The sequence below is a fragment of the Plectropomus leopardus genome, chromosome 10 (genome assembly GCF_008729295.1).
Source record: "Plectropomus leopardus isolate mb chromosome 10, YSFRI_Pleo_2.0, whole genome shotgun sequence".
NCBI lineage: Eukaryota > Metazoa > Chordata > Actinopteri > Perciformes > Serranidae > Plectropomus > Plectropomus leopardus.
Window position 1 is genome coordinate 7,749,787 of NC_056472.1, and position 288,358 is coordinate 8,038,144.

A 288,358-nucleotide genomic window follows, 5' to 3' on the forward strand; every position below is an offset into this window, starting at 1 on the left:
ACAATTATCTGTCTTCATTACTGCTTTATTTGTAACATTACCGTATACTTCATAGGCTTTCTTTCTTCCTTTTTTTTGGACAAATTCAGTGTCTCCATTATTTTTTAGTTCTTAAAATTGTTTTACTGCATTTATTTTTTCATGCAAGAGGAGGCTGTTAGGCAGCGAGTAAAATCTTTGTAATATAACTTGTATTTAAGTCTTCATCATGCCCTTATCCTGTCAGATAAAAAAATATGAATAATTTTCTTAACTTTACAAATGAGGAGGTCAGGGCCCCTAGGTTGGGAACCAGTGGGCCATACAATGCTTTTTTCTTTTCTTTTTTTTTAGATTATTTTTTGTTTCCTTATCTGTGACCTGTGAATGAATTGGCTGCTCCACTTCGTCAGATAATTAGTAACATTCTTGGTATCAAACAAGAACTGAAGCAAATGTATTTTATTTAATGTAATGTCACAATCTTACATTTCTTTCATGGTTAAGGTCACATCAGCCCACTGGTCAAAGGACAGGACCTGAACAGTCTGGGTTTCCGGCACAAATCAGGCAGTGTCAAGTCTGTATCTCTGAAAAGTGTGCAGCAGGATGAACTTAAACCTACAGTGACCTCCAGTGGCATAAACTGATCTCTACAGTACTGATGCTGAACCACAGGTGCAGTTTCAACGGCAGCTTCTAAAGACTAAACAATGGGGTTTCGGAGACCAAGTAACTTGCTTAAGACAAAACGTCTGAAACCACATCTAAGCAAAACACAGAGCTGAAGCGCCCTAACGTTTAACAGAAAATCGACTTTTTTTCAGACTCATTATAATAGATCATGCATGGAAAATTGAGAAACAGAACAGATGTCCGGTTTCTGCAATCCAGTTTTTCGTGTATGGTGCAACATATTTGTTTCACAAGGCAAGACCAGATAATATCTGTCATACTTAAAGTTGCAGTTTCTAACAGCAAGTCTCATAGAGGAAAAAGTGTTAAAGGACAATCTTAAAAAAAACATCTGTCCTAAATTCTAAACACTTGGGTTGCAATCTGTGAAATGCATGGATGGTGACGAGGTGATATTATATTTCATACTGATGAATTTAAAAGCATATCATGAAATGTTTTAGGGAAGTTATTAGGCCCAGAATGTCCAGCAATAGTTGGTAATGTGGTTTCATGGAGTTTAATATTTGGCTCTTTTAAAGTGGAGCGCTATCTCATTGCTTTCAGTGTGGGCCCATGCCGTTGTAACCAGAAAATATGTGGTATTTTGCCCTCATAAATGACTTCTTTGTGTTTTACTTTTTTTCATACAGGAAGCAGTGCTATTGCAAATGAGGGACAGACCTTGTGGGTTTCAGTGTGGTTGCAATGAAAGTTACAGAGGATCAGTTTTAGCAGTAAATAATGTGGATTGTAAGCAGATTGCATATTTTTTCAATCATAAACTGAGACTTGAGAACAGCAGTAACATATTTGACATTGCACGAATGGAAAATAAGACATTTATACAATCATGAATGAATTAAATTTTTTACAGCCTGCAGTGCAAACAACCTATAAACAATAAAAACCATTTATAAAATGGTGTTTATATGCATATGGAGCTCAGACAGGTCAGTGTATGTTGGACTTCTATTAGAACTATTAGAATATTACAATCTTTTTTCCATGTTAATGCTTTCAACATTCTGTTCTTTCTTTGAATGATTTTTTGCCTTAAAGAAGCAAAAGGATGAAAAAATAGCTCCAAACACCGCAATAATCAGCAGAACAAATGTTGTGGTGAGTCCCGTTTCAGCATCGCTGGTGGACAGCTTCATCCCCAGGAAGTCCACAGTGTCATCAGAGGGAACGGGTGTGACCGGCACACTTGTTGCTGCAGAAAAGGACACACAAGTTATTTTATATATTGTGAACAAATTGCTCACAGAAACTGTAACTAAGTCTAAACCACATTTGAGGTTGACATCTTAAATGTTAAACAGAAAAAAATACTACTTTACAAAATTCCACAAGTCCAAAATATCTGCTATCACTAAGTGTTGTTTTCTGTTTCAAGAATTTGTTTGGGTAGAAAAAGGTCTTCACTTTCTTGCTAAGAGTTAGATGAAGAGATTGAAACCACTCTTGTATCTGCCCTTTAATTATGAAGCTATGGCTAGCAGACTGATAGCCTTAGGTGAGCATAAAGACTGAGAGCATGAAGAAACAGCTATCCTGGCTCTGTCAAAAGATAACAAAATCCACTTGGCAACACCTCTCAAGCACACTACTTAGTACACTTGTTTAATATAGGGCTCTAGGAATGAGTCTGAAAACCCGGAAATTAGTTAGCATATTAGCATTTCCAATTCCCTTGTCTCAAAGTCATTTGGTTTTTTGAATGCGTTTTTGGTTGGCAGCCTGAAATAAGGTCTGTGGTTAACACGTCTTTCAGGTTTGTTCTATGTCATAAAGCACGTCAGTAAATACTTCACATGTAAACTTTAAAGATTTTATGTGTCTTAAAAAAGGCAGTTGCTAACAAGTGGCTAAATGACAAAATCATTATAAAACAAAACCATAAACACTTGGCTCATAAACCTGGTAAATCTGCAACTTCGTGTTTTTTGTTTTTTCTCTTTTCTACTTAGGTGTGTGCAAATTAAAGAAATACAATGTTTTAATGTAAAGGTGAAGGAAGTGGCTCCATCAGCTTACGCCAAGGCCTGGAGTTCAAGCACTCGTGGGGTCCCAGGGTGGGGTCAGGGAATCCGTTGCATTTGATGATGGTGGAGTAGACGTCTACAGATGTCTTGGCCACTCGAGGCAGATTAGGGTCTGAGTGATTGACGTAGAAAAGGCCAAATCTCTCAGAAAAGCCAGTGGCCCACTCTAGGTTGTCCATCAGAGACCATGCTGTGTAACCACGGATATCCACGCCATCTAGCAAGTAAGCTGCGAGGAAAAAGTGAACACCTTTATGAATGCTAACACACACTAAATTCCTATATTATGTGCCAGGAATACACTGAAATATAACTAACAATATACAATGAACATTGTGTTTTGATACCTTTTAGCACCTGGTTGATGTATTTTTCGTAGTAGTAGCTCCTATGAATATCATTTAGGTCAATGGGTCCCCGCTCTGATATGCCATTTTCTGTGATGATAATGGGTGGGTTTCCATACTCCTCCTTAATGAAGTTTAATATCCTTCGGAACCCAAATGGTGAGACCTTCAGCCAGGATGAGCCTGAATCCAGCCAGGTACGATCGGCAATTGTCCCTGCACCCCTGAGAAGATCAAATCAGTCAACTAGTTTAATTGGTAAAATTAAGGTAATGCATTTTTAGCACGTGATTATGTACTGCTTGCTTGTCTCCCTTGATTTCTGTAGGTATATTGGTAATTGCTTACCTATCGGCATCATAGTGCTGCAGGTTTCCATATTCCACAGGGAATGCCAGGACTGTAGTGTAATGGTTGAACCCAAAATAATCGAAGGTACCCTTAATCCTCTTTATTTCCGCGGGAGTGAACTCAGGCAGACTAGAGAGATTGTATTGAACTAATTAAATGTACCTGATAAATGTAAAATAATTACACATCATTTCTCTTTCAGGTTTTAATGTTGGTGTATACAATACCGAGATTTTGGCAGACCAGCGGCTAAACTGCGCTCTCGAATGATTGTTTTCATCATGTTGCTGTAATCTCCATTAAATACAGGATGGGCAAACCAACCAATGTAGAACTGCACAAGGAGATACACAGCAGCTTTGAGAGACCTTAACTCCAACTATTGCCCTACATGACTATTTTAAAATGTGAAAGGAATGGGCATACAAAAGACGAAGCACATTATAACAACAGGTATTCCTTCTTTGTTATTTAAAGTACCTGGACCACACGTCTTGCGGCATCAATGTCCTCCTGCTTGTAAGGATTCCTGGGCTCTGACCAGTCAGAGTTGATGGTGATGGAAATAATTCCTTTCTGTTTGGCCCGATACTTGTCATTGTAGAGGTGCCAGGCCTCAGCGTGAGATTTAAGCAGGTTGTGTCCCACAATGTAGGGCAGAGTGCCTGGTCGGAAACTGATCCCTGGACACACATGAGTAAGAGATATATTTACTAGTTTGTTTAGCTATACACTTTTTATCATGATGGTTTAGAAAGGTGTAGATAAAGGATGAGTCTACAAAAACACAGCAGTACATCAAGGTATACCTGGGGCAGCTGCTCCATAGCCATGACCTACATTGGCTATATTGTATGGCTCATTAATGGTGATCCAAAATTTTACTTTATGGCCAAGACTGGCAAAAATAAGGTCAGCATAATCCCGGAATTTGGCAACTATGGTCTCATTCTCCCAGCCCCCAATATCCTGCAGAGCTTGTGGAAGGTCCCAGTGGTAGAGAGTGATCTGACAACAAAAGAAAACACTTAAGGTTCACTGAATTAACGAACTTTCTATGTAAATAATCTCTTGAGATACTTGCGAAAAATATATAAATATAATATACATACATGAGGTTGGATGTTTACTGCGAGCAATGCATCTACCAGTCTGTGGTAGTAGTTGAGTCCAGCCTCATTGATGTGCTTGAGGGTGCCATCAGGAAGCACCCTCGGCCAGGATATGGAGAAACGATAATGGGTCACTTTAAGCTGCCTCAGTATAGCAACGTCCTCTTCTACTTTATTATAACTGTCACAGGCTATGTCACCATTGTCATCATTGAATACTCGGAGGGGAGTGTGAGCAAACTTGTCCCAGATGCTTAGACCTTTTCCGTCTGCTCTCCACCCCCCTTCAATCTGGAGGCAGAAAATGTAAAAAAAAAAAAAAAAAAAAAAAAATTAAATAGGAAAAAAAGGAACAATAAAAAAAATCATGGAATATTTGAACAAATTCCTGATCCAGGATTAAACATTTACCTGGTATGATGCCGTTGCGGTACTCCAAATAAAACCTTTGCGAAAGTGGCCATAAAGTTGCTTCTCATCATCAGTTATAGGAAAACCATTGTCTTTTATGACTTGATAGTAGAAATGAGCTGAGTACTTGGGTGTCCTCGGCCGGTTCGGGTTAGTGAAGTCCACATGGTGCAACCCAAATCCAACTTTATACCCACTGAGCCACTCAAAGGAATCCATGAGAGATGTTGCTATGTATCCTTTCACCTTCACACCATCAAGGTCATGGGCTGTTATACCACACACACACAACAAATGATGAAGACACAGACACACAAATAAAACATTCCTAACAATCATGTGTATATATATATATGTATATATATATATATATATATATATATATATATATATATATATATATATATATATATATATATATATATATATATATATATATATAATTTATGTTGGTCTACCTTTCAGAGCCTCATCAACATAGGTTTTGTAGTAAAATACTCTGGCAGAGTCATCCCAAGTTGTCTTTGAGTCTGTAGCTACTCCATTCTCACTAATGTAAATCTCTGGGTCTCCATACTCCTCTTTGATCCAGTTAAGGAGTCTTCTCAAGCCCCATGCTACAGCTCTCTGGTTACTGATAGCAGTAGTTGGCGAATCACCTTCTTCTGCTTCTGAGACATCTCGGTCATATTCATAGGATTGAGGGCTAAGCCTCAATGTAGCATGGCTTGCAATCTTCGTAGTGTAATGATTTACACAGAACATATCAGCAGTTCCCTTGATGAAGCTCTTTTCTTCTTCAGTGAAGGAAGGTAGCCTTGACTCTGTAAGACCTTGGAGTTCACTTTTGTTTCCAACTTGCCACTTCATTGCATCAGGATAGTCACCATTCTTGAAAATCGGGTGTGCAAACCAACCCAGCTGGAACTGCAGGGCGCGGTCAGCAGCCACCACTTCACGGGCAATGTTGACATCTTTAGGTTCAATCCAATCTGCATTAAGGGCAATGGAAACTAGACCACCTTGGGATTTGCGATACTTATCATCATATGTGTGATATACCTTGGCGTGGGCTTTTATAAGGTTGTGTGCAACTCTGTACGGTGCGATTCCTGGATTCTTAACATTTGGTGGGATCTGTCCAAGTCCATATCCTGACCATGCAATTGTGTGAGGCTGGTTGATGGTCATCCAAAATTTCACTCTGTCTCCAAAGGTGGCAAAACAGAAGTCACAAAAGTCATTAAAAATATTAATCATGTCTACATTGCCCCAGCCACCGAGGTTTTGCAAAGCTTGAGGAAGATCCCAGTGGTAAAGTGTCACCATTGGAGTGATGTTATATGCTAAGAGGCCATCAATGAGTCTATTGTAGTACTCAACACCTTTCTGGTTCAGGGAGGTACGCCGACCATCAGGGAAGATCCTGGACCAGGACAAAGAGAATCTGTAGGACTTTACTCTGAGAGCTCGCAGCATGTAGAGGTCTTCTTCAAGTCTGTGATAACTGTCACAGGCTACATCTCCATTGGCATAAGCAGGAATATTGCCAGGTTTATGGGTGAATGTATCCCAGACACTGGGCCCCTTCCCATCAGCATTCCAGCCACCCTCAATCTGGTAAGCTGAAGATGATACTCCCCAACTGAAGCCTTGTGGGAAAGTGCCATAGTGGTACACTTTTCTCTGGAATTGGACTGGTGGAGAATTTCTCCCAGACAACCTTTGATTTAGATGGAACCTCTGAGGGGATAAAAAGTTTTATTTGACGGTGGGTAAGTTGAATCTCTGCCCCTTTAAAAATATGCTCTTTGGGTGAACCAAATCCATTTTTCTTGATAACCTGAGAGTAAAAATATGCAGATTGCTTTGGAGTTCTTGGTCTGTCTGCATCTTCAAAGTTGACATGGTGAAGACCAAAACTCTGGCTGTAGCCTTGTCTTCCCTCAAATCCATCTGTGAGTGACTGCACTGTGAATCGCTGCACATCCACTCCATCTAAGAAAATTGCTACAAAAATGGACACACACAACAGCACATTAAAATCCATTGAAATTATTTATAGGTTTATAACATACATGTGCAAAGGATACATTAACCCAGTGTGTGAAAAGGTGGTTTCCTATGAAGATATTCTTGAAACTAACCATACCTTTCAGAGCCTCATTGATGTAACTCTTCATGATACTTTTTCTACTGATGTCATTGAGAGTGTCCCCACTGTGCTCAGTGGGCATACCATTCCCTGTTATGTGGATAGGCACCTTTGCAACATTTGAGTATTCTTTGGAAATGTAGTTTAGAAGCCTTCTAAGTCCCCAAGGTGTAGAATAGATCCAGTCAGAAGCTGTCGAGGACCATGAGGGGTCCACATGTGCCTGGAAGTCACCCACCCCCTCAGGACCAGGGGTGCAGCCACCAACAGTGTCATTGACCAACCGAGAGGTATAGTGGTTTAATCCAAAAAAGTCAGCTGTTCCAAGTATCCTCTGGCTCTCTTCAGGACTGAAAACTGGAAGTCTTGCAGGCTCAGAGAGGGGACACTCATTTCTTTTTTGTTCTATCTGAGTCTTGAGTGTTGCAGGATAATCTCCATCAACAAATATGGGATGTGCAAACCAGCCCAACATGAATTGCAGGTAGCGATCTGCAGCTGCTATGTCTTCAGGTCTGGAGGGGTTCATGGGCTCAGCCCAGTCAGAGTTCAACGCAATGCCCACTTTCCCTCCTTGTGTCTTCCTGTAATTATCATTGTAGAGATGCCAGGCCTCAGCATGGGACTTGAGTATATTGTGAGTGGCCTGCAAAGGTGAGGGAAATAATGAAACAGACGTATAAGGATGGCTGTGTATCACACTGTATCATCATATAGTAATAGCATTGCTCTCACCTGATAGGAGGCAACCACATAGTCTTTAACTCCAGGGGGATGCTCACCAGTGCCATACCCAGCATGGCTCACCACCCAGGGGCTACTGAATGTGTTCCAGGTCTTGACCCTGTCTCCAAACCTGAAGAAGCAGAAGCCTGCATAGTCCCTGAAGGCCTCAACAATGGAAGCATTGGTCCATCCACCATAGTCCTGGAGCATCTGGGGCAGATCCCAGTGGTAGAGAGTGACAACAGGTTGAATGCCAGACTCAATGAGAGCATTGATCAGCTTGTCATAATAGAGAGCCCCTGTCTGTGAATAACTGCTCTGATGGCCTGACGGGAAAATACGGGCCCAGGAGATGGAAAACTGGAAGGTGTTGACATGAAGACCTCGCAGGAGGTAGACATCATAATCCACCTTGTGGTAACTGTCACCAAGCTAGATCAGCTGTCTGATTCTCAAAGGCGAGGCCGTCATGACCAAAGCGGTCCCAAATGGTCTCTCCCTTTCCATCTTCTACCCAGCCACCTTCAACCTTGAAGGACTCGCTGGAAGTGGCCCACTGGAAGTCGGAGGGGAACGATTCATTGAGGAAAAGATCTCGTTCTGCTGTAGTCTGGGCCCCAAACTCGTCCCACACATTCTGATAATTGTTTCTAAATGTTGTAATTCCATTTTCGTCTGAAATACTACGACTGTTAGAAAAGACGACATAAAACAATGTAAACATACATGAAGCAAACTTTGTCAGCAGATTTTTTTTACATTAATGTTTTACAATGTAAACTGATTCATTTCATCAAGATAAACCATTACCTGACCAGGGCATCCTCCATTTCCAGTTTACCCAACATATCCATAATGTCACATCCTACAATATTCTGGTCTTCGTTGTCCATTAAGGCTGTAATGAGTGCAAGACACTATGATTATCTTTTTCAATATCATGCCAATCTTTTCAGTATTGCTGAGGTATTTTGCTCAAAACCTAAAATGTGAACCTCATAAGTTTTACTACAGAAAAAGTCAGAGGGTTATCATTCTTGGTAGGCTTCATCTTTCGGACACTGTGGATTTTTCTACAAAATTTCATGTCAATCTAAGCATAATTGTCAAGATATTTCGGTCTGAACAGTAGTGGTGGATTGACCAACACCATGGCTATTAATGACATTTACCTTGTAGGAAATTCCCAAGAAGCTGGTATTGACTGTAGGGACAACCATGAACAGTAACATCATATATCAGGATAGGCAAGTCCCCACTGGACATCTGCGACATAACACAATATGCATTTAGCTGCAGTGTAATAGCAATACAAATATTAAATGCAACTTGAAAAGAAAAATATTAGACATTTACTTTACCTGCAAGCTGCTCAGCTCCTTTGCAAAGTTTGATGTGGAGGCACAGTCATATTCAACATGCACTGACAAAAAGTCCATCTGTTCAAAACAGGAGATAAGAGCATGTTACCCCAACCATGTCTTTCAATGAAAAATCAGATGTTTGCAACAACATGTCCTGCAACACATTCCTAAACCATTACATAATAGATGTTTCATTTTGATCATAAAAAATCTAACTCATCTGACAATATTTTGTATGTTACTCTACACCATAGCATTGCAACTGTCATTATCCTTAAAATTAGTTTTGTCTTTATTTGTGGTCATTAGGACCGCAGAATATCCCAATAGGTTGTTTCACCAGCTAACAGCAGGCAGTAAAGCTTAAGCAGGGAAACCATGACTCACCTATCATACAGGTGAGTAATCGTGTTTTAAAAGAAGCTGATTTAACTGCCTTTAGATAAGATAGGACGACATAAAAAAACCCATTAAACATGCATATCCCACACAGAAAGACCAATTCACACAGTAATCTACAAGTACTTCACACACACACACACACACACATACACTCATACACACAAACACACACACACATACCTTTTTGTAAAATGTGTTGTGAGTTTTTCCTAAATTAGAGTTTTTCCTAACTTGTGCAGGTTTAGGAAAAAAACCAGGGTTGGATGTCATGATATCATGTACATATTTAACATCACATGATGAAGTGACGTGATGAGACATTAAGTACATGATGTGACCAGCACATGACATTATGTTAAGTATGTAACATGACTTTATGTACAAATGTACATGGCTTAAAATACATAACCTTGACACAAACAGCAGTCTCCTGGGTCAAAGTCCGGTATTTCTGACACATCCATTTGCCCTAACCATGCATCTTTTTTTTCCTAAGAGTGCTTTGCCCAGTCCTGTCCTATTGTGCTGTGATTGGCTAATACTTATCACATCAATGCATCAAGGAAAGAAGCAGTTAGGGTAAGGACAAAGAGGCCATGTTTAGGCTTTATACTAACCAATCACAGTGCAGTAGGGCGAGGAAAACTTCTACATAAACTTTGTCATATTAAAAAATGATGGTAAAACTTCAATACAATGAAAATGACAATCTCTTTATTTGTTTTTTTCCAGTTATTGAAGACTTCCTTTCCTTATTTGAAGACTAACAGCAAGATGGACTGGACTTAATTAGGCTATACAAACAAAGATAAAGAAGTTTTAAAAACACATACATACAAAAGAACAGAAAAATGTAACTTACTGTAGTTGAACCTTTGATCTGGGGAATAATTGCAACATCACTAGCTCTCAACCCAAGTGACAGGCGTCTCCCTATGAATGGAAGCATAGAGGTGTTGTTAACAAAAAGAAGCCTAAGGAACATTTGTCTACACAAATATTTCATTTCCACCAACTGAGGAATATGTGGCAGACTAAAAGATGTTGTGTTTAGGATGTTATGGAATTTATCAACGAGGTTGCAGATTGCAGTCAACTTCTCCAGCGTGCCAAGCATGTAGGAAACTGTCGTAATGGACATATGTTGATCTTGTAATCCGACTTATCCATCTTTTAGGGTCAATATGCACATCATTTACCCTTGAATATTTCAGATGCTACTAATAATTCAATTTGCACAAGGTTTTTTTGGTCGCAATGGCTGTGCTCCACTGTCTTTTGAATCACGAAAAACGCAAGAATACAAAAACATGAATAGCCCACTCTAGAGCCAGTGTTTGGTTTGTGTGTTCTGGGCTGCTATAGAACAACATGGTGGACATGCTGGAAGAGGACCCACTGCATATGTAGATATAAAAGGTTCATACTAAAATTATGCCAACACAACAATTCTTTTTTTTCCCACGTATTTGACACCAACGAAAGCATCATTATGAATATTATACTTTATTTCTGTATGACCTTTAAGATATTTTGACAAAGCATGAATTAAACTGCTGTAGAACATAGCCATACTGAATGTTATCAGTATCATGCTTTTCTAACTATGACACGTCAAAATGTCTGCTGTGAAAAAGTGCTCACTGGTCATATCTGTGCACATGTCACATGCATATTTAGATTATTTTATTGATCTCACTTGTATTGATTATCGGTATAGGCCTGATAATCTACACATGTAATCGGTGCTATAAAAAAGGGGGTGAAGGGTTTCAGATAGAGAAAAAGACTATCAGGTGGTCATAAGGTAATATTTTTACAATTTATTTCTCAAGACACATTCGAAAGATTATATATCAATCAACATAGTAACACAGACATCATATCGTAAAATGTTAAAGATGACAAGTCATAATTCTTGTTCTTGTTTTAACCATTAAAACATTGTAACAAATGACCCTTACAAGCACAAACTCAAATAGTCAATAGTGTCATAAATCCACTCCTCCCTCCCTAGCAGTCTTATTTACCTTTGTCAGGAAACTGCTGATGGTAGAACTGGTAAATATTCTTGTTGAGCTGGAGTATATTTTGCAGGGGGGCTCCTGCAGGCTGCCCGTCATGCCAAATAACATCCAAGTCGCTCAGTGTCACCCACGATTGAGCCATTGCTCCAAACTCCTGGAAGGCAAACTTTGCATACTGCTGAAACATCTCCACCAGCTCCTGGCTCTCCCAACCTCCGTACCTAGCTCTCAGAGTGTCTGGCACTGCTGATCCATGAAGGACGACCAGAGGCTGAAGGCCCACCTCCAACAGTTGTTTCAGCAGCGTCTGGTAACAGGTAACCACAGCCTGCTGGGGCTGGCTGGGGACACCTGTTGGAAGGAGCTGAGCCCATGACAGTGGCACTTTAAAGTGAGTCACCCCTCGACTCTGGAGGTACTCGAAATACTGTCTGGAGCCTGGAGGAAAGGGATGACTGCAGTCATATGCATCATTTACAACAGTGTCTGAGCTTCTCCCCAGCTGCTTCGTCAGAGGCCCTGCAACAAGTGTGAAGTCCTCCTGTCCATTCACCTCACGGCTCCAGCAACCACACAGACAGTAAACACACAGAGAAGCAACCCATAGATACTTCATGGTGGCTCCAAAAGGATTGACTGATATTATCCGCTGATAGTTGAGCTCTTTAAAGCAATTCTGATGTTTTCTTATTGCACTGTTAAACAGTTAAGATGGCTATCACATCCAAGGGGTGCAAGTTACAGTGTTTTATTGCAGCTGTCTGATACCGTCAGGAAGACTCTGGACTCGCACATGTCGAATAATAACCGCATCCTTACTTGCTCACCTCAGATGACCTTGGAATGTGTTGTTACAACAAAAATGTAGTGAAAATGTACATTTCCTAAGAGACTATATAATATATTTAATGAGTTAGTGATAGCATCTACCACCGCAGAGTCCACAGCAGAGCTGCCTCCATCCTAAAGGACCCCACCCACCCCCAGCACGGTCTGTTCACACTTCTACCCTCAGGCCGGAGGTACAGAAGTGTGAAATGCAGGACCACTAGACTAAAGAACTCTTTCTTTCCCGCTGCAATCAGACTCCTAAACTGCTGACAGGAGCTCACACAGCAACTACCTCCCACACACGACCTCATAACTGTACATGACAGTTTACTATTCCGTTTGCACATGCACAATTGCACTGTTCGAATTTGCACTGTACTGTTTTATTTGCACTGTTCTTTCTACTTCTATTGTAAATTTCTAAATTTCTTCTATTGTAAATTTTTAAATTTCTATTTCATATTTCTTTATATGTGCTAAACGTTAGGCATTCTGTGGACAGCAAAGTAAGAATTTCATTGTTCAGGGAAACATGTCTCCATACTGTGCATATGACAATAAACACTTTGAATCTTGAATCTTGAATCTAGTTTTGTTCATAGGGGACCTACATGATGAAACCACAGTTGAGTATCTTGTGTGCACACTATCACACGTATTATGCAGACAAAGCTAAAAAATAAAAAATAAAAAAAGGTGGCACTGGGTCACTTTTTTTGCACTTCCCAAGTAAGTCTCAAGTCCTTGCACTCAAGTGTATAGTCATGTCCCAAGTCCTTAACATTGAGTTTCAAGTTCTTACAAGACGTAATGCACAAATGTAATGAAACTTAATAGGAGTATTAAAATGCTGAATTTACAAAACTCATCAATGCTTTTTAAAATGTTATTTATTGGTTGAAACAAGTTTGTCAAAAAACTCAATCAGAAAAAGAGTAGTGCTGACATTTCATTTTCACGGCATACAACACTATCACCCAATACTACAACAGAATGAATGAATTTTGTGTGTATTGTTGTATTTGACTCATCTCATATTGGTAAAATGTCTACAACTTTCTCTTCTCAAATAGCTCAAGTCAAAAGGCTCAAGTCCAAGTGAAGTCACAAGCCACTGGTGTGTGACGTCTCCTCCATTCCACTTGGGAACCCTGCGTCCTGCTTTCTGATTGTGTGTTGCAGGTGCTGAATGGAGGGTCGTCAGCGGGATGAGCTACACCTGGGCCCGATATGCTCCACCTATAAATGCCTCCCTCCTTTTTCTCCTTTCGGCAGTTGACCTCTCTGTACTCACTGGCACAGCTGCTATTTTTGGTTTGCTACAGACATTTCCATACACCCATACATGCATTCATGACTGGTTACTGATTCCCACGTTAATTCTATTCTTTATTGCTTCTTTTTGTAAATAATTATACCAGTTTTGTAAACTCAAATCTTTGTTGCACTCTCGAAGCCAACTGTAACAAGTGTTAAAGTCCAAGTCAAATTGCAAGTCTGCATTGATTTTGTCAAGTTGGATCTAAAGTTATCAAGTTTGTGACTCAAGTCTGACTCAAGTCCACACCGCTGCTTCTCACTAAACTAAAATTATGATTTAATGTTCTGTATTGCATAAACATGTACACACACACAAACACACACTCACATTTCACATTTAAACAATTCCTACATTCTTTATTCTTGTCATATTTAAGGGAGAGGATGTTTTTCCCGATATTAAGAAGAATTAGCAAGTCTAAATTTAAATAAATCCTGGAATTTGATTTAAAAATTTTGATTTACAAATGCAGAATAAAACTATTGAAATCAATGTTTAAACCCAAACCTGCAACAACAGCAGAACTACCGCCACAACTGCCGTAAATATTGTGTAACTTGAGTACAAGTGCTCAAATGCAGGAATTATGATGGGAGCGGTCTCCTGCATCACTTGCTGTTATAACAAACTTAACCTGTAGCACCTTCAGAAATACAGCCTGCTGGGGCCCATTATCATTTGATTCCTGAACCACTATATTATTAACACAGGAAATGTTAGGTAAACTGCTATTTATCAATTTGTATTCATTTCAAAAGTAACATTGCCTGAAATGTTGCTATAAGAAAACAGCACCTTAAAAAACAAGCAATAACCCCAAAAAAACTTGATCACATTTTGCTATATTAGAAGGTAGAAGGTATTCCTAAAATGGTCAGGTGCATTATTCATTACTATCAAAAATTTTAAAACAAACAAAAAATAGAATGAAATATTGTAATATATGTGTAATTCTGCATTAAAATATTGATTTCACACTGTTTGACATCATAAACGCAAAAAAAGATATTTTACACTTTTTACACTATTGAGACGTGGTTTGATGATTTAAATAAATTAAAACTAAACACACATTTGGTTTTTACATATAATCGATGTTCTAACAAGTCTCTCAATGGTTATTTAGTATTATCCTGAGTTAACCAATAGTCATCTTTGTTTTGGGGGGAAATTTCCTCCTGACCTCTGCACTGTTTTTTTTTTGTTGTTGTTGTACCTTTTATCAGAAATCTCTTCTGCCTTGTATTTAACCCTTTTTATCAGAAGCATTCAAGGCTGTGACCACAAACATGTAATAAATTATCACAGAAGTGGTGACCCCTCCATGCGGGAGTGTCAGTTACGAAAGTTCAAGCTTGTAAACAGTACTACTATAAAAGGTTAGCCACGCGATGGCTTGTTCAGTTCCACCCCACAGACAATATGTCATTACTGGGGAAACTTCTCTGTGTGTGTTTGATCACTGTGTATGGCTGTATGTGCCAGAAACATGATGATCAACAGCAGGCCATGTTTCTTGCAGGTCCAATAACCAACAATCCTTCTGAGGAGGCAGGGCTGGACACTTTTGACTGCAGTCATCCCGTTCCTCCAGGCTCCAGACAGTATTTTGAGTACCTCCAGAGCCGAGGGGTGACTCACTTTAAAGTGCCTCTCTCCTGGGCTCAGCTCCTTCCTACTGGTGTCCCTAGCCAGCCCCAGCAGGCTGTGGTTATCTGTTACCAGACGCTGCTGAAACAGCTGTTGGAGGTGGGCCTTCAGCCTCTAGTCGTCCTTCATGGATCAGCAGTGCCGGATACTCTGAGATCGAGGTATGGAGGCTGGGAGAGCCAGGAGCTGGTGGAGATGTTTCAGCAGTATACAGAGTTTGCCTTCCAGGAGTTTGGAGCAATGGCACACTCATGGGTGACACTGAGTGACTTGGATGAACTGAGGGATGCTGAGCTGCAAAATGCTCTTTATGCACACATCACTGTCTACCGCCGTTACCACCAACTGTTTCCTGGGAGAGGTAAGGCATAAATGGTTTATAGCTGACTAATGATTTCTTGAATAAAACTTGTAGCTTATAATACTTATAGCTTACATGGGAATTTATCAGTTTTTTATATTTAGAAAAAATGTCTGGTCAATCATTATGCAGATTTGCTTATTTTTTAAATTTCCCCTTGAATATCCCCATTAAGAGGACTGAAATAAAATACTTATGATGTAAGTTATGTTTCCAATAAATTATTGAAGCTTTACAAATGCTGCACCAGGACATCAAATGTCTTGTACAATGCTGGATATGCAATTTCCCCAAACTCCACTTAATGTATTGGGTAACTTTGAAAATGCATGTATATAAACAACCTTTTTTGATGTATTGTTTTTAAGTTTGTGGATAGATAATAGTTTTTATGAATGGCAAACTATTTCTTTAAAATGACAAAGTCCTGGCTGTCTGCATCTACATAATATACTGTATCACAGTACTAAGAACTTGTAATCACCATGACCTAGTAGAGCTGCTTTGGCTTGTAATCATATTTTGGCAGTGTTCATTCTTATCTGCTGTAGTTGTCCAGCTTTCTTAGATTCACAGTAATTATGGCATTGCTTGATGAGATAATGGTTTCCACATGTGCTCACCACACCAAAGGTCCTGATAAGGGAAAGGAGTGAATCAGGTAAAAGGACAATGTTTTTTTCCCGTCAAACAGGGGAGGGAAGATTAATAACTCAGTTAACATGTCATGTGTTTCAGATGGAGGAGTATCAGTTGGGGTAAAGGCCAGTCAAGTCCCAGTCATCAGTGACACGCAAGTACTGGTGAGATCACATCGTCACACAGTACATGAGCGCACTAGGTGATAAATAAAAGCAATGTTGGTACGACTATGTCAGCTTTTCCAAATGGATAAATTGTGATTATCTTATTAATGCCACGGAAAAGTAATCTGCCTTTTACATCCACTCACACTTGTTTCTCTTTTTCAGACAAATTCAGATTTCCTTTCTATTAAAATTCAATATGACTGCATTGCTGGACAAAACCTGGCTGAGGAACTGAAAAGTGTTTTGGTATGTTTAATCTTCTGTCTTATTATAGTAATTCTTTCGTTACATGCACTTGCATTGAACATCAATGTTTTGTTGTAGGGAATGCGTGGAGACAAACCCATTCTCTTTTATGAGGTGAACCTCATCGGCTGTTCTCTTTATCGGTTCCTGTCAGATTCCGAAATCCTAAACGGTAATGTGATCAATCAAGAGTCACGACCTTAGAGAAGTGTAGAACTATTGCTTGCTTCCTGGAAATTTTTCTTCCAATCCAAGGTTTGAACACAAATTGTTATTAAGGACCAATCTTTTTTCTCTGATATGTTTTGATTAACTGTGTTGTTAGGTTGTCATATTTAGCCATTTATGTATTCAATACCTAAGACAGACTGCATGAACAATGGCATTGCAGGTTCAAGGATTCTAATATAATTTTATTATGATGAAGGACACATGCATTAAATCATATATTCCTATACTTTTACAGCACTGAGTGACGGAGACCAAAACGTTCTTGGATTTGACATGGTGGATATGTTACGTACAGCTGACAGCATCCCAGAAAGGTATAATAGTACATATGGATAATGAAAGTTTTAATCTATAGTATATTTAAACCCACCTTGAAAAGTGTATATGTGTATTTTTAAAGCGGAACAATAAATAGAGGGGACATTATTCAGGTGACTCATTTAGAATCTATAATTCACAATTTTTAAAAGACCTTAATTAGTGAAAAGTAAAGTATGTACTAAGGCAGAATGTGTGAAAACAAGATGATATTTTGGTAGCTTGGTTCCACATGTTCGCACTAATCCTAGTCTATGAAAAACAGGATTTCTCCTACTATTTCAGTCTGCTGTAACTTTTCAACATCTTTCTCATTTTATTTTCAGTCATTCACATGAAAGCAACAGAAACAATCTTCAAAGATCATCATGTTCTACCAACTACTGCAAAACTTTGATCAATTTTGCCACCATGACCCTATCTGAGCGAGATGCCTTCCTGAATGAATCGTTCCCCTCCGACTTCCAGTGGGCCACTTCCAGCGAGTCCTTCAAGGTTGAAGGTGGCTGGGTAGAAGATGGAAAGGGAGAGACCATTTGGGACCGCTTTGGTCATGACGGCCTCGCCTTTGAGAATCAGACAGCTGATCTAGCTTGTGACAGTTACCACAAGGTGGATTATGATGTCTACCTCCTGCGAGGTCTTCATGTCAACACCTTCCAGTTTTCCATCTCCTGGGCCCGTATTTTCCCCTCAGGCCATCAGAGCAGTTATTCACAGACAGGGGCTCTCTATTATGACAAGCTGATCAATGCTCTCATTGAGTCTGGCATTCAACCTGTTGTCACTCTCTACCACTGGGATCTGCCCCAGATGCTCCAGGACTATGGTGGATGGACCAATGCTTCCATTGTTGAGGCCTTCAGGGACTATGCAGGCTTCTGCTTCTTCAGGTTTGGAGACAGGGTCAAGACCTGGAACACATTCAGTAGCCCCTGGGTGGTGAGCCATGCTGGGTATGGCACTGGTGAGCATCCCCCTGGAGTTAAAGACTATGTGGTTGCCTCCTATCAGGTGAGAGCAATGCTATTACTATATGATGATACAGTGTGATACACAGCCATCCTTATACGTCTGTTTCATTATTTCCCTCACCTTTGCAGGCCACTCACAATATACTCAAGTCCCATGCTGAGGCCTGGCATCTCTACAATGATAATTACAGGAAGACACAAGGAGGGAAAGTGGGCATTGCGTTGAACTCTGACTGGGCTGAGCCCATGAACCCCTCCAGACCTGAAGACATAGCAGCTGCAGATCGCTACCTGCAATTCATGTTGGGCTGGTTTGCACATCCCATATTTGTTGATGGAGATTATCCTGCAACATTCAAGACTCAGATAGAGCAAAAAAGAAATGAGTGTCCCCTCTCTGAGCCTGCAAGACTTCCAGTTTTCAGTCCTGAAGAGAGCCAGAGGATACGTGGAACAGCAGACTTTTTTGGATTAAACCACTATACCTCTCGGTTGGTCACAAAGAGTGTTGGTGGCTGCACCCCTGGTCCTGAGGGGGTGGGTGACTTCCAGGCACATGTGGACCCCTCATGGTCTTCGACAGCTTCTAACTGGATCTATTCTACACCTTGGGGACTTAGAAGGCTTCTAAACTACATTTCCAAAGAATACTCAAATGTTACCAAGGTGCCTATCCACATAACAGGGAATGGTATGCCCACTGAGCACAGTGGGGACACTCTCAATGACATCAGTAGAACAGAGTATCTGAAGAGTTACATCAATGAGGCCCTAAAAGGTATGGTGAAAGTCATTGCTTGTCTAAATTTATTTGTAAATTAATATACTTGTTTTTATGTTTTAGACCAGCCTTTGCCACAAAACACTGGTGCACCACATGTCATCCTTTGCACTTGTTTTATGTTGTTGATCACCTTGTCAGGTAATGTTAAATGGATTTTAGAAGCTTAATGTCTTTATTTTTTCAACAGCTATACATTTGGATGGAGTGAGCGTGCAGCGCTTTACTGTCCAGTCACTCATGGATGGCTTTGAAGGTCCACAAGGCTACAGTGAGCGTTTTGGATTGCACCATGTCAACTTTGACCTGACTGACAGACCCAGGACTCCAAAGCAGTCTGCCTACTTTTACTCTAAAGTTATTGAGAAAAATGGTTTTTCTTCCAAAAAATATCTCTTTTATGCACCAGAACTGAAAAACAAAGAGTCAAATAAAATTTTCTCAATGCCCCCTTCCACCGTCCCATCCCAAGCCAAGGAAGTCTGGAGGAAATTCTCCAGCCAAACAAATTTTCAGAGAAAACTCTACCACTATGGCACTTTCCCACAAGGCTTCAGTTGGGGAGTATCATCTTCAGCTTACCAGATTGAGGGTGGCTGGAAAGCTGATGGGAAGGGGCCCAGTGTCTGGGATACATTCACCCATAAACCTGTCAATATTCCTGCAAATGCCAATGGAGATGTAGCCTGTGACAGTTATCACAGACTTGAAGAAGACCTCTACATGCTGCGAGCTCTCAGAGTGAAGTCCTACAGATTCTCTTTGTCCTGGTCCAGGATCTTCCCTGATGGTCGGCGTACCTCCCTGAACCAGAAAGGTGTTGAGTACTACAATAGACTCATTGATGGCCTCTTAGCATATAACATCACTCCAATGGTGACACTTTACCACTGGGATCTTCCTCAAGCTTTGCAAAACCTCGGTGGCTGGGGCAATGTAGACATGATTAATATTTTTAATGGCTTTTGTGACTTCTGTTTTGCCACCTTTGGAGACAGAGTGAAATTTTGGATGACCATCAACCAGCCTCACACAATTGCATGGTCAGGATATGGACTTGGAGAGATCCCACCAAATGTTAAGAATCCAGGAATCGCACCGTACAGAGTTGCACACAACCTTATAAAAGCCCACGCCAAGGTATATCACACATATGATGATAAGTATCGCAAATCCCAAGGTGGTCTAGTTTCCATTGCCCTTAATGCAGATTGGATTGAACCTAAAGATGTCAACATTGCCCGTGAAGTGGTGGCTGCTGACCGCGCCCTGCAGTTCCAGCTGGGTTGGTTTGCACACCCGATTTTCAAGAATGGTGACTATCCTGATGCAATGAAGTGGCAAGTTGGAAACAAAAGTGAACTCCAAGGTCTTACAGAGTCAAGGCTACCTTCCTTCACTGAAGAAGAAAAGAGCTTCATCAAGGGAACTGCTGATATGTTCTGTGTAAATCATTACACTACAAAGATTGTAAGCCATGTCACTGCTAGGCTTAGCCCTCAATCCTATGAATATGACCGAGATGTGTCAGAAGCAGAAGAAGGCGACTCACCAACTACAGCCATCAGTAACCAGAGAGCTGTAGCATGGGGCTTGAGAAGACTCCTTAACTGGATCAAAGAGGAGTATGGAGACCCAGAGATTTACATTAGTGAGAACGGAGTAGCTACAGACATTAAGACCACATTTGATGACATTGACAGAGTATTTTACTACAAAACGTATGTTGACGAGGCTTTAAAGGGTAAGTGCGCACATCATTTACTTAAACTTTAGATCATACTGTTTGTTAAGACTCTAATGCCACATCCACACTAATACATTTTTATGTTGAAACAGTGTTTTAAAACTGAGGCGATTTTTGAACACATGGGTGTTTAGTACCGTTTCAGAAATAATCTCAGTCAATAAAAACATGCCTGGAAACCCATATGACATCACTATTCACCAACATCAGACATGCGCAGACGGATATAATCAGAAAACAACCTGCTCTGTCGTTGGGTTAGTTGTTGCAGGTGGCGAAAAGTAAGGCTAGAGATTTCATTGGGACCAATGAAGAGGTGCAACTTTTGCTGAAAGAAACACGTTAGTATTAGGGGGATCAGAGCAGCATAAAACTGATTAGGAGTTGGTGCAAAGCAAATACAGCTATAGTGGCACTGGGAGGGTTATCCATTGTCTTAGGAAGCAATGGTAAAGACTTACCCATAAAATCACAAAAGGTATGTAGACCTAGTTATGATGCTTTAACTTGATTGATAAGACTAAATTGTGAAGCCAGTGTAGGTGTCCGCCTCATCAATTACAAAAGTTTGTAATTACAGCCCTGGCTATATGATCGGCAGCATTTTCAAAGGTCTCCGTTTTAGGGGTTTACAAATGCCCGAGAAGTGTTTCAAAATGAAAACCAATTAGTGTGCATGTAAACTTGATCCAGCATCTGGTAAACATGTCATTGTGAGGTGGTTCTCTTGAATTGTATGACACACATACTTTACCTTCCATCACTTGTTTGCCTTTGGAGCAATGACCATATTATGACATTTTTATTTAATGTAAACACAGACCATCTATCCACGGATGTCAAACTTTCATTACTAATTATGCGCTCTCTATTTTCATTTATGTTACACAGCTCATGATCTTGATGGTGTGAAGGTCAAAGGGTACATAGCAACATCTCTAATGGATTCCTTTGAGTGGCTCAATGGGTACAAAGTAGGATTTGGGCTGCACCATGTGGACTTTACTAACCCAAACCGACCAAGGACACCCAAACGCTCTGCTCACTATTATTATCAAGTCATGAAGGACAATGGGTTCCCATTACCAGATGACGAAAAGATGTTTTATGGAGAGTTTCCCAAAACCTTTCATTGGAGTACTGCCAGTGCCTCTTACCAAGTAGGCATCATTGACACATTCACTCTTTTAAAATTGCACAATCACCGGCATTGTTAGATTGTTATCTTAAAGGTGCATTTTATCACATAGACAGGGATGAAACACAAAGTGAGTGTTAACAATGCAAGTTGTGTTTAATTTTAGATCGAAGGGAGCTGGAGGTCCCATGGAAAAGGACTGAGTATCTGGGACAAGTTTGCCCATACTCCTTTGAGAGTGGACAACAGTGACAATGGCGATATTGCTTGTGATAGTTACAACAAGATTGACGAGGATGTGGAGGTGCTGAAGAAGTTGAAAGTGACCCACTATCGCTTTTCTATATCCTGGCCCAGAGTACTTCCTGATGGCACCAACAACCACATTAATGAAGCTGGACTGACCTATTATCACAGATTACTGGATGCCTTGGAAGCCGCTAATATTAAGCCCCAGGTAGGCAGTGTTGTTTGCAATAGTTCCTATAAGAACATTTCTGACTTTGATGGCTCCCAGAACATCTGCAGTTGTTGCCAAAGATTATTATTGCCATAGCAAAATAAAGTTTGGCTTCAAATTTTGAAAAAAAAAAAAAAAAAAAAAAACTCCTGTCAAAGTATGTATACGTGTAAGACAAATGTACTCTCCTCTGTGTTCTTAGGTGACCCTGTATCACTGGGACCTCCCCCTAGCTCTACAGAGGGTGGGGGGCTGGGAGAATGAAACTATTGTCCAGAGATTCAGAGATTATGCTGATGTTTTATTCAGCCAATTTGGAAGCAAAGTAAAGTTCTGGATTACTCTAAATGAACCTTACATTGTTGCCAATCTTGGCTATGGATATGGTACTTTTGCTCCAGGTAACTACTTTTAATATTAACAGTTGTGATCTGACATTGTAGAGATCAAACACTTTTACTTCTCTTGGTGCATCATATCCAGTATTTGTTTGTAGGCCCCATACAAAAGAGGTTCATTTTGGGATTAATATGAAGTCCCACTTGATGCCCATATGGACAAATACAGACAGGGCCACCATGCAATTTATGGATGAACTAATGGATGTGCCCTCCCAGCTTAGGTGGGCCACATGTCACCTTCAGGGCTTGTGAATGGGTATCATAGCCCCATCCTGTTGTATTTAAACAGGTAATTCCACCCTAAACCTACCCACATAGCCCACATGTAACCTATATTGGACCCATATGGGCATGTTGGCTGGGACAAAATCAATGGAATTTCTTCAATAAAAAAAGAGGCTTCATATACAAAAGTAGATTTATACAGATTAGATTATAAATGGTGTAAAGTCGACTCAAAAATGTTAATATTGTATTTAAATAAATAAGTCATTACTGATCAGTGAATGCAAAAAACTTGTTTTATTAATATTATTTGAATTACGATTAATCACATAATTGTTAATCACATTTTTTTATTGCATGTTTTAAATTCCATTATTTTGGATAACAAAACGATTATGAATTCCATGATGACAGGTATCAAATGGGAACAAAAAAAGAACCACATGAAACTAGCATAAAGTGGACATGTCTGTAAAGGGGAGACCCATAGAACCCATTTTCAGATACTTTAAGGTCAAAGGTTAAGGGACCCCTGTGAAATGACCATGACATTTTTCCATTGCCAAAATTTTGCATATCTTTAGTGTTATTTAGACCCCTTCCCAATAAGCTAGCGTGGCATGGGGCACTGATACCCCCCCCCCCCAACCCACAATCCAAACACTGTCAATCTGCACTTTAATATTTATTTTGTACCTCAATTATACCTGTACCAATTTCTTATTTGTATCTATTGTGCAGTATATTTGCATCTTTTGTACATTATATTGATCTTTTACCTAATGTTATTCTCTTTGACCTTTACCTTGTACTGCTACAATACTTGAAGGATTATCTTATCTTTTTATAACTGGATTCCTTCGGTTTTCTAGTGTCATATAGATGCCAGTATCATTACTGTAGCTAAAACTCTGCTCGGTACAGTCTCTCAAAGTCAGGATTGTTGGCCGGCGATTAACGCCCATTAAATACAAACCTTAATCACGTTGCTATTGACACATTAACACTGACAGAACTACTTTTCATTTAATTTTAAGATCCTATCAGCAATTCCAAACCACAAAACACATGCTGTGTATTAGTTATACATTGTCAATATTTGAAAATCGTGTTATGACAAATGGGCTTGATGGCACTATTATTAACACTAATACATCTAAAATGTTTCAGGAATTGTAGGTAAGCAGTATATTGCAGCTCACAACCTGATTAAGGCCCATGCTGAGGCCTGGCATCTCTACAATGACAAGTATCGTGCAGTGCAGCGTGGAATTATCTCCATTACCATCAACTCTGACTGGGCGGAGCCAAAGAACCCATATAAGCAGGAGGATGTGGATGCAGCCAAGCGCTACTTGCAGGTAGACAAACAAAGGATGACACCAGAGTTAGGTCTGCCAATAGACTTTTTTCAACCTTAATTTGCCCTAATAATGATATAATATGTATCATTTTTTATATATAATCTCTGCAGTTCTTCATTGGTTGGTTTGCCCATCCCATCTTCAACGGCGATTATCCTGATATAATGAAGACAATCATTCGTCAAAGAAGCCTTGCTGCCGGTCTTCCGAAATCACGGTAAATGAAAAATAGTTTATATCATCACAAGCACAGAAATCTTTACAATTGTTTTTTGAAGACTTAATAATAACAAAAATGCATTCTGTCATACTTCCACTTCCACCACTAACGAAAAGACTCTTTTTTCTTGTAAGGCTTCCTGAGTTCACGCCAGAGGAAGTCAAGAGGATCAAAGGGACTCATGATTACTTTGGCTTCAACCATTACACCACAGTTCTTTCATACCCCGTTGATTTGGGAAAACAGCAAGATTATGAAGGTGACAGGTAGGTTGGAATTTAAAAAATTGCACCTCCATGGGTGCTTCTGTGTGCCTCACAGTACCTCAGCAGAACATTTGTTACACAAGAGGGAAAATGCCATACTACTTGGTATATTGCAACTGTGTGTTTAAATGACAACATAAAGAAGAAATATATATCACTTTTTTAATGTCTAATCCAATATCCAGGGGCACTGGAACCACCCATGACCGCTCCTGGATTGAGTCTGGCTCCTTCTGGCTGAAGATCACACCATTTGGATTTAGGAAAATCCTCAACTTTATCATGGATGAGTATGGCAACCCACCCATCTATGTCACAGAGAATGGGATCTCAGAACGAGGAGAAGTGAACTTGAATGACCTCCACAGAAAACACTACTATGAAAGCTACATTAACCAGGCCCTGAAAGGTACCACAGCCAATAAAAAACAAGTATTGGATGGATTTATGGGATTTTTTACTGTATTTTTCATTTATGTACAAGTCTATAAGAGATAAAGATTTTTGTCAGATTTTAAGCTGTATACACACATGTTAAATGTCGCCATCATTGATGGTCTTTCAGCTCGTGTACTGGATGGAGTTGATCTGAGAGGATATATCGCCTGGTCATTAATGGATAACTTTGAGTGGGCTGCGGGCTTCTCTGAGCGATTTGGACTCTTTTATGTGAACCGCTCCAACCCCACCCTTCCACGCATTCCTAAAAACTCAGCTTCTCGCTACGCCTCCATCATCACCTGCAATGGCTTCCCTGACCCGGCCCTTGGGCCCCATGACTGTTTGAACCCTGCACCTGAAGGTAACCTAATGCTCAGACTTATTTTATTCTTATTTTAGTTATTTAGTTATTTTTGCACCTGAAGGTAACCTAATGCTCAGACTAAACAACAATAACAAAACAACAACAATTGTGATGTCATGAGAGGTAGATACATTGAGGGGAGATACATTCCCTCCCAGTGGCTGCAGCAAGGACTACAAACCACCATGGCAACCAGTAAAAGACTACAAGATCCACAATAAGCCAGAAGGCAGGCAGCCAGGGCATTGATTGCTACCCAGCTGAAACAAATCAGCTGATTGCCCTTGTGAGGGAGCTGAAAAGGTGAGGGAATCCATACATGTAGAAGAGAAAGGAATGATTGAGACAGACAGAGAAGAACAACGTTTTGAATTATGTTACCCAGAAGACAGTGAACTAGAGTTTTGATATACATACCTGTTTTTGTTTTGTTGAACTTTTGTCTGTAAGAAATAAGTAATTAGAGAAGACTGAATACACTGATTTTAATTTGGAAAGCAATGTTTCATATCCTGCACCCACACCTCCAAAGCTCCAGAGAAAAGCTCCCGACCTCTCAAGACATCACACAATGGAATCGTATGATTTAAGAGGGGATGCTTCCTCTAGATTTTAATACTAGAGAGTGTCAAAAATTCACGTTTTTAAAGTATAGGACTATTTATCAAGCTAAATTGTTTCGGTGTGAATTGGTGTGAGTGTTGGAGATATCGATCCTAGAGATGTCTGCCTTCTCTCCAATATAATGGAACTAGATGGCACTCGAATTGTGGACCTTGTCGTGAGCAGTTTCATGTAGAAACTTTTTTTTTTCTACCGAAAATTCACCTGCCAACCGTATTACCATGTGGGAGGATGTGTGTCCTATTTCCTTTATATTGGAAAGAAGGCAGAGATTTTTTTAAAGCTAACATCTGCAACACTAGGCAACTCACACCAAAACAATCTACACTGATAAATAGCGCTATAAGTCAGAAGAAAAACATGCATTTTTGATTCTGAGCATAAACTGTCCCTTTAAAACAAATGCAAGATCTTGTTTAAATGCTAAAAATAAGATAAAGACCCCTATCGCTCTCTTTCAACAGCTTCAACTGCCCCCACTTTGAGCACAACGGAGAACACTGTCCATACTATGAGCACCGCAGGGGACACAGTACATACAACTGTCCCCATCCAGCCCATGAATACAGTGGACTTCTTGGGTCTGGAGCTTTCAACTCATGATGCTGAAGTTGCACTTTATGTCATTTTTGTATTTCTTCTTATAACAGTACTTGGTGTAATCCTTGTTGTATTTCGACTCCTGAAAACAAAGAGGAAGTTAAAGAGAGCAGCAGGTGAATCCTTGAAGATGGAGAGAATGTGAGGAAATTTTTTGAAATTTTGTCTTGCAACAAAATAAAACAGTTGTGTTGTTTAAGGTTTTGTGGCAATTGGTCTTCATGGGGAGACCTTAATTACAACATATTACTGATTCCTGTGGGTGCAGAAAGAAAGAAATAGGCCCACAATGTATTAGGGGGATTTTCCTAACGTGACACATTCATCCTCTTACTTTGGCACTTGAGAATGACATAATGTAATAGTTAAAGTGTGCCTTTACTTCTTACTATAATGAAAATATGAAAAATCTACATATTGGATTCAGGGATGTGTCATCTGATATTTCAGTTTAATACTGTGGTCATTGCTATTTTCATGTGTCCAATATTCACGATTAAATATAGTTGAATATATATTGAATATTGAATAAAGTTTACAACAGTGAAGTTTTCGGATGATGTCACTGTAAATGAATGACCTCTGGAGGGCGCCAGTGAATCATTTTCTACCTGATCACTGGAGTAATGCCACTGTTGCTATAGTACTATTGCACATTTTTTTGACATGAATATTGAACTTAAGTTTAAGCTGAAGACGGGTATGGTAAAACAAGATCATAAAATGCTGTTTAGTAGTGTTGATATTCACTTTGAGCAACCATTTTTCATACATACTGTTTGCTCTTTTATCACCATTTTGATCAAAGGAGCTGTATTCAAGATTCGGATGAAGATGAATTTAATTGGAGGGTTTACTGAATTTAGACAGTATAACTTACCTCTAGCTTATGCAATGCTTACAGAATTATCTCATGGGATTAATAGTACTTTATTTATCTATTTTTTAACTTGCTGGTACATTTTAAACTCCTGGGCAGTAGCAGTAGAGGTTAATTTATGTACTTTGCTTGAGGGCAGCTCAATAGAAGTTCTTAAGGAGGAGATAATTCCTTTTTTCTAACCTTTCCCAGTACTACACTCTAAAAAATAAGGGTTTTTCCTGAAGAGTTGAGGTTAAACACACTTTGAGGTTGCCTCTGAAGAAACCTTTCTTGTAAGAGACCAGGGTTTTTGAGAATTCTTTGTAAGACTAAGGGTTCAATTAAAAACCTGTAACAGTCTGCTCTTCCTCTCTGCTGCTGTGGGATTCTGTCCATTTACTCCACCCGCACCTCTCTCTCTCTCCCGGCCACTCCCCCTCATCAGCCTCATCACCTCAACCCGGTGCTCCCAGCTGCTCTGTTTCTCCAATCAAGCCAGTATTTAAGCAGCCTCGGCCCATTCACCCATTTCCAGACTGTCTTCGCTTCCATACCTGGCCTTCCAGCACTCACTCTCGGTCTGTTTTCCTGGTTTTGACTCGGCTCGCCTCTGACCACCTCTCCTCGTCTCTGCCCTGGTAAACCTAATAGCCTTCTGCCTGTGGCTGTGCGATGTTCTACTGCTTCAGCTTTGTCGAGAGAGCTCGCCATTCTTCCAGCCCTCTTCAGAGCCTCCCGCCGAGCAAAACATTTCTTCTGTGTGAGTGCCTCTGGTGTTTATCGTTTTGATGGTACATTTATTACTCACCTGTCGGCATTGATCCCGCCTCCTTCTCCTACTGGATTCGTCTGGCCCGCTGCCCGCCTGCCTGACGTCAACTATGCTTCCTCCTTGACCATGAGACCTGCCTGCCCTTCTTCAGAGTCCCAGCTTTTCCCACAAGCTCCCTGCTGTAAGTTTTCCTGCAACCTTACCTGATACATTCACCTGCCAGCCTGCTCCATGTTCACCATTTCCTCACCCGAACTCTGAACTATCAGCTGTGCACGTGAGCTCACCCCACAAGGGTTTTAACCTTATGTTGAGTTTTAGAGAAGCCCTCTGAAAGTATTCCAGGTAATACCTTTAGAAAAGGTTCTAGGAATAGAAACATAACCCAATATAGTTCTAGTTTGAATCTTTATTTCTAAGAGTGTGCCCTGTATGATCTGGGGTTCTCAGACTGCAGTCTCACCTTTAAGCCTTTGGTTGTTCCTCAAAAGACCTCTGGCTAGAACACCTTCACAGCCTAGAGGAGTGAGACAGACATGCTCCTGCATGTTTCTGCCACTCAATAACCTGATCCACACAAACAGCTCTTCCTGACAAGAGGCTTGCAGGGCTAATACACATCTTCTCTGCACTCCTGCTAGGATACCTACCTCTGGTCTCCAGGGCGACCCATCTTCTCAACACGATGTACGCATTAATGCATGGCGGGTGTCTGTTCTGCATGCTCTCCCCTGCTTGTGCCTCAACAGCTCTGATCAGCGAGGGGTCTGTTCAATATCTGAAACCCCAGAGTCTGTCAGGATGGGGTATGAGTCAGACTGGAGGAAAACACATTCGCTCATAGTTTCATAAAATGTTTTTAGGCCAAGCTGATTAAGTTGCATAAAAGTTTGATGACTTGCACATGTAGTGTATGAGTGCCTGCTGATCTGTGGGTTATATACACTCGATACTGTGAAGACTCAGGAAGTGCAACTGTTATAATAATCTGGAACAATTGCTTGTGCAGTAAATAAAACATGACAGGCTGCATGCAGAGTATCAACTTCAACTTGGTAATTCAATCATTAAATACAGTGTCAGCAGCAGGAACAGCATTACATAATAATTTGCATGTATGAGTGTCTGTGTGTGTTTGTACATGAATACATGACAATACGATAATAACAATAGTCTGACATTACAGGCTAATCTGTAACATAAGGAGTTGCAACATTAATATCTTTAGTTTTGAAAATGAGCGACTAAAAAGGATGACAGAAACAGCAAAATGCTTGAAAATGTTGGCATTTTCAACACATTTTCATCCCAATTCGTCACATGGTGCCACTCTATCAGTGACCTTCTGTGTCTAGTTATGACATTTTAGGTTTCCTTATGTGTCAGCTGTTTATGCTCCTGTATGCCGTTACCCTGATGTCCACAAATGCACATGGTGGGATGATGCAGCACGGTCCTTAAGTTTACACAGCAGCACATGGCAACCAACATGGACTGTCATGATGGTTCTGATTAGGCAACAAAGTCAAGGATTGTTAGGTTTTGGGAAAAAAAGGCACATTGTAAGGTGTAGAAAAATAAGATTTAAAAAAACCCTCCACATCTTCATCCACACGGGAAGCAACTCCAGACGCCCACACAAAAGTCATGTTACATCCAGCCACATTCTCAGGTGACACCGTCTGTGTGTGTTGCATGTAGACACACCCGGTGCTGTCTGGCCATCCCACGGCATATAATAACAATGTCACCAGTTTCCTTCGAACATGTTCTTACGCCATCTGACGCCATCCAGCCACATTCCAGTTGGACGTGGAAGGTGGCTTTTACTCGTATGCTGAAAGCAGAGAGAGCAGACGTTTTTGACGAGTTCAGAGTGAGAAATGTTTGCCGTTATGTTTCTGCAAAACATTATTTTCATATGTATCATATCAACATTTCTAAAGTGATGCAATATATGAGCTGCCCTTTGTCATCAGGAGGTGGAGGAGATGGTTGATGGCGTAACACCAAGCTGCCAACAAAGAGCAAAACCAGTTTGGATTAAGAGAGTCGTTTATGGGTTTAAAACGACTTTTTGTGTTTCTTATCGTGACCCGCCTGTGTGCCAAGCAGACCACCGTACAAGACCAAAACTGGTGGTGATTAAGCGAGTTATTGCTGTGTTTTTAACAGCTTCTTAGGCATCAAACACGGGTGTTTTGTGGCAACCCATTGCTATTTTTCCAGTGTAGATTTTGCAACAAAAAGCAGTTATTTTTACCACGTCCGGATGGTGATCTCCAAACTTGCTATTTTAAGCTAAAACGTGATCTTGTCCTTACCACACCCATGTGGTTATAAATATTGTTATGTATTTAATATTTATGAAAATGATTGTCATTATTGTGTTTAAGTATAGATTGGATACACTTAGGATCAGATAAAACAGTGAAAGACTTACAGCCTCCAACTGTGAACATATTTACACATTTAAATTTCATCTTATATCACAATATATGCAATATTATGCTGTTGGTCCCTTAAGACACTTGTTCTTCATTTGTGTCTATGACAACCTCATATGCACAAACAAGCAAACAAACAAACATAAGCAATATGGTACACATCTGCTGCTCTGCACAGCCTCTGCATGCGGCGCGTGGCGATGCCACCAAGATGAGATGTGATGTTCTGCTGTTGTTTTAATCAAATGCTTGCTGGGTGGAAGTCTCCCCTTTGTGTCATGGAGGCAGAGTGATGGTGATTGCAAACTGCTGCATGCCATCTTTGCTCCCTGGTAGGCCCTCTGCGTTTTATGAGCACAAGATGAAACAGTTACTCTCCTCAAGAGTTTTTCAAAGCAAAGAGAATTGTTAGAACTTTGCTGTGAAGTGCTGATTTGTTATTGCTGCACATTCTGGCTATGAGTGTGACGGGTACTTACATTTTACTTTTTTGGGTTTTTTTTTTTCAAAAATTTGAATCTAGTCTGACATACAATTAGTGCTTCAATTGCATTGTGCAAAAGTGAAAGCTGTTTTTTTTTTTTTTTTAGGGAAGAGGGGGGTGTTTTCCACTCTGTCTGTCTTTCCAGGAAAGAGGTTGAGATCTTCCTAGTTGAAATACAAGACCAGGAAAACATTATTGTTAAAGAATCGTGTGGGATGGGACCCTGGAATTGGAGCCTACGAAAATGGAGGGGGAATATTTTCATTCCAATAATAGCAATGTGATACTTTAAGAATGTTTCCAGCTGAGCCAAGGCTGTCGGAGCCAACACATCCTGCAACACAGATCCTGAGCTTATATCAGCTGTCATTCTTTAAATGTACAACTTTAAGAAAACACAGGAATAGAAAATACATTTCAACTGCTGTACATCTCACAGGAAGTTCTGTCAACCATTTCTCCCTTCAGTTCTGTGAATCAAAACACAAACAGGCCTTGATTACTGCCTCCTTCCCAGGTGCCATTGTAAGTTTGACTCCAATTATTATGTTACATTGGAAAATTTCAGTTGTGACAAAAAGTCAAAACATGTGTAAAGAATTAGAGTTTTAAATAGTTGTTGGTTGGTGTTGTGTCTGCTTCCCGTGGCAACCTTGGATGTAGAAATCCAGGTTAGTGAACATGTTGCTGTGTGTTACTTTTATGACTACAATTAGTAAAGCACATGCCCCCCCCCAACCCCCCAACCAGCATCTTTTCTAAAGCCAGGCCAATATAACGCCTTGTGTCAGCTTATAGTAAGTAACAAACAGTTAACACAATGTTTTTTCATTTCAAAATTTCAAGTCGCTTATTATAACAACCAGAAACATTATCATTCATTTGAAGTCATGTTGCTTTATCTATTTATATGGCAGTACAAGACAGTAAAATGACAGACAGACAAGACCGAAACAAATGGAACACACATGGAACTGATGTCCACCTAATAAATGTTAGTCTGCTAATCACAATCTTTTAATTCTGTTTTGGTAACTAACTACCAACTCCTGGAGGAAATGACTGACTCTTTAGCTATAAAATGCTTTGCAATTGCCTCTTTCCCACGCTCACTAAGACCCACTAGTATCTGGCTTTTGTATGTAAAGGTTAAAATCAATATTAACTCCCAGGTAAAATGTCGCTGCAGTAGTCACAGGTATTTATTGGCTAGTTCCATCTTTGATTGGCTTCCACAGCAGCAGTGGAAAGGCCACACCTGTGTGATTGACTCAATTTTAGCCCTTTTGATGGCACAATGCTGCCAGGAAATACTGTCCGACTCCGCCCAAGTAGCACTTGAACATTGTTCCAAATTAGATCAAAAAAGGTACTGAATAAGTATGAGAAATAAAAAAGAACTAACTTCTCTAAAGTGTTCACTGACTTCCATGCTGCCTTATACTCTTCACTAACCTCTTTTCCTGCCTGTCAATGATGTCAAAAGTGACACACTAGCTTTAAAAAAATGTTTACAAAAAAAATAACAAAATGTCTGCTGCAGAGTAAAGACTCTATTGTTTTAGATTCCATTTGCATCTGTCTACCATTTGGTGTTGAACAGGTAGCTCACAGTGGGTTTGTCTGAAAATACACATCAACATGAATCCATATATTTTGTTCCCTTCCTTACCTACCTGAAAGGTGACAAGTTCCATGCACCCACTTTAATATGCAACTCAGTTTTATACAATATATGTAGTAGTGGGTGCATGCTCCATCTGTCTTTCAGCTAAGGGGTTCTTGGCCTGACGATTGTTGAAGACTTCTGTTCTCAGGGATCCTTACAAGGGGACATGGTTTAATTAAACTAAATTGATGTAAAAACCTGAGTTTACTGTAAGAAAGTCGTAAAAATCAATTATATCTTCGAGTTTTAAAGCAGGCCTGATTGATAGTATGGAGATAATTTATAGATGCAGCTGAAGAAAACAGCTTAGCATCACATTAGAATGTAAAGACATCTGCCACCCAGACGTGGCTGCAAAATCCAACAGCAAAAAAATAAGCACATCAACACTACTTAACTCAGGCCTGATGTCAAACTACTAAAGACAAGCTTTTAGTGTGGATAAGGAAATAAACTACACATCAGGCAACAGGCTGGTATTAAGTTTGAAGTGTACAGCACTGCTTTTAAAGCCGGTTAGAGACCACTGCTGCTTTAGGAGTGAAATCTCCTGAGGGAATCCTGCTAGCCCTGTTTGAAATCACCCTATGTTTTTATTGCGATCATTATCACAAATATTGCCTCTGACAGAATCAATTTCCGTGTTTTGTGCTCTGTGGTGCTGTATCGGCTAAACGTTGCATTCTTCCTTTCGCGATCCCCACTTCACAGGTCCCCTGCACGAAATAAAGCAGGAATGGAAACTGGAGCAGGAAATTGAAAAGAGGGGTCCTGTTGTGTTGTGGAGGCCGCTGTGCCTACTGCTATTTCCTCTGAACATGCCAGTCTCGTACACTCACCAGATGCACGTGTGCCCTGTCTAATAATCCTCACAGTCCTCCAGGGGAAAATTCTGGTCAGATGTGTAATGCTGTATTACCCATAATACTGTCGCTGTTTCATAGATAGATTAATTTTCATTGCTGGGGCACTGACATGGCGGTTGTGTGCCATTTGGCATCCCAAGTCCATCTCGGCTCATTCTTCATGCAGCCTGGCTGGCTGTGGCACTTCAAAGGACATGCGGCTGGATGGCACACAACAGCTGGCATACAGCTTGGTGTGTCTCCGTGGCTTACAGGCTGCCCACCAATGTTTACTGAGTGCCAAAGCCAGTTTAGAGTCTCTGTAGATTATAACACTTCATTTTCAGAGGTGAAAAAAGAGAAATATGAGTTACCAAACTCTGTTTTTTATTACCATAGTATTTTTGTCTGTATGCAGAGGGGTGCAGACATAATATGAGAACAGACTAGACACAAACAAGATACTGCAAATAACCAACAATGGAAATATATTATTTGGGTTTTTTTTATTTGTTATGTCTCAGTTCATGCTCAAAAAACTCTGAATTCAAGTTTCAGCTTCACGGATTTATTTGCAAGACAACCATTATGTCAGGCCATTATGTAACAGTATGTGACATTTACACAAGTATATGACTGTACAGTTTTGACAAGATCATCGCAAAGTCATTGTGTGCCTCCGCTCACAGAAGGGTTTGAACAACCTCGTCTGGCAGGTTGGATTGTTTGAAATCCCTAATTAGGTCTGGCTGTCTGGTGTGCCACCGGTCTCCGGGAAACAATTAGCAACAGCCCTGCCATGACAGGATGTAGTCCGCCATTCCTCTGCTGAGCTCACTCACCCTGCTGAGCAGAGCCTGTAATACTGACTCCTGACTTTCAAAAACAAACAAACAAACAGTAAGGAATTTTCAGGATAGTCAGGTCGAAGGGAGATTTAGTTAGTTACATATGAGTTATATGCCATACAGGTATATATGTATAGCATATATATATGTATTATTGTCTCCAAGGAGATAGCAAATGCAATTTAAAAAACCCACTGCTTTTTTCTTAGTGAAGACATTCAAAGATTAATAACAATTACATTTAATTTTATGTCATTCATTGAGATTTGGCAAGAAAAATCCCTTGCTCCCAAAGATTCTGCTAATAAACACATACATGGACATTAGAAGTTAGTAAAGTTAACACTTATGTTGGGATGGCAGAGAAATCTACACAATGTTGATATGGCGTTATAAGCAGAGTAAATGTTTCATTTAACAAGGCTGCTTTGTACACCGGTATAACTGGGTGTTAAGTCAGCTGGTAGCCATGCAGCTTATAATTAATGCCTAAGAATTATGTAAGAAGTCAACTATGGATGTGATCCTCAGGTGCCACACAAAACAATACCAACACTGTGTCACTAGCACTTCTTTCTGGTTCTTCTGCATTGGCTACTGTCATGTACCATTAAACCACAACATCCAACATGCCCTCTCTCTTGGTCTCCCTTTTTCTCTCCTCTCTGCATTTTTTTACTCTTTCACTATGCAAATTATGACAAAAATGTGAAAACTGGAAAGTGGAACAAGTGAAATTACACAGAGTTTTTATTTTAGTGCTGCCAGTTGAATCCACATGAGTCACTGAGTGACTCATATGCCAGTCACTGCCTCCACTACTGCACCTGAGAGAGACAGAGTCAAATGTAGTTTTAGAAACTGATTTAATGTTGGATTCAAGCACAAGACACGCTTAACCAAACCAAACTTAACCAAAGGTGTTTTAGTAATCCAAACCAAATCACACGTGGGATACTGGCTTCCAGTGTTAAAGACATGTGATTAGCACTTCCTGCATTTTTTATTAGAGATAAAGCTGTGGGAGCCGCTGTAGTAGTGGTTCTAAATACAGGCCATTGATGACCAAACCACAAGCTACCTCCTCAGAGGGAAGCCAGTGTTAGATATTTCAGAATGAGAAACTGTCTTTGAATGGAATATAGAAAAATCTGTGCTTTGTTAAGTATTACTGGCTAAATCTAATCTGACAGTCAAACTGTTCAAATGACATTTATAAAAACAGCACAACCATAATGCCGCAATTATAACCAAGAGAGTTTGTTTTGAGCCATGCTGTTAGCAGCATAGCTCTATGCGAGTCCACCACTCTAGTCCAGACTGAAATACCTTAAAGAACTATTTGATGAATTTTGTGCAGCCACTCATGCTGACCAGGGGGTCAGTCCTACTGACTTTGGTCACCCCCTACCTTTTCTTGTGAGGCTAAGGCTTTTTGTAAACTATCCTATCAGCCTAATCGCCAGAGTAAAAATGTTGGCAATATACATTTCTACAAACCATTGATATGTTACATGTTTCATAGCAACATTTCCAAAGTGATGTAGTTTTGATTACATGAGCTGAGTTTCTCATCAGGAAGAGTAGGGGATGGTAGCTGGTGGATGGCATTAGACCTAAGTGAGACATCTGCCAAGCAGCAGACAGTTGCCACTGTTTGAGACCAGTAACAATTCCAGCCATGTTCTGGGCAAAACTGGACATATTTTACCCAAAACTTGATCTTTTCTAACCCCTTTGTGCCTAACCATAAACACTTTGTCTCAATATACAATTAACGTAAACTGAAATATAGAGTTTCAACATCAGCGGTTTGCAGGAAGGTACAATGCCAACATTTATCATTTATACTGCCGATCTGGTTAATTGGATTGATTGCCAAATGTTGGCATCATGCCCCCCTCAGGATGATTGTAAACTAAAATTTTTGTTGATTCCTAATTCTTTCATCTAGCTCTACCATCGGGTCAAAATTTTAAGTCGTCCGATACTTTATGACCAAATAGCGTGCTCGAGGGATGATGTTTTTCTGGAGTCCGACGTGGAAAAGATAGCGTCACCTTGGTTCCCTCATCAAATCATAGTAAACATCAGACCTACCTGCTCGCATATCAGCTTTTTCTTTATAGTGAGCATGCATGTTAGTATGATCATATTGGCTCTTTGCTATGCATTGCTGTGCTTGAGGACAGTCTCACATAGTTGCTTCCATGGCTGTTGACTCGAAGTCTTGCTTTTTTTTCGGTGGGTAGCATTGAGATGCCACATTGAATTTCTTTGCTAATGATAACACAGAGCTAACTGGATCAGCTGCACATGTCTGACAAACAGATTGCTTACATGAAGCTTCCTGTTGTAGCACTGGGTTCAACCCCGCTGACAATACCAGTTCTCTACTTAATTGCTATTCTTGATTTGAACACACAATCAAAATGTTTCAAGGGGCTCTACATTAAAAGTGCTATCAGGGAACAAAAGGAATAAATGAGTTTAAATTTCACCAGGGAGCATAGTAATTAGAAGTGAGAGGTACACTTGCCCTCGTGGATTTCACTGTTGACTCAAGTGCTCGCTTAAATTCCCTGTAGGTGTTCACTGTTTGGCTCTTTCTGTGCACTGAGGTGAGCATAACATGGTTTATTCAGAAATGACTTTTCTACTCCTAAAGAATTACATTGTAAAAATTGAATGCTTATTCATTAACGCTTTAAATACAGTATTTAGAATCTTTATGTTGTCCACAAATCATACCCACCATTAATAGCATGCTTGTGACTGATTTGCATGTTTCTTTCTCCCACATGCTCTGTCAACAGACAGTATTGAGCTTGTGTTACTGTAATGTTGTTTCTCTTTTGTGAGAAACAGAGTATAAAATGCCTGCAGTTTCATAATCACGTAGTATAATATGGTGCAAATATGTGCGTTAACTGCGTGTTCACCTTTATGAATGAACCTCTTATGTGATTAGCTGTGGAGGTGAATCATGCAAGCCACAAGTTTTAATCACATGAGTGGCTCTTATTTCCAAAGGTCAACCCCTCAAACAATCGGGACTGATTTACAGTCATAGAGTGGAGGGGTTGCAGGCTTTTGTGCATGCATGTGGGAGATCATCTTGACATTTATGAAACCGTTTTAGCTATAGCCATAATGAGAGTTGTAATAATGTGACAACATCTAAAACAGCATAAAAAAGATTCTGTACATTGTACGCTGTAGTTTCCATTCATCCATGATAATCTTCCACTTCGGGCTGTGAGGAAAGCAGGCTAAGCAAGGCATTCCAAATGTCTGTCTCCCCAGCAAATTTTCCAGCACCTTCTGTGGATCCAGAGGTGTTCCCAGGCCAGATTACATAAATATTCCCTCCAGCATGTTATGGGTAGGGCTGCGCGATATGGAGAAAATCAAATATCACAATATTTTTGACCAAATACCTTGATATTGACATTGGAACGACATAGTAAGGTTAACTACTGATGCTTTCAACAAATATCACAATATTTTTGATCAAATACCTTGATATTAACATTGCAACAATATGGTAGGGTTAACTACTGATGCTTTCAAAAAACACTTACACAATAAGATTTTTTGACACATTATTATCGGTAATGTGGATATTAGGACCAAGTGGGTAAAGGCAAATGAGAGAACCACTAGAACAGTCTTGTAAGTTCGGAAAGTTACATCAGTTTACTTTATCGTAGCCTTTAAAACTCGACAAACGATATTTAGTCTCATATCACAATTTAGATATAATATCAATATATTATTATTTTGTCAATTTGACATGCCTGGAAACAACTAGCAGAAGGTGCAGAGGAGGCATCCTGATTAAATGCCCAAACCACTTCCACTGGCTCCTTTCGACCCAAAGGCTTTACTCCCAGCTCCCCCTGATGTATGAGCCCCTCACCCGATCGCTAAGGCTACCCTATGGAGGAAACTCAATTTGGTCGCTTGCTTTGTTTACTACCCAAGGCTCATGTACACAAGTGAGGGTTGGAGCATAGATGGACTAATAAATCAAGAGCTTTCCCTTATGGCTCAGCTCTTTCTTCACCACAACGGACCAGTGCAACAACCACAGTCCTGCTGATGCTGCACCAATCTACCTGTCAATCTCATGCTCAAGTTTACCACCACTGATGAACAAGACCCTGAGATACTTGAACTCCTTCACATGGGACAGTAACTCACTCCCAGTCCAGAGAGAGCAATCCACATTTTTCTAGCCTCAAGACTCACAGAAATACATCCCTACCACTTCACACCCGGCTGCAAACCACCCCGATGCTTGCAGGCTGGAGGGCATTCTCTGATGAAACAAACAGAACCACATCATCTGCAAAGAGTCAAGACACAATTTGGAAGGCCCTGAACTGGACACCGTCTTTCCCATAGCTGCACCTTTAGATTCAGTCCAGTATACGGAAGGAAATGCATTCTTAAGTGGCTTGGGTATTGGAGTGTTTTGAAGCCAGCATACCTTTGATAGAAGAGTGGTAACTTTAAAAACACATTATAAGTACTGAGGAATGGGTAAAGACTCTAAATATATGGATCTATGTACTGTTTGCATTTCACCTCATTGATGCAAATGTCTTAGGTGTTACATGAATAAATAACATAGTGCACATAGAGTAGCAGAGTTATTGCTTGATTATAACTCTACCTTATTTTGAAGGATCTGTCATATTATTAATGGAACATTGCAGTCGAGAAACTCAGTAGGGGCACACTAAGTGCTTGTATTAGGCCCAAATATCCACTTATGTTTTTGTTATTAAAATTACACATTGTTGAACAAATGTAGAGCGATGTGTACTGTCTGTACTGTTCAAGACAGCAACACAACCAGCACAATGTGACTCTTTATCCAGTGGGTTTAAGTGCACAGCCCCAGTTATGTAATAGATGATAATCCGCTGTTACCATAGTAATGCTGCTCACAACTGGTGTGGAGATTGCACAGTGGTGAAAGTAAAAATCAAAGCGCCTTTCCCACCTCGCTGTCATTCCTCAAGCTCTTTTTCTGTGCACTAATGTGTTGGTGTTGGTGGATTAGAGCAGCATCTTTATCACACTGTCACAGGACTTTGACTCTGCTCGAAGTGTTCCCCACACCTCTTAGTTCCTTTCTGATGTTCCTGAGCAGCATTATTGTGCGGGCTTGTGAATAAGCATGCTGTCTGAAACATATTTTATGAAGCTTAGACATACAAAATGTGTTGCATCGATTGTTTCAGGTTCTGCAAAGGTATTTAGAACCTGGGGGACTGATATTAGAACAAAACAAGGAATTGTTTGACTCTAGAAATGAGTATACACCTAATCCACTGAAATAACACATTTCATCTTCTTGTGTTGAACTCTTAAGCCAAATCTAATGAAAAAGATAACCAAGTGAAAAGTGAGAAGCAAATTGTTTGGGTTTTTGCTGTAAATCTAGAGAGTACTGCAATATGGATGTGCTATGAATTGAGTATCTGTGTGGCTGGCAAAGCAGGAGGGATGTACTAGTCCAGTCAGTGATGTATCATTATCACCAGGGATCAACATTAGTGGTCTGAGAGAGGGCTATTTTATCTGGCTCAAATGACTATTTACACCTGGTATTAACGTGTGTTTTGGTGATCCGTCAAATGGAAAGCCACATCGCCGTAACCACTTGTGTCTATTAAGCATTTTGTTCAGATTTCAGATACTGCCTATGCCAGTTATGTTAGAAGTTCAAAGGGCCCCCAAGCATAGTTCAACACATCTTCTTCCATAAGGCATAACGATGGCTGGTCATGCAACACTTGGTCCAACTTGTTGTAAAATGGGCAAGTTTAAGAGTATTAGCGTGCTGTCATGAAAACAATCACCACTTCTTACATTTATTACATCGTCCGTGTCAGAGAGGCAACAGGAACATAGACTGTGGTCAAGATACATTAGCGTTTACACACTGAAAAAGAAATATGGTCTAACGTGTCTCAGAACACCATAGCAAATGTTTTGAGTGATCCGATCACAATGCCTCTTGGTGGCTGGTTGTTTACACTTGTATTTAGCGCTGTCCGTGGGTGATTGGCTCAACCTAGAAGCAACTAATATCCGGTGTAAACAGAACCATAGATACAAGATGCATCATGACAGATAAATTGCCATGTCAAAAGAAAAACAGATAAAGGAGGACTAAAGGCATGCCGTGAACTACAGCAAGACTGCTGTTGACTGACTAGTGTGGAAACAAAATTAAATGTGAGGAGAAAAAAATGAACATGACCATGGTCATACCAATATAGTCTTGTAAACTGTTCTGTAAAACTGAGACAGAGAGGAAAACAAAGACAGAGAATTAAGACAGAGAGAGAAACACACCAGGGAACATACAATGGGGAGACGGTACATACGCAGGCAGCCACGATAACAGTCATCTGAGGGATCCTTGGTGTCAGGAGACCCACAAGGGATCACTGAAGCCATAGACATCTGAACTACTGCCACCATGCCTGGTTTGGCTTAACAGGATTGGCAGCTGTGTTGCAGCTTGGATACCATTAATCCTTCTTATCCACTTACTGCACCTTAAACTGTGGAGGACGGATATATAGTGAGCTATTGCTATCTCCTGTATGTTATCCCTTCTTTAAACCTGCGGCACAGGAAAAAATTACATCCAAAACCACTTATGTGTGGTCTTATAATTTTGAATTACATTTTGTATTGCACTCTGCTGTATTCTTTCTTAATCCTGCATTGTAACTATATCTTATGGAACAATATGGAAATGCAAGCGATTTTGAAAGGGAATTTGATAAAGGACGTCAAAATCATTCAACTTGTCAAACAATGCTCAAAGTCACAGATGTAGATACAGCTTTACTTCTCAATGATGCATGAATTCCGTAATAAGTGTTTTCTGTCCTCTTTGATATGCTCACCATGTTTTGATCTGATAGCTGAGATGACACAGGAACAAATTACAGCCTACAGGCCTGTTTCCCATTCCCATAAATTACCTATAGAAATCAGTATGCATTCATGCAGATGTTGCATAATGTGGCCCCCATCTCAAGTCAGAAATCTTGCTTTGCACCATCTTGGATAAAATCTCTTGAAATAAAGTTGTCTCTGTGCTGGGCCATTGCGCCAAATCAATGAGCTCAGCATTCACGACAGAAAGGACTAAAAACCCTGGGCCTTAATTAAGTTAGCTGGATGCACAAACACACGCCCTGTTAGCCTTTTCCCTTCTTCAGTGGGTGGCTGAAATCTTGAAATTAAATAAGATAATGGAAAAGAGAAACATTATTAGATTATTCCAAAAGGGTTACAAGAAAAACTCTGTTCTCTCACAGCAGTTTATCGCAGTAACAGCAACTTCCCATGTGTGCCATATTTGCATGCCCGGGCATCTACCCTCCACTCCTCTGTCCCACTTTGAATTGCATTAACCTGCAGTGTGCAAATGTGCCAACGTTAGCTTATCTCCTATACGATAATGCTGTGCTCTCTGGAGAATGCTCAGCTAACGTGGGTTTGGAGGAATTGATCTTCCCGTTATAACGTGCAGGAAATCCATCCACTGCTGTCAAAGCAATATTACAATAAAGGCATACAGTGTGTATTTCCTGCAAATCTTGGATGACTTGGGAGCTCAAATAGAATTACCAATCGTGTTTGGAAAAAAAGCAACTAGATTCCGGAGGGTTGTTGACTGTGTTTGGGTGCACAAGCTGCTTCTGTTAGCAGAGAGGAATTAGTTGTGGCTTATTAGTAATGGTGCAAAGAAGACTAAATGCATATTGTTTTCACTGAATAAAAGACTAAAGCCACTGGATTCATTGTAGTTTTTTAAATGATATTCTGGTACATCTGCTGAAGACGCTTGATGAATCTCTGTGCTGATTGCGGTTTAAATTCTCTGTTTTCTCAGTGAGTAAATTATGTTTATTTTTGTGACCCCAAAAGTGTTCAGAATCCCTTGTGTAACTTAGATTTCTGTTGCTTTCCACCCTGGGCTTCCTTAATCCTCACAAAAGTTATTAGACCCACTTATGCTTATATTTGATGTCATACAGCAATGGGTACATACAGTAAGGAAGGACTTTGGACTTCTGACATTTTACAGAGTTGTGGTCATGTTGTCATGATCTGACGTGCATTCCAATTGTTGTTTGTGAAATCTCAATGACCTTTCCCTGACCTTTGATGGAGGACATTCTACCCATTATGCATATAGGATTAACAGAATCAAAAAATTGATTCATGAACGTTACCCATTTGCAATGTTTTCTTCCTAATGTACCCTTAGTAATTTCAAATAAGCTCAGTGCAAAATTCACAGCGTTGCTTGGACACAGTCCTCAACCATTAGTTAGCAGCTAATGGTGCTAACTCCATAAACAACACTAAACAATGGCAACAGTACTTCCAGAGCTAACAATGTGAACTGGGGGGAACAGGAAGATGGGCGCTACACTATCGTAATGACGCTGTTCTGATACTAGCAGTAACAACTCTATGAGTGTAGTGCAAAGTGGCAGCAATCAGTGTTGCAGGGATTACAGGGAGTTTGGGGTGTGAAACTAAAAAAGTGAATATTTTAACAAAATATATTGACAAATATGTACTGAGCAAGAGCTCTGCTGTCGCTGTACAGAATCATTGTCTGTGGTTAGTTGTAAGCTATGCACGCGTGATTCATTTGGAGGGCAGGCAGCTCTCAGAGCGGTCACAGAGTCCGCTGCAGGTTGGGACTGCAGGGTTGCTGGTCAGACTGGCAGCATGAGTGCTGAGTGAGTGGTCAGCAGGAGGAGACAGCAGCCGCCCTCGCTGTATTCGGCTCTCATGAGCTCGGTTTTAACGCAAACCACAGAATTGAAACGGGTGGTGGTAGGACCCAGATGCAGTACAACAAAAGCCTCTTGCAGTTGGTAATAACTTTTATTGTCACCAACACAGAAATAGCTCAGCTTACAGACAAAGAGTTGGTTCTTCGTGCCGGAAGCACTAGCAGTGTCTCTGGGATTGTCACTGAGTGAAGAAACGAAGCTTGTACCCACAGTGGCTGGCGGGGAGGAAACCCCGTAGCTCCACGAGCCGTCTCCACGTGCTGGAACGCCGACTGGGATCGAGCTGAGGGATGGTCTGGAACAAGCAGGGGTTCGGTAACTGGGAAGTCCGTCCGCGGGAGCAACAGTACCGACAGGGATCAGGCAGGAGGATCGTCTTAGCCGAGCGAAGGAGTCTTTACCAGTGGAGCCGTCAGATTTCCGGAACGCCGAAACTGGAAACGTGGTCGAGAACAAAGAGCAGGTAGGTCCGGGGGAAGTCAGGCGAGGAGGGCAGGTCAGGAACAGGCAGAGTCGGCAACGGGTGATCTGACGGAGAAACGCTGGAAAGACATGCATAACGCAGAGGAACAATCTGGCAATGTGTGTGTGTCCTGGAGTGTCTTAAATACTGCATTGATTGGTGATGAGCTGCAGCTGAGGGGAGAGCAGGCTGCAGCAGTGGGCGTGGTCAGCAGGTAGAGTGGAGCAGAGGGAGGGTGTGTGCGTGTGTGTGGAAAAGTACTGGCAGCAGGTAGGAGGAAACAGACAGCAGGTCCATGACAAGAATGTGATATGTTGGATGCTTTTGCAGAGCTTTGTCAACATAATTATTCCTCAAATGACCAGAAAAAGCCGCTAGATTTGTCGCTGGTCACTTTTGACTAATTAAGTCACCAAGAGGGTCCAGAAAGTCTCTATTTTTGCGACAAAGTCGCCAAGTTGGCAACACTGGCAACAATGAGCTGGCCAGTGGGATACACACATGCAAATGCATGTGTGGCTGGACTGGCTTACCAAAACAAACAACAGAGAAGCTCAGTGTACAACACAAACAAAGGTAGCCTGTGCTCAGGATGCCATTACTTCACTATGTCTTTACATAACAAATGATGGTTTGCTGCTTTTGATGTCATATAAAGGAACTTTGATTAATCTTTCGGCACGATTCGATGTGAATCTGATTTTCAGTTAGCTTTCTCTAAAATCCTGCCCATCTCAGAAATCTTAACGCTGACATTGACCAGTTTTGTCACAGATCGCCTAAATGCTTTAGTTTCTTGTCTTTCTGAGGGTAGCATTTACCAGTAATACCAAAACCTAAGAGCAGAGCAAATTGGCATAAATGACAAAGTAAAATATTAAAATTTTTAATTATTTCCCCTCCCTATAAACCATCTGACAACTTGGAGCAAATCTGTCCTGTTCCAGAGTTTATCATAACTGCTCAGACATCTGAGGCACAAAATTGACATGAGAGGTATTGCAAACGACAGGGAAGTGCTATTGTGAGGACTGTGACTCATTTAGATTTGTGTTGACATCACTTGGATGAATTAAAACAAAATGTCAAATCATAAAGCATAGCTGCAGGGTCTCTACCGACAACAGCATTCAGGTTTGTCATAGTATTTAGGTTTCTCTTTTGTCTCAAATTCCAGTGAGCCAGACTTTCCAATAAAAGCCTCTATTTTCTGTCACTCTTTTTCATGAAACCTAGACGGGTGTCACCGATCCAGACAAGGCTTACAAGACGAGTGTCAACACAGGTGACAAAAAGTCTCTCTTGCCACATTTTCTTGTCATTCAAACACTTAGAAAAAATAAATCACTTTTGTTACTTTTCTGTGTCAGATGTTGCACTCTGACACTTAATAAAATGCTTGGTAAAAACTTCCACAGAGGTGTTGAGGTTGGTTTCATTTCATTCTACCTACAGCCACACCAGCAACTCTGTGAAACTGTACTTTTAGGTAAATGGTCACATCCACATGCTCAGATGCTCCCCTTGATAATGCTCGCATGCCTGTCAATGTTTAGCAGGTGTAATGTTAACCTTCACCACCTTCATTTAGCATGTGCTAGTGTATCATGCTTACATTTGAAAATGTAACTGAAATGGAAGTTGTCTCTGTCTGTACAGTCTGTCCTTCAATTTCTTCAAACTTAAACATTTCATAAATCAGGAATGTAATTTTCAGAATTAACACATTTGTACCCAAAATAGCGTGGTCACAAAAAGCTAGCCGTTAGCAAGTGACATATATGTTAACATTGCTATGGATGTATTTCTCAGGACCCGATGAAGCGTAGTGTGGCGTGTGAAGGCGTTTGTTAATGGGCTCTCAAGGAAGCTGCAAGCAGCAATTCTGAAGGCTAAGCAATTGGTTCATTATAAAAAGGTTCATTTTGAATGAACAGAGGCTGATAGGGCACCCTTAGCTTTGCAGGTATTTATTTATAATCTAAACTATTGGATATATTGAAATTTTGAGCAGATGGTGGCAAGTCAGGGGGTCAGATTTATTACAATTCATCCTCTGGGGAACATAATTATCCATACCACATTTTATGGCAGTCCATCCAATAGTTGTCAAAATATTTGAATAAAAAAATAAACGTCAACTTCATGGTGGTGCTAGTGCAAAAGTCAGGGATTCGCTAAAGTCAGGAGGATGCAAAATCTGGAGACCACAAGTGTCTTTAATAAATTTAATTGCAGTACAATAAATTGTTACTGAGATATTTCAGTGTTGACAGAGTGGCAGATAGATGGCTAAGATACACTTATCTCTCAATTGAATCAGCTCTTGCCTACCACTAAATGTAAAGGTTCTGTATGGAACATACAGAGCAATAATCTAGCAGCAAACAACAATTTGCTGTGTAAAGATAGTATACATATAGTGGAGTAATGGCATCCTGAGCAACAAAAGTAGTCACGCTCCCTCTGTATGTGTTGTAATTCAAACGTCTCTGTTGTTGTGGTAGACGCCACCACTCCTCACTGCACTCATAAGGGGGTACAGGCAGTTGCTGCTGATAATGTTGTTGTCATGGAGGCGTAGCATTCACCCTTCACTTTTCCCCTTGGTTAACACTGTTAGCTCTGTTAGCACTGTTGTCATTGTAAGCACTGTTTGTGCTATCACCATTTGCTCAGCCACCTCATATAGGGCCATTTACAGACAATCCTGGCTCAGATTCTTAATCATAGATTTGCTCTAAGTGTATACAGCTCTTTTAAAGACCAGGATCACTTCTAAACTATTTTGTGTTGCCAAATACAAACAAACCATTATTTTATCCCAAATCTGGTAATTGTTTTGCATTATATCAATTTGTCTTCAAGACAGACCTAGTGGCAAAAGTATTACAGTGGTCAACAACTGTATTCAAAGGGATACATTATCTTTGTACTGACTTGTACTTTGTACTGCTTATCTGTTAATGGTGAGTAAATGTGCTGCCAAGATATTGTGTTCTATTTTTATAGCCACATTTGCACAAGGGTTAAATACACTGTCTCTTTCCAGAACGAATCAAAGTCTGATATGCCCTCCCTTCTCTTCCTGTTTAGAAAACTCCACTCTGCTCTTATGTTGCCTTACTCCCTCCCCTTCACAGATCTGCTAGTGTAATGATGGGTGTAACCAATGAGAGCAATTCAGTGCAGATTAGAAAATGAATAACAGGACAAGGAACAAAGTTTCGTTTTATCTCTGCAGGCTGTTTCTGTTGTTCAGAGGAATTGAAACTCAGATAGTTGTTGCCACTGAGAGGTGAAATGGCGCAGAAAGGAGTTCAGCTAGACCGAGAAACCTTCTCTTGTTCGATCTGTCTGGATCTACTGAAGGATCCGGTGACTACTCCTTGTGGACACAGCTATTGCATGAGTTGTATTAAAAGTTTTTGGGATGAAGAGGATCAGAAGAGAATCCACAGCTGCCCTCAGTGCAGGCAGAGCTTCACAGAGAGGCTTGTGCTAAAGAAAAACACCATGTTAGCAGCTTTAGTTGAGGAACTAAAGAAGACTGGACTCCAAGCTGCTCCTGCTGATCACTGCTATGCTGGACCTGATGATGTGGCCTGTGATATCTGTACTGGAAGAAAACTGAAAGCTGTCAAGTCATGCTTAACCTGTCTGGCCTCTTACTGTGAGAGACACCTACAATCTCACTATGATAGAGCTCCATTAAAGAAACACCAGCTGGTGGATGCCTTCGAGAAGCTCCAGGATGACTTCTGCTCTCGTCACTATGACCTGGAGATGATGCACTGCCATAATCATCGGCAGTGTATCTGTTATCTCTGCTCTTTTTACAAACATAAGGGCCCCAACACAGTCTCTGCTGCTGCAGAGATGACGCAGAGGGGGAGAGTGCTTGAGGTGAGTCGGCAATACATCCAGCAGACAATCCAGGACAGAGAGAAAGATGTGAAGGTGCTCCAACAGGAAGTGGAGGCCATCAGTCTCTCTGCTGATAAAGCAGTGGAGGGCAGTGAGAAGATCTTCACTCAGCTGATCCGTCTCATGGATAAAAGACGCTCTGATGTGAAGCAGCAGCTCAGATCCCAGCAGAAAACTGAAGTGAGCCGAGTAAAAGAGCTTCAGAAGAAGCTGGAGCAGGAGATCACTGAGCTGAAGAGGAAAGACGCTGAGCTGGAGCAGCTCTCACACACCCAAGACAACAATAAGCTCCTGCACAACTACCCCTCACTGTCACAACTAAGGGGATCTATAGACAAATCCAACATCACTCTCCGTCCACTGCGGTACTTTGAGGATGTGACAGCAGCTGTGTCAGAGATCAGAGATAAAGTACAGCACATCCTGAGTGAGAGATGCACAAACATCTCAGGGACAGTGACAAAAGTGAATGTTTTACCATCAAATTTACAAGAAGCGCCTAAAACCAGAGCCGATTTCTTGAAATATTCACAAGACATCACATGGGATCCAAACACTGCACACACAAAGGTGCTCATGTCTGAGGGAAACAGGAGAGCGACATTAATGAGTCAACAGCTGTTGTATCCTAGTCACCCAGACAGATTCACTGATTGTTATCAGGTCCTGAGTAGAGAGAGTCTGACTGGACGTTGTTACTGGGAGGTAGAGTGGAGAGGGTGGGGGGTTTTTATAGCAGTTACATACAAGACTTTTTGCAGAGCAGGGGACAGATGTAGATTTGGATACAGTGACGAGTCTTGGGCATTATATTGTTCAAAACGTCATTATGAATTCAGACATAACAAAATCAAGACTCCAATCTCAGGTCCTAAGTCCTCCAGAGTTGGAATGTACCTGGATTACAGTGCAGGTACTTTGTCCTTCTACAGCGTCTCCAAAGCCATGACTCTCCTCCACACAGTCCAAACCACATTCACTCAGCCTCTCTATGCTGGACTTTGGCTTAGAGACCTGTTTGATGTTGGGACAACAGCAGAGTTTTGTAAACTTAAGTAAACCATATGTCTTCATTTTTTTTCCCCCACATGTCAGTCAAACAGTGTGGATGGGACTGTGGTGCCTTCTCTTTCTCCTTTTCTCTCTGTTAAAGAGTTTTGCAATTCCATTTTTTTGCTTTTTCTGTTTTCAAAGAAACTGGTAATGTCATTTTTCATTAATTAATCACTACATTATTGTTTTAGGAGGATTGTTTTAGCTATATATTTCAAAGGGAAACTTAACATTAAAGGAAAAAAATGCATATAAGCGCTTTTACTCCATTACTAAGGATAATCTGGATCTAAAATGGGAGAAAGTAAAGTGGCTGGCAAATGGATACCTTGAGATAGCAATTTAAATATGGGAAGTGAGATTAAAAAACCTGAAACATTTGAAAGCTAAGTTGAAAATGCCCAAGCTTAAAGCAAACATTTATAGTGTTTTACTGTGATTTAAAAAAAAAAAAAAAGAAGCAGTGTATTACTGTTAGAATTTGGTCATATTTTTAACATCAGTTTGTTACAGTGCGGGTTTGAAGTCGTTGGAATTCAACTGGAAATGGTTTAACTATGTAAATGTTCAAATTAGCCTCATTGTAAAAATTAAAAAACAAAATATCGCCCCCAAAAAACCCTAGTTAGTGTTTGGGCTGCCTTGATTACTTTTTAAGTTGACTGAATTTTAAATTACAAGATAAATCATTACAAAATTACCTCAACCTGTCTTCTCAAATTCAATCAACTTCAAATTTTATGGCACCACCGACATCAACTTTACCAAAGTAATTGTAGGGTTTTTGTTAGAATGAGATTTATGTGGTGTTAAATGCAAATAACCGTAACCTACACTGTACTGCATGTGCACAGTAGAAAGGAGAAAATTGCATTTTGTTGTGGTTTTTTTTGTTTTAATATTGATACCAACATGACAAGCATGGACATTAATTTGTATTTCATAATACTGTTGTAGTAGTTATTAAGTTCTCTAAATCTTTTGAAATCAGTACATTTTGCCTTGGTTCTGCCACTGTATAGTTTTTTTTTTTTAATGATCATACTTTATTTTATTTTCAGAATTGTAACTCAACAATGCAACCATACATCATCCGACATTGGTCTGAGCTAGGAGAGAAGACTTAAATAAAGTTGCCACTGTATAGTTATCATCATTAGTGTTTTCCTTTACAATACTGATAAACTTGTTCAACTCACTGATTGTGTCACTGAATAAAATTTGAATTAAAATGAATGAAAAATGTTGCTCATGAAACTATACATTAAAATTTGTGTATTTATCATCTTATATCAGTTGTCTTATTGTTTTTTACTATTTTACTGGTCTCTGAACTTTTTTCTTTGACTTTCATATCTTGTTTATCAGCACCTGTTTTTTGATTGTCTAATCTTGTATTCTTACTATTATTATTATTATTATTTTTATTGAAACAAACAGGGATCCATTTATTGTAGCAATGCATCCCTGCTCTGGGCTTAAACTTTTTATACAGAGCAGCGAGGTGACATGTACCATATAACCATGAAAGGGGCTTCTTATAATTTTGTAAATATCTTTTCCACAGACGGCAAAATAAAAAAGCACAGCAAGAATTTTATTGCACAGTAAAATTTGTTAATTTTAAATCCTTGTATAATAGCATTAGTGTGCTCAAGTAGTAATGGGGTGATGGACAAGAAATGGTCCTAATAAAATCTGCCCTGAGTGCGGGTGATAGATCATGTTGCATGGTATGGCATCATGTGTGAGCCATATCTGCTTCCATTACAGCAGATAAACTCTGGATGCATCCTATTTCACACTGCCACAGACGAGTTTTAGAGAATACTTATTATGTTGTCAGTGGTATCCCTTTAGAGGAGAGTGTGGCCGGGTTGAGTTGTCCCATCTCTGCTCAAATCGGCTTTCTTTACTTGCTCTCGTGGACAGGCCCGTTTGAGTGGATACTTATTATGCTGTCAGTGTTTTCTTTAAAGAGCGGCTCTGCTGGGTTGAGATGTTGCATTTCTTTTCAGATGAGCCCCTACACTTAAAGCTGTTGTGCCAGTTGTTTACATAATTCATGGCAGCATCAGGTGGCGTTTCAAGCCTAGCATTAATATAGTCCACTGTTGTGCAGTACTTACATCAATGCTTTGGATCAAGACTAAGAGCACATGTACACGGCTGGATGTCAGTGATTTATGGACACAGTTGCCACATAATTGCAATTCATCACATCCCTTTGTCACTCTGTGTGTATGAGCAAGTGTCTACCCATCTTTTGCTCTCACTCCCCACGAGTCTACACATCTTTCACGTGGAGGACGGCTTTTCAGGTTCTGCTTTGATCGGGAAAAAAAAAGAAAAGGAAAAAAAAAGTCTTTATTATCTCCTGTCCAGTCCCCGTAATCAGCTCCAGACAGTGTGTCTGGATAATAAGTAGATGAGATGGTATTTCAAAGGGATGAAGAAAAGAGAGTCACAGCTCAGTTTTCTATTTCATCCACCTAATTAAAACTGTTTTCTGGTGGAGCATTGTTTTTGTTTTCACTGATATTGTGTCGTTTGTGTTTTCAAGGCAGCGCCTGACAGTGATGTCTTTGCTACTTGTTTAAGATGCGAGATATGTGTTACTACCCCTACGCTGACAGCTGTTTATTAAAAGTTTGGGGGAAGATGGAACTTGATAATTAAGGGCTTTCTTCGGGGACAGAGTTACTGTCTGTTAGAAATAATTTTGTTGTAATATCCACTTTTTAAAAAACTGTTTAACAAAATGATTGAGTAAACAATAAATAATTGTATTTATTTTTAAAAATGTATTCAATAAATAATGGATAAATTAGAATGTGTCGACATGTTTAACCCTTTGAAACCTGTCCAAAGTGGCTTGATGTGTTTCAAAAAAACATGGGAAAAAGGCAGCGAGCAACCTTAGAGGAAATTACCCTTATGTTAGCAAGAAAAAAGTGAAAAGTACAAGAAAATTACCTGAGAATTAATACAAAAAACAAAAAAAGAAAAAGAAAGCAAAACACAAAAACAAACAAGGAAATAACTTGGAAGATTAACTTAATAATAATGATAGTAATTCTGTTACATAATTTCCAATATATAATTGTGAAATACAATTAAGACAATATGATAATAAATATAGTTGGTTATAGTTTTCTGGACCTTTACCCTCATTTATTTTAATAGTTTTCTAAATCTACTTATACCATTGATACCACTGACTCTATTGCTGACAGTTTTATCCAAATAAAATCTAAGACAATCAACTCAGTTTTGTTTGTATCCAGTTTGACTTAATAGCAAACAGCTAAACATATGTAACACAACAAAACAACACTGTCAAAAGAAACTACTTGTTTCAACTTAAATAAGTAAGTGTCTGGGTTGCCCTGAAATTTTAAGTTGACTGAATTTCAGAAGACAAGTTGAGGTAATTTTGTAATAATTCAACTTGTCATTTCATAATTTTACAGTAAGGCTAATTTGAGAATTTCAATAACTAAAGTGTTTCCAGTTGAACTGAACTTTCTCAGGGTACACATTTCAAATTGCACTAACTCTGGCAAAACAATGTCCCTGGATCTGCACTGTAACCCTCATTACTTAAGAAGCTGATTGAAAAATGGTTTCAGCGCCCTTAAATGAATATATAGTAAAACGAATTCCATAAAATGAAAGTCCGATATAAAACCTGATTTGCGAGACCAAAAAGACCAGGGTAGTCTGTCAGCCTGAAACACTCAAGTAACGTGATACAAACTGTCCTCATGGAGCTTTTTCATCACAGTTTTAAAAAGTTCAGTATACTCCTTGTGGGTGGATATTTTCACTTGCTTCATTGTGTTGCCTCAGTCTGCCTCACCTTCCTCTATCTCGCCTGGTGATTTCCAGGCAACCTTTTCAAGAATTACTTTCCACAACTGCAGGGAACATGTGTCAACTTGTCCTATCCAGCAGTCAGTTTAATACTCAGGAGGACAGACATAAACCAACAGTAGATTTTCCAGTTGAGAAAAATGAGACTTTTATTCTTTGTGTTGTTGACTGAGGGTGATTTTGCGTCACTGCTGGTTCAGAAAATAACTATCTGCTTCCTGGAGAAGAGCCTTCCTGCTAAACCTGATGGAATTAAGATAGCTGGAAGATGTGATAATGAAAATCATACAAGATGGTGATGGCAATTTTTTTTGCTGAATATGGCCCTGGAAAAGCAGTAACCCCTGCTCATAAACAGCTTAAACTGTTGGGTTTCACTGACAGTTTACAAGCTTTATTTAACAAAAATATGTACAAAATATGTCTGGCAAACAAGAACACAAACATACATGAGAGCACAGATAATTGACATTCCAACTTACCATAATAATATAATAATAATAAATAATAATAATAATAATAATAATAATAATAATAATAATAATAATAATAATAATAAATAGTCATGATATTGATACATAAAAACAATTAAAATCTTAAAATACATAAAGAAAGAAGAAAGAAAGAAGAAAGTAGAATAAAGAATTGACACGGACAGAAACAAAAGCAAAACAAACAAAAATAATTAATATTCATATCACGTCAGGGGGTTTCGCCAAATACGTTTCTTGTAATAGTCTAAAAATATTTTGCTTGTTATTTATATGAGCAAGAGAGGAAAGTACTGAGCTGAAATCAGTCAAGAAAGGATAGAAAGAGGGCTGTCAACCTAAAACTTTGTGCTTATTGATAAAGAATTTTCCCATATGGAAATGACGGCCTTCATTCATGTATCCACTCACACTGACTTCACTTTGCTCTCAGCTGTCAGTCACTCTGTCCTGCAGATCCCGCCCCCCACCGAAATACAGGAGGCTGTCAGGCACGTGATTAATTCAGTATGGCGGAGCTGCTGGCTCAATGATTTTTACAGTACCGACGGGTCCTAAAACCCTGCTCTGTGGATGCTCCCGGAGACTGAGACTAAACTAGCCACTCGAGCGTAAAGGTGCTCAATTCAGGTACAGTTTCTTTTTCTGTCATGTTTAAAAAAATGAACAATTCCACAGTTTTCCCTTTAGCTTGAAAGCGGAGAAGCTTGACACAAAAGTATGCTTATCCTGTTAAAAGTATGCGCTTTTTCCTCCTCGGAGTCACGCCGAGTTTCTGTTATTTTGTTTACTTTTTTCAGTTTTCCCTCGTATTTTATAGTTAGCGGAAGGAAAGTGAAAGTGTTGCGTAACACGGGCATTGTTGTTCAAGTGTTAAGATTTGGAGTGAACCTAAAAAACTGTCGACTTTACGTGTTGTGCAATACTGTGACTCCGCCACCTTAGCTGCTCGATTTAAGCAGGACTTTTAATGTCACTGTTCGCTCTATTGTTTCAAACTCGTCTGAAGTAACAGTCACGTCGGAAAAGTGACTTTTGTGGACAGCGGACGGCTCGTGGGAAAAGTTTTTAAACTTTTACTCTCCTTTTTTTGAGCTACCTTGCAGCACAGCGTCATACATTGTCATATTGTTTTCCCTGCATGCTTTAGTGAGGTGAATGTAAAAAGCTCCCAGGTGTAGTGGGGGATTTTGTCACCTGGTTACAGTTGTATGTTTACTAGTAAGGCACGTCACGCGTTAACAGGACTGTAGCCCACTAACACAGTTAAACGTTGTCTCCTTGTCGCAAAGTGTCCTTTACACACATTTCGTCAAATTACACCGCCAGTGCTTTACTGTACGTGTGTGTGAGGATAAAACAGTGTGTGTATGATGGAGGTTTGTGCTGAGGTTGGACCGCCGCAGCCGCAGCTTTGGGTGTAAACTTGTGTCTTCGTGAAGTGTAAACACAAGAGAGCAGCAGCAGGACGACGCTGAAGTTAGTTTCCAGTTCGCTGCTTCCGCTTTGGCAGTTCTGGGGAAAAGTTAAGGCAGACTTAAATGACAGTAGTGAGCCACTGATTGTCATTTTTTCTTTTAGTTATTAGTTTCTAAAACGTCCCAGCTGCAACTCTTAAATTCATGAAAGTATTTAATACATTTGAAAGTACTAAAGAAAGAGACTATACAGTGTTGGGCATTGATTGTACCTATCCACAGCAGTCAAGCAACAGGTTCTGCTGAGGTTTGGCAACACCATTTTGACAAACCATACACTGAACTGCATGCATATATCGTAATATTAGAACCCCAATATGATGTTATCGTGATACTTAGGTTACGATACAATCTTATTGGGATTATACATATTTTAAGATATGTTGAGATTTGTGATAACTTATATTAAGATATATCACAATTTATTACCTTTTTTCAACTTTTAAGTATGGAAAAACTTAGTCAACATGTGTTTTATCTAATGAGAGGTTTTCAGTCTGTTCATATCACTTGTTTTAATTTTAGCAAAATGAGAAGTTGTCAGTCCGTTCATCTCACAAATTTTTATCTTAGCAAAATGTATCTGTTGTAATGAAAAAGCAAACCAAAACTGTAGGATACCAAAAGGAAAAATGCGTATTTGCAAGATTTTAATTCATATTAAAAAATAGATACCTAATAGCTGTATACCAAAACACTATCCCCACATCCCCCATAATAATGACAATTTGTTCGGTGTATTTATGATTATGATTGTGATTATGATTACAATTATGAAACAGTGATTTCACTGCATTTTTTCCATTAGAAAAAAACCCCAAATGCTTGGTCTTGTGAAAACAAAATAAACAAAAAATCCCTTATCAAATCTGCAAACAAATTACAGTAATTCTTAAAAAACACCATGTCAAATAAGTTAAATCTTTACAATATTTTATTAGATGTGACAAGTTAAAGTAATAAAGTTTTGATCTTGACCTGCTGTGGTTTAGATTTGAAAAAAACAAAACAAAACAAAACAAAACAAAACAAAAAAAAAAACATACATTGAAACTCCCCTTTTGGGGTTTTCAAGAATAGAATTAAGATTTCAGTAATCTAAAACTTGTTTATCAAGTCCTGTTTTTGGAAATGTAGTTTTTTTGGTGTGGATTTTTTTGATAGTTGCTGTCTGGACAAAGAAAACACTCTGAATGTAGTGTTTATTAATAAAATAAAGGTTTTATACATCTGAAAGTGGCTTTATGATTAGGCAAGGATTTAACATCCTTTCACAAAGCGGTGAAAAAAGTGGGCGCAATATTGCCATAGAAGCTTCTCTTACATTTCCCCTTAACTGCTGCAAACTGGGAGCTAACTTCATCGTGTAGCAGCAGGGCTGTGCCTCTGTACTGCTAAGACTCATTTAAGCCTTCATTTGTGGAAACTATTCCCTCAGCATTGCAAGCTCTGGAGGACTGCTGGTGCACGCTCGTAAACTTCAGGCCCCACAAGAACAAGGTCACTACAGCCCTCTAAAAAAAAAAAAATTGGCTCAGAGTACTCCTCTTTAAGGATCACTGCTGAGACCAGAGCCCTGCTTGGAGTTTAAGTAAAACAGGATCTTCTTTGTCGACATTGTTATTCTCTTTGCATGTTTGGCAGTTTGTGTAAATGACTGTATTTTAGCCATATAACTGATGATGTTGTACCGAGTCACAGTGAGCAAAAACGGAGGGATTCAGTGTGTATTTGTCTCTCTGGTAGGCTTGTCTGACTTTCTATGGCTTTAAAAAGTCCCGAATCTGGTCACATTAAGCTGTTTTATCGCAATGCAACAGCAGCATGAAATACTGTGTCTTGAATAAGTGGTGTGACTGAAACTTTCTCTGAGTCCTGCTGTTCGCCTACGCAAAGAGGAAGTGTTCACAGGCAGCTTGTGTGATGTTCATTCCAGGAGTTGTTTTGTTATCAATATGTTGCAAATCACTTTGACTTGCTATTTATGGAATGTGTAAGGTGTCATTGTTCTGGTCTTTATAGGAAATTGATGGTAGAGAGAAAAATACCTCAGCCTCGACTGATTTCTCTTTGTGTGATTGTTAAATATTTGTGCATAATTGAGCCTAGTAAGCAGCTTTTCCACTTTGATTTTGAGGAACAGACTGTAACACCTGGCATTTAAATTTTATATTTTAAACAGCTGGAGACATCTCACCAACACAAACTACACACACTATATTTGTGTGAAAATTACACAGTTAAAAAAACCAAATGGATTTAGGCATTGAGAGATTTTTAATGAGTGTTAATGCATTTCAATGAGTTTCTTCTTGCCAGAAAACCTCTCTGTGACTTAAACACCTGCAGGAAATTGAAGTCCCATTTTAAAGTTTGTGTACATGTGCATATTTATGGGACTAAACACTTTAAAATTATATCTTTTAGGGTATTGATGCACAAACATAATTAAAGAGAGTAGACAGATCCCTATAATGTCTAAATGTGCCAGTTTCACACAGCCAGGTATTAAATGATTGTGGGAATATGAGAAATAATAACATTTATTTCAGTCAATGGAGTTTAAATAGTTCCCCTTCATTGTTTTGTGGCATTAAAGTGTTTGTTTTGCCCTTATTTCTCAATTATCCATCTCTCCTGGTACAGAGATATATTGAACACTTAAAGCTGTTTTTTTGGGTAAAATCTGTAACTATTTAATACCATTGGAAACTTCAGATAGACTAGACTAAAACTGAGACTTGAGTGTTGTAGAAGACAAACAGGAAGTGTGTTTGAAACAAAGCTCCCAGCTATAATTGAACTGCTGATGTTGCGGTTTCATGGATTGCGCCTCACACCACAATACTGGAATCAGTTTCAACAGACTGAATTCAAACTGAGCGTCGCTGTCGTTTTTCATCATTGAGGAAACGTTTTTAGGCCATAATTCAAGTCTCCGACTCAAGAGGGTTAAATATACAAAAGATAGATCCAAACTAATGTCAGCAAAAGAGAAAGCTTCAATATCCTGGTGGTCTTTATGAAAAGCTTAATAAATTAGGTGTTGAGGCAGGTTGTGGCTTAAGTTACGAAGCAACCATAATCAGCATGGAATCACAGCCATCTTAACACAAATCTGGTGGTCGCTCATCAATCAATCTTTTCTTTGTCGCATTGAACTGTACAAAGCACAAGTCCTGTGAGATGTGATCAAATGAGCTCGTTTAACTTGTGCACTGTAATTTAGTCTTTTCCCGCGTCTTTGTCCTTTGTTGGCTGCTGCTTTATAATTGTCGGTGTTTCATTATGGTTCTGCTAATCAATGATTTCTGATTGTAGAATGATTTAACTGGAGCTTTGGGTACAATTTCTTAAATCCTCCACAGACTCATTGAATTTATTGATTTCACAGGTGATGTTGACAGTGGCGTCCTGGAACGTGTTCCAGACTTTGATTGGCTACATCTCTCGTGTCGCAGGGAGTTAACATCCCAGTTTACATATCTTGATGGCTTCTCGGGTGCTCGTCCTGAATGCGTGCAGCGACTCCTCACTGCAGCCGTCTCTGAACGACATGTAGCAATGATCCACAGCAGGAATAGGACAGCACCTCACATTCTCCCTGTCATATTAAATCCTTAGTCAGCATAAAGCACATGCCTCTTGCCATGTTACAATTCCTGATATCTAATAGAAACTGATACACACACAGTGGTCGTCCAGTTTGTTAGCCAACACCTGTACAATGGCTAGCAGGATGGTACTTTAGCTGTTGCCTATCTTCTCCATCCTTTTTATCTAATGAAAAGTAAAATTCAGAAGGTATTAAGTCTAAAATATTGTCAGTGGGACGGATGTAAAGCTCTGGGTAGCCCTGCACTAAAATGTAGGGCTGTACCTGACTTAGAATATATGCCAGTCAAATTGGATTTGGCTATTCAACAGGAATATTCAACAATTTGTTTTGTTTCCCATACAAAGTTTTAAAGTCTGAATTGTATGAATGTGCTCCATGCCACATTCATTGTGACAGCAGCATCCATTAGTAAACAAACTAACAACTCTAACGATGGATGGCAAATGCACAACAACATTTTTAGCCAGCAGTAGATCAACAAAACCAGAGACTATATCCTATTAAGTTGATGTGAGCTGTAAATTCAAATCTTCTTCACTTCACGGTGCAGTCTCTCTCTCTCCCTCTGTGCCACTGCCTGCATGTCCACGGCTACAAAATTTAGCATGAAAGTCAAGAGCACTCACTCTGGGGCAAAATGTGGGGACCAAAATGTCCGTACTAAAATGGCCCTACTAAAAAGATCAACTTCTTGATATTAAACTGATAAGAAAAGTGATGATGATTTGATAGCTGTTCCTTGTCACATGACACGCATGCTTCTGCATTCCAAAAGTTAAACTGTTTTCAGCTGTAGCCCTGAAAAATAGTCCCTTAGAAATGCTTGTGTCCCACTCCCACTTCTAAACACTCCTTTCTGTCAAATTTGTTTGAGGGCACAAAAAATGCAGCCCTAATAAAGATTGGCTTTCACATTCTAGAACTTTTTTCTTTAATTTTATAAAATGATGCTCTCTGAATCTAATCCAGCCCATTAGACTGATGGTCCAACTTTCCCATCACACCAGTGTTTTAGAGCACTTAATTCTTGTTCTTTACTTTCCCCTAAATTTCCCTTTTGTAATCTCATTAATAAGCTCATTTAGCTCAGTTCCATTGTGTTTTGTCATGGCCCAGACCTGACTTTCCAACTTCCTCCCATCATTTAGCACAAGCTGTGCTCTGGGAAAGCTTGCTTGTTTGTGGACAGTTTGTGGACGTTGTCACGCTAACAGATACTAATGGGGTCCATTAATGCCCCTGTTGTGCTCGGGGGGGCAAGTAAGGTGACATGACCCTGCACAAGACACATTCACCCAGCAGGAATTTGTGTACTGCTTGGCAGGGTCGTCCCTTCACCCCAACTGACATTTAGGATATTATTGTATCTTTGTTCTCAGCCGCTGTTCATTCGTTACTCTGTCTCTCCAATGCACGTGATTTTTGAGATACAGTTTGAATAAAACTGTTGTTCACCTCAGCCTTTTACTGCCACTCATCTAAACCAACCAAATATGTTAATACGGGTTGTTTCCAGTTTGAGTTTTATTTTTGTCATTTTTGGATTTGGCAAACAAAAAACCAAGGTCACTGAAATAGAGCAGTACACAGTTAATTCACCTTTTCTCATTAGGCTTACTGTTGCACAACTTAATAAAAGACAGGAAGTCAGATATTGGCCAGAGGGCCAGAGAAGCAGTAAAAGTAGACAAGAGAAAGATTCAAAGCAGTAAAAGGGACACCAAGCTTTTAATGGGCAACTATACAGAAGCTCTCAGCCTCGACTGATGTGATTTGTGGCTTGATGAATCCTTGTGGTCACCCAATGAGCTCATGGCTGCGAATCATTCTCCCAGATTCAGCCCCCATACCCTGTTGTGCCTCGCAAGTCCAATAATAAACCCGTTTTAGCTCCTTTGTGCTCTGCTGGGACCTTGTCCTGACTTTGAACCCATCCTAGCTCCCCAAACTCAGTTAGCAAGTGTTGGAGGGGTTGGCAGTTGGAAAAGGCATTCTTGTTTGTGGACATGTTGTGGATGTCACGCTAATGGTTACTAATTGAGTCTATTAATGGCACTGTAGTGTTGGGAAGGAGCTTGGTGACAGGATCCTGTGGTGCACAGGCACACTCAACCAGCAGGACTGTGCAAACTGTCCCACCACCCAACCCCCCACCATTCGACATGCAACCCACTTGCCAGTTGCTAACTTATTTGGTATCTGATGTAGAGGGTCAAGCGAAAGAAGGTCCAATTCCATCTAGCTAAAAGGGGGTATGTCATAACCTACTGTGGTAGAGTCAGACATACTCTCATCAATAAATCTATTCTCCCCCGGTGCTTGTATAGTGGGACAAGGACAGTAGTTCTGTTAAATGGCCTAATTGAGCTATAACAGAAACTTGACTGTGCATTTAAATGTACTTACTGATCACAGAGCAGCTTTAAAGATAAAGTTGTTTGTCAAATAGCCATTAATACATTTCTCTAACAAGAAAATGACCAGCAGGACTTGACAATGCAGTTGCTCTTCTCTAATTCATCTGGTCAAATGACTGTAATGCGGCACATTTTAACTCCTCTGTTTGCTGCATTTTATTGCTTCTTGATTCCCGTAGACACTGTAGACAAAAATAGATGCAAAGCCACAAAGCAAGAGTTTCTTAAAGTAAGGTAAAGTAAAGTAAGGCCCTATTCTAAAGGACCTTATATGCAGCAAAAGTCCAGCACTGTTATCATCACCCAGTCAGGCAGTGAGACCAAATTAGAGGAGCTAAAAGTCTCAGGTCAAAGTTCAAAGAATTTGGCTGTTTTTTTCTTGAGCAGCTAAGTGTAAAGCTTTAGAGCTCCTCTGGGTCGGGCGTCAGTCCTCCCTTAGTGAAAAATGGATTTACTAGATATCTGATCATGTGAAAGTAATTTCACACATTACATTACACTATAGGTGTACAAATTCTGTTTCATCCAAACAAAGTGAGCTGCAAAAGCTCTCATTAAAGGTTTAAAAAAAAAAAAAATCACTCTCAGCGTGGGATGGAAGAGTACTAAAGGTTGAGGTTGATAATTAATCAGGCAGAGTGGTGATGTTGATAGAAAGTGCAGTACATGGGTTAAACGGTGAGAGTGACATTGAAAGAATGTTAGTAATAAAGAAAGGGAAGTTGAGTGGGCTTTTGTCACTCACAGTACTTGGCACACTGTATGGAAAGATGCTACTTCCTGCTTTTTATTTGACTCAGAATAGTTGGCCTTTGGTTGCCAGAGTAACAACACATGGGTGTTTGATTGGCCATTAATATCAATAGACTTGTGTGTGTGTGTGTGTGTGTGTGTGCGCGCGCGTGCGCATTACCCGTACGTCCTTTTTACTGCTGTAAAGTAGCTGACAGTAGGTCAAACTACAAGACTGCTTAAATTTAGAAAAGTAGTGAACACTACCAAGGATGAAAATGAGAAGTCAAATACACAAATGTGTCTAATTTCATGCCATATAAAAACGTCTGTTCACTATGAATACAAATGAGATGTTTGAAGGTTAAGAGTCCACAGCTCACATTTATATATAACAATAGGAGAGGGCTGATCCAAGTGTTTCATCACAGTGTGTCATCATTTCTGATGCCAGCAATTTCAATCTCCAACCCAGCATTTGTTTAAAGGTTTCACAGGAACACTCACGCACATTCAGAGGAAACATGGCACACTCTAGCATTTTTCCCCAACATCCCTTAAGAGTTGATGCAGACCTCTGTGAACTTCAATTGGCATTTAATACATTTCTGTTCCTTTCTACTTGCTTTACTTTTACAGATGATATTAACTTTATAGGTTGAGATGATAAGATATGCAATAAGAAGCTGTTGAATGTTATGGGAAAGTTTTCAAGCTGAGGTTAGCTACAATCCAACTGTAGTCCACTCGAGGAAGCACATGACAGAAGTGATGAAGCCTTGCAAAATCAAGACCCTGAAGGGTTCATTTACAAAAAACAGATATATTCATCTTTCTATATTTTCCTAAATAGTATTTTTTGTGTGTGGGGACTATCAATCAATGTGGTGGTGTTTTTTTTTAAAACTACATGACTTGCAGAGCCCATTCAGAACGGGTCGATTGCTTGGCCTGCGGTATGCAAATTTTCTTTTCCTAGAACGCCGATAGCATGACATGCGCTACTCTGCCTCTTATTGGCCAGAACTCGTTGCCTTTGTTGTACGGGTTGGTTAGGTTTAGGCAAGAGAAATGGGCCATGGTTAGAGTAAGAATGTATGGGTAAGACAATCAGAGAGAGATTGATCATGCCTTCACTCTCTTAGGAAAAATAAATTTGTCTTGGGTAGTGCTGCTTGTAGATTTCTCAAGACTATGGCTTCCCATACATTCATTCATTTGTGGTGGCTGGCAATGATTAAAACACCTGCCACCATGTATTGATTTGATATTTTGGGTGCTTGATTGTTATATTGGAGCACTATTGGAATTCTATTGTACATTGCACCACAATTTCGGGGCGCAGAGCGTACTCTGAACACAGACGGAGCAGCAGAATCTCAGGCACATTCTGCTGAGGAAAAAAAAGAAGTCATGAAGAGTTTTGCCTGTGCTGCATTTATGGACCCAAAAACCCATCTGAATTTAGAGGGGGGACACCGAATGATTGACAAGAGGGAAGCAATCACACAAAGGGAAAAAAAAGGGTGAAGTTTGCTGATAGCACCCCTCCAGCTACTGCCACACACACTGTATTTTCTTTTTTCATAAATCATGTTTTGATTTGACTTTGTTCCCTTAAAGGAATATTAGTCAAAGTTGTGTTGATTTATTCATTTAAGAATGTTTTTTTTTTTATCTGATTTTGCAAAAAATATTAAATGTAATACATTTCTGCTTGTGAGCCTCCACTATTTTCTGTGGATGATGCAGAGAAAATGGATTTACAGGCATGTTGTTAGTGTACAATACACATTCTCCACTGCGTATTTCTGCAAAACAGAAAAAAACAAAACCAGCCAGTGAAAATGGTGAAAATATTATTCAAAAATAACCTATTGTTACCATCCTACCTCCACTCAGCTTAAACAAGCATTCAGCAGAGCCCTGCAATTGTTGGTCTATTTTAAAGCAACTCCATTTGGAAGAATTTTGTTTGAGATGACTTTGACTTCATTAGCATTTGTGCACAAATCAAGTGACAGGTCTCAAGCATAGTCACACGATTTAGGTGCCAGCCCTCTCATCACCATGGTAATTACTTAATTCGTTTGCTCTCCACTATGAAATATTCAATTCTGTCAGTCAGCTTACCAATAAAAGTTTATTTACATGACAATACAGCACAGCAGTGGAGTTCATGGCTGGTGTCTTGGCTGTGACAACAGAGAGAGGGAGCTTGAGATGCTGCTGTGTTAAGTCATACTTAAACTCTGCTCAGGATGTGCAAGCTCCATATCAAGAAAAACAATCCCCCTTGTGCCACTTGATGTCCTCGTCTTGTCCCCATTCAACCAACAGCTGATTGATGTGATGTCCTGCAGTCGGAGCTGGCCTTGTTCACTCGCAAACATGACAGTATTTAATGCTGGTCCTTTCATGTTGGATAGGTTGTCACTAACTCTTCTCAAACGTGTGCTCACTAACTCCCCTTGCCGTGTTTCTCCTTCTCACGCACTTTTATAACTCCGTGCCGGTGATAGCAGAAACTGGAGGAATTATGTTTTCTGGTAGTTTGTCTGTCCCATTCTTGTGAAAGCAATATCTAAAGAATGCACTGAGGGAATCACTTTAAATTTGGCATAAATCGTCCACTTGCAGTCAAGGACAAACAGACTAGATTTTGGTTGTCATAGGTCAAAGGTCAAGGTCACTGTGCTCTTGTTTGTTTCAGTCTTGTGAACGTGATATCTCATGAACACCTTCAGGGATTTTTTTTTTTCAAATTTGATGCAAAAATTCATATTGACTTCTATTATAAACTAATTCAATTTTGACGGTGAATTCAATTTTGAATGTGACCGTGACCTTGTGTCTGTCTTATTCTCAGTGATATCTGGAGAACACATTGAGGGAATTTCCTAAAATCTGGCACAAACCTTCACTTGGACTCAAGAATGAATCCATTAGAATGTGGTGGTAAAAGGTTAAGGTCACTGTGACCTCACAAAACATGTTTTTGGCCATAACTCAAGAACTCATTTGCTTATACGACACAACTTCACACCTTGAAGCTGCTTATTGTGGAGATCTTCCATGCTGCTGAGGGTAAGATGTGTGTAAAGCATCCAAGTTTTCATAGACATGATTGTAAATTGTACTGCAACTTGCCTGGTGTGCAAAGGCATACAGCTACAAGGTGGTAATTTTAGTGACTCACATGCCACCTATGTCGCACTGACTTTAATCCAAGCAGGGTGGGTCACGCAGTCATGCCCTCAACTGAACCAGTGACAGTTTGGACATACTGTTTGATATTCTGTCCCTGGGCTGTCTGCAGTAAGATGCATGATTTTCCTTTTCCTCTAGTTTCAAGTTTTTTTTTTCTGTGCTGATATGTCTTACAGTAAAGACTCTACAACTCAACTATTTTTGCCGACAACAAAGAAAAATCAGGAACATGTCAATCAATATCATACTGGCGGTGCTGCTAATCCCACTCGCCAGCTGAATTATTCATAGTCAATTAGAGGCTGAGAGGCTGAAGCTGTCTTCATGGCACAAGTGCATTTTCAATGATTCATTTCATGAGCTACGCAAGGGGTCTCTTAATTGTTGTTTACTGCTCGCTACCCAACCACATGTTATTTTTATGCCATCGTGATTACTCCCGGCAGCGCTCAGAGTGCTTGGGAAATGAAGTCCATTAAGGGGTCCTGAGAGCTGTTTTCCTGTCAAGCGCCATGAAACGTTTCCAGGTTCAAACTTTGCTGCCCGAGAACAATAAATCTCATCCAATCTCAAGTGTCAAGTCGATGGAAATGAGATGCATGAAGAGATGCAGGTGGTGTATTTTATGGTTCTACACTGCAGTAAAATTACCTGCAGTGTTGTACAAAGATTTGTTTTTATAGGATCCCTGAAGAACCATTAAAATAGCAGAAAAATCATATGGAAAGGACATTAAAAACCACACAGCTGACCAGTGCCACAAGCTGCATAGTGAAGGAGTTGTGCTTGCACCTTTTTTTTAGTGTATTTGTTTGTCAAACAGTGAAAGTGAGATGACTAAATGCCTTAGGTCATTTCTGACATAGTATGACAAGCTGTAAAAGCACAGTCTGAATTCTTGTGACACACAGCTCCTTTGACAAAAATAGGTGGCTAGATCTGAGAATAGCACTGCTGCCCTGCAGTCAGCACCTCATGCCTCTGCAAATCATCCACTTTGAGAATCCCTCATGGCGATCAAAGTATCAAAGTCTTGTCCACATACATGCACCTCTGTCAGACTTTCACACAGACATCTAAACCTCCTCTCTGATCATATTCGCCTTGGCCTGAAAGATGAAGTGCTGCACACAAATTCTGAAGTAATAGAGAAGGCACAGTGTCACAAAGCCCCACACTGCCTCTTCAATATCACGCTATTTTGCCGCCTTGCCGTTATTTTAGGTACGGTCGTGGAATGGTGGGACAGTTGTCTCACCATAGGTCAGAACTGGAGGTAGTAACGATGTCTGTAGAAATGGGACAGCCAGCAAGACAGGATCATGGGCAGCTCAAGTGTGAAATTTTGGTGATGTGTTGTGTGTGCAGCTTATCATGAGACATTTAAAAAGTATCTGTTAGCAGATGCCGTTTAACTTAATGAAGAGCAGTAGCTGAAAATGTCTGCAAATTGGGAAAACAATGATGTGCGGGAACTCCTTACTCTCCGAGCAAAGAGCGAGATCAGACACCATATAACAGGGACAGTAAATGATTGTTATTGCCATGTTATGCCATTGTCATTGTTTTATAAAGCACTGTGTGATATGGCCGAGAGGCTGACAGTGTTGTGGTCAGGGTTAGGTACCAAAACCTGGTGCCAGTATAGCAATATAGCCTCGAATTAGAAACTGACCAGGCTCCCTTAAGATGAACTGTTGAGGTGGCCCAGGTAATTACACTGTAGCCACTCCTTAACAGATTGATATATCTCTGGCGGCTAAGTCTCTCCTTAGTTAGGGAGACAATAACTCAAAATGTATTTTGATGTTATTTAGTATTTAATTATTGTTGCTGGTTTAGTTTTTACTGATTATGTGGATATGTTATGTAAATTTGCAAAGTGTTTTGTATTAATTCGTATTTATATAAGTGCAGTATAAACTTTTTAGAGCAAATAATATATTCAATTTTAATTCAAATTGGCCTTTGCAATAAAAAAGCCACTATTTCATGTTGTTAATGGCTTTATTTAAAAAAAAAATATATATATATATGTATATATATATATATATATGTGTGTGTGTGTGTGTGTGTGTAATCCAGGCTCTGTTTAGGCACTGGTACTGTTTTAAAAGTATTTTTTTGGCATTGGTATTGGAAAAAAAAAACAAACAATACCTAATCCTAGTTGTGGTAATCGTCCTGCCCATCACTCTTTTGATTCAGCAATGCTGGCATGCTGTCTAAAATCACAAATTGGATTGGCATTATGCAGCTGTTGTTTGGTTCTGTGTAAAAAAAAAAAAGAGCAAAGGTGGCATAATAAATGGACTTTCCACTGAAACTGTGAGGGCAATACTGTAGCTCATTTTTAGTTGGTTTAAAAACTTAGAATATCTTAATATTCCTCCAATGCGATGCCTTTATTTCTTCTCATTTAACACTAAGGAATAAGCTGGACTTCCATTAAATTTGTCATTCACTGAAGTGGTTGCTTTTTCTTCTATGAGAAGTCCTAAAAAGTGGAATAAGACCCTGGAGAAACCTGGCAGTAACTTGTTTCCATGAGGTTTTATTTGGCCATGCGCTGCTTGCACCTTCTTTCCACTGAACTCATTCATTTGACAGTAATTCAGTTCAACAGCTTTAAAATAACTGTGACAGCAAAGAGACTGTGTGTGTGTGTGTGTGTGTGTGTGTGTGTGTGTGTGTGTGTGTGTGTGTGTGTGTGTGTGTGTATTTGACAGGAAGATGAAGGGAGAACATACACACTTGTATTGTGTTTACTCTGTGGTATTTCTAGTGACTGATTGCAGCTCTCATTACCACTTGTTTGTGTTCAGCTCAGTTGACACCTGTTAAATGTGACAGAGGTGAGTTTTAGCTTCTGCTAGAGTTGAGCAGCCAGTGGCTTTCATGTATGTGTGTGTGTTCACATATTCCTTGCAGTTTTGATTGCATAACACACACACAGAGTCACACACACACACACACACACACACTTGACAGTATGAAAAGTTTTCTTCTTCTCTTCTGCTATTGACTGTGAGGTAACTCTAAGCCATGAGGATGCCTCTGACTGCATTTCATTTACAGGGAAGAGCCTTTTATTAAGACGCACACAGCTGACCATGCAAGTCGTGGAAGTAAAGATTTAGTAACGTCATTAGAAGTTGACAAATCTTGAAATCCCAAAATGGTCTCTGGAGCTGCTGTGTTCCTGCTGGACTGTCAGTTCAAAGTCTGCCCGATTAGCACAAGCAAAGCAGCAAGCTTACATCCAACACCAAACTGTTAGGATAGTCCCAGCAAAACTCACACCAATGCCAAAACGGCTGGACTCTGTTGTTAAATGCATTAATAACCGTTCAGAAATATTAGCCATGTGATACAAACAGTTAGCCATGTCACTGTGTGTATGCTGGCAGACTGTCACACCTGTCCCTAGCACAGAGCTCACACTCCTGCAGCAGCTGTCTCCTAGTGGCAGGGAGATGGAGGGACCACAGTGTCCACTTGTCTCCCCGATAAACAGAGAGCAAGAGAGAGCGGGGCAAGGGGGGGTTATACATGGTGGTCATGTATGGGAAGCACTGAGATTTCTATTTATTTCTTATTTTTCTATTGTTATAAACAAAAACTAAACAAACAAAAATTCTAATTACAAAATTGAAAACCGAACACCTACCCAACAAATTAATATTCCAATATTCAGGTCCACGTCTAGCTTTTAGCACCTTGATTTAGCTGATAACAAACCTGCCCACTCCTACCTTTTTCTGGAAAAAGGGGGTTACATTATGAAACAGGCTGTATTTTACTTAAGTAACAATAAATACAATGTTAATTTTTGTTGTTTTATTGCTTATAGTTGTGTCATTGCCTATAGCTAGTATGAACAATCTAATTGCCATTATTATTTTTATTTTTATTTTTATTTATTTATTTTTTCCAGCTGGTCCAAATGAAACCATAATCATTCCGTAATTCAATTTAATTCATCATCCGAAGGAAGGGGCAGTAAACGGCAGGAGGCGTCGTACATTGTACAGATTGTAAAGCCCCTTGGGGCAACTTTTTGATAAGTGATTGGGCTGTAAATAAACAAATAAAAGTAACATTTACATGACTTGATGGAATTTAATTTCAGATTTTCTCAATTGTTCTTGACTTTTCTCCTCTGTGGCTGGTAGCCTCACTTTGGCAGCCTGCTCACCGCTGACCGTGCACATTACAAAGCAAGTGAAATATATTACACAGCTTCACCAAAAACTATTGAAAAGCCTACTTTCGGTTGAGGAGAGAATTTAAGCATGTGCAGTTAGGTTCACAGACAAACTGATTATTAAACACAGGGGTCAACAGTTTCTTTGAGGGCTGGTGAACTGCAGGTCTTTGTTGCTCTCTGGGCCGTTAATGCACCGTACATGGCCTCAGGTAACCACAGATGGGTTTTAGCTCAATAATTTTAGGATATGTCGTGTTTGTTTTAAATGTGGAAGTGTGTTAATTGGTATATCTGCAATTTCCCATGCATATAAAAACACTCTTTTTCATCCACCCTTTTACAGCCTGTCTGGAAGGAATCTTGCCACAACACACCACTGAGGTCTCCATCTGTGTATGATGAAGCTTTAAGAAACAATTGCTTTTGGTCTGTTTTTGGCCTGACGTCTCCGCCTGGCACCACCAGCTTGGCTGGGAAACACATGGTGGTCACTACAGCCACCACGGAGGTGCACTGACACCCTCGCCGCTTCATCTCTCCTCCCCTGTCAAATCTGCCCCGCAACAACACCCATAACGATGAGCTCTCACAGTCGATCAGGTAAGATGTGAAAAAATGTAGAGGTTCAGAAGATGGGCTCTTGTGCTTTTCAGTCCATGTGTGGTTTCTTTGACATAGAAGAGCCTTGTACTACTGGAAAAACACAACCTCTGAGAATAGAGATGATAATGGTGATTTTTACTGAATTTATGTAAGAGTATAGGTACGTTCTTTTGTGGTTATGTTGTTTGGGATTACCCTGTGTTCTGTCCATATTGTGTTCAGGTATATTCGAATGCTTTTATACCTCTTTGAAGAGCCAAGACTAGTTTCATTCATTTATGAAAGACAGGGCAACTTAACCCTGCTTCTGACGACATCCTTTTCTTTGATGTCTGAGCACAGTTATAACAGGCTAATTAAGAGCTTTTATTCTGCAGTATTTCTTGGAAAACGGACTTCTGTGCACTGTGATGTTTAAGGCAGAAATAGACGGAACTGACTTGTGTTGTAGCCATTATCAATTCAGACATTTCTCTCTTAGCCAGAGCTAGCACGTGTTTTTTTCACAGAGAGCAAGCATGTTAAAAATGTAAAATTGTCTCTCCATTTTGATTATACAGCTGATATTTTCATTACACCAAACCTGCTGTTTCAATTTTGCATTTTTGTCATGGGCTCTTCAATCTTCTTAGAGTAATTGACTATGGTTGAGTTGACAGTTGGCAAAGTGGCGAACTCCAGCATGTTGCAAACGGTGACGGTGGTGTGTAGGAAAGGGCACATGTTCATCCAAGTATGTATTTTGGATGTGCTGCGTCTAATTGATTTGCACTCATGCACACCCAAGAAAACAAATTGATGCAGACAAATTAGTTTTGAAGTAAAATGGGAGTGAAGCTGTTACTCTCAGTTAAATGCCATATTTAATTTGAGGTGTTGCTGAATTAATATTTTACATGTGAGGGAGAGAGTCATTGTCTCTTTTGTATCAAGCAAACTTTGCACTCTTCATTTTAATTGTAACCCAGTTGTGTAGCTCTCCATCTGAGAGCAAGAGCGCAGTGGAATGGGAGGAAAGTTGTGGACCAGTGTTGTCACAGTACTGGAATTTCTAATCTTTGCACATTGATTGATTGATTGATTGATTGATTGATTGATTAGTTTATTTAAGTGTCATGCACTTAATTGTGACCAGCCAAAATGGGCCTATAAGACACTGACAATAACAATATATAAAAAAAAAAAAAATACAAAGTTGGTCGCGTAGCTCTTTCTTATATGTCCACAGCACAAAATATATATTATACAAGGAGCATTTCATAACATACAAACCAATAATATGCAATTATACTGGTTGCAGTGTTTACTGGCGTGATGCCCATGCATTTTCAGTGAATCTAGCTATGGCATGAATCTCGTCCTTAAAGAGCCAACTCAACATATCACACTCAACCAACCAAAATATGTCAGGGTTCTTCGCCTGAACTTATTCAAACAAATACTTTCTCAGATCACCATACAGAGGGCAAAAAAACAGAAAAACTGAGCACACAGCGACCTCCGTCCCCTCCTCAAGTTTAATGTTTAATAAGGTTCTGTGTAGTAATTTTCTTTAATTTGAACATAATTTCTGAGTTTTGGCTTACTCCAGATCTCCTCCTTCCTTTGTTTCTTATGGAGGTGTAGTAATTTTTATTTGTTCAATACAATGGAAAATATTGATGTTTGATTTTTTAAAGTGGGGTTAAATAGAGTACTTAAAAATAGTTAGATGTTTTTCTCAATGGATTCTGGCTTACAAGAGTGATATAACCCTCGAGGATTCATTTTCCCATTGGGTATCACTAAATTACATGAAGGTAAAGCAGTGAAAATAGTCTCAATAAAGTGTACACTTAAACTGTCATTGAATGCTTTTGAGTAGGACTTCTTTTAGGTGGCTAAAATTTGTTTTGTTGCTGACCCCCCACAGCAGTACATTGCTTAGCTTCCTTGTCAGACTCCAGCCTGCTTCTCCAAAGTGGGAGCGTGCCAACTGACGTCTACACACACACACTACTGAGAGAGAAATTATGCAGCTGGTACCAGTGTATAGATACTGCAGAACATGAGTATTGGCACTGTTTATGCCTGCATCTTCTGGTCATGTGGGAGTGAAAAAGTAAGGCAGTGGTCCAAATTCAAGTTTAATATCATTAATTTAATTTTTTGATAGCAAATAAATACAATCACAACAATAATTATGTACACAGATGGCATTTATTTATTTAATTTTGGTAATTTCTCAAACTATTGGTGGAAAAGAACAATGTATGACAAAAAAGTGATTTCAGATTCACTCTCTTTTGAATCACGTTTTTCTTTTTTCAAACATTTGCTAAACATGACAGTTAGTCCGTGGAAAATTCCAATAAAACTGCAACGTCCATTAAGTGACTCTCCACAAACATGACTTTTATCTGGTGTGTTTACTGGCCATGAATTATATTTCACAGTTCACAGATTTCTCTTTGCATGCTCAAAAATGGATTCCCTGGTGTGCTTGACCTCGACCCATGGGAGCCACCCATGTGTCCTACTTAATACCCCCCTTTTTTTTTCTTAAATTACAACCATGGTCCAGATCGGGCTCTTCCTCAACTGCAGACCAAAGTAGACAAAAGGCCAATTGTGTCCTCCTTTACCCATGATGCTTTGGCTGTTCTGGTGGTATCCAGTGCAGTGATGTCACAGCCATTGATTAATTGTTGTGAGGCTACTGGTCCTGTGTGGCACAATGTGGGTTGCTGGCATCACCATCTTTTCTCTTGAGCTGTGAGTAGAGACATGGTTTTGTCCCAGCCAAACGGTTTGCGTCAGAGTGGATGTGTCAGGCCATTTAGATAGCTGCGAACACAGATATCTGTTCTTCTTCTTCTTCTTCTTCTTCTTCTTCTTCTTCTTCTTCTTCTTCTTCTTCTTCTTCTTCTTCTTTTTTAAATACATTGTGTTATGTAAGTGGAACCTTGGATTGGATCATAATTTCCTTCAACTCAGATAATTTCCATGCTCTGTCTATTCTCAGCCCTCACAAGTTTTTCCCTTTAAGTCTTTGAAAGTTTCTAAAATAACTTGCAGTGTGGGATTACAATTTCACTGTCGTCAGTTATGAGGTATGCTTGTCAATTTCCTGGTTATTTCATAGAGTTCATCTGACTTGCTTGTGCTTCTTTTGACCAAGACTCCACTTAAAGTAATATTTCGCAGATTTTCACCAACACTGGATAAAAGTTTGGATAAACTGGTAAACTCTCCTCTGTCTAACCAGTGCCTAGATATCTCTTCATCCCCCATGGAAAAACGCCGCCAAATGATGTAATTTATGTAATTTGACGGTGTTTTACTGGCTCACAGACTGTTACTTGAACCACAGGCTGTATATTTTCGTATTGCCTGTCATCTGTGCCACCAACATTGTAAACAAAGATTATACAGCTGATCAAGAGAGTTGATCCGCCCCTTTCTCTATTTCTGTGGAAGTCATACCAAAATCTCATTAAACGGTAAAACTAGGCAGTGCTGATAGAATATAAATCAAGTAGGGCTGCCACTCTAAAGTCGGGGATTCATCATTCGGATACCCTCAGTCAACTGAGACTTTTTTTTTTCTGTGTAGTGTACCTCTGGGTATGTTTTGGTCCCCAGATTTTGGTGTGGAGTGAGTGCCCACAAATACACACAAATACAGTCTCTCGCTTTTGTTTGATAGCAAAAAATGTTTTTGTTTTTCACATTTACAAACTGTCGTTTGTGCCATTAGCTGAATAATATTACGTGAGTTTCACTGTCACACTGAACATCCCCCTGAGTGCCCTTAAAACTTTGTATGGAAAACAAAACGAATTGTTGAGTATTTGTATTGAACATCGAAATCTCATTTGACTGACATCATTCTGAGTAGGGTACAGCCCCAAAATCAAGATCATGTCACTGCACTGGCTATTTCTTGGCTAAAATGGTTCCAGAAACATATTTAAATGCCCTGTTTAGCTGAAATAACGAGAGACTGTGAACAGGATGTGGGCGCCATACTGCTCCCTGCACAGTAAAAAAGGAGGCCCATAAAGAGGGAGATCAAACCGTAAAACTAAGCAGCACTGATCAAATATAAACCAAGACTCTGTTACTGCCTTTCATCTATATCGCCTCACGTTTTCAGAAACATGTTTAAGTTTATATTTTAACTGTAAAACAAAATCAATTTAGTTCAATTTCAAAAGTTATTGCATCTTTCTCCTGTAGAGACAGGCTAGATTTGCTTCATATTGTTGAAATTCTTCTTTAAAAGTACTCCCAAGCTGAATCCACAGTGTAATCATGACGCATTTTAATAAGGAAGGGAGCCTTTTTTTGCTCATTCACAATTTGACGGTTGATGGATAAACATAATCCCACTTTTGGAAAAGAGATTTCGTATGGTTGATATTGAAGCCAGATATTCCATACACACCAAAAATAGGTTAGGGATAGTTCTGTTGAAATGCCGTACAAAGCCAAAACATTCCGACTGCCAGACTTCTCTCCACCTCGAGGAGCTCCCAAATTAAGAATGAAGCTTTCACTCCTCAATTTCACCTCCTGTTAGCAGTTCATTTTCCCCTTGTCGCCCTCCTGTCTGCGCAGCATTGCTAAGCCCTTTTCCACATATGACAGATCATCATTTCCCATTCTAAAACCCACCGTTTTTTCCAGCACTGAAGGGCCTTTTGTCGGACTTAAACTTGGGTGGCAAAGGCTGGCATGTTGACATGCTACTTGGCATTTTGGAACCGGGTTTATGGCCTTGGAGCCAGAGCAAGAACACACACACAGACAAACTCTCTCATCCCCAACAAGACCCTCCCCTCGGCTCTCCAGCGGCAGTAATCGGTGGCAGGTCCTGGCTGAGGGGGGATCTTGCGTCAATAAATCGTCATGCAGAGCGACTCCCCTGCCTGGAACACAAACAGAAGAGAGGGGCCGTCTGCTGCTGGAGGCCTTGCATAGCTTGTTAAACCCCTCTGAGGCCTGTACAGTCGGACCAGAAAGAGAGCTCATGCTGGGTTTAGTATTGTTGGTATTGTTTAGTCTTTGTTTTACGCCTTGGAGCGATCCCAGCCTCCTCATCCTGGTGATATAGATGCTGGCTGATAGTTTTGGTAGCCTGCAGGGAATTTGACTTCTGCTTGTGTGTGTTTGCAGAGTGAAACCCAGAATACGCTCTTTCCCCCTGTGGCAGTCATAGATAGCTGAATGTCCCTTTGGACTTTTTGGATGATTCTGCTATTACTGCTCCATCTTGTGAATTCATTTTGCATGTGTGTTTTCATCCATCTCTCCAACCTAAGATTAATTCACACCCTTCTCCATCATGCATGCAACAAAACTAAAAGAGCGAATTCCAGTAAGGTGTGGACGAAAAGAAACACATTACCGTAACGTGCAGGTTTTTAGATTAGCGGGTCGGTATGTGGGAAGATGCTTGGAGCAGGAGAGCAGTTGTCTCTCGCTGCAGCAGGGCAGTGTTGAGGTACAGGGTGGGGGCCGCAGCGAGGAGTTGGTTTTTAAAATAAACACAAGAATCGCACCTCCTCACTTTTCAGAGTCTTATTCAGACCGCTGAGCCATGGCAGATGGTTGTGAATTATTCATGTCAAGTTTTTTTGGGACGAGCACGGCCATGTGTAGATTTTATCCCACAGATTATTCAGTATCGGCGAGGAGGGAAGGAATGATTGAGAGGGCTGACAGCACAGTAAGTGCTTTACAAAAGATGGTGGAGCATAAACTGCTAATGCCAGATAAGACTGTTGTTATTTTTGTCATCTATTGTGATCGATGGAGCGCCGCAACGTCATTAAACAGGATTAAAGTTCCTTCTTTTACAGCTGTGACAGTCACTGTTTTGTACTTCTTAGCCAATTTTTGCAGCCATGACTTACTCTAGCATCTAGCGCTTAGTGTTTTGAAGATGGTCATAATACAGTTCTGGACTAAAAATCAGAAGTTTGGACTGCAACCCAAATCAAGTCAGAGATTCGATGACTTTATGACTTCATTGTAATGTGATGTTCAAGGTCGGCTCAGCAAAATGACTATTAAGCAAAGGTAAATCATGATGATTTAAATCTAACTTCAAAAAATTTAGTTTTTGGCGAGAAACTAGAAGCTTGTTGTTTGCATAAGAAATTTGTTTTCCCAGCAATATAAAATGGATAGTAGGGATGGAATTAAAACCTGTGTAACGTCCTGTCATAGGCTGTAATCATATAATAATACAAAATTAAAACTACCAATGCAAAAATTGTAAATATTGAAATTATAAATGCAATAATTAATTTCCTCATCAGTAAAAACATGACTGAAAGTGACAGTTAAGTTACACTAAAGTATGAAAGTGAAATAATTCCAGCTCTGTTAAAAAATAATTGTCGCCTCATCTTAGGGGCGGCTGTGGCTCAAAGGTAATCGGAAGGTCTGCTGTTTGATTCCTGGCTCCTCTGGGCAACATGTTGAATCCTAAGGTGTCCCTGGGCAAGATACTGAACCCCAAATTGCTCCCGATGGCACGTTGATGATGTGAGTGTGTGTGTGAATGATTACTGAGTAGCAGGTGGCACCTTGTACGGTAGCCTCGGCCACCAGTGTGTGAATTTGTGTGAATGGGTGAAAGTGACAGTATCAGTAAAAACTAACAATCCCCATCCCTACATTTGAGATTGGCTAAGAGCGCATTGTGACTTTTCTTTGACTCAAAACTTAAAGTGTAGGGCTTTGGATATGACTTGGGTCTTCTTAGTCGTTGACTTGGGACTTGACTCAAGTCGTGACTTGATTTGGGACTTCAGTTCAAAGACTTTAGACTTACTTGTTGGGGGGTTGTAATTTTTAAGCTTTTGTGGTGACACTTTATCTTGTCAAATACAAAGTCAATGTTTTGGACTAATTCATTTTCGGTTTTCTTATGTAGCAAATTACAAACATATCAGTTGGACCCGAGCTTCAGTGGAGTAAAAGTGTGTATTGTGTAACCATATCTAAGCTGAAGCATTAGATTTGGAGGTAATCAAAGTCAGCTGCTGCAGTTTTAGTCTCTTGCTTCTGAAATAGGAGCAGTTTTTTAATTCTCTCACTTGCCCTTCCCTCTCTTCTGTCACTCTCATTTCCTATCTGTCTTTGTGCTCTCCGTCTCTCAGTTTTAATCAGTAACTGTAATAAGGACTCGCAGTGGGAGCTATCAAAAGCCTGCAGTGGTGGATTAGAAGAGAGTGGCTAGTGTCTGGGCAGGGCCACTGGAAAGTGAAGCGTAATCTTCAAAAAGGGAGCTTAACCCCTGCTGACCCGCGCTGATGATTCCTCATTTACAGGGGCCATCATCACAGGGAGAGAGCTCGGGGTGTTAATTGATATGTTTTAGTGTGAATGCACTGAAAGTTGTCTAAGGATGACTGAAGTCAACCAAAGCAAGAGGCAAAGTGAAGTTGAGCTTATTTAGAGGAAGTTATTTAAGAAGTTTTGAGGGAGAGTGATGCTTCTGTGCACTTGCAGCCTCACTCAGTCACCACTGCTATCAAGTGATTGTCCCAGAGAGCCAGAGGGACACAATAGCGCTCCCTCCTATCTCCCTCCTTGATGCATTTGAGTGCTACAGAAATGTTATTGTTCTCATTTATCCTTGGCTCTGCAAAAAAAAATTTCCTCAATGGAAAGACGGATGGGAATGAGAGTGGAAGCAGACTAAACAGGAGCCTTTTTTAAAAAAAAGAGAACAATGGAAGCCGCTGTGGAGAAATAAGATTACTGCCTCATTATTGTCTTTCTCTCCACAGTTTTCCAGAATATTCCATTCGAGTAATCTCATTGCCAGATGAAACAAGTGTGCAATTTAGCCTTCGGAAGAATTTATTAAGCATTCAAAGCTTTTGCTTCTGCCGGAAAAGAAAGCTCAGAATTGAATTACGTGTTTTGTGCTCAAACTGCTGTGCCCCGTTCTTTCACATAAACAAAGATCCACCCATCTCCTCTTTTTGCTCTTTCGCTCTTAATTATTCAGTGATTTTTATGGTTGATTTGGTTGCTAAATTAGGCAAACAGCATTGGATTTTTAAATTTCCTGAAATGGGGACTGATTACTCACCTTTTGTGTGTGTGCTTTTTTTTGTGTGTTTATTCGGTCTGGCTTTCAGCAGGCCTGTCAGTGAAGTGGGCTACCTTGAAGCTTTAACACACCACATGTGCTGCTGCTTTGCAGGAAAAACATGTAATTACAACTCAGTGGGAGAAGCAAAAGTATGATTAGAATTGAGGCCTGAGACATACATTGAGGCCATTATTTGTGTTTGAGCTGCCACCATACACATTTATCTACAGTAGACAGCTCTCAGAATAGCCCAGATGTCCAACCCGTAATAGATAGGGAGATTAAGAACATCCAAGACCCTAAAGATTAACCCATAAGGATCCACATCTGCTACTAAGCTTACAGTATGAGTGAAATGTTCACTCTCATTGTCTATGAGTCCTCTGTGCTTCAAATAACCCCGCTATAGTAAGACAGAGGATCCCTGCGCTGCTGTATTTCCCATCTGGTTGGGAGGTGCAATCCGCCATACGGGTTCAACAGGGGACAGCCAAGAAGAGGGAGGCGGGTCAGGTGGGTCTCTGAGGATGTAATCCTCCTGCTTCTATGAACAAAACAAAATCAAAAGTTCCCAGCAGTTACACAATCCCTGTTAGGAAGGGCTCAGTGCACCCTGGGTCTCCCAGGGCAGAATGAACTTTTCCAGGCACTAATCCGAGGATAAGCCCTGAAACAGAGGCCTTCAAACTCTGCTGTGTGCTGCGGTGTACTCAAAAATGCATGAAATGCCCCACGGAGCTGTTGTGTTTCGCTGCGATTGGCATCCCCCGCAGATTTGTACTCAAGGCGCTAACGTGGTGATTTAAAGATTCAGGTCCTGCCCTTCAGGAAAGCTGTTTAAAAACATAAAGAAATTGCAGCTTGAATATTGAAACAGTTTCACGCCCTTTAGACTGACAAACATGGATTTATAATCAATTACAATCACTAACCCCACCCTCCTCCACACCAAGAATTACCACAACACACAGCCCAACCTAACAAAACATCTAAACTGCTTCCCTCTTTACTGTACTTTCTAAGCTCAGACTCTGCAGGTTGGGCTTTGCTGGGATTTCACAACCAAGTGATTCTGTTTGGGACTGTAATTAATTAATGTCACTGTAAGTTAAATGGAATTTAATTGACTATGAAGCTCTTCTAAAATAGTTGAGACAGAGAGAGTAAACAGAGTGGACAGAAAACAAGAGAGAGAAACTTATCTTTGTCTTATGTAACATCAATCTGTTGTTTTGAAATAAAGTTTGTGAAAAAAATGCAGATTGGAGTCTTTGAACTGTGATAACAAACAAAAGATCATCTTCTGAGAGCAGTCTTATATGAATCAATCAGATGTTGCCTTGAGCACAACCAGTGAGGCAACCAATGAGAACCTCATTAAATGTATGTTTACACTAGATAATATGTTTTATATCAGAGTTCCCACAGATCCGTAAAACACCTTAAAAGGCATTGAATGAACTGATCCTAAAATAAGGGCTTAATTTGTATTATAATGTCTTAAATACATTTTTTCAAGTCTTAAAAATGTCAAGACATTTGAGTTAGAATTTGATTAATTGTGTCTCAAAATAAGTGGAAACATTTATTTTTTAAAGTAATATACAGAATGCCGCTAGCATGACCATCATGCTGGTCAGGATATTGGAACCAACAACACTCATGTTTTGTTTCTGCCTTGGATGCTTGGCTCAAACCGGTCCAAGGTAACGCATACAAGAGTCTGTGTACTTCATGCAAAAAGTTTTTCAACCTCCACCTGGTGAGAATCAAGGCTGTGGAATCCCTCACACGGCGTGAGAAACAGAAATCACCCAGAAACCCGTCAACAAACACCAGATATTACCCAGTTCTGTTCTGCGCTCATTTCCGCTGAGACACATAAACTGTTATGTTTAATGTAACAATAAGCATTTGGGCAGAATTGTCCCAAACCGTAAACCGGTAATTGATGTTGGTTTATGTTTTTTGCCTATAGTAAAATTGGTTTTAAATTTAATTTAAATAGAGATTAAAGAAGTCTTAAAAGTATTAAATCTAACATGCTTCAAGTTGTAGGAACCCTGTCAGATGTAAATAGGTGATACAAAGTTCTCATTCTTCATCACTGCTGTCAGCAACAAGTATGCGCATTGAATTCTAAAGGACATAATACAAAATTTTAAAGTGTGAAAGAGGCTATGTTTGTATTGATGTAGAGCTATCCAGCTGTCAAACATAGTTAAATTGCACCCACTCTATGCAAAGTGTGCTATTTATCATTTAACGAAAGATGAGCAAAAATGTTGGAAAAAAGGGTAAAAGCATGAGAGCTTTGCTATCTTTGACTGAAGTGCCCTCTGAACTTCAAAATAAATAACCATAGGTATGATTATTTTACTGGTATTTATTCCCAACTATTGTCTGACTACCATTTTTCGCCCACTGTCACTATCAAGTGAAACTACTGGCTGCTATTTATTTGTTTGCTTTTTATTTTATTCACATGAGATGTGTGCATGTGCCAAGTGAGAAAAATCATTTTCAGGCAGTTTTTTAATGGAATGAAATTGGGTGTTTTTGACAGCAGGTGGATAATGGATCGACTGCTCACTCGTGGTTAGGAAGCTCATTTTTTGCAGTCACGCATTTTGAACTCTTGACAGTTCTTATGTGCGCTCTTTTGTGATGCTCCTAAAACCACTTGCCCTTTGAGTCAACATCAAACACTCTAAGCTCAAAGCAGCATCCTCAAGCACTTTTGTAGGGTTTTACTGACATCGGGGTGGTCATCTGCTGCATTTAGTGGCATAGTCGTGTTTAAGATGAGCTCATATGTCAGACGTCCGCTCCCAGGAGCCAGTGTCTGTGTGCTCAGCACCAGCAGGCAGCAGTAGGGTGCTGTGGATCAGCTCTGCCATGCTAATGAATGCGCTGTAGAATGAGCCTCTTAACGCCTGGCCCACTCTAAACATCATGATTGGACACAGTCTCCACCTGACCCTGACCCCTCTGTCTGTTTGTTGCTTTAAATAAGCAGTGTGGCAAACCAGTCCATTCCAAGCGAGACCCGTGCTAACATGGAACAGTCCTCCATCCACTTTGCAATCAAACTGACACTGACTTTACACCACAAGGTCTCCAAATTACTGTTGAAATCCAGTCTGTGTAGAGACTAGTTGTAATATGGCCCAAGCGGCATATGACTCGTGTGCCTAAAGGGGAAGAAGAGGATTTTAGACCAGGAGTTTGCTGGCTTTATAACTCTGATTCAGCTTGGGAAATCAGGGTTGTTAAAGTGAACGTATTATGTTCTTCACTCAGAGCCTTCTACTCAGCAAGGCTTTTGAACTCCTACTGCTCCACTGGAGCTGCTCAGCTGCCAACGGTAGACTCCTGTGGTTGTACTTGGCAGCTTGCATGTGTGAATGTGTGTAATTTGAAGGCCTTTAAAAAAAAAAAAACATGCCTGCTTAGTAAACATCGCTTAAATAAATAGCAGTTAAGATCCCTTCTCATAGACCTTCTACCTTACTGCATTTAAAAAAGCCAGCAGTGATCCTCCATGTCGGAAAACTAACAAGAAAATCTAAGGTAATGTTTATAACATCTTATTTCCAAGAAAGCAGCTTTTGACACATTTAGTTTCTTTTCTGTCCTGGTAGGACAATACTCCTGTCTTGGTGTCGTTATAGATTGTATATAGATGTTAGTCTGGGTGTGTCTCACTAACAGTGTAATATACATTAAAAAAACTAGCCATCCTTCTGAAAACTAGCCATCTAAGCCATCTGCGACTTATAAAGAAGGGGGGTAATGTGTGTGTGGAGAGAATGGCTCCTTTCCTATTTCCTATGCCCCTATTTGCGGCGCTTTGCTTGAACCAGACCAGACCCAGTTTAAAACTTGGCCAGTGTTTGGATCTCATCTATAAATCTGCTAAGTTTTGTGATTGTATCTTGCATGGTCGTGTCCAGTGTTGCAAATAAGCACCTGCAGCCACCAGCCAAATACTAGTAAAACATGCAAGAGGCTGATAAATTTGCTTTACTCTCAAGTGAATGCAGCGCATACAGAATTCATCATGAGTTCTTTCTTTCCTCAGCAGTAGTTTGAGGAGTTTGGGAGCTAAGGTTGGATAACTGATCTGTCAATCCTATCAGAGCTGATCAGATCAAGTTTAATCGATGAGAGAAGCAGCTGCTGCAGAGGCGAGTGAATGCAAACTTTTAGACAGCAATGAACGCTTAAGTTTCACTTTAACTATGTCTGGTATTCTGCTCGTTCTGCTGCTCTATCTGTGCCTAGAGTAAACTCAACTGTTTTAAAAACTATTTTTTTCCCACCTCCACCAGACTTTTAACATTGCTGCTGAAAGCTGAAGGGATTGTGCAATAGTTCCATGATGTCTTAACAATGGTGAGTGTGCAATATGTGCTTCGAGCAATGTATATGCGGTATTATTTTTTTGCAATTTAGATTACGTATGTGCAATCTATTGGTGGGTTTTGGTAGAGCTGGTGCTGTTTTGTCATTGTGTGGTTTGTTTTATTGTGACTGTGAAGACATTTATGGGCACAGCATCTGTGTCCAAGACAACTGTCTCTGCAGGGTCAATATAGTGTATCGTATGGTATCTTTACCACTGCGTGATGCAGTGAATATCCAAACATGATATACATATATTGCAATAGTGCTCCTAATGAACAGTCCAGCTCTAAAAATAGAAAAGTTTGTGACAGAAGTTGTTTTGTTCGTGGCGGGCTGCCACAAATAAATCAGTTTGTTGAAATCTTTACTCAATTGTGGATATAAATGCAGTATTTATATAAATACTTCAACAATTTCATTCTAGTAGTGATGTCCCACAGTATTATTGTGTCACAGTACTGGGACGAGATCAAACTGTTTAGGCTAAACATGCTTGCTATTTTGGCTGTTAAATGATAGATGACGGCTTGGTTGACTTGCAAAATGTCAAGTTTATGTTTCAGGTATATTTAGCCTAGCCACAAAGCCTTCTGAACTTTTAAATATTCCTAAGAGATACTAGCAGATCAGTAATGCACTTGGTCATACCATTTAATATCTTTTTTTTTTTTTTTTTTAAAGATGAAGGAAACACAGGAGGATAAAAGCTCCAGTGGAGTTTTAGCTTAGCTCGGTACATTTCAGAGCAGGAGATAAAACCACTCTGCTCTCTTGGGCCACAGTGGTTCCTTGAAATTAGATTGAAATTAAGCCATTTGGTTTTTTAATTTTTGGTTGGCCAGTATTTGATTATACTAAAAACTAAACTGACCTTTTATCGGCTGCAGCTAATTAAGTTTAATCCCTTAAACAGGCCAGCAGACAGAATGAAACTCATGGATGCTGTGTTTTTGTCTTCTCTGCAGGACAGTGTTTTCATTGTTTAGGCTGAAAGTAAAGGAAATAAAACTCAAAAGAGGTACTTAGTGTGGTTTATAAAGACGATCAGTGGGTAACAGACTAATTGATTGTGAAGCCACAATTTCAGACAGCATCTAGCAAGGTGCCAATGCCAGACAGCTGGTGGATAATGAACTTCTCTCTTTGCTAAACTTTTTAAACATATCACATTAATATTTTAGTCTTGTCAACTTTTGCTCTGAAACAACACCTCCAGAATTTGGAGCTGTGATATAGCTCACATTTTCTGTCTGTGAAACTAATGTAATCACTCAAGCAGCTGCAGTTTATACCCGTCAATAGATTCATTTACGGGGTTGACAACCATATTACACTAGACTTAAAATTACTAGATATTACCTGCTGATAAATCATTACAAATACCAGAAATGGACAACATATTCAACATATTCAATAAAAATAATGCTCCTTTTGAAATTATTTATAAATTACTGCAGTGGTCAGTGCAGCACTATTGTTAAATAGTGCTAATTTTCTATTAATTGTGTTTACTTTTGTGGTTGATCGCCAGCTGTCCTTAAAATCACATTTATGTATACACTAATATGGTCGTTGGATGTAATGGCACCCGTTGACTGGTAATTAACTGGTTTGATTTTAAGGAAAAAAAAGAGTTGAAATAAATCAGGCCTTTATCTTAGTGTCTCTATTGACTCAGTGAGCTTTAGTGCTGCTTTTCAAAGCCCTGTTCATTTAGAAGTGGTGAACTTTGAATGTTTAGTGGTGTAAATGTCTTGACTTTTTGTTAGCTTTGCTGCTGGCCAGCTGAGTTAACCTGTGGAAACATGCCCACCATCTAACCTCTGCTCTCTTCTGGGTTCCTTGCCACTCTGCACTGGGCACCACTTAGGTTGGGTGAGAGGTAAGGTTAGGTAGCCAGCTTTGATGCTCATTCAGCACTTACAGCTTATATCGCCATCCTGATGATAGAATGCTTTGCTGCCGACCCTCCAGTCTCCCTCCAGGTTGCCCGGCTGAGTAAGCAGCCTCACTACAAGCTGCAAAACCCTTTTAGCATTGTTAACTTGCCATGCTGAAACTGCTAATGGTGCTAACAGAGCTAACAGTGACAATTTAGTGAACAGTGCTAAAGGGGGTTTGTGGCTCAAAATTGAGCCGCTGACTCACTGTTCTAATCCAGGGGGAGACTGAAGAGTGGGAACACTGTTTCTGCAGCAACGCTGTTGGGTCCAGATGGCTTAGCTAAGGGCAAACGCTGAATAAGCGGTGCTACAAGCTATGTAGCGTCTACCAGACCATGGTGTCGTGCAGTGCAGTTAGCTAAAGGGTAACAAAATCAACCTGTAGACTGACGTGTGTAAGTGGTCAAAAATATTTGCTGCAGTCAACTACTTAATGGCTGGCTGTTGACATCCCTAATGTTCATTAATACCCCATTTATTGACAGCCTTAGTGGTTCTTCATAGATGTATGCTTTAGGTTATAACTATATTGATATGTAATCCATCTTCCATAAGTATATTACACATTATGATCCAGTATTGCAGTATGTCTTAAGAAATTGTAAATGTACCACCATTCCCAGCAATCACAAGAAGTACCAACATGAAGTATTTACCACGGTGCACCAAGGAACCCTGCTGTAGAAATCTATGCAAGATCACTGAGTTCAGCAGCGTTCGTCATCAGTCAAATTGCATGAAACCGAGGTTTGTCGTCCTCCCACATTTGTAATTTACCAGACTTCTCTTTCGCCCATTAGCATAACATAGCAAGCTCATTACTTCAGCTTTCAGGAGCAGTAGCCTATTAGATGAATGAAACAAGGGAGTGTATGTTGTAGATTTGCTGTTGGAGAGATAAATGAGCTGGTGTGAGCATGCTAGTTGAATATAAATACTGCTCACTGTGAACTGTGGTTTTGTGAGTTTGTCATGAAGGTTAATTGTCAGAAAGGTTTGTTTCTTGATGGCTTTGTTGTTTCTCTGTGATGATGGTACTCTGGTTTTGATGCTCTAGCAGTTGTTGCTGAAACAAAACATTTAAACTTTGTAAATCAGTCAAAGTTTGTCCAGAGGATAAATTTAGAATCTAATGTACGTGTATAAAATAAGCTCTGTCACTTCTTTATCTGTTCATCTCATTCAGCCCACTGAAATCTCAGTGCTGGTTATCTGATGCTGAACTATCTCCTCTTTGTCGCCCTGACTCTGATTTTGTCTTTGTGGCCACGTCTGTCAGGCTCACTGTCATTTGCACACCATTGCACCGGGAGCTAACACTCTAATGAGCATCCGTGCAATGACAAGCCACAGAGCAAGCATTTCACTCGCATGGAAATCCAACGGAAGATGCTGACACATCGTGTAATACACGCAAACACCGGTCTGTCCGTGGGAATGTTTATTTGACCTGACAAAGATGCACTCTCAGAAGGGTGTGTGGAACAATTAGATAGTTTGTAGCAAGCACACTGGGTGCAGAAAGCAACACTTGGACACTGGGGGGTTGCCAGGGCCTTTTAATGGAGGTTATCTAATCGCATGAAGGAGGAGGACAGTAAAATGTCAGGCGTCCTCATTTTAAGATAAATGGACTGTGTTTCTCACATCTCATGCAGTGAGTCTTTTCTCACCGCACAACATTTTATTGATTTTTGAAACACTGTTGGCAGCGCTGCTGTAAACCAGTCAGTGTAACTATCTTGTAAACATCTTACGCTGGATTTTGTTTTGGATACCTCCACGGTGTGCTTTAAAGTTAGCAAACAGTAAGTATGAGTGAAGAAAACACCAATGTGTTTATGATTATTAGAGTGCTAATTTGGTTTGTATCTAACTAGAAATGTTTGTCACATATCTCCTTGGCCATATTTTGCTGTCGTTCTCATTTTCAACTCTGTTGTTAAATAAATGCCTAATCTTCTCTGTAGCTAGTTAAGTCACAGCCGAAATGTCAACCTCATTACAAACCACATTATAAAAGTGCATGACAAATAAATCTTATCATTTTCTAGGGGTGGGAATCACCAGAGAGCCCCTCAATATGGTATTGTCATGATATGGTCACAATACATTATTGCAATTTAAAACATTTTGCAATATATTATACATATATAGCAATAAAAAGCTATTAACTACCTTTTTCTTTTTTCAGCTGTAAATTTGGTCCACAGAGTTAAAAGTTGTCATCTTCTGTTTCATCTAACAAGATAAAATTTTAAACCTGAATTGTCTCACCTCAGTCATTTCACAGCAAAATGTATCTAGTGATCTCAAAAAAGCAGTTAATATAGTACACTACCAAAAGTTTAATTTGTATTTGCATTATTAAAAAGTTTTATCATAAAAAGTTAGGGATGCACGGATATCAGATATGCCGATATAAAAACCACTCATTTGGCCGATAACCAATACTAATATCGATATATCCACTTTTATCCCCACACAATTAAAGTGATCATCAAGCCTCTCCTGTTAACATCATATTATGCATGCTCTCATCATGGTGGCCATGTGATACTATGCTGTATTGATTTTTCCGACCCCATTTTTAAAAACTATGCATTAAGTTTGTAGTTCTAACGGCATCCTTTTGTTGCAGTATCATTGATACTGACTCTGAAGCCAAATGCATGCTTGAACAGATCTGTGACATCTGTTCAACACTGTCTGCTAACACTTGAGAACCACATGTAGCAGTGTCAAAATAACATGTAACATGTGAACTGACTTGATTTACTACATTTTTGCATTCTAAATTTTAAACCTGTGAAGCTTAATTATAATATGTATTTTCTTTTGTCATGCCAAACTAGCACCATTTGCCCATAAATCTTGACTTTTAGGGGTGAAAGGTTCTGCAGAGTGTGTTAAGGTTCATTAGCGACTGGACAGAGGGAGAGGAAAGATGTTTTTGATCTATTTATAGACACTATTAATAGACACGACCTGCCCACCCCCTCAAGTGTTTTCCTCTCTCACAAATGTATTCACACATTCATTTAGAGAACAGAGGACATTTTGTTACAAGCACGGATCTAATGGGGCCCCTATCCCCTTTTGTCTTCACCAGACACACAGCAGCCTCATGCCAAAACGCAAGTAAACAAACCACATCAGAGTACAGACACAGCAGAGAGTGTGTTCCTGATGATGGTTATCCTTCACAGTAGGTATTTTGTCCCATTTTAGCCAATTTTCAGTTCACTCCAAATGTCATGTCTCAAATAAAAAGTACACACATACTCCAAGAAGTTTTGAACACCAGCTCCCTGTATAGCAACAGAAAACTCCTGGTTCCTAATTTTACATGCCTCTGCTCTGGTGATAGCCACAGGCAGAGGCATTATGTTTTCCTGGTTGTCCATCCATTCATCCTGTTTTCACGAGTGCGGTATCTCAGTAACGCCTTCAGGGAACTCCGTAAAATTTGGCACAAACGCAACTTTGGATTCAAAGATGAACTGATAAGATTTTAGTGGTCAAAGCTCAGGCTCACTGTAACCTCATCCATCTCATTCTAGTGAGCGTGATATCCTAAGAACACATTGAGGGAATTTTTTTCAAATTTGGCACAAACGTTAACTTGGACTCAATAATGAACTGACTAGAGTTTAGTGTTCAGAGGTTAAGGTTACTGTGACCTCATGTTTGTCTCATTTTAGTGAATGCAATGTCTCTAGAATACCTTGAGGGAATTTCCTCAAATTTGGCACAAACGTCTACTTGGACTCAATGAAACGTTTGGAATTTGTTGGTCAAAGGTCACTGTGACTTCACATGACATGATTTTGGCCAAAACTCTAGAGTTTCTAACCTAATTATGACAAAATTTCACATAAAGATCTAATGGAATAAAGCAATGACATGATGACATTTTATATGCCAGATGTGAGATCATAATATTCTGCAAAAACAATGTTTTTGCCATTTTTCAATGCCATAACTCAGGAAAAGAAGTGAAGACATTTATTTTGACACTGAACTGGTGACAATAAACTTGGTGTCCACCTTAAAACAGTGCTGATTGTATTGATCTTCTATGCTGTCGGGTAGAAAATGTGTGTGAAACACCCATATTTTAGTATATACAGCTTCTTTGCAGCAACATCAATAGCCTATTTGAACAGTTACCAACTGTCATGGCTACATGTGAGTCAGGACAGACATGGATGTAAACTGTAACTGCAACTAGACTAGTCAGTGGAGGCATACAACCATCATATGTTTTTTTTGTTTTCTAAATTACAAACCTGTACTATAGCCTTTAGCTCCCCATAGAAAATCAATGTCATCATAGGTCTGCCCAGTGATAGTGATGTTATGACCTGGGTATTACATACATAGAGGATTAAGGCAGCCTGTTACATTACGCAGTGAAGTAAAAACCCTGTAATAAGGTTGACAGTGATCTAAAAGCAGTGCTAGATTACAGCGCCTGCATGATGTAATCACCCCGACCTCAGTGGCCTATGTAATGTCATTTAATGTGCCGTTAATACACAGTGTTGTCGTTGTTGTTTTTGATACTGGACTTTCACTCTGTCAGTAATGTGGAGGTAAGTAAACAGAGAATTTCCCAGAGGAGGTCATTATAACATCACATTAATATTTTGTTGTTATGGCAGGCGATAACAAAAAACGAATTACAAGCTGTAAAAATTCATAGTAAACCAACTGATGATGTTTGAAGTGCTGCGATTGTCTTCACGTTAGTCAGCACCTGTGACTGTGACATGTAGAGGTTTGCAGGTGCATGCACATGTTTATGAAGGCCATGCAACGGCCCTCAAATTAAACAAATTAAAATGCTGTACCCTGAAAATGTCAACAGGTATGGGTACCTAGAGGGCCAAAGTTCAAAGTGTAGAGCCACTGACCAAACATCGGCATTTAACGTGTTGGGAGTGAGAATGTGTTGTCCCAATGGGATGAATTGTAATGACGACTGATTTAAGATTGAGCATCATCATCATTGTGAGATTATTGGATTCTTTGGATTATGACCAAATACCTGTAGCACTTGGCAGATTTTCTATGCTAAACTATGATGGTGACCTTATTTAAACGTTAAAACTAAACATCAGCATGTTAACTCTCGTTTGATTAGATTCACATGCCAACATTTAGCTGAGCACTGCCTATCAGATCCTCTAGTGTGACTGTGGCATCTTAGGGCTCATTTTTGCTCCTTTTACGTATGTAATTAGATACGTGTGTTTCAAATGTTGTATATGTCACTGCCCTCATCCAGTAGATGGCAACAGAGGGTGGAGTCAAAATTCATGGTTAAGGAGGTTGTAAACATGTACCTTTTAACAGAGGCAGCGTTGTAGATGGAGGTGGTTGGTGCGGCCATTTAAAACATAATGCAACATGTGGACGGAGCTTTCCTTTCATTATATTACTGATACGTTTTTCCCTGCCATTTTTAAATTGTCTTTATCGTCAATAACGATCTCCGGTGACACTGCTCTGTTATGTCTGTATTCGTAAAATCTTTGAAAACATGCACAAATATGGGAAAAATGCAGTGTGGACAGAAGGCTTTGTTCGTCTCTGTGTACGAATCTAACATTATATTAACATATATGAGCCTTAAGTCTTGTTTCCATTTTAAGCTAAAAGAATATGCCTGAACCACAGAGAAATAATAATAAAAAAAAACACATATTTGCTTAACAAAAATTCAAACCATAATGGCTAACAGCAGAGTCATTTCCATTAGCAGAGAAGTGTTCATTTGGAACACATTTAAATAAATGGTGATTTGAAGGACATCAGGAGTTAGATGGGGATACTTCATTGAGGCTGGTGGCAGACAGGGATGTCACTTAAGTTGTTGTGTTTTACATCACTTACTCTTAGTAATTTCTTAGAACACAGTTTTAGTGCAGGGTCAATTTGACATGACCTCTCGAGATGGTTTGTGCATCCTTAAAATAAACTGGGTGTCCTTGTTCATGGGTAGTAGAAAGCACTTCATGTACTGGGGTTTGAACCAACAACCTCTTAGTTCCTGGATGGCATGTGGAAACAATCTGCTAATATTCTGGCCAGAGAAAGAGGCGAGCCTGTAGCTCCACTGGCAAAGGTCAGGCTGGACACAGGCCCCCGTTATTGAAGGCCCTTTTGTCAACACCACCACAATAAACAAGCGAGCCATTCTCAGCTCTGCTCCAGTCTGCTCATTCTGCATGAAAACAAGCGTGACTATTTTAATTGTAATTAGAGGGAGAAAATTGGTGTAAGGACTGAGCCAATCATAGAGAGTGAATCACACTGCATGTAGGTGTGTGTGTGTGTGTGTCTGTGTGTGTCTGTGTGTGTGTGTGTGTGTGTGTACGTTTGTCGGTCAGTGTGTGTCTGTTAGTGTATGAGGACATGCTCCTTGTATAGTCGTCCAGGGCGAGCACAGTCACAGGCCCTTTCATTTCTCCCTTTTATGTGAACAGTGAAGCCGTCATGACTGACACTTAATGAAACGGCGCTTTAAAATCGAAGCAGTCAAAGGCCGTAATTGTAGCGTGTTTAGTCACACTGTTAATACATTAGTTAGTGTGAGAGTGTTCCAGAGGGGTTTATTCTACCTTTATGCAGTCGCTGCTTCATTAGTATGACTCACATCCTGACATTTCATTGCCTGTGTGTCATCTTACTGTCATCCCAGCCACTTAAAAACTGCAGCGAGCTCGACTGCTCAGCGAGGCTTTCAGCAGAGCTCGCACCGATGTTTCACGAGGCCAGGATGTGAACACTTTATCAAACAGCGGACACGACCAATTAGATTGCTCCTCTTGAAGTCTAAAACTGCATTTTATTCTAGAAGTAGCTCTATTAAATGGTCTGTATAATTGGAAAGAATGACACATTGATGGAGATAAGATCATACCTAATGTATTTGGCAAAAACTGTTTGTACTGTACTGTTATGGAGCAGTGACACCTACTGCAGGTTAGCCAGTGCAGTTGATACTATAAGTTTTGTTGTGGAGTCAACAGCCACATAAGCTGTGAGGCTGTAGATTAGATTTTAACCTGTTAGATTTTAGGTTGTATAGATTTTAGCGATATGAAATTCCAAAAAATATAAATGTAAGCACTGGAGAAATAATTCTAATGCAGATGAAGCCATCAATATTGATTTTTATGCGGCTCATGAAATTGAGCATATCTCAAAAACTAAAAAATTTACATTGTTCAAGTAAATTCTAGTGTGTGAAGGAATATTTTAATCATGTTTCTCCAGCTTATCTTAGATTGTACAGATTTAAAGGATATGACACATTTTAAAATACGCCAATAAATGACATCAAAAAATCAATAAACAAAAATTCCGATACTAACTGCCAAGCTGTCTGTTACCCAATAATCCTTGTGCAATCATGTGAGCGGGCTAACGCCAAATCAATGTGCGGCATTGTGAGCCATAATGGATCTTTTTTTAACTTTCTGAGCAAGAGACTCTAAAATACCATCCATATCTGAATCTGACAGTCATCGTTATTTTGATTGCTAAGAATTGCATGTACCATAAAAATGTTATGTTACACATGGCACTTTAGGTAGCCTTACACGTTATTGTAGAGTTCCGGCTAGTTTAATATATGACTCAGTTTTATACAAGATATGTAGTAAAGGGTATCCCTCCTCTGTCTGTCTTTCAGTTTAATGGTCCTTGGCCTGAAAAACATTGAGGATCCCTGATTTAAAATATTCATCTGATTACAGCATTATACAAAAATTTAAGAGATCATCAAAGTTATTACAGTTCATCCTTAGGGAGACATGAATGACTGCCAAACTTTGTGACAGGCCATCCAGTCGTAGACAAAACATTTCACCCGAAACCACAAATGTCAGCCATGGGGTGGCGTTTGAAAAAGTTGAAGGACCACCAAAGCCATTAGGATTCATCCCCTGGGCTGCGTAGGCATCTGTACACAATTTCAGGACAATCCACCCCCTAGTTCTCACAATATTTTAGTCTGGACCAAAGAAGTGGAATGTTCTGCTCACATTTTCATCTCTTGAGCCATGCAACTAGCATGGCAAAAAAAGAGAAAAAACAAAACACATGATGCTTTAAAGCTTAAACAATTGCATGCTTACATGCCAAGATAACGTGGGCGTAGAAATGGCGACAGACAGTTCAAGTGTGACACAAGCTGTTTTGGAGTCATAGCACATTTTCCAAACAGCCATATAGCCATACTGTTGATGTATTTCAGTTGAATGTAGCACCCTCCAAACATGCAGATGCCTTAAAATAGTTTTGGATTGAAATCACCCATGGATCAGTCTCAGTAAACGATGTTCCACCACCTTGCATTCAAAAACACTTTATAGGTGTAAAACAAAAGTCAGTTAATAATATCCAATCATCTCACAGCCCAGAATGCATTGTTGCAGCATGCATTGTTAATATATTCAATATTCAAAGCACACTGTGATATAAGTTTAGGGTCATACTGCCCCACCCTAAAACCAAAATGCCGTTAAGACCTCAAAAACTTCCAGTCTGTGTTTCTAAGGGATGATACATTCTCCCCCTTACCACAGACAAAGCCTGATCTTGCGCTCAACCCCACCCCCTCCCCCACATCCCTACATTGGCTTCAGTCAAACGATTTATGTCTAATTACCGGTTATAAGCTCTGCACTTCCTCTGACAGGCTCCATATTAGAAACCAAATCTTATAATTAACCCATCCTCTCACATGAAAGTAATGGCAGTGCTCTGCCTTGTCAGAGGCCCATGTTGACAGTTCTGTCATCTCAGCCCAGCCCTCCCCACCACTGCTTTTCCAAATATCCCAGCAGTTTAAGGAAAGATGAGCTGGCTAATGGACTGCTTACTAGTGGAGAGAAGTGGAGAGATTGACCTTGAACCATCTCTGGTTAAATTGCCTGAAGAGAGAAAGCATCTAGCAAATTGGACAGTAAGGGGTTGTGAATGAAGTACAGCTGAATCCCGAAAAATCATTTATTTGGTTTTATAATGTCAAATATATTACACCTTCAGAAGTTTAAATGTTTTTATGCAAATGGTTAAAAGTGTATCTTATTACTTTATTTAAATAATAGTGACTTTCCACTATTTTACTTCACATTTCAGCTGATAGTGAACCCTGCACATTATTTTACAGGGTAATTACTTTTGTAAGATTATAAGAAGAAATTGTGTTACACAATAAAAAAAAGTAAATAAATAATCTTAAGTCTTTATCTTAAATAATCCTAAATAATAATTCTAAATAATCTTTTTAAGATTTTTAACAGTATGTAGGGGAGAGCAGGGTCAGTTGGGACATTTTTGCATTGACATGCATTACTTACAGACACTTACTTTTGCCTCCTTGGGGTTGAGATGATGGGTTCGACTGGTTGGAACACCTTGTTCTGAGCTGAAGAAAATATTTTAAATAGAAAAATTGAACATGTTTATTTTTACAATGTCACTTATTCACATATTCTTCTGGTGAAAAAAGTTATAAAATATTTATTGTCGTAAATGACCTAAATACGAACAAAGTAAAATGTAACGAATATTCAGAGGGCCTTAACTTAGAGATTAAAAGTTAAGAGGAAGTGGTTAAGTATGAGCTTGTTGGAGCTGCTCTCCCCTAATGACTCTATGGCAAAAAAAGACATTTAAACTGTCAAATTTCACAGATTCACAAAAGAAAAAACAAAAAACGCTCAAGTGTTTATCTTGTTGCCATAGACACAGGTATAGATCGAAACAGCTTTGAATTTCATTACTTAAACATCACTCAAGTGCTTGCATCTTTTTACAGCATTGCTTTTGTTTGCTTGTCCACATGTGACGAATATTAATGTTTAATTCACTTTTTATGGGGGCATTTTTGCCTCATTCCTGGACAGTAGAGTTTCGTAGATGTTAATATTGTTTTATGAGGTGATTTCTTGAGTTCTAAACAACACTTTGTGCGAAACTTGGCCGTCCTTCAGATTGCTGCCACCGCTGACTGATCTAGGGGAGTTTTGGGAGTGGATTAGTGTTGCTGAAGGAGCTTGTTGACATCAGATGGCATGGGAACTATGAATCCACACACAAGGCTCAACGGAGGAGCTCAGGCAAACCTGCAGCGGGCACGTAGAGAGGGGGAAAAACAAATAAACTAAGCCCAGCGCAAGTATCCCCACAGTTGGCATGTTCCCATAGACATTTGGTAGAGAGAGAGGATGGATACAGGAACATTCTGGTTATCAGAGAAAGGACCTATTGGTGTTTTCTCTCAGTCTTTGGTAATGGTCAAAAATATTCAGCATTTGTAACAATTTGAATGGATTTGTTATAAGATATTAAACCATTTTGGGGAAAATTACAAATGTTTGTAATTTGTTGCAGTTTGTGTGATGCTGCATGATAAAATGTATAAATGATCCCCTCACTGTCCTTGTCTCAGGTACAGAAAGTTATTTGTGTATCCAGGGTTTCCAGCAATTCAAGTGTGCTATTGGATGCTTGTTCAAACTGTACACTTGTTAAAAGAAACATACAGTTTAAATCACAGAGTCCACAATGATGGATAATAATAATAATAATAATCACAATGACAGCGCAATCCACTCAGCATCAGATTGCTCGTTAATCCCACAGTAAACTCTGGCTAAAACCTGAGTGAGTCAGTATTATTACAGATAATCCCCTGGTCTGGTTTATGTGACGTGCTAGTGAACGCAGGCCTAAACCACACACACACACATGCGCGTGCGCACTCACACGCACAAGCACGCCACTCTGTTTCCAAACTGATTGCATTTCAGCTATTGTCTCACTTTCAGCAGCCGCACAGATCACAGCACAAAGCAGATGGCTGCTGTGTATAATGTCACTAAGAGACTGTTTTATCTTGTTGATGCAGCGCTGACTGAATGCTGTTAAAGGACTGTCGTCAGCTAAATGTAGTGCCCTGTGTTTCCTTGTTCTTAAAGACATCAGGACTAGTGATTAATATTTTTCAGTAAAATAAGATATTTTCTGTCCCAGGAGCAGAACACAAACTGTGAATCCCAACAAATTGACATCTTTTTAACATATAACTTAATATTTCAGTGCACCAAGGAGAAATATGCATAAACCTACAGGTCTCCAACCTGACCAAGGAAGTATATTGTTTGATGGTATTAATAATTATTAAAGCAAAAGAATGCTATATAGGTCCATTGTTTTGCACAGAACTAGAGTCCTGTGTGGTGGCAAACTTTCCATTTTTCTTTTTTGTGTGTGTCCTTTTCTTTTTTTGTCCCCTCTCTAAATTCAGAAGTTTTTGGTCAGTACTGGCAGAACTCTTTTTGAGTTATTTTTCCTCAACAGGACTTTGTGAAGTTTAAGTCGCGGGTGGATTATTGATCAGTAGATTGGATTGGAACTGATTGGATCAGATCGATGGACAAAGTTTCGCTGTGCTTGGCATTCTAGTGCTCCGTCTGTGTCCAGAGTACACTCTCTGCTCCATGAGTGTGGTGCAGTTTATAATCAAATGTGCGCTCCAAATGACCAACCCTGTTCCAAAAATAGAAAATCAATATTTGGTGACAGATGTTTTAATTCTGCCACAAAAAGAAAAGAAAAAAATGTGGTTAACCCTGATGTTAATCAACTAGTGATTTGAGTCGACCCACAGCATGTGGGATTTGGGCGGGTGGGGTCCGGTATCCTATCTATTTTAAGTTGGGCAAAAGGATAAAAAAAAAATTACAAAGCAACATTTAAGGAAACATTATGTGCAGTAGCCCACCTTTATATGATGTGATGTCACAAATATTTTGATTACTTTATTATGTCTAGATAAATTTGGAGTTAACATTGCGCTGAGTCGTGCATTGCTGCTGATTTCAAGAACAGTGTATATTCAGACTTTATTTATTGGGTTGGCCAATCAGATTCCACTCCCTAAGCATGAACCTTTCCCAAAAATGCATCATTGCCCCTTTCCCAAAAATGCATCAGGCAGGATGACGTAAAGGACTTGCGTACTTTTATAGTGACACATTGGCCTATATTTTGTATGTGTCAGCCTTACTAGTTTAAGCCTACAACATAATTAGTGTTCCTATTTTCCAGTTATTACACTTCCTGGAAATGGGGAAAAGTGGGGCTGTGTATTCCTGGGAATTCCCAGAATTGAACCCTAATCAGTTCATTACAAATTGTTTTGTGGTGCAGGAATACTAATTTAGAACATTAATACCTTTATTTAGAATCAGTTTGAAAAGAGTTATTTTTCACCGTGCTTGTGGCGTTGCTTTAGGGATGGCAGTGTCAGTCTGTCTTTCTGTCAGCTGGATAGTTAGTCTGTTACTTTGATCCAGACTGAAATATTGAAGCTCAACAACTTTTTGTTGGATTATCTGGGAATTTGTTACAGATATACACAGAGCCTCTAGGATAAATTATTTTGACTTTAGTGATCCAATTACTTTCCTCTCGCGCCACCAGCAAAACAAATAACATTCTCATCAGCCTCAGCAGTAATTGTGTTGTTTACTAATTGGCAAATGTTAAAATGCTGCAGTTGCTGTTTCTAGAGATAAACAATAGGTTCATAGAAATCCCATATTTATTTGCACGCTCAATAATGTTTTCTGCAACATGTGGATGCATTTAAGTTATTTTCTATTTATTTTAGAAGATTTAAGGGAGCTGTCATGAAACCACAAGTCAGCAGATGGAGACTTGTTTTCTCTCTGCATGCCTATAGAAATTGCTTCTGCAGGACCTGGCCAAACAATTTATCTGAATGGGTTTCAAGAGGATTGTTGCTTCCCTTGAGCTTTCATCAAAAGCAGTGAGCACTTAATATGACCTGTGTCAGATGATTGCTGTACCACGCTGCACTCATTGACCCAGTTACTGCTGTAAGGAGCTAAACTTGGACATTTTGCGAACAGATTTGACAAATTTTGTGGATTTACAGGGAAACTTGCACCAGGGATTTGACAGAGGTATACTTTTCCTCTTGTTTTCTTCATCTAGCTTTGTTAAACATTTTGTTTTTCAACCTCAAATAGCAGTTTTCGAATATGACATCTACTGTGGTCAAAAACCTGAATCTTCTCTGCTGGGAAATCAGGGGCCATATTCACAAACTTTCTGAGTTAGCCTAAAAATTTCAAGCAAGAAGTCCCAGCTTAAGGGTGATTTAGGGAAATTCTCAGATCAAGGAAGGGACATAAACTTTTATCTTAGAAGGTTTGGTTGACCCTGTCGCAAGGTATGACACATTGTTTTAACAAGTGTGATTGGTTGTCATAGACAAACCCTTTTGTGAGCCTGCAAGGTGTGGACAAAAGTGCTGTTTGTGTGGTCACACTGCTGCACTGTAACATTTGTTGCAATTATTTTAGTGTTGTACTCACTTAATTTCTGGTGTTATATCATTATTGTGGTAGGTGGTAAATGTATAAGTACTCTAAGCAAGATTGACCACAAACATTCTCCCTGCAACATCTAATCACTAGCATTTCATTAACTCACTGTCATTCAGCATTTGGAGAATATATTTCCTACATCTTTGTACCTTTAACCTTTAAACCTGGTAAAAGCCCTCCTTCCTAGTCCTAATAGTTTTTAGTTTTTATCCTTAGAAGCTCATTTGATGGCTAAAATACTTTATGAGTAACTTGACAATTTTTTTATTTTTACCAAGACCAAGGCTCAAGAGGAAATTGTTGGAAAATGCTGTAATTCTCAGAATTTTCATAGAATTTTCTTAGAATTTCGTCACAAGAAACAACTCTTTGTACTAGGGAGCTTTGTGAGTTTGTGAGTTCACTCCAAGTCTTAAGACACTGAAACCATCACAAACTTGCCAAATAGTTATTGCAAATGGCCATCTTTTTGTTCACAGATCACTCACAGTGGAATCCATTCCAGTCCAGACTGTCAGGTAGGACGTCGCAGAAGTTCCCTGACTTTAAGGAACTTTTTTCTAAATATCCCAAACTTTTCAAACGTTTCAGCTTCACTGAAGTGGCTGTTGCCAACATACATATAAACACAGTGCAGAATCACAGGAGAGCCAAATACTTGAACTGAGGTTACCATGCTCATCCCTGCTTGCTTTTTAAACAAGCAAAGAAACCCCACCCTCCCCCCTCAACCTCTCCTAGCACCCAAGTCCAGGAGCTTTGCCAAAAGCAGCCTAACGCTAAACATTCACAGCGCCGGGGAAGAGAAAGCAAACTCTGGGAAGGTACAGGATTGACGTCAGAGAGAGCCACATGTAAGAAATTCCTTCCTAATTACGGGGAATGCACTGGCTTATTGTATAAAAAAATGCTCTGGTTCATATTCATCTTTTAAAGGGTGGGTGTTTGTTTTATAGATCGTATACCTCTCAGTTTTGTGTTAATTCTCTGTGTTCTTCCACTTAAGCCAGCACTTTTATTTCACATCCTTCTTATTACCTTCTTATTTTTCCTCACTGCAGTTCCAATTTCTTCTTCCTCCTCCGTCTCTCTCTCTCTCTCTCTCTCTCTATCTCAGCCCACCTTATTTCTCCTCCTCATCTGCCTCCTTCCCTCCTCTTCCACTTCAACTAAAAAAACTGCTTTGTGGTAGATAATTTCAAAAAGCTAACTGACACCTATGCACACTTGTGCAGGATTTATTTCTTGTGTGCAGTAAGGCTGATGTGTTTGGATTATTTCTGCTGACCAGCTGCTGTGCTGTTATTCCTCCTTTCAGGAATGTGTGAGCAGTTCTTGACTGGTTTTCACAACAGTTGTAAACTGGACTAAGCTAAGTAGGCATACTTTTTTTTTTGGTGCACCTATTATAAGCTATTTAACTTCTCCAAGTTAAAGTTTTAGTGCCCATACAAGATCTTAGGTATACATCAAAAGGGAAAGAATTGAAAAATCAAGGGTTTAACTAAAAGATAAGGCATGCATTTGAAAATAGCAAAAATGATATGAAGTCCAAAAATGCAAATAACTTAAAAACAAAATACAAAAACACCTCACATATTGTTAATAACTTGTCACAGAATGAGAATACGACTGAATTTTGACGAAAATGTCAAATAAAACTTCCTAATTTTAAGGTGGAGGAGTAACAAGGCAGGTTTTTTTTTAAGTAATTGTGATTATATATTCATATCTGCTGGCTCATGTTGGTTTTTACACAAAAAAGTAAAATCTTAAAAAAAGTAAAATCTTAAAAGCACATCTGCTACCCCCCCCCCCCCCCATTTTTAGGGGGTGGGGGGGGGGGGGGGGGGGGGCAACCCACTAAAAAATCCAGAATCTATGAATATGCAAATACTTTCCATTTTTCACGTTTAAGAGCTGGATACAAGATGTCTCAGACATTACTTCATTTTAAGTCCATCATAGCGTATGTATTTTCTTCTTCTTCTTCTTCTTCTTCTTCTTCTTCTTCTGCTTCTTCTTCTTCTTCTTCTTCTTTTTCTTCTTCAAAAAATACTCAAACAGATTAATTGATCATCATATTGATTGCCAGTTGATTTCATAGTTGAAAACTAATCAATTAATTGTTGTCTGTCAACTAAAATAACGATCAATACACTTTTTAGATTCCAGTAAGCTACTGACAACACAGAGATGAAAGAGTTAACTTATTAATTTGTATGCTTTGATAATACACCTGTGAAAAACATCAATGGTGTTATCCACGGGGCGCTTTAATTCATGGGCTGTCTCTTACTATCTGCTGTTATCAGCTTTGAAATTCATGTGTTGGTCTGATATTATTTTCACTGCCAATATGACAGATTGTGGAATGTGGATTTTTGTGAGTTTGTCACTCAGAAAACAATTAAACTTTTATATTAAAAACTGAATGAAATTTGCAGGGACATTTGCGTACCACAGATCTTTGAATTGGGATGTGGAAATTTGAACCTTTGTCTTCACTGAATTTCTAAATGTTCTGAATATAGCATCTGTCTCCTGGAAATTACACTTTTACACTTATTTGCAACAAGAAATGTGTTCTTAAGGAAATAACTATGCTTTTTCCATCAACATAATTAGAAAATGTAAATTCTGATACTAAACCCAGCAGCAAAATATTTACTATAGCATTTAATTTATTTTCCAAGATCACTTGTGTTTTGCTTCACAGTAGGGAAATATAATTTGGAGGAGACAGGGCTGAAAGAGACAGAGTCAAGCAAAGCTAAAAGACAACCAGTGTACCTCTGAAACCAGGTTATTTTTAGGTCTCCTTTAGAGATATGGTGTTTTAGTGGAAGGGAAAAGGCTTTTGGCTGAGATTAGTGTGGAGCGAGTTGATTTAGGAGAAAGGAGTGTGATGGTGAAGTGTGAGGGGGTTTCACACACACAGGGAGTATTTGTGCTGAAAATGGAGACAGGAGGGGACCTGGGGATTTGTGGAGGCTCCCATATCGACTGGAGGAATGCCTTTGAAGCTTTTTCTTCCTCCCTCTGGATGCATTTTATTAGCGGAGGGACAGCTACTGATCGGACACATTCTGGCGGATGGGAAGACAGATGTTGGAAACAAAACGGAGTTGGCAGACGAGGAGGAGGAGGCCATCAGCTGCTCAACTATAGTGATGTTAGCGGCCCCTTTCGTTACTTCATACAGGCGCTTGGCTTCAGCACCAATTAGCATCATCAGTGGTTATGTTAGAAGCCTGAAAAAAGGCTTAAGAGACTCTCTTGTTTTGTTCTACGACATGCAATTTGTCAGTAAATACTCCACTTGTGAACTTTGAAGCTTTTTTATGTGTCTAAGGCGTATGCTAACAGGCAGCTTTTGTTATGATAGCCATGTCAAGTCATGTGATCATGGTGTAGTTTGTTTATAGCCAACTTTAACTTTTTGCCTCTGGCGATTACATTTATGTCAAAAATCACAAAAGTGGTGTCAATTTGTGAAGATTATCTCACTAAGAAAGCATAGTATCACAAAGGTTTGTTTGCCACAGAGCTTAATCCAAAAAAAATCCAATGGAAATTTTCCAATGGAAAAATCTATTCAATGAGGGAACCAGGGTGATGCTAACTTCCACGCTGGGCTACAGAAATACGTCATCTCTGGTGCTCTCTACCAAAACATTTTTTACTTTTTGTGACACGTTATGCCTCCTTTAAGTCATAGTAGATTTTTAAAGTCCAATATAATAATGATAGTTTGGAGCTAGCAAAAGGCGATGGATTAAATTGCTTGGCTGATATAACCTGCCCCCCCCTGGGAAAAATGACATTTTTACTTTGTTAGAAACTGGATAACTGTTGAACTGAACATCTAAGTCAAAGTAAGTGATAAATGAATTTGGAACTGAACATCAAACTAACAATTTTACTTTGTGTTTAGAGACAACATGCAGATTGGTGACCGGAGACGGGCAGCATTTCTGCCACTTTCTGAAATATGTATTCTAATTTTCTTCATTGATATCTGACAGGGCTTAAAAGGAAACTTTCGAGTGGAGTAACCTTTTACCTAAAAATACTCAAAATTCTTACTCCGTTATTCACAATACCTTTTCTATGGCTGGAACGTCGTGAAACAGGAAGTGGTGGCATTCAGTCAAGTCACAGACTTTTGTGTTCATGGGTCTGTCCCAGCTGTTGCAGCCCAGCCAAAAACTTAATGTAGGAACTTGTTAAAATAAAGAACAATACAATGAGACACTCTTACACTGCAGAGGGGACCTCCTTTCTCAGGAGGTGTACCTGCTGACCATTCCCTACATGACTGGTGGAGGCTGTGCAGCCATTGGCCACCATATAATAATAGATTTTATAATTTTCTATCTGTGATGTTTTATCATCCAAACCGATAAGTCCTTCGACCTCTTGTCTTGACCGTGCCAGTGCAGAATCTACAGTTTAAGTGTCAGCCTCGGGCCACTCAGTGCTGTTGATGTGAAGTGTGTCACTCTACCCCTGACTCCACCCCATAACCCCGTACTCCTGCCAAAAGCACCTGAGGCTGTGGGACACTGGGACAACCCCGTCTGGTCTCCTGCTTACTATATTTATGTTATTTCTGTCTTCCCCTGTGTCTCCGTGTGCTGTTACTGCACCTTTTTGTTTCAAATGCTCTAAAAATTGCTTGCTTTTTCTTTCCATGTCTCTGACTCTCCTGCTTTTTCTGTCAAGTTTAAGTTACGTTTTGATCACAGGCTGCCAGCAGTTATTGGACAAGTGTTTGCTTTTCCTCCCGGGGGAAATAATGATTTGTACAACATAACATAGTCTTTATTGCTGTTGCTTTATTGCCAAAAGTAACCGCAGTGTTGGATGGATTTGTTGGTGGACTTGTGAAGTTGACCACGTCCTCTTACAGTCTCTGTGTGCATGTGTGCATAAGCAAGCCTGTGTTCTTTAACAGGCCTGCTATCCATTTGTTTTCACTGTCTCAAATGGAAATCTAATCTAATTTATCTTGAGGACTTTTCAAAGTTTCGAAAATCTACCCCCTTGATTTAATCCGAATTTTCTCAGCTCTTCTTTTGCTTAGCAGATCACAATCTGCCCAGTGAGTTCCAGTCGATTGCATATACTGTACTGAGCTTAAAAGATCTCGGTTAAAGTCTAATTGTGGTTTTATTTTTTTAACTGGAGTGAGAATGGCTTTAACAGCTTTTAATGTAACTGACAATGAATCGAATGAACACATAATGGGAAAGTGTTTGCTTTTGGTTCCAAAATGAAAGAATTAACACCAGGTTTGCAACTCTGCTGAGCTTTTCAGCTTCTTTTTAACTTGTTGTATCAGTTTTGTAACACCTTCAAAGTACAGTTGAGTTTCAGTTGAGTCTCAGCTGCTAACAGAAGCCGCCATTTCCATCTGGGGGACCTATAAACACAAAAATGTATAACACCTGTCCAGCATCGAGCTGTAGCATGGCCAAAATGCTGTAATACTGTATGTCTCTCAGAGGTTAGTGGAGACTAGACTAAAGTCAAGGGCATAAACAGAACAACTTTATAGAAGATGTTCTCATGCACTGTTCGCACATTTTCCGATGAAAAGTCATATACCTAAATTAGTACATATCCATGTAATCATGAGCTAGGAATTCATGCATAACCCACATATTTTGGAATGCTGTGACCATGCGACTAATGCACTCACTGGAGTATTAAAGGAAATGTTCACAGATGATCCATTTAGGAGGGAGGTTGGGGTGGTGGATTGGTCACAAAACACATGACTTTCCTCAGGAGACCGATAAACAGCGTATTGATTTTTAAGGTACATCCTCACCATTTTTTTCCCTAACCTGAGCCATGTTACATTTCTTGTTACGTTAATTATATTTCAAAAAAGAAAAAAAATACACAGGACTTTCCTTAGGAGACAGGTGTTTTGAACCATGTGAACTTTGATCAAACATTGAGCCATTTTAAGGTACTCACCATGTTTTTTTTTTATTCACTTTACCTGCCAAAACCTATACATTACTAATTTAACATTAGAAGGAAGAAGGTAGATTTAAAACAAAAATTGCATTTGTCATTGATCCTGCCACATCTTTGGAGTTGAAGGATATGTTGATTAGAATCAGCAGCTACTATGAAAAGTTCAATGCGGTTGTTGCTGATGGCATCATTCACGAGTTTTGTGTCCTTTCAGCTCCCAACAAGGTCAGTTCATCCAGTGCAACAGCTTGATCTAGGATGTTAGGGGTTAACCATGTCTCTGGAAGATGTGCGCAGAGCAGTGCCAGATTTCCGATTGCTGAGTGAGCCTCAGTCACATCTCATCTATTGTCCTGAGACTGGACATTAGCAAGAAGAAGGCTTTGTAGAGGAGCAGCTCTCGGTCTAAGTCAGGTCAGCCTCACCCTGATGCCGGCTCTCCTGCCTGTCTTTGTCCGGCGCTTTTGGACGTTAAGGACATAATGTCTTTCGTGGGGTGTTGATTCGTAGCATATCATTTGCGCTGTTGTTTGTGCATTTCCGTAGGACATCATACATACCGTTGTATGAGGATGCATTGCTCTGTTAGCTTGTTTCATGCTTTTTCTGCCTCTTAGTGGCCAGAAATGAACTTGTGCAGCTTTAAATAAACCCAAATAAAATGAAGTAATACTTCTGAAATGAATCCCTATTACAACTCAACCTCAAAGAAGCATGGACATGCTGTCATCCACACATGTACACACATTTAGCCCAGAGAGGGACACACACTAATCACAGGCCTCAAACACATGCACGCACACTGTGATCCTCAAAGATGGTGGCTGCAACACACACTTAACAAGAGTCTACATGACTGGGCATGTTGGGAATCACACCCATATTCCAGGTATCGACACACACGTTGAACACAGCTCTTGTGAAAACAGACACAGAAGGTGTAATTAAATGCAGTGGTTTACAGAGAGGTGATGTAACTTGTCATGTCCAGTCTCTATTCAGTGTTTTTTTCCTGCAAAGTACAACTCAGTGAGTGAAGTGTAGGATAAAGTGACAACAGAATCCTTGTAGAATCCCAGCGAACAAGTGTGAGAGGGATTTATGAACCCTGCGTTGAGAACATGGTGGCCTCAGTCCTGCATTTTAAAGTGGGGGTATCAAGGCTGTTTGGTCTGTTTTGTATTTGTATGATATGAAAAAGAAGTTCAGATTTCCTCAGGTGTTTGGTTGTTTATAGGCTAGAAGTGATGCTCAAGCTGCATTTCAACCAAAAAAAAACTGTAGGTTAGAAACAAAAGTAACCCATACGAACATGTACCCAGACCCTAGATTTAGCGTTTCTACTGCAAACAGTATTCTAAAATTTCAGTAGGGTTGTTGTCACTCAGGGCTCCGTCCAGCTCTTGCTGTATTTCCTCGTTTTTAGAACAAAAAAAACATGATAGAGTGAGAGTCACTCTCGATACCATATTTTAAAATAAAGGGATTTAGTGAGTCTTTGTAAGGCAAAAGCAGGGGTTTCGGCATATCAGGACAATGCTCAACCAAGTTTTTTTCAATTGAGGAAACGGAAAATGCAGTTAATCTGGTTGAAATTCTTTTTTTTATTGAGGGAGACAATAAAAACAAATACAATGGTCAGAGTTGTCTCACTGAAATTTAAAGTGTGTTTCAAACCCCTAAATACTTTTTTTTCTCAGTCCATTGCTGCTAACGGTTAACTTGAAAAGATGACAAGGCAGCAAAACATCCTTTCATATTATAATTATACTTCACTAATAAACTTGACAGTGGTTACATAAGTTTCAAACCCGGCCACAACTCAGCTCTGAGCAAGAGCGACGGTTCTCGATTGACCAGTCAGTGGACTGCAGTATTTCTAGCTCCACCTTTTAGTACTGGATCAGTGTGCAAGATATCCCCAAAAAAAAATGGGTGAAAAAAAATGGCAGCGGCAAGGAAGTTGAGGAAGAGTTCTTTTGGTACCATCCACAACCTCTTACAATGGAAATGGGAAAGTATTGGTTCTAGTGTATACTGAACTGAACTGAACTACTTTGTGGAAACGAGGCTTTAGATATCCAGATTTGAGATCTTGCCTGGAATTTTTGTGAACATGTCATCCTTTGAGCTTTTTACTCAGTGTTTTCTATCACTCTCAAGGTCAACAAAGCCAACAAATGCCTTAAAAAAAAAAAAAAGTCTGAAAACATCCACAACAAGTAATCACTGTTTTGGCTCATGGTCCAAACAAACACAGATGCTGAGGATATTACAGTTTTGAGAGTTTGCTGATTGGTCTTCACAGGAGTTTGTCAGTTGATTTATCACACTCTGTAACCCCTTGGCAAACATGACGTCTGATTGCTCTTACATTAAATGTTAGTGTCAACTTTTGTTTTTCTTGGCTGAGGGATCACTTGAGCTGTAACTCAGTGGAATATACATGATGCAGGTGGTTTTGTTTTTAAGAGTAAAATCTAACGGAGACAGATTCTTTGCAGATGTGCTCAGATTCCAAACAAGTAGTGTCCTCTTGCCTGGAGCACACACAGACACTACTTTGCCTGAGAGATATTAATGTGTTGTAGCCTTTGCATACATTACAATATTTGTGACCTATTGCGTAAGCAGTAAGTGGATTCCACCATGTGATGTCCACATGTGTAATGCTCTTACAAACAGAATGGCCCTTCTCTCTATCCAGTGACCCCTCCACTGCTCTACAGATGTCTCTGTTCCCTTTAGTATACTTTCAACCGAGTAATGCCGCGCGCGCGCGCACACACACACACACACACACACACACACACACACACACACACACACACACACACACACACACACACACACACGGCACTCTTCTTAGGTATCTCGGGGATCTCCTGTCTCCCCATGGACTTACTCCGTGTTGCCTGCCTGCTGCCAGACCACATGGCCTCTCTTTCTGAACAGTTATTGTGTGTGTGAGGCTCATTGAGAGTGATGGATTGAAGGACTGGACCATCTGACCTAAAATCTATACCGCGATAAATTGTCACATCTAACATAAGTTTTTTTTTCACATTTGTAGGTAAATCAGTTAAAAACAAAATTTTACTGGTACTTCTAATATGTTAATTCTGGTTAATAACAGTACGAAAATGGTGCTGGATTGTGAGTGGACTGGTTTGACTAGATACACACAAAGCACCTAAACACCTAAACTGTGTTTCCTTGTCCTCTTCTTACCTCCTGAGTCGTCCACAAATGTGCATCAGTACACACAGGCACACAAACCCAAAAGGCCCAGCAGTAAAAACAAAGTCAAAGGCTGTGGTTTGTCTTGTAGATTTAAAATGCCCAGAGGAAGTGCTGAGTAGTTGGTAAACATGGCCGCAACACCAACAAGTGGTTTTCAGCAAGGCGGCGGTAAGAAGCTATACATGGGTTTAATCCTGCACACAGACTTAAATTAACTTCTAAAGTACTAAAAAAAGTCTGACCTGCTGTGACGTGTTTCATTCATATTACAAACCAGGAGGTATGCTTCTTTATGAGCTTAGGTTAGCTGAGGTTTTGTTGCTTAAGTTGTTCTTTTTTTGTAAGGCGCTTTTTTATTTGTAGTTTAACTTGACCAATGCTGAGTTTTAAAGGCTGATAATGATATTTTGGATGTTAAGTAAAAAACTGCTAACAATATACACGCCAATGGTATTTTTATTTATTTACATAAAAACATAATATAAACAGTAATCTAGAAGCTTTTAACTTTTCTTTGTCTAATCAAAACACTAATCAAAAAATTTTATAGTTATAGTATTAATTATTGCCAAGTGGACAAGCTATGGCATCACTGTTTCTAAATTACTTCAAACCTAGTTTGTCATATTGGTCAAACAATTTCTTGTTTCTTATTGCCAAAAATACACACAGATACAATAGATCTGCAGTAAACTAATACCTGCAGATACTTGTGGGCAAACCATGAAAATGATGGTACATAAAAATACATAGATTCTAGCAACTTAGTCTGCAATGAAAATGATGTTCTAACAAGGTTATCCATTCTTTAAGTTCTCGTGTGGATTCCTGGTGATGTGGCAGTGTTTGTAGAAGCCTGACTTGCTGCTGTTAACAAGGCAGCAGGACATATTTTACAGCCTGGCACCAACCAGTGTTGTTAGGATGTTCAAGGGCATGCAGAATAAACTCCTTTACTGGAATGAAGTTTGGCTGACTTCTTTTCCAACTCATGAGTCCTTGAGTTTTTTTTTTTTATTATTCTTTTATTTTTTTATGAACAGCCATCATCATGTAAACGAATTATTTCAAAAGTATGACATAGAAGAAAGTCTCCATGAGGAATCTGCCATGTTGGGAGAAAGCATCCAATTACAACCAAGAAGCAAACTTGCATATTACCATGTAAAAAGTAGTTAATTTAGCTTTCAAACACATGATGGATATGTCGTTTTGGAAAGAATCCCCTCATATGTTGGCTTGGCAGCAGGTTATCTTGTGGTTTTGGAGTGACGGTGACAGGTTGGTGCGGCTGGCACACTCTCAGACTGGCTCCGAGTTTGGTTGTAGCAGAAGGGCAATTTTGGTGGAGCCTCAGCAGACAGGATGGCATAGTTGGCAGAGTGGAGGGTGGCGGAGCTCTGAAGCTGATATCGAGGGCTTAGAATACACCAGACTGAGTTTTACTGGACCAGACAGGTTGGCTCTGCTGGCACACGGTTGTGGTGATTGTAAGTCAGATGGAGGTAAAGGTGGCTGTGAACAATGTGACTTGGCAACTTCATAGTCTCCAATTTCAGGAGGAAGGGTGTGTGTATATTCATTCAACAACACTGAGCAATTGTGTACAAGTTTTTATGATCGTCATGCATGCTCTGTGTGTCTTTTACTTGCATCATGGAAGGGCTCTCCTCTCTATTGTACACCGGGTGTGTATCCACTGAAGCAGGCACTCCTGCTTCCTGCTAGCCTCTGAGCCAACTTGTCTTCTTGCCAGACAACGGTAACTTGGCACTCCATCTCTTCCTTTTCCATGTGGTGATCACGTATGTCTATCCACACGGAAGTCTGTCGACACATTTAGGCTTTTACAAATGGGATATGACACATGTAAAAAGAGCAAATCACTTTCCTGCCTTGGCTCGAAAGCATACTTTTTCTCTGTTTAAATGTGTTCTTACAGGCCATATGTATGTGTGCTTCCTACATGTCACTGGGGAGAGAGAGTATGCTTAACTGTTGCTGAGGGGCTTGCATATGGCACAGGTCACATGGGTCAACACATTAAAGTATCCGTCAGTGTCCATATGACTTGCAGAGTAACGGTGTCCTCCATTGTGCTGTGCTATACACACCTCCGCACAGCAATAACCCCCTGCAGGACATTATTTTCTTACATAATATCATATCATACATTATGATGCACAACAAGCGCTTGTCTCTAATAGTGTGAAACATTGGTGATACAAAACGTGACATATAGACAAGATGTTTGCACTAAATCAGAAGTGAGGCGGGAAAACCAGAATAGTGATAATATGCTTTTACCGTAATAGTTAACCAGATGTATCCAAATGTTTAACCAAACATGGAATTTTATCCATGATGGCAGCATGGCTCAAGGGATGGCAGCGTCAGTCAGAGTCCACCATGTCTGTCCACACCAAAATCTCAACTACTCGATGAACCACTATTGAATTTTCTAAAGACATTAATGGTTCCCAGATGACATCGCAAGATAAAAAAATGTAGATTTGTTGCTTTGGTTTATTACCTGCAAAACTAATCTCACACAATATTATTTGGGACCGAGAGGGATGAGCCTGTGGTGGCGGGACATACGATACTATTTTTTTAAAATCCATTTTGGACGAAACACTATCATATGATGTTGTAATGCTGTTTTGGGCTACATACTTCATTATGACTTTTGATGCTATTTTGTACGATAAACTATGATATTATTTTTTGATGACATTTTTGACAACATACTATACTATGACGTTTTTATGCCATTTTGGAAATTGTTTGAAGCGGATTTCTTTTGCATAGATGTGTCCATTATTATTTCTTACAATGTGGCACATGCAGTATGTTGTACACAGTGCACGGTACCTTCAATAAGCATTACATGTAGTATGTTGTACATGCATTATGTAGTATATAATAACTGTAGTATGTGCTACCTGCAGTATGTTGTGCATGTAAAGCATGACATTTTCGGTAGTGATGCACGATATTGGATTTTTTGCAGATATTTAATATGCTGATATATAAAAACTCATTTGGCTGATAACTGATATAGATATTAATATATCCACATTAATTCACCTAATTTTAGTGGTCATCAAGTCTCTAACTGTTGATGCTTTGTACATGTTCACTCTGTCAATTAAAAAAAGGTATATGATATCGACAGAAATCAGCATATTGGCTGATTCTGTCATGGTAAAGCCAATATCGGGCTAATTTCTCAGACAACAAGATGACATCTTCACATTTCTTGTTTTGGTTGACCAACACTTCAAAACTCAAATTTACAATGGTATCAAAAAAAACCAAAAAACTTTTCACATCTAAAACCCTTAAACAAAGCTCTGCATCAGTATGAATGCTGCTCATCCACAAGATTCAAATAAACATGTGAAAGGTGGACTGATGTGAACTCATGCTGTCCGCACACTCCCTATAATTGACAAGCAATGGCTCAAATTAATGAAGAGAAACCGACAGAATTTGTTGCTCCTGCTGCTGTTTTGTTGTTGTTGCATTGAACTCATTAAAATAGAGTCACCATGTTATATTCACACCATTCATATATTTGGTTCTCAACTGGGCTACTCTGATTGTTCACCAGAGACCATTCAGCATCTAGTTGCTGCCTTGTAAGCAAGAAAATATATTAACAACAATAGTGGCAGCTAGTCTGCGCGTATGTGCTGTAACAAGCAGATATAGCACAGCCTTCTGTTAGATTATAAGACATAAAGACTATTTGGGTGTAGTATTAATTGCAAAACGAGTTCATTCCCGGTACAAGAGCTCACTCTCCTCTGTCCATGTTTGTTTGTTGTGGTTTCCATGGAGATTTTCTCTCGTCACTGTTCGTGAGGCAGAGAGCTCTTGAACTTCCTCCCCAAGCGTCAGAGGTCATACTCCTGCTCAGGCACGGGTGAACAACCTATAAACCCGACTGGTTTCCATGAGATAAACATATGGATAAATATACACATCAAACACTCACACCTACACATATGCATGCCCTTCTGCAACTCTGTTTTCTGTGTCTTTCTTCGTCTGTTATTTTCTGTATTATAAAAATCCTTGCGAAGGATATTAACAGAGCCAAAGAGCAAAATGAAAAAAATAGGGGTGGGGGCCATTATCTAGTGCAATGGAGGGAAGATGCAAAACACTCACTTACACTTTCAACTCTCCCTTTGTGTGTGTGTGTGTGTGTATGTGTGTGTGTGTGTGTGTGTGTGTGTGTGTGTGTGTGTGTGATTGCTTGGCCTGTCTCTCTCCTATCACGCTCTGGTGTCGCCTTTCTGCCATCTGCCACTGCCACCCTACCGACACACACACACACACCCACACACACACACACACACACACACACACACACACACACACACACACACGCACAAGTATTGAGCTTTCATGCATTACTCTATCATCACTAAACCTTTCTTTTCCTCTAGAAAAAGTGTCTGTCTTCCCTTTCTGTTTGCAGATAAGGATTTATTTTATGTGTTAGCATTTACTTTTCTTAAGGAAACAAAGGGCACGGTATTTGCCCAGAATATAAAATTCAAGGATATGGATTTGATGTGTTTGTGTGTAAGATATGAATATTTAATTCAGCCCCTCCCTCCGTCATGTATTAATCATGGAGCAGTCTGCTAGGGCTGAAAATAGCGCCTAGCAACCCAGAAAAACAAAATTCATAGTGTTGTGGGTATGTCATGTGCTGCTGCTCGTTCATGTGTGACACAGCACATGGTCTCCCCTCACATTTTCCTATCTACCGCACTATTAAGTTTTCTTTCCCCGTGTCTGTCTCTACTGGTTCAGGGATGATGGCGATGGAGATTACTGATGATTGCACTGCTTGCAGTCACTTTTGTTTTAAAAGCGTTGCAGTCTTTGAGAAAGTTGTTTATCTGTTTCAGGCTTTAAACAATATTTGCTTGTCTAGCACACATTCTTATCTGAACTCTGAATGCAGCCTGCTGTGTCTGCGCTGACACCCACCGAGTATAGGCAGTTTGAAATACGTGACTGGAAGAAAGTCTGCTTCGTGAAAGTGGTGATAATTGCAGGATTAGTGACCCCACCATCCGCACCAGCTGCCAATCTTAAGGATAAACGGATGTAGGCTGAGCGATTACATCACTTTGTGCAGGTGGGAGCAGAAATGTGGCAACAAGTTTGTATAAGTGCAGACTCTTTCAACAAAAGAGATTGAACTAAAGACCAGAGGGCAGGAGAAAGGTGGTTCAATGACTGTCTGTTGCCCGGTAGTGTTACAAAAAAACGTCCAAATGATGGTCTCCTGGGAAACGCTCTCAAATGTATATAAGCGACTTCCTTCAGTTCAAATCAGCAGCCTAATAATAGTCTGGTGTGTGTGTGCATTTCAGTATCAGGATACTGATGTATTTTTCATTGTGTTGGCTGCACTCCATCACATTGGATTTGAAATGAAAAGGACAACTGTGAGGTGCTGACTCTCAGCTTTAAGCATGTTTTAGGGTGTTTGCATCCACTCGGTGAATCAATACTGCATTCTCAAGACATAATTGAGAATTATTTTAAAATGAGCCCCCCTGGTTGGATTTGTTGGGAAAACTGGCTTTTAATATGTGAGCACTCCACTGTTGGCTGTTTCTCGCTTTCAATGTCCGATTGTGTTGAAAAGATGTCATATTATTGAACACATCTGCTTTATTCTCTCTGTTAATGGTCTGTTTTCTCTCGTTTCTTAATTCTTTTCATTCTATTGGTTTCTCCATATCCATGTCCAGTTGTCCATATTTCTCTTTGAGGGACAGATGTTAATGATTTGAATCTATTCATCTGTTAAGCATCACATTTAAGCTTTCTTTTCCTTTTCTCTGACAGGTGGCTTGACCAGCAACGAGCAGCCTGTGGAACTCCTTAAACCAGCTTCACTGAACCATTTTGGTAGGAAATATAAGTGTGTCTGTCTGTCTGTGAATTTCATTTGGACTGTGTCAAAGCAGAAAAAAACAGATTAGAACAGTTTTCCTCGTTTCTGTCAGGTATTTATACCAGCACTAAACTCTGGTGCTTCCCTGTTCAAAGCGCTCAGAGATACGCTCACTTATTGCTGAGTGATTGATGCAGTCACGTCTTTGGGCTTACTGTTGTGTGATGCACAATGGGTCATTACAGAACATCAATGCTCAAATTGGGGATTTGGTGATATATCGCGGTTGCCTTAGCTGGCTAATGTATGGCTCAAGAATACACTCTGTCAGTGTCTGTTTACGAGGAAACTTATCATTTACTCCTGAGCGTATAATCTTTTCCACCAGCTGACGTCGCACATTGTTTTTAGTACACGGCGATGTATTATTCAGTGGCCGGCTCCTTTTAGAATTTGCACCGCACATGCCAGGGCACACGTGCGTGTACGAGAAAGTGCACGTGAAACGGGACATTTTGTTGGGACTTCACGCTCTTGTTGACAGGAACGTGGGATGATCACGCCACATCAGCATGTCATCAGCCCACAAGCGGTATGTTTGTCCCATGTGGCGGGTAGGAAATGCTGATGCAGCAGTGATGTCACTGATATGGTTGCCAGGACCAGGAGCTTTAGCCTGGTAATAGCATGTTTCGCTTCCCTTCAGTAGTGACACATGTAACTGCACGCAGACATATACACACATATACTCTTTTGCAGGACGTGTGGAATTATATCTGATTTGGAGTCTTTTAATGTCACATTATATTTGAGCTTAACCTTTTTGGGGTCAGCTTTTCAGAAATGTAGAAAAAAAGTCATGAATACTGAAACTGATGACAGTGTTTTTGTTGTTTTTTTTAGACTGGGTTCAATAGTCACCTTTAAATTCTTCCTGAAAGCTTTGAAGCACAGATAGAAGAGCATTTTACTACCAGCATTTTATTATGACAAAAAACTTGTACATTTACACACTTGTACCCCATGTAGATCTGGGTTGAATGCTGCTTAAACACCTGCTTTTGGTGATTAGGCATCTCTAATAAAGAGAGATATTAACTTAATGATATTGACATTTACAAGTCATTTAACTAAGTCCCTTAGCACAGAGTGAGAGAGCAAAAGAATGTGTGGGTGAGTGAGGCAAGATGTAAAACTGAAACTTAACTTCGTATAACAAAGACAGACTGAGTCTCTGGTGGTGAGACGGTGGGCACCATGTTTCCGCAGCAACCCTAAATTCGTTGGGATGGCGTCACAGGCGGTAATCTCTGAATTAATGACAATGCTAGCTATCCTCCACTTGACCCAGGAGTTGCGTAGTTCAGACAGTGCTGACTAACCACCTTATAGCTTTGTCGTGGTACTGTGGTACAGCATAGTGCGAGTACTACTACTAACATGAAGAGCGGTAAAATCAACCTATAGGCCAACATGCGTAAGCAGTCAGACATATTCCCTGTGGTTAATTGATTACCGGTTGACTGTTGACATCCCTAACCCAGTCATACGCGCTCCTTCTCCCCTGTACGAACTGTTAATTCATTGTCAATGCAACTGGCATTTCGAAAACAGATTTCATAATCACTTTAGTTAAGACAAATACTGCATTATAAGTATTTTTTACTACTGTATATAACTGAGTCTTCTGAATGTATTTCAGTAGTTGTTTCTTTCCTTTGGAAATTAACACAAAGTTTTTAAATTACTTCCAAGCATTTGTTCTCTGCCCACTGTTGTTTAAATGTCAATGTCATTAAATTAATTCCAACCATATGGAAAAATGGCATTACACTTTTTTTTCTGAGTATTTTTTGCACTTTCAAATTCCGGCAGAAACTGCAGACACATTACCACCACGTGCCACGAAGCTCAAGCGTCCAGGTTGAGGTCTAGTAGGTCAGGTGCTCAGTTCAATCCACCGGTCGCTGTGCACTTACAGTCACATCACAGGACTGGACCGCTGAATCAAATTAGACTTTAAAAATTCAGAGTTTGGTGCAGCCCTAATAATAACTAACTGTTGAGATGCCTGCCAAAAAAAGGACAACAGCATTTTATTGGAATAAGAACAGTACAATGCTCTATTAACACATTCATGAGATGTGTTAGAATTAATTAACTGGGTGCCAAGAGCAACAGTAACACTTCCTGTGGGCTCCTGTGTGTTTGTCCTTTGCTGTGAAGTCCATCTCAACGCTGAACCTAATGAGACGGCAAAAGCGGCAGCCGGCGCTGGTGACCTCAACGTCCCCAGTCCGTGTGCTTGTGTGTGTATGTGTGCCTTTTTGATAAGTTTGGGGTTAAAAAGTGGAATGAGGCGATCAATCAGAGTGAATGAGTCATTTAGAAATTTGAAGGAGGAAAAGAAGGTGGAGGAGGACGACGAGGAAGACGGAGACAGATTTGGGTGCATATTAAGCAGGATGACTAAATAGTGCACAGGAGGAGGTCGCTACTGTAAAAGGAACAGAAGTCATCACCTTTCAAAATCACTTCCACACCTCGATGTGAACGTGTGTTTCAGCATCTATATCTGTGAATGCACACGTGACGTTAAAGAGAGCGCGAGAAAAATGAAAGACTAGACTAACATGCATTGATGTGTGTGTGTAAAAGTATGTGTGTTTGTGTGCCATGTCTGTCCGTCCATCCCAGCATAAAGCCTAAACTCGGCTCTTTTCTCCCCAAGCCAAAACAGCTTTCTCCCACTCTGCACAAATTAGCAGCAGCCCACGCTCCACTCACACATAACTGTCAGAGCACAGACACTGCAGGGAGTGAGGAGGAGGGAGGGGAAGGTGAGAGAAGTGATGAGGAAGGAGGAGGAGGGGGTAGAGAGAGGAAGACAAATTGGGAGGGAGGATGGGAAAAAAGAGGAGCAAAGCACAAGTGACAGATAATGTAGACCAGAAGTGGTTTTTGTAGCTCACAGAAGGACTTCGTTATGGCTCCTTTCATCAGGGGGGGCCTGGTGTGCACTATTGGTAATCGTCAAGAAAACGTGACAGTTGTCTTTTTTAGTTTTTTTTTTTAGCCTTAATGCTTTGTGCACATGTCCATTTTGTGTCTGCACGGCGCTGATATTAAGGCTTAGCAGAATGTGAGGCGGCGAGCAAGTTGGGTAAAGAAGGATGAAGAGCTGTTCGCACAGGAAGTGGCAGACCTATTGGCTGGCTTCTGTTTTCTGACTGAACAGCGCATCTTTATGTGGACTTGTCAATTATCTATGAGCACTTAAGAACCTGAGAGAGAGGGAGGTGTAGGTAAAATAAATGCAATGAATGGATGGTGGGTGGGGGGAGATGGAGATGGTAAAAGAGAGAGACATAGCAATTTGTGGAGAAGAGGGCCCCTGGATGAGTAGAAAAAGAGGGATGAGGAAAGGCACATTATGCAAATACCAGCAGACTCATTACCATTTCAAAACTCTGGAAAGGAAGTCGCAAAAATAGTGGAGAGAAACATATTTTTGGACGACGCCAAATTCATTCTCGCCTTCTCCATCTCCATTGCTCTCTCACACTCACACACAAATCACCACCCCGCCACTCTTTTACACTTGACTCCAGTCTCCTCACTCATTTCTCTGCATGTGAATTCTATTTCTGTGCACACTTGGCCTCTGATTTTACAATTCAGTCTGAATCTTAAGCTGGATATACACTCTGTGTCCACTTTATTAGGTGCATCTTTCTAAAAAAAAAATTAGGGTTGCTTTTAGGATAGCTTGATTTCTTTTCTTTTTTTTCTTTTTGACATGACTTCAACAATTCTGGTTCATATTGACACGATAGCATGAAGAATGGAGGTCAGTTCACTGGAAAGACCACTTGAGTATGATAAACTTCATGCTATGCTTGTGGAAAGTCTTCGACGCTAAAATCCATTTTGGCTGGCTCTGTGGCTCGAACCGCTGATTCTACTTTCGCATTGTATTGTCGTGTTGCCCACAATCCATGCTGCGACCACAGACACAAAGAGTGTAGAGGTGGATCAAGAGAGTAACTCGCCGCCCTCTCCCTCTCAAACTCAGACCAAATCCATTAGAAGATAAAACTGTGCATTGCTAGTCAAATATGAACCAAAATTATGTTACTATGTTGCCGATTTCTCACCTAAAATTGGTTCTGAAACAGTGTTTTTTTAGTGCACTGTTTGGCTGTAATCTTGAGAGTTTGGGAACAGGAAGTGGACACCATACTGCTTCCTCCACTTTGCAAACAGAGAACCAGAAAAGAAAACTAAACAGCACTAATCAAAGATTTTGCCACTAAGTTGCCTATCCCTCAACTCAAATCTTTTCAGGAACATGTTTTAGCATTCTGTTTACTGTAATATGAGATTGTTTATTACCAGCTGGCCGCCATTGTGATGTGATGACGACGTGGCATTACGTCACTCACCAGCGCGAGTGTTTATGGTACGGCGCTGTGCATTCTGGTAGTTGTAGATTTTCTACCTCTTAAGCCTTAGCAAATCCTACAGCCCTTTTTTTTGTTGTCTCTGGTCATATAGCACCAATTTCAAAAGCATTTGCGTCTTTCTACAGCATAGACGGCCCCGTTTTTAAAAAAGATCATATTTTCAGAGGTGAAGTTCTTCTTTACTGAAGTTTCTACCATATTATTGGTTGATTAGGTTAATTAGGATCTGACTGAGAAGCCGAGGATACTGTCAGCAGACATCCAAGCAGTCAGAGCCGCCCACCCTCACATATGCGTAACTTTAAGCCTTAAGAACATGTAAAAGGGTGAATTATGTGAACATTCACCCCTGTGCATTTGTCAGAAATAGGTAAATTAGCTATGGAGACAAGAACTGTTTTTTGTATCAGGCTGTAAACATGTTTATTTCTGCTGTAAAAATTGGGCACTTTAGCATGAGGGTCTTTGGGGATTTACAGGCTTTTGGAGCCTGCCTCAAGTGGCTGTTCAAAAGAACTGCCATTTTTTTCAGCCCTGGAGGTTGCCACATGGTAAATTTATAGGAAGTGATCAACAGTCAACGACTTTTCAGAAGACAGAACTGTGATTTCACTCTCACTTCTGTTTCCCTCTTGCTTTATATCTCCATTTATTCTGATTCGGTGTATGAAATGTGAATTTGTAGATAACAGATGGAATACACATAAAGAGAGCGGAAAAGCAATTGAAAGGCGACAGGATTAGTGTCGAGAAGCCAGAGACAGCGAGAGAGGTGTGTTCCAGAGGACACCCTGTCTGTAGGTCACCATGACCGCTCAGAGACTCTTGTCTGCCGGCCAGACCCCCGCTGCCCCCCCCGCCCCCCGCTCAGTGGAACATGGGGGCTTTGCAGCCGTGTGTGTTTGTGCATGTGTGACTTCATGCTTGACCTTAATCCCGACATTGTAAATTTGTGTGTTTTCTCTGTTAATGTAAAGCAACATGCCCCGACACAGTGATTTTGGGCATTTGGTAGGCAGGCCGTTTGATCTGCAGCGACCTCATTTTCTCCTGCTTGTCATCTGCTTCTTTTTTTTGTTCACAATCTCTCAACCCCACTTTTTTTTTTTTTTTTTTTTTTTTTTTTTTGCGTTTGCTTTTGCTTTTGCTTTTGCTGCAGTTGATGCTTAAAATCTCATGGGGAAGAGAGACTTTACCGCAGTAAGAGTACAATCTGTGGTGAGTCAAAACATAAGTTATTTTGAATCCTAGTTCAATTCAGAAAAGAAAAAAAATCACTTAGTCCGCTTTAAAGGTGCAACAAGTTTTTGTATTTGAATGTAGGTTAAATGAAACATGAACATTATTTCCCCTTTTATCAGCTGTAATTCAAGATCCCAAACCCTGTAACCTTGCAGTCATTTTAGTCCCAGTGACAGGCTCAATCAGCACCTGCTTAACTTGCCACTTTTCCTAATGAAAGACAACCTGTTTTGTATACACGCGCTCACCAGGGAGCCCACACGGGCTTTGGGCCCCAGTGCCAGTTCCCCAGATGGGCCCCCAAAGCCCTTCTACCATCCCCACGCACTCCCTGACCTGGCATGGATTCCCCTGCCTGGCGCCAGTTTGGTGTAGGCAGCAGTCGTTGGGCAGCTGCTTATTTTTCTGCTCAGCCACTATCAGGCTCACACACACATGAACACACACACTAACAGCCATGTCAAAGTCATTGCCCAAGGGATGTTTCCAAATGTTTTTTGAACTTCTGATGAACTGAAATATAATCTGATTCACTTTGCTTCATCTAATCTCCTTGAATCTGTTGTTTCACCAAACTGTTTAGGAAAATTGTACCCACTTTTGTAATAAAATGGAAGCTGAACACCAAAATAGGTGCAATGAATTGAAACAATAAAAAAGAGACTATTTGTTTAAACATAAAGAGGTAAGTTTCAGGCTGACTTCAAATTTTAAGTTGTCTGAATTTGAGAAGACAAGTTGAGGTAATTTTGTAATGTTTCAACTTGTGGCCCACACTTTAAGCTTTTTAAAATAGTTTTTTTCACAGTTGTTTAAGGAAGCATGCTAAAGCAAACCTAAAGCCGTTTGAGAGCTGAGGTGAAAGTAGGTTTGATCCTGAAAGAGAGATTGAAGTTATACAGGGTATACAAAACGGTGCACCAGGGCCTAATAATATCTACAGACATAGCCTGAGGTTGTGGCCTTCATGTCAACCCTGTTAAAGACACATACACACACATGCACACTCTTCACATTTTGGGTCTATCAAAGTATGGCAGAGCGCTCAGAGCCAGACTTGTTTTTGTCTTCCAGCAGAACAGGCAATGCCTTAACCTACTTTGTCTGCATCAGTGCCATTATCCTGACAGCTAGAGCAGGGTGGACTATGTGAGAGAGAGTTTGTGTTTATGTGGATGTTGTAGAGGAAAAAAAGATTTTACCATGTTATCATGTCATAAATTTTGCATACGGCCTGGCATGTTTTTGCCTTGTTGGCTGGCTGGCTCGGCTTTCCAAGACCTAGATGTCTGGAGATTGAGCTTGTGTTTGAATAAAGACAAAATCGCTTGACAAAGATTGTCAAGTTTTGCTCAGAAACAGTACAGATGAGAAGACAAAGGACAGAGACAAATAAGGAATTTGTATACTTAACAAAAATGTTTCCATTATTTTGAGTTTGTCTTTGTGTATTTACCTATCAAAGCTTAGCTATTTTAATCAGTCCAAGTTACCAAATGTTGTCACATTTTCAGATTCAGAGACCAATGGCAGCAACCCCAAAATAATAGGATGAGCAAAAATTATACCAAACAGTTCTGCATTTAGAAAATAAATTTTCATGTGTCTGGTGGCACCAGAAAATGGCCCAGGAGCATTTATTTGCATGTCCTCAGGAAATAAATGTGGGGTTTGTTGACATATTGATGACTTGTGTGCATGGTTGCTACCAAATCATAAGATAACACAGCTAACATGATAGTGCTGTCCATTCTGGACTCCCCCGGGTCTCAGTTCCTGCAAAGGTCAACACTGTCCAGGGGCTTTGTAATTGACCCTTTGCAAAATCCCGGCCCACAAATGCAGACTGGTCAGTTATAGCGCAGCATCGACTAGCTCCAACAAGGGTCTGACATCTACATGGCTGTGCTCCATGAACTTTGATGCAATCATTTCAGATTTTCTGAAAATGGCCAAATACCGTTTATCTGCAAACACTGAAATGACACACAGCTGGCTGAATGTCAGCAAGGTTTATCGTTAATTTCACTGTCTATCGTCTCGTTCCCCAGGTGATGTGATGGGTTACTTTTACACTGTGATCAGGAGGTTGTAGCTTCTATCTTTATTTTATTAACCTGTTTTCGCCTTTGACATTCTGTACGTATACTTCAGACATATATTGTATTCCCTCCTGTCTGCTTCTTTCTGTAACCACTTTTCTGTTTTCCCCAAAATTTGCTAAAATTTCTTCAGGGAGTGCAGGTAGTTACAGAGTTGGTTCCCTGCTCAGGTAAAGGGAAATGTTGCAAAATTCAACTAAGTTGAACCCAGAAAGCCATGAAAACATGATCTTAAGCTCAACAGATGATTTAACTGACTGCTGTGAATCTTTATTTCAGTCCAAATATCCATCTCTATTTTATATGGGAGGATTACTGTTCTGTGAAGTGCTAAAATGAAACTAGTTGCTAACCAAAAAGGTTATATGTTTAAAGCACAGTATCCCTAAGTTGTACAGTTTGTAAATTTACTGTGTGTCTGTTTATGCTCAGATGTAAAGATAGACAGATGGATATGATGCTCATTTAACTCCGGCCATGATTTGCCCTTTCCCTTCCTCTTAAACTCGCTTGTTAATGCAGAGGTCTGTTTTGTAAAGGCTTTTAAAAGCCATAGCTGGACCATATGAATCCAGAGGAGTTCTCTGGAAGCTATCTATTATGGATGACCACTCCAGGGTTCAGACCTTTGCTTTGCGCTCGCAAGGGGGTTCTGCTAGCCTCTGGCCAGCAACACCACCATGACCAGTGGTTGGCCCTCCCCTGTCCGGGAAGAGGAGTTCATTACAGCCTAATGGCTATAGCATGGCAGCCAGTGGTAGACTGTGTTTTACCACAAGCTCTTTTAAAAGAAGAAATAGACCATGGTTTGCTTTCTGCAATCGTTCGGACCAGTTTTCTAAGTGGGGTGGACGTGCAAGAAGTAATTGAGAGGAGACTTGGGCGTTTGCATAACTGGAAAAATAAGTTCAAGAATAGACTGACTCCTCTTCAATTACTCATAATCATGATAAACAAGCCTCCACAGGTAGATATGCCATCAAACACAGGGCTTTGCATAATGAAAGCAGTTTCATAAAAGCCAAAATCCAAGTATTATTTCACTGTATGAATCTTTTCTCATGACTTATACCTACACTCATCTTTGTTTTTGATGTTGTCCTCTGTGTATATCCAATTGTCTTTACTGCTGGCTTGTCTCTTTATATTTCCAAGGCAGGTTAGGCAGGTTGCTATCATCTCCACTGTACATAAAGAGTTTGTAGGTCTAGCTTTAGTGCACAGGGGCATTCGTGTGACCCATGTGATTTAAAGTGCACAGGCAGCAGTGTGGCAAGCTGACATCTCTCATAAGTTCAGTTTAGCATGGCTAATGGCTCTCTGTCTGCTGCAAACTCGACACAGACTGCGAAGGCATTACCATTGAGACGGAAGGAGAGGGGTGTAAAATATGAATGAACGGAGCTCCCCCACGGCAGCCACATCTCCTCTTCATAGCTCGTCTGGGTTTTGAGAAGCTGTTTTGGTGCCTTGATATTTTGAGGTCTTCCTAAGTTAGCGTGTTACCTCAACTAGATCAGAGTGGCAACATGCTTGATCAGAGGATTGTGTGAATTCCTGTATGTGTGTGTGTGTGTGCTTGCGCTCACATGTAGGCTTGTACAGTAGCATTAAGCAGCAAATAACTTTTCAGACAGGTATGAAACAGATCAAATGAAAGGGGTATGTATGTAGCTGTATACTTTCGTTCTTTGGCTTTTGTTATATTTCTAAGACAGCGATGGATGGATGGCATTTTTCAACCCACAGTTTATAAGTGTAGTTGGTAAACCTTTCACATTATCCCCGAGGTTTGCTTCGTTTGTAAATAGACAGAAATTTCAAGTGAACAAAAATGCATAACTCACAAAGGTTCACCTTGCTCCCTGGTTGGATGTTTCTGAAAGTAAACACAAGAAAGTCCTGTAGAGTGTCCTCTCTCTCTAAATAGCATGATAACAACTTACTGGTTACCAGACCAAGTCAGACCTTGATTCACTGTCCCACTAGTCACTGCTGATTTCACTTATCCACATCTCAGTATGAAAAGCACACCTGGGTGCAGTAATAGAGCACGTCTTATATTTGGGTCAGACCGAGGATTGGATCACGTTCAAACCACAACCAACAACACCACTTCCTCTGTCGGGTCTCAGCGCTGTTCTGGTCTACACCTGTGTGCTTGCTGAGTTCAGGACCCCTATTTGTAGACTTAAAAAGACAGATGGGGTGATCATTATTTTAAATACTCCCGCAACTTTAAAAATTCTGTTTAACCACTTTTGCCACAAAACAATCATTACCATTTATTTGCAACATTGCCAACACTGATCATCTGATACAGTTAACCCAAAGCAAACACTAACAAGTGGTCTCTTTTGTTTTAAGGAGTCACAGACTAAAATATCGGTCTAATAGAATCAGAGATTGTAAAGTGATAGCTCTAGTGATAGAGTTGCAACAACTCTACTGGCAGGGAAATTGTTTCACTGTATTTATCATAATATCTAATATAATATATAACTTTACCAATAAACAAAGAGTCTGCGGCCCAGTGGGACAACAGATTGCTTCTAGGGATGACATAATGTACTGTTGTCACAGGTTTATGGCTAAAACATGCTTTTTCATATAAAGGTGATGTACAGTTCACAGTAGACTGGCACAAACAGACATGAATTGTGCACTTCGTCATTTAAAATTCAACCAATACAGTACAGTACATATTCTTATGTTTTTTTTGGGCTTGTGTTTACAGGTGTTCATGCTTGTAAATCCTGACTGGGGGCATCTTGTACAGAAGCAATAACAAAAAATCAGTATAAGTTATTTAAATGTTGCCCAGCTTTTAATAGGACAATAAACCTATTTTACCTATTAATTATGAGTCTGCTCTGCTCATAATTTTTTTTTTTTGGGGTATATTTAAAAGAAGTGAGAGCATTTGTTAGCCGTGCAAGAACAGGCCAAAGACAGATGAAAACGCTGACCGATAACATAGCTGATAGCTCAGGACTCTGTACTTGTGCTGATCTGTTAAGCCTTTTAAAATATTTTTTAATAACCTCAAGTCTGTTGCCATGTGTTGGCTAAGTAAAAGAAGTGGCAGAATACACGAGGGAGGGAGTACAAGATTTTGGCACAGGATAACACTTTCTTTACACTTCGGCTGTGTTTTATAGCAGTAATAAATGAGGACATAAGAGGGGACTGAAACGTGGGCTCTCATATTCTGAGCATGTTCTGACTGTCATTAGAAATTCACTGCATCCCGTAAATCTGGTTTTATTTGACAAATAAAGGTATTGGAAGAGGGTTATTTTAGAGTTTGGTGATTGTTTTTGATAGAAATACTTTCTAGATTTAGTATCTGTATTTTGAGAATCCCAGAGATACTAATGAATGAGACAGGAGGCAGACACAGAAAGAGATGTAAAGGGGGGTTGCACAGAGAGTGTGTATTATAAATAACCTAAATCAATAATAAACGACACAGTATCTCACATATTTGGAGTCGGGTCTGGCTTCTCAGGGGAGACGGATGAAAAAAGCATCCCTCCTCCCACTGCCCCCCCTGTCACTGTGGAGAGGAGGGGGAAGATGCGCAGAAGAAGATACAAAAATAAGAGTTGCTATTTTCTTTCTCTCTCCTGAGCATGAACCAGCTTGTGGTTATGGTTTGCATGCGTGTGTGTGTGTGTGTGTGTGTGTGTGTGTGTGTGTGTGTTTGTGTGTGTGCGCACGTGTGTACATTACGAGGCGGACGCCATCCATTACTTATTCATCAGTCCTGTCTGCCTGGCTGCCACACTGTGTATTTCAGCATGCCTTGCAATCATTATGCTACATGCATTATTTAACGCACACGCGCACGCTGACTCTGATGCACATAGCTACACGAGCTATTTATCTCGGATATGCTCACTTATGGCCTTGTCTGGTTCTTTCGCTGGCTGTTGCAAATAACTGCACAAGCCCTCTTCACATAGACATTCATTGCCTTATCTTTATGCCTCACACCGCCCTGCATATACTCTTTCATACACATGCTTTTAGTCATACGTTATTTTCATATAAGGTGCACAACTCATTAAGTCCCGTACATGCTCCAAGACCCGGCAAATTGTTCTGTATGTACTTCATTTAGTGTCTGTGAACACAGAAATATTGTGTCGTGTGCTGGTTGTCATGAGGTGAACATGGACAGGTGAAAAACTTAGTTCATCTGAGTTATGCAGTTATGATGTGGATATGAAATGGCCTTTGTGGATTTAACTTCTTGGTTGGGTTGCGCAATATATTTTATATAAATTGTAGGTTGATAATGGGAAATTTATGTTATTATTAGGGCTCTTAAATGATTAATGATTTTAATCATGATTAATGATTTTAATCGTGAATAATTGCAGAATTCCAAGAGGTAATCATGATTAATCACATTTTGTAATTGCGTTTTCAATTTCGTTATTTTGCATTAGAAAACCGTTATGAAGTCCGTATTGACAAGGTTTAGCAATTTTTACCAAATTGTCTTGACAGCAAAAACTGAATGGTTCGAGCATAAAATGGGCCTGTCTGTAAGGGGAGATTCATGGGTACTCACAGAACCCATTTTCTTTCAAGTATCTTCTTTATCTCTGAAAAAATAAGAGAGTCAAGTATGTTGCCATCAGTGTGGATATCTGTCACAGAGGAAGACTACACGACCGTGCAGAGAGTCAGTTCTCTGACAGTACAACTCCCCACCAGATCGGCAAACTTCCTGCTGCTGTAAAACAGGTTAGACGCAGCACTGAAGGACTTTTTCAGAAAATTAGCACGGGCTAAAACAACAACAGCGGCTCGCAGCCAAGCCAAAGCCTTGAAATGGTCCCAACAAACTCACACCAGAAAGGCTCGATTCTGTTTTAAAACAGATTGTTAACCATTTTGTAACGCTAGCTGTGTGATGCTACAGTTAGCCCTGTCGCGGTGTGATGATTGTGATTCGCACCAACTCTTTCCTCGGCGCAGTACTCGTACACACGCAGCAGTAAGTTTGTCTCCTTGTATTTACGCAGGCGGCAGAGGGACTTTACTTTCTGTTCCTGTTACTTGTGTATAACCCCTTGACATGTCTCTTTTGACAGATTATGTCAAAGCTTTTAATTCCAACTCTTAGACTAAATGCTCAATGAAAAACAATGTTTGGGAAGTTTTATGTACTTAACTGTTTGAAGAGTCAGACCTAGTCTTTGTTTTCTCACCACAGGTATTCATAATCTACAAATTAAAACTTTAAACTTTTTTTTAAAATACAAAATTGTGAAATTATCTGTTATCTGTTATTGATTCTAGGTATTGTCCATTAGAAACAGGAAATTATTGGTTTTGGTATGTGCTTAAAAAAATCTGTATCATGCATTCTTACTCATTAGCTGTTGGAAAGCAGAAGTGCTCTTGATTAAATGTTCTGGTCTAAAGAAAATATTACTGTTCTTGCTCACTGCCATCAAACAAAGCACAATACAACAAGTTTGGATTTTGTTTGGGACACAGTATCGCTCCTCATTCTATCACTATACATGGGCACTTTGGCAGCAAATTGATATTCATAAATATTTGGATGCTAGGTCCGATAAGAAAAAAACATCAGATAGCTAAAACATTTTGAGCCACAACACAACATGGAAAAAAGTTTTAAGAATTTATAAGAGTATGATACCTTTTTGCTGCTCTTTATACTTATAAACAAACTATCTTTGATTGTTTACGTGAAGCAGTCCATCAAAACAGGCTCCCCATGCCTATGCACTGGTAACCTGCAACAAGTTTTGTGGATTTGTTTTCTCCTCTTTTGTATGGCCAAAAAAGCAGTGTCAAAAAGCTGCCCACGTTTCCCGCTTTTGTTTGCTAAGCTGCCGGCTCACCGCCACTGATCTTTGACCATCTAACCTAATGTCCATACATTGATTTTTACCACATAGTTCATGTGGTGCTCTTCTGCTCAGTTTCAATCTGGTCACTGCTCTCTCCGACAGTGATTCTGCCCCGTTCTAAAAATGAAATGGTGTTTGTGTGCGTGTGTGTTAATGCCACTGTGGTTTGGGCTCAGTAGCGTTTGCTGTTATCAGTGTCATGGCTGCATGAAGCTTAGCTAAGCCTTTGACGTCAACACCATACAACAAGCTGATAACACAGACCCTTATCGCAGCCAGGTGTGTGGGTGTGTTGTCTGATCAAACAAAACTTGGCTTCCTGGATTCTACACTGAACTTCAAAAATAGCTCCTGCAAACACACACGACGCAGATCACTCGGCGTGCACAAACACACACAAATAACATGAGATGCAAAAAAATCAGTGTTTAAATGAACTTAGATAATGTGATTGCTGTTGGGTTTTTGAAGTAAAAAGGTTTCCTAAACACCATGTAGGCCTAAAAGCAACTCAGTTACATTCATTGAAAGAGATAGTGACACATTTTTGAGGTGGTGGTGTATTGGGTCCTTATCCATTGACAGTGTATTACAAACAATAAATGTCAGGCTGCAGTTTGACTTGGGTGCTAAGCAATCTACTGCTGTGGAGGGATCAGCAAAAAAAGCATTTTAGCCACCTAAAGGAAGTCCCACCAAAAAAATCATTATTTAGAATATTTTACGGCTTTACCTTAATGTCAGGCGGTGATTTCCAACAGGAATGAAAAAACGCAATATCGCTCTCTTCAAAGCTAGACTCCATTAAGAAAAACACTAATTTATTTATTTTCATTGCTTAATTCAGGACCTGCTGGTCTACAGCTGCCTCTATCTGTTTTTGTTTATTTGTGTTACTGTGTAACTTTGGTGATTAAAAGGATAAGGTAGGATTCAAGGAAGTCACAAAAAAAGACAAACAAACTTGAAAAAGCGGTGGACCAGCAGCTCCTGTGTTCAGTGTGCAAAAATGACTGTTTTTCTCAATGGAGTTTGTTGGTTGTGACAGAAGCATAGATAAAAGCCATTAACAGCTTCCTTGTTGAAACGGATCATCTGATGAAAAGATAAAGCAGTTAAAATACTCTCAATATATTGTATACTTACACTAATATTGATTTTTTTTTTAGACAGATAAAATATGTTTTGTTGCTGACCCCCATTCACAGCAGAACATTGCTTAGCTTCTGTGTAAAAACTCCAGCCTGCTGTTCCAAACTGGGGATCTGAAATGAATGAAATCTACCATGTATAATAAGACACCGACTAGAACAGTTGTGGTACCCCATACAGCCCCTTAAAAAAAATAAGAAATGAAAGAAAGGTATTTAGATACATGTGGGCACATCTCTATGTTAGATATGTTTTTCTTTTCCATGTTGGCTAGTTTTAACAGGGTTTTTACATGTGTACATGTGCTTGACAAAAATTTAAATAAGTAAAACAAGAAGGATTGACAGCAGTGGGATAGAAAGAAGGGAGACTAAGCAGTGCCTCGTATTGTCCAAAATACTCTCAGTCTGACCTAACCTGAAACAAAAACTTAATAAGTATAGAAAAGTCTTTCTCCTCACCTTAAATGCACTCATAGTCACCTATGCATGTGTTTTCACTCTCTTGCCTGATTAAACTTCTTCCCTTTGTGGGTGTGTACAGATTTGCTTCCCCACCCTCCTCTTAGTTTGGTTTTACCTGGTAGGGCGGATGAAATTACACCGTAATCATTCTCATTACTTCATACAATTGGGTGACGTCACATATTTCCCATTTTAGCTCCACCCATCTTCAGTCTGAGCAGAGTATGTCAGAGTAAGTGAAAGCACCTGTGTGGTTGTGTGACTGTAACAGTCAGCTCTGTGGGAAATATTTGGACATAATTTGGTTAGAAATCTGTAGCTATGTCTCTAAATATATTTGTGGTTGCAAGGGGAGATACCTGATTATTGACTGACTGCATGTAAATGCTATGTTAGATATACAGCAATTGGGATATTGTAAATGATTTTAGGGAGTCGATGAGTGTCACCTTGAAGTTAATTTGGCATTGTTTTTGTTGTTGTGGACTCATTCTGAAGTTGCAGCATGTCTTTTCACTCACACTGAGTCTTAAGCTTCTGAGTGTGTGTTCAGTTTTGAGCATGTCATTTTCAGATTCTGATATGATCAGGTAGGAAAATTCAGATAATAGCTTGATTAAGTTTTATTGGAGAGAGTAAGGAAGTCAGGACACATTTAATTTATTTGTGGCAGCCTGCCACAATTAAAACATCTGCTGCCTCAAATTCATTTTCCATCTCTGGAGCTGGAGTGTTGATTAGGAGCGCTGTAGGAACATATATACCATTCAGTTATTTATAGCACCACACTGTCAGAGTGCAGAGCACGCTCTGGGCACAGATGGAGCAGTAGAACATCATGCACATTGAAAATGAAGTGTTCATTCTGCTGGGTCCAAAGTTTGCAATCACTGGCAGAATCTGCTCCTCTCATCCATCGATCTGATCTGATCTGATCCGCTGAATGGATTGACAGATCAGTTGTCCACCTTTTGAATTTAGAGAGGGGACACACAATAATACAAATGGACATACGCGCATTTAAAAGAAAAAATAACTGAAATCACCCCCCCCCTTGCTGTTGTCTACCACCACGCATACACTCTCAATCTATGGGAAACCCTGGAAGTTCTTGTTTGCTAGGATCCAGTTTTCCTCAGTTTTGTTTAGAGCCTCTAGCATAGTGGAGAGGAGTAGAAAACAACTTTCAAGCACCACTGGTTGTCACTTCTGCATGTGAGAGGACATTTTGGTAAAATGAAACTCTCACAACTGTCCCACGTTGTGCTGCTGAGCGCCTCTTGAGTCTTTGCTGCCAGCACCATCAAGCTCAGTTTACAACTGGCATCCTGTCACTCCTCCAGTCTTTGCATGATTGAACGGGGGTTATAAAGTAGCCACTTTTGAAAATGAGAACTGGCCCAAATTTGGTAATTTTCATACAGTTACACACATCCCAGTGTAAACAACTATCCGTCACGCAGTCCATCGCCTCCTGCTTGTTTCCATTCACTCCTGTTGGCCGAGTATCAAACTGCTCATTGACATGACAGCAAGACATATGTCAGGTGTTGCCCCCAGAGGAGCACTTGTTCATTAGTGGACTCTGATGCCACTCGATAGGCGAGTCCTTCAGCAGCCCTAATTGCTCCTCGTTATCATTTAATCTAAATCTCATCACTCATCTGCAACACATTGAGCAGACATCCATTTATAAATGATTCAGCTTCTCTCTCTCTGTTTGTTGTTTTGTCTTTCTCAGAATTTTTCTTTCATGTTTTAATTAACTGCTTCACTGCAGCTCCTTAGATGATTATTTTATCATCACTTTATGATGGTCATTTTCAGCTTCCCTCCTGCAAGCACGACCTTCTTTTGTAATACACATTGCTCTCTAGAGGCACAGAATTTGTAAAGTTATCATTTAAAGGACCATTGTGTAGGATTTAGGGGGGTATTATTGGCCAAAATGAAACAGAGTATAATTAGTGTGTTTTCTTTAGTGTATTATCACCTGAAAATAAAAGTCATCATATTTTATTACCTTAGGTTGAGCAGTTTATGTCAATATAGGGAGCGAGTCCTTGCCATGTTTCTATAGTAGCCAGGAGTGGACAAACCAAACACTGGCTTGAGAGCTATTCACATTTACACATCAACATTCTGTTTCTCTCTCTTTTATTCAATCTGGACTCTCTGCCTCCCCAAACACTTTCAGTGGGCGTGAGTTACTTTTGATAGACAAACTCCTTCAGCCAATCCCAATGTTAGCATTAGTGTCTACTCCTCCACTGCACAAATGCGTTTTCCGTAAGACAGTCACAGTCTAAAAAAACAATTTATCTAGTTTTACCCTTTGTATGTGACATTCACCTTGCTGATAACAATCCCCATAATGTTTTCGCAATACATTGTTGTTGCCAGCATATTTTGCCATTTCTCATTCAGCAGCTAGCTGCCTCTATTCTACTGAACACCAGTTGGTCCTTGTTTTTGTCTTGTTAGAAAAACAATTATTTTTGATGTGGAACAACTTTATTCAGCATTTTTACTGGTTTAAATCACTTGTTTTAGAGAAAAAGAGACCTCTGCAGAAAATTTGGCTCCTGGTAAAAGCCTCCGGAAAAATGAACACTGATGGACTCCTAACCAGGAGTTTAGACTTGAAATATAGGAGACATTTCAGCTGGTTGCAATCTGCAATCCTCATCGCTAGATGCTCATAAATCCTACAGAGAGCTCCTTTAAATTATGAAATATCTGTTTAAATAAGACCTAGGGGAAATCGCCAACACATGCTACTCACAGAGCAATGAGGCTGGACACCAAGCCGAAGCAGTGAGCAGCATCTGCTACGTACGCAGTGGACAGAGACAGTGTCTTCAGTGACTGTTCTAGTTGCAAGGCCAAGCAGCAACCATTATCAGCGAGTCAACTTCACAACAACTGTCTGTTCTGTTGAGCTGCTGGTGTGTGGGAGGGTTTTACATGGAGACGATCCAGAAATGTGTGTGTGTTTGTGTGTTTGTGTCTGTGCAACAAGTAACACACATCAGGAACTGTAAGCAACACTGAGATCTGTTCAGTCCAAAAAAGCAGAGGTGGTTCATAAAAGTAGAGTTTGTCTAGTCAAATGAGAATGTGATCACAATCTGACGCCTCTCTGCCTCTCTGCTGGTCTGTGAGTTTTAGGCTGAGAGAGGGAGAGACTCCCATAAAATGCTCTACATGCCTGAGACTGCCCTCTGATGTCACTGAGAGAGGGAGAGAGAGAGAGAGAGAGATGTGGGAGGGGACCAGAGGAACAGAGGGAGGGAGAGAGAGAGTGGCAGCCGGAGGGCAGAGCGAAGAAGCACGTCAGTGAGAGAAACACAGCGAAGCGATAGAGTGAGAGACGGAGAGTGTGAAAGACAGGGAGGGAGAGAGATCTGTTCTCACTACGAACAAACCAGGTTGGTCTGCTGTATTTTTCGCGCTACAGTGGACTTTACAGCTCTGTTCAGTCGCACTTTTTTGGCTACAAACACACACTTTTACTCTCTCTTTCTCTCTGAGATACTGTACACTACACTAAACACACACACACCCACACACACTCACACACACACAAACGCACGACAACTGGACAGCAAGGCACAACTGATGGGTAAGAGCTCTTGTTGTTATGCATGGATCACTGTTCTCTATGTTAATGTCTGAAATAGTCATTTAGTTTAAACTGGTTTGTAAATTGTTGTGTCTTTTATTGGATGAGTTAATGTTATTTGTGCGCTGATTAAATCATATTTAGTTGATGTGTATCCTTCATATAAACTCATCCGGCTGATGTACATGTTAGTGTGTCTGTGTGTCCACTTGAGGAGAGAGTGTATGTCTGTGTGTTGGTTCTCAGTGTGGGCGTGCAGCTTTGAGTGGTGGCAGTGTTTATTGAATGGTAGTGATGTATGGTGACTCTTGCTCAGCACCACTCAGTGCAGCCTTTAACTGAATGGAGCAGATGGCAGTGGCTGTGTCTGTTCCTCCCCACAGCCTTTTGTGTACATGCATTTGTGTTTATGCCTCTATGTGTGTGTGTGTGCGTGTGTGTGTGTGGTGGGGGATTATGTATAAAAGTTTGTGTTTTATGAGGGATTTCATAGCTCAAAATCAGTTTCACAGAAGAATTCTTCACTGTTGATTGCTCAGCTCTTATAGAAATGACTGAATATTCTTAAATGCTCCACTCTTACAAACATATAAGAATCACTTCAACTGTTTCTGATTTCTGTGCTCGACGACATTTTTTTTGTTCTTGCATCATTTAATAATAGGAGTTTGTATTTTGGTTGGTGGCCATAGCATTTGCATTGTGAACATGTGGCTCCATGGCTCTGTTGTAGTTTATGTGTGGTCACTGTACTTTATTTCTGTTAAAATACAGTTACAGAAAATAACTGTTTCTGTCAAAAACAGTAAAAGACTGTATTTCTGTTAAAATACATCAATAGACTGTATTTTTGTCAAATTACAGAAAAAAAAGCAAGATATATTTCTGTAAAAACACGGTAAAAGACTGTATTTCTGTTCAAATACAATAACAGACTGTATTTTTGTTCGAATACAGTAAAAGAAACAAGCTGTATTTCTGTTAAAACACAGTTAATTACTGTATTTCTGTGAAACTACAGTAACAGACTATTTTTTGTTAAAATACAGCAATAGACTTTTTCTGTCAAAAAAACAGTAACAGACTGTATATCTAGTAAAATACAATAACATACTGTAAATATACATAACATGCTGTATAAATAAGATGACATACTGGAAATGTACAGTAAAAGAATGTATTTCTGTTAAAAGACAATAATACATTGTAGTTCTGTTACAATGCAGTAACAGACTGTCTTTCTGTTAAAGTACTGTAACAGAGCTGGTAGAAAGGCCAGTTACAAAAGGCATGTCAAAGTGCTGTTTCTTTTTTCTTAAAATGACTTCATTAGTTTCTTTCGATCTCTTTAACCCAGTGGAGTCAGTCTGTGAGCACTCGCTGTCCTCAGAGAAAGAGAAAGAGAAAGAGAGAGGGATGAGGAAAACAAAGAGGTGGTGACACACAGTACAACAAACTACCACGCTCTAGGGATATTCAATGACATATATCACCATGCCTACACGCCCATCCCCAGACTTGACAGTAAAGCTGGATGCACATGCAGGCCATGTGTTAAATGAGTTACATACAGTCATTGGTCCTTCCTTCATCTTAAGCCCCACCTCTTCTCCCACTGTCCAGCCAACCGCTGACCACGATCCCACCAGTCGCCATGGTGTTTGCCTCCCTCCTCTGCTAGCACCTGTGCATGTGGGGCTCACGGCTGGGTAACACTGTCAGCGATTACTATTCATTCTTAATCTGCAAAGCTGCTGTATGCATTTTTTTGCACGGCTTTTATTTTTATCACACACACTTTTGAATTTTACATGAGCGCATGCACTCAGTTCCTTATAAACTATGACTAAACATGCATGGGGTTTCGTCTGAGTGCAGAGATGCCCGGTGGGGCGAGGAGCTCCCTCGGGACTCCTGGTCTATAAATAACTTCCCCTGTGTGATCCATGATCTTACCCTGATCACAGGAGAGGGGGTGAAGGAGGGAGGGAGGGAGGGAGGGAGGTCAGGAGAGGCACAGCGACTGATGGATGAATAGATGAGGGACAGAGAAGAGGAGGCACAGGCTGACATTTCATGAGTCGTGTTTGTGTCAGTTTTTGGTGTGCTCTGCCAGATTTCACATCATGCCTGCAAGTAGGGAAACCTCACAACTCCATGGGATTTCACAAAGTAAACACAATTTCCCGTCTGGAAATCAACAGAGTTTATCTGACTTCCGTCTCTCGTCTTTAACGGTCCTTTAGCCGCTGCACATTCACAACAGAGCCGACTGCACACTTTTATAGTTAGTAATAGAAAATCGTGGTTTTTGTTTGCCCGCCTGTAGTGTGACCTGGAGGAATGTTTGCATTATCATGTCCGGTGCCGTCGGTGTGAGTAAGCTTGTGCGTCCGCCTCTCCTCCCCGTTGGCTCAGCACCATTACCTCATGCCACATTCACAGAGTGCCATCCTTGTAAGCTGGGCTAATTACTTCACAGGTGCCTGCATCCTGCTGGGTGCTGTGCAGTATGTCGCCCTGTTTGTCTGCTGCCATTTACAAAGCTTTGTTTACTGTAAACATGCCTCTGAGGACTGTTATTCTGAGAGATTCTTGTTGTTACTGTCATACTGCAACAGTACTGTGATCCTGCAGAGCCATGTCAGATTGACCAGGAATTGTCAGTTAAATGTGACAGGGATGTGTTTTCCTGTGTGCTTTCAAACCTTATGACAGTGCTTTAAAACAGCTTTTAAATGACCCAGAGCAGGAACTATAACTTCTAACTACTGTAATTGGGGTCTCTTTAGTGAGAAACACCAAAAAAGAAAGAAACTATGGAGGTATAAGCATGTATTCTCGGCACTGGACTGACTTAGAATAGAAAACAAGTCTGTGGTTCAGGTCATCAAAAGGTTTCTTTTCCTAAATACATCTGTGTGTAGCTACTATCGCAGCCTGCAGACTGCTGTGGCACTACACTATATTGTTAATGTGTAAGCCAGTGCGGTTAGCCCTCTGAGTAGCTGGTTTAAGGAGTGATTACGCTGCCATCCTCTTCCTCATCTCTCTCCCTCTGTGCCACCTTGTAGCCCCTCAGCTTGAGGATAAGTGGCTGTAATTAGTTTTTTTTCTGCATGGCTTGTAGCTGGCCGTTGGTTGTCAGTGACCAGCCATTTTAACAGAAAAGGCGTGAAGACAGAAATTTAAGATTTGAATTTACATCATTACTCCTCAAGGAAAAACTTAGTTTGGGCTCATTTGTTACTGTTTCCATAATACACACACATCTTACATCCATACTTCAAGATTTAATAAAACACAAAAAATGTGTACATTATATACTGCTTATGGAAACACAATATGACACATTAGAAAAGTATACAACTTTTTTTTCTGTAAAGATGGACACCTTTCCATTTTTCTCAAGCTTGAGTGCACTTTTAGCATGCTTGTTGTGCCTGTTTAATAAACTCCCCAGTTTTGAATGTTATCAGCTCATTAAATGGCTGCTATTAATTGTTATCACTACCATTGTAATGTTTAAGATGAGACAAACTGCACCTACCAGTACACCAGAGGGTGCATATCCAACAATAAGTTTAGCTAACAAAACTACTTGGTTAGGTTTAGGAAAAGATCATAGTTTGGGTTAAAAGAGATGTTTTTATAAACTTAATTTAGGTTTTGTATGTCAAGTACATTACGCAATTACTTTACTTTCGGGTGTTAATATAAGTCAACATTCACGTCTGCTTTCTCAAGGGACACCAACAGCAGTCTCCTGGGTGAAAGTCCCAGACCTGTGTGTTGTTCTTTATCCCAATACTTGGACTTAGTTGTTCTTTATACTATGTCACCTGATTTCACCAATTGCTCTCATTAAAATTGCTCCATCCACTAGTGTTAGTACATTAAACTTAAGTACATTACACAAGTGACATAAGTTAAGTACGTTATTCAAGTTAACCTGCAGGCATTGATTCATAAGTCAAAATTCACTTTTGCTTTTACATGGGACACAAACAGCAGTCTCCTGGGTGAAAGTCCTGTGTTTGTCTGTCACTGTCTGTCCCGATACATGGACCAGTTCCTCGTTATACTAGGCCACCCGATTTCCTCTGCTTTTGTTAAAATCACAACATCCACTTAATGTCATCTCATAAAAACTAACATATATATGATGCACAGTAGGTCCATAATACCTCAAATCAATACTCCTGTGACAACTGATAATAGCCATGGGCTGATAACATTTGAACCACTTGATACGTAAATTCATGGCTACAGTCAAAACTGCTTGTGGGTATAGTGATGCAGCCTAAATTGTTTATTTAGATCAGGTGTAACGGTTTTGGTAACCAGTTTTGCATGAGGTTATAATTGCATTTCCATGAGCAAAGGCCAGGTTTTATCACAGACAAAATACACAGAGTAGTTTTGGCGGCTTTAGCTGGCAGAGGCGCACACTCCGACCTTTATTTCCTATGAATGATGATACTGCATGTCACCCTCTTCATATATGATTGATGTCTTTTTATTTGCAAGTTTTCTTCTGAAATTTAGTAAATGTCATATATCACTTTATGTGCATTTGCTGTTCATTTTCCCAAAAGAACTGCATGGATTCTTTTATTACACGCAATCGGTAAAAGCCAAATGTATGCATGTTTTATTTTGCAGTTTTGGAGGTGGGAGGCCTCGTGTGTTTGTGAAAACAAACAGCCTTTGTGAAGCCTGTGGCATGCTTTCTGAGTTAGGCACTTGGGGAACGATACATAAATAGAGTGGAGGTCAAGGGCAAGTGCTAGGCTAACTCCAGGGGCCACCCAGAGCTCTGTTTAGCAGAAATAGGGATGGCAGGTCGTTCGGTCCAAAGCTTGCCGACGTGAGTCTGCATGGGAAAATATACAGTAGAAAAAGCGTTAATTGAGGTGATGCCCTATGCATGTTTGGCACTGTGATGCTGGAATAGCTGGCGCCGGGGTCCCTCTGAATGGGTCCCAATGGTACAGAGTGGCACACTGTTTGAAGTGCACTGACCCAACAAAAGGTTTTGTTTGTTTGGCCTTGATGTTTACTGCTTATTAAATGTGTGTGTAAACAGTTGACAAGCATGTATGTGTACATATATGCGTGTCCAGAGATTGGAGGAGAGGTGGTGGGCTGAGCATTTGCTATGGGTCAGAAAGAAAGGCTTTGTTTGGATAACACGGATGATTGGCACAGTGTATTCAGAGAGAGAATGACACACAGTGGCATCTTCTAATGGGCCTCGCTTTCTATGCGCATGTATATCTGGAAGTGACAAACACACGTTTGTAGGTCAGAGGTCCAGGAATCAGTCAATCAATTAACACGCACATGTACACACGGTTTCCTCAACAGAGCACGCCTGATCTTAACCATTGAAAATATTATTAAAAAGTGAATAAAGCTGTATGATAAATGTTTAGAGAGGCAGCTAACTGGTATTCAAATCAAGAAAAGTGTATGGTTGGACTATTAACACATGAGCTGGATTTTTGTGGACTCTTCAAAACTAACCTTGGTTTAAGCCTTTCATCTTTTCAAAATCAAAACCGGAGTAGTTACTTCTTATGTCCAGCTTTCACACGAGTCGTTACAAGCATGGTGACACAATTCAGAATCAGAATCAGAATCAGAAAAAGATTTATTGCCAGGTATAGTTAACACAATACGAGGAATTTGTTCTGGTGGGTTGGTGCAACATAAATATAGAAAAAAACAGATAAAATAGAAGATACAAATATAGAAAATAAAATATAAAATATAAAAAGTACGAGTCTAGCAGTGCAAAACAAAACAAGTAACACAAGTAACAGTGTAACAGTGGAAGAAACAGAACCATGGAATTAAATTAAAGTGTTATATACAAGAATGGTTGGAGTGCAAGATATATATTGATATTTACATTGAATTTCACATTTATACAGGTTTGAGTGCAACAATTACACACACACACACACACACACACACACACACACACACACACACACATGCACCAGTAAAGCACCAGCATGTCTGGCCCCGACCACACCCTTTCTTCTCTCCCTGCTGTCCCGTTGGGTGGTGTTAAGTTTCCTCCCCGCACTCCTAACCTGCCCGGTACCAAAGATGTCATTGGCTATCTCAGCAAGTAACTGCAACTCCATCACCACCTCATTGGTCACTGGGGATGCCAGGACATCCGTGATAGGTCGGAGATGCTCCCTTCTGGTTTTAGGGTATTGATAACTGGCAGAGGGCTTGGCATGGCACGAGATGGTTCTCTACGGAGCACATATCGATCAGAGAAGACTGAATGATACACTGGAGGTTTCAGTTTTGAGATATAAAATGCAAATTGAGAATTTGTATGGAAGGGTTAGGGTTACGGGGTTCTGTGTTTTGGAAGATTTCTTCATGCAGAACCTTAAAGCCTTGAAAACTAGATTGTAAAAAAAAACCCTTTTTTTTTTGTAACGCACTGCATCATAACCCCAGATTGACATCAGTTTTGTTGTGCTGCATTCAAACGCTTTTCACAAGCCTGTAAATCTCTGGGACCTGAGAAAATTGGTTTGATTTCTTTTAAAAACATAGAGAAAAAGCTATGAGCTATTAGTATTAGTATTATATTAGTTTATTTTTTAGCACATTCTTAAGGTAATTTTCCTGTTTCTTTGGGGTTTTTTGGGGGGGCATTTCATTGGTGTCTCTCTATGTTTTTGAAAGAAATCAAGCCAGTTTGCTCAGGTTTAAAGGGTTAAAGTAGAGACCTGGCTTTCTTTCAGTGGTTTAGCTTTATAGCCTTAAATGCACTTGAAACACCTACACATAGACAGCTCATGCTGCCTGACTGTATCTATAGCACTGCCAGTTTTAGACAGAAAAAATAATAATAAATAGATAAAGAAGCATGTTGACTGTTTGATCACAGTACGCCATATTCCAGTTATATATCAAGGATTTAAAGTTGTCAAAGCTTTTTGGGGGCTTTTTTTCTAGTTTTCAGTTTTACTACTTTGTGCTGCTGTGTTGTTTGCTTGTTTTGGAGACTTAATCAGATTGCACTAATTCTCTGATTTTTGTATGTCTACCATGTGGATGCAGTGATATTGCTTGTGCCATATTTGCTCTTAGTATCCATGTTTCAACAGCCTGCATCATTCAGATAAAGCAGAATGGATGTTGGGAGATTAGATGTAACATAAAAGATATTTTTGCATCAAACATGTTTTTTTTTTAAGTCTGCAAGGGTGGATTTTGTGATAGTTTGACTTTCTGACATGACATTTGTAGGGCTTATATGACCTTTTTGTTTTAGGATGTTTTTCTCTAACTGTTTTGTTCAGCCTCTGTGCAGATTGTGACAAATGCAAGTGTGTGGATTTTGGGATGTATTGTTGTCTATATCCTCTCAGATGTGTGACAGCACTGGGAATCCATCTTCTTCAACATCACACACAACTTCTCTGTAGAAGACAAAGACACACACACACACACACACACACACAGAGGACAAACATACAGTACACTGTCAGCATTGCACTTACAGTAAGCAAAACATAGTGTCACTGCTCACACAGACACAGCCAAAGTGGAAACACACACGCAAATACACACAGTAAGTCTGTATGCGTGTCAGCAAATCCCTGCTGCAAAACTCATGTTGCAGGGGGATTGTTTTTGCTCTTTGCTGCCATGTTTCATCATTCTACCCCTGCGTGTGCTATTTTGTCATCTGCGTGCAGGAAATGTGTGAAGGTGTGTGTATGAGGTTTCTTTTAGAAAGATGTTTGCATGGATGGATGTGTGTAAAGAGTATACGAGGGAGGCTTCCTATATGCTTTGCCACTGCCACAGCACAGACTGTCACTCTGATGATCTCAGGCGCTCTAAATCGCAGACAGTTTATGTTTTCATGTTTTGCTAATGCTCTTACCCAATGTGTACAACTCTAAAACAGGCTTAAATCCCCAGTTTGCCAACAACCAATGTGAAGTGTAAAGCCGAGTGCAACAGTCAAGGCTGCAGCGTCCAGACAGCTGATGTAACAAGTGTTCATGTGTGTTATTTGGATCAGGGAGGACAGGGTATTTTGGCTGCTGTCAGAGGATATTAAACATTTTGGACCTTGAATTAATTATATAATTGTACTATAAACAGATATTCTGAGAAGAAAATTACATGAATTTTCTTTCATAAATCCCCTAGGAGGCTGAGCTTTTACCCATGTTGAGGATCTCCAACTCAACACTAGTAAGAATTCCATTTTTTTTTCTGTGCCAAATTGAACTCAGCGACCCTCAGAGACAAATCTGCTGTCGGGGTCAAAATCTTTACGGCACAGTGGACATGTTGGACTAAATGTGGAATGCACACCACAGAATTCTTTCTGGGAGACCTCCTTGTTATGTGGTTCACATTTTTTTTTTTTTTTTTTTTTAAGATTTAATAATGCATGTGTTTTTCTTTTGGCAATTCATAGCCTTTGATTTGCAGCTGTTTTTAGTGGAAGCCTATTTACACTGGTGTGATGGGGAAAAAAAAGAAAAGCAAAAAAGAATGATCTTGTAAGTCATTTTAATGAGAAACTTTCTCAAAATAATGGTGCAATTTCTCAAAGAATGACGTTTTATCTTAAAATAATAACCTGGTTCCTCCTCAAAAATGATGTAGTATCCTGAAAAAAATGGCCTACTATCTCAAAGTAATGATTCGGTATCTTAAAATAATAAAATTATTCTTGAAATCATTACTCAGTATCTCAAAAGAGACAGAGTATCAGTTAATGACATAGTATCTCAAAATAATGAATTGGTGTCATAAAATAATGACAAACTTCTTGAAATTATGATGGAACATCTCAAAAATGACCAAGGATTTGGAAATATTGATCTTGAATCTCAAATTAAGATGTGGTGTCTCAAAATGATGATGTATTACGTCAATTTAATTACTGAGTGACTCATAATGATGACAAACTTTCTTGAAATTATGACCTAGTATCTCGGAGTAATGACAGTTTCTCAATAACAGGACTATTTCAAAATAATATTGAGAAACATTGACCAGTTTTTAACAACTTACTCAAAATATTGAGTTAGCACCTCAAAATGTATGTTATTGTTGTTTATGTTATGTTATGAATTTCAATATAACGACAAGCTTTCCTAAGTTATGACTTTAAATTTTCTCTCATTATTTTGAGATGTTAAGTCAATACTTAAAAAAATATTCTCTTTATTTTGAAATACTGATACATTATTTTGAGAAAGTTTCTTTTACTTAGTTTTATTGCCTTAACATGAATTCTATTTTCATCACACAGGCAGAAATGGGCTTCCATACTCAAGAATTCAGCACTGTAAACACTTTTCTTGCTGCATGTTCTAAATAAGCTCCATCTCTCTGTGCTTGTTTCCTCCACTCTCCCATCTTTTCCCTCTCCTTTTCCCTCCCACCTTCTTTTCTTCCTCCTCCAGTGGACGTGAGTACGGCAGCACTGCCCATGCAGGTGCCCCCCACCACCACAGCCATCCTTCCCATGGACCTGCGCGTAGTGGACCACCCCCACCACCACCACCACCACCAGCAGCCTCCCTTCGGCCTGGTTCCCCAACCCCACCCCACGCCACCCGTCTCCACAGCTTGTCCCGCATCCTCCGAGCCAGGCCGCGGGCCAGTCAACAGTAAGTAGGGGATGGTCTCTGGTTGTCATGTCTTGTGGCATAAAGTCCTGGCTACATCAGACACTCTCATGAAAATCTCCCACAGACCACCAGGAGCAGCAGCTGCAGCAGGAGCTGGTATCTCTCAAACACAAGCAGCAGCTCCAGAGACAGCTCCTGATCGCCGAGTTCCAGAGGCAGCATGAACAGCTGTCGCGACAACATGAAGTCCAGCTGCAGGAACACATCAAGGTGAGCGGATGAGTAGGGGAGTCCTTTCTTGGATTCCGCTGTAGGACTGTTATCAGCTGACATGCGTCTTGTGAAGGACAGGAGGAAGCATGTGTGTGTGTAAATGATGGAATTATGGTGGTGTAATCTGATCTGGAGGCAGTATTTTGCTGCTTAGTCATCCCCATGGGAACCTTGGCCCCAATAAACCTTGTGTGCATGTGAATTTTGTATGTGACTCACTTTGCTAAAAAGCCTCATTGGTGTTGCCACGACCAGAAAGTCAGCCAATGAGAAGCATCAGTCGGGTACAAAAATAGCTCCTCAGTCTGTTCGGTCTCCCGACTGAAAGCATTTAGCATATGGGTCTCAGCTTGGTGATGTCATGTCCTTTAGAGTAGCCAGCGCTCAAATCACAACATAAGCTATGGTCACACCTTTTTAAAACAATGCCCTCTCTGTTTTCATACTTTTTGTCCATCCTGAGTTGTGTCCTTTTGATGCCTCTGCGCTGGTGATAGCTGTGGCCAGAGGCATTCTGTTTTTAGATTAAAAGTGCGTCCATATGTCTGTCCATCTGTTTGTCCCATTCTCCCGTGTGCAATATCTCAAGAACACCTTGAGGAAATGTCTTAAAATTTGGCACAAACATCCACTTGGACTCAGCAATGAACTGCTTATGTTTTTGCTCTCATAGGGCAAAGGTCGTGGTCACGTGACCTTAACTGTGTCGGTCTTAAGAATGCAATATACCAAGAACGCCCTGAGGGATTTTTTTTTTTTTTTAATTTGGCACAAACGCCTACTTGGACTCAAGGATGAACTGATTTTATTTTGGTGGTCATAGGTCAAAGGTCAAGATCACTGTGACCTGTGTCATCCCAGTTAACACCTTGATGGATTCTTTTCAAATTTGGCACAAATTTTCACTTGAACTCAGTGACTAGCTGATTACATTTTGGTCAAAGGTCAAGGTCAGTGTGACCTCACAAATTATGGCGAAATTTCATGCAAATGTCTCATGGGATAAAATAATAAATCAATGGCATTTTAACCAAAAGGTCAAAGGTCAGCATCCCTGTGACATCATAATGTTCTGCAAAAACACTTTCTTGGCCATTACTTTGCTCCATAACTCTGGAACAGAAGGGGAGACAGTTGGTCAGATACTGAATTGGTGGTAATTCTAGTTCTTCTTGTACTTTCTTGTCTTCTATAGTCTTGTCTCTCTCTCTCCATCAGCACCAGCAGGATTTACTGGCGCTCAAGCACCAACAGGAGCTGTTGGAGCACCAGAGGAAGATGGAGCAGCAGCGTCATGAGCAGGAGATGGAGAAGCAGCAGCGGGAGCACAAACTCCTCCAGCTGAAAAACAAGGAGAGGGGACAGGAAAGTAAGTAACAACCGCTAGAGCGTTACCATTTTGATGCCTTACGCCCTCATTAAAGTGACATCCATGAGATCAGTTATTAGACTTAATGGATTGGCATTCCCGTGGTCCAACAGTATCATGAACAAGCTCTAAACAAAGTGGTCATGTTTGACCTGTCATACAGTCACTCTCTATCTCCTGAATGCTGCCAACATGTAGCTGCGCTGAAGCTCTGTGTCACATTATCACAGCAGGTGTTAGAGAGACTTGGCCCCTCCAGCCCCTCTGTCACAGCACCTGTCTTTATTGCCCAGCAGTCAGAACAACCTGACCTTGCACATTCACCACAGGGAACATCAGAGTAAGATGGCCAAGACGAGCAAGACATTTGAGTGGCACACGTGCCCTCCTTTGTCATTTGTTCTCTTGTGTTGTTTAGTTTGAGGAACAAAATGACAGCAATAAAATAAAACCAGGGAACTCACTGTACCCTGACATCATAAATTTGTACTTGATGATATTGTTTCTTTTTTATTTCTGTTGCCTTGGCCATCATTGCGTCCTTTATAATAGCATTATACTCACCAAACTACTCGCTGCGATCTGGGAGCACGATGACATTTCTACAACAAAGTCAGAATCTTCTAGATGAGCAACAGCTTCGCCAGATTATCCAAGCCATTTTACTTAGAGTTAATATCAAAAGCCTGCCAGAAGTGTTGGTAATAATCCCACATTAGCAACCTGTGTATGCACAGTTGTGGGTAAATAGAGGAAGTTACATATGGATTAGGAAGTGGAGCTGAACACTGTGATGCATGTTTATGATGTACAGTTTTGGTAATAATTTCACAGTTCCCTTTTTGTTTTTGCATCCTAATATGTTCATCTGTCTTGGGTATTTATTTAACTCTTTAAAACCAGTTTCTTGCAAAAACATGGAAAAAAAAGGCAATGAGTAACTTCACATGAAATGACTGAAAATTTTGCAAAAAAAATAGTTATAAGAAATCACATGAAAATTACCTGAAATTAGCTAAAAAGAACTAAAACAGGAATGACCTGAAAAAAGTGTCAAAATAAAATGAAAATTTTAAATTATATATTTTTTTCTTGTAACCTAATTTTAAATATATGATTATAATGATCATAATTATAGTTTTCTTGACATTTAATGCAAAGTTGCTGATTGCTTTTCTTCCCCCTGTGTTTTTGAAAGAAATCAAACCAATTTACCAAGGTTTCAAAAGTTTCAATGCTTTGAAAGGCATCAGGATGCAGCATAAGAAAACTGATGTGGAACCAGGTCTGAAAGGGTTAAACTCTATCTGATCATCTAACTTTTACTTCTGTCAAGCTGCTTTTTATGAACGTTTGTGAGATTTCAGCCCTTAATTCGGTGTGTAAAAGTTATCATGACTGATTGAACTGGTGGCAAGACCTTTGAGATTTTGCAGCATTCTTTGAGATATATCATGAGAATTAGAGAGCAACAAGGGTACCCATACTGTCATGCTGATCCAGAGTGCTTTCACTTGTACAGACAAATAAAGCTGTCCTGGTATTAATGTTCAAATGAGCTTTGACACAATTACAATTTTTGCTGGCAGAAGGAAAGATGTATGGCTGTGTCAGGCCAATATGCTGTTCTTGTTCCTGTAACTGTTTAATATTGTAGACATAGAGGGCGACATGACACACTTTAATTTGCTTTGTTGTTGAAAGGTGCTATTTACATAAAATTGCCACAGTAAATATGTTACTTAGTGTTTGCATCCACTTAACACAAGACTTGAAGGGCTTTTAAAATGTGATAAAGGTGCCTCCTTTTGTCACTCTGGTGTCTGTATGTATGTATCCAAATAGTATCAGTGCATGACTTAGCACATCCCGCATATTATTATTATTATTATTATTATTATTATTATTATTATTATTAATTTTACTATTACTACACAAACAACAACACAAACAACTATTGGATGATCTGCCACTGTACAGTATAAATGTTGGAAAAAGGCCTATTTATTATTATTTTTTAAATGGCTGCTAAGGACAAGAAAATGACTTTTGTTTTTGTACCTTAACTTGGTGCTTGTAGTTATAAAGTTAACATCGGTCCTAGTCATGCAATGACATGAGAGATATTTCCAAGTCAATTAATGTAGTAAATCTGATGTGTTTTATAATAATGACTGTTAGTGTGGCTGTAACATGCTGTAATGTGGTATTTTTTGAGCAGGCAATGATGGGTTTTTAAACAAACATTTCGGCACAAATTCATTTGAATATACTTCATGGTGGACCCACAATTGGAACTAGTATTTTTCTGTCAGTAAAATCCTTTTCCTCGACCATTCTCCGCTTGGCAAAGTGAGGCTACGGTTTGACGTCTATGGAAAGAGCATTGGGTTGTAAACAGAGGAGGCTTTGTTAAGCACTGCAATAAATTGCAGAGACGGCAGCCCCATAAAAGCCTATTTCCTTCAGTGGCAAAACAGACATATTGGGATGTCAGCACTCCCAGCCGCTGATTTAGAAAGCATATATTAGCTGTTGTCACATTCACATACTGTATTTACCACTTTCTCTTTCAAGCTTGACACATCACCTGTTATCACTCCCACTGTCACATTCTTGAAAAAACACACCTCCACTGTTTTTGTTGTATTTTCTAAACCCCCTTTTTTGCCCCCTTTTTTTTTTTCTCTCCCCTCCCCCCCAAACCGTCACTTTTCCACGTCTCCCTCCCTGGACAATTTGTTTGTACTGTAGCTGTGAAATGAGGGTGGTAATTGAGGAGAGACCGGGAGCTGAATGAAACTCATGATGTGTGTCTTGGAGGCGAGTTACAGAGCTGTCTCCGTGGACTTTCAGTGAAACTCTGATGCAACACTGTGGGCTGTGCATGTAGCAACTTTATTTTTATTCATAATTTCATGGATTAATGTTATAATCTTGATGTTACTGTCACAAATTGGACAGGAGACACAGTTGCACTGACGCACAAATATCTCAAGAAAAGCAATACTGAAGGAAGTGGGGGTTTTTTTGTATGAGGAAATAAATTAAAGAAGTACAGAACCCTTTGGTTGCTGAGTCTCTCTTTATCTCTCTGTCTCTGTCAGGTGCAGTCGCCAGTACAGAGGTTAAGATGCGACTTCAGGAGTTTGTCCTGAACAAGAAGAAAGCCCTGGCTCAGCGAAACCTAAACCACCGTCTGCCCAGCGACCCACGCTTTTGGTATGGGTGAGTGTCACAGCCCACCACAACAGAACCACTTATGGCTTGGGATTTGACCTGTTGTGAATTAAGATATTAATAATAAATCTATTTTTTTCTGCAGAGGAATCATATTTACACAATTGTAAAATTAAGTTGATTTAATATTTGAGAAATAGAGAAGCACAATGAGGGTAGAGCATTTTTATAGCCTACTCATTGTCACCCATCGTGTCAGCTAACTACCTGGAGTTAGAAATGTGCATCCTCTTTATAGCAAGCATCATTGTCAATTTTTTTATTGCATTTTTTTTGCATGTTTCTGTGCCATCAGTAGCCATGGCCAGTGGCATTATGATTTCAGGTTGTCCATCAGGGAATTAATTCAGATTTGGCACAAATGTCCACCTTGTGTCATGGATGAATTTATTAGTATGTGATGGTCAAAAAACGCTATGACCTTGTGTCCATCTCATTCTCATGAAGACAACATCTCGAGAAGGCCTTTAGGGAGTTTCTTCAAATTCTGCATAAACATCCACTTGGACCTAAAAATGGAACTGATAAGTAATTGGTAGTCAAAAGTCATTGTGACCTAACAAAACATACTTTAGCCATAACTCGAGAATTCATACGACACTATTTAACACAAATGCCAAACAAGATGAAATGATGAATTGGTGACATTTCATATAAAAAAACGTCAAAGGTCAACTTCACTGTAACATCATTGTTGCTTATCACTTTGACATTTTCTGGCCATTACTCTACGCCATAACTCAAGAACAGAAGGGGAAACATTTGGTCAGATAGTGATTTGGTGACACTAATCCTGGGTGCCCAACTTGACCAGTTCATAGAGGCATACTGCAAGGTGGTTATTTTTTGTTTTCTTTAGAAAGCCTCAACAAAAAGTTTGTTCAAATTAAATACTTTTACACAAATTCTTAACGAAACGCTGGATTGGAAAACAAGGACTAGATTTTGTTCTTTCCACTTTTTCATTCTAAACTTTTAGAGATCTTTAAAGGGACATATTATGCCTTTTATTATTTTCAGTCATCCTTTAAGTGTAATGTTGCATCTTGGATGCTCAGGTTAAACATGGCTAAAGTTTCGAATTATGAGGTCAACGTGTGTAAAAGTTGCCCCTTTGAGGAAAAAAGGTTTCAGACTGTTCTGAACACTGTTTTCAACCTTTTTTTTAAAGTTTGTCTATAAACTGAGGTCAGATCATGACAAATTTTTTTATATGATGATCTGCTACAGACCTCTTTAGCCAGTATTAGATGCACTGCTATATGAAGCTAAGGCTAACATCATGGAAACATGTAATCTTGGTTACCGATGTTCATTTCTCCCTAATTTTGGATAATATTCCAGCTGGTTGTGATAAAAATAAAGCATATAAGCATGCTCTAGTAGAAACCCAAAAAAGAAGTATGACCCTGAAAAATGAGCATTATAGTTCCCCTCTAAATGTTTCTTTGTGATTGTGCATTTTCTGGTTTCAAAGAAGCATTCCACACAGATGAAACCTTGATGAAGTTATCAAATATCGGCGTGTATTGCTTTCTTGTGTTTTTATGAGCCTTTTAGATGCAGCCTTTTTAATCCAAGCTTAGAAAAATTGCCACATTGAGAAGATATCAAACATAGAAGCCGCAATAATGAGCGTCCCTCATCATCGTGGCTTTGCAAACACGGAAAACCTTGTGGTGTTATGAATCTCCGTTGTGTGTTTGTCCCTGCGCGTTGAAGAACGTACCAACATCAACATTAGCATCTTTGAGAGTCCTCGCCAGCTGCCTTGAAAACTACAGAAGAACCAATGAAGGAACGAGGCTTTGTTTCTGTCGATGTTTGTAGTCGGTGATTGACAGCTGGCTCTCTTTGAGGTGTGTTCGTGTGTGCGTGTGTTTGAAGTGGGCTGAGAGAAAAGACAATGGCACCTCTCCTGCGCTTTAAATATTTGAAGAGGCTTTAAGCAGTCAAACATCTCTGCCAAGGCAGGAGATGATAGAACCATCCAAAGAAGATGCCATCAGTGAGGAAAACGGTTTTCTATCACTGTCAACCACCATCACATTTCTCCTATTTCTTTGGTCTCCTACCTTTGTTCTACCTGTTTGCTTTCTCCTCACTTCTTCCACACATTTTCCCCCCACATTTCCCCTCGCAACCTGTATCTCTCACCTTCTCCACCCCTGTCTTTGTGCATTTTTCACTCACCTTTCAGAGAGAAACTCGACCTCCTTGCTGTCCTACGGTGAAAAAGACAAGCAGAGGATGCTTTCAGCTTTCCCATCTCCTTACCCTTTGTCTTTTTCTCAATTCCACCCACATTGTTGTCCACTCTGCTGCACCTTTTGAATTGTTGTCCTTGGGAAGGGAGATTGAAGCTGTCTTTGTCACTACACCTTTTGTGTGTGTGTCTATTGAATTTCAGATAAGGTGCAATACAGCGAGCTTGGCAAGCATTCATAAATACTGATGTATTTAATACATATTTTTCTCTTTTTTTATTGTAGAAAAACCCAGCACAGCTCTTTGGACCAGAGCTCTCCTCCCCAGACAGCATTGTCAGCGTACACTCACCCAATGCTGGGCACCTATGACTCAAAAGACGACTTCCCTCTCCGCAAAACAGGTACAGAATGGGGCCGAGGTTTTGCTGAGATATTGCTGCTTCCTGACTTCCTTCCTGTATTCCTCCACCTCTTTAAAACCAGCCGCCCATTGCATGTGTAGAGGGGAGCCCTAATCTTCCTTTTCCCTGCATTAGCAATTGAAATGGCTTATTGGGTTTCACATTGGGCACATTGACCAAGAGTCAGCCACTGGAGGATTAAAGGAAGCCCCTAAAATAGTATCAAAAAAGATATGACTAGTTAATTTATGAGGTCTTTTGAACCATTCTAATGTAAATGAGGGTGGATGGAGAGTTTAATCACAAAGTGGAAATCTTAAAACCAGTAAAGGAATAGCTGGACATTTCGGGAAATTTGCTTATTTGCCTTCTTGTTGAGATGTCAATATATTTTGTAAATATGTAGCACGAGTCCACAGCCTGTTAGCTTGGCATAAAGACTGGAAGCAGAAGAAAATATCCTGTCTATCACCTCTAAATATCACTTACAAAAGCCCCTTTTCAAGACACGACTATTTTGCTATTTTGCTGCCTCACTGCAGAATTATGGGACAGTTTTCTTGCCTTTAATCCAGCGCAGGAGGTAACAGCATCAAAATAGTGTCAGGTACAAAGGCAGGGCAGGACCATGGGTGGCACGGCTGTGATGTTTTGATGACATGTTATGTGTGTGACCCATTGCGGCAGATTTAAAAAGCAGCTAGTAGTAGTAAGCAGCTAAATCATAGAAGCGGCTGAAAGCGTTCACAAATTGGGAAAGTATGAGATTCGGGAGCTCCTTTCCCACCCAGCAGAGGATGAGATCAGGTGCCATATAACAAGAGTGCGTAAATGATTGTGGTTGTCATGTCATGCCATCTTTAGTGTTTGGAAAGCGCCGCTGAAGTGTATGTCATTTCTCACACTAGACGCATACACAGTTGTGTGCCCCCTTCACGCCACCTTGGATTTCACTATGCCAGCATGCTATCTAAAATCCCACACTGTTGGCATAGTTTGGTTCTGTGTAAAAGTGCAAGAATATATGAAAAACAGGACTCAATAGTGACCCTAAAGCATGATTTCTGATTTAAAAAAAACTGTATGTTATTTTTCTAATTTGTAGAAAAAACAAAGCGTTGAAACAACAATTTGACAGTTTTATTAAGGGTTTTATTCTGAACTATTTTTTTGCCCAGAACAGCTGTTGGGCAAGAGGCAGACTACAGGAAGTTAGCAGTTGCAGTCAAGAAAATTCCTTAATTATCTATCTAAATTTTTCAATGTATAAGGATTTACAGCAGATAAAAGTGGAAATTTTTGAAGATATGAGCCCAAACTTGTTTTCTTATTTCAATTCAGACTTTTACTTCATAACCAGTTGTACAATTTTTGATAAAGAGAGTTTTTCTTTCAAAAGCCAGTTGGCTAAGCCGGCTGTCTAAGATACTGACTAACTCATTCAGGCACACTCCCTCTCAGTCATCAGAGATAATACTGTTGAACAAAACCACCCTCGATGACTCTGAGAAGTGTCCTAGGGAGCACGTAAAAACCACCAGTTCCTGCCTTTTTGGATGCTTCAGACTGTTATTTCTCCATCCTTCTGTCCAAGTTGGCCAAGCTGTGATTGTTCACTTAGCGTCAGCAGCTGCTTTGGCAGTATTGCTGCCTGCTTTCACAGCTGGAGGCCAAGCTCTGTGTACTCTGCACTCCTGGCCACCTGCTGTGAGCTGGAGGCAGGAACGATTTACCCTGGCACACAGCCTCAGACGGCGAGTCTCAACTTTCAGGGGCACTCAGATGTAATTCAGGAATTTCTTGGGGTGCCAGTAGTGCTGAGAAACATTCACAACTTACAGTTTCACAGCTCAAACTGACACAAAGCGCATATCACTGTGAATGTGTAAAGAAAATGACATCTTTTCAGGATAAATGAAGTTTGAGATTTGTAGGCTGTGTGCTTTGTCTGTGTGTCAGTTGTGAGAAGAGGCAGAGCGGGAATACTGACATGTGCGCACATACGTCCCGGCTGTTGAGGAACTGTTGTGTCAACAGTGAGCAGGCATGCTGTAGATCAGATTAGACGGGCAGACAGAGACGGACTGTGTTCAAGAGGAAGTGAGTGACAGTGGTCACCACAGTTGTGCACCGCTCTGACGACAAGAGCTGTCACACATGACGTTTTTTGCCTGCAGTGACCCAATTTTGTAATGTATGCGTGTAAATTAGAAATGTATGTCAAGAAGTGAGGCCAGGCATACAGTATTTTCCAACAGGGGTCCATTGTTCGATTCTGAGGGGCTCTGTGATAATGGAGAAGACAGAGGGCCACTTTGAATGCTGCGGCAGGAAGTCTGTTAGGCCTTCATGACAGACAGAGACTTGTCATGCTGACCCCTTTGTTCCTCGCTTTTCACAAATCAACACACACACAAACCACAGTGTCCTCTGACCATTTAAACCCTGCAGGACATCCACATACAGTAATAAAACTTCCATTTTCTTTATTTAATCCCTCACATAGTTTTACATTTAAACACATTCAGCGCAGAGTACAGTGAGTTAGCTGGTGGATCTGTGTCTCACTCGAGAACATATGACATATTGGTCGCATTTTCATCTGACTTTTAGACCCATTAGCTTTGAATTTCACTCTATTTTGTTGTTATTTGTTGATGTATGTGATATGCTTGCTGTTCATGTGGTTAAGTTGTGAGAACACCAGTGCTTGGCGATGTGATTGCTGGTGTCTAAAAGCCACCGATACTAATACTTTAGCAAGCTATTAAACAGGTTATGTACTGCAAGAAATGCAAAGGCTAGCCTGCTGTCATTCCTAGGGCATTAAATTCAAGTCAGCACAAAGTTTTTCACCTATGTAATGTAGTTATGTTATAGGTATAGGTCACCTAATATACTTGTTAACTTACTTTGTCTCAACTTCATTTCATGTTACCTTAAAGTATGTAACAAACATACTTATTTTAAGCGAAACCATAATCTTTTTTCGAAACCTAACCAAGTTTTGTTGAAACCTGAAGTAGTTTTGATGACAAAACCTGTGTTTATTTTGAACACGGAAGTTTGTTTTGAAAGGACACAACCTCACGAAGATCCAAGAAGTATCAAAACATTGTCTTCATTACACTTGTATGGCATAGAGTAAATGTGCAGGTGCTACTTTTCAGAAAACGTCCATAATCAAGTTTGTGAATACCACAATAGTATCTTATGGACTCTTGCCATATGGACTTCTCTTGTAAATACGGTAAACACTCTTCCCCACTGTAAGGTAGCATAAAAACAACCAATAATAGGTGGCATTGATTTTAGCAATTTCATGTCACTTTGCACAGAAGGTCTCACTGATCAAAATGTGATCATCAAAATGTCAAATCAGCTCTTTTGTATCACTATGCTGATATTCACTTTGTCTACCCACAGGAGAGGTAATAGATTTTGACTTTAAATTTTAAGACAAATGTCAAAATAGCTAAGAATTCATGTGTTTAAGAACAGCATCCAAGAGATTTGCAAACATCTTTCCATCTGTTTTTCTGTCAACCTACAGTATGTTCCTCTATCTAATGTATCATCCACGTGGGATATTTCTGGGAAGCTCCACTGATGAGTTTCAGCAAACTACTCTATTGATTTCCGTCCTTCCTTGGAAGAGCAGCACGGCTTCCCCCAGCATGAAGCTTGGGACTCCCATCTGTCAAAACAGATGAGCAACTGATCAATATGTTTTGTATCAGAGAACCAGTTTCCTCCTCCACTGCATACTGAAATATTAAGCACCACTTATAGAGACGTTTAATCTGTTATTGATATGTCATCAGATGGGTAGAGGCAGGGAATTTGCAGTTTTAATGGCTATCCTGAAGTGTGAGAGTGGATCAGGGAGACCTTTAAAGTTATTTGTTTGTATTGAGCAGTACTGTGTAATATGAGATAACTTGTAGAGGCAAAGCATGCTAAGAGAAGGCACAATATGGCAATTAACTCTTATGAGATGAGACATTTGAGGCCAGGCCATGTGTTAGCAGGTGATCATGCCTCTGGGCTAGCAACAGCAGAGGCTTGAGGCATTATCTTTTGGCGTTGTCTGTCCCATTCTTGTAAATGCGATATCTCAAGAACATCATAAGGGAATTGCTTCAAATCTGACAAAAACATCCACTTTGAGTCAGTGTTGAACTAATTAGATTTTAGTGGTCATAGGTCAAAGGTGAAGGTAACTGTGACCTTGTCTGTCTCATTCTCATGAATGCGATACCTCAAGAACACATTGAGGGAATTTCTTCAAAACTCTCCAACTTGGAGTCAAGAATAAAGTAATTACACTTTGGTGGTCATAGGTGAAAGATCAAGGTCGCTGTGAACTTGCTTCAGTCTCATTTCCAAGAATGCTATATCTCAAGAACACCTTGAGGGAATATCTTCAAATTTGGCACAAACATCAGCTTTGAGTCAAGAAAGATGAAAGAAAGATCAAGGTCGCTGTGAATTTGCATCAGTTTTATTTCCGTGAACACTATATCTAAAGGACACCTTGAGGGAGTTTCTTCAAATTTGGCACAAACGTCCACTTGAAATCAAGAACAAACTAATTGGAATTCTGTGGAAGAAAGTTAACGTGACCTCATGAAACATGTCTTTGGCCACAACTCAAGAATTCATGCTATAATCATGAAAAAAATCAGTCAAATATTTCTTTAAGGAAAAAATGATGAAGTGGGTTCATATCCATATCATATCCAAAAGGTCAAAGATCAGCTTCACTATGACATAACATTCTGCAAAACCACTTTTCTGGCCGTTATTCATCGTCAAAACTCAGGAACAGGAGGTAGATCTTCTGTACTGCTACATCCACATTTTCACAGACATGGATGTAAACTGTTACTGCAACTTGACTGGTTTGTGGAGGCATACAGTTGGAAGCAGTACTTCTAGTTTTGAGCATTTTAAGTGAATATACAATGCTACCTTGGATTCAAGAATCTTGTGTGTAGCGGCCCAGACAATTTTCTACCTCAGCAGTAAGTGTCCCCACAGAAAAAGACATGCTGTTGCCTGACAAGAAAGAATGTAAAGTTACAAAAGTCAGAATGTGCCAGAAACTTTTTAAAAATGCTGTTGTTGCTGTTAAAAAAATGTTTTTTTTTTTTCTGGGCAGTCAACATTGAAAAGTATGACAGTAAAGAATGCTCTAATGAGGCAGCACATACACCTTTGCATAGAAAAAGCTAAAGGTTAAAAAATTAAGGGGAGAGGCAGTTATGCCAGGGGAAAGAGAGAAGTGGGGATCTGGAGAGAGGGAAGGAGAGGAGGGGATGGGTGGATGTGGAGGAGAGAGAGAGGGCTACAGTAAAACGCCAGCATCAGCAGTAAAACCAGTCTGGGCCCTCTGCAGCGAGTGTGTTTGCACGTGTGCACACTTGTGCGCTTTTGCCCAGTCGGCATTAACACCCTTCAAAGTCACTGCGTCCTGAGGTGAACACCCCATGGCGACCAGTGCCTAGCAAACACACACCCCTACTTCACCCTCCTCCTCTTTCTCCTTTACTGTCCTCGTAACCTTCCTCTCCACTTCTCCTTTTATCTGTCCATTTCTTAATGACTCAGGACACACAAACACAACCTTGACTGCCCCCCTCCTCCATTCCATCATCTCTGTATTGCCTTGTTTTTTCCTCCCTTGGATACCCACCAGATTGACCACAGTCACCTTTGCAGCCTGATGTCAAATGGTCTGCAAAGTGGAGGCTTATAATGTTTCCTGGCACACCTGGGTTATATATTTTTTTTTACTTTAACACATTTATGATTTAGCATGTGCGTAGAAAGTCATAATTAGGGCTGCAGTTGACCAAAGAGAATCTCTATCGACTGAAATTCTACCTACTCCTCAACCAATTGGTTGGTCGATCAGGAAAAAAAAGTGTTGTATGTCTACCAAAGCATTTTTTTCCTGTCACAGGGCTTGACATCAACACTTGCCCAGGGAGAGTTACCTCTGTGTTAAGTCAAGTGGAATAACACAAATGAAAAAATACATATTATCTGAAAATAAACTGCGCACTGCTATGCTTTTCCAGAGTTGCGTCCACAAATCTGTCTCACCACTAAGCATTGATCAGGACTGATGAGAATAATCTGAAATGCTCATCACTAAAGAAGTTATCTCTGGGGTTGACGACATCATATGCAATGTATCGTCACTAGCATTAAATATCTCTTTAACGTTGCATGCGAGAGGAACTTTAGGAGCTTTGTAATCCAGCCTTGAACTGCTGTGTCTTTTGTGCAAAACTAAATCCGACATTGATGTAATATTAGATTGCTTGTTACTTGTTGAAGGACAAAAACCACAAATACCAACCATCACAGAGAATAAATACAAGTGCTAAAAAATAACAGCTGCCATTTTACAGCTGGGAAAAGAAATGCTTTGGTGGACACAGCCTTATTAAACTAACACCAGTGATTGTCTGACCAATGCAAATTTGGTTGAATGAGAGCATATTGTCCAACCAGTTGACCAACTGACCAGAAGTTTACAGCACAAGACAAACTTGTGTCTGCTTTTGATTGTGGCAATTTTCCCTCTTTGAGATGCATAAATAGGATATCTGATGTCAGCTGAATTCTGAGCACCATGGCTCATTTACTCTTCTGATTATTAACGAAATGATATGGTTATTATATGATTTGGTAATCAAACAGACTTACAAATGAATGCTTAAGTGCACAATTACAAACTTCATCAGCAAATGCCAACAAATACATAATATGCCTGCATTCATTAAACTTAATTCAACACCAAATGCTTTTCATAACATAATCAGTACTTAATGGAGGAAATCTGAACTGTAAATTATTGTTGTTTTTTTATGCTGTATACTGTGTAATAATTATGGGAATAATTGTAGTAATATCAAAATGTCAGACTACTACAATTGCCTGTGGACTATGCTCCTTCTCTCATAGTCTTTCCTCCTCCTACTGTCTCCAGTTCAGCTAATGCACAGCATTTAATCCTGACCCGCTCCATCCCTCTTAACAAAGACTTTGGAAGAGTGCCCTCCACTTAGAAGAAGCTCTTTTTTTTAAATGATTGAGTTTCATAAGTTCAGCAGCACGTTCCCCTTAAAATTGAAAGTGCATTTGAAAAAGTACTTAGACATTATAAATTCACCCTAGGTCATCTTATCCGCACCGACCAGGAGGTGGATTGAGTGCTTGTACCTATTTGAAGTACATTAAAACTTTGTGTGGCTTCATCCCACCTCGATAATTGTTCAAGGCTACAGGAAGCAAAGGCCAAAGGGTTTTCAGTGACCCCGAGGGCTTTAACCTGTTTGATTTTCAAGGCCTGGTTCTGCCCCTGCACCGCAAAACAGGGTTTCCAAGACATTCATTTGTGGCGGCCCGCCACTGTTAAAACATCTGTCACCAGAAACTGATTTTCTATTTTTGGAGTTGGACCATTCTTAAGGAGCACTGTTGAAATATATGCACCGTGATTATTTATTTCACTACACTGTTGGAGCACACAGCGTTTTCAGGACACAGATGGAGCAGTACAACATCAGGTGAATTGAAGGTGAAACCTAACTGTTCACTGGGTCTAAATGTTTGCTTTCACTCACAGTAGCTGCTCCTCTCATCCATAGATCTGACCTGATCAGATCTGAGCAAATGGACAGATAAGTTATGGAACTGCAAGTTACAAAGATATTCACGGAGAGCTCTGCCCATGCTGAGATTATGGAAGCGCAAAAACCTCGAAATTGAGCGAGGGGACGTGAAACGATACAAAAGAACATACTCGTTTAAAAGAGAAAAAACGTTTGCTGTCAGAAGGTTAAAACCTTAATACATTAAATTAAAACATTATTATTTTAATTTTATTTTAATATATTTAATATAGTCATACTCCCAACTGTGTGTTCTTTGTTTTTTCACGAACCAAACCCAGTACCAACTGCAAATCACCTTTTTGGCGAGTCACCCATGGGTACCCGACGCAAAGCAGGACTCTGCTCTGAATAGGTCGTTCAACAATAAATCGCTACAGTACACAAAGAAGAATCAATTGCTTCAGCTTGGCTGTACCAAAAAGTCCCTGCGCCTGCTCTGAGACTAATGACCGTAGCATGGCCTGTTTGATACAAGGTTGTGGGACAAGCATTGGGTCAAACATTGGTCAACCGTCCAGCTTCAACTAATTGAACGGAAGGAAGCCGTTGGAGGAGGGAATAAAGCTTCCCGTGTCTGGAACAGTTGAGCAGAGAGACGCCAAAGAAAGATTGTTCAGAAAAGGTCAGGTCCTATCCCTGACCTGACAAGATTCCCAGAATACACTGAATGCTCGTCTCTTCTCTGTCCTGCCCTCACGTGGAACTCGCTAATACAGCTCTTATCAAAGCTAGACCAGGAGTTCCAAGAAATATAGGACCAGGCACATACACACTCACTCACACATATGCACACAAACACACATGACAACAGACAGTGGCAGTTTTTTGTAATTGAAAGTGTCTGGAAACAAGCAGTGTTGACTGGCAGAGCGTGGAGGCAGCATCATTAAGCGCGAGGTCAAGAAAGCTGCCAGTTGGCTGCCTCCCCTCTCGTTGCAGCGCTTCCCACTGTTGTATGATGATGGCTAACCTCAGCTCCCGAATCCGTCAGCCAACACATACAGTGTGGCCTATAGGGACGAGCTCATTAGCCCCACAACATGCCCCTCATCAAGCTCCCACTTGTGTGTCCCGGCAATCTACCACAAAGCCAGAGAGACACTTTAGAGACAATCTGTCATTTTCACATTAACGGGGCTAATTTGGGGTCTAACACATTAATATTTTTAGAATGGGTGGCACAGTTAGAAATGAGATATTTTACCCTGCCATTGCTTAGATCTACTACTTATCTGCCACACATTTGTTAAATGGTATGGAATAAGCTTGATGACAAAAACGATTGACAAAAAAATTACAAAAAGTATTTCATTTATATTAAAAAGTCTCAATTAATAATATAAAGTATTTCATTTATATTAAAAAGTCTCAATTACTTTTAAGTACTTTTTGTCTTTAAATTTCTTCATGTCCCTCATCCTCTCAGCCTCTGAGCCCAACCTGAAGCTTCGATCGCGGTTAAAGCAGAAGGTGACGGAGCGCCGCAGCAGCCCTCTGCTCCGAAGGAAGGACGGTCCCATCACTACTGCCAAGAAGCGTTCTCTAGATGTGGCTGGTGAGTGATTTTGTTGCTGGATTTTGTCTGCTGGTTCATGGTAAATATATGTAGAATCTGATGTCCCCACTACTTTGACCAAATAGTAAATGAGATTAAAAATATATGGAAGATCAATGATTGCCAAGCACCCTGATGGCTTACTTTTCCAAAAAAGTGAAGTCAGGTAGTGTCATTACTTATTTTTGTGAGGTTTCAGATGAATAAAAAACCCCATCTAATCCACACTTCATACAATGTATCCTCATAGAACAGTTCACATGATATCCTATGAATTAATGACAGTTACGTAATTAACGTAACCTTACAAAGGTTTGTTTAGGCACTTAAAGTTACTGTGGTTAGCTTTAGGAAAAGAAATATGGTGAGGAAGTACCTTAAAATGACAAAACTCACTCAGAGTTCACACAATTCTGACCGTGACCCATCGACCACCCCAACCTACCTTCTTGCAAAACCGCTGGGGACTGCTCTCTTATTTAGTCCCACCAGCACATTGGTCATGTGAACACAGCCTTCCAAAATACTTGAGATATGTTTAAATTTGCATAAGTTTTAGTAGGGAAGCGTAGCGTTTGTAAGAACAGCCTGCAGAAGGACTACAGCTACACAAGGACAAGGAATAACGGAGTCATATTTCATCTCAGAAAGCTCAGCATCTCAGGCCAGCATATTAGACAAATCTAATTTCTGTTTTATGTGTGTTGTAGAGTCTGCATGCAACAGTGCACCCGGCTCAGGCCCCAGCTCCCCCAACAACAGCTCCAGCAACATCCCCAATGAGAACGGGGTCACTATCTCCAGCAGCCCAGGAGAGGTAACCAACATATGACCATTAACATTTGCATATGCATGTCTGTTTTAATGAAAAACTCTTTTTGTGTAAAAAAGAAGCGAGGTAATGTCCTGTATGTAACACTGTGTCTGTTTTCTGTCTAAACGCTGTGACTGTTTACTGTAATATTGTGTGGTTGTGTGTGTTCAGGCCTCCCTGCTTCAGAGGTTGGCTGCAAGGGAAGGTTCAGTTAGCCAGCTCTCTCTCTACACCTCCCCTTCTCTGCCCAACATCACCCTGGGACTGCCAGCCACAGGCCCTGCTAGCTCTGTGAGTACAGCCAGCGCTCAGTATTATAATGATATAATACACCAAAGAATATTTAGCTTGCTAAACAGCCCTCATTGATTATTTTTGGCATGAAGTTGCCTTACATGTCTACATCTCTCTCCCCATCTCTCCCGTTCTGTCTCAATTTGACCCTTCTTTGTCTCCTTCCATCTGTCTCTTTCGTTCTCCTTCCTTGTGTTTCAATCTCTCTTTCTGTCTTTGCAGGTGGTGTCAGGACATCAAGATGGTGAGAGTCGTCTGGCATTGCCTGCATTACAGCAGGGCATTCCTCTGACCCCTCCGTTCCTGCCCGCTGCCCACCTGCCCTCCTACTTGGCATCTTCAGCTCTGGACAGGGAGGGGGCCGGAGGGGGCACGGCTGGTCACAACCCCCTTCTCCAACACATGGTACTGCTGGAGCAGAGCCACAATCCAATGGGTCAGTATTCACTGCAGTTCATTTTCTACAATTGCATTTTCTGCAATTTATTTTCTACTTACCTCTAAGCTATTAGTAACTCATGTATAATAATAATTATAATAATAATAATAACAATAACAATAATAACATCATCATTATTAGAATATTATTGTGCCGTATAGAGTTCTCTACATTTTTGCTTTGCTGTACATTTTTACTATGACAACTATGGGGACTTCACATTTCCTTAACCCCTTGAAACCTGAGCATATTGGCTTGATTTCTTTCAAAGACGCGGAAAGAAGACGATGAGCAGCTTATCAAGAAATAACCTAAAAATAGCAAAAAGTTCCTAAAAAAGTTACAAGAAAAAAAAATTAAAATTGAAAAAAAAAACAACAGGAAATGACCTGAAAAATGTGCATAAATAAAATAAGAATAGTATATAAATAATTACCAATGATAAATATTTTTTCAAAACCTAATTTTAAATACACAACTATAATAATTATATATTTTTGATTTTTTTAAAATTTTTTTTTTTTTATTTTCTCTTTCCCTTTTTTTTTTTTAAGCAAATTTTTTGACTAATTTTTTTAAATTCGCACATTTTTTTCTTTTTCTTTCTTTCATGTTTTCAAAAGAATTCCAACCAATTTACTCAGAGTTCAAAGGTATAAAGGCTTGAGAAAGGCATCTAAACAAAGCACAAGAAAACTGATGTTGATCCATGTTTCAGAGGGTTGATTTGACAAACATAATACATGTACATAAACCAATCTTGGTAATTTGACAGTTTATATCGAGAAAGTAAAATTAGCCTTCATTGGCTTACTGTTGTATATGACTAATAATCTTTTAAAATAAGTGACATGCGGAACAAGACTGATTTTTTTCTTCAAGTTTTTTAAGTAAGTTATTTAGTAGTTATTATTTCTAAGCTATTTGTTTCTGTTCTTAGATGTAACATCACCTGTACCTTGTCTACATATTTCCCTGTTTATCATGCCTCCGCACAGGTGACAGCCGTGACAGGCACGTGATATCTCAAGAACGCCTTGAGGGAATTTCTTCAAATTTGGCACAAACATCCACTTGGACTCAAGAATGTATTGATGAAATTTTGGTGGTCATAGGTCCTCATCGGTCTCATTTTTGTGAACACGATATCACAAGAATGCCTTGATTGAATTTTTTCAAATCTGGCACAAGCATCCACTTGGAGTCAAGGATGAACTCATGAAGTCAAGAATTTGTTGGTTTAAGGTCAAGGCCACTGTGACCTCACAAAACTTGTTTTTGGCCCTAACTTAAGAATCCATATGCTGATTATGACAAAAATTTCACACAAATGTTTTGTAGGATAAAATGGTAAAGTTACCACGAGGCAGTGATTTTAGTTTTATGACTGGGAGCTCATTTTTGTCATTTCTACAGTCCTCTTTGCAGTGATAACATTTCACTCAACAGCTTAAATTGCAGTGATTTCAGGGCATACAAACACAGATATACATAACAGTCTACATGACATCACAATCATGATGCATCAGACATTTTTTTTTATTTTATTTTTTTAATTAATTAATTTTTTTTACGAGGAGCAGTTATTGTTACTTGAAAGTAAAAGCTAAGATAAATGTATCCAAACTGTCCAGTATAATCCTCTGTTGAAAATGAGGTTTAAGTGATAAAAATGAAGCCATAAGCCATAACTCTGAATTGCATGTAAAATGTACAACTGATATTTTTGGTTAGAAGTTCCACTTGATTATGTGACAGTGCCCCTCTGTACCTGCTTGTAAAGTCTCCAGTCATCCCAGTTTGTATCTCAGCAGTTACACTGGCAAATGTATAAATGCACAAAAGCAATAGAAACAATGATTTAACGACAGGATTAAGCTTAATATAGAATGTCAACTGTTCTCTGACCATTCCGTTTTCCACAGTTGGTCTGGCCGGCCTCCCACTACCATCGCCCTCTGTCTCTAAACTTGCACGTGGCCACCGTCCCCTTGGAAGAACCCAGTCGGCCCCTCTGCCTCAGCAGCAGTGTGGACAGGCCCAGGCTCTGCAGCAGCTGGTCGTCCAGCAACAGCACCAGCAGTTCCTGGAGAAACACAAACAGCAGTTCCAACAGCAGCAGCAGCAGCACATCATCAACAAGGTAATGGATTCTTTTTTGTGTACTGATTTATTGTCAGAAGACTTATTCACATTCCAAACATTTTGGCCTTTGCTTCCTGTAGTCTTGAATGCTTATCGAGGTAGGATGAAGCTACACAAAGCACTCCGTATGTCTCATGGTCGACCTTTTGTGAATGTGTTAATGCTTAAGTACTTTTTTAACTGCATGTGTGCTAGAGCAGCCGCTATATGTACATGCATACAGTATGTGTGTACAAGTGTGTATGTGCGTGCGTGCGTGTGTGTGTAGGAGTATTTGTCCATCTACACAGCACTGATTTGGTTAATGTCTGTGAATCCTGTCTTTGCTCCAAAGAGCAGGATGAATCAGCTTGCAATCAGCAAGTCTTCTTGCAAGTCTTTCCTGTCTCTGTTCGTGTATCCTTACTTCTCCCTGTCACCCTGGCAACTGTGCTCTAGAGGAAGCTGCCTCCATATACGGTTGCACAGGAAATGTGGCTCAGTGCATTATTTTTGCGTGTGTGTGTGTGTGCGTGTGCGTGCGTGCAAGGTAATGAGGGGATATGCAGCATTATAAGGTTGTTGTTAAAAGGGAGATGGTTGTTTGTGTTTGTGTATGCATCCGTGTGTGTGTGTGTGTGTGCATGCAGAAACTCCTGTAGGATTAAGCCCCATTATGTTTGGTTGTTGAGTTGTTGGTGACTCCCTCTTCTTCACAACGCCAGGCTGTTGTGACTTCTGCTAATTAAGTCAAGCTTAGGTGTAAAACAAGGTTATTTTCATGTAATGTTAATTTGTGTGATTGCTCTTTGCTAGACAACTTAAAATGAGAAGTGTAATAAATAAGATTGCAATGCATATATGAAAACAAAACAAAACCAAAAAAACCCTGTGATTTAGCCCTCATGATTTTTTTCATTAAAAAAATATTTTGGTTTGGTTGTTTTTTTTAATAATAATGATAATAATTTTCTTTTTCTTTCTTTCTTGATATTTCTGTTGTCTGTTACTTGCCTAGGGACTACTGATATAAATTAGCAGTGCTGCTAACTCCAGCATATTTACATTTGTATTTTATACCGAATTTCATTAGTATGCTGTGTTCCTTTCAAATAAACATTAAATGAACTACATGATTGAATTAACTAACATTTAGGAAGATTTGAGCAATCATAAAATGTTACTCCTAATAACTGTGGGAATGTTCTGTCCTCATGCTTTTAATTCATTGTGCATGTGTGAAACGTGATTTCTTAACTAATCCAGCGTACCAATTCCACTAATCCTCCTAATGTAGATCCATAAGACATATACAGCAAGTATTCCAGTTGGATAATAATAAGTTAATGCGTCAGTGCACAGCATAGATCTACTTTAACTAATGCTCAGATCTTTAAACAAATAGTGATGGCTTCCTGCCTGCTTTTGAGTGTGTTCATATTTTATGTTAAATTGAATTAAAAAAAAAAAAAAAGATAAAAGAGCTACCTGGCATTGTGGCTTGGTGGGTAGCCCATTTGCCTCACAGGAAGCAGCTCTGAGGTTTGGACCTGCCAGCCAGCAGAGACCTCTCTGTGTACAGCTTGTGTGTTCCTCTTCTGGTTTCCATCCAGATTGCCTTTAGGTGTGAGTACTGTATGTTTGTCTGTACAGTAAATGCTCTGTGATATGCTGGCAACCTGTTCACAGTGTACCTTATCTCTAACATAAACCTTTTCGTGCAATTTCACTGCATTTAGGCAGACTTGAAGTATTTATCTTGACGCACAGGTTTGAATTATCGCTATTTTCCACTCTGTCAACTCTTTAATTTAAAAGCACCCAGACAGCTTTATAAAAGTTGTAAGAGTTCAGTTGTTCACTTCAGTGACAAGCAGAAGTTGTTGTTGTGTAGAGACAGTGAGGATGGTGGTTATTCAGCTAACTGGGGCTGGATGACTTTCTGCATAGCTTGAAAAGGTCAATAAGCTTAAATGATCAGCCCTGTTTTACTGCATTGTAACCTGTCGTTTAAAACATGAAGTTCATGGGGGGACCGGGAATGGCACATTTCATACTGTTTATTCTCTGCCATGTTTCTGGAATAATTTATGGGAGAATATTTCAACCAGCAGCAAATAAAAGGTTGAGGTCTCAGCAATAAGTAAATATGTTGTAATGTATTAAAATGTTTTAACATTAGGTGATATCATATATATCTTATATGAAATCAGGACACGGAATTGTGTTGGCACAATGTTTAAATGCTATAGTTACAAAAAAATAAAGCTGCCGATAAAAAAAACAAAACATTTGAACCTTTAATTCAAACAAAAAGAATAAAATATGAGCGTTTAATAGGTGTTTCTGCCCATTTTCAAAACCAAGCAACATTTTAAATCAGTTTATCAGTAAGAATGTCAAATTTCTTTTGCCACTCACCAATCTAAAATGACAAAAAAATGACAATATAAATAGTGTTTTTAATCTTTCAAAGTACTTTATTAGTTAAAGTTACAACTGTTAATTTTACAGTTGGTTGCACACTTAAAGTCAGTGTACAAACAGAATCACATTTGAACCAAATTTTGTGATCAAATCATAAACCCATCTCTTTATATGAAAATGTAGCTGACTCTTTTGTCTATTAACCATATCTTCAGCTAACACAGTTTTATAATAGGCTAGGTTTTATTGGCAGACCACTTTTTTTTTTAACCTTTGGCACTATGAAACTGAAATGTCACCCTCACTGCATTGTTACAGACTTTCAGATGTTTTAAGATAGTTAGTGAGTACAGGTGAAGAAAGATAGTCTTTTTATGTTGATTTATTGTTTCTGTGACCTTCAAAGGGCCAGAAAATAGCTGTGTACCAACCAAACTGTTCTCCCCTTTTCCAAAGTGATGCTGGTTACTCACCTGAAATATGTCTCTTTTAGTGAGCCAGAGCTGATGCAACAGATTAAAGCTCATAAGTGTGCATCTATAAAACAGCTTGCCATGAGATTCTGTCTGAGATAAGTTTGGCAGAGTAACCTGTTCCACTCAGTGGTTTGCCAACATTGATCCAAACCTTTGTGTTCCTTTATTAAAAGCAGTTATCTGTGATTAAGCAAGAATAAACTTGATCTAGTGAGTTGTGCACAGATGATGCACAGTCAAAATTTTGGCACCATCACCAACTCAAATTAATTCTGCTATTTACGGGCGCACTAACAGTTAAATCACCAACAGCTGCAAAACAATGCAGCCATCTCAAATACTTGTCACTTTTTCCCCACTGTAGCAAAAATCCAGCTCTGCAACACATGGCCACTCTGGCTGATGTAATCTGTTTTCATTTTTTAGAGTAGGCTACATTGTGTTTCTCATATGATTGTACAGATCCACAGTCATTGAACTGTATACCCAGTAGCCCCATTCTGACAAAATTGAATGTAAAGAAATAATATGTCTCCAGCTAGTCATTGACTTTGTTACGTGTTTTTACTGCCTCTCAAACAGTATAGCACAATGGAAAGTGTAGAATTACCCCAAAGAAATACCATTAATTGCTGCATAATAAAGTCTGAAAAACAACACTTTCCATTTAACACGAGGAAGTAAAGCACTCCACACAGCAGCATGTCTCTGCATGACTTTAATACCTGTTTTTATTATAGAGATAAGGACCAACATGGCTGCCATTAAATCTGATGCTTAGGATATGTGCGAGTAGGGTTGCAAAATTATTTGGATATTAAAGGTGGAAACTTTCTATAACTGTAATTAAATGGGAATACTGGAATTTTTTGCTCAGGTTGTATTTAACATTTCATATGCATTTACCTTGTAATAAATGGACATAATCCATTCATTTGCCAAATCAATCCATTAATCATTTCAATATTGTGTAATGTGCTATGTGGTTATTTGGCTAGCAAGTTAAATTTAATGGGAAAAGGTCCTTGAGAAAATTTGAGCTGACTATGTGAGTTGTTTGCAAACTTTTTAAAACCAATAACTAATTTATAAAAGAAATATTTCACAATAAAGTATGAATGGCAAAAGATTAAGTAAACTCCTTAATTAGCCTGCTCAAACAAGCTACTTGCTAACAGCTAGCTAGCCAAACACTACCATTAAGTGTTCAGTCACAAACTGTGTACTTCAGGCTACAATTTGCTGGTTAACTAACTTCAGGACTCACTCCTTTAACACTCTATGCACTGTGCACACAGAGGGTTGTAATTTTAGTGATTTCCTGTTTAATGTGATGCTGATAGAGGATCTGTACATGTGATTAAGGGATGTGCCACTGAATGCAGTGCATGATTAAAATTTACTTAAAAGAGCATACTTTTAACCAAAACATGACACAAGACCTAACACAAATTGTGCAAAAACTCCTCCGTTTCACGAGTTTGATTTACCTTGGCGTTTTTCATTAATTAACCAGATATTTCCAAACTCTTTGCAGCCTTGTACAAGTTCAGCATGTCCCAGTTGCATGATATGTTTAGTAGTGATTCACCCTGTTCACCACTGGACATCCACCACTTTGTAAAAACATGAATCACCCTTTCCTTTTTCATATTTTTTTTTTCAGTTAGTCAGCAGTGAAAAGAAGCCCTTCCTGCTAACTTCAATTTTGGCTTTAACAGTCGGACATGTTGGCAGCAAAGAAAGGAATGAAAGAATCTTGAAACGGCTCCAGCCCAAGCCAGCCGCTTACCATTAATTACCTGCTGCAGCTAAGGCAATACTGTCGGTGTCACTTACATAATATAGTTGTGAAAGTGTGTGAGAACGACAGACAGATAATGACAAGAGTCAACTAGTGTCAAGTGTTTGTGTACACAATCACCTCTGCCGTCTCCACCTCCTGCTCTCTCTGTCTTCCCTCGGATTCAACAGGCTTATTTAGTGTCTGCCCCCCTCATGGTTTATATCCCAGCAACTATTTCCTCTGTTTAAAAGGAGGGCTGGAAGGAGAGAAGGAGAGCAAAACAAAAGAGAGATAGAGGACGAGCGAGAGAATCAGTGCAGCGGGAGTGGATGAGTGTTTTGAGTTTGTTTGGAGAAGAGGGACTGGGATGAGGCAAGAGCCTGCTCTCTGACGTCAATGGACTGTTCCCTGGGCAATATGCCAGCCAAGTGTGTGTGTGTCTCTCTCTCTTTGTGTCTGTGTGTATGTGTTCCATGCACAAACAGCGGATCGCCCCAATCATGACCTACACATCAAGGTTGAGGTCTTTGACGACAGGGACGGGGACAGCTGCCACAACAAGATTCCTACAATCGCCCCTCTACAATTCTTCCTCTCTTTCCCCTTCGTGTCCGTAGTTTTCTCCTCTCATGCAGGCCCAGACAAAGTTTTCTACCTCTTTATGGATTTCAAATATAGCCATGGGGATCTTAAAATAAATAAATAACATATCAAAGTCCAGAGTGCGGCTGGGGTTTATCTCCATGTGAACAAAAAGTACAAGTGCCCGGCTAATGTTAGTTGTTGTTTGGTTAACCTTGAGGTCTTTTACATTGTTGTTTTATGCTCCAAGTGATCACTCAGCTATTTTTGGAATGAAAAACATCTTCATCATAGCAAATCTTAAATTGGCGCAGTTAATAAGTCAAGTCCTGCCCTACACTCTTTTCTCATGTTGTGGAAGCTACAGTTCTGTATTTGTCCTGATGAATTCTGGCTTTATTATTTGTAATTTTTGCTGCTAAAACCTTGATCATTAGTTTGTCTGGTCTTTTGAAACTTCAGCAAATTAGTTAGATTTCTTTAAAAAAAAAATGGAGAGGGAATCTTAAAAAGGCATGGCCCAAAAACCATCAAGAAATTGGTAAAAAAAAAAAAAAAAAAAAAAAATTACAGAGAAAAGAAAAAGTGCTGAAAGTATGTATACATATTTTTCTGTAACATAATTTTGAATTGTGGTTTTAAATAGATAATTACTTGTCACATTTTACATAACATTTTTCACTACTTTTTTGATAATTTTCAAATAACCCCTCGCCCCTCATTTTAGTGTTTAATAGCTTGTTCTACAATTCTACAATTTCATTTAGCAGACGCTTTTATCCAAAGCGACGTACAACACAAGCAAGAATTTAGACTTAAGGAAAAAACCCTGTTAAAAAGCCATTGCCCCTATTCCAGCCCTCCAGATAGTGTCTGATATTTTCATGTTATATATTGGTTTCCTTAATTTTGCCATGTCACTGGCTCTTGTTTAAGCTTGCTATCACCCCTGTCTCCCACACCAATTTGATGGGCAATCTATGTCCAAAAGTGTTCCATGATTTTGTTATGCCTCCGTGCTGGTGATAGCTGTGGATGGAGACATTATGTTTCCAGCTTGTCTGTCTATCCGTCTGTCTGGGCATCCCATTCTTGTGAACACAATGTCTCAAGAAGGCCTCTATGGAATTTCCTCAATTTTGGCACAAACGTCCACTTTGACTCAACAATGAACGGATTGGAATGTGGTGGACAAAAGGGCAATGTCACTCTGACCTCACAAAACATGTTTTTGGCGAGATGTCTAAAAGATAAATTGATGAAGTGATGGCATTTTATATCCAAAAAGTCAAAGGTCAACTTCACTTTCACTTCATTATGTTCTTCTAAAACACTTGTCTTTTCTTTTTTCACTTATTGTGTATTTCATCAGATACTCAATTGGTGACACTAATCTTAGGCGTCCACCTTGAAACTGTGTTGATTGTATAGATCTTCTGTGCTGCCAGGGGGAAGATGTGTGTAAAATCCATGTTTTCTCAGACATGGATGCAAACTGTATCTGCAGACTTAACGGGTGCCCGCAGTCATATAATAGCAAGATGATAATTATATTGCAGTAATCATACCTCCAATCATAGCAATGCTTTGTAAAACCTCTCACCTCAATCTCTTTTTCCATCTTCTAGATGATGTCCAAGCCCGGCGATCAGGTCTCGGCTGCAGGCTCCGGTGCCTCGGGGCCAGCCAGGCAGCACCAGAGTCACCCAGAGGAGACGGAAGAAGAACTCAGGGAGCACCAGGGGCTCTCTCTTTCATCCTCCTCCTCCTCCTCTCCATCTGCACAGGAGACGGGGCCTCTGAGAGGGCTTGTAATCAAGCAGGAGCCCCCAGACCCCCAAGAGCAAGAGGAGAGGGAGAAGAGGGAGAGGCAGGTCGAGCAGGACTTCCTGTTCCGACAGGTGAGGACGCGGGGTTGTGGAGGGACGCCTAGGCTGGGTGCAGGTGGGGAGAAAAGCAGAAAGAGCAAAAAATGTTACCCAGATAAAAGAAAAGAGAAGGAGCACAGGGAGATAAAAGAGTGAATGATGGGAATAGGAGACTGACTGAGCGTGAAATTAGAGTCAGTTAAAATGCAGCAGTTCAATCTGCTTTTCAGATATTCCAGAGTAAAAAAAAAAAAAGGATGATGAAAGTGATCTGCTTGCAAATTTCATTCTTGCATGCATTCCAAGTTGGCTTCCAAATCCATCTCAAATAACATTATCTCATCAAGTATATGCAGTCAAGTTCAAAGTGACTATAACTAGATATTATGGAGGAATCTTTTTCACTGGTTGCCTCAGCGTTGTAGTGATTTTTTTCAGGGAAAAATAAATGATCCAACAGCAGTGACAGATGGAGCCAGTAGTGACTGACTGAAACATTACACTCCACATTCGATCTGCCTTTCCTCCTGTCTTTCCGGCCCACTCTTCAGCATATTTTAAGTTTTGAGTCATGCAGAATGTACTTACGCTACACTTTTTTCACTAATGAAGAATAGTGTTTTTTTTTGGGGTTTTTTTTTAATTTTATGAATGGCTCAGGGCATGTGTACCTCCTCCACGCTGGTCCCTAGCACGACTCAACATTGACAATCAAAAGCATTCAAAATTCTGTTCACCCACACAAAAACCCTCACACAGTCTTTAATTCTGCATCACTTGGCCATGGATGTATAAATGACCAATCTCTGTATGGCACACACACACACACACACACACACCCATACACAGTCAGGACACCATGTCCTCGTCTGTCTAGCCCATCCCCGCTGTCCGCTCAGCCAAATTCAATCAGGCACTCCTCTCTCTGTCGCCATGGCGCCCGATGTAAGCAGACACGCCCATCAGAATTGAACAAGAGGACTGCTTGGCGAGATTCTTTTGAGTGGAAAGATCAGCTGTTCAACTCAGGTATACACAGATACATGAGTTAAAGATTCTAAGTGCAAACATAAGACACTTTCAGATAAAATTATGAATGCCATTATATTCCAAAAATCTCACTCTGCTGTTTTGAAGGCCGTTTGACAACTCATTATTTGTCTGTTATTAGATGACTGTTCTTGACTGCTCTCTATAATAATCACATGAAGACAATGACCATTATGTGCAATCAAGTTGAGAATAAAGTGGTTTTATTTTTATAGTGTCCATTATCCATGTACAGAGGTAGCTTTTTTAACCCTTTGAAACCTGTGCAAATTGGCCTGATTTCTTTCAAAAACATGGAAAGAAGGCAATGAGCAAGTTAACAAGAAATGATGCAAATATTGGCAAGATATTTGTAAAAAGTACAATAACAAAAAGGGGAAATCAGCACAAAAAAGAAGAAAAAGAAGGAGAAAAAACAGGAAACCATCTGAAAAAGGGTACTAGAATAAAATACAGCATTTTAAAGGAAATAATAATAATGAATATATAGTCTAATTTTTTTCTGTTAATTGATTTTAATAAATAATTGTAATGATCATAAATATTATTTTCAGGACATTTTTTTAAAGCTAATTTTCAGGTAGTTGTATTACCTTTTTTATGCCAAGTTGCTGATTGCTTGTGCTTGTGAGAGGTGTCTGAAGACAGCACAAGAAAACTGATGTTGATCAAGGTTTAAAGGGTTAAGTAAAGTCTTGCTCATGTGAAAAGTAGTGTGTGACCTTAAGGTTAATGACCTTTTATTTAAATATTTGACTGATTTCCTTGAATTGCTACCATATTTGTGTGGTGTTATCATGTGAACATTGTACTGAACCTAAAACATGTATGTCATTGTAATAGAAACTCTTATGAGGACAATATTGTGGATTACAGCAGCAAGTGTCTAGTGCCATCTTCTGGCAGTAGAAAGACATTGCAGTCATGTAGTACATGTCGCTCTGTGTGTTTGTGTGTGTGTGTGTGAGCAGCAGGCTTTGCTGTTAGAGCAGCAGCGGATCCACCAGTTGAGGAACTACCAAGCCTCCATGGAAGCAGCCGGGTTATCAGTCAGCTTTGCCGCACACCGCCCCCTCTCCAGAGCTCAGTCATCTCCAGCATCCGCCTCCTTCCCCATGGTGGTACAGGAGCCGCCAACTAAGCCACGATTTACTACAGGTCTGCTGAAAGAGAAGAGTTATTAATATGGGTCTTAAACACACTCACTGCAGCAGAAGTCCTGCTCTTTGTTGGTGTGTGTGCTGCTCTTACTCGGAGATATATCATAAAGTAGAGTGGCAAACAGCAATCTAGAAACACACAGTAATGCTGCTGATTACAGGTTAGAGGGAAGCAACATTCAGTGGTGGTGTATATGCTACATAGTCTGACAATTCTACAATAGTAATTTACTGTACAGATCATCTCATCCCTCTGGACCTTTTGTTTATGATAAAGCAGGTGTGATAGAGACTCACATCATTATAGGAGTCACTGTTGTTGTGACAACTGTTACTGCCCTTGTTGTTAGGGATATACAATTACTCTGTTTGTTTGTATTTTTCAGGTCTGGTGTACGACTCTTTGATGCAGAAGCATCAGTGCATGTGCGGCAACACTACCAGTCACCCAGAGCACGCTGGCCGAATCCAGAGCATCTGGTCCCGACTACAGGAAACAGGCCTCAGGGCGCACTGTGAGGTAATACCAGAGTTACACTTGACCACAGAGATATGGTCTAATGTATTTTATTTTTTATTTTATTTTATTTTATTTTATTTCATTTTATTTCATTTCATTTCATTTCATTTCATTTCATTTCATTTCATTTCATTTATTATTTCTATTTTTATCTTATCCGGACCATGTACAGTTTAAAACATGTTACCATTTGATGCAGCATACCAGATTGAAGTTAGGACTTTATTCACATCTGCAGATTGAAGTTAGGAGTTTATTCACATCTGCAGTCCCTCAGCAGGTTAAAACAAATACACAGCAAAATGCCATGACAATACAAAGTTTTATAAGAAGGCAAGAAAAAGAAACGACATACAGTACACAGGACAAATGATACACACAGTAACATCCTAGTGTTATCTCGAGAGCTGATTATGTCAGACAAGTGAAGATTACTGTGGTGAGAGATGAAAAATAGTGGTAGTCAGTATTGTCTAAGAGAAGAATAGATCTTATTGGAATATTCCTTTCTTCTGGGGTGAGTTAAGTATATAAAATTAATTTGGTGTGATTCTCTCCTCCTCCTTTATCCAAACTAGCACATAAAGTAGCTGCCATAGTTTTATACACATGCCACATTACAAATATTTAAACCTCTTTACACTGATTTAAGAGTAATGTTATTAACATGTCTGTTTTTTTTTTACTCTTTTTCTCTGTGTACATCTGTTGTTAACTGTCGCACATTGACAGAAAAAAAAGCATTAAAATGAAACACTTTGTTAAAAGATTCAAAGCTTACTAGTGTAGCACATGCCGATTTTTATCTCTGAAGTTATGACCAGAAGGGGGCAGTGTGTAGCCATTTTCTCTCTATACCTGGCTTTACCAAAGAAAACACATTTTAGGGTTATGGCTCTAAAATGAACCTTGTGAATGCTCATTTACACATGCAGACATTAGAGATTAAGGACCACAAGGGAAATAAGCAATTGGGTTTGGTTTTTTTTTGCATTTTAAACTGTTAGCAAGATTGTATTAGATGTGATGCCCTCTGGTTAGGTTGTGCATATATTATTTCTTTATATACGTCATATACTTTTCATATTTGTAGACAATAAATAAAAATAATTCATTTTAATTGAAAACCATTGTGCCTATTTGCACTACTTCTTTATGACTGTAGGACACGGTGTCCTGAACTTCAAACAATGCGACTCTCTCCTCATCTTCTTTGGCAGTTTGGACGGTGAGCAGGGAGTTTTAACCAAATACATCATTTGTCCATCTTTGTCTCCTCTGGTTCTATCTGTGGACTCTCTTCTATCTCTCCACTACTCTGTGAGCAGTGTATCCGTGGTAGGAAGGCCTCACTGGAGGAGTTACAGACGGTCCACTCCGAGGCCCATGTCCTGTTGTACGGAACCAACCCACTGCGGCAGAAACTAGACTGTAAGAGATGCAGTTAACCCACTTATACATGCACAACAAATCACACTTATTACAAATTTGAGCTAATCTAGTAGCAGTATAGATCTCTTGGCAGTCTGACGGCCAGCCATGTGGTTTTCCAACTGTTCAATGTTAACTATTCTGCTAAAATGTGGAAGTTTTAGCACTGAAATCAATCAGTGTTGAGATAAACAGTTTCACCGGAGCGTTTCAGAGTACTTTACACACAGGTTACAAGCACATGGGCCAGAAATTCAGTGTGCAGGTGCAGTTCAAAGCAGACATCACAGTGCATACAACAATTAACTTGTATACATGCACCATTAAGTAGTCAGTTTGTCCATTTGAGCAGACTAAATCACAGACTGTTTTTTTTTTTTTGTGAATGTCATGAATCTGAAGTGTCTGTGAAAGGAATCTGCTTTAATGCTTAAACCGTGTCCTGACAAAAGGTCCGATCTCATAAAGTCTTAGAGGTGTTACGATAAGGTGAGGGACTGCTGAAGCTTGTTAACTAGAAGTCGCACAGGCTGCTTTGTCACTTATGTCTGGCCTTTGTGGCTTAAAGTGCAGGTGTAGCCAAGGCAGTCTCTCTGTGTGCATGTGTGTGCGTGTGTGTGTGTGTGTGTGTGTGTGTGTGTGTGTGTGTGTGTGTGTGTGTGTGTGTGCATTGCCAAAAGCTAAGGGGCAAACCCCAGTGGTCATCTTAGCTTTCCTTCCAGTGGAGACATAAATTCCCCTTATTATTACTGCTTACACAGGAGAATTACCAGATAATCCTCTGTAAGGTTCAGCATACAGGCGGGTTTACACACACTCAGAAAAAAATGAAAATGGGAAGCAGAAAGTGAAAATGCAAACTGTTATAAACCAAGAAATGTGGCGACTAGTCAGGGAATGAAGTGTTTACATCCACTGTATTACATATCTGGTTAGGAGTTTCTTGTTTAATACATGTATTTTTAATAAATTAGCAGGTGGCTGACTGAAACTTTCTTAGACCCTTAACCTTGGTAATGTGAGTGCCACGCTCTGCCCATTCAGATTCAGAGGTCTGCTGTTTTACTCATGAAACTTAACCCTAGTCTCTCTAGTTTTCAACGCTGGATTAGGGATAAGTTTAATGTGTTTCAGTGAACATGGTAAGCAGTCAAATTAAAACTGAAAGGCAATGAATTCATTGTTTACAGTGTAAACAGACATTAAAAAAATAAAGGTTTTGTAATTATGCCTCTGAGCTGGCAATAGCTTTGGCCAGAAGCATTATGTTTTTGGGTTGTCCTTCTGTCCATCCCATTTTTATGAACGTAATATCTCAAGATTAACTTAACAACATTTCTTCAAATTGGGTTCAAACATCCATTTGGAGTCACCATGAACTGATTAGAATTTGGTGAACGTAGGTCAAGGTCACTGTGGAATGGTCTGTCCCATTATGAAATTTTTCAAGAACACTTAGAGGGAATTTTCTCAAAGTTGGCACAAACATCCACTTGGACTGATGATGAATTGGTCGACTTTGTACGTCAGCGGTAATGGTTACTGTGACCTTGCATCTGTCTCATGCTTGTGAGAAGCATATTTCGAGAAGGGAGTGCCCTCGAATTTGGCACAAACATCCACTTGGACTCAAGAATGAACTCATTAAATTTTGGTGGTCAAAGGTCAACGTGACCTCAAAAGACATGTTTTTGGCTATTACTCAAGAATAGTACTGATGAAAAATGTCACGCAAATGTCTAACAGGATAAAATGATGATGACATTTTATACCCAAAAGGTCAAAGGTCAACTTCACCATGACATCAAAATGTTAGGCAAAAATACTTTTTTTTTGGCTGATACTTAACATCATAACTCAGGAACAGAAGAGGAGACATTGGATCAGATACTGAATTAGTGACACTAATCCTGGAGACAAACGTACTGTTTGTGTAATGCTGTCGGGTTGAAGATGTGTGTGAAGCATCCATGTTTCTGAACGTTTAGCTTCTTTGCAGCAAACATCCATATCCGAAGCATTGGCAGCTGTCATGGCTACATATGAGTCTTGACAGACATGGATGTAAACTGCAACTCGACTTGCTGCAGAGGCATACAACTGCCCTCTCTGTCAGAAAACTGATGCACACTCGATTCCATTTTTCATGACAAAACAGAACTCCTTCTGACCTAAAATCTTCATTCCCAGTGAAGAGGGAGAGGGATTAATTATCAGGGCAATGGCATGCTTTTTTTCTGTCACCTTGCCCAATTAAAGCATGCCCCTGTATACTCTTGCTGTTGGATTAGGTCAAAAGTCAAATGCTCATTTTTAGGGGTCATGCGCCCGTTTGTGCACGTGAGTCCCGAATGTTACCTCTTCACCTGGTAACCTTTTGTTCTCTCTTTCTCTATTACACCTTATAATTCTCAATTTCTGTCTTTCTGCCTCAGGTTCAGTGAGCCCCATGTTTGTGAGGTTACCATGCGGCGGCATAGGGGTAAGTCGCTTCTTTTTGCTTCTCAAAGTCCTGCTTGACTCATTTTACAAATATTCACTTAGGTAATTAAGTATTGGTGATTTGTGTGCCTGATAGGACTTGGAAATTGCCAGTGTTAGTCACGCTGGTTTATTCAGTGGAAAATTGTTGTAATAGGCTGTTAGGTTTTTACAACATTGCGCTAATCTAATCAATACCCAGCTGGCACCGCTCCATCTGACTCTGTAATGAAACAAAAAAGCATAGTTTCAGCATCATCAAATAGTAGTATAATAACTGTGTTCCCCTTCGCCCACTCTCTCAGTCTCCCTCTCTCTCTCGCTCTCTCTCTCTCTCTCTCTCTCTCTCTCTCTCTCTCTTTCTCTTTGCCCCCTGCCTAAATAATAGTCCCATTTGTTCTTGTTCCACCAAACAAACACGCACACACACACACACAATGGTAACACACTTGCACACACACACACACACACACACAAGCGCCCCTCAAGGACCAGAGGCAACAAAAGCTGTTGCTTGCCTTTCCGCCGTGTTTGTAATTATAACCAGATGTTTTTAGCATACGAGCCCTGTGTGTGTGTGTGTGTGTGTGTGTGAGTGCGCGTGCATTGGTGTGGTTGGGGGTATGTTTTTGCTTGTGTGCAAAGCAGTGTGTTTAGGGATGTTTGTTTCCTAAGGCAATGATTTGGATGGATGGTCAGAGTTGGAAATGCTGTTTTTTAAATGGAACTGTTAGAACAGTGTACACCTGTATGTGTGTGCATGTTGTTGTTGTTTTTGTTATTGTTGACTTTTTCACAATGTTGAAGCTCTCCAATACCCACCCACCTACATTCCCCTTTTACTGGCTCTTTTACATGTCATCCACACCTTCTCTCTCTCTCTCTCTCTCTCTCTCTCTCTCTTTCTTTCTTTCTCTTTCCCTTTCCTCCCTCCGGGGCTCACTGCTGCTGCGGTGGGAACAAGAAGAGCCCAAGCTCTCTCCGCTGCTCTGTTCTGCTCTTTATAATGGCAAATGGGGCTAAATTGTTGTCTTCCTGTCATACACACACACACACAGATACAAGTCACACACATACACACACACACACACACACACACACACACACACACACACACACACACACACACACATTTACAGAGGAAGGGGGCTGAAATTAGGCTGTCAGCCTGTGGGGAACCATCATTCCGTCATACCAGCACGTTCCCGCTCTTTTCTACCTCTGACACACACACACACACACACACACACAAACACAAACACACACCCCTTCCCTTTCACTTTTTCCTGACTAACTTGCGTCTCACTCCTGGCTTGAGGCAAAACTAACATCAACATGGGAAATAATAAACCACCCAGGCTCCACATGCTCTCTTTAAAGCAGCATCTGTTTGTGCTCATTAACCTGACTTGTATATATGATCCAGTTTCCCATTCACTCACTCACTTGGCTCTTCGCTCGTTCGCTCGATCCTTGACTCAGCTACTACACAGTGTCCTCCACCTTCGCCCATTTCACATTCTGCTCCATCAGTCATTCGTCAACAACGCTCTCTATACGTCCACACTCCCTCCTTTTTAGTTTTTTAGTCTATGGTTTATGTGCCGGTTTTATGTCGTGACATAGCCTTTCTTGGCACAGCTTAAAAAGAGGCTTTTTCTCCCCCTGTGGATGTTATTATGGAGTCCTCCTCCAGCCTTGATCACTGCCGTCACCGTAGATGAGAGGGAAGTAAAGTGGACCGGCTGGCTGAGAAGCTGTTGAGTCGCTTAACATGCTGACTGGTGGAAGGACTGACTGGGTGTGTGGAGTAAATCGGGTCAGTGTACTGGCTGAAAGGCCGTCAGTGTGGATGAAAAGGCAGGCGAGAGACTGACAGGTTAAGGTTAACATATTCAAAGTAGGAGAGCCCCAGGTTTACATCACAAAGCTGCGCTAGAGCTCTGGCCTGGGCTGGCTCCACACATGTGTGCACAGTTCAAACACATCGACACACAGACCTTCCTTTTCTTCTTTTCCTCTGCCAGTTTCTCCTCTCTCTGTTTATCATGTGCTCCATCTGCCTGCTGTATCTGCCATGCCTGATGGAGGGTGTGTATATTATCCTGAGCACGGCCCTGCTCACAATCAATCACGCATATTGTGGTCCATTTGGCTCGTATGCATGTGTGTGTGTTTCTGTGTGTGTGGTACAGTTGTGACTGGGGCTGAGGGCCGAGCATGCCTCAGCATTAATCAGGCTTGACCACTGAATAGTAGTCCTCTTATGGCTAAACGTACGCGCACACATGCACACACATGCAGTTATAAATACAATCATCCTGAATCTTATTTACAATCTATAAAATAAATAAATAAATAGAAAATAACTCAGGAGAGGCAAAACACGCTTCTCTTAATATCAGCCACAACAAACAATACTGAAACTAAAGCCCACATTGCCAGCTTGTTAACACAACAGCTCTAGTGACATCACTCAGGTGAGGCAAAGTAAATTACCAGCTCATTATCTGATCTTAAGAATGAAGCAAACAAATTTGGTGGCAGACAGAACTGCATAGAGAAAGCAAGGGTTATAGGGAACCAATCTAAACCCAGATGGTGTTAAGCCATTACAGTGTGCAATCAACATTGACTTCAAAATGTACCTTAAAGTTAAAGCAAAAATGTGACACTTTAAAACACAGGGATCTTCCCTCCTCCAGTGTGCAAAAATACATGTTCAGAAATAATGGTGTCCATTCTGTCAGTATGATTCAGCTTCTAAATATGTGTCAGTGCCTCAAAGTTTCTCTCTCTATTGTTTTCTCTCTATTTCAGTAAAAACATTCCAGCTGTCCCGAAATTGCCACCTTCAAAGACGTTTCAACTTTATGTGAAATGACACAAGCTAAATGATTTCAAATGTCCTCGCAGTTTTACTGTCACACTGGAGCACTGCAAACCACACCATCAAATATCCCCAGTGAAATGAACTCATATTTTGCTTTTTTAAAAAGATTTGATATAAACAACACATAACTGTGTGATTGCAGGTGGACAGCGACACCATTTGGAACGAGGTCCATTCATCCAGTGCTGCTCGTCTTGCCGTTGGCTCGGTGGTGGAGCTCGTCTTCAAAGTAGCATCGGGAGAGCTGAAGGTTAGTTTGGATTGCTTGGTTGACTCAAATAAACAGGAAAGTCATGGTTGTTTGCAAGGCTTTATTTTTAGGGATTGGAAACTAAAGGATGACACGTGTTTGTCATGCCTGTGTGGCCTTTATTTGTGGGTAGTTCTGTGTATGTGTTTAATAACATAAAACAAAGGTCAGATGAATCCTGACAAAGTAAATCCATGACTTTGAAGGGTTTGATTTCAGTCAGGTTTTTGTCATTTTTCAGCCAAATCACATTTAAGATGTCTGCATGTCTTCGCAGAGAGAACAAGGCTATTGTTCATAGATTAACCCTTTGAACACTGACCAAGTGGGTGCAATTTTTTTCAAAAACATAGGGGAAAAAAGGCAATGAGCAATTTGGTAAGAAATGTTCCGCTAATTGCAAGAAATTAGTAAATTCGAAAACCATTTTTAAAAAGCAAAGAATATATATCAGAGGAAACAAGGAAAAAAGCTTGAGAAAACGACATTTGACCACAATCATATTTAAAATTTGTAACACTTTTTCCAGGTCATTTCCTTGTTTGTTTTTTAATTTCACTTTTCTTTTCTTTTTTAAACTAATAGTTCTTGTAATTTTGCACTTTTTTGCTTTTGTTTTTTTGCTGATTTTCTTCTTTTGTTGTTCATTACTTTCTTCCAATTTTTTTTAGAAGAAATCAGGCCAAGTTGCTCAGATTTTAAAGGATTACTCAAATGTTATGTGTACAGCTTACTGTACTATCCATCCATACCTCAAGAGAAGAGAAACCCCCGTCCAGAACCATCCACCCAAAAGTCTCGTTAACGCCTCCCAGACAGACATCCCCACCCCTGCCGTGCTTCGCCCACCAGCCAGCCAGCCTTCCTGTGTCTGTGGCGATGGCTGCTTACTGTTTGAACCCAGCAGGGAGGCCCGGCACACGGGCATAGCAAACGCCAACAGTCGCCACTAACAGCCCTGTTTTATTAGTATTACACCGCAGCCACCTGCAGAGCAGCCGTCGCACTTAGCGTTAGCTTAGCACCAACTTACCACAGACTAATGACGTTCCTTTAAGAGACAGTAGCACGCCACATTTTGACTATAGCGCTTGCTTTCAGTACTTCTTCTACATGTGGGCACGATTACTTTGAAGAAATGAGGGCCTGTTTTTTCAATATAGCACACTGCGATTGGTAATATCACAGCTTAAAAGGAAAACATAGTAGATCGCACAGGAAAAACGTTAAACTTCACTGAAACATGAAGACCTGCTTCATCTAGGGTTAAAGTTCCCTGGTATTGACGTGCCCTCAGCTTAACCTGATCTTAACACATATATATGCACACGCTCATGCATGCACACACATTCACACACATACTTACACACATACCGATGGTCCTCTGAGGATCCTCCACCGCCAAATGACCAAATTCCACCTGCACCAACAACTCTCTGAACTCCACAGAATGCCATAAATCTACTCCACATACATCCGTCTGGCCATCTGTCGCTCACCAAATTTCTTCCCGTATCTATTTTAATCCATTGTTATTTTTTCCTCTGCGTAGAGAAACAATCCACCTTACTCTCTGCTCTCACACACCTACGTGCATACTGTTCTATGCGGCCTACTTTAAGCGAGCGTCTTCAAACCAGCTGAGGCAGTTGTCTCTACAATAAACTCCCGGCTGGCTGCTAATCCACAGCAGCTGACTCAACATCATTAGTCCAGCTCGCCTCGCTCTACATCAGCCCGAACATCTATCTAACATAGCAGTGGGAGCCTAACAAACAGTTGCTGGGAGTCCCGCAGGTCCCAGCCTTAACAAAGCTCCCCTCAACTGACCCGATGAACGCATCTGTGTCTGTGTGTGTGTGTGTGTGTGTGTGTGTGTGTGTGTGTGTCTGTCTGTGCGCACGCTTATGGATTGTGAAAAACTGTTTTAAATCTTGAATGAAGGTATTGGACATTTTTTTGAAGAATATAATAGCACAACTTGCAGACATGAGGTCATGAGGTCATGAGAAAAAAATCATTTTTATTTATCCATTTGTGTTGATTTCATCTGACCTTTCAGTCTTTCTACGAGAAAGAATAATTACAGTGAGCTGGTTTAAGGTCAGACAGAAGTAGCTTCATTATGGTTAACCTATGTACATTAAGTGCGTGAAGGTTTCTGTGTGTGAATGATTTTTGTCTCTCTTGACAGAATGGTTTTGCTGTAGTTCGACCACCTGGACACCACGCTGAGGAGAGCACGCCAATGTAAGTAAATTAGAACTTTGACTTAGACGAAGATCAGCTCTAGCTTGTATCATAGCAACTTTATCATACATTTCTCCACGCCTTTCTGTTTCTTGTAAACTCACTTCCCCTCAGAACACACATTTTCCTTACATTTCCTCTTCCTCACCTCTGCTGAAAGCTTTGTTACTGTAGCCTTGTTCTTCTGGACAACTTGCACTCCACGTTGTAATCCCCATACAAAGACACATTTTAAAGGAATGCTTCAACTCCATTTCATTTCATATCATTCCCTCACCCCAAGTTATGTTGTATTTTGAAGGAAACTTTGTTTTTCTTGCATGTCAACGGTGAACAAAGAATCCAAGCAACTGAGAATAACGTTTTAACTTTTTAACGTTTTAGCGGAAAATGCATGTTTGGAAAGCACTGAACATACATCTGGATAAATGAGAGTTTATGAGAGTCTGTACATGAGGTTTATAGTTTAGATAAATGCAGTCACCTATAACTTTAATCGGTCCAAAAATGTTGTCAGTTTTTGTATTCTGTGTTCACTGTGGTGTCATGTGAGAAATCGTTTTCTTCCCAATCCCTGTGAAACATGGGGTGAGTAATAGATCTGCAAATGATCATTTGGGTGGTAAAGTATTCTTTTAAAACATCTGCTCAATTCCTGTAAAGCAGACATCAGTGTGTGTGTTTCTATGGACATTGATAACCTGTTTATGATCAGGTTTATGTGTTTGAACATTTAAACACCACATTCAATTTATGAGCTACCCGAATGTGCTAGTCCCAATTTCTCTGTGGTCAAGTAAACATCATATTTCGAATATGATTGTAACTAGGATTAGCTTCATAAACGGGTTATTCATGTCCATGTAATCACACTCGCTGTGTTGTTGTCAATATGAGGTGTACCTTGTTAGACTGTATGTTAGAACAGTTTTGCTAAAGCTTTTAAATATGATGTTTTTCTGAAAGTTAATATCGCTGTCTTGTTACTGTCCACTCTCAGGGGCTTCTGTTACTTCAACTCAGTCGCCATAGCAGCAAAGCTGCTGCAGCAGAGGCTCAATGTCAGTAAAATCCTCATTGTGGACTGGGTAAGTGACATATTCAAAGAAATATGTAGCTTCTTATATGAACACCTGTTTAAGAATGGACACCTTAGTGCTATTGTTGTTGCAGTTAAAGATTTGTGAGTATGTTTTTTTTTTTTTTTTTTTTCTTTCAGAAATGGCTAGGCAGGATATCCACAATGAAACCCATGAATACATAAATTTGCCCTTCAGGTTCAGACTTAAGTGCATTATTAGAACAGTACAACAAGCACAACCTGCATGCTGTTCTTGTTATGAAGGGAAGAAAGGGCTTTAAATATTAGCTATTTAGGTCAGACATTGTCTCTCTTTTGGGGGAAAAAAAAGGGACAAAGTAATTTCTTAAAAGGTATGACAAAGCCTCTGTCATGTCTCAGAGCAACGCTCCTCAGTGGCGTCCCTGGCTGGTCATGACCATTCCCAAAAGCCTTTGAAGGTCCTTTTCATTTCCTCCCTGTCTGTCACAGGGGGACTTTTAGTGCAGCTAGCAAACTCATTGTCATGCCACTCCAGCCAGCAGGGACATTTTTAGGATCAGTGTATTAAAGCATTCTTGGGATATAGACGATGAGGTCATTTAATTGATGTTGTCTTGTTGGCAGGACAGTGAATAACTTTTGAAGTTGAGTGTTTTATTGAATCCTGCTGACCCATCCCTTTTTGACATCACAGCAGACTGCAGCTGAGATACAGACTCGACTGTCTGGCAGTGTTGCGGTCTCAGAGTGGCATTCAGTTGGTGTTAGTGCAGGTGCAGGAGTCGGTGGCCCTGTCTCTGTCTCTCACTCAAACTCCTCCTTATGGAAATGAGAAAGCGTGTGTTATCTTTCATGTTTAGTTAATTGTTTGAGCCATAGGGTTTGAAGGAAAATTATACCAAGAATATTCCAATTTCTGGAGCTAGTTCACCAAGAATGGATTGTGGCCACTAACAGCACCATTATTTGTGCATTACTTGCAACCACTGTCTGCCCTGTCTCAAGGTCCGCCTCACAAAAGATATTGCACCAATAATATTACAGCATCCAGAAAGTTTTGCAGCTGAGTTCAATTTTTCCTTTTTTTGAGGTTGATTGCAGTTGTCCATGTGGCAAAACCCTGAAATGTTCAGACCTCAACCTACAGGTCCTAACTAATGAGGTGTAGAAGCATTCCTCAAAACTTCAGGCAAGGAATTTAACATGATAGAGAGAATCTGTAACACTGCTAACCGATAAGTGTGCTCCAGTTACCATGCAATGAAACTTACTCGAGGCCAAGTTTTTGCACCTTTTACATAAATGAAATATGTGTATATAAGCAGAGAAGCACCAAGATGCTATTTGCTTTGCAGCCCAGTTAGGGCTGCATTACACCCTTTGTGAAAGTGTTTTGCAGCTCTCAGTAAAAAATCAGACAGCTGCAGCTCCAAAATGCTTCTGCCAGAGTCCTTGCTAACACCAAGAGGATGGAGCATATTACACCGGTCCTTGAATCGCTGCACTAGCTTGTGTGTCAAAGGATGGATTTTCAAATGCTGTTACTCATATATATAAAGCGCTACGTGGTCTCACACCCAAATGCATTTCTGATTTACTTGTACGCTACGATGCATTTGGCCCCCTCAGGTAACCTGGGACAGGTTTGTTCAGAGTTCCCAGGATCAAAACCAAGCAAGGTGAAGCAGCTTTTAGTTTTTAATGCTTTCTGCCTGTGGAACAAACTCCCTGAATACCTGAGGTCTGCTGAAACTGTTAATTAGTTTAAATCAGGGCTTAAAACATTAAAACCTTTGTTTCTTTTTGCCTTACTTACGCAGGTTAAGCTGCCAAAAAAGCCATGCAATCCTGCGCACGATTTTGCCCTCACCAGTCCCTTTTCAATTTCTTCTAGGATGTTCACCATGGTAATGGCACCCAGCAGGCCTTCTACGCAGACCCCAGTGTTCTCTACCTGTCGCTGCATCGCTACGACGATGGGAACTTCTTCCCTGGCAGCGGAGCACCTGACGAGGTGGGAAGGAACTCCAGCATGTCTCTCTGCAAGTCCACCTGCCCAGCTGTTGCACAAAGTAACCCGGTTATGTGTGTGTGTGTGTGTGTGTGTGTGTGTGTGTGTGTGCGTGTGTGTTTTGTAGGTGGGCAGTGGAGCAGGTTGCGGCTTCAATGTGAACATGGCGTTTACTGGAGGACTGGAACCTCCCATGGGCGATGCAGAGTACCTGGCTGCGTTCAGGTAAGACAATGACATCACCCACTACTTTAGAGAGAATCTGAGTTTGAATTATAGTGAAATTTGTAGTTTAAATTTGAAGGAGTGATTCCATTCCCTTGCGATGCTATCTGCTGTGCAAGTGCCTTGGAGAAGAGGCTCTGCAGTGTATGTCTGACAAATGATCTATTGGGAGCTGTTGAGTAGGTGGCAAGCTCCTCCTCATGCCAGGCCTGGTTTCTATTAGGTCCACTTTCTGGGGCTATTTATAACCTCAAACACATGCACACCCTCACACATGCAAAACATAGACGCACTACAGCCATGGACTCCCCGCAGACATGTACAGAACATGTCTCATACACAGCTCTGATTCGTATAGCTGGTAAGGAGCAGATCTGGATTGGTTCCAGCACTCTTTGAAGATGAACCAGTGTTTGCAACCATGTGTCCATCTGGCCCGAGTCAAACACATCAAACCGGCAGGCCACTGTCTTCTTCCAGCTTTCCGCACGCAAGCACCCGGAAGCACACCTTAGCGTTAATGCACCCCAGACCCCTGAGTGCGCTCACTCTCCCTGTCTTCACTTTTTATTGTTTCTTCCCCCTTCATCCTGCTCTTTCTACCCATCTGTGCATGTGCACTGATGACAAGCACCTAATATTAAGTACATTCATCATACTGCAGACATTATTTATAATATAGAGTGCACTGTGCCTCAAATACAAGTTGGTACACTATTTTTATGCCTCTGCGCCAGCAATAGCCGTGACCAGAGGAATTATGTTTTCAGGTTGTCTGTCCTTCCGTACATCCGCCTGTTCCATTTTCATGAATGCAATATCTCAGGAACGCCTTTAGGAAATTTTTTCAAATTTGACAAAAATGTCCTCATGGACTTAACGATAAACTGATTAAATTTCGGTAGTCACAGGTCAAAGTCACTGTGACCTTGTTTGTCTCATACTTGTGAATACAATCTCAAGAATGCAATGAGGGATTTTTTTTCTTTCTAATTTGGCACAATATCTAATAGGATGAAATGATGAAGTGATGCTATTTTATATACAAAATGACAACAGTCAACTTCACTGTGACATTGTAAAGTCCAGAGAAAATATTTTTTCTGGCCATTGGGCCATAACGTGGGAAAAGAGGGGGAGAGATTTGGTCAGATACTGATACCTTTAACTTGTGATCGCTGAAATCAGTGGCTGGTTTAGCTGCGACAGGCATTGTATTCTATGATTTCATCGTATTATATGGCTGAAAGATTAAAGATAAATGTAAAAGAATGGCCTGAACATTGAAACATTTTTTTTTAATCCGAAAGATTATATAGTTGTCACCTATAACACTAGAACAAAGTTGGTAAAAACTTTGTAAGGGTCAACAAGATCAATGCTACACACCTATCTGTGCTGTCACTTTAGCTTTGGGGCCACAGAGGCTGCTGTTTAATACAACAGTTTAGATTGGATTAAAATCCAAAACTTAATTTTCAGATACTTGTAAACTTTCTGACTTATTTTCACCGTTTTATCAACAGTTTACCCTGTGTGGTATACTGTATATGGTATGGTACGGTATTACAGCAGTAATAAATGACTGTGAGTGGACAGGCCTGTTATTCAACAGAACTGACGTGTTGTGGATTTGCAGTTGAAACTTGTTTAGTATTAACAAGTACAAACTTGTTAATAAGATCTTTAATTAATGTTTGACATTTTGAAGTGGTACTCCAGCCATTTAGTATTCATTTCCATGAGGTAGGTAGACTTTCAAGACACAGATTTAAAAAAAAGAGAAATTATGTAGCAGAGGTTTGGGCATCCTGAATATTCATTCCCATGTGGATCATGCTACAAAAACAGAAGATTCTGCAATAGTTTCCATTATGCAACTCAATGGCATCTTCCATTAGACTTCCAGTGACTCCTTAATGGCCACTTCTTTTAAACACCACACCTCCACATTCCAATGCAGGATTTTGGTTAGAAAATAAATTCTCAAGCCCAAAGTTTGGATAACTGATGAAATTATCAGGGTTCTTTTTTAAAAACTTTGGAAAGCCAGAGCCACAGACGAATTTATGTAACTGTTTTCAGCAGTGTGTGTTGTACTCCTTGTGACGAAAAACTTTATTTCATGTGTAAAATCGGTGGTGACCCCCGTTTAACTCTATTGAGGGTATTGTCGGAGATGTTCTATCTGTATTTGAGCCGATCGATGCAGTATTAGGTAAATCAGTAACGCACTGCACATAAGAAAACCAGCCCACTCTGTTAACATTAAACTGGAAACACTGTTATACAGTAGTTTTAGTGTGTGTATGTTAGTTTAGAGGTGCGTGCATCTTTATGACTAAACATGCATGTAGAGAGGCTCGCACTGTGTTTGTGTGTTCTGTTTGTGTAGTTGTAGGCCATTAAATAAAAAAATTATGGTAGACGTCCAAAGATATAAAGTGAAAGAGAACAAGAGTTTGGGTGTGTATCACCTCAGACCCTGGCGCCATCAGTCCCCCCGGGCTGGAGCAGTATTGGGCAATTCATTGGCCCCACAGGACGGCTGCAATCCTGTCTCACAGCTCATAGATCTACCACACACACACGCAAAGCAACACGCTTACTGATACTGTATAGTCATGTGTTTTTACAAATTCACATGTTGCGCACAAGCTCATGGAAATGCAGAAGGCTGAAATGCTATTTGAAGGTGCATGTCTATGCACAATGAAACAGATACACAACTGCTCACACGCGCAGCTTTTACATCAGCATGCTTACACATTTACAACTACATGTAGACGGACACATGTGCATAGACACCTGATACACACATACTCTCGCTCTTTCAATCTCATTGTTTATCTGTGTGTTGTGGTCCTCTCCTTTCTCCCTCTCCCTCTTCGGGAGGGGATGCGTGCCTCGCAGCCAGCACCTTCCAATTCCTCCGCTGGCCTGTGCCACGTTGCATTTGCAGGGGATCAAGTCTGAGCCTCCAAAAAGCACAGAGAAAAAAGATAAGAAAATTGGCCCTAATGAAAACCAGAAGCAGCGTCTCTCTCTCTCTCTCTCTCTCTCTCTCTCTCTCTCTCTTTCTTTCTCTCTCTCTCATCATCCTCCTCCTCCTCTCACTCCCTCTTCTGCCATGAACTTGGAAAGACGAGAGAGGAGGAGAATTAAACTTAATTCAAACCAGCTCTCCGCAGCGCCAGATGACAGGGCTTTGAAGTGTAAGTGTGCGTGTGTGAGTTTTTCGCTCTCTTATTCTCTCTCTCCTCTCCCGCTCTCCTCGTCTCTTTTTTTTATGAACGGAGGGGGAAAGCCTTGAAGCTCTGCAGTTTAACCTGTTGTTTGCTGGTTTGATGAGCACTGCTCCCTCTAAAGGACAGAGTCTATGCTCTACAAAAATTCACCTCACCTGACATGAGGTTGAATCTCTCCGATGATAACGACTCAGGCTTTCTGGCCTTAAATACTTCACAATCGTTAAAACAACTGAAGAATTATCTGGTCATGGGAATTATCTGAGGTTGTTTAACCCTTTGAAGCCTGAGCAAATTAGCTTGATTTCTTATAAATAAATAAAAACAGGGAAGAAAGCAACAAGCAACTTAATAAGAAATGTCCCATAAATTAGCAAGAAATTAGTAAAAAGTTTCAAAAAATTGCTTGAAAATAAGCACAAAAAGGTAAAAACAAATAAACAAACAAACAAGACAAAAAGGGACAAAGAATATGACCTTAAAAAAGTGCAAAAAAAATCTTTTTCTCTGCCATAATTGTAAATATATAATTAAGAGAATTATACATGTAGTTTTCTGGACATTTTTTGATAATACCTTATAATAACCGTAACTAATTTTCAGATCATCTCTTTGTCACCTTTCACTTTGTGCAGCTTGTGCAAAATGTATTGCCAAGTAGCTGATTATGTTTTTTTTCTATGTTTTTGAAAGAAATCAAACCAACTCTCTCAGGTTTCAGAGGTTTAAATGCTAATAAAAGCTGTCTAAAAGGAACAGATGTCAATGCAGGTGTTAAGGGGTTAAGTTAAAAAACGTGCCCTCACACCTTGCATAATGGAAACATGACCTCAGATGTATTTACACTTTTTTGCAAAAAGTAATTGTGATTTAGAATATTAGATAACTAGTTTATACTACTTTATAATAATTAAACAAACCAAAGGAATTGATACATATCTTAAATTTGTTTAGAAAATTTAATTCTTATCTACAACTTGTGGTCCACCACCAAGCCCACATTTCAGCCCTTTGCCCTCCATGTTAGAAACCTGCAGTGCATTGGATTAGAAGGCATAATCAAGATGTGGAAAAGGATAAATTAGGGACTAGAGTAATTACACAAAGATGAGTAGTCTCTAGAGAGGAAGTTTTCCTTGGCTCCAAAAATTCCCACTCAGCCAAGACCTACTGCTGTATTAACCTGTGTGAACACATTTGTGTGCACTTGAAATCATGTTGGATGACAACTGCCAAAAACTGAATGTAATCATCAGGAGTAATTAGTTGGAGCAGAACAAAGGGGGGGTGGGGGGGGGCTTTGTGAGGTTTAGCCTGGTGAAGTTAGCAGTCTATAGAATATTGGTCAGCGTTTCTGACCATCATTGCAGCCTGGTAATGATTGTAATGGAGAATAGTGGCAGTGTTGGTTACATAATGTAAACACCTTCAGTAGCGTGCCTAGAGCAGTTGACCACATAAAGATATCTGGCATGACGTCATACTGTAGCCAGAGTAGAAAAACTGTCGGAAAAAGAGTATTCAGAATGGTAGGAAAGCTGGGGTTTTGCTCAAAGGGATAGAGTGCTGCAGGAATGAGTCCTAAAAAGTCACTGGGTCTTTTTGAATGGGTTTTTTGTAGATACCTTAAATGAGGTCTGTGGTTAACACAAGCTTGAGAGAAATGTGACATTTTGTTCTGCGAGATAAAATGCGTCAGTAAATACCTCACTTGGAAATTTCTAAGCCCAAAGTTATGTGTCTCTGAAAAAGACAATTGCAAACAAATGGCCTAATGAGACTACAGAACATCATCACGCAAAACAGGGCTTTACAGCCTTGTTGTTATAGTGACATAAAGTCATGTGACGATGGTGTTGTTCCTTTATTGGCTAACATTAGCTTTTTAATTCTGATTATTGCATTCAAATATCATAAAAGTGGTGTTCATTTGTGAAGGCTATCTTACTATCTCCTATCTATCTTGCTAATCAAAACGAGCAAGTATTATACATTTTCGTTGCCAAATAGCTTATTGACTGATTGACTTTCTGTCGAGGGATCCAGGGCAAAGCTTACTTCTTGCACCTCTTTATTACTTTCTACATACATCGTAAAGCCTTGTAGACACTGAGCGATTTTGGGCTGTCACAGACAAAAAATGACCATCGTGAAAGAAACATGGAGATATCTTTGGTTATGGCTCTAAAATGGTGGTCTTCCGTAGAACAGTGAGAGAGGTTCAAGGATGGCTGTTGTCATGGTCATGCAATCAAAGACAGCCTAGGATACATATCTGATAGTGTCAGACATTTGGGATGAGAATCTCACTGTCTACTTCTACTAACCAACCAATAGAAATGCAGTATGAAATGACATACCTAAATGCTAATAGATGCTAATACTTAATTCGAGCTCTCGTTGCAAAAGTGGCATGCCACTTTGGCCTGTATTCCCCAGCCATGACCACATCCACATTCTCCTCGTCTCCTTCTTCAGACTTTTTTAGATACACACTATAGCGAGGGCTCAATTTGTTTGTTTACAATTTTCTCCTACCGCTGCAACTGCATAGGTGGATGACGCACGGTGACATTTTATTCTTGCATATTGACGTCGATGGACGTAGGTCATAGCCTATGATTCAACAGGTCATCGCACAGTCTGCATACATGTTGTACCCAAGTTTATTAAGATCCATGTCGTCGAGTGTAGCTGCACTAAACTTATGAGATTGCTGAAATCTCACAGTCTGTAGGAGACATAAGAGGGACTGAGGGGCAAAGGGAGACTCATTAAAGCAACATTATGCGATTTTTAGTTGATTTTTGAGTCATATTCCCATGTCCTCAAATACCAACACGTTTGATTGATGGTCAGACTGGAACACAAACCCACAACACCAGTGGTGAGACTCAACAATCAACAAATCACATAATGTTGCTCTAAGTGTGCACAGAAACAGAGATGGAAGCAGTTAGGATGGTGTTTCTGTGTTTGCCACACACATTCAAGTTAGATGAGTTTCATCTTAATTATTGTCTTTCAGCGTAATCGATGTGTAATTTGTAAGTCCTTCGGCGGGGGTTTCTAAAGTCTGGTAAAAATAAACCTGATGATGTCAGGCTTGAGAAGTGTAGGATACAGTGTTTTTGGAGCTTGACCTCTTCTGCGTGGATTTTTCTCAGGAGTTCCCCAACTTTATGAATGGCAAAACTAAATTGCTAGAGTTTGATAAACACAAAACATTCCCACACCCTCTCTCAGGCATACAAACACAAGCCCAACATACTTCAGATGATACTTTGACACATGCACCTGTTGCTAGGTAAACCAAACAACACTAAATAAAAGTTTACACAACATGTTTACCCAAGTAATTCCACTCACAGTAAGATGTTGCTGGCAATAGTTTAAATCGCAGCCTCCTCACTCAGGATGCCCTGTAGCTTACAGTTTAGTTGTAAACTCTCCCCTCCCTTAATTAACAGAGAGGCTTTTTCATCTCCACATACATAGCCTCTGATTCACACACAATTAGTCTTTCCAAAAACCACTGGTTTCTCTTTAATGCCAGTCTGCTAATTGATTACTGTGGGTTTTTTATGTCCTTAAATGTCAGGATATTATTCCAGGAGGTTGAGGGGCTGGAACTGATGACACCAGCAATTTTTAACCTCGTGACCAGAACTGTGTCTGTCAGTGTTCAAGGTTGAAGGAGGGGGTGGGGGGAGCCCTCAGTAGTTAAAGTATCTTTGGTGGTCAAGGCTTGTGTCAGCCCACATGCACGCCTGTGGTCAACCCCCTTTAGGTCTTTTATGGCGGAAATGTTAATGGGCCAAGGCTGTTATGTATGCAAGTTTGTGAATGGGTGTAGAAAGAGGGAGAAAAAAGATTAAACTGGAACTAAAAAAATATTAACTTTTCTAGCAGACTGGTTGTCTATTTCACAAAACTATTAAACCCCAAAAGCACTGACATCTATGAGACCTGAGAAAAGTGGTTTAATTTCTTTTGAAGACAAGAGAAAAAGGCAATAAGTAATTTGGCAAGAGATGCCCCGCAAATTGCAAAAAGATTTGATGACAAGGAAATGTTGTGGAAATTAGCTGAAAATTATTATGATGATCAAAAATCAAATCAAATCAAATTAAAAAAAACTATATTTGTAAATTCTTATAATTGTATATTTGAAATTATGTTCTGTAAATATGTATCTTTATTTTTTATAGCACTTTCACAATGGCATGTTCTTGCTTCTTTTTGATTTTTACTTTTTTTGTGCTTACTTTCAGGTAATTTTCTTGCAACTATTTACTAAATTCTTGCTAACCTTTTGGCCATTTCTTGCTGAGTTTCTCATTGCCCTCATCCCATGTTTTTGAATAAATCAAGCCAATTTGCTCATGTTTTAAAGGGTTAATTTAACTTTTTTATATATATTTGCACTTTCCATAATGCTGACAAAGTTTTCACCTCTTCTCATTCATGTCCTTACTCACTCAGTCTTTTTTCATGTTTTCTTTCTAGACTCCTCCCACACAGGTTTCTTAAGGCCTTGCCCTCTTTCATTGCTTGCTCTCTGTATCCCCATCCTATTCCTTCATCTTCTTTTCATGACGTTGTCCTCTGAAATATTGCCAGATGCACGCAAACACACAGTGACGCACGCACTCTGTGTATCCTTACTGTCTGGGACTACCCAAGGGCTCCTAATACTACCTCCCGCCTCTCCCTCAGACAGCTGTGTGTATGTATGGGTGTTGTGTTGTGGTGGGGGGTGTGGTGTGCGCAGTTGAGGGTTATAATTTGGTGGTGAACAAGGGCTGGAAAAAACGGTGGCCTCCAGAGTTCAGGGCACGCTGCTTGCCCACAGCCGGCAAACCAGCACCGTGTTCCTGAGGTCGGCAAAGTACAGAGGACCGACGGCGGAACCCTGTGGTACTCCGTCATTCACAGACCTCACCAAACACTGCTTGCCCAGATATCCTAGACCCCCCCAAAAAAATTCCTGTGTGGACTCTGAGCAAATCTGAGAGAACCACTTGTTTTGCCATCTGGGTAGTCTATAGCTATTTATGAACTAACTGAGACATCCTAAATCATGCTAAACCAGATTAAATGACACATTGTACTTTAAATTGTACAAAGTAGACCTGGCCTCTTGTGTGCCAACACTAGTATAATACACTAGTTCAGTGATCACTCATCATTACTGATTCTTAATTTATAAATACCTATACCAGATACAGAAAACCAAAAACTGATGTATGTAATCAACAGTTAAATTATTTTTTATTTAACCCTTCAAGATCACTCTATCATTTCAATGAATATACCTTTTCTAGGAACTCTAGATCTATGGCTAGTATCATCTGACACCACCCAAATGCACACACTTATTTTATGGGATGTTTGTAAGCCAGTCACAGTGTTGTACATCATCTAAGATGGACTGTAATAGTGCCGCGCCCCCTTTTTTTTAACATGGCTGACCTTGAGGACAGGAGGAGGCATTGGGTAGGTTCAGCGTATAAATCATATTGTTAAAGTATAAAGTAAAGTATAGCTCATACTCTGGATATTTTAAAACATTTTCATCCATTAAATGGTGGATCTGAGTGTCACCAGAAACTGCATGGTGAAATACTGATAAACTAGTATGAAATAAATAATTTTGCTGAAAAAAAGTCTGTTTAATGCCATTTTTAACATTCTCCGTCCATTGGAATGGACCGAAAAAGAAAAAAACAAATAAGAATCCTAATTGCAAAAAAAATTTATTTATGACTGCATTTAGAATAGAAATCCATCATTACTATATTATTTTGTGTTTGGAAAATAATTGGGTTTTGAACTGGTTGAGCAGTACAGGTCATTTATAATTGATTTTTTTTTTTTTTTTAAGTTTTCGATTTTCCTAACTAAAACTAAATTCAAGCTGATACATTCAAACTTGTCAAATCCTATGGGATCTAATCCATGCAAAACATACCGTCTGATTTTTTATGTATTTTTTCCTAAGAGGGTCACCATATAAACCGGACTGGATTTTCCAGCCACAGCTTGCAGTGAATCATTACTCAGTGCCCCACTGTTGATTGGACTTATGTGTATGACACATTGCACACAAGCACTCCCTCCCCACCAGCTGTGTGTTAGAGCAAGATTGTACACAAACAGCCCTCACTGACCACACCCATCCAGTGTTAGAATTACCCTTCATACTTAACACAAATACACACATGCAATTATATCTCCCCTTCCGTTTGTCCATTTTAACTTAAGGATGTTGCAGCTTATATTGCTGCCTCCAAATTTTCCAAACTCTCCACTTCAAAAAGTGTATGCTGTAATTTTCTCTGCCACACACATACTGTACATACAAACTCATTAGATAGATGTTTGTGTTGAAAACCATGAAAGGGGGGAAAATGCAATGGAGAAATTGGAAAATACATTGACTGATATACAGCTATAATGACATGTAGCATCTCCAGCTGATTACACCATAGTCTGTAATCATGGTAAGATGGACAATAAGCACACTAAAGGTATATTTCCATGTACATATTTTGATAGTAGTTCTTCTAAACTCCAGTAGTCCTCTTTAAGCAACCAGAGGAGACAGAGTTCATTTAGCTTAGAAAAAGTTCACAAAAACATACACATCCTCATGACCAAAAACTAGGTGCTAATAAAAAATAATACAAGAGAAGAAAAAACAAAGACTGTGCGCTAGATTCTGGTTTGATGACCATGGTCAGATGAAGAGCATGTAGCTCTGAACATCACCTCTGTGGTAATTGAATTAAATATTTATGAGAACATAATCTAGTGTGTAGAGATCGTTAGCTTGCTCCAGTTCCAGTCCAGTGTTCATCTTCAATCTCTGTATGATTTGCTTTGTATTGCACATCCTTTGACACGATTACATGTTATGGAAATTATGGAAGAAAAACAAATCGTAAAATGGTTTATATTTGTACAATTAATCCTGAAAACTTGGCTCATTGTTCTCTGTGGTTTTGATTTTGAGTTGGTTGAGCAGCAGTTGCTTATTTCAGAATATACTTAATTTAATGTATTTTGGAGCAGTTTATGTTTGGTTGTAGTCCAGTCATTCAGCCAGCCTATTAAATAGTTATTAAGTAGTTAGTTAGTTATAGTTTACACCTGCAGCTGCAAGCTGATGAGCTTCAAAAAGATGTGACTTAGAAAGGGCAAGTCGGTACATTGTAAAATCTGACAAGTGGATGTCACTTAAAATAATCTTTGAAACCGATTGCCTTGAAAAAATATCTATGTAAATAACTATAAATCTTAATTTATGTTTACTTTATATCTAATTAAGTTTTTACTTAATTTTGTGAAGTTGTTGCAACTTAAGTGGAATTACCTTGTTCTTTCTACGTGTTAGCAACTTCAGTAAACCGAGTTAGTCTGACTTAACTGGATCATCACAAATAGTAATAATTTTGCTAATGATGACGTTAGGAGATCTGTGAGTTCTGTTTTCTTAACATCTTTAAGAAAATACGAATATGATTAAATACTCTTGAACCAGCAGAATTCAGATATACTGCACAACAGTCTTGGTTTATTGAAGTTGCCAAAACTTAGAAAGATTGCTATAATTACATGTATATTTTTAAGATGTAACAACTTCACAAAACAAGTAAATATAACAAAATTTTAAGTAAACTTAACAATTAAATATAAAATAAACATAAATTAGGTTATATCTACTTACATTTTTTCAAGGTAACTGGTTTCCTAGATTTTGTAAGTAAAATTATTTTTTTTTATTTTACAGTGTTGGAGATGGCCCCTCATCCTGCAGTACAAAATTTAACCTCACTTATTATCAGTCTTTTCATGCTGATGTTTGATGTTTTTGAGACACTGATAATTTAAACTACCTCTGCTTTCCAGTGAAGAAAACTTGTTTTCATACAGTTTTCTATATTAAGTAAAGCCACCACTGGTCAGAGATAGGAACCTTGTATGACTTATAAAAATTTACTCGCCTCGCTCTTACAGCCTCCACTATAAATACATTATTTTGTTGACGTTGTTTTTTCCTAGGACGGTGGTTATGCCTATTGCCAACGAGTTTGCCCCAGACGTGGTTCTGGTATCTTCAGGCTTTGATGCGGTAGACGGACACGCTCCACCCCTGGGAGGATACAAACTGACAGCCAAATGTAAGTGCTGACCACAGTTACCCAGTTAATCATTTTCGTTTTTTTTCTGAGCCATAAATAAAAATTCTCTTAAGAACATGTAATGATGCATATACATTTGAATGCCCTCCACTCTCACTCATGACATTCATATTTTCTGCTTGTGCAATGTAACACGATTTTTGATTGGTTCACAAACATGCCTTTGAGTTTATTTTGTGCCTCTGACTTGTGTATTCAGATCAAGTCCTTGGCGTGCCAGCAAAGAGCTTTTCTAAAACCATCCCGCAGATCTCAAATAAGAGCAGGGGTCTTGGTTGTTGAGGGGGTGATATGGGTGGTTAGAGAGGACTGCAGGAAGAGGGGATATGGGTAGAATTTAGGGGAGAAGAAAGTATGGCCGAATGCATATATTAAAACTCCCCTCCTCCTGAGAGAAAAAAGATCAAAGACTGTGACCAAGCCTAAACGCAAAGCCGCATTTATTAAAATTAAACCTGGCTCGTATTATGGCTTGTGTTTTGGCCCCCAGTAAATCCACAGCGCACTCTCTTTTTCTCTTCCTCTCTCTGATGCAGTCACCCCTTTTCTCATCCACGCTCAAACCCCCTTTTTTTTCTCTCTCTCTTTTTTTCTTTGATCAATATCCAAAAAGGAAGTTCGAGCTTGAACAGCAGTCCTCCCCGGTCTCATTCTTTTTCTCCCTTCCCTCTCTTTGCTGTCATTTCCTGTGTGTCCAGGCTTTGGCTACCTGACCAGGCAGCTGATGGCTCTGGCAGGCGGCCGCTTGGTGCTTGCCCTGGAGGGGGGTCACGACCTCACAGCCATATGCGATGCCTCAGAAGCCTGCGTCGCTGCTCTGCTTGGCAATGAGGTAAGATGAGAGCTGAGAGGAGGAGGGATAAATTACTATCAAAATAACCTGTAGCAAGGCACTAAGATCCGACAAATACATTTGGAATTGTGGACTAAATCTGTGGCGTGTGTAAGATTAAATAGGGGCTGAGGTTTATGATGGGAGATACAATCTCATACCACAATAAACAATACCTCAATAAAAAGTATGACTTGGTTAGTCCCTGCTGAATACATTGGCTTATTGCTGTAACTTTGGACCTTTTCTAGAGACTATGAATTCTTTTTATCGCACAAAGTTCATATTAATGTCAACAATATAGCGTGTAAGACAATCATGTTGATTAGGAAGCTCTACTTTAATTAATGAATTATAAGTGTTAAAAACAGCCTCATTATTTTTTTTAATACTTAATGACACTGAAGTGAACAGCAAGACTTTAAAGGGACAGTTCACTCCCAAAACAAACAAAAATATATGTTTTTCTTCTTACCTGTAGAGCTTTTCATCAATTTCGATTGTTTTGGTGCGAGTTGCTGAGTGTTGGAGATATTGGCCATAGAGATGTCCACCTTCTCTGTAATATAATGGACTAGATGGTACATGGAACTAGTTCCTACTTGAAAATGCTTAGAAAAAGGTCTGTGGCTTATCTTGAGTAACCGGGTCGTGATTACTGAGTTTTTCAAATGTATTTTTTGGTGCTGAGAACCACAAGCCGAGTTCTGTTATATTTGGGAGGAGGTGGACATCTCTACGGCTAATATCTCCATTACTCTGCAATCAGGCAGGGCAATATATCAATATTATATCACTGTTGTGATATAAGACTGGATATCGTCTCAGATTTTATATATTGTAATATCAAAAATGTTGTCTTTTCCTGGTTTTAAAGGCTGCATTACAGTAAATTGATGTCATTTCTGAACTTGCAAGGTTGTTCTAGATGTTCTACTAGAGCTGCAATATTTAATTGATCTATTCAAATCACTTCAGTTTTATTCATAATGCTCACTATCACAAATCACACCTTGCCTCAAAGGGCTTCACAGCATACGACATGCCTCTGTCCTTGGACCCTCACAGCAGCTAAGGAAAAACTTCCCCAAAATAACCCTTCAGCAGGGAAAAAAAATGATAGAAACCTCAGGAAGAGCGACTGAGGAGTATTCCTCTTCCAGGACGGACAGATGTGCAGTAGATGTTGTGAAGAACGATAAAATCACAGCAGATGACAAAAATGTATTAAATTAAAATTAAAATTATTAAAGTAAAACTAATGTCCAACTAATTTGACAGTTGATTGAATTAATTCTGGTTTCTCTACTCTGTGACAGCAATTCTTGCAGTTTGGCTATAATAAGACATTTTAGGACGTTATTTTGGGGTTCGGGAAACAATGATGGACAATTTTCACAATTTTCTGGCTTTTTTTTTTAACCATAAAATGATTCGATTAATCTACTTCACTAATAATGATTTATCAAAATCTTATTGAGTAGATATTTTGTGAAGGCGCCAACAGTCAACCTTACAATATTGTCACAATATCAATTTTGAGGTATTTGATTGTGATATATTGTGATATTTGATTTTCTCCACATCCTACAGCCTTACTCAACAACTCACACCAATCTAGATTTATAAATAGCACGACAGGTTAGAGGAAAACTTTTATGTTTATATATTTTTTTTATTTTAGAGTGAACTGTCCCTTTAAACAGAGGCCGAGCATCTGGTTTATTAGTGTTGTCAGTGTGAAATTATCAGAATTCAGCTGCACTCAATTTGCTTCTAATTTTTATTCCTGGCTACATTTTCGGAAGCAAGTAATTTTGTCTGAGTTTGAAAAGTCAACAATAAATGGGCATAAAATTCTAATAACGGGATTTTCCCATTCCTTTTCAAGCTTGAAACTTCCCCTCTTGCCTTGAATATTTATATCTTAGACAACTTTGAGATTTTGTTTCCCCTGACTGGGTGACTCATATGAATGCTAAATGAAATTTTGTCGTGTCCAAGGTTGGCGACAAGAATTACTTTAACAGCCAAACACAATAAAGGTGCAGGATAATGGTTTGATGGGCCTGTTATATACGAGATACAACAAGTTCAACATGCAGGACAGACTTGATTGTAGAGAAATCTCTGACAATAGTTTGCTTCTATCTGGGCCAAAACCATCTTTTCTCCAGCTTGGGCTCTCTGTCCTTTTACCACTCTGGGAGGAAGTCACCACCGCATACACACACGCTACACACAGGCTGACACACGCACAAACACGTCAGAGGGAGAGGATTTCCAGGCAGAAGGTTAATTGTGGGAGTGTGTAGGTTGGGCCGTGGAACTGAACAAACATCGGCGCTCTGTGATTCATGGCGCACAACAGAATAGCAACTCCTCACAGCCGCCCACTCTTTTCTTCCAGCTAATGGAGAGGCTGGAGTGCTTTTTTGGACAGGCTGCTCAGTCTCATTTTCTCCCCCAAGATTTTGTGTCCAAGATATCTTAGTGCTTTTATTTTTAAAGGACTACTGAATTGTAGTAGAGAAGGGAGATCATGGAGCTTTTGGGGAAGAGAAGAGGGTGTGACTGTTTGTTTGTGTAGAAGAATCTGTGTATACTGAGGACACTTGTGTCTCTAGAGTCTCTCTAGAGTGCTGTTTTGTTCTCAATCCATTTGATGTCTAACCACTAATGAACTGGACAAAAATGCACATTTGCTTTTGGGCATACAGCCAGAGAGGAAGGAGATGCTGTTTAGCACCTCGCTTCAAGCTTGCTGAGTTAACTTTATGCCTCCACGCCAGCGATAGCTTTCACCAAAGGTGTTATGTTATCAGGTTGTCCATCTGTCCATAGGTCCATCCCATTCTCTAGAGCACCTTGAGGGAATTTCTTCAAATTTGTCACAAATGTCCACTTGGACTTAATGTTGAACTGATTAGATTTTGGTGGTCAGAGGTCAAGGTTACTGTGAACTCATCTGTATCATTCTTGTGAACGCAATATGTCAAGAATGCCTTTCGGGAATTTCTTCAGATTTGGCACCTATGTTCCCTTGAACTCAAGGATGACCTGATTAAGAATTTGGTAGTTCAAGTTCTAAGGTCACAGCTATTGTGACCATTTTAAATATACAAGTGGTCAAAGGTCAGCTTCACTGTTACATCACAATGTTCAGCTCTTCTGGCCTTTATCACTGTAGTATCTCAGTAATTGGGGGGGGGGGGGGGCATTTGGTGTCACTAATCTTGGGTGTCCACCTTGAAACTGTGCTGATTGTATAGATCCTCCATGCTGCTAAAGAGATTCCTCATTGTATGTCTATAGGAAGAGTGCTCCACAGAGTCAGAACCACCACCTCAAAGATATGATCAGTCAGTCGGTCAACCACAAGGACAACCAGTAACCCTTGGTCAGAGGACCTAAGTGGCCTACTGGTGATTTGAGATTGGAGTGGGTCAGAGATGTACACAGTTGCCTGACGACCACAAATGAAGAGTGAATATCTAGACAGACACTCTTGGATTTACTTCATTTATTTTGACAAACTGACCACTCTCAAGTATTGCTGCAGGCGTAGCCACAAGCACACCCTGAGTGTTGGTTGCACTGGAATGGCTGGTGCACCTGCTAAAGACATTATTATCTGCCCAGTGAGACATTCAGAACAGTTCTACTGATGCATAAAGGTCTACACTTCTCATTAGGTGTATAGAGTACCTTGCACAGCATGAAGTGAGACAGGTTGTTGGACTGCAACTGGTGTGGAAACATAAAATACAGCAGATGGCAAATGTCTTGGGACAGTTAGAGGTTGTTGCTGTTGCCATTGTCTTTATTTTAGTATGGACTAACATCAGTGCCTGTAAAGATCATGCTACACAAATTCAGAAGTAAGCCATCACACTTAAGTTGTATAGATAGAGTAAAACAATTGCTGTGTTCAGGTAAATTTATCCAGTGGACAAAAGTAATTATATTTCAGTGATTTCACACAACCCAAGCCTGTATGAGCCAAAGGTATCGATTGGATGCATCCTTAAATGTCTGAATCTCTATCTGACTTTTTAAAGGTGGTATCTGTGCATTCCTACGCCTCTTGTTCCAGCCCTGCAGACAGCTCGAGCTATAAATGAGTTCTTGGAATCGTAAAATGCCGCATGGCGTCAGTCCATGTGGATCTTGGAGTTAGAGCAAAACAAACAGAACAATAACACAGGATCACATTAATAAAACTCGGTCACTGCGACCGACCAGTTCACCGTCGCGTGGAACATGAAGACACTGACCACAGCAGACGGAGGAACCACGCAGGAACTTTTAAAGTGACATTAGACAAACAGAGGTTTAGTTAAAGCTGTGTGGAACACGCTGCAATGTTTTTAATCCTTGAATATTTGGTCTTAAGAGGAAAGCACTGCTACGTGCCAAACCTGTCAAAGAAAACTAACAGCTTTGCTGGAGCAAAGTTTTGCATAAGACGGGAAATGCACAGACTAGAGATATAATCTAATAACTGTGTTTACCTGCACTGTGCCCACCAATGACGTGGAGTAACACTGCCATTACAGCTGGTAAGGATTCAGGAATTCAAGGACACTTCAGCAGGGCGGATGCTTTTAGCTGTCACGGAGGTTTGTACTCTGGACTTCCAGTTTGAAGGACGCTCTCGTTACTCACAGCACCGCCCTGCTGCAAAAATAATGAATCGGATCAGGGGGTTTGCTTCTTGGGTTTCAGCAGCCTGCAGAGCACCGGCCTCGGCAGGGGTTTGGAGGAGGTCACTGGATGGGTGCCATAGGGAGCTGAAAATTCGAAAATAGGCAGGAGGCAGGGAGCGTCAATTGCCTCAGCCCTGCAGGACACCCCTCTCACCCGAGCACCCGGGGCCCCCTCACTGGTACACATCTGAAAGTGGTTACCCTCACACCTCTTCCAGCAGGGTCAGCCTGGGCCCAGGGATCAGATAATAAAGGGAAATGGAGTAATCATTTGAAGTAGGGAGAGATGTAGCTATTGTTATAAAGCAGCTGCACAGAGAACACTACCTATGGAAGTCTTCAAAGTCTGGAAAGGTACGGGATTAACTCTTTAATCATATGCAGGTTTTTCAAAAAGTTTGAACACTGTACAGGGAGAATTGTAAGAAAATGAGTGGGACATCAACATTGATTCTTGAAATGTATCATTGTATTTTTCAGAAAGGAAAAAAAAGTAATTTTTGTTCAGAATTACAATTTTTGTGTGTGCCCGGTGGCTCAGTGGATAAAGCTGGCGCCCCAAATGTGAAGGCAGTGTCCTTGCCGCAGCGGCCTGGGTTCGATTCCAGCTCGTGACCCTTTGCTGCATGTCATCCCCTCTTTCTCTCCCCATTTCACGCTATTGATCTTTTGTCCTATCTAATAAAGGCAAAATGCCAAAAAAACAATATTAAAAAAAATAATAATTACAATTTTTGGAATGCAACATGCTTCATATTGAACCCAAACTGTTGTCTTTAGTATATATTTTTAAAAAATGTTGCATTGTACCAATTTACAGTTATGGGCTTATTTATACTCCCTTTATGTACAAAATTGGATACGTCTGTTTCAAATGTCAATCTGCCCCTATACTTACATGCATCCTTTGTGATAGCATGGATACAGCCAAACGGCACTGAAGGGCAGGGTCAAAAGTTTCACACAACAAAAAAAACGAGGCAATGGTGGAGGAGGTCATAATGATGTAGCTCTTTACGTAGGCAGCGCTGTAGACGGTGGTGGTATGCGAGGCCATTGAATATATTGACTACACTTCATTGCTGCTACAATCTCGGGCAGTACTGCTTAGTTTCACCCGTGTTCAGAAAACATGCGAAAATACATGTAAATTGAATACAAAAGTATGGACAGAGGGATCTATCTGTGTCCCTGAATGTTGAGCATAAATATATAAGGTTTCAGCTTTTACTCTGGGAAACCATCAATAGGAACATTGAAAGAAATCATGACAGAAGCCTTAAGTAAGAGTTGTACAGCATGCGTCATTAAGAGAAGATGGCTTTGATGAAGTGACGACCCACACAAACATACATGTTGTTGACTCGAAGTACAGACGAAGCGTTCTCGTGACTCATACCGGTTGGCTTTTTGGCAGCAAGTGATGTCAGCTGTTTGTACAAAGGCAGATCACTGAGTTGTGTGGAGCTTTGATAACTGATAGCAAGAAAAAAGAGAGGCTAAAATGTCCCTGATCAGATCAAAATGGCAGGAAGCAAGTGTTTTTATCAGAATCTCAGTGAATTTCTCTGTAATGGAGTTGGAATGTAGCTGGAAAACGTCAGTGAGGGATTGAGCTGGAGGGAGATTAAAGGACTGGCTTTTTTCCTTTTTTTTTTTTGTGCTGACAATGTCCGGCAATGGCCTCAGATGGCAAATATGAATCAGAATATGAAACAGAAGAGTTGATTAAATATAAGATCTAAGTTGGTGCTGTTACCACCAGGTTGAGCAACTAGACAGGCAGTGGCCAGCAGCTGAGTGAATTTTGGACTTGTTGAATGTGTCCACTGAGTGGGTTATTTCTAGAGGATGTATTTTAGTTTTTGCATGTGTGTGTGTGTGTGTGTGTTGGCTGACTGTGAATGGAGCGAATGAGTAGGCTCAGGCCTGGGACCACAGCTGGATTAGCTGGTCAGCTGTGCTTTTGTTTATAAGGCTTCAAACTGCCTGAGGGTTTGTATTGTCTGAAAGCGTCCAGAATCCAAGACGTCACCATAACTATAGCATATACTCTTACTTAAAAGTGACAGCTCACCTTAAAACAAAATAAAAAACATAACATAACATATTCCTCCTCTCACCTGTAGTACTATTTATATGTCTAGATTCAGTTTCAGAGTCTTGGCAATATTGGCTGTAAAGATGTAACATATCACCTTAGATTTATGTTAGATGACAGCATAAATGACAGATGATGCACCACATAATGCAGGAAAGCAGACATACTGCATCTTATATCAAATGACGGCAATGTGAAATGCGAAGCAATAACACGTTTAATTTTGTTTATTAAAGAATGAATGCTTTTGTTATGTGGCAGGCTAAAAAAGCAGATTTTGGCAGCCTTTACATACTGGTGCCAAAACATCCTAAAGGTGTTCCTTATATCCTCTCCACCTCCTGTGTAGCTTGTACTTCCAGTGTTTTACTGCTTGCTAGTGTGAGAAATATATCTGTGCTTTTATTGGCAGGTTAAGACAAGCTTCGCTATAATGAGCGTTAGGTTTCCTTTGAAAGCGGCTCAAATTAGCTGGGAAAGAGAGGGATGAAAATTGCTAAATGGACTTTACAGGCTCTTTTATTCACCCCCACCACTGTAGTGCGTAATCGTGAAAGTCTTTTTAGTTAAATAGCTCATGAATGATGCATTGGCAACTCCACTAGTCAACTCTGAACTTGGGACTAATTGATGATTGCTCGCAAACAGATGTTGGCCCAATTCGAACCACGGTTGTTAGTAATTATTTGATAAACAACAGGCTAATATGCTAATTGTTACCAGCTGTCAATGAGGTTACTCAGTGTTTACACTCCAGTTACAGTAAGACGCTCGACTTCACCTGTCCCCCCTAGGGCCTGACTATTCACCGCCGCCCCCCGACTACAAGGCAAACCTACACCCCTTTCCGAAAAGGTCGCCTGCTTTGCACAAAACACATCATTACCTTGTTCAGTTAGCATAACATAATCAACCGGTTTTAGTGACTGCCAACATATGCACATGGACACAACAGTAAACAATGGATGCCTTGTGCACTTTTCTTTCGCTGAACAAGTGGATTTCCTCCTCTCCCCACTGTTTTGGTTTCAGCCTCCCTCAGGAATGTTTTTACCGGGGCACATTCCTCCTTCTCGGCTCACGGCTTTCCATGGTGTCTCGGTTTTGTTGGCCGGGACCTGGTGCATTTGAACGCCTGCATCGCACAGAGAAATCCCCAGAAATCAGTCAACACAGTGGCAGCAAACCGTCCTGAAAGGGCATTTCTGCCTTGCTCTCTCTGCAGCACATATGATGGTATGAAGATGCACAAGTCCAGGTTGTGCAGGACCACAAACTCAAATAAACAGAAATGTCACTATGGATGATGTGGCAGACAAATGTGTGCTTGTATATAGTGCACATATCTGTGTGTGTGCATGTGTGTGTTTGCTAAACCTGCCAGGTGGGGGCCCCTGGAGTACCCTGACAAGAGCCATTAAAGTTTATAAGCGTGAGGCCCAGCTGTCAATCAAGCTGACAGGCTGCCCCTATCCAACCCCGCTCTGAAGTAAACCCCATGAAACCCCAGAGAACCCCTGACCCTGCTCTGACAGGGAGCTGGGTTAGTACGGGCTGGGCAAGGCTGAGCTGGGACTGGCTAGGGTTAAGGTGGAAAGTCGCCGGCTGTAGCCTGAAGGTTTGGGAAGTTTTAACTGAAAGATTGATGGCTCGAGTCCCCAGAGTGGTTTGAAAGTTTGGGGATGGAATTGATGAATAAGCAATACTGTCACTCTATCAACTACAATCAAGATAATCTGGAAGGGCTGAACCTTCAAGTTCTCCAGAAGTTGATCCCTTAAACTGGGAGCTCTGGGCAGCTCCCAGGTGAGCTTGAGTCGAGCTGTTGATCGGGCAATAAAAGTCCTGTGATGATAAATCTAAAGGGGCTGCATTGGTGTGCGCGTTTCTTCACAGTCAAGAGGGATAGTCGAACTACACCATTTACTTGAAAAAGTAATCTATCAGGAGTATTCTTGCAGTTTTACTTTGTCCGGATCTTCCGAAGTCTCTCTGCACCGTTGTCAGTCTGAACCATAGAGTGTATAAATAGCGGACATAGCTACTGTGATGTCACCCTTTGGTTTGTGGACTCCCATTTTGAAGCCTTTGGTTCAGCATTTTGGCCATTGCCATCTTGCTATTTTTTTGGAGCCAGAAGTGACCATATTTGGACAAGAGGCAGACGCTGTGGGGGAGCGAGGATTGGAACTGCCTGAGAAGCTGAGGACACTATCAACAGACAGCCTGTCATTCAAAGTGTCCTGTCCCTAATTATGTGTGACTTGAGGCCTTTTTTAAATTTACTTGGCTAAGTCATATAAAAAATCTACCCCCCTGTACAGTTGTTATGGATGTTTAAATTAGCTATAGAGACCAAACCATTTTTGTACCAGGCTGTAGACATATTAGTTTCTGCTATAAAATTCGACATTTTAACATGTGGGCATTGACTAAGTCTGGAGCTAGCCTCAACCAGCCATTCGATGGACTGTAGTTTTTGGCACGTCTGTGTTGGCTTCATTTCTAGGTCCCAGAGGTTGTGGCTTCGGTCTAAACATATTATAACACTATCAACATTCCAATCATAATCAGAGTTGAAATGACATGTATGCTTCTAGCGGTTTATAAAAAATAGTTGATTGTATCATACAAAGCAAGTGTTATATCACGTGATGTCAAACTGAAACAGACTAATGACTATCTGACAGGCGCACCACTGTCTTTGAGAAGCACAATTCAAGTTATCTGGCATGTGTTTGTGTGGCAAGCAGACCACAACAAGACATGTCTCACTGATTCAGTGTGATGTCAAGCTAACAGTCAATAGACAACTGCCAAGTGTATGTGACATCAGTAAACTTGATTATATCTGTTGCCGTTTTTAGATGTAACTGTTAAATTTAAAGATACATTGTTAAACATGGTGGTCTGACCTATTTGACATTTCTGCTGTGCTTATTTAATGTAGGCTACTGTTTTGCTTTCATGGCGTGTTTGATAAACCAAATCTACCAGCGTCATTGAAGCTGCAATGTACAGCTTCTGGGAATTTTTAGGCTTTACCTTTTGCACAAACTAATTGAGGCAGCAATACACCAGCAGTTCTGGTATTTAGTAAAATTATTGTTTTTGTCATTGAACTCTGGTGGCTTTGAGATAATGGCTTCTGTTCCCAGGGTGAAAGCAGTGTGACGGCATGATGAAGTGGTGAAAATATTCTAAATATAGCATGCACTTAAACTGACATTGGTGTTTTGAGTTGGCAGCATTTGCTCAGATTTTATGCACATGATGCAGGGCTTTTCCATACGAAAGTTATTGTAAACAAACATTCCGATTCCATCTTTAGGACAAATACAGTAAGATTGCTCATTCTGCGGGCCAGTCTAACCCTTCTATTTGAGGGTGCAGATTGTCACTTTTGTGAAAAAAACAGGGTTGGGTTTGAGTGATTGCATGGATAAACTATGGAGCTATAGAAGGGTTGATGTAGTCACGAAAGAAGTCGTGTCTTTCCAGCAAATGAGCCAATTAAACTCTCCTGTTGGACGTTTTTGTCAGTTGCTCTGGATGAGAATATCCGCCAAAGAGCAAATAGCCCAATGTAAACATTCAAACTATATGTGTGTCTGTGCACACACCTCCGTCCGTTCCTGTGTGCATTATGTAGCCTGTCGTGCCACAGCAGGATTAAAGTATCCCTCTCCCCAGACTGCCTCTTCCCTCGGCCCCCGCTGACCCCTCCCACACACTATTTGTTTTAATTAAAAGAAAACTTCCAGCCTTGGCCAAGCGAGACCGGCCGACGGTGACTTTTTCCTCTTCTCTCTGGCGTTCTTCTCGCGAATTTCTAGCCAAACGTTTTTTTTTTTTCTTTTTCTCTATGTCTCTCTTTACATGTTTCTTAGTTGGTCCTTTATTCCGTTGGGGTTATGATGGAGCAGAAAAGAGATGCTTGTCGTCTGTGTTGGAATGTAGAGCTGAATGGGCCTGTTTGACAAAATGGGATGAGAAAGTGTCGTATGTGCAGTCGGCCAAAGGGGAAATTGAATCATTCCGGGTTGGGAAGGCACGTTGGGGAATAGCCCTGTTTCCTCTGAATTGTGGCTTGGAGAGCTTCATAGGCTTCGCCGTGCTCCCTGAGGTGTGTGTTTCTTTGAGCGTGTGCATGCATGTGTTTGTGTCAGCAAGTAGGTTTCCATGTGTGTGCATCTGTGCACGCCAGTATGTGTCCTTAGAGTGGGACATAGTACAAAGCGCACATTGTAGTTTGTGTCAAAGAGTAGCAAAGCTCTCGGTGAGTGGGCGGAGGTGTGCATCTGCAGGCCTATTTTCTATTGTGTCAGCAGCTCGAGCTCGCTCCCCACCTCTTGGAGTGATTCAACACCGGGCTGTGGTCCACATTCAAAAGTGATCCTTTAAACCAGGAGGGAACCGCATTAGTTCAAGTGAGGTTTGGAGCAGCGTTTCTGAACACCTGTCAGTCACATTCATAAAAATACATTCAGCCATACTCTCTATTTAATGCACTTAGCCGATGTTCTCAGTAGGTATAGGTCGGTGCCAAGTTTTCTGCCCTGCAGCAGTTACAATTCAGCGTAAGTGTCTTAAATAATCTCAAAGATGTGGCTAGTGGAGTCTGTAAATCACTTTTGGTAGAAAAAGTTAAAATGGGAATGTGTTTCGGTGTTTTGTTTCAGTTGGACCCTATTCCTGAGGAGGTGCTGCAGCAGAGACCAAATGCTAACGCCGTGCACTCTATGGAGAAAGTTCTTGAAATACAGAGTGAGTGGATATTACACCTAAAGCTAACATACATTAGCATCTGTGTGATTTGATTTTTTTTGTCCTATTAAATGACTTTTGGTTTAGGTTTTAGTTTGCTGACCTTTTTTTTATTTTAAGCATCTGTACATATTTTAAATATTAATATTCCACATACAAATCCTTCTATCAAATCTCTCAGTACTGAGGTGATCAAGTCTGCACAGCAACTGCTCTAACTGGACTTTTACACTGTTGTGGTCTTTTGTAGGTAAATACTGGCGCTCACTTCAGCGCTCAGCCTCCACACTCGGTTGCTCATTGAGTGAAGCCCTTCGGCGTGAAGCAGAGGAAGCTGAGACCGTCTCCGCCATGGCCTCATTGTCTGTCGCCAACAAGCACATTGGAAAGAGGTACTCAACACAGACTGAGTAACCAACATTTAGGGGATGAAGTATTTCTTAAAAGTATACAGTCATTGTACTGTAAGCGAATAATATTACGGCATTGTTGTCTTCCCAGGGCTGAAGAGGAACCAATGGAAGAGGAAGCTACTATGTAAAGAAACATCCTTTCGCCTTTGACCACTCAGACCAGTCTTAATGTTTGACAGTGTCCTCATCCAAACAGTGTCCATTTAAATGCCACTCCTGCGTCTCACCCCTGCCATGCTAAGGTGGCATCTTATTGTGGGAGAGAACAAGCAGAGCTGACAAAAGTGGCGCTCAAAGGAAACGGAACACTGAAGATGAGCGATGCGTTGCACTGATCAGCAGTGCACAGACTGATCAGCATCAGTGTGTTGCATTGTCTCTTCAAGACCTTGGATAAAGCGAATTGACTCAATCACCCCACAGTAAAAGCCTCGAGTGCCAGTGCTTTTAAAAATCTAGACATAATGTACTTTTTAAAATGCCAGTCGGAACCATACACGGATGATCTGTCGACTTTTCTTACGGTTCTGTTCTTTCTTTATCTTCGTCATCACATTTTCGTCAAAAACCACCAGAGCTAATGTGATTGTGACTCTGCACTACCGATGAATCATTCCTGCTCTCTTGAGATATTCGGACGAATTAAACAAAGTGGTTGAATTTCTTGCGGTTTTCGAGTTGGGTAAGGATTTCAGAAGATTCCAAAATGACTGACAGTGAAAGACTGCGCGTCCGTGCCTTTTTCTTTTCAATCCTGGTGGATTTTATGTTGAACTCTACTGAAAGAGATTTGCCTTAAAAAAACAGGTTTGGGAACGAGGCCTCTTCTCCCCAACCCCTTAAACATTTCTAACCTGGAGAGATATCTGATGCCTGCATGTTGTTGGCACATAGACCGGAGGACCTTGGCATGTTTACCTATAATTCCTTGCAAGCAGCTTTCTGTCTCTCCCTGTACCTCCATCATTCCTTTCCCCCTGTCATTTAAATAATCTTATTTTAGAAGGTAGTTCCCAACCACAAGTTGGAGGTGGTTCAGTTTAAAAGTTGCAGGTGGGGTTGGTATTACTCAGTTGAACCATGTATCAGACAGTCCCGTAGCCAGAGGAAACATCTTGGAGGAAGAGATGTCCTCTCCTGACGCATTTTTATTTATTGCTGTGGACTTTTTTTTTTCTTAAATCTGTAGAGATTCTTCTGAATTTTATGGGTGCAGATTTTATGTGGACATGCTGATTAGATAAGCATCAAGCAAATACTTACTGGGTTCCCCCAGTCATGGGGGAGTAGTATGTAATGTAACAATCACATTTTCCAGGCACTAGAAAAGTCATGAAATTAGTAATAGTCACTGAAGGTTCTGGAAAAGTCATGACATTTTGTTGTGTGTAATGAAGTTGTTGCAGTAAACTTTAATGGCTAAGCTTGCACCTAATAACATAATGTAACATAACGCCAAATTTATTTTCTGAAGCTGATGAGGTATTATAGCTCTAATAAGCATCGACATTTTGTTTGCATTTTTGTTAAATTTTCTCCTGGCATTCTGACTCTCTCTTCATGTATGCCAACAAGCTGAAATTATGTTTGAATAGAGTTTGAATTGGATATGTTTGAAAAACACTGGGCAAGTGCAGCAGGAAGAAAATCACAATGGGTCCTTGAAAAGTCATGAAAAAGTTTTAAATTTTACCCATAAAAATTATGGGAACCCTGTAAGTAGCATGCACTGTACAAGAACTACAGTACTTCAGAAAACTACAATCCCATTGATACTGTATGTCTTTAGACAATAATGAAGCCAAAGCATGATGGTCTTTTTTTGTCTGTAGTGAGTCAAACCACTTCATTTTTAAATTAGAATTAGTCTCATTTGTTCCAGATTAATGAGACATAGAGAGTGATTATTCTCATATGGGCCAATTTGTTGAAGCAGCCGTCTCTTTAACACAACTGTGTCTCCATGGTAACAATGACCAAACCACCTGGGATTTTCCACAGGGGTGTTCCGAGGCTGCACAGCCTCTCACAGCTGGTTCAACGCCTTTGGTCCCTTGTTAAGCACATCTGCTCCACAAATGTCAGGTGCTATGAGACAGGTGTGTATACATCTGTTCATATACAGTGAAGCACAAGCTGCTCTTTATAAATATTTAAGTATATGCATATATTTTTACAGTTTCATAATCATCCTTCTCTCTCGAGCAGTGACACAGCCAGTGGGATGAGCCCATAAATAATGAATAACCTTGCAACTTTGAAGCACATGTAGCTCAGATTCTGCCCTGAATGCTGAGTCATCTGCATTTTATTAAATCTGAATCCTTTTGAATCAGTTATAAATATCTTAATATTTAAGATATAAAAAGACTGGCTAGTTTCATTGTACACTGAGCTTAGTGAATTTGGGTTCTGTCATGGCTGTTAACTAAAACGTCAGAGTTCAACTGTGCTAGCCAGACCATACTACACACTACCCATCAACCTAGTCGTTGTCAAATTCGGTTGTCCATTTTGACAGATAAAATGCAATTATTCTGATTATTTTTGATGGACATCCACGAGGACAAACATGCTACAACAGCCTAAAACATTTCCATTAGCAGAAACATGCTGCAGCTTTAGAAATTATGCCAATTCAAAAGCACATAGAAATATCCAAAACAAATGCAAAAACAGAAACGTGCTACAAATAAAAAAAATCATGCTGCAAAAAGCCAAAACAAATTTGTGCTTCAAAAACAGAAACGATGCAAAGTCAAAAACACAAATCTGCAAACAAATGCAACAGTAAAACACAACGGCAGATATCCAGGCCTCTAGGGGGATCGCTAAATGGAACAGTCTGATTATCAGTCTGAAATTATTTTTTTAAAAAAGCAACAAATTTGCGTAAATCTTTTGCTCTCTCATGATATTATACACAACTAAGGCCAGCTGTAAATGAAGAATGTGTACCTTTTAATGTCACCTCTGTAGTCCACTTTGCTTCAAAAACAAGCACACTCTCTTGTGTGGTCTGTCACCCAGGCTAAATAATTTGCCAAAATTAATTTGCCAAAAGAAGTGCCAATGGAGGATCCCCCAGACCTCCCAAAAGAGGTCCCGAAGGTCCTCCAGTCCTAGAAACACCCCTGCAAACAGCTGACCAGCTGACCAGTGCAGGGCTGCTTAGACTCGATTGGCATCACCAATTAATTTTATCTGCTAAACATTGTTTGGTTTATTGACTGGCCCCTGGCCTCCTGCTATTTTGCAAAAGTGGCCTCCGAGCAGCACAAGTTGAGTATCCCCGCCCTAGTGGCCTGGGGAACTTGTGTAAAGTTGATTGTATATGCAATGTTTTTCTGTTGCAATTTATTTTGGGGGGTTGTTTGTTTTTTTTGATTTTGCATTGTTTCATATGTATTTGTTTTGGCTTCCTGCAGCACGTTAGAAATTACAGTGCATTTCTCCTGTTGTATTTGTAGCAGCTGTGGCTCAGGAGGTAAACTGGGTTGTACATTATTTGGAAGGTTGGCCGTTCGATCCCCAGCTCGTCCAGTCCGCATGTCGAAGTATCTTAGGGCAAGATACTAAACCCCAAATTGCTACCGATGGCTGTTCCATCTGTGTGTAGCTGTTTGAGAGTAGTTACTGAGCAGCAGGTGGCAACTTGTACGGTAGCCTTTGCCACCAGTGTGTGAATGGGTGAATGTGACTGGTAGTGTAAAAATGCTCTGAGCAGTCAGAAGACTAGGAAGGCTCGATACAAGTGTAGGTCCATTTATCATTGTATATGTTTTGTATTTCTGTATGTGTGTTTAAATAGGAATTGTAACTGAAGATGCAGCACGTTATCCTTATGGGCCACTGTCTGTTTTAGCTCCTAAAAGATACATGTACATGTTTGATGAAACGGTTTGCAGAAGTGAACCTCCTCTCTGTAACTACCCCTCCAGCTTGTGTTTGGCCACTAGGCAACTACCTTCACAGCGAAACAGAGTGCTGTGGTGTTAACTATTGTTTACTGTACATAGGACATCAATCTCCTGAGTATTCCTGCCACACACATTTGTCAATGACTACTCTGCGTTAGTTGATTCTTTTTTACGCTCATCCATGTCTTTTTGTCTGGTTTCATAGCCCTGTCGGTGGACTTCAATGACGTCTTTTTGTACTTTTTCAAATGTTGTTTTGTTCACTTCCCCCTGTCTGTCTCTGTTACATTGTAAAGCTGACATACTTCACAACAGGTGAGGGTTCAGACTCTGTTTTTAGCGGACATTACATGACTGTGTTTTCTGGGTTCAGGGTTTTTGCGGGAGGGTCGGGACGCAAATGTTTCTACTTTGTATAATGATGGACAATTGTGTATTTACTGTCTGTTCATAGTAGATTTATATATGAAAAGAAATGAGTATATTATATATATCTATACATAATGAAATACTATGATCTTGTTTTTGAAGATGGTATTGAAAAATGATACTTTACATGGGCCTTACATACAGTCGGCTCTTTTTAGGGTGTCACTGAATGCACCATTTACTGTCTTTGGTTACAGTTGATTCTGTGTTCAGTAGCATTTTACTGGTTGTCTTTTTGTCTTTCAACACTGATGACTAGTTTTATTGGCTTTATCCATCCCATTCTCCCATGACACTGTTACAGTAGGTGTGCCCAGCATCACATTTTTTATATATTGTGTGTAGAAACTATTGTAGAAAAACAGACATTTTGGCCGGCACCTATAAAGTTTCAATATTTAAAGAAATGTGACACTTAAGTTCAAAAACAGGATTTAAATGTGACCAAAGTGGTGATCCATTTCTTCCTCTTTCTAAACAGTCTACAAGTTCAACTTCTATTAGAAAAATGGGATGGGTGGATTTGAATTGGAACATGGCCATGCTATTTCCCTCACATTAAATCACTCTGATGGGCCGTGCAAATGAGTTCACACCATCATCACTTATTTCCTTATCTGGCCACATGTCCTTCGTCTTATTTTAACATTCCTTAGAATTCTTCTAGTTCAAAAGTGTAATTTAGTTCATCAGCTAAGTGATACCTCTGGGTTTCAGGGTGGTCTGTTGTCCCTGTATCCAAAGTATCACAGGTGTTTGATCCCTGCAGCAGCCCATGTCTTTCTGTTTCAGAGCACCAAAACTCCATTCCTGGCTTCTCCTGTACTAGGACCAATGTTTTTAATAATATAATGTCTTACAGGAACATATATAAGAAAAAAAGGATCGTGATGCCATATGCTTATTGAAATTTTCATGCAAGGAGCAAAGTTTCTCATTTTGACTGAATGTATCTGACCTCTACTGGCAGAGTAATGCTGCATGTTCCTAAAGGCCCAGACACACCAAACCGACATCAGAGAGCTAGCAGCGACGAAAGCCCCCTACTGCATCACCTCACATCGCCTGTGTCTTGACCAAAAAGTTGCATGTGAACACACCTTGAAGACTACAGCCAACGTGCAGTTAGGACGTATGTTCTGCACCAGCGTAAGAGGAAATACCCTTCATACCAGCAGACGGCAGTAGTCTGTAATCGTCATTCAGAAATGAAAACTGGAGGACATTGATATAGTAGTTAACCAGTTAGCACATTAACAACACGATGATATGTTGAAAGAACAAAGGATATTTACTGAAAGCTGGTGAACAACAACAAAAAGAATCAGGAAACATTTCTACTAAAGAGCTCAATGGCTTAAGAAAAACACTCTTTGTTTACTTTCCTAACTTTCATTTTGCTTCGTATGCACTGAGTTTCAACACGGATTCAGCATGCTGAATGCAGGGTTCCCATGGTCATGGAAAAACTAAAAAAGTTATGAAATTTCACAATCACATTTTTCAGGCTTGGAAAACTAGTAAAAATTGTTAAAAGTTTTGGAAAAGTCATGGAATTTTTGTTGAGTATAATGTTCACACAACACACACATCACATCAAACTTCTGTAGATACCCTTCCACGTAATGTAACATAACAGCAAATTTATTCTCCAGAGCTGATGACATGACGTAGTTCTAAAATGTGTTGATGATGATGAGTGATGATGAGTGACATTTGTTTACATTACAATTATTTATATTTCTTCATTTTTTCCTTAGTTAAAATTATGTTTGAACAGAGTTTAGAATTTATGTTTGAAAATACACTGGGCAAGTAGTATAAGTAAAAGATTATTATAGGTCCTTGAAAAGTCATGGAAAAGTTTTGAAATTTCGTCCATGAAAATGTGTGGGAGTCCTGTGGCTTGGTGGAAAGAAAGACAACTAGTGCCGATGAGGGTCAACGGTGGTGGATACACTACAGCAACTTGCACAACAGACGGTGGCCAATGGCCAAACATTGACCGATGGCTGACCCGTCGGCTTGGTGTGTCAGGGCCTTCAGTCATTTGCTTCTGCAAATGGCCAGAGAGGTCACACTTAAGACTATTTTATGTGTGTGCCATCTTTCACTGACCACTTGTAAATTTGAATAACAAAGTGCATTTAGAAAACTATGATCTAAGCATTTGTAGAGGGACATCATTGGGCATCACATTTTTACTTTAATTTCGTATGGTTTAAACTCATAGTCATGTGAAAGAATTATGATTTTTTTCCTGTACATTCCCTTTATATCAGACACCTACCCAAACAATTTTGAAAAGATTGTTACACTTTATGCATCTAGATGTATTCATGGTTTGAATATGAAAATGCATCACCTTAACTTTGACGTCTCTGTGTATGTAAACACACTTGGTGAGATGCTTTTTCGGTAACACAGCCCAGAACATTCCCAGAACCTTTTGCACAGCAGTGCCAGTCATGGGGTTTCTGTTGCTGAATGCTTTGGTTTCTCAAAAGGAGCCAAAACTAGCACTGTCTGGCCACTCTGGCCGTCTGTCTTCACTGTTAGTCTTAACACAATGTCCAGTCACGAAAAAAAAGCATTCCATTTTGTTAGAATTTCCATTTATTAGGAGGGGCCATATCTTTTTGTTTTTGCCCTCATAGTTCAGTCCAGCCAGGTCCAAGAAGTGTCTGTTTATTTAGGCGGCCTGGTCCGACTCCACTCCATTCCTTTTTTTCTTTCTGCATGATTCGTATGTCCGCATGCACTGCCTACCTGCCTGTCTGTCTCATACCACATATCAGCACAAGGGATCGAACACTGAAGGACGTTAGTACTTTCACTGTATCCAGACTATCTTTATCTCTTTTACTGCTTTTTTTGTTTCTGCTGGGGAGGAGTTTGGTTGGTGTGCTTTTACCTGTGCTTGTAGAATTTGGAATCATCAAACCTGGAACACATCCGTTGAATATTTTACAAAAAAAAAGGACAAAAAAGTATCTAGCACTTGTAATACAGACAATAGATTTTATTGTATTTATGTAGAAAACCAGTTGTTTTAGGGGACGCTTTGTAAACTGCGACAACAGAATGGACAAACTTTTTTTTTATATACCAGGTGAGATGTGACTTTGATGGACTTTTGGGAAGACGTTTTTTTTGTTTTTTTGTTCTTTGTCACATCTGGACTTATCAAAGGGCTCCATCCAGGTGCCTGGTTATTGTTACGGTTGTCCATTCCACTAAATAAGCCAGTTATTGCTATGACCACTGTGGTTGAGAAACAAACAGTTCTAGGTTTACATATGTATAAAATGCATATTCTTTTTTATCAGTTATGTTTTTGACTTGTTCCACCATTGTTACAGAAATAGTACATTTTTTCTTGGGAACCTTTGCTCTAACATGTTGTCTTTGACATCTACAATATAAAGTATTGTTTTGGAAAAACTGCAATGTCTGTTTTTTTATGTTAATAGTGTTGGTTGCTGGTTTCAGTTGTTCAGATGGGGCCAAAGGCATTATGTCTTTGGGTTGTCTGTCCATCCGTCTGTTTTGCTTTTTGTTTGTCCATCCCATTCTCGTGAATGGGATATCTCATGAATGTCTCGAGGAAATTTCTTCAAATTTGGCACAAACATCCACTGGGACTCAGCAATTAACTGATTAAAATTTGGTGGTCAAAGGTCAAAAGTCAAGGTCACTGTGACCTCACCAAATCTTTTTTTGGCCATAACTCAAGATTTCAAATGCTTAATATGACAAAATATCACACAAATGGATAAAACACTAACATTTTATTTCCACGGGGTTAAAGGTCAGTTCTCGCCATTATTCAATGCAATAACTCCGAAACAGAAGAGATTATAACTGTATTTCACATTTGGTCAGATACTTAAGTGTTGACTAGGACTGGTCAATATGGAGTGAAATAAAATATTATAATGTATTTGACCAAATATCTCAATATCGCAGCTGTATTGTAGCGTTGCCTATTGGTGCTTCACACAAAACATTTACACATTAAGAGTTTTGGTAAATAGAATCAGTTATGTGAATACAAAAGCTAAGTGGGACAAGGAAAATAACAGAACATCTAGAACAGTCTGGTATGTTCAGAAAATTATACCACTTTACTGAAATGCCGCCTTTAAAACCAGGGACAACCAAGATATTTCAGTATCCAAAATCACAGATGATACCTATTGTCTTATCACAATATTAATATAATATCAGTATACTGACGAGCCTTATTAGTCACACTGATCTTTGGTGTCCACTTTGAAACTGTGCTCACTGTATAGATCTTCTGTGCTGAAGATGTATGCATGAAGCGTCCACGTTTTTAGAATCTGCCGCGTCTTGCGGCGACTTTTATATCTGAAACATTGTCACCTGTCATGGCTACATTGACTTAGCTGATATAGAGTTTAGGAGATTTTAGTTGCATTATGTGACTGTGTTCTACTCTGTAGATATAAGTAAAGATGGCATGTTTCTCACATGAAAATCAATCATAGATGTCAATATAGTGATAACACACCTAATAACTTTCATTACATTTCTTAATAGGCTTCATACCTATATTAGTGGGCAGACATTGATGTAATGTGCTGCTTGACTGGTTGGAGGAGGCATACAGCCACAATACAAGGCGGTAATTCTAGTTTTTCTGTCACATCTCTGGCTGTGTGTTTTCCCCTTTCCTGCCCCCCCTCCCCTCTGTGTGTGTGTGTGTGTGTGTGTGTGTGTGTGTGTGGTGTGTGTGTGTGTGTGGTGTGTGTGTGTGTGTGTGTGTGTGTGTGTGTGTGTGTGCGTGCGTGTGTCTCTGGAGGGCGCGGCTGTTGCAATCAAGCACCTGGCACAACTTCACACCTGCAACTCATCTCCTCCTCATCAGCCTCAGTATAAAAACCCTTCACCTCCACTCTTCACCAGATTATTCTGTCTACACCACTGGTAGTCATTGTTGGACACTCTAAACTATTTGTGCTGCTTTTGGGTTCCAAATGTTACTGCAAACCAAAACAGTTTACATTTTGAAATGTGCAGTTTTTTAACCAACAAGATATGATTTGAGAGAGTTCGTCACACTTTGTGCAGCTTTATTTGAAGTTGCAAAAGGCTTTATATAGCTTTTTTTGCAGCATGTAGTGGTGCTTCCCGAGAGCTGCAAGCATACCTGGAGGTCTAAAATCAGTGGAGTTCTTCTTTAGATCCAGAGGGAGGCAGCATTGCAGGAAGGGCAGCAAGGGGCCCCACAGTAGCTTCGGCTGGGATTAGCCACCCATTTGGAAAGGTCAAAGGTCTGGGCTAGTGTCCAAATAAACAGCAGTGAATCCCTGTTGGTGGTGGAACTAACGCTAAGACAACAGTCCAAAAGCAAACAAAACCAATCCCGCCTTACCTCCCCTCAAATAAACACACATTCCTCTGCTTTCCTGTCAAACTCTGAATTCAGAGAGAAACAGTGTAAATACCGGCGCTGCCTCAGGCTTTGTCGGCTCGTCACGATCTCTGTAAATCACAGAGGCTTGCAGTGTCAGAGGCAAACGAAGAGGAGCTCATCTCTGGTTCTTTGGGAGAATAAGGTTAAACAGAGACATGAAGGACAATATTTACTATCATACAGATGCTGAAAGGAGCTGCGATGGCTCCCAGGAGTCAAAGAAAATGACGTTAAAGCTGAGAATGTGACCTCTTTATGGTTCCTCGGTGGCTCTAACGACCGCACTCGTGACACATAGACTGCCCGGCTCACCTTTAGCTCACCGTAGGCGTTGACACGTTCGTCATGTCTGCTATGTAGCGACGCACAGCGACCCCTGAGTAAGGTCAGGTCACAGAAAAGGTGGAGTCCTGAACCTTCCCCCCTTCTTGAAGGCCAGCCCACAAGATGGCCTCTTCTTCCCCACAAGAAAGGGCCGAAATGTCAGCTTCAGGATTGAGATCTGGGAAACCCCTCTATCTATTTTCCCTCTGTGACATTCTGGTGTGCGGCAGCTCTCTTGCCTTGCTCCTCTCCTTGCAGCGTTGTCAGTTAGCTCTGTCATTACCCGGCCACCCGTGTGCGTAAAAAAAGACCTCATCCTCCCAGCTGTGCTCATCACCACGCTTTTTAATTGCAGGTTTTGACTGACTCAAAATGGCGATGAGGCTTTGGCCAGCTGCTCGGATGACAAGTAAAACTAATTACAGATGAGAGTCATTAGTTTGGGATCATTGACACACACAGACAGGCAAAAATGTTGGGTATATTTGAAGAAGTGGGGATCCAAGAGGTGGTCCCTTCAAGTAAAGCCCATGAGAAGTCTCGGAAATTCCTTGGCAGGTTTCTTCACACTAGTCGGTTTGTAGCAGACAAAATTTCAATTCAGTATTTAATCTTCCCTCAACTTATTTTATTCCAAGCATGGATTTGGAAACAATGGGAATGCACATGAGCAAGTCTGGGAGCGTTTGCTGTTCTTTCCACTGGATGTTCCACCAGTCCAGTTGGGACCTCTGATCCATGGTGTATTTGAAAAGCTGTGCGGCGTTTGCTTGTCTTGCTACTGTATGTGTTTAGTCTGGTGTTGAGCGTGCACACGGACATCAAAAGGGGCGAGGAGCTGTTGCAAACAGGCCGGGTCACTGTCAGCTCTGGCGTCAAAAGCACAAAGTCACAATAACCATTAACATCAAGAACAAAGCAGAAAAATGAATGGATTTCTTTTGTGCTGATTCTCATTTTAGGCAACATGTTACTTCTGTAATAAGCCAGATCACAACTGGAGGAAATGAAGAATGAAAAGAAGAGAACCAGCACTGAAATTCACCTTTTGGGTGACCCGTTTTTTTCCTGTATAGTGAAACTTTTTTTTTTCCCCCAAAACTATATTGTTCAGCATCAGGGATCCATGACTCTCTCACACACATTTATTTATTTATTTATTTATTTATTTAAGTTAGTTTGCTTTCTTTCTTTTATTTTCTTTTTTGGAACCCTGGTTACCTTTCCTTAGGGAAACACAACAGTTGCTTCAGCAGCATTCAGTCACTCACTCTAGATGAATCGTTTAGAGATGCATCCTAGTGCAGGGGTGGACTAAACCATTTTTCACCTTTAATTGTTGAGAGGAGCCTCTCAGAGATTCAACTATTTATTTAATAAAACTTCAGCTTTTCAACCATTTTACTCTGCCAATTTTAATTCAGTTATGGCACTTATTAAATGCAGTGCGTAGTCTTTGTCAGTGCATGGAACATGCTCAGTAGTCATCAAGATGGATTTGATGAATACCATGTAATTTGGTCAAAAGGTCCAAGGGGGAAAAAGGGTAGTAAGTGGACCTTGGTTTGTAATTGCTTTGCTGGAGGAAAAAAGAATGGTAATAAAAGTGATCAAAGTTTGCCTTTTTTTTGTTCTCATTTCTTTCTTTGCTTCTTTGAAACGTGGTGTAGTTCCACAGTTTGATTGATGGTTTTACATTAAAGATGAGGTTGCATGGTTTAGATTTGGCATTAAAGCCCTGTTGTTGTTTTTATGTGGCTTTTGTTTGTTTTGAACCCTGCCACTAAGGGGTTTATCAGACAGCCCAAACCACTGTATGTAGACAATGTTTGAATAATGCATTGAAACCTCAAACTGTCCAGTGGTACATTGTTTCACGTTGTGTCCTCTCTTCACTTCTCAGTGTGCTCTGGTGTGATATTTCATAAACTGGGGAAGAGTCTTGAAACAGTTTTCTTTTATCTGAAGTTAATCGTGCTTTTAATGAAATGTAAAAATTTGAAAGTGCAATCTCAAGTTAACTGCAGTCAAAAGAAGTACCAGTACTCACTTTTATGGTTCCTTTGAGTAGATAAGTTGATTTTGGCTTGTATTAAATTGAAGTGATTTAATACTGCACCCTTAAAAGTTCTCAAGTGTAAATAAAGGCGAGTGACCCGAGTGACCGCTGACCCCTGCTGAACCTGGCGGTCATCACTGCTGCTAATGAAGAGCAAAGGAGGATGGGAATGTTGGCATGTCAACCCACAAAAATTACCCAGAAGCCCCCCCGTCTCCTCCACAGCCGGCAGACGAATCAAGTTTCACAGCTGAATGTGCTGGAGCTGTTACTGACTCCTGCACAGACGTAAATTTGGGGTGGTATGCAGGGGCCACATCTCCCTCAATATTTAGAAAGTTTGTCTCCCCAAATAACATCTTGAAAGTAGCAGAGGAGTTTTATTTTTGACCAGATTTCCATGATAAATTAATGGAGAAAAGGAACAAATGGGTGAATGAAAATTCACCAAAATCTAGGAAATGAAATGAGAGGCGAGGAGTCAAAAAAGTCAGTCTTTACAGATCCAAAATTACACTTATTTTCAGGTTCGTACTTGTTTTTTGGGAATTCTACAAGAACATGTTTACATGAGTTAATGTTCAAAAACACTTTTTTACAATATGGGACCTTTAATGTCTGACCTGACTCACAGAACATCAGCAACACAAAGATTAATAACCAATGATTACTGTTAATGAGTTTGGTTTGTGAATATGCTAAATGTTTTGAAAATGTCTCCCTGTCGAAATGACATCTTCCAACTTGCCCTTCATCTGAACTGCTTAGGAAAGCTGTAATTATTGTTTGGCTACCATTGCTGACGCTAAAGTTAGATATTTTCCAACTCTGTGGACACAGAGATGTAATGATCAGTGTTACCCTCGCTTCAGTCTGTACCCTGCTTAGCCACCCTGTTGTAAAAGTCCCAGATAATGCCAGTGGAGGAAGACGGGAAGGATGAGGAAGGCTGATTTATCCAGAAATGGAACGGATAACGGAAACAGGGAATGACGTAGTTTACTTAATGTTGTCCACAGCAGTTGGTCTACACTGTGTGTGTGTGTGTGTGTCAGATGAGACCAGATGGACAAAAGACAATGCCAGAAAAGAAGATGTGCTATAAGGCTCCAAGCCAAGGGCCGAGTTACACACGAGGAATAATGCAGCACAGACACATTCCCATACACGTTCCCCAAAAACCGGCACAGCTAACGGCTTTGTGTAGTGCAAACTGAATAGTGTTGTTCACTTGTTTTATATTTTTATTTATTATTTACTGATTTTGTCATTGATTAATTTCCAACACAAGCCACAACTAATATCAATCAAACTGCAAATAAACAACAAAAGCCTTTATGGTTAAGACAATTTATTATGGTAGAGGAAAAAAAAACCATTATTTTTCTTACAGTCTGTCTGAATACACCTGCATTCACCCTCTGTTTTAGTGCCTGTCTCTTTAAGCCTCCCTACCCATATACCCCGTCTGCTCTGATTGGTCAGCATTTCCGGGTTCTCAACATCTGCGCTCTTGATGTTTTTGGTTGTCATTGCAGTCAGTGACGGTTATGACAGTGATGATTGTAATCGCACTGCACCGGCAATTCCTACCTTTATATAGTATAGCTGTGACATCACACAGAAGTCCTGACAGCTTGTTTAAAGACATAGTTTGTGAATGCGGCCCGTGTTGTGCATTTCTCTGTATACTGTGTGTGTCGATATTTTAACAGTATTTATATAGCCCCTACACCTGCTCTATAATAAAAAAAAGACTTGGGATCTGACTTTGTACAATATGGGACTTTAGATGTATTCCACAGGCTTTGATCTCTCTGCATATGACAGTGACGGTGGTCCAAAACAAAAACATGTCAGCTTAGGCTGTGTTCACATGGACACAACATAAAATTACAGATAGTTTCTCAATATGACACACACACACACACACACATACACATTTTTTTTTAAAAATGTTTTTCTTTCCCCTGAATAGCAACATGTTATCTGCATCACTTATGAAGGAAAAAGTCAGCATCCCACACCCTACACTCCTAGCAGGACTACTTTTACAACTGATTTCCTGTCCAGTTCAACTCCCCCAGCTTCCAGGGTCCACAAGAAACCCCCTGATGAGCCGTGCGATAAAGATTTTGGAGGTGAGATGATGACATCTACAGTAGCATTCAGTCGTTTAATAAGGAAGATTCACAGGGAGCTTCAGGGGAGTGAGAAACAGAGGGGGATTGTAGAATCCTTTCATGACTGAGCAGAAAGGTACGGATGCATATGTGGGAACTCATGGTATCACAGAGATGTCCTCTGAAGGATACTTTAACAGGTATGAGGATGATAACCTCTCCTGTAGTCTGAGAGTCTCTCAGTGTCGCTCGAGGTTGTATAACCACCAAAGGTTAAGAGGAATCTACGCAGACTGAGAGGAGAAGGTTTAGTATTGATTTAAATCCTCAGACCACTTTGGTACATTTTAAAGTTAATATCGATCTCTTCTCTAAAGATTGCTGCTGGATCAGAAAGAATTTAAATATATATAATTGTGTGTGCCCACCCTCTCCAAATAAATACATTTTTAAAAAAGCACTAGACCTGATGCCTGATAATAATGCAGTGGGGCCCTCCTGTGCTGGATCAAAGTCTTAGGGCCCCTGATTAAATGATGGAATGAAGGAAAGGCAGAGTGGAGCTGCAGAAAAAGGCCAGAACCTCAGCTAATTCCTTTTCATCCAGGCAGCCTTGACAGCCGAGGCTCTGCCAGCTTCCTCTGGACTCTCTTTTTCTCCACTGTGTGTCCGCTGAGCGCATGCATCAGGATTGCTCTATTAGTTAAGCTGTCAATATGTCTGCGCACGCCAACGCCAAAGACAGCTCTTCTATCTTCACTGCATAAAGCAAATAAAGTGCTTTTCTTTTCTTTTACTTTTATTTTTTATTTTAATTACCTAACAGCCTTTGGGCTTTATGCTGTGCATTCAGCGCCTGTTTCTCTACATTTAACAGCAAAGATGATTTAAAAATACATAATTATCGTCAGCTAAACTTATCAAGTTTAACACAAAGATACAATAATTTGAGAAGATGTGTAGTATTAAAGTTATTTCTAGACCAGTTTTATACCAAATGTTGCTGTTTTCTCAAAGCAAGGTGTTTCTTTGTTAAAAATGTTTTAGAAATAAATAAGCTCTAATAATAATATAATTCAATTTAAGAACAGGTTTCATTATATGCGACTCATTTGCATTAGTGTAGAGTTGGGGGGGGGGGGGGGGGGACTCATTATTTAGAACATTTGCATTTGTCTCCCGCAATAAAAGCATTGTGGAAGCAGAGGATTTTTATTTTGAAAAAACAACAACAACAACAAAAACAGACATTTACAACAAAAACTAATGAAAAATATTGCACAAATATTCCCCAGAATGCAGGAAATTAAGTGTTTTGATGCGCATAATTTTCTGGCGTAAGACCCTAAACCCCGATTCATGCCCCCCCCCCCCCCCCCCCCCCCCCCCCCCCCCCCCGACCACTGTTGAAATGACACCTACGCCCCTGCACATTTGATTCATTTTTCCAAATGATCCTCCACGACACACCATGAGAGAAAGAAAGACAAAGATCAATACTGGAGGTGTTTTTCAAGTGAGTCATGCTTAATGCCATGGTGGCAGCCGAGACAGCTGAGTTTCAGCTTTGCCAAAACACACAACACACACACACACACACACACACACACACACACACACAGAGGAAGTTCAGTCATGCCGACATCAGCCTCCAAAGTGGTATAAGGATAACCTTGGGATTTTTTTTTTTTTCACTAAACCAGACGAACACAGAATACTGTTTGAGGCACACAGAGTGTAAACCTTTACTTTATTCCCTTTTTACTGCAAATTAAAGTTTTGTAGCTTTTTCCGTCTGATTTTACGGGAAACATCTGGATCTCTTGCACTGCTGGAGCAGTGGCCCCGGGTGATTCTGTGCTGCTCAGCTGTGAGGGCCCGGGATAATGAGCAGGTATCAAACGGGCTCCTATGGATAAGCTGGCCTTGGTAGGAAGGGCTGTCCAACTGCATCTGAGACCACCTTGCCAAACGCCCTGACACATTTTCATAGAATATAACAGAAAGAATTTTTCCTCTTATTACTCTAAGAATGACTAGGATTATTTGATTATGATTATGCAGAAAATATGTGCATAATCCAGCCTTAATGCTTTGTCACTGTGGGGAAGGCTGTGTCGTGAACAAGCATGAATAGAATTAGTCACAGATATCACAGTGTCACACACAGATAAATCAATAAAATTAAACATCATGGCCATAAAATAACAAAGCTGGTTTTCCCTTGTATGTGCCTGCATGTAGGCACCAAGTTAAATTTTTAAAAAAAAAGCAAGGGACTGTGTTGCTCATGATAAAATGAAGTTGTTTAAGCCATTCAGTCTGTTATGCATCCATTGTTTATGTGCCCAGCGATGAAGAGGAAAATCCCTAAACTGGTTTGAACTGCTCTGTAACTGCGATGTGTTTTGGGTAATACAGGCTCTGGGTGAATTTGGAGTTAAGTGTCAATGTTGTATAGTTTTCTTTCACCAAAAAAAAAATATTTTTGTGACATAAAATGTGTTTTTTTTGTGAATTTTTTTTGAATTTTTATTGAAGGCTTGGTTTTACAGCTAGAAATCAGGCACCCTGGACACGATTAAATCACTTAACATTACACAGAAAATGACGAACGGCATGTAGACCCATCATGATTCTTTTAAACTGTCTAATGTGAGTGAAATATTTTGGTCTGACAAGCAATATCGCATTAAGAAAAGAGGTAAATATGTCCACATTCTGATCACATTAAAATCAAGTCAATCTAAAGGACTTTTTTCTGTGCAGATCATCAGACAAACCCACCACTGCAGAGAAGAGAGATTGTCAACATGAACTTCCATACATGCATTCATGTAACACAGAGTGTGTGTTAACTCTCATAATAAGTGGATAGTGTTGGTTTGGTGCATCAGCAGCAGGAGGAGAAAGCCACTGTGCTCGCAGGTGTTTCCCCTTCAAACCGCACTGACCTCGAGAAAATCACACACACTGGCTGTAAAATAAAATTCTCAAAAAGTTCAGGGTTTGCCTGTGGAAAACAATTGTGATTTTATTGCAGCAGCATTTTTGTTATCGCCTGGATACTTTTTATTTTGCAATGCAGTTTTCCACCTGGGACTGATACTCCAAGTGTGAGTATCAGTCCCAGGTGGAAGTAAAGGAAAGAGGTGGACTCTACTGGCTTGTGTCCATCTGACATGTAATAAAGATTTAGTTAAAAAGACAAAGTGATGTTTGTTTTATTGGTTTTAAAATGATAAAGCCATAGGACTCATTCCCCAAAATATAATATGAAAATACACATCAGCATGCATTCAACATATACTGTAAAAAGATACTAATTGTATTAACTTAAAAACAAAATCTATCCTCACTGCCTTTAAGTTTTAAATTTAAAAAATACAAGTTGAGGTATTTTTTATGATTCAACTTGTGTTTTCAAATTCAGTCGACTTAAAAATGTAAGTTAGTCCAAACAGAAATGTCTTTTTCCAAAAAGTTTTTTTACAGCGTTTTTTTTTATAGCAAAGATAAATCAGATTTTTTTTTTTTTTTTTGAATAAAAATCATAATTTACAGTACACAATATTGATGATAGGCTAACTGTCACCCATGAATCATTGTCAAATTAACCCATGATGTATGAATATGTAATTAATTTGTATTTTATGCACCATATAAAGCTATGTTTTTATTTTTGGGCCACCCCACATGTTAATGTAGGCTCAGTTTAATATGTCACCTAAGTCATTACAGGAGTCCCTGCCCCGTCTCTCTTTCATCAGAGAGGTCCTTGGCCTTAAAAAACGAGTCCAGCAGCAGAGCCGGAGTCCAAAGTTTAGCTGAAGCAGCAGCAGGGAATCAGCTTTGCCATTTACACCAGTAGCCCTGCGTTAACAATGAGCTCCTTTCAGTGTTTAGATTGCATCTAACCAAGTCTGGGAAAACGAGATGTAAACAATTTGAATGTTTTAAAGAGAGAGCGGGACAGATTCAAAGGCATTTCTTCAGTCGTCTATTTCCTGGCTGTTTTCTTCTCTTTTTTTTTTTAAAGCTGCAGGCCGAGCAGAGTTATTTTCCTTATCTGCGGCTGCTGGGGCTCCCTGCTCGTTAAAGAGCCCAAAGGCATCGCCATTTGAAATGATTACTCGTTATTTAAGCGGACAAGCATTTTATATGGCTGAGTTTGAAACTGGCTCGAATTTCCTCCACTGTTAATGAAGCTGTATTTTTTTATGGTTCTTTTTTTTTTTTTTTTTTTTAAGTCGGCGTTTTCTTTTCATAACAAGAGGAGGGGGGAGTTCTCACACCCATCAGTGAAAAAAAAGTGTTGTGTTGTTGTTTTTTTCTTCTTCTTTTTTTTTTATTCTTCTTGTAATCTAGAAAACACAAGGGGAACCTGAACCAACGAACCACATTAATTAATTTTATTTAATTCATTATTACACGAATGGTTTTTCATTCTCATCTTGTTGTGTGGAAATTCATCTGAAACTTGTGTGATTTTTTCATTTTTTTAAATTTTATCTTTTTTTTTCCAGCCAGACATGCTGTTATGTTAAATCTTAAAAATCTGCAGCTTTTCTTATTTAAAAAAAATAAAATAAAATCAACAATTTTTAGTTCAAAAATATGTGTTTTAATAAATAAGCAAAAACAAAAAAACAAACAAAAAAAAGTACATTGGACGGAGTCTGGACACTAAAGAAAGTCGGTGAAATAAATCCATGCAGCAAAAGACTCTAAATTGCATTGGTCCCTTTTACAGGCTATAGGTACACAGGTATGTACAATATGCATTTTTTATATATATTTATACTTTGGTTTTAAAGTCTTTGAAAAACAAAATATATATCCTTCTTTTTTAAAGGATGGCTTTGGTTGCAGGCCGAGCTATACACATTGCAGGTCTGTCTCCTTTTCCCCCCCTCTCTCTCTTCTCTGCCACAAACAGCTCCAGACAGTCAGAGGCAGTGTGATGATGAATCTGCATCCACACACACACACACACACACACACACACACACACACACACAACACACACTCCCCAAGAGTTTGTGGGTCACATTACGTCTCCCCGCCATGCCTTTGAGGTCGATGGGTTCTTCAATAATCCCTTTGGTCTTTTGTTGAAGTAAACAGTCTGTGATGGAGAGACAGAAATAAAAATCATTATTGACATTTTTTTAAAAAAGAAGAAAAATAACTGGATGCATTATTGATTTAAGCTTTTTTTTCTGTGTGCGTCTATATGTGCTGTTGTTTTAGGCAGGCACTGGCTCGCTTAGCATGTGGGAAGTCATTAATGAATCAATTATTAGCCACTGAGCTGAGTAAAACCATATGGCAACAGCAAAGCGGGAACATTTTGTATTTGAATGAACAGCTGCAGTGGAATACAGGTTTTAAAAAAAAGAAAGCAGTTTCTCTGGCTTTTACTGTGAAACACCTGAGTAAATTCACGCGTTTTCATTCCGCTGTGGATTAGCGGACAGTCCTAAAACAATAAAATCTAACTCCTCGGAGCAACATTAAGCCCAAAGTCATTATGGAAATATAGCAGCAAGGTCACGATTTGTAAAGAGTATTTTTACAGGCCCTTTTTGTGTTTAGTAATAATATTTTGCCCATTTTAATCCAGGTATGCAACAAAACTAAAATATATTTACATGACAGAGTAATTTATGTATTTTGAGACGGAAAAAAAACCCCAACTCCTAAGGTTGTACTTTTTCCGTGCGTTTGTTTTTTTTCTTTTACATTCCACGGAGGTCAATTAAACTCAGGGAGGGAAAAAGCCTTCAAATTTACAGTGTTTACGCAAATTACTGTAATGTAGCTTATGCGTCTCCCTCACGGCACCACGGTTGGTGTATAAGACAACAAAGCCTCGCTGATGGGCGGTCTGCTAACTAAACGACAGGCCCGAGAGAACTAAACAAACTCTGAGTCTAGTTATTTTAACTCGAAATGTTGTTTAGTGTAAAGTCATCTTATTAAAAGTTGCCTTTTACTTTGAAGGAGTATATCAAAACAGGACACGTGGGGGTATTTCCTGCAAATGACAAGATGTTATCATTTGCTCGTGATGTCATAATTTAGTAGATTGTCAGAACTGGTTGATTCTGCTTTAAATTCTATTCCAAAATCGCACGTTTATTTCACTAAAACCACAACTGACTGAGTTTCCTCTCAGCTGTCAGTCTCTGTTGTGATGATGCCTGAGCCGCTCTTTACTTTTTTGTGTGTGTGTGTTACTGCATCACTGACTCTCACGACACGAGCTGCAAATCTGCAAAATAACGTGACCAAAATCCTGACTGCTCGTTAATGCAGGCCTCTTGTTTTTATTGTCTCGCACTGGCTTGAACTTTCATGTCCAGCCGAGCTGCCCATTCCTGCGGTCTGCGCACAGGAAAGCACTCTATTGTGGATATAAATTACCCGTGGTGGCACTACAGCTGCGTTTTGGTGCGGCCCAGTCCTTTTTTTACCCCACTTATTATGAAATGCAGCTAAGAGGGGCTACAGAGGAGGTTAACTCTGCAAAAAAGTCCTTATTTAATTGCCGAAAATTGTATAAACTTCTCGGTCTTATTCTTCAATTGGCCTGTTATGTAAAAATAATCCAAAACCATTTGTATTAATCCGCCTGCGTCTAATACTTTTCTCAAAAATAAATACAGTGTCCCCTTTTCCACACACTGAACTTCTGCATTATGGTTTGGGAACTTGTGGGAATATATCAACAAAAAAATCTGATGGATCAGTTGTTTGGGCTCTCCTAGGCCCTTTGCGCGCAGCAGCATCCGGATGCAGACGCAGAGTGAGGCGCAGGAAAGATGCTGAGGCCTCGGTGTGAAATGTGTCACTCACATAACAAGCGCGCGCAGCACAGACCTGCTTTTAAACAATTAGGCTACATTTTGGCACCAGCTGATGTTTTGGCAATGATCTCAACTCTTGCACACGTTTTGCTTTGAAATTTGATCGCTTGGGATATAGTGTGTGCGTAAAATGCGAATGCAGGCAGTAAATGTCATCCACCAAATCCAAGACACGTGGCTCAATCACCAAAACATAACAAGTCACAATTTTACAATAATAAGGTAGAAAAGATAAAGGATCTTAAAGACTATTTCAGAGTATACAGCATACAGTGCCATATTTTTCAGTGTTTATATCAGTAATTTTGTTATTAAGACCCTTTTTTGTCAAATAATTAATAAAGCAAGTTATCCTTCAAGGTCTTTTACTTTTAGGGCTACAAATAATTTAAAATTTCCTTGCTTGAGTTAGTGTTACCCACCGCTTTGGCATTTAAGTGAAGGTCTGTGGCTGCTAGTGAGATGCTGACATAGACCAAGCGCCCTCCATCCTCCACACGGAGAACGCGTAACTGAGTCTTTCGTGCGCAACGTAGCTGCAGCTGGACATCTTGTTGTCCATCTCGTCGCTCTGCAGCACCTGACACAGAAAGTCAATGTATCTGGAGGCGAGCTTCAGCGTCTGTATCTTGCTCAATTTGTCCGACGGCAGCGTGGGGATGATTTTGCGTAAAGACGCAAAGGCCTCGTTAAGAGACTGAGTCCGCTGCCGCTCCCGCACGTTGGCCAAGACCCGCTGGTTCTGCAGCTCCTCGTACGACTGGTTGCTACTCGGACTCGGTTTCTTCCCCCGTTTCACCGGCCCCGGGCTGCTGCCGCTGCTGTCTTCGCTCGACTTTTTGCTGTGTCTCCTCTTCCTCGCGAAGCGTTTCTGCTGTCTGTCCAGCTCCTCCTCGCTGGTCACCAGACTATCCACAGGGGAGACCGGAGAACTGGAGCCCTCTTCCATTTCTTTCTTGAAGAAATGCAGGGATAGAGCGGAAAACACGCTGTCCACCTTTGAAGCCGTGGTTACAAGAAAATGTGTAGATATCCGTAAAGATGAGGTGGATTATTTCAAGAGGTCTTGCGCTCTGCGCCTCTCGCTTGAGAAGAGACTGATTTCAAACTGGAGGTTGGCACGCTTCTCCTCACGCAGGAAGTTTTTTCCTAAAAATTTTTTTGGAAACTTTATCCCGGTTTCAGATGCTAAATAGTTTTGAGAGTGGAAGGGGAGGGGTTTTGAGGTTGGAGGGGGAGCTAGTGTGCGTCCCGCTCCGCTAATAAGCAGGAGGGACCAGTCATGGTTTCATGTGTCTGATATGACTCAAACAAGGCACTTATTTACTGTCAGAAGCAACGCGGATCTGTTTGATTGTTCCTATTTGCGCGCGCTCAAACTGCCACTTTTTGTCCTAAAAAAAAAAAAGTTGTTTAATTGTCGTTTATTTTTAGCATTTCAGTAACCATGTTATGAATTATGGGTTAAATTACTGAAAAATTCGGATGACACGTTTGATTCGAATTTCCTTAAATTATTTCATTTTATTCATGTAATTATATTTCATTTTTATTTTTTACATGCTGTCAAACAGTTATCTTTTTATATGTCTTTTTTTATTGTATTTACTGAACCACAATTAATCATGTTATGATTTATGGGTTATATTACAAATAATTTGGATGTACCGCTTGTAATGTATTTTCCCAAGAATTGTTTTATTTATTTTATTTATATTTTATGATAATCTTTAATATATTGTTTAGCTTATGTTTTTTTTTATGATATTGTATTTAGAAAAAGTTGCGCTTTAACAGTGGGATTCACACTGGATCCAGTGAGCTTATTCTGCCCCAAAATTGAAAGGGTAGCGCATATCATGTCCTCAAGTTAAGATAGACAAAATACTCACATTTAATTCTTTATTTAGCTCACATTGATATTATTCTCTAAAAACAGACATCTAAATATTTCAAAAATAATGAGGGTTGATGGATATTAAAGGAAAACACCAGCCCATGTAGGAGAAATAAATCTGAACTGCACCTAAACATATATATTAATGTTTGTATTTTCGGCCCCCCTTTTTAAAAAAAAAATCAAACCATCCATGTACAGTAAATACCATGTTTCCCTCCTCAGTGTGGACTCTGCGCTCTGTGGAGGCCGATTTACGCACAAATTTGCCGGCCTTGACGAAATCTATCCGCTTGATCTTTAATCGAATCAAGTCGGTGCGCTCTCACAGTTCCTATAATGTGGAAGTCAAACAGGAAGGAGGCTTAAACTAACCGAGCAGCTCTCCGGTTTCTGCGGATACCTCCAGTGGACGGTCTCTCCATGCGTTTTGTCAGCGGTCCACCTCTTCATCTGTCATGTCATGTTTTCCCTGCACGCAGCGGCGCACAGGTGGCTCACATTATAGAGCTGAATTTATCCGCTGCCAAAATGCAGAGTTTTGTCCACATCAGCTGACTGACCTCGGGAGATTTCTGTGGGTCTATATTGTTGTGGGTTTCCTGGCTGTAGCCAGTGTTCCTTTTCTCCCATGAAAAATGTCATTTCACGAGTCATTTTATGTTTTATCTGAAAACAGAAACAGCCAGAGAGCCAGTGAGTTGAGCTGATTTTTCTTGCTTGCAACATGTTCCTTGAGTTAAATATAATTTTCTAGATACCAAGGGGGTGATCTGCTTATTGCGTCTTTATTTATTTATCAGTTTAAAGAAAATTACACTTACCTTGAAATGATGCTTTTGGGGCATGAACGAACGCTGAGGACATGACTTTAACCTTTTTTTGCAGAGTAGGCTACTTTTCTCACCAAAAAAGCTTACGATTTTCCATGATTTATTAAATTATTAAAGAAGTAGTTCAGGTTGTATGGGGACAATGTATTACATACAGTAGATGTCAGTCTGCATGTTTGGAGAAGTAGACTTGAGTTTGACCTGGAAGCTGAGCAATCGGTGGAGGGATCAGCAACAAAATATATTTTAGCCAACCAAAAAGTCCAGCCTGAAAAATAAAAAAAACTGTATTAAACTGTATTTTGTAAAAACTGTAAAAAAAAAAACAAAACAAACAAACTGTATTTTCACTGTTTTACTAATGTTAGATGTTGATTTCCAATGAGAAAGCCTCTTCCAAGCCAAACTCTTTAGCAACGCTGAACACAGGAGCTGCCTCGAAAAATGATTTTGTTTGTGCAGTTGTGTGATTTGGCATTTAAAAAAAGTGTAATTCAGATTCACCAAAGCAAAACATTAACACAAACTAACTAACTGATCGAGGCAGCAGTAGACCAGCAGCTCGTGTTCAGGGAGTTAAATCACGGTGTTTCTCAGTGGAGTTTGGCTTGGAAGAGAGCAATATATATATAACATTATTTAGGTGGCTAAAATATGTTTTGTAGCTGACCCACATCCACAGCAGTAAATTGCCTCCATGTCTACTCCAGTCTGCATCTCCAAAACTGGGGGCGTGGTGACTGACATCTTCTGTATGTAACACACTGACTGTGGATAAGTACCCCTTACAACCCCACATCAAAAAATACAAACTATCCCTGTAAGGAAACAAAGCTTCAGCTGTTAATGAGGGTCGACCATTAATCAAATTGTACTAAATAATTGCCTCTTATTAGGAAGCAATTTTGCACATTTACACACTTTAATTCACCAAGAGTATCTGAAAATAATCACACTGCAGTATCTTGATGTTATGTGTGCTCGGCACATCCGGGGAGACTGGTGGCTGTAAATGGGGCAGAACAGAGTACCTCCTGAAAGTTGCACAACTTTGTTTAAACCCACGAGTGCTCGTTTGGTACTTGGACATATCCTGGTTTTCCCTTGAAAGCTCCCCTGGCCTACAGGAGACCCCGGTCTGCTTTGTGTTTTTGGGTTCCACTGGTAATGGTGACTGTCACACTACTTTTACTCTGTGCCAGAGCTCCTCATGCAGAGCCTGGCATGCCTCAGTACAGGTTCAAGTGTGGTTACATTTTGCTGGTTTAGTTCACCGTCTTTATAAAACAGGTAATGTTTCACACATGCAAATATGAAAGTAATGCTCCAATAATAAGCACGGCGCAGCGCATGAAAGGAGGAACATGCACATGCAGGAGCACACACACACACTTTGCCTGATTATGCCCTCTGACCTCGTGCTCCCAGGCTCAGCTGCAGGAGGCCTCTGTGCCCAGGGGAAAAAGCTCTGACTTGCACAGTGAGCGGCTGATCCTGCACAGCGTCTGTGAGGTAGGCTCTACACATACACAAGAAAAGAAAAAAAAAAGCCAGAGGGGCCCCTGGCCAGCACTTTTCCATCCACTGTATATGCTCCGGGCAATGATAAGCGAGCTCAAAGAGGCAAGCAGTGAATGATGAGGATGACAGCTTGTCTCAAACTGATTAGAATTCATTCCTGATGATCATATTTCACTGTAAAACATAATGTGAAAAACTGTGAGGAAACTTAAAGGGACAATTCACCCCGAAATTGAAAATACATATCCCTCTTACCTGAAGTGCTGTTTATTTACCCAGATTGTTGTGGTGTGAGTTGCTAGGTATTGGATATATCGGTTGTAAAGGTGTCTGCCTTCTCTCCAATATAATGGAACTAGATGGCACTCGGCTTATGGTGCTCAAAGTGCCAAAAACTTGCATTTGAAAAACTCAACAGCAATGACTCTTTCCAGAAATCACGACCGGGTTACTCACGATTATCCACAGACCTTGGAAAGAACCCTGACGAAGACCAAGTGTCGGATCCAATCAGTGTTTTTATACAAATAGCCATGTTCTAAATAAAGGCTTTTTAAGTCAGCTGCTTTTGTCCCTGCTCCATGGATGAATGCCTGAAGACTGTTTTTTTCTATAAATTTGAGCCTTTGAAGTTTAATTGATTAAATATTAAAACTTTATCCTGAACTGATCATTTATTGCACTTCATAAAAATCTTTTAAAACTTTTAAAAATTGAAATACAGGCTGTAATCTCCATAGAGGGTTAATCTGCTCTGTTATCCTCTGTGGATTTCAGTAAGTGATTCATGTATATCTCACTCAATGCTCACTGGAGAAGAGGGGAATTCTTGGTTGCTGTGGTTTTCGCAAAAAAAAAAAAAAAAACAAACCCTGAGAGAGATGAAGGGGGTAAGAGATGGAGAGGCAAAATGAAGTGAGAGACAGAGGGGAGAGAGAGGGATGACCTGCGTCTCAGATCAAAGATGAGCTCAGGCCGTAATTCAGCGGAGCAGAATGACGTACCTCTGTCTTGTCTGACACCTTTAAAACCAGCTCCACATGAGTCGAGGCCACGGCCTTAATAAGCCAAGATCCTTTCTGCTGGCTCACCAGTAAAAAAAAACACTGTCGTATGCGCGGCCTTCAACCAAAACAAATAAATAGAAATGACTGGTTGCGAGACAAGAAGTGAGATCGAGAGGTGTTGAGGGATAAAAAACAGGTTTGCAGAGATGGAGAAAAGAAGGATAAAGAAGAAAACATAGGAAAGAGGCCAAATGTATGGATGCGTGATGATTCCCTCAGTCTTTGATCTGACAGAGGGGGCTATGGACGTGTGAGAGAAGTTATGGAAGAGATGATTTGTTAGAGGCCGCGATGAGTGGAATTTTACTGTCCATGTGCCTGCCAGGATCGGTTACCTTTGACTCCAACCCCCACAAACACTTGTGAGGCTCACCCCGAATGATCTTGGCAAGAGGATCTAAAGCTGCGGCCTGTGTGCGAGCATATGTCTGCTTGTGTATGTGAGTGTGCATATGGGCTTTTAAACTCATGTAGAGTATACATTATCACCTGATTATTGTATGCATCGTCTACATCTGTCTCTCCATACATGCAATTGTGTGTGTATGAGAGTGTGTGTATGTGTTTGTCAGAAAGTGATTCAAGATGAACAAAAGATGTTCGGCAGAGGAAAGGCCCAGCTGCTTCTCGTTGCGCAGAATTGCAGCATATCGTAGGTAATATAACTGATAAATTGTACTTGAATGATACATGGTAGCTTCATGCTCATTAGCTTCGCACAGTGGCCAAAGGTGTAGTGGTACCCGCTGAAACATGTCGATCCATATTTTGGGAGAGCAAGTAACTTCAAGACAAACAAAACTAAAATGATAAAAATGACTCAACTCCAACATGACAAACATTGACGGCTTCCGCTCTTCTTCTGTAGACCTTATTTAGAGACACCCACTAACACCCTCTAACATCTGGCTTTTGTCTTCAGTTGGAAAGGTTTATTTATTAAATTTATTCCCAGGACGAATGTCTCTCTGCATTCGTCTAATTTTCGCCCCCTTTTCGATTTGATGCTTTTGATGCTATGAGATAACTTCTGCCACTCTGTGTCATCTCAGCAGTAAACTCTGCCCGTCTCTTTCCAAGCATTGTTCCAACCTCGTTCTTAATTAATTGGCACCAAGTCTGAGGGTCATTCTAAGCATATACTAATGTGTCAGGTGCTCTTTTGTGTCAAGTTTGGACGTGCATGAACGGCGTGTCAATTTAGTCTTGTTACATGCATTGTCTTTTTCAAAATAAGCTTACAATGTAGGTAAACAATTTTGTTTTCAGGTTTGTTTCTCCAAGTTTAGGCAACAAAAGTGTGTGGTTAGTATTATTCTTCTTACTCGTGGTATTCTTTCATAGAGGTGCATTTCTCACAATAAAGAATAAAAATAGAATTTAAAAAAAAAATGTTTTTGCTGTTTTTCTGACTAAACCCCTGGACTTTACGGAGGAGTTGGTTGGTCCCCAGAGTTTGACAAAAAACAAAACCTATGTCTGGTTTATTGCCCAGTTCTTTTCCAGTAAATTGTGAGAATGTGACTCACAAGTTGATTCTGAATAATAACTTGCATGTCAGACACCACGGCCATCTCATTTTAACATTGAATCATTATCTATGAAAAACACAACAGCAGCCTTTATATAAAAACAACTGATTACATAACTTTAAAAAGAACATTGGTACCAATCAGAACACATTAAGCATTGTTTTCTCTTTTGTTAAAAACAGTCACTCAAAACACAAAGACACAAGCTTTCATTTATGTGAAACAGCAGAAGCGGTACTTAACATTATCAGTCACAGGCAGTGTTTCCAATAAGAGGCTGTTTAGCAGAGGCCTCCACAATGAATGAAACAACAGGCAATATTGGTGAGAGGTACATATTGGGCAATAAAACCGTATGCACCTCCACTCATAGAGTCATTCTTCAGTAACTCGCAGTAACGCCGTGTGCCCATTCATTCATATATCCACACTTTTCCTTTCTGCTGCCCCGGGGCTGATGACAAGGTGTTTCTGAAATCGCATTAGGGGCCCTTGCATAAAGGTTTCATTGGGGAGTGTGTAACAGCTTGAAGCATTTAGGCTTTGTTTAATACGATGCAGACTCGCTGCTCGATGCTTTGTCTCCTGTGTGGAAAGGAGCCCGGGATGCCTTAAGACCCCCGCTGTCAGAGTTTGCTTTGATATCTGGAGGTGGAGGGGGAAACAGGGCAGAATAAAGCCCTCCTTCTACACACACATACACACACATACACACACCACCACCCCAGCAAAAAACCTGTATGCTCAATACCTGTGTCTGCCCTGCTGCCCGGTAGAGTTATGGCCATCCAATGAACAGCTTTGAAGTGCAGCTCTCCGAGGCTTTACACTCTATGGGAGATGTGCTTGGACAAAAGAAATCATGATATACAGTTCTGTGTCCATTTCAGGCACATGCTATATGTGCAGGTAAGGTCAGTCTGGATCCTAAACACTGACTGTTATGTATGTAAATACATGAAAATATATATAGAAAATATCGATTACATGAATTTCCCAGGCGCCATTTCTCCAAAGCCACCCCCCCCCCCATACCCCATACACACACACACACACACACACACACGCGCTGGGATCAGTTTTGGGTCCAGAGGCAGCTGGATCACACTACCTGCCTCTATGATTAATGGCTGGCCCGTCTACCACCTGAGCTACATATTCATAGTCTGTATGTATACAGGCATGGATTATTTGTGGAGGGCGCAAATTAGTAATCTGTTTTTTTTAGTTCAGGGACACTCAGTTTGCTTTGCTTGGGGGCCACGTTTGCAAAATGACGAGGAGCCCCATAGGCCTACATGTTTCTAGGATTTTAAGACATTTCAAATTTGAGGACATTTCTAGGCTTTAAGGACTTTTTTTTATGGATTTGAAGACATTTCTTAAGACTCGGGACATTTTTAGGATTTAGGATTATTCTAGGATTTGAGGAGATTTTAAGAATTTAGGACAATTTTTAGGATTTTGGAACATGTCTAGGATATTAGGATTTTTTTTTAGGATTTTAGGATGTTTTTTTTTAGGATTTTAGGATGTTTCTAGGATTTTTGTAAATTTCTAGGGTTCTGGGACAAGACTTCAGGATGCATTTAGGATTTTAGGATGTTTTTTGGATTTCAGGGCATTTCTGGGATTTTTGGAAATTTCTTGGCTTTAGGACATGTATGGGATTCCCCAATGGCACTTTTTGAAACAAGCTCTATGTTGATGCTGTTTTATGCACTCTGGCAACCTATGCATACTAAAAGTATAAAAAAACACAATTCACAGTGTGAATCAGTTTATTTTTAGTTGAGTATCTCGGCACAAAACTCAATCCATGCTCAACTTGAAAGCACTTCATTGACTTGACAGTTACAAAAAACAGTGTTGCCAAAGCAATTATGTCTGCTATAACACAATTATATTCATTATGCATGTACTACTTCCAGAATCTGAACTTTAACCAGGCCGAGCAAAAGGGAGAGGGGTAGAGGTGGGCAGGTCTTGTTGATAGGGTCAGAGTAAATTTGCTGAACAAATGACAGAGAAACTGTGCACTTGGGTGCTGATGGGGCAGCCTCCTGCGCAAATAATGTAGCGTAATTAGTGGTGCACTTGTGACCCTGGTGCCAAGGTTAGCACGACGGTCGGCCCAGGTTCGCTTAGCCAGGTGGCTCGAGCAGACTGGGCTGCAGAGAGGTTACACTCAGCTTGGGCTGTTTTGGGGGGGGCAGGGAGGGCTGGGCAAACACTGGTGGTATTTGTTCTGCTGATTGGGCTCAGGACTAGTAGGATGAAGATCACCGGATGTCAACATGGGGGTTGGCATTTACAGTCCACTGTCAGTCCTTCAGTGTCACGTGTGTCACCAACTAGCTGCAGAAGTTGAAGCGCATGAATCTTCTCTGTGTGGCCCAGACTAGTGGAATAATTTATTAAGTATGAAGTTTCATTTCACTGCTAACACCTTAGAGCCTGAGAAGCTGACACTGTTTATTTCTCTCCACACACAGCGTGTTTGCTCTGACCACCAGGAGGGCTGCACTTCTGATCCGAGGACGAAATAATTGAATGTTCCAGCGCTCATCTGAGAAGGCTTCAAATGTTTGGCCCCCCACTGTTCAGGGCCCTCGAGCGCGGCCCCTGGGACACATTGTAAAGACGACACCGCATTTCTCCCTCGCATACTCTTATGTGAGTTATTAGCTCAGAGAGTGTGGTTTTGTGAAGAGGAGCTGTAATGAGTAAAACAGGTGAGCTGTTTAACTGGAGTTTCACAGCTATTAAAGTGCCAACACACAGGGTCACCATGGTGATGAGTGCAGGCTGCAAGGTTTCTGTGGAGTCAGCATTTTTTACATTGTTTTTCTCACATAGTGGGCATATTGATTTACTGATTGATTTGGGACCATATTTAACAACAGAAAAACTATATCAAAACATCTGTTTTCAAACTCTCATTTATCCCACTGTGTCCTCAGTACTTCATAAACACATATTTTTTTTCTAAAACATTAATATTGAAAACAAAATTGAGAGTCAAACTCATCTATGCTCTATTAAAATCCAGAATTCAACACTAAGAGGGTTTTTTTGAGTGAAAATACATGTGTTTGGTTCGACATACGATTGAATAAATAAGACTTGGATTATACTGTTCAAGTTGTGTGAGAGTTTGCAAACAGATGTTTTAACATAGTTTTAGTACTTTTGCTACAGTGGTCCCCAGTTGATCAATAAATCAATACGTTTGGTGTTTGTTCTGACAGCATGCAAGAAAAAAACGTTTTCTCAACAAATTCAAGTTAACATGTCATGTGTAGTGTAGTAAAGATTCATATTTTCCTTTATTCTGACACTTCTTTTCCTTACCTGCTTCACTTCCTTTCCTCCTTTTCTCAGCACTGATTGGCTCCTCTCATGCCATGTTCTGTCCTCATTACTCTGATTGAATTCACCTGTTCAATCTCCATTTATACCCTGCACACCCTTTCACTCACTTTTTCTTGATCATCACATGAGGCGACAGCACTACTGAGCAGTTTCTTTTTCTTTAGTTTATCCTATGCATGAAACACAAACAAACAACAAAACAACAGCAAAACAAAACAAAAACAAGAAAAGACCTGGAAAAAATGATGAGAATTCTGTACGATCATGGACATCTTTTCCCCCTTTTGTTTTTTTTCCTTTTTCCCTCGACATTTTCCCTAGTTTTTTGAAGGGAAAAAAAGGAAATCTAGTTATTTCTTGCAAGTTGCAGAACATTTCCTACCAAGTTGCTCACTGCTTTTTAGAAAGAAATTTGAAAAAGAGTAAACTAAGAATATCATTTATCCATGTCAAGATGGGCATTTGTTTAATTTTGTCTCAAAGTTTTGTGTTTTTGTGTTTCTCTCAGAGTCACAACCCACGTGGTGTTTGCTTTATGTTAATTGCAGCTTCTTGACTTTTGGAAAATAAACCTTCGTGTGGAAAGTAAAGTTTCATGGCTGATACATTCTGACAGACAAAAGCCCCATGATAGTATACCTCTCCCTCTGAGCCTCCAGCTTAACAGCAATTTATATCATTTTATGGATGAAGTATTCCTTAATTTCACTTGTAGTAAAGATTCACAGAGCAGTATATTTTTACCTAAGAAAAGGATCTGAATACTATTTCTACCACTGATGATGAGCATTAAGGGACCTTCATACCCTCTCTAAAGTTGACATCTCTTGTACAGGTGGGATCACTGCAGCTGAACGGTGGAAATGTGCAGAAATGGTACTAAAGATCACACATGGACCTGGAGTTTTGCTGCTGTGGGTGTGAATATCGTTCTCTCACTGTCTAAGCCCACAGTGCCACATTTTGCCCGTGATACACTAACCGTATTTTCCCTTTAAACAACGTTGTCATGGCAAACAGATGTTTTTCACTCCCTAGTGAACAATACAGGCAGTGCATCATATGGATCGAGTGATGTTTACTTGGTATTTTTGACAAGTGTGGCCTAAACTCTGGCCTTGTAGAAAACTTCCCAAATTATAAAGAACATAACATTAGTTTTTTTTAAAAATACATTTTGGTACAAACTTTAAGCCACAGAGTTATGTGACATGAGATTTACTGAATATCGATCAAATGTGCCGTCAATATGCTTCATATAAACTTTCAGATCTTTTGATTTGACAGATTTTTGACCCTTGGACGGGGCTGTTTCAGATCTGCTTCATCCAGACCCCAACATTGTTCCAACAGGATGTGATACACTAATTATATTTACAAGTGCAAGGCCCAGACTCCAAAGTTACACTCACATGATAAACACACCTGCCGGCCGATGGCAGAACAGCCTTGCAGTGTTTGTCAGTGTAAGTCTGCCGGATGTTAAATCAATAAACTACCTCAACACAAAAAAAGAAGCCTGATGCAGTCCGCAGACTGGAGGAGTCTTAGTCATCTGGCCCCCAAAATTTTCCGCTTGGCTGATTCATATCTCATCTGAATGGTATTCAGAGTTGTTTTCGATGGGTCAACATCTCACGGTGATGGCTACAAAGTGCTACATGTGTAAAGTGACAGTGAATTTCTTGTCATTGTCATTTCAATATTGTCATTTGGTTTCTTAAATACGTAAATAGAAAAATGGCTAATTGTATAGTTAGAAAAAAGAAAAAAAATGTCAAGGTAAGGTCCACTTAATAACTTTCTCTGGAGTCTTGATAGCTTGATCAGTGAACAGACTTTTTTTCAATACTTTTAAAAGTATAAAAGAAATAAATGTAAAATGTTTCCGCTGTTATCTCTAAAATATAGGAAAGCGCTATCATTTTATCAGCAATGCTTTTTTTGGTTATTATTGTATAAAATCTGCCAAAATAATCAACTCCTAAAGCTATTAATTCTGTAACTAAGCATCAGAAACAGGATTAAATCTCAACTAATGCCACTAGAGGGATCCAGGGGTCACTGAGCACCAGTGACACAAAGGTCATTTGCAATTTGGGAACTGCAACCTTTAAAGAGCCAGAAGATTATGCGTCACATTTCAATGTCTATATATTAAATAATATCACACTGTCCTCCAGCGCTATAACATAAACCTTTTTCCTCCATAATCTAGTCTCTTGTGTGCAGTCATATCAAACAGGTGTACAGCAGAAGGAGGCACAGCAACATCTGTGACACCTGTAAGAGCAGTGACTCACTAAGTGCTTGAACACACACAGAGGGAGTCCAATATAATTTACAGCATGCATGCAGAGTGCTAATGCATCTTTATTTTATCCTAACTTGAATGAAAAAAACAAATTGTAAGTGTAATGTTGTGCCAGCACATAATTGCAAGTCAGTTCCTGAAAAAAATGTTTGCGTGTCATTAATTGAAATAACTAGGGACCCATTTCTAATTCACCGTGACCAAAAGTCCCAAACCAGAAATTCATCAGCTATACATCACCCATAAGGCTATGTCTTTGGTATAGATTCCATAACTGGGTTGCTTCCTAATTGTTTCCTAAGGGCTCGATTAGTGGCACTAAAATTACATGTGTAGAAGAATGGGCATGTTGTTGACTCCCTTTGCCTGTTTTATACATCTGACCAGCACGCTTGGAGCAGCATCTGTGGACTGTTGGGAGAAAAGCTCAGACTATGAAAAACTACAAAAATCAGCCGTGACATCTATCTTTGCATTCTTTACATACTGCATCATATAGACTGATAATGACACTAACAGTCATCTAAAGTGGCTGAGCATTGATTCTGAGCAGTGTGTTTTTGGTGGGGGGTGTAACTGTTGGTCCCTATGAGAGGGGGACCCTCAGAAATTGTATGGTTTTGTTGGCTTTTTTTTAAAATTTCTAAGTGAGAACTAAATGAAACCTGGCTGAATAAATGGGTTAAAAGACTGAACTTTGTTTTAAAAAAAATGGGAAAGCTGTCCGAGGCTTCTCTTACCAAAATTATTTAGTCTGCCCCTGCATGTCATCATCTCTAAACTCAGTTACAGTAACGGAGTAATGTAGTAACTTTCCCCAAGAGAGGGAAGCTGGGGTTCCAAAAAAGAAAACAAAGAAAGTGAGTAAAGTGAAAGAAAACTAATTTTGTAAAAAATAAAAATTCAAAAACTGCTTAAGAGTGACATGGATCAAGAGAGCAGGGATGGGGGGCCCACAGGTCCCAGTTTGGTGCTACGCCCCTGCATACAACTCTTCTATTTGATAGTTTCCAACCCCATCTGATCAATATTTTATATTGTTGGGATTTTTAGGTGATGGCAATGTCAGTTTCAATAATGGGTTGCCGAGGAATTTTCTCTACATTCATGGATCCCAGAGGATGAATCCTAAAGACTTTGATAAAGCCCTGACTTCCTTGTAATGCCACAATGAGGCTGTATTTTGAGTGAACTGTCTCAACAGTTTTTTGCGTGTATTGTCACCATGAAATTTAATTGAGACATTGCTGCCCTTCTCAGGATGAATCGTAATAACTTTATTGATCTCTTGAATTTTCATCTAGTACCTAAAGCTTTGACTTAAATTGAACTTAAAGTGAAAGCAAGCAACCTTTCGGCCAGCCTACTTTGTAACTGATTCTTTCTCATTCAAATCGGTGACTCTGAATATTTGCTGGCTCAGTAGTTCCCTTGCAGCCATGCATTAAACTGAAAACAAACTGGAGAATTTAGTTTCTTACTGTAGCCTACTTACACCACACAGTATATTTCTCAATTATCTATCCAGTCACTGTTTCTATAGCTCCATGGTGACACCAGTTGCACTTTTTACTCAATTTTGTGATGCCACTGCAACATAATAGGCATTCCATGTCCCCAGATGATTACACATTATGTCAAAATATAAAAAAATAAATGTTTTCTTATCTATTTCTCAACATCATACCATCATGAAAATCATTTGTCCTGTTTAATGACAACTTTGAGGGTTGGCTCGACTTGTGCCACCAGTCCATTCATTGTGCTGCTCTGCACAGCATTAGAAAGAAAGATAGAGATAGAAGCTTAAAGTTCACTGTTAGGAATGAAACCTGTGACATTCTTCACTGATCCAGGTCATGTGGCGAGCACAGCCCTCCACCTGGACTCACTGTCCTGAAGTGCTGACTACATTTATGAGGTGTGTGTGTGACAAGACATTGGTTAAACATAGGCCTTTGGTATGAGGAGAATTGCAGTATCCATCCAAATCTAAGTGCAACATTGAGTCATCTGTAAAGTTAACAGGAAAAGAATTTGGGGACAGAGAGAGATATTTGGTGGTTGACTGAACCCTGTAATAGATTTAAGACATCAATACAAAAAGACATTAAGGAATCAACAACAAATAAACTGGAGATTATGTTTTTTTTTTTTTTTAATTTATGATCCTGAGTTGAGATCATTATTAGCGTATATATTTAACTATCACCCAGGTAGCTAAAATGACCTGGCCCAGCACTGGCCCAAACTCGGCAAGCTGGAGGAAATAAGTCAGATCATGTCCAGTAGGTCGACCCGGCTGAGACTTGTGATTAATGATGCCCCAGAATAAGGCCAAATAAACTGGCCTGATTCTGGCTGCAAATACTGCCATCAGTGGGCCGCTGTCAAAAATGACATGACCCAGCACTGGCCCAAACTTAGCACACAGGAAGAATTAACTGGGCCACATCCGGTTGCCCAACTTGGCTGGGACTTGGGATGAATGACGCCCCAGAATCGAGCCAGTTAATTTGATTCAGTTCTGAGGCATCATTCATCCTGACTTGCCTGGCTGCCGACACTGCCATCATTGGGCCTTTATCAAAAATGACCTGGGCAAGCATATGCCCAGAACTCTGCGTGCCCCAAGAGATAAGTCAGGCAGTATCTGTTCTCCTACTTCGCTTAGACACGGGATGGGTGATGCTCCAGAATCGAGCTGGATTCCAGCTGCCGACACTGCCCTCACTGAGCTGCTATCAAAAATGACCAAATGGCCCAAACTTGGCACACCAGATAAAATAATAAATGTGGCCTCCAGTTGCCTGACTCTGCTGACTCTTGGGATAAATTACACCCTGGAATTGGGTCAAATCAAGTGGTGCGATTCCAGCTGCCAACACTGCTGTTATCAAAAATTACACCACCCAGTATTGGCCCAAACTTGGCATGCCATAAGAAATAAGTCATTGTGATCACTAGGCACAGTGAGGCTTTTATACTGTGCGGACCCATTTAAGAAAAATGACACTTCCATATAGCGTTGAGTATATGAGCGGTAAATCCCAATAAACACATAACAGTCTCGTTTGCGTTACAGAGCAATAAATAATCACAGTTTATTGAAAATCATGACCAAGAAAGTAGTACAAATATTTTGTCATAAATAATGAAAAATAAATAAATAAATAAATAATAAAGAGACCATAGAGGTTGCACATGAAACTACTCTACAAGCCTTATTGCCATGTTTGGAAACAGCACCTGACATGCTAAAACACATTGCACTGATCTGCTTCTCACGCCCATTGTCTAATTTACATGATCAAGGCTCTTTTTTAACACATCGACTCGCAGGCTAATGAGCGAGAGTCCAGAAAACACTTGAGCGCTACATGCAGAAGTATGAGCCCTTAGGAAGTCCATTCAGCCTCATGCCAGTGTGACGAGTGCCATCCATTTGGGTAAACAATGCCAACCCACTTTCCCTCCCGATCCCCAGAAACAATGGCTCTCAATTACCAGTCAACAATAAATTAGAATATTAAAAGCCACGCAGGACGAAGGAGTGAGTGAGGTTGAGAAAGCCTGAGGTGTGTGACCCGATGAGAAGTCTGCAGATGTCGATCGCTCAGCTCTGTCGCGCAGGGCCTGTCTTTGACATGTAGAGAGACAGAGAAGGGAGAAGAGGCAGGAACAACCCGGAACCTCCTCCCTGCTGCCACCTCCACACTTGGGGGTGCCCGGTTCCTCGGTTAATCCCACTTTATCCAAGAGAGGCGGGCTGTCAGATCTGGGAAAAGGGAGCAGAAGGAGACAAAAGCAGGACAAACACATAAGTTTAGATACATTTTAATGACTGTTTAACAAGTCCTGGGTCTGGGGATAAAGAATGGGGGCACGCTTACGACTGAAAAGCCCCATAAAAGAGGCCTCAGAGCAGATTCCCACAGAATTAGTTAAGTGCATGGAGGCAGTAAGAATACAGGTGATTGTGTTTTGGTGAAATGAGATTTCAGTTAAGAGGAAATGCCCGAGGAAAACACACCTGGGGATAAACACACAGCAAGTGGCTTAAAATGACATTTGCTTTTGTCAATACACTGGGATCACTGTGAATAAAATTAATTCTTTTTTTTTCTTTCTTTTTTTCAGTTGTTGGATTTTAACCCTTTAAACCCTGGTTCAACATCTTGTGCTTCGTTCAGATGCCTCTCACAAGCTATTTAACCCTATGAAACTGGGCGAAATTGGTTGCATTTCTATTGTAACATAAGGGAAAAAGCAATTACCAACTTGACAAGATATGTCCAAAAAATTGCAAGTAGTGACACTTGACCGAAAATGACCTGAAAATTTGTTTTTAAAAAATGGGGGAAGAATTATTAGAAATGATAAAAAAAATAGGGAGGAATGTACCAAAAACAGTATTTTAAGATAAGACAGGACAAAACAAGACAAGACAAGCCCTAATGCACACCAGGGAAATTCACAAGAGTCAGAAACAGAGAAAAAATGCCAAAAAAAGTGATTCAAGTGCAAACAAAGGCTACAGTTGCACAGGATAACTAAAGTGATGTGTAGTATATTTACTGTAAAAATATAGCCTATAAATATTTTTTCACAGCAAGTGGTAAAATATTATACTCTAGGAAATAGCACGGGATGTTACAAGGTATAAATATAAAAAAATTTTGGTATGTACATATATTATGTGAGTATTTATGTGGTGGGATAGTATAGCAGTAATTTTGTTATAATCATTATAATTGCATATTTAACATTTTCTAACCTGTGTGTAGTTAGTAATCAGCCCTTGTGCATTTAACACCTAGTGTTTCCTTAATTCAGTTGTCAGATTATCATTGTGGCCACAGTGTGTTCAAGTTCTCCAGCCTCGTGTTTTATTCCCTGATTTTTGACTCTGCTTGAATTAATGGACTTTGTTTCTTGTGTGATTTCCCCAAACGGCTATTTCTGCCTTTGCTGGGAGCCATCATGTGTTTTAACCCTGATCACCTAAGTAAAGATTTGCCTCTAATAAACTGTTGTTGGTTTTTGGTGCCTTTTCTCTGCAACTGAGTCCCAGTTTAAATCATTACAAATTCAACTGTAAAACATCTTTTCTGTGTCAATGATGTGTGGTAAACAATGGCTGATATTCTTTAAAAAAAAAAAAAAAAAAAAAAAAAAAGTTATCCAGTCTTTTTTAAGACGATGGCCAAACATTGTGAAAAACCCATGAGTGTTTAAGGGGAACACACCTCGAAAAGAATTCCACTTTGTTATTTCCATGGATTTGGAAAGTTTAATCAATATTTGTGAACACAAGCTACTCTGAAAGCCAGAAACCAGAGAAGTAAATCTCTAACTTGTGATGTCATGAAGTCTGGAGCTGCTCCATAGGCGATGAATCGGAGCCTGATTTTGTGGACCCAAAGAATGTTTGTTTCCTTTTTTTCCCCAAAAAATCCGAATGACCTTTTTTCTATAGTAGTGTTCTCAGTTGTAAAACAGAAAATGAAATGATATACTCAGAACATTTCCCTGGCTGCTCTCATTGTCGTCTAGAACCGAAAATGGTCCAGTCACAGGGGTCCAAAATTCCCCTTAGTTAATAGCTTAAGATCCATACATTATAAATTCCCACCTATTCAATTTTTCTTCACACAATGTAAACAGCAAGCTGGCTCAGAACACAAAGAAATAAAAAATAAAAAATAAAAATATTGCCAGAATAATCAGAAACAGCACTTCGAAATAAAAGTGATGTGATTCACCAAAATATAAAAAAGTGAGTTATTTTAAAAAGTTGACATGTTCATGTTCACTTGGGATCCATTCAGAATGGACCTGCGAGAACACTAGAACACTTTTCCCATTCATTGTCTATGAAGCAGCTCCAGACTTTATGATACTCAACTTACAGCCCACTGGTTAAATCTTGTCCACACTAGCATGCCAGGTGACCTGCTTACCATTTTCTAATTCACAATGACAATAAACAGAGTGCATAAAAATGCATCAAAATAGCTGATCAAAAAAAGTGCCAAGGGAGGATCACACAGTCCCCCAACAGAGGTCAGGCTAAACAACAAATGTCCTAAAATCTGAAACGCCCCTGTGGACACCTGACATATGCAGGACTGCTGTAGCTGGATTTGCCTCTTGCCACAGATGATGAGAACAGTTAACACTATATCATTTTATACTGATAAATATTATTAGTGTTTTTTAGTAACTCCTGGCCTTGTGTCATTTTGCAAAACAACCCCATAGGCAAAGCAAACTGAGTATCCAGGCTTTATACCTCATGACATCACAAATTTAAGTTTTAGCACTTTTTGGATGTGGAAGAGAGTTCTTCATGTTAATCAATAGTTTTGGACTGTCTTAGACCACTGAAATAACATTTATTAATTTTGAAAATGCATGTAGTTCACCTGTAGGACTAATGCTGCATTGAAACAACCGATTTATAACTAGTGATCTTCCTCTCAACACATTTCAGTTGGCTGAAGTTAGGTTAACCATTGCTGTCATCTATAACTCAAGACTCACGCATTAATGACAGATTTATTGGGGCTAATGAGGGACATCAGCTCACCACTAGTGTTCCAGATGGCGTTGGTCTGATTTTTGTAGCCATTCTTCATGCACTCGTCCACGTAGGACTTCGGGTCGCATCCCGACATGAGGATCTCTCTCAGCAGGGCAATGTATGCTATAGCCAGCCTCAGAGTGTCTATCTTAGACAGCCGCTTCTCGTAGGGAAAGGTCGGCACGTGGCAGCGCAGCTCCTCGAAAGCAGAATTGATGCTCAGCATCCTCTTCCTCTCCCGGATGTTGGCGGCGTGCCGCTGCACCTTGTAGGGCTGATGGGACACCAGCCGGCGCGCCCTGCCCTTGGACACCTCCAGAGGATCGTCCACTGAGGAGTTCTCTCCCTCAGCGCACACGCCCGCCCCCGGAGACTGCAGGTCGAGGTCGGTGAAGGTCAGCTGTGCGTCCGGGAACATGGACTGACTGCCGAAGGAGGACCAGGGTGACAGCTGGCCGGCAGCTGTGGTGTAGTCCAGCAGGAAGGTGTCCAGCTGCGTCTGGAACTGGAAGTTTTGGTCCATTTGTCCCCAAAATGCAAAATCAGTGGTGCCATCCTGGTCAAAGTCAAAAAGTATGTCCTCCATACTTTAAGAAGAAATTAATCTGCTTCTTTTTTAGTCTTTGCAGGCACAAGACAGAGCGCCTTTTGCGTTAATAAACTGATATCTGGCTACCTGCACGCGCCTGAATTCTCTGCCGTGTGACAGCCCGGCACACACATCTCCTGGATTAAATACTTCCAGGGCCTCCATGTTTCTCGGTGGGTTGCTCTGGCTAATTCTAAAGGCTGAAAGGGAGCTCTTAAGAACACTTTACCCCTCCTTGTGGATCGTTCATTGCTTTAAAAACGCATTACAAAGGAATCAGTTGATCTCCAAACGACAAAAAGCGGGGAAAAACACGTGTCCAATTATAAACTCCCCCTCAAGTAGCCCCGCTAATATTGACAATAAACACTCAGTATTTAGCGGTCATTGGAGGGCTTGTGCCGAGTATTATGGCGCAGCAGGCCACGCAAACCCGGTGGCCCCTGAATGCGACTGTTTTATCAATGAAAGCTGAGCTGACAACAAACACTACTGTCAGAAGCACATGAAAGCTCTTTGTTGAGGAGATTTTAATAGGAAAGGATCATTTTCTTATGCATCGCCTTTGGGTTTATTCTGGTCTAGACATATTTTTACGCACTGAAGTCAGATAGCAAACAGACCTACACCATGTAAAATATTCCAGCGGGATCGCCACAAGTCGTCCCACATAATTTGGGTCTAGTAGCCACATTAATACGTTCCTAATTTGCAAATGATATGACTGACTAACTGGCAAACCATGGAGAGGACGCACGCTGTAATTACGCTGGGGTTAATCAAATAAGCGCGTTTCTTTATTCGAGGTTGGATGGAGGGCAGCGCGGGGATGAACTTTAATTCAAGAAGGCTGTATGTTTGCTAACACGTGGTTCTGATTTGACAAAGTCCTCCAGGATGTTAATTTAAAGGGGAATCTGTTTGTTGCAGTAAACACAGGCAGCATGGGGCCTTTAGCTGCAGAGGAAGGCTTTATCAGGAGGTAGCAGCTGATTTTATTGTCCAGACTACTGACAGGTGAAGCTTAGCAGTCAGGAGTCAGGGGAGTAACTTTGGTTTGAGAAGTGGGGGCTCAGGGGTTCTGCTCCCAGAAAAAAGTGCAAATTGAATCTCATTTCCTGCATTTCAACATAACATTTAGCAACTGCAGTAACCTTTTTTTTAAAAATCAGAACAAGATCAGCAGAACGGCCGCATTCTCAACCAAAGTCTAATGGCTGGCTAAACAGTAAATCCTTAATATGATTTTTTAAAACAAAAAATACATTATACCCCCATCCCCAGTTAAAATTTCATCTCAGGATAGATGTGTTTTAATTAATTATTAGGTTCTTTGCTCCATGTTCTTGACAAAAAAAAAGTGAACAAAAAAAAAAACCAACCTTTATACCTTTCCTGGCAGTTTTGATAATGTTTGTTCCTTGTGGTGTTAGATGTAAAGAGGTGTGTTCTTGAAGATGACGCAGTGACAAGTTGTTTGCTTTTATTGATGGAACAATATAAAGGCAACAATCCTATCTACATTCTTCTTTACTGAGTTTGATTTCCCTGCTGGGACCTCACTGTTTGTTTCAGGAAAACACATCAAAGTTGCTGCGATTTTCCAAAGTATTGAGTTACAGCAGTTAATGAACCTGTGCAGTTCCAGTGTTGCTCTAACCCTTCTCCATCCTGCAGCTCAATTAACCCGTTACACTGACACACAGGATGAATTAGAGAGGACAACATCCTGATTAATAGCTGCATTGTTATCATCTTGTTTTCACTCTGGCAAGAGTCAATAAAACGTGTTTGGAGTGTAAATTGGGCACGAACAAGAAAATGTGCGTGTGGTGTTTGAAAAGACTGATGAACGCGTCATCAAGTTCAATTTCTTTACGTCTCTAATCCTGGATGTCCTCTAATAGGCTGGTTGTTTAGGATTTGAGAGGAACTCCTTCTGCTACTTTAAAACTGATTTAATCACACAAGGCTCTCTGTGGCACAGAGCTGTTGAAATTGTATTTTCTTTCATTAAGAACAGCTATATATCTAAAATGAAAGTGTGAAAACCACACAAATTAGAATTGCAAACTATTTTTTTCTCGGGAAAAAGTTAAATGTAAAAGCATTGCATAAAATGAAAGATTTAGGGACTGTACTTTATTTATCAGAGTAGAGGAGTGGCTCAATATCTATCAATATTTCTGGCTATGAAAAATGGTGTGATTTTGAAGATCTTTAACCCTCTGAAACCTGAGCAAATTGTCAGTTACCTGAAAAATCTGTTTGAAAAATAGATGAAAAATAAACAGGAAAGTCAAAAGAAAACAAAAACAAAACAAACAAGCAAAAAACAGGAAATGACCTGGAAAAAGTGCTTAAAAATTATTATAATTTCTAAAACAAAATTTCAAATATATATTTATAATATACATTTATTTATAATATTTATAATATGATCTAGTTTTTTGCTATCTTTTTGACATTTCTCCCAAGCTTTTAAAAAATATTTTGGTTAAACTACTAATTTACTTATACCAAGTAAATACCAAGTTATTAAATGCATTGTCCCCCAGGTTTTTTAAAAAATCGCACCAATTTAATCAGGGTTTTGAAGAAAATACTTGTGAAAGATCTCTGAAAGCAGCAAAAGAAAAGTGATCGGTTTCAAATGGATGAAGAAAACATGCCTATAAACCCACTTGCGGCTCTTAGGGTTCTGGAGATAATTAAAATAAAAAATAAATAAATAGATAAATAAAAAACACGTTTAAAGTTGAGTGTCCTTCACCTGGGCCAAATCAAAAAGCACAACTACGTCCAGGGTGCTTAAAAATATTTGAAATGCCTTCCACATTTGACACCACCCCCTTCCTCTCATAAATAATGAACAGTCCCTTATCAGTCTTCTTATATCTTAATTCTGGAAAATGTAATTTAAAATCAAGTGAAACGTGGTCTCATTTTATAATAACGATTTAAAGAGCAAGGAACTCCTTTATAGACTTGGCTGACACATTTTAAAATAATCAGATGGCTCAGCAGCACACCGTCTGTTTGTGTGGGTCTTTAATTAATGAAGAAGAGCAGACAGCCTGTGTTAAGAGGTGCGGGCCTGTCAGGACCTTCTGCCAGGCTGCCAGCAGCATCCCTCTCCCAGCTGACGCTCTGCGTTTGGTTTGGTCCGAGCTGAAGAGACGCGCCTGTCACTCTCAGATCCGCCTAATTGTTCAGAAAACAATCAAAGAGAACTGAAGCGTTTGAAAAGGAAAGAAAGAAAGACAGCCCTTCAGACCATTTTAAATGAATAAGGAAAAAGTTTAAAAAAAAATAAAAATAAAACTCACCATAAACCAGACATTGAGCTACAATGAGAATATGAGCCTTTCGTATCTCCTGAGACATGAAATCTGTGTATAAACAGTCGATTCAGCGTGTGTGGTGTCTTAATTTATTCAGTTACTCTGCGGCCCAAATGTGCTCATCATCCGAAGGACGTGCCGTGAAAGCACGTACAGGCTTCCAGCCCAGAGAACCGGACCGCGTGGACAAGTCAAGTGCGCCTTGGACGCTGCGCGGGGCCACATGCTCGCAATTAGAATTGCGGTTTTGAAGCTGTTTCCCACCTGGGAGTTACTGTGTGCAAAACAAGGAAGTTTAATGGAACTGCGAATCAAACACACATTACTATTGATCCACACCTGCTCTTTCATGTGCTGTATGATATTATGATTTTTAATCAGTGACATGTTTTAGAGGGCTTAAGAGTGGACGGTGTTAGCTCATAAACTGTGTCATTTCCTGAAAATTACCGTGCTGTGTTGCTAAAGTCTTCTCAGAATCAGTGCCAACATTGGTAGACTGTCCAAACATCTCTTTCTTTATTTCTCTTTCTGTTGCTTTCTCTTCAACACATGCACAATCTCCATGATTTGCATGAGAGAGTCTGTCGGTGTGTATGTTTGTGTGTGTGTGCGCGTTATACGTCTGCTGTGTAAGTCATTAAAGATTGTTTAGGGTCAATAAAGAAACGATTAACAATCAACAACAATACAAAAAAATATTAATTCTTAAAAAAAAAAAAAAATAGAGTAAGAAATGAGAAGTGTGAGCTGTAAGGATATGAACTCCAGTAACTCAGACTCAAGTGATTAATATTTAGGGTCAATAAAGAAACAACAATATATTAATACAAAATCATAGATATCAATCATAAAAAACATAACAACTAAAAAAAGTAGAGTAATAAATGAAAAGTATGAGCTGCGAGGAGATGAACTCCAGTTGTCATATGTTGTTGTGTCTGTTGTATCTTAGGCTGTGACATGCAGTGACATATTGTTGCTTCTATTCCACTGACACTAGTTTCTCTAAGTAGCCTAGAATCTGTATTTTTATCTGGTCAGAGAGTGTATCAAAATGTCAAAGTTTACATTTGATTTTTTTGAAAAACGTTGTTCTAACGCAGACATGTTCCAAGTCCAGCTCAAGGGCCAATCACAGCTCGCAGTCAGATTTCATACGGCCCGCAGCTTCGATTTTATAATGTATTATTTATGGCCCGCTAGGACTGTCAAACAGAATGAATAAATCGTAAAGGTTTAAAATGCAATTTCTCCTTCCACCTCATGGTCGCAGCACCCCCCCATAACTCTGGCTCTGTGACCTCGCTGTGAACCCTCGCTGCTAATTTCTGTCATGGCACCTGTAGATAAAAAAAGGACAGTTGACAGTGAAGACCACTGCTTCCAGGAGAGATGGGAATTACAATATTTTTTTGCTGAAAATCAAAGCAATTGTGTTTGACTATTTTGTCAAGAGACTGTTGCCTTGTTTAAAGAATTCAATGTACAGAGACACTACCGGACAAAACACGCTAACACATATGACAAACTAACAGGGAGTGAGCGTGCTGAAAAAGTTAAGCAACTCCAAGCTGCTGCTGGAACAGCAACTCTTCACATGGGCCTGTGAGTCAGAAGCAAGCTACAAGTGGCCATGTTAATCGCCAAACATGGCAAACCTTTCACAGAGGGCACGTTTATCACGTTTATTGCCTGGCTCGTGACACTTTGGCATGGAGAATTGAGGACATATCATCAGATATTCAGAGACAACTGGGGGACAGGGGAGTGACTTTTGATTACGTGTCATTGGCCTGCGAAGATAGCGCAGATGCATCTGAAACTGCACAGGTACTGATTTTTTTTTTTTTAGAAGAATTAAGGATGATATGACTGTAACAGAGGAGCTGCTTGACCTCCAAAGCCTTAAAGGCTAAACAAGAGGAACAGATTTATTCGATTCTGTTTGTGCAGCTGTTGATGATATGAAACTACCATGGAGTAGAGTTAGTGGGATTATTACCAATGGTGCGCCTGCCAGGGTCGGTGAACAAAGTGGATTGAAAAGGGGCAGCCGATGCAAGAACTATCAGATACTGTATGGCTGGCAGATTTTTTTGGTTGGCATAAGGAAGCATCTGAATATGCGGCAGGTTGGACTCCAAGGACGAGACGCAGTGATGAGCCAGCTATATGCGCACATTAAGGCCTTTGGAACCAAACTGCAACTTTCCCGAAGATGGAACCCTGCACCGCACATTTCCCAGCTTTGCAAGAGGTTGTGGACTGTTTTTCACAGGACAATATTGGCGGCAAACGAAGAAGTATGCAACAGCCATCAGATCTCTTTCTGTGGAGTTTAACGATCGCTTTTGGGATTTTGCAGCTATTGAAAAGGACATATTGCGTTTGTCTTCTTGCTTCTCCATGGAGACCGATGATGCTCCGCCACAGCTGAAGCTGGAGCTCATTGAGCTGCAGTGTGACAATGAGTGGCATGGCAGACACCAGCAGCTTTCTCTCGTTGACTTTTACTGGCAGCTGGATCATGGCAGGTTTTGAGAAATGTGAACATTTGCAAAGAAAATGCTGAGCTCATTCGGCTCCACATATTTGTGTGAGCAGACATTCTCTGTCATGACCTTAAACGAGAACTGCTTGAGGTCAAGACTAAGTGACTTCTGCCTACGTGACATTTTACACATCTCAACCACTGCCCTCAAACCACACCTGGCCTGTCTACTGAAACCCAGATCTCAGTATCACCCTTCTCATTAGTGTCAGTAAGTTCCCTGTTTCTTGATCAATCTGAAATTCTGAGTCTTTTGAATGATAACATCTGCCACTATTAACAGTGAAAAGCCAAAAGCACAGTTATAAATATATGCGCTTGGACTTACGGCACTTTTTGTATTCAGCTTTTGAATTAAGGTGTGCCTGTAACTGCTAGTGTGATGTATCTGTAGATGCGACACAAAATATTACTTTCTGAATTATCTTGTGAAAGACAAGAGCAAGAGTCATACGTTTAAAACGTAAATGTTAACAGACTTTGAATTACTGATAATAAGGTATGTTTACTTCATGGAAGTTTAAGGTATTCCATACAGTTTGTTCTATGTTATCTGACTCCAGATGTGAAAAAAAGGCAAAATTGGTTTTTTTTGTTTTTTTTTTCTTTTTTAGATTTGTTCATGCTTGAGTGGCTAAGATTTGGTTATATTGCCATTTAAAAAAATGATAATTGTGACAATGAAAAAAAAAGTTATAGAACAGTGCATTTGCCTGTAACTTTTATTGTTTAAAAAAATGTCAAAAGGGGCATCTTCACATTATCAAATCTGGCCCCCTCAAAAAAAACAGTTTGGACACCCGTGTTCGAACATCTTCGAGCTCTCTCTCTCTCTCTCTTTGTGTCACACACACACACACACACACACACACACACACACACACACACAGTTAAAGTTGTAAACAGCAGACATGAGATATAGTCCACAAGCCATCAATGCAACAGCATAAAAGAAAGATTAACATTTCAGGGTTCTGGTCAGTGACGCACATCTTGTTTGTTTGGGTACAAGGCCGATACACATCTCGGTCCTGGAGGCCTCTGGGATCAGTCTTGGCTGCTACGAGAGAATAGCATAGCAGCCAAGTAGTGTAATCTTCATGTCGGTCACAAACAGCTCTTTGATCCGTTCTGGGACGGAGCCATTAGAGTGTCACGGCACATTGAAGCCGATAGCTCAGAGCAGAAGTTACCCTTGACCACAGATTAGGATTCAGATAGCCTCGGGCTCTTACCTTTAAAGGTAAGCTACAATCAGCATTAATGCAATGAGCAGTATGTGCCCGGCTTCAAAGGGCACGCCAGTCAGCTGAATGAAAATAATGCAGGAAATGCCTCAACTGATTGCATGCAAATCTCTCTTGCATGTAAAGTATTTGTGGATTTGGGGTAACATTCATTTCCTTTGGCTTGTTGTTGCATCTTTGGGGTGACAGCAGATGCTTGATGTGTGTGTGCCACCAAGGCAAACTCTGGCACTTGTACAAAACCTGCCAAAAAATGATTCTGATCCTTAAAGTTAAGTAGCAGCTAACTGGCTCAGTGCCCATTCTTGTCTGAATTTCAGGCCCAGGTCTTGTCTGGAAAAAACATCATGGTCGTAAAATGGGCCTTAAGCAAACACCCCTCTGGGTGCACCACCCCTCTCCCTGGACCAGCGAGAGCCTAAAGCTGGATCTGAGCCCCCGGCTTGATAAAAACACATCAGTGCTGCAGCACGGGTGTGTATACACCGCATGACAACAGGTGGTATTTAGATAATATGACTTTATGTGTGTGCACGTGTGTACAACACATCATAAGCTTCCCCCTTCACTCCACAGTTATATTCAATAATCCCAATCTGTGCGCTCATTAGGAGACGTTTGGTGTGCGTCTCTGTGGAATGTGTAAAAGGCTGCCGAGCCTGTGGGAGACGACTGATCTGTAGGAATGTGTAGACTGTAATCATCAGTAGTGACACCTGCAGAGCACCAGATGTCAATACGACTCCCAGAGAAAGTCACCTGACAGAAAAAGATGGAGTTAATCGTCAAAAAGAAAGAACATTTCCTTCGTTTGGAAGAATAAATAATCTTTTTAGCATATTTCCAGAGCTCAAGGACGATAAAACTCAGTCAACCCATGAAAAGGCCATTTCAACTTTCAGGTCCAATAAGAAAAATGAAAAGATATTTCTTTTTTTTTTTTTTCATAATCGCATCAATGTACAAGAGACTGGGAGAAGTTCAATAGACCTTTTCCAACTGTGTTTGTAGGCAGCAGTATAAGTATTGTTAAAATGTACTTTTCTAGAGTAAGAACGTGGTGGATACTGTCAAGCTCACATGTTTCTGAGTGAGTGACCGCAGCATTTTACAATGAAACTAAATTTGAGGTTGTCTGTATCAAAACTGGATTGATACTTCAGTGGGTTTCCGCAGAGTGTACCAAACAGGGGTGTAGCATGAAATTCAAAGTCCTTTGCATGAGCAGAGTCTGTGGGCCCCCTGCTCTTTTTCTCTTGATCCATGTCTCGTTCATGCACCTCTGGATTTTTTTCTTTAACAGTCAGTTTGTTTTCAGTTCCTATCTTTTTTGAATCCCCTATTTCCATTTTTTTTGAAGACATGACAGTGACTCACTCGGCACTAGCTGTGTTTAGAGACGAATCCTCATGCAGGGGCGGAGTAAACCATTTTGCAACTTCATGGGGTGAGAGGGACCTCAGAGAGCTTCCACTTGTTTTTATAATGCACGATTTTTCAACCAATTTATTCAACCAATTTTTTTTTAGTTATAGCAATTATTACTGAGAAATAAGAACTTGCAGACAAAACCAGACACGTCTTCTTCTAAACTTCTGTGTCAACCGACAGAAAAACGTCATGCTGGAGCACTCCATAATGGTGTTAATTAGTTGAAAAACAGAATACTTAAACATTACATGTTGTAGGGAGTTAATCTGATATTATTGGTCACATGATGGCATACAGTTATTTTCAGTCGACAACTGTTTATTGAAAATTATTTGTCTACAACCTTCTTGATCTATATAACCTGTAACTCATACAGGAACGTGCTGGCATGTAGATGATTTCTAGCCGTGATGATTTTGTTGTGTAGCCTGTATCATTTATGGGGGATACTCTCGCTGAAACCAGATGTGAATACGCTCCTCCTGCAACTCCACTTCCTTGGAACAAAACACTATCAGGTCCATGGAGACACACACACACAGGCCTGATACTCAGGAGATGGTCTTAACAGGCACGAGGGCGTCTTAGGTCACTGCAGAGACATGCCTTTGGACACACTGCCCCTAAAGACCAGCTGCTTGCTTTGTTGTGCACCAGTAGTCTTCATCTCTCTTTGTCCCGACCCTGTTGTTTAGGTCAGTGAGGTATTTTGCCGTCTTGATTAGGGAAAATGAAAGGAGCTTTTTTTCTGTTCTGGGTTTGAGTGAACTCTGCTCTGGATTTGATTTAGAGCTGAAAGAAGTGCTGTCACTTAGGACATTCACGCTTAGGACAATAATTTGTGTTCACAGGTCGAGTGGTGGATAGGATATGGTGTCCGAAGCAAGCTGATAAAAGCATATAGCCACGACTGAATAGGGGATAGAGTCCAGTGGACACAGAGGGTGTATATGTCGTGAATGCCCCGAGACGAGGGGGACAAAACGAAGAATGCAAACAGGGAGCATCTCTAATGTCACTCTGTAGTTAGTTAGGTGATTATCTGATAATCCAATTATCTCTTTTCTTCAGGTCAGATGAATGCTTTCCCTCTGCTGACAGATGTTCCATGTCTTTGATGAGACTAATCTCTTCCTGAGTGAAAGGACGAAGTTACAAGTGCCTTTGCTTTTTGTGTTTATCCCTGTTTTTTTTTTAACTACACAGTTAAAAATATCAAACTAATCTTATTTCTGGGATTATAAACCAAGTCAAGCTATAAAACAACTAGAATTGATTGTTTTTATAGTGAATTCATTTCATATTAAAATGAAAACCCACTATAGTATTTAAACAATCTTCCGTGCAATCACCAGCATGAATGTTGGACATTGTAAATTTTTTTCAAACCACCGACTCTATCCACTTTATTAGTGGATACACTGAAATTTTGTGTTTCAGCAATGCTGTGGTTAACTCGTGGTTACGTTTAGGCACAAAAATCACTTGGTTATAGTTAGAATCAAGTTTTGGCTAAAGAAAACCTTCAGTGGTCTACTGCTTGGCAGATGTCCCGCCAAGGTGTCACGCCATCCATTACTCCTGATGACAAGGTCATCTCATATACATGAAATCAGAACTACGCCACTTTAGATAAAAACGGTTGTATGAAGTGTATTCCTGCTTTGCAGAAACATACAATGGAAACCTTTTCTCATGGTGACTGGGTTGCTGACATTGTTTACATTTCTTTTGTTGCATTTGAGTCTTTACAAGATTAATAGTTCATAAAAGTGCTGCACATGTGATGCAACTTTATTGAAAAATTAAAAAACACAACAAAAAATATTTACCAGGGTCTCTTAGAGCTCATTTATGCTTAACTTTAAATGCAGACATGGATGAATCCTTCTGATTGTGCTCTGTGTTTATTTCATCCATATTTGTGCACGTTTTCCAATCGGAGGACTCCGCCCTTTGGTGCCATCTATTGACTGTACCTATGCTATCATAAAAGATGCATGGAAGTATGACAGCAGTGTGTTTATATGTTTGAAATTGACAAGTCTATTGTTTTTTTGTAAAGGAAGTAAAAAAAAGGGCCTCACCAATTAAGACTTCAGACATTATGCCTCATTTGATCAGTTCATACAAAAAAAGGCAGTGTAAAACAAGGTAGCCCATAGCAGGATAGACTCCCCCCCCCCCCCCCCCATTACACAAACCAGTTGTTGCTCAGTGCGTTGGGCGGAGCTGGTGGCGTGTTTTTGTTTATGTTTAATTACTTCCTACTTTTGCAGATTTGTGTTGCATGTTAATTGATTTTTTTTCTTTTTTTTTTTTTTTGCCAGTTGACCATTTATTTTCAGTCCACCAAGGGCCAGTGCAATGGCTTGAGTGTTTTCCAGCAAGTTGGCTGTTGTTGCATGTGCCTTATCCAGGTTTTATCAATTGAGTTTTTTTTTTTTTTTAAAGAGAGACGTTAAATAAATTGTATTTTTATACTGAGGTCACGTCTTGTTGGGTTGTATTCGAACCTGTGTTCTTCCTTTTTAAATTTTCTAGTTGTGAAATTCCCCCCAGGTGGCCTCCCTTAACCTCCCTTAATTTAATTTATGAAGTTTATTGTTAAAAAATCCCCCCCGTCACACCTTCACTCTCCTAGGAAAGACAAATTTGTTCACCCTACAGATGTCAAAGTTGTTTCGATCTCATCTCATTTGACTATTTGCAAATGAGCATATGTAAGGATGTCAAACTACAGTTCTCCATCTTCATCTGTTTTTTTAAATAGTGACAAACTAGTTTAAGAAATCCATCCTGCTAATACAGTCTTTTTTAAAAAACAAAATCATGGCCCTGCTTCTGAATGTTTTATATATATTTTTTAAAAAAATATATACTCAATTGTACTCTGAATCATTTCAGTATAAAACGGTGACACCAGCTGACTCATCGGACCCTTTGATCCAGCATCGACCTCACTGAGGTCATCTCCAATAACCAATACAACATTAAAATGGTTTACATTCTGCTCGGGTGAAGACGGAGGGACACACTTAGTTTAACACAAGTTTGTTTTTCTGAGCCAAGCTTTCACTGTACCGGAACCCAAACCCTTAATTGCGTCATTTCACATCCAACGCAATACCCTCATAAAGCCTGAACATCAAAGAATGTGTTGTTGTGTGAATGCTCACTGAACACCAGCAAGAATTCATTGCTTATAATTTGCATCACATTTAAAAAAAAAAAAGAAAAAGTAAACTACAAATATTTCCATCGTGACAAACAATCCGTCAATACAGCATTGAAGTATATAGTCCAGGAAAGCCGTATTACGTGCCAGAGAGGTATAAGGTTGTAGATTAAGCATGATTTAACTGGCATATGAAAAAAGCATCCTAACCAGGAGGAAATTCCTGCTCTTTCCAGGGATATAAAGAAAGGAAAGAGAGTGGGTGCACAACAGAGGACAGTTAGACTGTTAAACATATAGAGACCTTTTTTCAATCAGGTCCCATCTGAAAGAATAATGATGGCTCACAACTGCACAGATATTAAAACTTGTCCACAGCGGCGTGATCACAGTAGTTGAGCTTACACATAAAAGTAGAAACTGACTGGGGAACGATCAAGAGATGATTGATGCCCGTTTTTGAATCATCTACCAAATGCCGGAGAGTCACAGGCTGGTGATAGAGTTTCATGTTGCAGCTGAAGATGAGACATAAAGTGACACTTTGGGCCCCTGGGCCTGTGCCCAGTAGACCTGTTCAGTTACCTATTCATGTTATTAATGACAAAATGAAATTTTGTAAGAAAAGGGGCTTTTGGCATTATTGATTTTACATTGATGTGGTCTTTCCTCACTATCCTGCCTCTTTTCAGCTCTGTAGAACGGAATATCTGCTACAGTCGTTTTCCAAGTAGTGTTGATTTCTTAGATCCTACACAGACGGCAGATTAGTGAAACATGCCTCACAATGACATGCAAATATTTCATAGTCCTTCAACCATACTTTTGTGTGACTGACAGCTTCTCAAACACTGAAACCAACTCATCTGTTTACCGTTCATAGGCACAAACAATGTGCAATAAATTTTTCCTGTCTTTGCTACGACTGTTTGTCCTCGGCTTGATCGGCCCCCACATTCATTCCGACTTTAAGCCTGCAAGGCACGCAAGCATTTTTAATCAACAGCACTGAATTAATCCAACCTTAGAACAGAGCAAAGTCACACATTGTGGCTCACACCAAAAGCTCCAGCATCTGAGAACAATTAAACGTCTGGTTTCCATGAGAGGCTGATTTGCCAGTTGACAGTTGCGTGGGGGGGGGGGCACTTACCCCCCCGATTGCTCCCACTGCTTGCACCAAGTCATACCACCAGACAACACGCATTAGCAATGAAGCCTGAGCGATTTTACATCACAAAGTTAAATAAAACAGCGTTGAAAATAAGATCAAAAAACACTGCGAATGTTCCGATCCATTTGCAGACGTAAGAGACGCATTCTTTGCTGGTACACCACGCTCCCTCCCCTGTGGCACCACCTCAAAGACCCCATGTTTGATCCAAAATGAATTCAGCTTTGACATTTGGGTATGAGTTTGGATGCTTGCACTTACACTCATTATTGCATTTGTTAGATATTCAAAGAAACAGTTTGACATTTTGTGAAATACAAAGTTTTCTTGCTGAGTTGAATGAGAGGATCAATATCGCTTTAATGTCTGTACAGTAAATATGAAGCCCACAGCCTTTTAGCTTAATGTAACAGTAATTAGTAAGCTTTAAAGGTGCTAGCAGGTAAATTTTGTTACCTTTGGCCAGGCTAGTTTTTTTTTTTTTTTCTATTTCCAGTCTTTACACAAAGCCAAACTAATCGTCTGTTTGCCTCCATCCCACAAATAAGTGCAACATGTTCACACTCCCAACTCATCAAATATGGTAGCTTGGTACCCCTCTGGCACCATTTTTTGACGTATCGGTTTCTGTGTCAATTGTGCGTTTTTTACTTTGTGATTTTTAAAAATTAACTTCGGCGACTAAACTACTTGGTTAGGGTTAGAAAAAAACATCATGGTTTCGGCTAAAATAAGTTTGATTTGATACATAACTTAGGGAACTACAGTTTAGTTAATGAGTATTTCATGTGATGGATGTCACATATAAGATCATATATGTCATGTGACATTTACTGCATAACATTACTAAAAAAAACCTCAATGGTGACCTTTGGCTTCACACGGAACCCCTCCCTCAAAATGTAGCTTTTTGCCTCAAATTCATTGTTGCAGCAGAAAGGTTTTTGGAGTTGGTTGAAAGCTTAGTGAATCTCATATGGACACTAAAGGGTTCCTTGTGCACCGGATTCAGGTACCAGTGGCCACTCACCAAATTGTCTTATTTGGTGCCCTTGAATGGCAACAGGCTGGCATTTTCTGAAATATATAAGTATCCCCACAAAATGTCACACCTCTTTGACACAGTAAATGTATAATTTTCATGTGTTCCTTTTGTATGGGTACCAGGTTAAAAAAGTTTCTGGTTTAAAATTCAAACCAGCTAAATTCAAATCTGTTTGGTAGAGGAAAAATCTCATCACTACCTCTTCCCTTAACAACCACAATCCACTGTGTGGGGCACCTAACCCCCAATTTCCCTTGTGGAGCTACTCAGCAGTCAGCAGTAGTACACTGTGGTTGTGCTGGGAAGCTCCCAGGTGTGAATTGTACTAATGTAAAACAGGGCGTTACTGAAAAGGAACACATGTGCTTAATAAATCCTCCCGGGTAAATAAAGTAAAGAAGATGTTACCCTTGTTGAGGTTTAATTGGATTATGGTCCAGATCCAAGTTCCAATTGATTCCACAGAGGTCGGCCGTCTTCCTCCATAGAGATCCTCCGATGGCAAGGTAAGGAAAGTCGACCAACCAGCTGTGCAACCACAATGGATCTCAGGCTGTCCTAGTTCACTGTCCGTATCTATGAAAAGTAATGCACTATAATTTGTATAGAACCCAAGTAATTGTGGGCCAGGAGGCTGTGATCATGTGACCTATACACTTCAGGCTGTTCTCTGTCATATGACAAGAGTGAACAAGGAAGTGAGGTGACAGTACAAAGAATGACAGAGTCCATGTAGGGAGTAAGGCTGGGGTGGTGGACAGGTCAAGCAAACACAAGACTTTGACTGGGTTTGTGTCCAGAGTGAAATCCACTGAGTTATTTTAAGTAATGTTACATCATGCAGGCTGTTCTCGTGCACTGTTCCTTAGTACACCTACGAAAAATCATGCACCTAAATTAATATAAAACCCATGTAATCGGGAAGGCTGTAATCACTTGACTACTGCACTTATAGGAGTAAATAAAAAACTAGCCGGCAGGTTGTGGTGGTAGATCGGTCAAATAACTCAGGATTTTACCCCAGGAGACCTGGTTTGGGAACTGTGAACTTTGAGTTATTTTAAGGAACGTCATCACCATGTTTCTTTTCCTAAACCTAACCTAACCTATGTAACTTTATGTAAAGTACGAAATGTGATGACACATTTGTGCGGGGCTAATTTGGTAGATTTCATGCAAAAAATTATATAATTGCACATGTATTTTTTCGTAAGATATCACACAAACCAATGTATGTGGATACATCGTGTCATGTCTCCTCATCACATCATTGCGTAATCATGTCATTACGTTATCACATCATAACATCAATGTGACATGACAATGTCAATCATAATTATTTTCCTGAACCTAACCTTACCTGTGTAGGCACTAATTTGTAAGATATACAAAATATGTGCATAACTCTACGTAAGATGTGTTTCAAACTGATGTCTGACGATGCACTGTTGACCTCTTTAACTCTAAGTGCTTGTGGCACAATGTTCTATGCACATCATGAGCTGAAGATGGCTCTGATTTGAGCCTCATTAAATCCACTTCCAGTGTTTTTACAAAGCAGATTGTCTCTTTGTGTATTAACATTTGCACATTATTACTCCAACATCAAATAGGGATAAATGGCACTGAGCTGGGATTTTTGTGACCTTCTAAATCAACAACAGCTCATCTACTTAAGCTTACAATCTCCAGTGTGAGGAGTGTGAGAAGAGGTTGACTTCATTTGAGAGTAATGTGCTTTTTCCATTTGAGACAACCCCACCTCCAACACACGCACACCCCTTCCCCAATATGGACGTTTGGATTGGATTGAATGGCTCATGTTGTAGGTGTTGCCATTTTCTAACTGGTTTAACTGCTGCCAAGGACTAAAACCCCTTATCCTTGAGTAGGCCTAATCTTGGAACATTTCATACAGACAATAGCGAGCAGAACTGAAAAAAAAAAAAAGAGAGAAAAAGTGGTGGGGTGGAGGAGAGAAGGAATAAAGACCGGAAAACAAAAAGGTTTTATAAGAAACAGATTGCTAAACATAAACACCAATCAGTTGACAGGAGCAGAAACAGGAAATTAGATTCCCAGGAGCTGGAAAATGCATCCATGAGAGAAAAATGAGTATCAATGATTCATTGTATTTCGCCTGGCACAGTTGGATGGGGAAAAGGAGGGTGGGAAGAATGAGAACAAATTGAAATAGAGAAGAAAACAAAGACAGATCGAGAAAGACCAGGAAGACACAGAAAGGAAAGAATCAACCACAGATCAACCACCAACAGAGTGGGTCAGTAGAGACAGCCAAGACTCCAAAGCTTCTTCCCTGGTCTGCCAGATACCACAGGAGCTTCTGTCTTGGCTCCACAGAAGTCGCTCCACCACCATCTTTTTCCTTCATCCCCTGACTTACCACCCTCCTTTCATCTGTCTTCCAACATGGACACTGTGGGGAGGCTGAAGTACAGAAACCCTGCTTGCCATTCCTATTTTACTCAAACTCTCCGAAGCAGCAAGAGAAGAAAGTGCAGCAATATTAAAGGCATCGTAATGATAAAAGTGAAGTGGAGTCAAAGAAAGAAAAAGTGAAGTGAAAAGTGGAAAGCATTAAAATTTCAACCTTTCAATTTAGGCAGGTAAAATTACATTGTGAGAGCTAGACTAGTAGTAAACCAATGTTAATAGGATTTTTTTTCATTGTTTTTTAGCCATTTTGCAATCAGCATTAAATTCAGAAATGTTTAAACAAAAAGTTATCTCTGGAGGTTTTAAATGAAAGAAAGATGACAAATTATATTCTAAGGATATTGTTTTAAGCTTTTTGTGTGTACTTTTTATTCAGTTGTTTTGAGACAATATTCTGGCCTAATATGGATAATGTTTAAAGGAATACTTTTGATATTTTGGGATATATGCTTATTTACCTTCTCGCTTAAAGTTAGATGGCAAGATGGATACCGCTCTCATATCTTTCATTTTAATATCAAGACAGCCTAGAGACCATTACCCAAGCATAAATACATATGAAAACAGGTTGCCTGGCTTTGTCTTAAAGCCTTTACATACATGGCGAATTTAAAAGAAAACATCAACACCAAAAAATGCAAAATACTCACCTGCAAATATTTTGCATCAGAACTAGTCGCACCGGCAGAGATGTGAATTTGCAACAGTTGCAATGCCAGCTCCATTCTCAAAAAATAAGACGGATTCAACATTATCCAGTGAGGCTTGAAAACTGAAAAATCAGCTTCTTTCCAAAAAAATTGCATTGCTTTTTTTGGCCATGTAAATATTCACATTCTGTGTGAAAGTACACATGACAAAAACAAAATATACTGATGTGCAAATCATGTGTGAAGTCCATTTGTGACACAGCCACAGAGATGAATGCAGAGATGTGTGTATGTCATTTTAAGAGAGTTCAGTAGTAGGCTTAACCCCCCATACCTGTACCCACCCACAAATCCACACTGTTGAGGTGTGCTGTCCCACACAGGTGAAGGGGGCGTGGCCATGGGGAACAAAGGAGAGGGGAAATGTTTGAGGAAGTGTTTTTGACTTTGTTTGGTGAGGAGAAACAGAGTGATTTTGGAGCAGGGCAGCCTGCCATGGAGGAAAAAAAAACACATTTGACTCTTTAATGGTGATACTTCAACCAACTGAAGGCAGCAGTTTAACAAGTGAGTGAGATTGAACATGCCATCAGGCCATGGCTGGATTAATTCATTTCTTCAATCAACAGCTGGTGAGTTAGATTCTTTTTTGGACTTTTAGGTATTTGCAATGCATAGCCTTTTCCCTGCTTCTGTTTTTTGCATCTTAAAGGGAGGACTTTGGACATTCAGTTGGAATACTTTCATTAAGGAAGACTGTTTTTGAGTTAGATAAGGTGGACAATTCATAGCGGTGGACATTCCCCTAGTAATTTTTCTTGTACTCTCATTTGGGAAGGGTGGTTATTGTCTCAGTAAATTGTGTTGTGGCTTACATTTATGTTTCCTTTTAGTACTTTATTTTGGTGATGCCACTAGGGAATTAAAGGCAGCCCCATTTATTTACCCACAGTCCCGCAGTTGCTGTTAAAATAAATAAATAAATAAAAACTGATTGCTATACTTTAAGGTTATAAAATCAGCCTACCACCAGTACTTGACAGAATTTAGGGAGTCACTGCCCTCAGCCAAGAAATACTGTGCCACACAACCTCACCTAAAAGAACAGCTTGTAGTTTCTATATTTCGATTTGGATAGAACCAGGCTAGCTATTTTGAGTATTTGTGCCTAGCTACACAAACCAGCTGCTAGCTGTAGCTTCATATTGAGTGGATACTGGCTTTCCATTTTTATTTTTTCCTATGTGTGAGTCCTTTGGGTCATTCTGTGTCCCCTCTCTGAATCTAGGCATTTTGTGGGTCTTTGCAGGTACAACTCTTCAAGAGGTCTTTTTTTTCCTCAGCAACAGTGTGTGAAGTTTGAGTTGTGGGATTAATAATTTATTAGTCAGTCCGATCGCAGCTTCATCAGATTGATGAAAGAGAGGAGAAGCTGCTGTAGAGGCCAGATCATACAAACTCTTAGACTCAGCACATTCAGTGGTTAAGTTTCACTTAAGTTAAAAAATCAATAGGCTATATGGCAGCAGATGTTTTAATTGTGGTAGGCTGCCACAAAAGACTACTGTGTGGGAAACCCTGGATTTTCTAGTTGAGCTCTCAGCAAAAAAGAGAATTTCCCAAATAGTCAAACTTTTTCTTTGAGGCAGCAGTGTTTCCCTTGGCGGGGCATGGTCATTTTTTCTTTCAATTTTAGACTAAGCATTCGAGAAACTTTGATTTTTTCATCAAAAAGTAATATTTTGATACTCTACACAATTATTAAAACCTCTTGACAAAATGTTGATACTGTTGTAACAGTCATGCTGAGTGACAGAAGCTCCAGTCAGCCCCTTGTCTCCTCCTTCTCTCCACTGCCTTTATTTGTCTCCTCTGAGCTTCTGTCTTGTTCGACATATCTACGTCTAAGTGTGTTTTGGAAATGAGCAAAACATTTTGGAACACGGCAAAGTCACTGTGATCAATAGTGCAAGTGGATTTCCTGCTGAGTCACCTGAAACACTGGAGCCATCTAGCCATTTTGATGAGTCACTGCATTCTTGAAGCAAAAGTCATAACTTGTCACACAGTGAATTAGTGTGGATACACAAACCTCACAGTTATTGGATTAACTTCAAAAAGAATTGAAGTCAGCTACAGCAAAAACTGGTCAAAAACAAACATTTCAAATGCTGTGTGGGGCTTATAAGGGAAACCACTACAATGAAACATGTATTTTCTGTCACTTTGGAGTATTTGAAGTGAAATATTTTTGGTAAGGGTTTCCCAGTCTCAAAAGCTTACTGCTGGAAACACAAAGTTTATCACTACAACATGAATCCCTTGTCTGACAATAAAACCACTGTGTCTCCCACTTGAAATGTTACAGAAGTAACATCAGGCTCGACAAGAGTTCCTACAGGGACACAGTGAAGATGGATTGGATGCTCCTACTGTTTTAGAGGAGTCAGGCGAGTGCATATAAGATAATATACAACCCAGTCTTGTTCTTTTGAGGGAACAAAGGCACAGGAGCCACAGGGTGGCGGAGGACTGAATCCCAGGTTGTGACCTGCTTTTCTTGAAGGCCTGACCTCACAGCTGCCCCCTCATGGGCAGGAGGAGGCTCGGCCTTATAACCTGGAGACAAGCACGAGGGGGACGTGGCCAAACTGGCAAGAGTCGCAGTGTTTTGGGGGCAATGAAAAATAATTTCCTCCTGAAGATGTGCCCCAGGGGATCCAGCTTGGCCCACAGCAGAGGAGTGTGAGCCACGCAGGAGGAATTCCAAGGCGGGGTGACTGAGAGCGTCAGAAGGAAATGTCAAAGACAGACAGCGGCGTCAGGCTGCTGCACCCCGGACCTGTTTACTCTATACCTGATTAAACTGCGCTGTGAAGGAATTTGACATCCAGAGCGGAGCATGAGTCAAACAAAGCTGGCGTTAAGTCACTAATGTGCCGCGCAGAAATGTCAAGCGGGACAATTTTATTTGAAAACCACCTTTTGGAATACATTATGTAACTGACATACTTTCTTAATTTCACAGTGATAGAATGCAACTTTTCCCTGTGCGACCAACAAAATTCAATTATATTTATGGGGAACATGATACTGTTTAGAAACAACAGCGAGTGGAAACATTACCCTGATCAGTTTATGAGAGCTCTTATTAGATTGACGTTGCTCTGTTGACTTTAATGTCAACAGTTAACATTTTATTTTCCCAATTCAGACACTTACCACATAGAATTGACCAGGGAATGCTCTTACAGTTAGAAAAGGAAAATGCTCTGCTCTTTGAGAGAGCCTTCAGGAGTCCAAGCTGCAAAAAAGATTCTGCTGGGAGAACTACTTCATTACTTAAATTTTGATTAAATCCAACATGACCTCAATCGTCCAAGTCCTTACATATCGCCCCTTTGTCAGTGGACTTCCTCATCTACATATTACACTTTAAATGTCCACCTGTGTCTGCTGGTGATGTTCCAGGGTACCGCAGCCAACTCTGGGTTTACAACAAAAGCACATGGTCAGATTTAGGGAAAAACATCATGGTTTGGCTCTACATTCATGCTAAAAGTGAACATTGGGCTTTTGGGTGAAAGTCCCTGGTTTGTTGGATTGATCCATCCCATACGGACCCTTGCGCTCCTTATATTTCACTTAGGTTCCTTACAGCTGCATAATCAACTGCCGTCCACCTGACTGACGATGTATCATAACACTACAAAAATTTCTGTCTGGCCATGTTACAAACTGACGCTGCCTGGCGGTGTATCATACCATCGCAAAAGATGGCTTTTGGCATTTGTGTCTTACACTAAAATCACTGAAAAAGCTGCAGTAAATGAGAACTTGTAATGAGAACAGGCTGGTTGCTTGCTCTGTGTTAGGAAGAGATGTTAGCAGAATAATAGTGAAGTGTCAGGTTATAACAGTTGTGCTGTACTCTGCAAAAGTATGATTGCACAGTATAAGTCAGCTGGTTGCCAAGCAGCTGATGAATGAGATGATGATTGTGAAGCATGAATTACAGTAGCTGCAGATCAGCAGCAGTGAGTCCTCCACCTGAAGTAACTCTCTTCCCCATTTCTATCAGTTAAATCTCCCATAGTTGTAAGCCACTACCGTTGCCCCTGCTGTATCTATCTAGGTATGGAGTACAGTTGCACTGATTAATTGATTAATTGCCAGCTATGATAATAATCCTCAATATTTGATAATTACTTCATCCATTTAATTTATTTTTAAAAGAAAACAAAGATAAAGTTCTATGATTCCAGCTTATTAAATGTGAATATTTTCTGGTTTACTTACTCTTTGACAGTAATTCATCTTGGTCTTTGGGAAATGCTAGTCAACATTTTTTAATATTTTCTGACATTTTATAAAAACTGATTAATCAAGAAAATAATAAACAGATTTATCGACAATAAAAACTTGCAGCCCTAGTATGAAGCATTATATTGCTTAATTTATGTAAACGATAGATAGTCATCTGGCTCTACTTTGTCTCACTTTTCCATTGTTTCAAAGGGCCATATGTCATATCATTTTAGAAAAAAACACACATTTTGAATTTAAATAACAAAAGGAAAATACCCAAATTACAGCTGTGTGTTTTCACTTCTTAAAAAGCACCACGGCAAGAATTAGACTGAGGGACTTTGGCAGATTCCACCGTTTACAGTGACGTGTTGTTCCGGTATTCTCCTCTTGTTAAATCAGCTGGACATTTGAAGCTTGGAAAAAAAGACCAGGATGGAAAATCCTCCTCCCTCTGAATGTCCATCCCTTTGTTTTATAGGGAGACAATGATTGGTATTTTTACAGGGCATCCGCTGGTGTGCTTTAAGGTCAGTGATTTCAACTGGAGGCTTTATCACGGCCTGAGGCAAAACGGAGAAAAGGTGACAAAGAAAGAAGATTCTGTGTGTAAATTAAGCTGCAAAATGTATTCACAGCTATTTCCACACAGGAATGTATACATTACCTAGTTGAATCCACACCATCCAATCCGCTGACTTTTTCCTGATGGGGAGACAAGACACTAGCAGCCAGGTCATGACCCTTACAGAAGCCAGCACTCGGCTGTACTGGTGTATAAAGTTTTCCACTTTCCCAGGCACTTGTTTCAATGCCGAGACTTCAAAGAGCACTTGAAAAGGTAGAGATATCTACCCCAACCCGACATCCACTCCCCATTTACACAGGGGGAAAGTGGAGCAATGTGGTTCATATTATTTGATAAGCATCCCATATTCTCAGAGGTATTTTAATGACCTGCGGCTAGTGCTTTCATGGTCCTGGCGTTAACTCTCCAATGAGACTTGGGGAGCCTGCACATGGTAGGGTCTTGAGTAAAAAGGGCGAGCAAGACCTTTATAACACAGTGACACCCGGAGTGTAGACATCGTTGTGTATGATGGAGAAGACGATCAGTTTTCCTTTTTCCCAAACCACTGGTATTCATTATGTATCATCTTTTTCCATCTTTCTGTTTATTTTTCGCTGTCTGGAGATGTCAGGGCAAGCGTGTGTTCTTCCCCTGCCGTGACTGTACGAGTGTGTACTGATGGCCGTCAGGAGGGACACGTTGTGTATTGTTTTAGGCCATGTGGCGTGCCAGCTGTCATGGATGGCCTTGACAGAGGTTTTACTTCGGCCTCTGTATTTCTCAGACGTTACAAGTGCAGTCTGTGAGGTCTTTGGCAGCCACCTCAAACAGTCCACTGATAAGTTTAGACCTAAAACACGGGGTCTCACCACGTAGGGTTTTCACATCAGTGTAAAGATTTATCTGGGCGACGTCGGCCACCCATGCACTGCTGTCAGTCTGTTTGGAGTGAGTCACTGAAAAAAAAGAGTATTTTAAAGCCTCATAGATGTATAGATCAAATAGAACTTTACGCTCGAGATCTGCTATAAGTTCATACTGATTAGTTTGATTTGTATACCAATACTAATACTAATAAAACTCAAATTGGGTGTGGTCCAATCAACAAAAGTTTTTTTTTTTTTTTTTTTTTTCACCAACTTGTCCCATTTGCCCAGTGTGGACACAATGGCCCCTACGAATGACCTATTACTCCAAACTTCTTACTATAAGGTTCCATGGCTAGCCAATGACAGAGTGTAGCGGACTATACCCATTTTGTATGCTGTTGGGTCCAAGACTGAAATGACTTTGTATATACACTGTCCAGACTTACTAATGTTACTAATATTAGTTAACTTCGGCTCCTTTTTAATACACAGAGGTCTAATGAAATTCTGTTAAAAATTTGGGTCATGGCTAAAAACATGGAGAGGTTTTCACAGCACATTAAAATTGCATCCGTGCTTCAAAATATGTTTGAAATTAGTTGACTGGCTCTGCTCCTTCAGACCATAGACTGTAAAAACAATAGGCGCAACTACTGTGACATCACCGATTGGTTTCTGGACTGATGGTTTGAAGCCTCAACTTTGGTATTTTGGCCTTCCCCACCTTGGTTTCTTGGATCCAGAACACAGCCTGTCACTCAAATATTGGTAACTTAAGCCCTTAATAAAAAATGTAAGTTATTTAAAAATTCACCACCCCGCACAGTTGTCATGAATGTTGAAATTAACTGTAGAGACCACAACTGTTTTTTGTATCAGACTGTAAACATCTTCATTTCTTTTGGAAAGGTTGTGCATTTTAGCATTCCGGTCTATGGGAATTTACTCTGTTTTGGAGCCAGCCTCAAGTGGTCATTCAATGAACTGCAGTTTTTGGCACTTCGTGTTGGCTTCATTTTTCAGCCTCAGAGACAGAGGTTTTTAATGTACATCTGCTGCTGTTTCTCATTGAGTTTGGTTTTTTACTTCTCCACTTTATATTCTGCTATTTGGGGAGAGTTATAATGGCTCTTGTTTTTTTGTTTTTTTTCACTTTCATCAATTGGAAAATCTGTTAACAGGGCAAACCACAGGCATTAGTGTACTGATGGTAGTCTTTATCTCCAGTTGCCTGGCCTCCATCTGAACAGCACACTGATGCATGACCTTATATTAAAATAAGCTATTTCATTGCAACAGACAGATTTTTAATGTTGATTGTACATTTTGATTTTTCACTGTATGTTTGCTCAAATGACAGTTGTATGATCTCCTACGAAATTGCACATACAGCAGTTCGTATGTTATTCTATGAATTAGCAGCCCCCGAATGATGTTACATGATTGACATAAAGAACAAAGATTAAGTTTACTGTTTAGTTTACTGTTACTATGGTTAGATTTAAGAAAAGAAACACGGTTGGGGTGCGTTTAGGTAAGTAAATGTAATGCGGTTAGGTTTCAGGAGCAGAAACATCACATGGTGAGGATGGTGATGACCTTTAAATGGCTCAAAGTTCACTTAAAGTTCACACGGTTCCTAACACTTGTCTAGTGGGGAAAGTAATGGGGTTTGTGGGGGGCTTTTGTGATCCATCAAGCCTCCCATCCGGCATCCTTTCTAAGCCGCTTGGAACTGCCTCCTACTTTACCCTTGTCAGCATATTGGTCATGTGATTCCAACTTTCCAAGATAGTTATGCACCAGTTACTGGCTCATGATTACGTGGAATATGTGTGAATTTTGGTACATTACTTTTTATAGGAAAGCGCACGAACAGTGCATGAGAGCAGCCTGGATTGTTAACAGATTGTCCCTAAGGACAGTCCTAAAATAAAGCAGTGGTCAAAAAATAACCAGCATGCAACTTCATAATCCAAAACTTTTGTCATCACTGTTGACTATCACCAAAGTGATTGCACAAATACCCAGCGGCACAAATGGGATATGACCAGTAACATTTACCCTAAAACAAATTTATCAAGACATTTGCCGTCTATGGAGCGTTGATGGGAAATTTAACGGCAGCAATGTCTGACTTGGACGAAACGTCTTGCCACTTTTCCAGCCTCCTGTCCCGTCAGCATACAGCTGCATTGTTTGCCTTCATCAAGCTGCACCGCAAAAGCCAAGTCTCACCCTTCGGGGGTTGGAGTTCGGCCTCATTTACCGACATCAGAGTTTGTTTGTGTGGATGAGTTATGGACTTACTCTGCTGGTATGTTCTTCTGTGGTGATTACAAAGGCCCATACAGTGACTGGGAATCTTCCACTAAACTGTCACACAGCGACTTCTTTGTTTCAGAGAGGCTTGCAGGAGGTGGCTCTTTACACAGCAAACACCCCAATCTCCCAACAGCCCAACTTACCCCCCCAGCTGTAAACCTGCCAATCCCTCAGGGCCACCTGGCATCTCAACAGACTCAAACAAAAGGCCTGGATCCAAACATGAGGGTTTCACTAATGGATCTGGAATATGTATTTCTCACTGACTATTTCTTGTTCATATTGTGCATATTTTTTTGGGATGGAATAATACTTCTGAGAATCCACATTTTCCTTTCCTCCGGGGAACTGCAAGGCCGGGGGAGCAGGAGGGGATGCTGGTCATGTTGTGGTTTTTAGGGCAAAATTCTGATTTTCTTTGATGTGTTTCAAAAGAGAGAGCGCAGTCCAAGTGACAGTGCCCGGTCTGAGCAGCTATATGCTGGTTTGATTTTGCCCCGTGTCTTTCCATAATTTCCTTTCTTCTTTTATGTCTTGGAAAATGTGTTGTGGATTCCCGAGCTGTAACATATTGTAAATTGAGTGTAAAATGACAGAACCATGTGAATAGTGAAGATCGATGCATCATGATCTAAATATGCAGTTCGTGCAGAGTGCAGATTTGGCTTGCTCTGCTTTTTTTTTTTTTTTTTTATACAGAAATCTCTGTTCCAGCTTGGGGGAGATGAAACAGGGAGGAGCACAGGGAATGACTAGCAGTGCCTGGGTATTTGCCACAACGTTTGAGATTGATAATAATAGACTACATGATCAGTGGGCTCATTTCAAGCTTATTAAATGCAAGGTGAAGGCTCTCTGAGCTTCAAGGGGGGGGGGGGGGGGGTACAAAATAAAAGACCACAGTAAGGCAAATAATGTTTTTTAAGTGTAACAATAGATGGTATGCAATAATTTCCTGCTGCCGCAAATACTTATCATGGTTTGGTTAATCCTGCTTCATTGCCAGATGTGTAGGATTTGTCAAATAAGAACACAACAGGTGTCACACAAAGTTACCATAAGGAAGTATTTGCTTTACCAAATGCTTCTATGTTTATGTTTACTGATTTTAAAGTTTTCTAGACTGCCTTGAAACAAACAACCCCATTTATAATAGTATCAGGCTAATAAACTTATTTATTTTGCACCTTTGAAAATATAGTAATGCCAAACCAAAGCAAAAATACACTGAAATTTAGACAAGAAAAAATAATCAAAACCATAGCAGAGAGAACAGGGATGATAAAAATAAAAAGAAAAAGAATAAATAAATAAATAAATAAAAATAAATACAATAAAAAGAATAAAAGGAGTAAACAACAATATGAGGAAAATTAAAAGATTATTTATTTGATATCTTAAGTGCAGTAAATTAGGTGTGTTTTATTAACATTAAGATAGTTTTATTAACATATCTTGTGAAGTTTACATGAAAAAAAGATTTAAAACTTTGAATTGAATTTGAATTGAAATTATTTAAAATGCTTAAAACCACTTGACATATAAATAGACTATATTATATTTTTATCTAACATTTTTTCTGTTGTATTTGTGTGAATAAAAATTTAAAAAATGTTACTCACTTACTTACTTACTTTATAGTAAGGTATGAGTGATTAACACTAAAGATTTGTTTATCCTTATATGCACTTCTGTCATTTTACTTTTATTTTGGGTTTCTAGCAGCTTAATATAACTATAAAGATTAGTTTGTTCTAAAAAAAACGTGCAGATAAGCACAATTTAAAACATGCTAAACAAAAAAAACAACATTAAAACAAAAAAATGATAAAGTCAGGAAAGATTATACACAATGACTTCAAAATGGTTTTTTTTAAAGTTCTCAGTTAATTTTAGTTCTTTCTAATACTTGTTTTTATCCTTGCACGTATGCAGATTTTTTTAGATCTTATGAACATGCACACAGACAATAGACACATGCACAAGGCAAACCTGACATAAACTACTATATAGCCTATGTTTGTAAGATTATCACAATTTATTTACAGAACACTACTCATGCAGCTACAATGATACAATGAACATGAAAATAAACTCAATCTACTGACAAAGTGATCTGGTGGAGCAACCTGCTTTAACCAAAATCCTGGGAACTGGTCTGTTTTGTGCCATTTTGTTTTTCAGCTTTCCATTAAAACAGAAAAACCGCTGATGTGTGAAGTATTAAGGCGGAATATAGAAGGCAGCATGAGTATCTGAGTAAAACAGTCCTGACACAGCTGTTTGATCATACGTGCAGAGAGAGGGCGGGTGTGATTGACATTCGGAAGACTGAGACACATAAAGAAGCTGGAATGGAGGAGCAGGGCATCAATCAAACAGCAGCACGTGCTGACGATGACCCTCTCCATGAGATGCAGAGTTCAGGACTCTGCCTTTCTTCTCCTCCTCTCCCCTTCTCTTCCCTTTCATCCCCTCCTTCCTTTTCTTTGCATTGCCCTGTCTGTCTTGTCTTTGACTTTCTTTGTTTCATGCAAAAGCCGCCATGTCCAGACGGAACAGATTTGGAGGACTGCTTTGATCCTTTTGTTATGATTCTTTTATTTGCCTCAGCCACATCCTTCTCTCTCGGCTGTAGTCACCCCACAAGATGCTTTGAATTAGACCAGAGGATGGGATGGTAGGAGAGGAGAGGAGCTAGGATGGGGAGCAAGGGGGTGAGTGATGCTCATGTCCAGTCCTGAGGAGGAGACCTGATTGTCCTCACTTTGACCTTGGATGGAGAGGTGAGGCGTTAGCGTTTAAGACACAGCGAAAAGAGCGTTCTTATCTTTGTTCTCGTCATCTTACCAAGTTTTCTAAAGCTGTAAGATTGCCTCAAAGTAAATGTGTTAATATGTGCTGATGTGACATAACTTGTTGTGTGATGAGACTTAGTCATTGTAACAGTTTGAACTAATGTCTGAACCATAAGGTTCAAGTCAGTGAAGTAATATATGCTGTGGTAATGATGTTCTCCTCTTTTGTGGTGAGTTCCTTCGATGGTACCAGTCGTCTTTTTTGTCAGACTTCAGGAGTCAAAGAGAGACGAGGTTGCAACTTGTGTTTGTGTGTGTGTGTTTGTGTTTGTGTGTGTGTGTGTATCTGTGAGACCCAATTATTATTTTGGAACATTTTTGAGGATTCTTTTCAGTCAAAACTGTGCATTTTGGCCTTTTGTCAATATACATGTCACATTCTAGTTCACTGAAAACAGACCTTTTGTAAAACTTCATCCAGTGTGAATTCAAGAAACTCAGGGTGTGCGCTCTGAATCGCACACTAGTAGGTCCTGCAGCTGCCCTTACAAAGTATGTTGTTGCATGCAGTATGCACAAATAGGGGACATACTACTTTTCATAACACTGTCCCCTGAACCTTGACCCTCTTTGACCTGTTACCAATGAAGACAGCAAAAATGCCATTTGCCAAACTTGCCAGAAACAGAGATTCAACTTTGCTGTTGTTAATTTGCAATGTTTAACTTTTAAGTTATGACTGGATACATTGTGGATTCTCACATTTTATCTTCCTTAAATTAGCCTACATATGTATTTCTCTGGCATTGCTTTTTTTTCACTTTTTGTTGTTGATAATCCATAATTACTTTTTTCACTCATATAATTAATTAACTTTTTAAATTCTTATTATTACCTTCCAACCTCTCATCAGTCTTTGAATGTGCTGTCATCCGTCATTGCAGCTTCTGTCTGCTGTCAATCAGTTGTCAAGATGTGAAATATCTGCCGCTTTGCGGAGGATTGTGGTAAGAATAGCCAGAAAAGCATGCTGGCTTGCTTACTGTAAAATCTGACCTGATGGAGTAGGTCATCCTGGTATTTCTGGCATTTTGCATCTGACAATGTACTGGGACATTTTGTTTTTGCTGTACTGTATAGTGTGGCAGTATGTATATTGAAAACACATGCAGTTTTCAGTGTTGATGTAAAGACAGGAAGGCCTCTTTGTGAGGCATCACAAATGAGGCGACATTTTGGGAAGCTGTTTGTGACGCTGTAGGAAACTCCTGTAGTATAGAGAGCAAGAAAGTCAGTAAAAGGTGGGTGAAAAAAGAGAGATGGATGGATCAAGAAAATACTGGACTTTCATCTTGGGCCTGCTGTTTGTAGTTATTTTACTAACAATGTTGTGTGCTAGTATGTTTCCCAAGCTACATTAGTGATGTATGTGACATGACGTGTGTCTAAAGACGTTTTTTTTACTGACCCTATGTTGCAAGTTTATATTGAAAAACACTGCATGTAATAAGCATAAAATGTAAATTTTCTTAAAATGGTAGCAGTATTTGATGGCTTGAATGTACATTATTCTTCCACTGCTTTGTGATCCAACACTGCCACAAATGTAGTTGTTTTTTGGGGGGAGATGGGAGAAGTTTCAGTTTCAGTCTTCTGGAAGCAACCTTTTTATTTGAACCAAACTGTTTTCCCTAACCAAACAGAAAGCCAGCTGTTCACAACAGCCTCTCAGGCTTATGGTCTAACGTCAAAGGTCCGCACAAAACTTTCACGACTTTCTCGTGGCGTGGCGTAGAATTTCGATGTTTTGTCATAAAACAGGAAATTGTTGTCTACATTGTCCAATCTGCCTGAAACATTATTGGTTAGATAAGTGTCCCGCCCTGAACACATCTGTATGACAATATTCACTAGTCATAAAAGCACCACCTAGTGGCCACAGGAAATTATGTTTTTTTTATAGTTTTAAATTCTGTCTGAATGATCTTAAGACCTTCCTGATTGAAAGTAATCAAAGGTCTGCGCAAATAGTGTACATGCTCGTACATGTTCTCCAAACTTGGCATGGTGGACAACAGTACTGCCCTGAGCAGGTCTAGACATTGAATTAGGTGTGCTGTATAGATAATCTTGGCAAAGAGTGTCTGGGAAAAGGTTTTGTGACATTTATATAAAATGGGATATTTACAGGACACTATGTCTCCTTTCAAAGTCACCCCGCTGTGCACCGGGCTTTTCATGAGGCTATGCTTTATGACACTGTGAATAGCACTGGACCATTCAGTGTCATGGTTCAACCAGAATGATTTAGATTGGCTTGAGCTAATATGTGTCTGCCCTGGTCTAAAGGTAAAAAGATACAAATAGCAGCCTGCAAACTGCATATTACATCATGCAGATCTGCAGAAGGACTGAAAATATATACAGACTACAACATTTGGAATGTCAGCAACTCTGCTATGCTTGCTTTGTTATAGCAATGACCAGGTATCCCAGCATTAGCTTGGCACTGCAGTTTATTTGAGCATAGATTAGCTTTAATCGAGAGGACAAACTGTATCGTCATCTAACAGTGAACATTTCAGAACAACTCAGTGTCTCACAGAGACAATGTGAGAGAAGCAGTGGTCTTGGCTCTGAGAAAATCTCTCTGTATAAGGATCCCAAGGGACATTCAACTAGATCCCAAATATGTTTGTTGACATGAGGTGGTTGTTTGATTCCTTCTCTGGTGAAGCAGACTGTGAGTATAAACAACAAGCCACAACCAAATGATAATGAGAATGTACTGCCATGATTAATGTCTTGCCCAGTGGTGCAGGCTTCTTTAAAAAAAAATGCTACAATCATCTAGCTCAAGTGCCATGAAGAACTGCTTTTTTTTGTAGAGGACTTTTGTATCAGCCAATTACTAGAAACACTTTTTCTGCAAACCATGAATACCTTATATTTTCAGGTTATTATGTAAGGAATACACTGAAACATTACGTTTCAACAACACTGTGTTAAAATGGGGTTAGGTTTAGGCGCAAAAAACACTTGGCCTTTGAATTAAAGTAACATGAAGGGGCACAATTCTAGTAGGAAAAGCAGCTAAGTTTCGATAAATAACAGCTGTTTTTCGTGCCTCTATCCCTGCCAACAGGTGGCTGCAATACACCCACAATTGGAGCCTAAAAAGTCGGATGGAAAAACACTGCTTGCTACAAAACAACCATGTGTGAAGCCTAAAAGCCGATGGAAACAAGGCAATGACTTAATTAAAAAAACATACATTAAAAAACGACAATGTGCCAATACATTTTATTTTCTATTTTACAGTGTTAAAGGAGTGCAATGACAGACAAATGGACTGCTTTCCAAAACCTGGTGCCTACATTATGCACATTTGGAGTAAAACTGTTTTCAAGTGAATGTAAAACACTGTACCAACTAAAATAGTTAAGACTCATTAAGAAAACATGCTTATAACTTACAGGATTTGTGCATGACTGCCATTTCTAGTTAGAAAGTTCCTGCAGTGCAACAAGTAAACTTAAACACAGCAAGAGAAATACAATTTGAGAGAAAACCCCCGGATTTTTGCCAGATCGTCTGATTAGGTATGAATGCAGCCTAAAACAGTGTTAAAATGCATATTGATTGTCATTAGTTCTAGTAGTATACACATCTTACTGTAATATTTCTGTACAGTTTCTTTATGAGCCAAGGGTCAGGATTTTACAATGTAGACTTTGCTCCACTCAAATGATGTTTGAAAATAAGTGTGTACATCTGCCCCAGAGACAATCAACTATGTAGTAAAATCAGAGTGGATGTGTGTTCAAAGACACTGGTATATCTGATCAAGGGACACAGGAATGTAGTAGGTTGTAGACTTTTCAACATTGGCGACAACAACTCTCTCAGACCATACAGCAAACTTAACAGTCCTTTTGAACATCTGTATGACGTCTAATTTTGGACTCTCAAAGTGAACCAAAAACATCTCCATGGCATGCAGTGATACTGTATGGACAAATACTTCTTTTCCTTCTTTTAGTGTTTGTCAGGCTAATTTACTTGAGAGGCTTGTTCTTTAGGAACTGTGCCTTGGATGACAACTTCTGCCCATCAAGTTTCGGAAGAATCTTTTGAAAGACTTCAAAAATGCATTTAAGCTCTGTTGGGTAACTCAGGTTTAAACAGTATATCAGTCCAAATAACGAAACACAAGAGATTCCAGTGCTCCCCAAATGACTGAGGACTTTTACACCTTCCATCAGAATGCCGATGTCCTCTGGGTCATCTCCAGGCTTCGCTCCCTCCTTCTGTATGACATACACTCCCAACACAGTTAGCTCCATGGAAGCGCTGGCCTCAGTGTCTCTGTTCTGTAGGATGACAAAATTTTTTTGAGTCTACACAAAGTACGGCAAGAAGCTGAAGGCAAAACAAAGGCTAATAGGCTGATTATAATATTGAGAACTTACACCCACCGACCACTTTATTAGGTACACTTGCTCAACCTCTTGTTCATGCAAATATCTAATCTGCCAATTACATGGCAGCAACTCACTGCATTTAGGCATGTAGACATGCTCAAGGCGACCTGCTGAAGTTCAAACTAAGCATCAGAATGGGGTAGAAAGGTGATTTCACCACCTTGGTTCTGTTGAACCTCACTATGCTAATCCTGTTGCCTCTCCAGAGCATTCCTGCTCCCTTGTTTCCTAGCTTTCCCGGATCCTGGCTGCAACCCTGGCTGTGCCTGATCATGGTGATATCTGTGCTGGCGCTGACCCTGCCTTTGGTTGTGCTCGTGCTGTGGCTGCGCTGATACTGTACCCCCCGCTCGCCGTGATCGTGCTCTTGGTCCTGGTTGCGCCGATGCTGTGATCTTGCCTTTGGACACCTCTCTATCAATATATGCATGAGACTCTTATCATCACCCTCAACATCATCATAGAGTGCAACTAATAATGTCACAACTACCGTTATTGTAATATGACATGTATCTGTTTCTATTATTGCCGTGCCTCTCTCCCCCTCTCTCTTTCTCTTTCCTTTTTTTTTTTTTTTGCCATGATTGTATTTCATTTGTTATTTACAACATCTATTGCTCGTCTGTCCATCCTGGAAGAGGGATCCCTCATCATCCTCTGCCGCTCTTCCTGAGGTTTCTTCCTTTTTTTTTCCCCGTTACAGGGATTCTTTTTTGGGAGTTTTTCCTTGGGTGATGTGAGGGTCTAAGGGCAGAGGGATGTCGTACACTGTAAAGCCCTCTGAGGCAAACAATGTTTTGTGATAATGGGCTCTATAAATAAAATTGACTTGACTTGACTTGAGCTGACTTGATTTAAAGGAATAGTTCACTGATGCTGCGAGGCGTGAATTACCGATGCAACAGTGGTAGCACGTCACACTGGTAGCCCTGTTCAGGGGAGCAGGGGGAGTAGCTGTTACAGGCAGCTACTGGCAGCTGTTCTCAGGGGGAGAGGGAGAAGTCCTGATGCCACAGACTTTGGATTTTTGCATGTAGAAATTTTTAAAACAGGCACAAAAGACATGTACAACACACTAAAGGGTGGCTAAAACCCAAAAATGCATATGACCTCTTTAAGGGAGCCATTTTCAATCATTAAGAAAACTGATGACCACTGACTGACATTGTTGACAAGTATGAACAAACGCTTAAAGCGTTAAACTGCAGGCTGTTTGTCTCTAAATGAGCAATTTGGATGAATTTGAAGCAGAAAACTATTGCATCAGAGATAAGTTTGTCTGATATCGTTTCAGAACTTTTGGTGCAATTTTCTGTCTTATATATTATTATTATGCTTATATTTCATTTATTTTACAGTCATAATTAATCCGTAGGCTTCTCTTTGGATGGATTTAGTGTTGTCTTCTTCCCTATGCATGGCTATCGTTCAATCAGCTCTTTGGTTGTTTGAACAAGGATGAAAAAGGCTCTCTGCACCGTTATTCAGATTTCTTTTAAGTTTGTATCTTAATAATCTAAACAATTTGATTTAGTTTTCTTTACAGACGATTGAAATGTTGGGATATAGGCCTAAAAAAGTTTTCTCACACCAGCGCTTAAAACATGTTTAAATGTCACCATATTTTCCTGAATCTCCCCTCTGGCGAAGACTTACATTATCCAAATCAGGGCTGCCATTAGTTTTTCACTTAGAGGGCCAAAACTAACTTGATGGTAGACCACTGTCCAAAAGCAAACATAAGAAAGCACATTTTTACCAGTTGGAAAAAAAACAAAAAGGACTTGATGGAAAATTATGGCCATTGTACATCATAATTTATAAAAAGTCAAAATTGAGATGCATGTTCACTCTTTATCTCAGACTATTTAATATGATAGATTAGAGTTTTTTAATCTTATAATTTTGATTTTCTATCATGACTTTTTGAAATCATACTGTTGACTTTCTATTTTACGGTTTGACTACATGGCTACGATTCCCTAAAATTGCCTTGTTAACCTCACATTTATGACTTTTTAATCATGTTTTCTTTCTATCTCATTCTGACTTTTTATCCCATAATTATGACTTTTTATGAGACTTAATCTCATAATTTGATTTATTTTCATCTCAAAATGACTTTTTGCATATGGTAATTTTGACTATTTACTTTATGTTGTAATTATGAATTACTGCAGTGTCGTTTTAGGTGTATGGCATATTTATTCTGGTCAGGATTAGTTTTCTTTTTTTTAATCTTTCACTGCCAGAATTGGGCTTCCATACATACACCTACTGTGCAAAATGGTAGGCCTCATAGGATCCAAAGTTTCCTTTAACTGACTGACTTCTTGCACACTTTCTGTTACACTCTGACTTCAATAAAACTAATCATTAGGGATCCTACATATTCAAGTAGCTTTTAACTACAAAATATGGCATGAACAATACAATATTTTATTTATTTATTTGTTTCTGTCGATCAAAATATCTGGCGGGCCAAATGAAACTTAATGGCATGCCAACTTTGGCCAGTCCTGATCAAAATCTGGGTATTTCTGTGTGCTTCAATTCTTTTTGACGGCTGCCGAGCACTGTGCAAAATATATTTGATTAATAATATTGCTTTAGAATGTGTAAAACTGGTATGTTTGGGAAACAGCAAATTCAATGTCTCTTTTTTCCTACCTTACATAAATTTAGGAATTAGAAGAAAAATCTTATTCATTTCACTTGCTAACTGAATGTATCAAGCAAGGAAATATGTGCCTCCTCCAACTGCTCTGCAGCTAATTTGTCACTCAGTGTATGTAACTCACTAGACATCCCTTCACGTTCACAAGTTTCTTGTGGTACTTCATTTAGGTAGATGCACAAGGATTTGAGGACACACGCCTGTCTTCTGTGGATTGTGTCATCCTGAGGAAAAAAAGGGAACCCATTGTGACAATATTTAGCATTTTTTGGAAGCAGTATGAAAAAAAGAAAGCCACAGTGTTCATTTGGGATGCACAATAATTATTGCCCTGATAACTGGACTGACGATATACCAATAATTCCGATAATAACGTCTTTGGCCAATAAATAGAACCAATAATAAGCATAAATTGCTATGATTTCACCCGTTTTGCCATGGTTTCACTCCGCCAGTACTACACACACTGAATTATGCTGTGTGTCAAACTGCTGCGCTGCTAGATCAGTCCAAAACATGTCATCACAGTCAGCAGCAGGGTTTCCCTCATTGTTTCTTTTTCTTTCTTTTTTTTTTACTTTTTCCCCACCATTGACAAGATTTTCCATCAATCAGTGTTTTCACTGTAGTGTAGGGGACACTGTTATGGATATTATGCAATAAAACAACATTTCCACGTCCAAAAACAAACGAACAAGACAGTCTAAGGTCCCAGGGTGACAGGAGGAGAGGACTACTAACATGCCGACTTTATCGCTGTTTAGCGGCTTTTCAGACCCTCTCAGTGGCATTGTTTTAAAAAATCGCAACAGGAGAAACATTAAGCGACTTATTTAGATCATCAGGGAACAAGAAGGAAATATACTGTCATTTATTACCATGCTTGATGCTGAGTAACTGCTGAACACTGGTGTAAGCGGCTGCAGTATTATTTTGTACAATTTGAAATGACATACGAAAATGTGAGGGGAAAAAAACAACAAAAAATATAAAAAGGAAATTGATTTTGCTCTTGAGAATTATTTGAACAAAAATGCAGTTTTCCCAGCTGTTTGTCTGAAATGTCTTTTTTTAATGAAAATGCACAAATTTAATTAATCAGTACTCACTACATTTAAGCCTTTCATACCCTCAGGTAATGAAAAACAACAAAAAGAAATGATTAGTTATCTGTATCTTATTGGCCACGAGAAGCCGGAAATTGTTGGTTAATCGGTATCAGTTAAAATAATCATTATCGTGCATCACTGGTCTTCATAGCAAACTGAAAGGTTCTGTTCAGCTGCATTCTCAGCTGTCCAGCGGCATATCTTGTGCATGCAAAAGGTGGCTTTTGTCATCACGTTCTTATGCTAAAAACACCGTAAAAGTGGCAGTATTTGATGACTTCAGAATGAGAACTGGCTCGTATTCCATTGCGAGATATTAACTCATGATTAAATGATACTAAAATTAGTCTTATTACCCTCACCTAAAACTCAGCTACTTTAGTGGCACAAATTACTACACAACTATGGAGAAACTTTGTTGCCATTACCTATTGAAATAACGTTCTAACAAAACCACAACAGAACACACTGGCAGCAGAAAAAAAAAACTATGCTGGCCCAATACTTCCCATGTCAGAACAAAAACCTTACTGTAATGTTGTTGATATTTCATTATGTCTGTGTGAAAAATACCACTATCCATCTGGAACCCCCAATCATCTCAAAATGTATTTGGCAACACGTTTTGGCTCCACTGTGGTGGTGGCAGGCATTAGTGGAGAGGAGAGGAAGTGTGTACGGGCTTAGACGTACATCCGCATGTGGGACACATTTGACAGAGTAAACACACACATGCATACACATAATTGGCAGCAGTACTGTCCATCAAATACACTTTCAGGAAAAAAGAGCTCAGCACATTGCATGTAAAACACCCACACACAGACCGATATAAATACAGTACACCTAAAACCCTACAAACAATCTATATAGACCAACACATACATCGTGCACACACTCCAGCTGACAGCCTTCATATTTCTGAAAATGCATGCACACACATTCACCCTATCAACAACTTCCTGGCACATGCAAACACATTATATCCTTTCATCCTAGAAATGTGGCGGCCATTACCATAGGATGTGGATGTGAGCTGTGATAAATAAAGCAGGATCAGAATCTGAAATGTTTATGTGGTGCGTTATAAAAAAGAAACCAGAGCGGGCCTGTTTCCTACCTCCCTCTTCCAACATAGACCAAATTAAATACACAAAAACAATCAGCAGCAACTCATAGAAGCCTGATTAATGCACATGGACCCATCAGCAGACACCAGGGCAGTTGCATCACTTTTACAGTGTTAAATATACTTTTCCATAGTTTGTACCTGTCGTCCCTCCTCCTCATGTACATTGGTCCGGCTGGTGTCTGAACTCTCAGTGTAGCTGCAAACCAGGTCTGGTTCTTGTCCTTCAAAAAAGCTGTTTGCTGCCATTGATTCAAGTAAAGAATGAAAAGCATCTTCCACAGATCCTGCAGCTGCTCTCAGTCTTTCACAGCAAACAATGGCTTTAATTTATTATTGTCAAAATTGTTTATTGATATGTTAGACTTCAGAAGATCTCAGACTTGACTGTTGAACCTTTATATGCGGTGTCAAAAATTTTCAAAAAATCTATTCCATTAAACTCCTGATACACATTTATTTGTTACTGCTGCTATGTTTGTGACTGGGCTTTGATTATTTAAATCCCCCCCCCCCCCCAAGTGTGTGTTGCTTAATGGAAAACAAAACTTTTACATAATGGTTATTCTGATATTATGGTTCTGTAATTGTATAACTGGATAAGATGTAAACCTCTTTAGCCCCCATGATCCTCTTTAGGACAGGATAACATTCTCTAAAAACATCCAAAAAATGTTTCACGATAACCCTCTTAAAATGTTTTTCGTTAGGGCGTAATATTCTAACTATGTTATCAAAAACACTTTTACACTTTCTTTGGGATGTTTTTAGAGAACGTTACTCTACCTTTAGAAAGAACCTTCTGGGAACTGAAAGAAAACTTGCTGCTAAAACATTACTAGAACAGTGCATTGTAAACATTAGATCCAAAAGATTCTTGCTGGGTATTAGGTCCTCTTTGAGTAAACTCTTCTCTGTTTGTTGCTGTTCGTTGGCAGCTCCCGTTATATTTTTAGTTGCACAGTAGCCACGGGGCCCAGATACTCCAACTTGAACTACCACCTGTCCACCTGTCACTGACTCACTGAGGCTTCAACAAAAACCTCAGGACTCTCCCACAGAGCGGGCGTGCCAGTGGGTGAGAAAATAAGAGAGAAGGCATACTGCGGTCACTTGAGCATCCTTCGGTACCTCCTCCAGTGGCTTGATTAAAGAGATGAGCTGTGCTAATGTCTGCCTAGGTCTGAGACCACAGGAGAGGACACATCATAGATAACTCAGCCCAGAGAGGAGCACAGTGGGGGAAACCTATCTTTAAGCTCTGTTTTGGGCTTGGTCTTCTCTCCATTAGATATACATTAATGTCAGCAGTAGATACACTTTCAGGCCAATCAACAGAGATGTTGTGTCTTTTCAAAACTTCCCATGTTTTATCGCAACAAATATTTTAAAGAAATTGACAATATTAAGTTTATATTTTGAATTCTATTAACTAACACATAATAAAATTTGACACATGTTGCACACCATCTTATGTTTAATTATTTCA

The 288,358-nt window shown here is 39.9% G+C and overlaps 5 protein-coding genes across 6 annotated transcripts; 3 read left to right on the forward strand and 2 right to left on the reverse strand.

The window, feature by feature from the left end:
• Positions 1–1,623: 1,623 nt before the first annotated feature.
• Positions 1,624–12,213, reverse strand: LOC121949084 (lactase-phlorizin hydrolase-like). The gene is given in 19 exon segments (XM_042494684.1): positions 1,624–1,870; positions 2,695–2,931; positions 3,050–3,273; positions 3,398–3,529; positions 3,628–3,734; positions 3,881–4,083; positions 4,210–4,408; positions 4,513–4,803; positions 4,924–5,192; positions 5,382–6,628; positions 6,630–6,933; positions 7,076–7,724; positions 7,814–8,236; positions 8,238–8,487; positions 8,615–8,723; positions 8,995–9,070; positions 9,166–9,243; positions 10,433–10,503; positions 11,601–12,213. Coding segments are annotated over 19 exon segments (5,706 nt in total). The 3' UTR covers positions 1,624–1,646.
• A 3,012-nt stretch (positions 12,214–15,225) lies between these two features.
• Positions 15,226–27,031, forward strand: LOC121949085 (lactase-phlorizin hydrolase-like). Its single transcript, XM_042494685.1, has 15 exons — positions 15,226–15,760; positions 16,499–16,563; positions 17,791–18,378; positions 18,468–19,116; positions 19,310–20,863; positions 21,758–22,026; positions 22,171–22,461; positions 22,667–22,865; positions 24,261–24,451; positions 24,565–24,671; positions 24,809–24,940; positions 25,126–25,349; positions 25,506–25,742; positions 26,834–26,901; positions 27,020–27,031. Exons 1-15 carry the CDS (start codon positions 15,226–15,228, stop codon positions 27,029–27,031), a joined length of 5,121 nt encoding a protein of 1,706 aa, XP_042350619.1.
• Positions 27,032–47,508: 20,477 nt separating this feature from the next.
• LOC121948697 (tripartite motif-containing protein 16-like) lies at positions 47,509–49,218 on the forward strand. The gene has a single exon (XM_042494098.1). It carries the CDS (start codon positions 47,515–47,517, stop codon positions 49,195–49,197), a length of 1,683 nt encoding a protein of 560 aa, XP_042350032.1. The 5' UTR covers positions 47,509–47,514; the 3' UTR covers positions 49,198–49,218.
• Positions 49,219–54,077: 4,859 nt separating this feature from the next.
• On the forward strand, positions 54,078–211,352 carry hdac4 (histone deacetylase 4). Of its 2 annotated transcripts, XM_042494096.1 has the most exons (28): positions 54,078–54,188; positions 69,568–69,824; positions 112,838–112,900; positions 141,308–141,514; positions 141,600–141,745; positions 142,967–143,117; positions 146,225–146,345; positions 148,850–148,968; positions 158,086–158,214; positions 158,925–159,031; positions 159,200–159,319; positions 159,545–159,758; positions 161,687–161,904; positions 168,785–169,057; positions 171,046–171,232; positions 171,621–171,754; positions 173,083–173,185; positions 175,621–175,667; positions 178,702–178,809; positions 181,004–181,059; positions 182,060–182,147; positions 184,017–184,136; positions 184,261–184,358; positions 195,674–195,792; positions 196,512–196,645; positions 208,138–208,222; positions 208,473–208,614; positions 208,724–211,352. In XM_042494096.1, the coding sequence occupies exons 2-28, from the start codon at positions 69,803–69,805 to the stop codon at positions 208,761–208,763; spliced, it is 3,351 nt and encodes a 1,116-aa protein (XP_042350030.1). In that variant the 5' UTR covers positions 54,078–54,188; positions 69,568–69,802; the 3' UTR covers positions 208,764–211,352. The 2 variants fall into 2 exon arrangements, with proteins under 2 accessions (XP_042350030.1, XP_042350031.1); XM_042494097.1 differs by lacking the exons at positions 54,078–54,188; positions 69,568–69,824; positions 112,838–112,900 and adding an exon at positions 131,547–131,640.
• Positions 211,353–227,534: 16,182 nt separating this feature from the next.
• Positions 227,535–230,949, reverse strand: twist2 (twist-related protein 2). The gene is made up of 2 exons (XM_042494948.1): positions 230,228–230,949; positions 227,535–228,061 (listed from the first exon to the last, which is right to left on the reverse strand). Exon 1 carries the CDS (start codon positions 230,752–230,754, stop codon positions 230,260–230,262), a length of 495 nt encoding a protein of 164 aa, XP_042350882.1. The 5' UTR covers positions 230,755–230,949; the 3' UTR covers positions 227,535–228,061; positions 230,228–230,259.
• Positions 230,950–288,358: the final 57,409 nt, after the last annotated feature.

What these genes read in the sequence shown, in the direction of transcription:
- LOC121949085 (XM_042494685.1), top strand. Translation starts at nt 15,226, where the DNA reads ATGTGCCAGAAACATGATGATCAACAGCAGGCCATGTTTCTTGCAGGT. An exon ending in TGTTGACGAGGCTTTAAAGG is followed by an intron (nt 20,864 to 21,757) that starts GTAAGTGCGCAC and finishes TATGTTACACAG; the next exon opens with CTCATGATCTTGATGGTGTG. An exon ending in CAAGATTATGAAGGTGACAG is followed by an intron (nt 24,941 to 25,125) that starts GTAGGTTGGAAT and finishes TCCAATATCCAG; the next exon opens with GGGCACTGGAACCACCCATG.
- LOC121948697 (XM_042494098.1), top strand. Translation starts at nt 47,515, where the DNA reads ATGGCGCAGAAAGGAGTTCAGCTAGACCGAGAAACCTTCTCTTGTTCG.
- hdac4 (XM_042494096.1), top strand. Translation starts at nt 69,803, where the DNA reads ATGAGCTCTCACAGTCGATCAG. An exon ending in AGGCCGCGGGCCAGTCAACA is followed by an intron (nt 141,515 to 141,599) that starts GTAAGTAGGGGA and finishes AATCTCCCACAG; the next exon opens with ACCACCAGGAGCAGCAGCTG. An exon ending in TACCATGCGGCGGCATAGGG is followed by an intron (nt 175,668 to 178,701) that starts GTAAGTCGCTTC and finishes GTGTGATTGCAG; the next exon opens with GTGGACAGCGACACCATTTG.
- twist2 (XM_042494948.1), bottom strand. Translation starts at nt 230,754, where the DNA reads ATGGAAGAGGGCTCCAGTTCTCCGGTCTCCCCTGTGGATAGTCTGGTG.